This window comes from Rhinoraja longicauda, chromosome 7 (genome assembly GCF_053455715.1).
Source record: "Rhinoraja longicauda isolate Sanriku21f chromosome 7, sRhiLon1.1, whole genome shotgun sequence".
NCBI classification, from domain to species: Eukaryota; Metazoa; Chordata; class Chondrichthyes; order Rajiformes; family Arhynchobatidae; genus Rhinoraja; species Rhinoraja longicauda.
Window position 1 is genome coordinate 28,497,519 of NC_135959.1, and position 288,358 is coordinate 28,785,876.

Genomic DNA, 288,358 nt, shown 5'->3' on the forward strand with positions numbered 1-288,358 from the left:
ACCATTTGAACCGCAGGCCAATGGTGAGTAAGGTGGGCCTAAATTTGTTGTGCTATCATGTACCGTTTTGGCTGTATTTAGGGTACGTAGAAACAAACATATTAATATACACATTGAGAGTTTTAGTAATATACTAGACAAAGTTGGGCCCATTCCTCGTAGAGGGGGTGCAGAGAAGTGGAGAGGGTGTGATTGAGGAGCCCACTCTCTCCTCCCTCACTCCCACTCTCACTCTCCCGCACCCCTTTCCCCACCACCCCCCTTTCCCCCACTCTCTCTTCCCCCCACCACCAGCCCCTCTCCCCCCCACCCCCGCTGTCCCCCTCGCCAGTCACCACTCTCTCTCCCACCCCCAGTCTCTCCTCCTCCCACCCTCCCGCTCCCCCCCAGTCTTACTCTTCCCCACCCCCCCTTTCCCCACCAGCCCCCTCTCTCCTCCCATTAATCTTCACTTGGAACAGCTATGCATGTCTGAATGATACATGCATCAAGAATCTGAAGTAGAACAGTATTTCAATAATCTTGCCCTTTAAAGAATAAACTTCCATTTATTAGTACCTCAAGATATCCAAAGCACATTTTGAAGTACAATCATTGTTGAGATGCAGGGGACTCGACAGTTAATTTGAATACAAGGTGCCATCTCTCGGTAATTGATTATTTGAACATTTGTAATTGTTATTCAGAGTATGAGAAAGGTGTACCACGTGTGCATTGGTGCCATTCCAAAGTGAATACAACCACACCCAAAACTTGCATAACCAGTTTAGAGATATTGCAAACACACCCATCCAAAGGCTCTCACAAACTTTGTGACTAAGATAGAATTTTAAAGAAGCAAATTTTCTCCACCTAGATCATTTAACTGCATGGTTCCTCAGATCGACTAAACACGTAAGTACAGACTCTGAACTTTGGTGTCATTGGCTGGTAGAGAAATTACATGAAATCAAAAGGGAATTAAAACTGGACAGATGAGCATTGCAACAAATCTAGTTGTGGGTTTAAGTGTCTGCTGATTAGTGGCTGCTGTTACCCAGTATCTGAGAGAATGGTGTTGCGAAAGGCATTTATAATTGATCTGCACCCGACGATTTATCTTTTGTGCTTGTGTATGTCTTTTATTTTTATTTTCAGGGTCAAAGAAATGTTTTTCAGGAATCTGATTTTACTTTAAGCATTCATGAAAAATACCGGGTTCTTCAGTATTTCAACGTGTGTTGTGTTGATTTTAGGAAAATTTTACTTTTTCTAAAATGGCATCTTAAAAATGCAACCCATTTTTCCATTCGTTTCCTCAGATTTAGGCACAGCTAAATCAGGAGACAAAGCTGCCCTTAATAGCTCACATTCCACAATTGTGAACATACAAAATAATACAATATCTCTCTTTCCAGTTGAGATGTTGTAAGTGTGAAAGTCCTCCCTTTGTGTGAAGACAATGTTGCAATTCCAACTGCTGCTCCAAACTAGGTCAAAAAAATAGAAAAGATGAGCCTGAGTGGATATTACCTTACAAATTACTGCAAAATTCTGGTCAGATCTTTGCCATTGTGTTAGATAAGATTGAAGTTGGCTGGCAGTAATGGATGTGAAAAGAAACAGATGCAATTTGAAACATTTTCATGGCAATAAAGCCACAAGTTTAACTTTTATATTTGATCATTTTATTCACATGCCTGTGTATTATTTTATGGAATAAAGGGAAGTGTGTCAATTGGTAGATTTATTTAATGAATACATACTTAAATTAACAAAGCCTCCCTTCTCAGGTTTGCTGGTCATACGTGCACCTGCTGTTATGTTGTCTGGATTACTTGCATAGCACATTTCTATCGTGTGTACACTTAAGCAAATTGACTTTCATTGTTTCGGGACGTGCAAACCTTGAGACATATTTTACTTTCATAAATTACAGACACATTTAGCAAACAGATACTGAGAACATTAAATTTTTCAGGAAGTTCAGGGAATATGCCACATCTGGCATTATATAGCAAGAGATGCCTGGTTGTGTAACAGCACCATCTGGAGTGAATTTTGTGTGCAAGAGGGGATTACTGTAAGAGATCGTCCAGAATTGGTGATGAACCCAGCTAACTTGTGAGGAAGTGATTCAATGTCCACAGCAATTTTAATGCCCATGGCTCATTTAAATTTTCACACTTGGGAAGGCATGCTGGCAAATTACAGCGCTAGAGACCCGGGTTTGATTCTGACTACAGTGCTGTTTGTATGGAGTTTGTGCATTCTCCCAGTGACCATGTGGGTTTTCTTTGGGTGCTCGGTTTCCTCCCACACTGCAAAGATGTACAAGTTTGTAGGTTACTTGGCTTCGATAAAAAAGTGTAAATTGTCCCCAATGTGTAGGATAGTGTTAGTGTACGGGGATTGCTGGTCGGCGTGGACTCAGTGGACCAAATGACCTGTTTCCATGCTGTATCTATAAACCAAACCTCTCTTATTAAAAGCTGGTGGGAATGTTATCTGGGCTGGAGTGCGGTGATTAGTAAACAGTGATAAATGGAATGATGTTGGGCTGTGTTTGATTTGTGCGCACACGTGTGCGTGTGGGTGCACACAGATGCACACGTGCACAGTGATGAGTGTGATGCCATGAGGAATTGCTTCCCGTTCAGAGAGGGAGAGGAAATTTGCAGTGAGAAAATGTCAAAGATTCACTATGGGATCTAAGGGAACAACTCCTGCCAATGGCGGAGCTAGCTACACAGTCTGGGACAGTGCGGTGATGATAGGGGTGATCCTTAATCTACGAGCTCTCTCTTTCAATACAGAATTATAACTTACTTGACATTGTGCTATAATCAGGGCATTCATTTTATGGCCTTTGTTTAGTAGCGTCTAAACCCTCCAACCACTATATATAACTATACCTACTGTACCTCCCCACATGCCCATCCATTTTGCAATTCCTGCTCATACTCATAATCGTTGAAAAGACAGAACATGCTGCAGCTCTCTTATCCATTCATGCCTCCCAGTAGCCTTCTCTGACAGGTTTGGCCACCAGATGAGTTTTGAATCTCCTACCGTATCTAATCTTCCCAAAATAACACCATCCACCCTTCCCACCCCGACCATTTGTTCCAGTAAAAAGGAGCACCACTTGTCTGTGATGGCATTGATTCACAAAAGCTGATCCACAGTGTATGGAGAGGCTGACTCCTTCCTCCTGGAGAGCAGGAGGCCAACGTTGAAATCAGTGATAGAAGAACGATTAAGCCTCTGCAAATCTGTCCATTCATCTTTAGGGATGGGCGAGTTTTACCTGTGAAATATGTAAGCTATGATTCACACCCTGACCTTTGGCAGAGACTTTGATGGGCAACTCCTCATTCCATTTCCTTTATGATATTTGAAGCACTCTAATCTTAACTGTGCTTTTTTTTCTGCTTTGGGTATTTCCTGTTGCTTAATATGTCTCTGCTTATACTGCAGATATGTTTACTTTGCCTCCACCCACACGGGCTGTCACACCAAATTGGGCTTGCAAAGAAGCAGGAGCCCACAGTTAATAATAAAAGCAGTTACCAAAGACATCATGAAAGAGGGGTCATAACTCTGTAAGTCTTTGTTTTTGTCATAGAGTCATACAGCATGGAAATAGGCTCTTTAGACCAATGTATCCATGTCAACCAGGTTTTGTAGCTAAATCCCCAGGGACTGATGGTCTGCATTCCAGGGTACTTAAGGAAGTGGCTCTAGAAACCGTGGACGCATTGGTGATCATTTTCCAATGTTCTATAGATTCAGGATCAGTTCCCGTGGATTGGAGGGTAGCTAATGTTATCCCACTTTTTAAGAAAGGAGGGAGAGAAGATGGGAAATTATAGACCAATATATGAGAAATTAGCCTGACATCAGTGGTGGGGAAGATGCTGGAGTCAATTATAAAAGAAGAAATTGCGGAACATTTAGATAGCAGTAACAGGATCGTTCCGAGTCAGCATGGATTTACGAAGGGGAAATCATGCTTGACTAATCTTCTGGAATTTTTTGAGGATGTAACTAGGAAAATGGACAAGGGAGAGCCAGTGGATGTAGTGTACCTGGACTTTCAGAAAGCCTTTGATAAGGTCCCACATAGGAGATTAGTGGGCAAAATTAGGACATTCTTACTATTGAGGGAGTGCAGCCTAGGTTCACAAGGTTAATTCCCGGAATGGCGGGACTGTCGTATGTTGAAAGATTAGAGTGACTGGGCTTGTATACACTGGAATTTAGAAGGATGAGAGGGGATCTTATTGAAACATTTAAGATTATTAAGGGATTGAACACGCTAGAGGCAGGAAACATGTTCCCTATGCTGGGGGAGCCCAGAACCAGGGGCCACAGTTTAAGAATAAGGGGTAGGCCATTTAGAACGAAGATGAGGAAAAACTTTTTCACTCAGAGAGTTGTAAATCTGTGGAATTCTCTGCCTCAGAAGGCAGTGGAGGCCAATTCTCTGGATGCTTTCTAGAGAGAGTTAGATAGAGCTCTTAATGATAGTGGAGTTAGGGAGTATTGGGAGAGGGCAGGAACGGGGTACTGATTATGGATGATTAGCCATGATCACATTGAATGGCGGTGCTGGCTCGAAGGGCCAAATGGCCTAGTCCTGCATCTATTGTCTATTGTGTATTGTCTATTGCCTAGTCCCATTTGCTTCGCCCATATCCATCTATACCTTTGCTCTCCATTTACCTGCCTCAATGGCTTTTAAGTGTTGCCATTTTGCTCATCCCTATATCTTCTGCTGGCAGCTCATTCCACATAAGCACAACCCTATCGATGAAGAAATTGCTTTCAAGTCTCTTCTAAATTTCTCCCCTCTCATCTTAAACTATCTTTGGTTTAAACCTATGCCATCTATTTTTAGACATACACTGCCCTGGAAGAAAGATTGTGACCATTTGTGATTTGATGTATCTCTATAAGGTCACACCTCAGCCACCTTCATTCCAGAGAAAAATGTCCCAGCCTATCCACTCACTCTTTATATCTCAAACGCTCAAGTCCAGGTAACATCCCGGTGTGTCTTTTCTACACCTTTTGCAGATTAATAACATCATTCCTACAGCAAGGTGACCAGAATTGTGCACAATACTCCAAATATTGTCTCATCAATGCCTTCTACAGCTGCAAAATGACACACCATGACATTTTTGCATGACAAATATTTAAATAAGTACCTCGGTTGAATGAAAATGTAGTCAGCACACATGCAGGTGGAATGTGAGGAGGACAGGTCACATTGTTCTGTGGTGCACATGTCATTGAGCAATAATAACAGACCTGGGCCCTTTCTGTGGCAGGGATCCTCATTGAGTAGAATCCTTTACTTATCGTCTCTTCATCGTGTCTTTTAAGGCGTTTAATGAAGATACGAATAGTTGGCATTTGAGAAAGCAGTTGGCTGCTAGTTGCATCTAGCGACAATTTCCAGTAAGATCTTACTTGCTACAATGCAGGTACATAAGAACAAAACAAATGTAAATAGAAGTCCACCATTCAGCTCCTCTACTATTTGACAAGATTGTGGCTGAACTTCAATCTCATTGCCAATCTCCTGCTCTAAACACTTTGATTCCCTTTTGGAAGAAAGTGAAGCATTTAAATCAATGGATGGATAAAGAGTGATATCTCCAAATGCAATGAGCTAGTCCATTTTATTCCTAGTTGACACAACATCAGAAATTGCCAAACAGCATCTAATTCACATGTCTCTGTTTTACCCTATCTTTACCCTATCATTAATGTGCTACATCACTTATCAATGAATTTCTCAATGTATCAAGCAAATTTAATTTTGTACAAACATCAACTAATTGTAATGCAGAAAAGGAAGTGGAAGTTTATAAGAGGTTCTGTTACTGGTATCATTGATTCAGTCACTTGACTGAGACATACTTTGCTGGAATGGGTTTGATTGGTGATATTAGATATAACAGTTTAGAGAGATCTTGTTTGCTACAAATGTTTAAAAGTGTTTAGTTTTGTTGTTGATGTACTTAAGCACCATTGTGCTATCGGTCCAGAAAATGGATTTGTCCAGTTGAAGCTGTAATTCTTTTTGCAGCGTTGTGTCAACTCAGACAGCTAGGACTGCAGCTGTAAGCTCCATTCTGGGAATCGTCATTTGTTTTAATGGTGGCACTCTGGATTTTCCCCATTATGAATGCAACATGCACCTCTTTGCTATTGTTTTCCAATCTTAGATATGAAACAGGATTGTAGTCACTTTCACTGGTGTCTGAAAAGTGGTGCAGCTGTGCATATCTGATTTGACCAAAGCTTGTAGGCTTCATGCACCGGTCCACTTTAAACCGCAATCTTGTTGAGATCTGCTAGCCATCCTGTCCATCGCTGAGAGAAGGTTTGTTATCTTCAGCAGTATTTTCATCCCGACCAAGTTTTTCCTTGCAGAGTTCCTGCATAATCAGCTTGGCTGGCAGAGTAAATGCTACTAGAAATCCTAAAGGGTCGTATACAGAACCGACTACAGACAAAATGCCACGACTAGTGTATGGTCGTTCCTGTGCAGCAATTGTGAACTTGAACACATCTGTTTCAATGCACCAGCGCAATCCCAGTGCTCTTTCCATTGGCAAATTGTCTTTGTCCAAATCCAACTCCATGATCTCTTTGGTTCTGTTTTCTTGTGGAATGGATGCCAATACAGCACGGCTGCTGCTGATCCATTTTGACAGCATGAATCCTCCCATTTGGCAGATGGCAGTCAGGTCTCTTACCCATTTGAACATGCTTCTTGTTCCGAAGGCATGGATTTCAAACAATCATCTACATAGAATTCTTTGCCTTGTTTGTCACCTCCGCTGGAAAGCGAGCTTTGTTATCTTCAGCAGTTTTCCTTAATACAAAGTTTGCACAATTTGGTGACGACACGGCTCCAGAAAGATGTACCTTCATCCGGTATTCAACAAGATCTTGCTGCACATCACCATCGGGCCACCACAGAAAACACAGATAGTCAATATGTTTTTCTGATACCTTGACCTGATGAAACATTGCTTTGATATCAGCCATCAAAGCAACCGGTTCTTGCCGAATCTAATGAGAACTCCAATGAGTGAGTTGGTTAGGTCTGGACCCTGCAGCAGTCGGCAGTTGAGTGATGTTCCTTTGAAGACTGCACCACAGTCAAAGACCAGTTCCTTTCTTTGAGTGATACACCCCGTGGTGAGGGATGTACAAGAGTTATCCATCACTTCAATTCAGCTGGTCCACTGGTACCCTTTTGGCATAACCATTGTCAATCATTTCTGTGAGGAAAGATGTATATTCGTCATAAAACTTCTCATTCTTGTCAAACTTGCATTTCAAGCTCTGGATGCGTTGCTCTACAATGCAACGGTTATTTGGCATGCTGGCGTTTTCCAACTTGAAAGGTAAGTCTAGACAATAGTGTCCATCTGTCATCCTTGCTGAGCGATTCATAATGTCTAAGAACTTTACTTCTTCTCTGGACATTTCTTCTGTTTCCTTGCTGGTTGTTTCACCAAACTTGTGATTATATTGTTTGGCCAGTAGCTCCTCTAGGTTTGCAATGGATATTCAATCGACAGCAGCAGCAAGACAGCCATTTCTATCCCTGCTGTCATGGTCTCTTCTCAGGGGACCATAAATGACCCATCCCAGTAGGGTTTTCACAGCATATGGTCCATCCCCTTGGTTGTTGACCAGCTCCCAAGGTTCCAATATCTTAGAAGCATTTGCCCCGATGAGTAGGTCAATGCCAGAGTTTATTTCAGGAATCTTGATATCCTTCAAGTAAGGCCATTGTTTCAGGTCTTCTTGTCTGGGAATATTTAGCTGAGAAACAGGCATGGTCTTATGTGTGAACACTTCCGATAGTTGAATAAAATCGTCCTTGTCCAGACTCAATATTTCCAAACTTGAGATAGGACGACTGATCACCGGCTTCACTTGATTCATGGTACGCAGGAGAATTTTGGTCTTTGGTCCTGTAATGTTCAGTCTTCTCATCAAGCTTTCTGTGCGGAAGGTAGATGAACTTCCACGATCCAAAAATGCATATGTTTGCAACACTATACTCCCCTTGTGGCTCTTTACTTGTACTGGTACAATGGAGAAGATGCAGGTTTCATCACCGCCCCCAATATGCCCACACATTTGAGATGGGAGAACAGTATCACTCGCAATTGGCTTTTCATTCTGTTCTGTGTGTTCTGGATGTTCTGGTTTATTTTCTTTGTCCTTTTGTTCAATGTGAAGTATTTCAGGATGATTTTCTTTGCACACATCACAAGCCATACGACTCTTGCAGTCTTTTCTCACGTGACGTATTTTCAAACATCCGAAACAGACTCGCTTCTCCTTTAAGATGTCTATCCTTTCTTTATGCTCTTTCTTCTTGATCTGCCAACACCGCCCCAATGTGTGACCACTTTTGTTACAGAACAAACAAGAACCTTGTGGCTTGCCAGTAGGTATCTTCACAAGAATTCAAAACAAACTGATATCATGCGATGCTCAAGGTCACTTCTTTGTTCTCAGCATTCCATACAGCAGTTGTTTTCCAATACAGCTTCTGATATACAGCTTTTCCAATAAAGTTTAATGCTGTACTCACTTTTCCTGCGCATTGGCTTTCGAAGTTTCCAATCGCCGTTAGTCAAATTAGCGCAGGTAGTGACCCTGTCTAGTCTGTGGGCTTCGGTGTCAGGAGTGAAATAAAACAATCCTTGTTCCGTCCAGTTGATTCACAAGCTCCAGTCTCACTCATGGAACCAATTCATACAGAGGCAGTTCTTACTTTTAATGTAATGGCAACTTCAGTCTTTTTCAATACAGTGCTTTCCACAGGGAGTGGGAGTGAACTTGACGCAAATCAACAGAGAGATTTTCCAAACGTATTTTCAGTTTAATTAGTCGTTTATTGAAGTAGTAGTACAAACAGGTCTGTATCTCCCCAAGCTTTCAACTCTCGTCGCAGGTCTGTGGAACTGTATCTCACCAAGCTCCTCCGTGTCTGACCCCTCCTGTCTCTGCATCTCCAGATATAGCACCTAGTTCTGGCTCCTCCCAGTACGTTTTGCCCATATATGTATTCATTTCATGACAGCCCCCAAGTGTCCAACATAATACAGCAAGATATCTAGACAAAATAATATAATATGCTAAAACAGCCAGCACAAACACAAAGGGCTCCTACAAACACAGAGGCAAAGGGGAGATGCTGTCTGTATGAGAATCACAAAGGAGTGGTCTAAATCAAATTAGCAAGATTCATGAGATTTATTAGTAATGTGATTGTTCTTCCTTTCAATTTTATGGTTGCATTGTACATTAGTAAGAACATGCTATTCCAGGAATAGTTAGTATAAAATAGACAACTTGTCCAGATCTAAGCCAATGAATAGGCATGGTTTGTTTGTGTGTTGGTGTGTGTGTGTCAGTGTGTGTGTGAGAGAGAGAGAGAGAGAGAGAGAGACAGAGAGAGAGACTGGACTGATTGTTTGATTGGGTGTCAAATCTGCTGAGCAGTGGAATGTTGTGGTGAAAGAGTGCGTGTGTAAAGGAGATAATTTATGATAATCCCCACCCAGAAACTTCTTGTTCAAGCAACCAGCTGCACCAGAATAGAATCTGAATCACTGCACTGGCTGATTTAAGCACATTTAGCCAAAGATACAGCTCACGCTGTTTAAAGAGACTAATAAAACACTGGCAGCTGAACAATACAGGGTCAATTTAATATTGGTTGGTGTAGGAGCCATTTATGCTTAATTCAGTTACTGTCATTGTGTTATGGCTATGTTTTAATATTTCTAGTTTATGTCTTTTTGCATGCTTAATACGTAATGGGGAGTGTCTAGATGGGAGGAGGCTAGTGTGGCGACAGAGGTTATGGGTCAGTTTAGACTCGGAGGATGGTGAGCATACAGTTCTGTAAGTGAGTTGAAAAACACGCATGAACAAAGGCAGGAGAGGATTTGTGAACTTAATTGTGAAGCAGATGGAAAAATAGAGTTGCAAATCAATAAATTTACCTTTCTGTTTTGATAAAATCAACACCCTTAGCGAGCGACTTAATGTTTACCAAACTCAATTTGAGAAAATAAAAAAGGCATTTATGAAAGGGATCTGTGAAATTCGTGATTTAGAAATTCATGTTCATGAGTTGATAAACCAAAATGTCTTATTAAATGATTCAGTGCAGCATATCACACTACATATCACAGGGCGGCACGGTAGCGCAGCGGTAGAGTTGCTGCTTTACAGCGAATGCAGCGCCGGAGACTCAGGTTCGATCCTGACTACGGGTGCTGCACTGTAAGGAGTTTGTACGTTCTCCCCGTGACCTGCGTGGGTTTTCTCCGAGATCTTCGGTTTCCTCCCACACTCCAAAGACGTACAGGTATGTAGGTTAATTGGCTGGGTAAATGTAAAAATTGTCCCTAGTGGGTGTAGGATAGTGTTAATGTACGGGGATCGCTGGGCGGCACGGACTTGGAGGGCCGAAAAGGCCTGTTTCCGGCTGTATAGATATGATATGATATGATACAACTGCAAAATAAAGAGCAGGATATTAAGGCCTTACAAGCAGAATTACAAATCATTAGTGCAGAGCACGACACACTCCAACAAGAAAGCAAGCTCAGCAAACAGCTTTTGAAAGAGAAGGAGGTACGCATTGAGCATTGTAAAACAGAACTGGCAGAAAATCTAGATATGTATAAACTCGTCACTCAACAGCTGAAGGAAAAGGAATCAAAGATCTTAAGTTGCAAGGAAGATATAAGGAGTTTAAAGTTGCAACTTGAGCACCATGGTATCGTTGCAGATAAAGAAGCTATATCCTTGCTCAACGAACAACATCAATTGGAGCAACAAAAGCTGCTGAACCAAATAGATCAACTATCTGCAAGTATTGAAGCTAATTCTCGAGAGAAAATTTTAGCTCTTGGACAGGTAGATCAATATAAAAACAAGTTAGCAGAATGGAAGAAAAGAACAGAAATAAAATTTGTGCAGCACAACAACAAAATGAAAGAGCTCGAGTCAAATTTGAAGATGTCTGTTCAACAGAATGAAGAAATGGATGGCCAATTGTCATCACTGAAAACAGAGGTAGAAAAGCTGACTAATCATTTACAAAATGTTATAATGAAAACGGAGAGTGCTACTAAAATAGCTGAACTCAAGAGAAAAGCAGAGCAAAATTGCAAAAATAAGGAAACAGCTGACAAATCAAATAGAAGAGAAAGAAAAATCCATGGATGAACAGTTAAAAGACTTAAAACAAAAGTTACGTTTCAAGATACAACGAATGATTTTTTATTATGCTACTTGTGGTCTATAGTGTTGCAAACATTACATTAGAGATGGGTGGAATGCATGACTCACAGCAAACAATCGATTTTGCAACAAACAAAGTCAGTTTGCTCAATACATTTGTAGAGGTGCAAAAACTAACTTCTACCAATAAAAGCAAGGCGAGTTCTATAGAGTAAATGTGTGTGGAGGAAGATGGTGAGAAATAAAATACTTAGAATCAGTCTTAGGCACTTAAAGCAGTGCAGCAATCAAGCAAAATTGAAAGAGAGGTTACCAATCATGTATGTGGAGTTAGCATGTTCCCTTGTGACCACGTGCGTGACCCATATTGGTCTGGTTTTCTTCCACATACAAAAGTTTGCTGGTCGGTTATTTACCTTTTGTAAATTACCTATCATGTCAGTAAGTGCAGGAGAATCAAGGGCAGTCATTGAGCATATGAGAGAGAATAGGTTCCAGGATAAATAAGAAGGGGATTTGGACTGATCAGATTGCTCTGTTGGGAGCTGGCTGAATGGCTTCCTTCCAGAACAGTAAAACTTCAATAATCTGGTATTGAATTATTTGGAAATCCATTCATTTCAGCATATGGGTTGCTCTGTGTAGTCTGTGAGTCAGGGGTTTAAAGTGCAAGTGAGGCATGCAGTCAGAGCTGATATCTGGGATGTGGCTGGTGCTGAGATCTGGACTGTTGGATCAATGTGTGGCCAGAACTGGGGTTGAGATCTTAAGCATCTGGGGTAAAGAATGAGGGGATGATTGCAGCGATACTGGGCTTCAGTTCCTGTTTCCTTTAAACTCACTTTATTCATTGCAAAATTTAATATACTATTTTGTAATATGTAAAATAAAAAAATAATATAAAATGTGTTAGAATATTAACAGTGGTAACATCCAAAAGTCTGGAAAATATGCTTCTCCGGACCAGAGGTGCTGGATGATCAGAGTTTATCATAGATAACTTCTAAATAAAATACACTCATCTAGAAATGTCAGCTTTAAAAAAATATTTCTTGGGATTTAGACATTGCTTACAATAATTCTATCATTTATATCCATTTTCTAGTCAGTTGTGAGGTTTTGGTTTTCAATCCTTGCAGCTCATAAGATGATGCAACTCCCACAATCTTATTCTGAAGAAGAGTCTCGTTCCGAAACGTCACCTTTTCATTCCCAGAGATGCTACCTGAACTGAATGTAGACACAAAAATGCTAGAGTAACTGAGGGGGTCAGGCAGCATCTCGGGAGAGAAGGAATGGGTGACGTTTTGGTCGTGACGCTTCTTCAGACTGATGTCAGGGGAGGGGGGTGGGACAAAGATAGGATGGTGAGAGAACTGAGAAGGGGGTGGGGATATAGAGGGGAAGCAGAGACTACCGGAAGTGGGAGAAGTCAACGTTCATACCGCTGGTGTGAAAACTGCCCAAGCGAAATATTGCTGTTCCTCCAATTTGCGCTGGGCCTCACTCTGACAATGGAGGAGGCCCAGGACAGAAAGGTCAGATTAGGAATGGGAGGGGGAGTTGAAGTGCTGAGCCACCGGGAGATCAGGTTGGTTGAGTCGGATTGAGTGGAAGTGTTCAGCCGCTCCATTGCTACCTGATCTGTTGAGTTACTTCAGCACTTTGAGTTTTGCCCACAGTTTTTTTATTTGTTAGATGTAATTGTATTGTTAATGATCAGGACATTTCATTGGCACTTTAGTGTGAGTTTAGACCCATGTAGATTCTCAACTGTGAAACAAAGGTATGTTTCCTTCCTGTAGGATATTAGTGAACCATTTTGAGACCTCGATGTGAATCATCCCATTTGTTAAACAAATTAATCTCTCCCTTTGCATTTGATGCTTTTACTTTGCGCTGCCTCTGACTGTTTAATTCAAACTAGCTCCATTTATAATGGGCAGAATGTTTTCAAATGCATAGGATGTTAAAATCCAAAGTGCCACCTCTTAACTTGCTCTCGGTGGTGATGGAAGGCATAAACACTCACCTACGCTCCTCCGACGTTGAGAAAGGCTGGGCAGACACGTCATTGGGGTTATCAAGTGGGCTCCTACTTTCATCAACGTTTCGCTGACTGGATCCGCAACGTCTCCAGTAGGCTCAGCGGTGCGTTCTGGCGTCCCAGAACCACCCCCGAGGCATCTGCTTAGCCGGCCTATTTGGGAGACCAGATGGGGTCTTTCCTTTTCAGCCAGAGCCACTGGCTACTCCACTCTGCCACCCCTGATGTTTCCTTGATGGCCAAGAAAGTGGGTAGAAATATTTTCAAACAGATCTGAAGAAGGGTCCTGACCGGAAACATCACCTATCCTTATTCTCTGGAGTTGCTCCCTGATCCGTTGAGTTACATAGAAACATAGAAACATAGAAAATAGGTGCAGGAGTAGGCCATTCGGCCCTTCGAGCTTGCACCGCCATTCAATATGATCATGGCTGATCATCCAGCTCAGTAACCTGTACCTGCCTTCTCTCCATACCCCCTGATCCCTTTAGCCACAAGGGCCACATCTAACTCCCTCTTAAATATAGCCAATGAACTGGCCTCAACTACCTTCTGTGGCAGAGAATTCCACAGACTCACCACTCTGTTACCCCAGCACTTTGTGTCTATCTTTAAACATAGTAACATTCTGGAATTGTAGATCACAGATTTTGAGACTTTGTTACGTGACATGCTTTTGTAAATATGCAGTGCTCCTTCTAAATGTCGCATTGTCACTCTTTAATTGGTCTGTCCAGAAGGTTTAGGTTCATTATTTACCCTTTGCACTGAGGTACAGTGAAAAACTTTGTTTTGCATGCTATCCAAACTGATCAGATACACCATACATAAATACAATCAAGTCAATCTCAAGTACAATTGATAGAGCAAAAGGGAAAATACAGTGTTCTGAATATAATCTCAACATTGCAGTGCAGCAGTTTTATAGACAAATCGGATGGAGATGAATTGGACAGTAACCGAGCTTATGTATGAACCATGCAGAAGCCTGATAACAGATGGGAAGAAGCTGTTCCTGAGTCTGGTGGTCGCACTTTCAAGCTTTTGTACCCAGCTGGATGGACATGGGAAGACGGAGGAATGACTTGTATGGGACAAGTTTTGATTATGTTGGCTGTTTTTCTGAGGCAGCATGAAGTGTAGATGGAGTCAATGGTGGGAAGTCTGATCTGTGTGATGGACTGGGCTAAATCTGCAACTCTGCAATTTCTTGCAGTCTTGAGCAGAGCCCTTCCCAAACCAAGCTGTAATGCAACATGACAGTATGTTTTCTATGGTGAATCTGTAGAAGTTTGTAAAAGTAATTGGAGACATGCATAATTTCCTCAGTCTCCTAATAAAGTAGAGGCGTTGGTGTGGCTTTTTGGCTGTCACGTCAATGTGGTTGGTCCATGAAATATCATTGGTGTTATTAATGTCAATGTAAATGATATTTTAAGGCTTTGCAACTCCATAACACCTAATGGTATTTCCAAACCTGACGGTATTTCACGGATGCTCTGAGCCCATGCTTCCCTGCTTGCTTGTGACAGCATTAAAAGCCTACTCTTGTTTAAAGGGCAGATGTGGATGTGAATAAGAAGGATAATTTAGTGGCAACAAGGGCTCTCAACAATTCATGTTTAAAGATTTTTTTTAAGAGTAAAATGCATTTTACAGTGTAACACCATTGCTGGAATAACCCTAGCTTCAGAATGCCAAATGGCAATGCTGCTATCTCTAGTGCTTTCAAACCTATCCCAATAATAAGATAAACTTACAATGGATGCCATTATCACTGAGGTATAGTTCCGACTGCTGTTCTCCTAACCTGTCAAAGGGGTAACCTTTCCTCCTATACTGAGGAACATTCCTGGACACAATATTAAATTTACAAATGTATGGTCTTGAATGTTGCCCCTGGTTACACCAGTTTATCATTGACTCTCACTACCAATACTCTGAAATTCATCCAATTAGGCGGAGGGCCCTGTTTTGATGTATTGGTATATGGTTTAAATAGAATGTGTATGAAAGAACTGCAAATGCTGGTTTAAACCAAAGATGGACAAAACATCCCTTCTCTCCAGAGATGCTGTCTGTCCCACTGAGTTATTCCAGCATTTTGTGTCTACCTTTGATTTAAACAGAATATGTTCCTCCTTCACATGAACCAAATGAAACATGTTCACCAATGTATTAAATTGTGTTTTGATTTTGTGATGGCAAAAATATATTTCTTTGGTTTCTCAGCATGCTTCACTACAAAGGAACCAATTGTTAGTTTCGAAAGATGGAACATCATTATTTGGCTTGAGCATGCTCAATTGAGTTTGAAAGAGCAGATGGTCATTTATTGGAAGGTTGCACATTGAAGCCTTAGGACTGAAGCTGTACCAGATGACTTTTCAATGGACAAATGCACAGAAAAGACTAAAAAAAGACAAAATATTCATGAAACAATGATAAGGGAAAGACATTTATAAGTTTACTCTGAAAGTGTCCCAAAAAGAAAGTTTGATAAACCAATCAAATTTTGAGCAATTTGGTGCTGTTTTGGACATACAAGAGGTGGTTTGTGGAGATTTACATCCTTGCTTTGTACATTTTAAGTCAATCAATAAACAGATTAAACGTTTATGTGAGTCACTGTCATACTAATCTAATGCTGATTACAGCACCTATTTTATATTTAATCTGTAAACTCTTAATTATTTGCTGTATTCTAGAAAAAAAATGTTATTTTGTCTGTCTTCGTAATGAGTTGTTGTTTTTAGCCATCACTTTTTTTTAAATTTGAAGTGGGTTTCTACCACTTTCTTCACCGTTATTGTCAAATTTCCTTCTCTACCCTTCAACTGTTTGCACACCCGAGACTTGTAAGAATGCATTTTTCCACATTCACAGTTCATAAACAGAAGCAGAGCTTGCTTGCTGCAGAGTTCTTAGTTCACTGAAAACTTTGATGTTGCATGGCTGCTGGCACCCCTTTTGGTTTTGTTGCTGCTGTGTGACAATACTCATTTGGTTTTGTAGAAATTTGTTCCCTATTACTTAAATAAATAAACAAACAAACAAACAAATAAATAAATAAATACAGAGGCTAAACAGACGACAAACAAGAAATGCTGATTAAACCTGGCTCCATTTACTTACAGGTGATCCTAATTGTGGTATTTATTGTTGACGAATCAGCAGCAACTACAAATTGTTGGACATGTCGATGTTTAAAAAATTATCCAGTGCATTCACGAATGACAAAACAACCAGTCCAGGTTTGTAACACTAATATTTTTTTGCAAGGGCATATATATTTGAAAGCTCTATTATTAATAAATAGCATGGTAATTCAACAGTTAAATCTTGTGAATCATTTGTTGGGGACTTTGGACTTTGAGATCTAAATTGGCGTAACTGGGAAATTTGAAGTCCAGTAATTAAATAGATCTTGATTTTTTTTTTTATAAACATAATGAGAGGTGATGTTTGTAAAAGGGAAATTTGCAATTCCTAGGAATCAAAAAATACTGCAAACATTGTGCAGGACAGGCTAATGAAAGAGAAACATAAGTAATACTTTGGGGTGCAGAAGCAATCTGGTTCACTAATGTGGAAGGAAATCTCTTATTGGCCTGGTCTGGGTTGGCATGCCATTTGGTTCAGGGGAAGTTAGGGAGGGGCAGTAAACACTGCCAAGATCTGAAATCAGGTAAAAATACTAATAGTTCAAATCTTGCATATTTTTCACTTATTGCCACCTAATTGGGTAAACCAGTCTCAGAATAACAGATGGCCTTTAAGAAGATTAATGGGGTTCAAGATAATCATACTTCCAGAAAGAAAAAATATGGAATTGCCAAATCTAGAGCTGCTGAATGACAGGCTTCACTGACAGTAGTAAAAGCAACAGAATGGAAGTTATGTCAGATATTGAGATCTTATCGATCAAAGAAAACTTGGAACAGTAGTTATAGAACATGGAAAAAGATTACAGACTCTATGCTGACCAACAAGCACCCATTTACACCAATAGTCCAAAAGTCCAATTTTATTCTATTTGCATTTCCATCAACCTCCTCCAGATGTCCACATTTTACAGGCATTTTACAGGCAATTTATAGTTGTCAATTAACCTACCAATCCACATATCTTGGGATGTGAGGAATCTGGAGCACCCGGGGGAAACCCATGCAGTCAAAGTTGGACCGTGCAAATTTCATGCAGCCAACACTGGTGGTCAAGATTAAGCCCAGATAACTGGAGCCTCGAGGAAGTTGCTCTACCCTCGTCGTCTTACTGTGCAGAATTGAAATTTAAAGGGAAATTAAGAAATTGTGGTATGAGTAAGTGTTGACAAATAAAATCAAAGAAAATCCTAAATATTTTATATATATGTTAATATCGATAGAATAGATAAGGAGAGTCGGCCCCACAGGGATCAAAAAATAATATTTATATGGAGACAGAAGATATGGTAAAAGAAATCATGAATTCCGACTTCAAAAAAAGAGGGGGATGGAACCAATATTATAGTTACAGTAAGCAAGAGGGGTTAAATGTATCATCTTTGGAAATTGCTATCTGTATGAATTACACCCCAGAGTGTTAAAAGAGGAAAGGGTGGAAATTTTAGAGGATACAACTGCTAATTTCTTAATCATCCCAGACTACAGAGTGGTACCAGAGGATTGGACAAATGACAAAGAGATGCTTAGAAAGAGTCAGGGATAGAATAAATAATTACATCCCATTTAGTGCAACAGGCATTGGACAAAATAAGGGACAGCAAAACCTTCATTTGGAAAGACAGCCAGGGTGGATTTATTCAGTGAAGGTCATGTCTGGCCAAAGTAATTGAATTATTTGAGGAGTTGATAGGAAGGGTGAATAAGGACAGCCCGTGTGACATAGATATGAGGGACAGCAGAGAGCATACACACTGATTACAGGGCTAGTTTATAAGTGGTTAAAAAAGGCAAACTGGATGATGTTCTGTATAAGCCAAATCATAGAACATGTGAGCAGAAAGGTCACTAATTAGTCTGCTTTAAGTATTGCATAAAGTTCCAGTTGTTATTTACAGGAAATATCTAATGGGACTTGAGAGTGTGCGAAGGAGATTTACGTAATGTTTGTTGGGACTAGAAAACTAACAATGTGAAAAGACTGGATAAACTTGGTTTGTTTTCTTTGGAGCATAGGAGGTTGAAGGGAGAGTTAATTAGGCAAGGAAGATTATGACGGGTTGGGATGTCTTTTAAATAGAATGGGACCATTTCTCTAACGTGAACGGTTAAAGCTCAGGGGTCATTGTTAGGAGATTAGAGGGAATAGTGGCAGAACTCAAAGTTGATTTTGAGCACAGATGCTATATGCCAGGATTGAGTTCCTTGGAATACAGAAAATTCAATAGTGATCTAATTGAAGTGCTTAATATGAGTAAAGGATTTAATTAGATTGTGAGAAAGAAATAGTTTCTTTTGATGAGAGGTTCCAAAGAAAAGGTTATGACTTGATAATTACAATAGTCATTCAATAGTGAAATGAAAAGGAAATTCTTCAGATAAATAATAATGAAAAATTTCAGCCTTTTCACCAAATAACTATTTGAGGCGAGGTTACAGGAAACTTTCAAAACATGTTGATTTTTTTGTGACATGAAGGAAATTTAAAGGAACTGATGTGAGTAGATAGAGTTAAAATACATATTCTCCCCCATTACTGGAACAGGATGCATGAACTAAATTCTATGTTTAAGAATTGTAAATTACAGACATAGAAAAGGATAGGGATGAGCTTTTTAAAAAGGAGTGCACAGCATACAAGAGCTTATTGTGTTGAACAGTGTTTTATTTTCCTTGAGTAGTTGCTTTTCAATGATAGGCTTTTAATTTTATCAATAGTGTTTCCTTCACTATACTTATTCACAAATTTTAAACTTCAATTTTAGGTGAAAGGGACCAGGTCATCCATGAAAATAAGAAAAAATCTCGGATACTGAGTGATAATGAATGGATTAAAAGTAGAGAAGCTGCCTCACAGTAGGTATCAAACAACATCTTCAGAAATTGTTTTTATTTTACCTTGGTTGAGTTGAGCATCAATATATTGCACAGACTAATTCATTTAATAAACAATTCAGTATTTTTAGTGTTATTGAAATCAAGGGTTTATTTTTTTTCAATTTTTTGAGATTTCTTCACATTGTCTCCTTCAATCCTGGAAAACTTCCGGCCCAGGGAACATAGTGACTGGAGTTAGGGGGAAGGGAAATCTCTAAAGTCTAAAAGTATAAAGTCTATTAGACTTTTAGACTTTAGAGATACAGTGCGGAAACAGGCCCTATGGGCCACCGCGTCCACGCTTACCAGCAATCACCCCGTACACTAACACGATCCTACACACTAGGGACATTTTTCCTGAAGCTAATTAACCTACAACCTGTTCATCTATGGAGTGTGGGAAGAAACGGAGGACTTGGAGAAAACCCACATGGTCACAGGGAGAACGTACAAAATCCGCACAGACAGCACCTGTAGTCAGGATCGAACCTGGGTCTCTGGCGCTGTTAGGCAGCAATTCTACTGCGCCACTGTGCCACTCAGTGGAATGCTAGTAATTTGAGTCAGTTCCCGTGAATCTGCCAGTACCACTGTTGTGTCAACCACTGACAAGCTGGTCAGGATGATTCTTGGCTCAATCTTCCACCTCTTCTCTTGAGAACAACAGTGGATATTTTTAAGGCAGAGATAGACAAATTCTTGATTAGAACGGATGTCAAGGGTATGGGGAGAAGGCAGGAAAATGGGATTAGGAGGCAGAGATCAGCCATGATTGAATGGCAGAGTAGATTCAATGGGCCGAATAACCTAATTTTACTCCTTAAACTTCTGAACTTGTTTATTTGGTCAAAACTCCAGCAAAATTTAAACTTGGTTGTACAAATCACAAATGTAAACAGGAAATGCTGGACAAACTTAGTAGTTCAGGCAGCATCTTAACTATCTGCTAATTTTTCCACGTCCTTCTATCTGCTAAAAGAAATGGGCCTTGCTATTGTTAGGTTTATCCTTGAACCCGTAATCATCCCTGATCTCGGATGGAATGCTCATTCCTCCTCCACTGCTGACACTTTAACAATAATCTGTAATTTGGTGAAATATGCCATGTCTGCACCCCAGCAATTTATGTTATATAATTGAAGGGTTGCACAAGTTTTGAAATGTGTACACATGTATGTCCCTCAAAAACATATTTTCTGCATTCACAGAAATCCATCAGTTGATGTCAACTTTGGAAAAAGTGCATTAAACCCAGTAAAGTCAGAAGGAAGTCCGACCAGGTAACAAAAATCTGCTGCATTTTAAATGCTGCATCATAACCTAAACAATGATAAACTGCACACATCTACCGAGAACTATTCTATGAGAACTATCAATGGTTCTGTAATTGCAACTGCTTCATGTATGTGAAACTTTATATTAGGTTGCTTTTATATTCCGTTGGCCATTACATCCTTTAATTTTGAAATTTGCCCATATAGAAATGAGCAAAAAAATGTTTTGCATTATCTTTGGCATTCATGCCGATTAGCTTCAAATCACATTGTCGCAGACTGCAACATTATCCCTTCAATATTCATGATATAAATCCGGTAGAAATAGTTTAAACTGGCCTATTGGCTGGATAAAGGAGTTTTAGAACATTAAATGACTGGTCATGACTGTGCATTGTATACCATTGTCATATTTACAATGATATAAATGCAACTCTAATGTTCTATGGATCATTTAGCAGCATCACTGATCCTCTTATTTACGGAATCCTTATGACGATGAATTTTGCAGGCTGATTTTAAAAAACTAATGCCGTGGTATTAACGTTTACTGCCAATGGCAAAAGTGAGTTTCCTAACAATATAAAGCCATTTTTACTTTTTACTATCGTTAGTTTGGATGCATTTAGATTTTTTAGATTTAGAGATACAGCGCGGAAACAGGCCCTTCGGCCCACCGGGTCCGCGCCGCCCAGCCATCCCCGCACATTAACACTATCCTACACACACTAGGGACAATTTTTTTATTTTTTACATTTGCCCAGCCAATTAACCTACATACCTGTACGTCTTTGGAGTGTGGGAGGAAACCGAAGATCTCGGAGAAAACCCACGCAGGTCACGGGGAGAACGTACAAACTCCGTATAGACGGCGCCCGTAGTCAGGATCGCACTTGAGTCTCCGGCGTTGCATTCGCTGTAAGGCAGCAACTCTACCGCTGCCCAACCGTGCCGCCTAGTGTAAAGTGGACTTTTGATTTTATTTTTAAGAATCGATTAATTATTTGATGCTCACATGAATATGCATCTCCTGTGTCTCTAGTTAGTCCCACCATGAATTTGAAATGAATAGGTTCTTTGAAATCTTCATTCATTTTTCATACTTTAAAACATTACACATTTTTAGTATTTTATTTGACCCAAGGAAGGAAAGGACATTGATTGAAGTATGTTACACTTGACATTTTTGATCACAACTATTTTTATTTTATGGATGCAGTGATTCGACTGGGCTAAGTAAAGTGAGGACAACAAAAAAGACTGACACCATGGATGGAAGAAAAAGGTATGACTTTTCTGATATTCCACATGATACCATAAAATATGTAAATAAAAATATACACTATTATGTGAGGATGGTTCATCAGTTAATGGACAAAAAGTGCAAACTCCAGTTAAACAGAATTTCAGATGAAAATCCTCAAAATTTGTAATTCCCGTAACAAATGGAGTGAATCCATTTCGGAAAATATGACTCCTACTGGCCAAAGGCAGAACAACATCACTACAAACCAAATGTTGTCAAGACAAATGAATATGTGTTATCAATCGCATTTGCGGATACTCCCAGCTTTACGATGCTTCGACTTACGATATTTCGACGTTGCGATGGTGCACCTCAACTTGCTTCCGGACACATGATCAGGTGTAATAAATACATTTCGACTGACAGTATTTTCGGTTTCCGATGAGTTTCTCGGAACGTGACCCCATCGTAAGTTGAGGATCACCTGTATACATTTTGCGACAGAATGAAACATTCTTTGATATGAGGAACAATACTGTAGTTCATTCTTTTCACAGTGTCCAACAATACATTCGGCAAAAATATCATACTGAATTTTGTGTTTCTAATAATGACAAAACTAGCGTTAAGTGTCATTTCATCATGGAACTGATGCTAATTTCTGGAATGTACAAATGCACTGTTAAAGTCTGAAAGTTGCTTTAAATAATTCCCATTCCTTTATTAGATACACTATTTCCACCTCCTCTGGTTAAATTCAATGACAACTAGTGAATTAATTTTGCTAGGAAAAAAATGATAAACTTTATTTATCCCCGGAGGGAAATTGGTCTGTCGACAGTCACAACACACAAAGTACACAAAAACATGAAATTAAAAGTGAAAACAAAAAGAAAAAGACAAGCGACTGTCGGCTGGCTGCCGTGCGCACAGCACCTTCACCGGAACAAATGAACAAACAAATACAGATTTATCCCCTGGGCAGAGGATTCTAAACTAGAGTGCCGTCCCCCACACCGGGTCCCCCTTTGTTCTCCCACCGTCCCTCACGGCGGTTCCCTCATGTCGGGTCCTCCATTATTCTTCAAGGTGGTCCCCTCATGCCGGGTCCCCATTGTCTTCCCCTCCCCCCTCACACTCATCGACCGTGAGGCCCCAACGCTACTGAGGGCCACGTTGCTACCGAGGCCCACGTTGCTACTGAGGGCCACGTTGCTACTGAGGGCCACGTTGCTGCCGAGGCCCACGTTGCTGCCAAGGCTCCCATTGCCGCCGATGCACCCGCTGCTGCCGCCATGTTTGAATCTGAATCTGAATCTGAATTACCTTTATTGTCATTCAAAATGAATTGAACGAAAATCATTTGCCACGCAGCCACAACAGTACAGAGTAAAAGACACAAGACATACAATTTTTACACAAACATCCATCACAGTGACTCCTCCAGCCACCCCTTCACTGTGATGGAAGGCAAGAAAATGTCTTCTCCCTTCCCCCATGCTTCTCCCACAGACAGATAGTTCGACTTCTGCCGAGTCTCCCACTGCCTCTGCCAAGGCTCCCATCACCGCCACCATTGAGGCTCCTTCGGCCCAGACAGGCCTCACCACCCGGCTTCACCGCCATCCCCTGGGAGGGCTGTGGGGGGAGTCGGGCCTACCGGGGCGCGTTCCGGTCCGTTATGGCATGTTCTGGAAGAGGTGTAATTGGATTTTAAGGAACTTCTAGGCCATCATTAATACTTCATCATGTCTTTTTGTTCAGAGTACTAACTTTATAGGCATAGATTACCATTCTATCAATTAAATGTCAACAAAGGCGGCACGGTAGCGCAGCGGTAGAGTTGCTGCTTTACAGCTAATGCAGCGCCAGAGACTCAGGTTCGATCCTGACTACGGGTGCTGCACTGTAAGGAGTTTGTACGTTCTCCCCGTGACCTGCGTGGGTTTTCTCCGAGATCTTCGGTTTCCTCCCACACTCCAAAGACGTACAGGTATGTAGGTTAATTGGCTGGGTAAATGTAAAAATTGTCCCTAGTGGGTATAGGATAGTGTTAATGTATGGGGATCGCTGGGCGGCACGGACTTGGAGGGCCGAAAAGGCCTGTTTCCGGCTGTATATATATGATATGATATGATATTCCATTTTGAGCTTCATTATGGTATTTTAACTTCTTTCTTCATACCAAAGTTCACCGTTCTAGTTAAACAGTGGGAAAGAATGACCTACAACATATTTAAACAAAGGCATGGTGCATTTTAATGTTAGTTAATAGTTTCTAATATGTTTTGTAGAAAAGCATGGTTATATATACAGTACATATGTATATCTATAAAGAGCCTGATTCACTAAATTCTACAAAGTATAGTTCAACGTAATGATATACAGATGATATTCTTCTGAAAAGAACACAAACAAAATATTTGAGATCAATCAAATAAATATATTATGAAGTATCATAGAACTGTAATGGTTATTTTGTTTTTGAAACATTTTTCCTTTACAATATGAAGATAATGAATATTGGGAATTTCAATTTCATTTATATTAATTTTCATGTCTGTACTTGCTGGCTTTATTTGGGTAATGGATAAATGTGAGGTTTTAATGCATGACCCTTTTTCTTTGTTGAATACTACAACCCTCTGTACAAAACCTAATACAATGCCTGAGATAAATTAATTCAGTGCGGAGAAGGATTAAACCTGTGAATCTTCCCTATCCTGGACTATTTTGCCCATCCCTATGTTGACGAATTAATAACGGCGATGTCAAAATTCCTTTCTCATATCTGAATACAGGGAATTGACTATCATATAACCAATGTTGAATCAATTTTCTTAACAGGTTGCAGCAACATTTCAATTGGAAAAAGACCCCAATATTTTTTTATTTCAACAGAACATGAGACATATGCTACCAAATGTAATGATTTAGACTTAACTGTTTTTTTGTACCAGCAGCACATGGGTAATTAATAACAGCCGTAAGAAATTTGTAATCAATCGATTCCGATCTGAAGAGTTCCTGCACAGGTACCAAGGCTGATGATGTCTCTCAGAGCTTATGGCTCTGATGGCATATACCCCATCTGAAATCATGATGGCAATCAATTGATCCTGACATGATCCTGGCTTTTTTTCTCCAGTCTACTCAGTCAGTTTAATTTTGTCTGATACTTCCTGACACATCAAAATTCACATCTTTAAATAACAAATCAGAAATCATTTTGTCTTGTTTTCAAATGATGCTTGCTTTGTGATATATCGCTGTTTTGTTAATTTCCTTATGTTTATTGAGATCAATTAATGGCAATAAAATGAAGAATAAATCCTGAAAAATTTGGCACATGAATATCTCCAGACGTCCTATCGCTTCATTGTTAAAATCATTGCATCAACCTGTTATCATTCTAGTTTGAAACAGGGGTTAAGTAACAAAAACATTTGGGTAGCTTTATCTTCCATTTGAAATATTTGTAGGTGACTATTCTTGAAAAACATTTTATCAATGCTGTGGTATCACAAAAAAAAGTACCCAGTATATATGGAAATATTTTGTCATTTAATACACTGATCAAGTTTCCAAAAAATATGCTTTTCCCCATGATTGTTCATGGGTAGTTGTTGTTTGGACCAAGACATTTGTCTTCCTAAGCAAAGTCATGTGTATGGAAAGGGGCTGGGGATTATCAAGCAGGATTATCTTATTCCAACATGGTAATTCATTGGCAGAACTTGGATGAACTTTACAGATCCTGCCTGGAAAATTGTCTGGAGCTTTCTTTTTTGATACTGAACAAATGGGACTGAGGAATGCACTTTGGAAATTGTTGGAATGTTCTCTCATCATCACTCCTTCCCATGTATTCCAGTTTCCTTTGGAATTCCTGACCTTGACTTGCCGGGCTTCCACAAGAGATGTGTCCCAAGTGTGCAGCCCTTCTTGACTCATTCAGCCTATTCCCGACTCAACATATCCCAAGAGAATCAGCCTGGGTACATGCACTGGAAACAAATTCTTGTAAAGTGTATGCTAGATCAGTAAAATTCTTCAAAACCGTGAAGATTGATGTTTGCAACTATGCAATAAAAACATTGGTCCACTTTAGATCCCATAATAAAGGTTAAGATTGCACAGATAAAAAGAACATGCTGGAAAGCTGTAATAGTGTCAGCAAATGATTGGAATTTGCAGTCGAAGACTCGACACACAAAAGATGATGAAGAGCTATTTTTGCTTGCTAAGCATTTCCTATTTTTTACTTTAGCACTTTGCCATTTCTTTGTTTCTTAGCTCATTTGAAGCAAGATGCAATGCAAATCATCTGACAAAATAAGGTGACAATGTACCAGCAATGGAATCACTGTTTTTTTTGTCTTTTGTTCACAGTGGCAGCACTACTTCCCTCAACAAGACACCATGGACTTCAAGCCAGGATAAAACCACAAGGTGATGTCATAACAGCAATTGTAACAGTGGGTAAAGGGCACAAGAGGTTTGGTTACAAAGGGCTGAGCGCCATATATATCCATTACATTTGGAATGATTCAACAATCAATAAGCCTATGAGTCTTTAAGATTAAAGGTTGCAGTGCGATTTTATCAAAGGTATACGTGGATTTTCCAGAGAGAAAAATCTATGTGTCTTATGGAAAATAAACCACAAAGGAAAAATACATGGCAACTATGGAAAAATTTGTATGATTTATTCCCAATTCTCCATTATTCTTTTAATTTGTTCTATTATGAAAACATAAATTAGATTAAAAATAGGGAGAAATTGCTATTTACATTAACCTTTGCCATTTCGGATTTAGCCTGAAATTGCAAAGTAGTATGGTGGGTACAACACTTTAACCATTTCTTGTTGAATTTTCCAACTGAAATCAAAAGCAGGTAGCAAGAAAAAATAACAAAAATGAAATAGGGGATCTATAACACTAGTTCATAAAGCTTAGGATGTGGATATGGCACAACTGTGCGAATATGTGTGTACCTGGTGCAGTGTTTCTAGAAGAGATCAAAAGGTCAGTTCTGGACAAACCTGCATGCCGATCTCATGACATTGGCAACTTCTGCTTGAGTTGCAGTGATCCTCAAGCACCCAATCTGATGCTTGAAATTATTTACACACCACGTTTTTACTACCTTTGGCCTATGTCCCATATCTTACTCCAAGATTTTAATTATTACTTTTAATAAAGTTCTTCAGCTCAGGGCTGATTTCAGTCAATTAAATTCTCAGTGAAAGACTAAAGGCTGTGTTTCCATGTCAACACGCTTGCAATAAATGTCAAATTGTCTGAGTTAGCTAGGTTCCAGCATGAGAATTCAGTAAAATCCCAACCTAGAGAAGACATGGGCAACATGTTGGGTTGTATATCTTGTAAATTTGTATCTAATGCACCTTAACTATGGTATTATTATTGTGTTTGAGTGGACATTTGAGAAACATTTGATTCTTGTTAATATGGTTTGTGTTATGCAAAAGGAAGTGATAAACAATGGCAGACTTACAATCTTGTAATCACTGTGATGTTATTTTGCCATGTAAGGTCAGATTTGTTAAGTAAAATTATGTAGCTTTGTATATTTCAGGTATAGAACTGTTTTTTCCGTTAGCACCTCTGAGCCATTTCAAAGGCTCCCTAATAAAGTTCTGCTCAGTCGATACAGATCTGAAGAATTCCTGAACAGGTAGAAATAACATCAGTTGCGATAGTGATTGGCAGTGTCCAAGCTGTAGTGATGCTCCTGATGAAGAATCAAAAGAAGCAAAAACAATTGTCCCACAATCCTGAATCATTTCCAAATAGAAATTGCTTGCTGGGAATGGTGGGAGCATGCTGTTCATTACATGAGCATTTTAAGCCTAACACTGTAGAGTTTAACCATTGCAAATAAACCAGGTATGCCTCTGTCAATGGATAATAAACAATATGTTAACCATACCCAACAAGTAGAATTTATACCACTGGTGTAGCACACATGGCAAATTTTCAGGTGTTTTCTAAATGTTGAAGTCATTTTGAATGTTGGCATCCTACTCTCATGAATTCATGAATCACTTTGATGCCTGTAACAATTCAGTAGCACATAACATGGCTCTTTTCCCCCGTAAAACCAATAAGGCAGTTAGGAGCCTCTTTGCCAATGACGACATTGGAAAACATGTAATCTGTTTATTTTTAAATAGTCCCATCTTCAAACAACATTGCTAAAAATGTATAAAAAGAGCGCAGTTGTGTATATTTGTAATCTTTCATTTTTAATTGCCATTTTTGATTCAGCTGGCAGTCTTGTAGATGTGACATTGCAGTGCAAAATAGTAGGGACTATCCATAGTGTAACAATGCTCTCTTACTGATGCATTCCATCTTTCTCTCTCATTGACACACTCCATCTGTTCTCTCTCCTAAGGGTGGAAATGTCCAACACTAGAGGGCATAGCTATAAGATGAGAGCGGGAAAGTTTAATGGAGATGTGTGGGGCAACTTTTTTGCACAGAATGGTGGGAAGCACTGTCAGAGGTGATGGTGCAGGCAGATACAATAGGGGGCATTTAAGAAGCTTTAGGACAAACGCGTGGAAGTGCAGGGAATAGAGGGATATGGATCATGTATAGGCAGATGAGATCAGTTTAACTTGGCATCATGCGAAGCATATACATTGTGGGCTGAATGGCCCATTCCTGTGCTGTGGACATGTAGGGAAAGGATCTACTATCCCCTTGTGGACCACTGCACTAGTTGCTAAAGAGAAAGCACTTCCATTTCTTGCAATTTTGTTTGACTCACTTTTGTTTAAATCTGCATTCTGACAATTTGTTTAACAGACCATCTATCATCGACATTTTCATTTTTACCACCACTTGTGTTGTAATGCAATTAATTGCCCCATGATGCTTCACAGTGCAGTTGTTCTTCATTCCAGTGCATAACCTAAAACCTAGACAAACTTGTGGCCCAGTGGTGCAGCTCATAGAAATGCTGCCTCACAACATCAGAGCCCTGGGTTCAATCCTGACCATTGGTGTTGGCACTGAGGAGTTTGCATTTTCTCCCTGTGACTGCATGGGTTTTGTCTGGGTGTTCTGAATTTGTTCTACATCTCAGAGACATGTGAGTTGGTAGGTTAGTTGGCCACTGCAAATTTCCACTAGACGGCAGGTGAGTGGTAGAATCTTTGATGAGTTGATGAAAACATGAGTGGCAGAAATAATGGGATGAATGAATGATTCATGTAAATGGGTGGTGATGGATATTATGGGCCAAAAGACCTATTCCTGTGCTGTATCTGTCTGATTCCATGTCACTTGACAGGCGTTTCTTGTAGAGGCAAAAAGCCAGAGAGGTATAAGGGTGGATTTCCAGAATTCATGGCCCTGACAGTTGAAATCAGGAATGGTGAAGTGGATATCAGGGACAAACAGAAGAAGCAGAAGGAGGATCACACAGACCTTGGGGAGTTTGAAGCTGGAAACAATAATAAAGATTGGAAATCGAAAGACTATGCGAGAGCTTGAATACCAGAATGAGAATTTTAATGTGAAGATGTTACTTAATCAAAAACCAAAGCATAGGAGGAGAAAGATAAACAGGACCAAACTATCTCGTGGCCAGTAGGTTTCAGATGAAATCTGGTTTATGTAGTTTTGACAGTGGGAATCTAGACAATTAGGATTCATTTGTCTGTTCAGACAGGGCCAGCGAGAGAGTGAGCAACTTGCACCATATAGTCCTTGAGTGAATGATCCTTAACAACAAACCAGAATGAAATGTTATCTTGATACTAATTTAAGAGGATGAATAGAATATTCAAGCCGGCATTGCTTAAGAAGGAACAAGGAGGGTGGCCATTATTTTATGTTTACTGCCTTTATCAGATGGTGGAATTTTTTTTCTAATGGTCTCGTTGTTCTCAAATGGGTGGAAAACTCCATTTCAACTGCCTTCCACAAGAAATACTTTCATTTTCCACCCACAATGAACAATCAGTCACTGTTGCTTCTTGCCCAGGGGTACATGAAGAAGAGTCTAAATGAGTGGCTGTTTCTTTCTATCTCCTTGTAATGGCCTGGTTACTCCCTATGTAGGCCATTCACTTGATGTGGTCCCTTAAAAGTCAGTGCACAGTGTGGCCACTGGTTGACTCTCAAAACTCTCTCTTGCCTTTTCATCATTCTCTAAGCTTTACAAGGTGGCATAGTTACACAGCAGGGCGGTACAGTGGCGCAGAGGTAGAGTTTCTGTCTTACAGCGCCAGAGACCCAGGTTAGAACCTGACTGCGGGTGCTGTCTGTACAGAGTTTGCACGTTCTCTCTGTGACCTTGTGGGTGTTCTCCAGGTGCTCCAGTATTTCCCACACTCCAGAAATATGCAGGTTCGGAGGTTAATTGGCTTCTGTAAATTGGCCCAGTGTGTAGGATAGAACTATGGATGGTTAGCATGGATTTGGTGGGCCAAGGGACTGTTTCCACACTGTTTATCCAAATTAAACTAAACCAAATTAAACTATTGCAAGCAATAGGTCTTTTTTAATTTTTGCACTCTTCATTCCTGACTTTCAATACTCAATGTGCATTACACCCTTACTCTGCATGAAATGTGCTACTGGATTGCGAGCAGGTGACTGAATGAGCTGACTGTATGATTTCAATCAGTCAGTGTGGTTCAGTATTTAAGGAGGAAACTCCTAGATCTTTAAATTTAAATAATCCAATGAAATTTTGAAGTTGTAGTTTTAATATTACTGCGAGCCTACTGAATTACTCAAATCACTGAAATCACTGAAATCACTGAAATCCAACCAACAAAGAATTTTCCAACACAATCACCAGTTGCATAAATGAAAGTAATTGGGTCACTAATTGATTGTAAATCAGAATTGACTGTAAATCAGAATTATTTTTACTTGCTGAAAGTGTATTTCAAATTTATGACAATGTTTTCAATTGACTTGCATGTTGATTTGACCTTAATGGTCTGGAACAAAATTGTTTTCCTTCTGAGAGGGATTTATACTACATGATTGATATTTTATTGATGCGCTTGTTGAACAATATTGATTTGATGAGGGAATATGCCATTTAGCCCACTAGTATAATCTGTCATTTTTTGGCTAAGGAAGCTTTCTCTTTTAATCTCTTCGCCTGCTTTTTCTTCCATATTCATACCCTTACTTCCTAAATAAATATCTCTTCGAAACTCTTCAGTTAACCTGGCTTAATTTGAACTATCTTCATCTAAACTGTAGGATTACATCCTTATTATGGTAGGAACCCATAGAATCAATCTATTTTATAAATGGTGAAGATCAAGACAGAACTATCAATGTATTTAGAAACAAGGAACAGCAAATGCTGATTTACAAAAATGGACACAGTGCTGGAATAGCTCAGCGGGTCAGGCAGCATCTCTGGAGAACATGGATAAGTGACGTTTTGGGTCTGGACCCTAGTCGAGTCTGAAAAAATGATGTTGACCCAAAATGTCATGTTCTCCAGAGATGTTGCCTGACCTGCTGAGTTACTCAAGGACCTTGCATCTTCTATTTAGGTACCTAGTTCATTAAAAGCAATTCAACTATAATATGCTGGTTATTGGCCAACACATCAGCCATAGAGATAATACTGACAATACCAATGGTATAAAGATTTAAAAAAAGATAAACTTTGGTTACACCTTAAGAAACTTTAAACAATATTATTATGCAAACAGGGTAGACACAAAATGCTGGAGTAACTCAGAGGGACAGGCAGCATCTCTGAAGAGAAGGAATGGGTGACGTTTCAGGTCGAGACCCTTCTTCAGACTAATTATGCAAATATCTCATTAGAAAGTCTGTCAATAATTGTTCAAAATTTTCTTTCATATTTAGAATTAAGATAATAGTGAATCAACATTTTGGAACATTAATAAAAATTTGCAAAATCATATGAGCACCTGCTGGTATATCAATAATTTAAATCCAAAGTAACTAAATGTAACGGCGAAATAGCCTCTTGCATGTTGTCGATTTCAATCGCAAATCACGGTAATAGACTTTGCATCAATCCAAAATCTGTTTGTTATCAATGTTGTTAGCATATTTTTAAAATTAGTTTAAACATGATATCTTATAATATAGTGATATTTTCCACTCTTATTTAAAAAAAAACAAATCTTGTATTCTTTGATACAAACTCTCAGTATTACAGTACACGTGACAATAAACTAAACTAAAGCTGTATTTGAATACAATGACAAAACATGTCAGTTTTATTACATTAATAACAACTAGTAACAATGAATAACATTAGCATTAGTAACAACTAATTGTTACTGTCAAAACTACAATGATTAGAGCAAAATTAGAGCACATGGTATTGGGGGTAGGGTATTGATATGGATAGAGAATTGGTTGGCAGACAGGAAGCAAAGAGTAGGAATAAACGGGTCCTTTTCAGAATGGCAGGCAGAGGCGAGTGGATTGCCGCAAGGCTCGGTGCTGGGGCCGCAACTATTTACAATATGATTTGGATGATGGAATTAGAAGTAACACTAGCAAGTTTGCAGATGACACAAAGCTGGGTGGCAGTGTGAACTGTGAAGAGGATATTAGGAAATTGCAGGGTGACTTGGACAGGTTGGGTAAGTGGGCAGGTCCATTGCACATGCAGTATAATGTAGATAAATGTGAGGTTATCCACTGGCGGCAAAAACAAGGAGGCAGATTATTATCTCAGTGCTGTCAGATTAGGTAAAGGGGAAGTGCAACGAGACCTGGGTGTCCTTGTACACCAGTCACTGTAAGTAAGTATGCAGGTACAGCAAGCAGTGAAGAAAGCTAATGGCATGTTGGCCTTCATAATGAGAGGATTTGAGTATAGGAGCAAATAGGTCCTTCTGCAGTTGTTTTGGGCCCTGGTGAGACCACATCTGGAGTATTATGTGCAGTTTTTGTCTCCTAATTTGAGGAAAGACGTCCATGCTATTGAGGAGTGCAGCGTAGGTTCACCAGGTTAATCCCTGGGATGGAGGGACTGTCATATGAGGAAAGATTGGAAGGACTGGGCGTATTCACTGGAGTTTAGAAGGATGAGCGGGGAACTTATAGAGATGTATAAAATTATACAAGGCAGGACAAGCTAGATGCAGGAAAAATGTTCCCAATGTTGGGGGAGTCCAGAACCAGGGTCCACAGTCTAAGAATAAAGGGGAGGCCATTTAAAACTGAGGTGAGAAGAAACTTTTTCACCCAGAGAGTTGTGAATTTGTGGAATTCTCTGGCAGTGGAGGCCAATTCACTGGATGAATTTGAAAGAGAGTTAGATAGAGCTCTAGGGGCTAGTGGAATCAAGAGATATGGGGAGAAGGCAGGCAGAGGTTACTGATTGTGGACGATCAGCCATGATCACAATGAATGGCCTATTTTCTATTTTTGTCCAAATTACATTTGCTACTTCTTTTGATAACATGTAAAAATCGATCACCACATTTAAAGCACACTGAACATAAAAGTGCAAAATTTGCTTAATCTGTACAGGTTAAATTAAATTAGTCCTAAATGCACACCCACATCTTACTAACGTCCAGGGATGTTGAACAAAGATTTTTCAGAGCCATGGCTTAGAGATTTTCAATTACACGAATCACTTCATGAATCACTTCTATAGGGTGGAAGTTCAAAGTATCTTATTTTCGACAACTCAGTCATTTCATGACCATAACCCTGATCTTCCAAGACATATTTCCGTGATCAGCCACCTAATAATTCTTTTCATTAGGCTCAGCAAAAATTCTTCCACAAAAGGTTAACTTCTTCCAAAACATTTGGTATTGTACGTGAGATATATTTATGTTGTAAAGGAAAGACATTATTGAAATTCAGTTTAAGCAAACATCCTTTTCAACTTTCAAAATTAATCTGGAAGCTAAAGAATCTGACACTTGTGAATATTTAATTTATATTTTGATAGTATAATTACCTTTTTACAAAAAAAATAGCTCTCTAAAGTGAAACAAAGTATTGGATTTAACAACACTAAATATGGGTATTCAGAATCCTAATGGATTCTAGACTAGAATATCAGGAATAACAATTTCCATTTAGTTGTTTTTTTAAGAACAGAATGTCAATTATTTATATAAAACATAGTTCCTAAAAGTGAAACAAAGTATCGGATTTTTACAGCACTAAACAACACAAAACGTTAGTATTCAGAATCCTAAAGGTGTCCAAGTAGCGCAGCAGTAGAATTACTGACTGACAGCGTTAGAGACCTGGGTTTGATCTTCACCATGATTGCTGTTTGTATATTTTCCCTGTGACCACAGGGGTTTTCTTTGGGTGCTCCGGTTTCCTCCCACACTTCAAAAACATACAGATTTGTAGGTTAATTGGCTCCTGTAAATCCTGTAAAAAGTTCTGGTGTACGAGGTGATCACTGTTCGGTGCGGACTCAGTGGGCCAAAGGGCCTGTTTCCATGCTGTATTTCTAGTCTAAAGGATTTTAGATTCTAGAATATCAGAAGTAACAATTTCCATGACTTCAATTATAGGAAGGAGCTTTGCCCTCACAGAATATAGAGGCAAAGTTTACCTCTCAAATTAGTGATCATCAAGTTGAAAGACTGGGAAATTAGCAGTGGTATCAATGAATCCTGCCCAATTCTTTGATCCATGCTCCCAGTAACAGCACCATGTAAGTACAAGGCCATTGTACCTGCAACATTCCATATAATTTACAATAAAGCCAAACGATTGGTAAATTAGATGGGCCAGGTAACTCAGCGGGTCATGCAGCATCTATGGAGGAAATGGATAGACGATATCTTGCTGAGTTACTCCAGCACGTGTAACCATGTATTGTCTTTCCGCTGATTGGTTAGCACACAACAAAAGCTTTTCTCTGTTACATGTGACAATAAACTAAACTCATAATTCACTTTGTGTCTTGCTGAAGATTCCACCATCTGCAGTTGGCTTTCTTAGCGCATACTTGAGAATGTCCCTAAATTTCTTGCTCAAACATTCAATTCATGTTTAACCAATTTCCCTCCACCTGGAAATCCATTCCATGTATGCATCAGTCTTTTTCGAAAAGGCACTTCCTATTTTTGGTCAGAGATATGATAATTACCACCAGTAAAGTGTTAAATGTCTCCACTGTACTGTCTCTCATATGCCATCTTTCAATTCAGTGGAACCAAAACCTTCCCAAACTCCAAAATGGGAAAATCAACTATGTTTAATCAATGGGGGCAGCTTTCAAATCAAGATGTATTCTAAAATTTATGGCTTAGGATTTTCCTTTTGATTTTATTTTTAATTTTGTTGAAAGTAGTGTGTGCTTCTATATCCCTTGTAAACCAATCCTCCTTGTAACCTTTTATTCCCATGTCCACAGAGATAAAGAGAGCACTGATGTCACCAGTCCTACTAAGAAATATCCAAGTTTGGACAGACTTAACAGGTATGATGGAAATGTCACGGCAAATTCCTCTCTAAAATGGGGATGGGGCTTCTTGTTATGTCATGTCAATTAAATTTTGCAATGATAACAATACAATAGACAGAGGTATTTGATTGTTGTCATCGACAAGATGGGCCAAAGGGCTGATTTCAGTGCAATGACAATGACTCTATGCCTATTTAACCTATTTATTGTGCAACTGGCACTGCACATCAGGGCTCATCAATAAAAATGTATGCATACTGACATAAATTTTCTTTGTGATTTATGTTTGGCAATCGACTGTTTTCCATTACTTTGCCAACATCTCTGCATTATACGGGTCAGATGGGACTGTTGGAAACATGGGATGTCTTCCAAAATCTATTGGATAACCTAAGCACTTCCCCAATTTATGAATTATTTATCTGAAGTAGAGTCAACGATGCTTTATCGGCAAACCTGCAAAACCAGTTCATATGACACAAAGCTCTCATTCAACAGAGAGATAAATAATCGGAAGACCAATATGTTATTTTTCTAAATCAAAAGATGTCATGCAGTCAATATAAATAGCATTTTCAAATTAAATATCCCTCCCATCCAGAAAATGACAATAGACAATAGACAATAGGTGCAGGAGGGGGCCATTCGGCCCTTCGAGCCAGCACTGCCATTCAATGTGATCATGGCTGATCATTCTCAATCAGTACCCCGTTCCTGCCTTCTCCTCATACCCCCTGACACCGCTATCCTTAAGAGCTCTATCTAGCTCTCTCTTGAATGCATTCAGAGAATTGGCCTCCACTGCCTTCTGAGGCAGAGAATTCCACAGATTCACAACTCTCTGACTGAAAAAGGTTTTTCCTCATCTCAGTTCTAAATGGCCTACCCCTTATTCTTAAACTGTGGCCCCTTGTTCTGGACTCCCCCAACATTGGGAACATGTTTCCTGCCTCTGACATAAAGAGTTGCTGCCTTCCAACTCCAGAGACCCGCGCCGATCCTGACCATGGGTGCTGTCTGTACAGAGTTTGCGTGACTGCGTGGGTTTTTTCTGGGTGCTCTGCTTTCCTTCCACATTCTAAAGATATACAGTTTTGTAGGTTAATTGGCTTTGGTAAAATTGTAAATTGCCCGTTGTGTGTGTAGGAAAGTGTTAGTGTGCGAGGATCACTGGTCTGCATGGAATCGATGTTCCGAATGTCCCGTTTCCATGCTGTATCTCTAAACTAAATTAAAAATAAAGCACTGAAGATTATTCACTGCTTTACAACTGTCAGTATTAATTCGAAACCATTCAATATCATTGAACACCAGGGGATATTAATAAAATCATCAAATATGATTTAAACTGTATATTGTGTCGAATAATAAGTTCATCTCTCTGGAATGTGGAATAGCATATTGAATCTTGCTTCTGTAATTGTTCCTTTGAAGCCTTTGTTACTAAAATTTAAGACTGATTATATTTGTTCTTTTTTATGATTCAAAGTCCTGATGTTTTATTGAGGAAATTACCTGATAGCTTGCTTCTTTATGTGCTAATTTTAGGATAACAACAAGTAAATCCGATGATTTGCCAAAGATGTAAGTATTTGTTTCCTCGACTAATTTTCCAATTTACAGAAGCCAATTAGCCTAAAAACCTGCATGTGTCTTTGGAATGTGCAAGGGAACCGGAACACCTGGAGATAGCTCACGCAGTCACAGGGAGAATGTAGAAACTCCGTACAGGCTTGTGGTCGGAATTGAACCTGGGTCTCTGGAGCTGTAAGGCAGCAGCTCTATTGCTGTACCACCATGCCGCCCTCAAACGTACGCCAGCCATTGCAACTTAACTCAAATAATTTGGAATTTGACTTGCTATTAGCTCACAATAAAACAATATGGTTTGACTGTTGATGTGACATGTCATAACGATTACATTAAATTCTGAATTTATATTGAACTCCATGAATAACCGCTTAACGTTCTGCATGAATACCAAACTGCAGCTGCCACCTTTGGGCATTACTAATTATTCAACCCTTTGAACCGATTTGAATCACTCTTTGTTGCTTGTCAGGGCTTGCACTTTAAAATCATCAGCAAACTTACAGATTTAGCATATGGTACTCTCATCATATTAACTTATTAATTAAAATAGTATGTTAATCTTTGCTCCAATGCTGCAATACACCTTTGAGAGAAATTATAGAGCAGAAGATAAGTCAACCCTTTAAACCTGTTGAAATATTCGACAAAATCATTGCTGATCTGTAGCTCAATTCCAAGTACATCTTAGATCCATGTCTCTGTATCCTAACCTGACCCACAAAATTCCATTGGGCTCATTGATTCAATTATCCAGTGTCAACAGCTATTTGGGGGGGGGGGGGGGGGGGGGGGTAGTGTTTCAAATTTCCATCACATTTTGCTTTTAAATTTTATTCCTGATTAGCCTTATTTCTTATTTTATCTCTTATTTTGTCTACCCTTGGATTTGGATGGAGAAAAGTATTTAATCATTCCATTCCTTACCATTATTTGCCTAATTTGAGCATTGTCAATCATATTTGCATGGACAAGGAGAACTGATGGCCTTGTTTCCATGCTTTATGACTCTAAGACTCATTGATCAGAATCGTGAATTATTTCAACTTGAAATTGCATCTTCCCTCATTTATTTTCCTTATAGGACAATAGTTACATTAGTAACAACTAGTAACAATGAATAACATTAGCATTAGTAACAACTAATTGTTATTGTCAAAACTACAATGATTAGAGCAAAATTAGAGCACATGGTATTGGGGGTAGGGTATTGATATGGATAGAGAATTGGTTGGCAGACAGGAAGCAAAGAGTAGGAATAAACGGGTCCTTTTCAGAATGGCAGGCAGAGGTGAGTGGATTGCCGCAAGGCTCGGTGCTGGGGCCGCAACTATTTACAATATGATTTGGATGATGGAATTAGAAGTAACACTAGCAAGTTTGCAGATGACACAAAACTGGGTGGCAGTGTGAACTGTGAAGAGGATATTAGGAAATTGCAGGGTGACTTGGACAGGTTGGGTAAGTGGGCAGGTCCATTGCACATGCAGTATAATGTAGATAAATGTGAGGTTATCCACTGGCGGCAAAAACAAGGAAGCAGATTATTATCTCAGTGCTGTCAGATTAGGTAAAGGGGAAGTGCAACGAGACCTGGGTGTCCTTGTACACCAGTCACTGTAAGTAAGTATGCAGGTACAGCAAGCAGTGAAGAAAGCTAATGGCATATTGGCCTTCATAATGAGAGGATTTGAGTATAGGAGCAAATAGGTCCTTCTGCAGTTGTTTTGGGCCCTGGTGAGACCACATCTGGAGTATTATGTGCAGTTTTCGTCTCCTAATTTGAGGAAAGACGTCCATGCTATTGAGGAGTGCAGCGTAGGTTCACCAGGTTAATCCCTGGGATGGAGGGACTGTCATATGAGGAAAGATTGGAAGGACTGGGCGTATTCACTGGAGTTTAGAAGGATGAGCAAGAACTTATAGAGATGTATAAAATTATACAAGGCAGGACAAGCTAGATGCAGGAAAAATGTTCCCAATGTTGGGGGAGTCCAGAACCAGGGTCCACAGTCTAAGAATAAAGGGGATGCCATTTAAAACTGAGGTGAGAAGAAACTTTTTCACCCAGAGAGTTGTGAATTTGTGGAATTCTCTGGCAGTGGAGGCCAATTCACTGGATGAATTTGAAAGAGAGTTAGATAGAGCTCTAGGGGCTAGTGGAATCAAGAGATATGGGGAGAAGGCAGGCAGAGGTTACTGATTGTGGACGATCAGCCATGATCACAATGAATGGTGGTGCTAGCTCAAAGGGCCAAATGGCCTCCTCCTGCACCTATTTTCTATTTTTGTACAAATTACATTTGCTACTTCTTTTGATAACACGTAAAAATCGATCACCACATTTAAAGCACACTGAACATAAAAGTGCAAAATTTGCTTAATCTGTACAGGTTAAATTAAATTAGTCCTAAATGCACACCCACATCTTACTAACGTCCAGGGATGTTGAACAAAGATTTTTCAGAGCCATGGCTTAGAGATTTTCAATTACACGAATCACTTCATGAATCACTTCTATAGGGTGGAAGTTCAAAGTATCTTATTTTCGACAACTCAGTCATTTCATGACCATAACCCTGATCTTCCAAGACATATTTCCGTGATCAGCCACCTAATAATTCTTTTCATTAGGCTCAGCAAAAATTCTTCCACAAAAGGTTAACTTCTTCCAAAACATTTGGTATTGTACGTGAGATATATTTATGTTGTAAAGGAAAGACATTATTGAAATTCAGTTTAAGCAAACATCCTTTTCAACTTTCAAAATTAATCTGGAAGCTAAAGAATCTGACACTTGTGAATATTTAATTTATATTTTGATAGTATAATTACCTTTTTACAAAAAAAATAGCTCTCTAAAGTGAAACAAAGTATTGGATTTAACAACACTAAATATGGGTATTCAGAATCCTAATGGATTCTAGACTAGAATATCAGGAATAACAATTTCCATTTAGTTGTTTTTTTAAGAACAGAATGTCAATTATTTATATAAAACATAGTTCCTAAAAGTGAAACAAAGTATCGGATTTTTACAGCACTAAACAACACAAAACGTTAGTATTCAGAATCCTAAAGGTGTCCAAGTAGCGCAGCAGTAGAATTACTGACTGACAGCGTTAGAGACCTGGGTTTGATCTTCACCATGATTGCTGTTTGTACATTTTCCCTGTGACCACAGGGGTTTTCTTTGGGTGCTCCGGTTTCCTCCCACACTTCAAAAACATACAGATTTGTAGGTTAATTGGCTCCTGTAAATCCTGTAAAAAGTTCTGGTGTACGGGGTGATCACTGTTCGGTGCGGACTCAGTGGGCCAAAGGGCCTGTTTCCATGCTGTATTTCTAGTCTAAAGGATTTTAGATTCCTAGAATATCAATTATAGGAAGGAGCTTTGCCCTCACAGAATATAGAGGCAAAGTTTACCTCTCAAATTAGTGATCATCAAGTTGAAAGACTGGGAAATTAGCAGTGGTATCAATGAATCCTGCCCAATTCTTTGATCCATGCTCCCAGTAACAGCACCATGTAAGTACAAGGCCATTGTACCTGCAACACTCCATATAATTTACAATAAAGCCAAACGATTGGTAAATTAGATGGGCCATGTAACTCAGCGGGTCATGCAGCATCTATGGAGGAAATGGATAGACGATATCTTGCTGAGTTACTCCAGCACGTGTAACCATGTATTGTCTTTCCGCTGATTGGTTAGCACACAACAAAAGCTTTTCTCTGTTACATGTGACAATAAACTAAACTCATAATTCACTTTGTGTCTTGCTGAAGATTCCACCATCTGCAGTTGGCTTTCTTAGCGCATACTTGAGAATGTCCCTAAATTTCTTGCTCAAACATTCAATTCATGTTTAACCAATTTCCCTCCACCTGGAAATCCATTCCATGTATGCATCAGTCTTTTTCGAAAAGGCACTTCCTCTTTTTGGTCCGAGATATGATAATTACCACCAGTAAAGTGTTAAATGTCTCCACTGTACTGTCTCTCATATGCCATCTTTCAATTCAGTGGAACCAAAACCTTCCCAAACTCCAAAATGGGAAAATCAACTATGTTTAATCAATGGGGGCAGCTTTCAAATCAAGATGTATTCTAAAATTTATGGCTTAGGATTTTCCTTTTGATTTTATTTTTAATTTTGTTGAAAGTAGTGTGTGCTTCTATATCCCTTGTAAACCAATCCTCCTTGTAACCTTTTATTCCCATGTCCACAGAGATAAAGAGAGCACTGATGTCACCAGTCCTACTAAGAAATATCCAAGTTTGGACAGACTTAACAGGTATGATGGAAATGTCACCGCAAATTCCTCTCTAAAATGGGGATGGGGCTTCTTGTTATGTCATGTCAATTAAATTTTGCAATGATAACAATACAATAGACAGAGGTATTTGATTGTTGTCATCGACAAGATGGGCCAAAGGGCTGATTTCAGTGCAATGACAATGACTCTATGCCTATTTAACCTATTTATTGTGCAACTGGCACTGCACATCAGGGCTCATCAATAAAAATGTATGCATACTGACATAAATTTTCTTTGTGATTTATGTTTGGCAATCGACTGTTTTCCATTACTTTGCCAACATCTCTGCATTATACGGGTCAGATGGGACTGTTGGAAACATGGGATGTCTTCCAAAATCTATTGGATAACCTAAGCACTTCCCCAATTTATGAATTATTTATCTGAAGTAGAGTCAACGATGCTTTATCGGCAAACCTGCAAAACCAGTTCATATGACACAAAGCTCTCATTCAACAGAGAGATAAATAATCGGAAGACCAATATGTTATTTTTCTAAATCAAAAGATGTCATGCAGTCAATATAAATAGCATTTTCAAATTAAATATCCCTCCCATCCAGAAAATGACAATAGACAATAGACAATAGGTGCAGGAGGGGGCCATTCGGCCCTTCGAGCCAGCACTGCCATTCAATGTGATCATGGCTGATCATTCTCAATCAGTACCCCGTTCCTGCCTTCTCCCCATACCCCCTGACACCGCTATCCTTAAGAGCTCTATCTAGCTCTCTCTTGAATGCATTCAGAGAATTGGCCTCCACTGCCTTCTGAGGCAGAGAATTCCACAGATTCACAACTCTCTGACTGAAAAAGGTTTTTCCTCATCTCAGTTCTAAATGGCCTACCCCTTATTCTTAAACTGTGGCCCCTTGTTCTGGACTCCCCCAACATTGGGAACATGTTTCCTGCCTCTGACATAAAGAGTTGCTGCCTTCCAACTCCAGAGACCCACGTCCGATCCTGACCATGGGTGCTGTCTGTACAGAGTTTGCGTGACTGCGTAGGTTTTTTCTGGGCGCTCTGCTTTCCTTCCACATTCTAAAGATATACAGTTTTGTAGGTTAATTGGCTTTGGTAAAATTGTAAATTGCCCGTTGTGTGTGTAGGAAAGTGTTAGTGTGCGAGGATCACTGGTCTGCATGGAATCGATGTTCCGAATGTCCCGTTTCCATGCTGTATCTCTAAACTAAATTAAAAATAAAGCACTGAAGATTATTCACTGCTTTACAACTGTCAGTATTAATTCGAAACCATTCAATATCATTGAACACCAGGGGATATTAATAAAATCGTCAAATATGATTTAAACTGTATATTGTGTCGAATAATAAGTTCATCTCTCTGGAATGTGGAATAGCATATTGAATCTTGCTTCTGTAATTGTTCCTTTGAAGCCTTTGTTACTAAAATTTAAGACTGATTATATTTGTTCTTTTTTATGATTCAAAGCCCTGATGTTTTATTGAGGAAATTACCTGATAGCTTGCTTCTTTATGTACTAATTTTAGGATAACAACAAGTAAATCCGATGATTTGCCAAAGATGTAAGTATTTGTTTCCTCGTCTAATTTTCCAATTTACAGAAGCCAATTAGCCTAAAAACCTGCATGTGTCTTTGGAATGTGCAAGGGAACCGGAACACCTGGAGATAGCTCACGCAGTCACAGGGAGAATGTAGAAACTCCGTACAGGCTTGTGGTCGGAATTGAACCTGGGTCTCTGGAGCTGTAAGGCAGCAGCTCTATTGCTGTACCACCATGCCGCCCTCAAACGTACGCCAGCCATTGCAACTTAACTCAAATAATTTGGAATTTGACTTGCTATTAGCTCACAATAAAACAATATGGTTTGACTGTTGATGTGACATGTCATAACGATTACATTAAATTCTGAATTTATATTGAACTCCATGAATAACCGCTTAACGTTCTGCATGAATACCAAACTGCAGCTGCCACCTTTGGGCATTACTAATTATTCAACCCTTTGAACCGATTGTAATCCCTCTTTGTTGCTTGTCAGGGCTTGCACTTTAAAATCATCAGCAAACTTACAGATTTAGCATATGGTACTCTCATCATATTAACTTATTAATTAAAATAGTATGTTAATCTTTGCTCCAATGCTGCAATACACCTTTGAGAGAAATTATAGAGCAGAAGATAAGTCAACCCTTTAAACCTGTTGAAATATTCGACAAAATCATTGCTGATCTGTAGCTCAATTCCAAGTACATCTTAGATCCATGTCTCTGTATCCTAACCTGACCCACAAAATTCCATTGGGCTCATTGATTCAATTATCCAGTGTCAACAGCTATTTGGGGGGGGGGGGGGGGGGGGGGGGGGGGTAGTGTTTCAAATTTCCATCACATTTTGCTTTTAAATTTTATTCCTGATTAGCCTTATTTCTTATTTTATCTCTTATTTTGTCTACCCTTGGATTTGGATGGAGAAAAGTATTTAATCATTCCATTCCTTACCATTATTTGCCTAATTTGAGCATTGTCAATCATATTTGCATGGACAAGGAGAACTGATGGCCTTGTTTCCATGCTTTATGACTCTAAGACTCATTGATCAGAATCGTGAATTATTTCAACTTGAAATTGCATCTTCCCTCATTTATTTTCCTTATAGGACAATAGTTACATCTGACACAAAAGTTGACAATCCGACTGATAAGAGGTAAGGTCATGATTGTATGGTTACCCGCTGTCGGTGAGACCTGATTTGGAGTATTGTGCGCATTTTTGGTCACCCAGCTGTACTGGGCTTGCGGGCTTGAGTTATAGCGTGAGGTTGGATAGGCTGAGACATTTTGTTTAGAGGGGTAAGGGATGACCTCATTGCAGGTTACATGGATAAAGTGAATGCAAACAGTCTTTTTTCTCAGGGTGGAGGAAACTCCCCTAGACCTCCAAAATCTATTGGATAACCTAAGCACTTCCCCAATTTATGAATTATTTATCTGAAGTAGAGTCAACGATGCTTTATCGGCAAACCTGCAAAACCAGTTCATATGACACAAAGCTCTCATTCAACAGAGAGATAAATAATCGGAAGACCAATATGTTATTTTTCTAAATCAAAAGATGTCATGCAGTCTTCTCAATCCTTAAGAAAAATGTAGATCTACAGTTACTTGGATCATACAGTAAAGAGATTTATTTTTCCACTAGGGGGTGCTGCCTTCTATAATATCAGGAGCAATGTAATTTTGTGATTTTAATTTTAGAGCCTGATACATTTTCAATAAGCTTCCTTATGTATTCATCAGTGGGATTAAAGGGTCATATTTTGCTCTCATCTCTGCTTAAATGGTTTCTCATTTTTGCTGCGATAACTTCTAGCAGTAATTTTTTATCAATTCCTAACCTCTAGCTACACAAAACCACCTGATAAACTGTTTATTGATTGTTTATTGACTGTATGAATTTATAATATAAATAGCATTTTCAAATTAAATATCCCTCCCATCCAGAAAATGACAATAGACAATAGACAATAGGTGCAGGAGGAGGCCATTCGGCCCCGAGCCAGCACCGCCATTCAATGTGATCATGGCTGAACATTCTCAATCAGTACCCCGTTCCTGCCTTCTCCCCATATCCCCTGATGCCGCTATCCTTAAGAGCTCTATCTAGCTCCCTCTTGAATGCATTCAGAGAATTGGCCTCCACTGCCTTCTGAGGCAGAGAATTCCTCATCTCAGTTCTAAATGGCCTACCCCTTATTCTTAAACTGTGGCCCCTTGTTCTGGACTCCCCCAACATTGGGAACATGTTTCCTGCCTCTGACATAAAGAGTTGCTGCCTTCCAACTCCAGAGACCCGGGTCCGATCCTGACCATGGGTGCTGTCTGTACAGAGTTTGCGTGACTGCGTGGGTTTTTTCTGGGTGCTCCGCTTTCCTTCCACATTCTAAAGATATACAGTTTTGTAGGTTAATTGGCTTTGGTAAAATTGTAAATTGCCCGTTGTGTGTGTAGGAAAGTGTTAGTGTGCGAGGATCACTGGTCTGCATGGAATCGATGTTCCGAAGGTCCCGTTTCCATGCTGTATCTCTAAACTAAATTAAAAATAAAGCACTGAAGATTATTCACTGCTTTACAACTGTCAGTATTAATTCGAAACCATTCAATATCATTGAACACCAGGGGATATTAATAAAATCATCAAATATGATTTAAACAGTATATTGTGTCGAATAATAAGTTCATCTTTCTGGAATGTGGAATAGCATATTGAATCTTGCTTCTATAATTGTTCCTTTGAAGTCTTTGTTACTAAAATTTAAGACTGATTATATTTGTTCTTTTTTATGATTCAAAGTCCTGATGTTTTATTGAGGAAATTACCTGATAGCTTGCTTCTTTATGTGCTAATTTTAGGATATTCACAAGTAAATCCGATGATTTGCCAAAGATGTAAGTATTTGTTTCTTCATCTAATTATCCAATTTACAGAAGCAAATTAGCCTAAAAACCTGCATGTGTCTTTGGAATGTGCAAGGGAACCGGAACACCTGGAGATAGCTCACGCAGTCACAGGGAGAATGTAGAAACTCCGTACAGGCTTGTGGTCGGAATTGAACCTGGGTCTCTGGAGCTGTAAGGCAGCAGCTCTATTGCTGTACCACCATGCCGCCCTCAAACGTACGCCAGCCATTGCAACTTAACTCAAATAATTTGGAATTTGACTTGCTATTAGCTCACAATAAAACAATATGGTTTGACTGTTGATGTGACATGTCATAACGATTACATTAAATTCTGAATTTACATTGAACTCCATGAATAACCGCTTAACGTTCTGCATGAATACCAAACTGCAGCTGCCACCTTTGGGCATTACTAATTATTCAACCCTTTGAACTGATTGGAATCCCTCTTTGTTGCTTGTCAGGGGGGGGGGGGGGATTAGTGTTTCAAATTTCCATCACATTTTGCTTTTAAATTTTATTCCTGATTAGCCTTATTTCTTATTTTATCTCTTATTTTGTCTACCCTTGGATTTGGATGGAGAAAAGTATTTAATCATTCCATTCCTTACCATTATTTGCCTAATTTGAGCATTGTCAATCATATTTGCATGGACAAGGAGAACTGATGGCCTCGTTTCCATGCTTTATGACTCTAAGAATCATTGATCAGAATTGTGAATTATTTCAACTTGAAATTGCATCTTCCCTCATTTATTTTCCTTATAGGACAATAGTTACATCTGACACAAAAGTTGACAATCCGACTGATAAGAGGTAAGGTCATGATTGTATGGTTACCCACTGTCGGTGAGACCTGATTTGGAGTATTGTGCGCATTTTTGGTCACCCAGCTGTAGGTGTTACCTGGGCTTGCGGGCTTGAGTTATAGAGTGAGGTTGGATAGGCTGAGACATTTTGTTTAGAGGGGTAAGGGATGACCTCATTGCAGGTTACATGGATAAAGTGAATGCAAACAGTCTTTTTTCTCAGGGTGGAGGAAACTCCCCTAGACCTGAGGGCATAGGACTAAAGTGAGAAGGAGAGATTTAAGATGAGCTTCAGGGCATCTTTTTTCACTCAGATGGTAGTCTGGATTTGCAATGAACTGCCAGAGGAAGCTATAGATACAGATACAATTACAACTGTTAAAACATATTGGGAAAGATAGGACGGTTTAAGAGATTATGAGTCAAATGCAGGTATGTGGGACTAGCTCAGTAGTCCTCGTTTCAGTGATGGCCTCGTTTCAGTGCTTTATGACTATGACTCTTTGATCCGAATTGTGAATTATTTCAACTTGAAATTGCATCTTCCCTCATTTATTTTCCTTATAGGACAATAGTTACATCTGACACAAAAGTTGAAAAGCCAACTAATAGGAGGTAAGGTCATGATTGTATGGTTACCCACTGACCTTCATTTAGCCATTGTTGAATATAGGTTCTTGTAAATAATGGTGTCCCAGTTAATGAAATCTCTCTCCCAAATCTATTGTCATTGACAATAGTTATAAGGTCATAAGGTCACAAGTGATCAGAGTAGAATTAGGCCGCTCGGCCCATCAAGTCTACTCTGCCATTCAATCATGGCTGATCTATCTCTCCCTCCTAACCCCATTCTCTTGCCTTCTCCCTATAATCTCTGACACATGTACTAATCTAGAATCTATCTATCTCTGCTTCAAAAATATCCACTGACTGCCTCCACAACCTTCTGTGACAAGGAATTCCTCAGATTCCCCACCCTCTGACTGAAGAAATTTCCCCTCATCTCCTTCCTAAAAGAACGTCCAATTCTGAGGCTATGACCTCTTGTCCTAGACTCATCCATTAGTGGAGTCATCCTCTCCACATCCACTCTATCCAAGCCTTTCACTATTTGGTAAGTCTCAAGAGGTCCCCCCTCTTTATTCTAAACTCCAGCGAGGACAGGCTCAGTGCTGACAAATGCTCATCAGAGGTTAACCTACTAATTTGCCATAAAATAATGTGGATTTTCATTTGGCTTATATCCCATGAAAATTAAGTAGGCACAGTAAGAATGTGAAAACTCCACATAAACAGCGCCAGAGACCAGGATTAAACTCGGGCCGCTGGAGCTATGAGGATGCAGCTCTACCAGCTGCTCCCCTGTTCCACCCAATCAATTGTAGTATTTGTCACAAATAGCATTTAGAATTCCAAACGTGCTATAGATGTGACCCAATCAATAGTTCATGACACCATAGATGTCCTTGGCATTTTGTCTTTATAGAGCACAGACTACCAACCACAGTGCTTTTCACAAGCCACTATTTGGAAATCTCCGATCCATGCCTTATCAAACCCATGCATTATTTTCTTTAAGATCTTTCCATTTTGCATAGATTTGCTCTGGCAAAGATAACATCCACAAGATAAATTGTTCGGCTCCTCTATTCTCTGCTATGTAAGAATGTGGAGTGGAGGCAAGGCGGTGCTCCATGTCTCCATGGTTAACACAACATAATGGGATAAAATTTCTATGTATTGCTCCATGCCTGGATTCACATATCATCTGTTTCTTGACTAACTCTTTTGCTGGAATGGATTATTCACTGTGAACATATACAAAGCAGCCTACTTGCAACTTCCAGTTGCCATTTCAATTCCCCTTCCCATTCCCATAATGACCTGAAGATAGACACAAAATGCTGGAGTAACTCAGCGGGACAGAAGTCAGGTCTGAAGAAGGTTAACTCCTCATCTATCTTTCTGATCAGTATCCACTACCTACAGCTCTTTGTCTTCTCCACATCACTTCCAGCCTTTGTAACTATCTCCATCCTTCCTCTCCCACCTGAACACCATTTCAAGAATCAATAAAAGTTTAGCATACAACTAAAAATAATTAAAGTATTAACAATTTAAAAAAAGGGAAAATAAAACAAATAAAACTTTGGAAATCACTAAAATAATAAATTCAGATTAAATTGACTCAAATAACAAAAATTAGAAACCATGGGGTGGCACACTGGTGGAGCTACTACCTCACTGCCAGAGACCTGGGTTTGATCCTTACCTTGGGTGCTGTTTGTGTGGAGTTTTCTTCCTATGACTAGGTGGATTTCCTCTGGTTTCCTTTCACATCACAGCCATCCGGGTTTGTAGATTAATTGGCTTCTGTAAATTGCCAGTATGTAGGGAATGGGTGCAAAAGTGGGATAATGTAGATTTGGTGCGAACGGGTGATCGATGGTCGGTGAGGGCTCGATGGGCAGAAGGGCCTTTTCCATGCTGTATTTCTAAACTAAACAAGATCATTCCCTCCTGTTGAATGGAACTACAGATGCTTGAATCTTGATCGAAAACCAATGTACCAATGTACCAATGACCAAAAACCAAAAACATGTGAGAATTGTAGTCTCCAGTCACAGTATTTAGTTAGGATTTAAGCCACACTGTTAGAAGAAGATTGATCAGACACAATTTGCAGGTGCTGCTTCCGGAAGCAGACCACACCTGCAGGACTGGGCTTCCAACTGTGGTGTCTGTAGGTAGACACAAAAAGCTGGAGTAACTCAACGGGTCAGACTACATCTCTGGAGAAAGGGAATAGGTGATGTTTAGGGTACGAGACCCTTCTTCAGACTCTGTAGGGCCAGCTTCTGCACAAACTATCTGAGCAGGTCCAAGACCCGACTTGATCCAAACTTTGTCCCACCTTCACTGATCATTTGACCCCACTCCTCTATAGTCCCTCACATGCCAGACTTTCCTTCCATGCAGAACCTCACACACTACCAACATTTTGTTATTAAGTTCAGTTTCTGTGGCAGTCGTGGTCTAGTCCCTTGGGCACTGTTGGCAGGCCTGTGACCAAAACAACCACTGATCCACTGCACAATCACCAATAAGTAACTCCTTCCAGGCACGGAGGAAATTATAGGCGTTTAAGCCATCTGAAGAACCTGCAAAAGACTGGCACTGAGCATACAAACCATGGCTATAATCCAATTTTCACTTCTATTTGCAGAACACCAACCACGAATGAATCTTTGATCGATCTGACTCCAACTAAACCGAGACCAAGCAAGGAGTAAGCTCGCATTTCATATACAATAGCTATTGTTTTGGTGGTAGATCATTACTAGTGCTAACTCCTGACATGAATACAGTTTTCCCATGCAAGGGAACTTGTTCTTTTCTCTGTTATTTTATAGATTTCTAAGCACCCGACTACATATTCTGAGTTACAAATTCAATGACAGTGCTTGACTAAGTTATCTTTTGGTGGAAATTTTGAATGCAGGGAGAGATTCACCCTAGGCCATTGCCTTTACTTCATGTGAGCAGCTGACAGTTGTTCTCACATTAAGCTAATGGATCAGAGAACAAATGATGGCCAACACACTTGTGGACATTCATTGCTGTTGATCACAGGTGAACTTCTCTTGGATTGACTCTCCAGTGTTCTCGCTTCCCCTTAAGATGTTTGCAGTTGTTATGATGTAAGTGCTTTCCTATGCAGTGGTAACATCCCTGAGCATCAGTTCTTCATGTGTGATCAGTGTGCACACATAAAGAACTGATGCTCAAGGATGTTACCACTGCATAGGAAAGCACTTACATCATAGCAACTGCAAACATCCAAGAGAAGTTCACCTGTGACCAGTGAATGTCCACAAGAGTGTCCACAAGAGACTGCATGGACTCCATGGCCTCTTTCTGTGTGTAATAAGTGAATAAAGTGCGTTGTAGATGCAGATTCCGAACTGCTCTCTGAAATGGCACAGCAACTCACTCAGCTCAAAAGCAACCAAGGATGGTCAAGAAATGACAGCCGCCCACACCCCGTGAATAAATAATGAAATGGCGATCTGGCCTTACAGCACTAGAGTTTGATCCAGGTTTGATCCTGACTACCGGCCAAGCAAGCTACTGCTTTGAAGCAATAAACATTGCCCTTGTCAATGATACCCACAACCTGTGAAGGAATAAATAAGAAATTAGAACATTTTTCCTTGTGCTCCAGCCAACATTCCTTGGCTAACCAACACAACCAGAAATGAATAAACTGATCATTGCTATCACCTTAGAAATGGGGTCGTTATATCGTGTGCATTAAAAAAACAGAGATACTGGTGTAAAAGAATGGCACCTTTTGAAAGGTTTCGATTGTTTACGCATGGGGTAATGGAGCATCTCAGGAGAGAAGGAATGGGTGATGTTTCGGGTCGGGAACCTTCTTCAGACTGATGTCAGGGGGGTGGGACAAAGAAAGAACATAGGTGGAGACAGAAAGACAGTGGGAGAACTGGGAAGGGGAGGGGAAGAGAGGGACAGAGGAGCTATCTAAAGTTAGAGAAGTCAATGTTCATACCGTTGGGCTGTAAGCTGCCCAAGCGAAATATGAGGTGCTGTTCCTCCAATTTGCGGTGGGCCTCACTGTGACACTGGAGGAGGCCCATGACAGAAACATAGAAACATAGAAAATAGGTGCAGGAGTAGGCCATTCGGCCCTTCGAGCCTGCACCGCCATTCAATATGATCATGGCTGATCATCCAACTCAGTAACCTGTACCTGCCTTCTCTCCATATCCCCTGATCCCTTTAGCCACAAGGGCCACATTTAACTCCCTCTTAAATATAGCCAATGAACTGGCCTCAACTACCTTCTGTGGCAGAGAATTCCACAGACTCACCACTCTCTGTGTGAAGAAATGTTTTCTCATCTCGGTCCTAAAAGACTTCCCCCTTATCCTTAAGCTGTGACCCCTAGTTCTGGACTTCCCCAACATCGGGAACAATCTTCCCACATCTAGCCTCTCCAACCCCTTAAGAATTTTATATGTTTCTATAAGATCCCCCCTCAGTCTTCTAAATTCCAGCGAGTATAAGCCTAGTCTATCCAGTCTTTCTTCATATGAAAGTCCTGCCATCCCAGGGATCAATCTGGTGAATCTTCTCTGTACTCCCTCTAAGGCTAGAATGTCTTTCCTCAGATTAGGAGACCAAAACTGCACACAATACTCCAGGTGTGGTCTCACCAAGGCCCTGTACAACTGCAGCAGAACCTTCCTGCTCCTATACTCAAATCCTCTTGCTATGAATGCTAACATACCATTCGCTTTCTTCACTGCCTGCTGCACCTGCACGCTTGCTTTCAATGACTGGTGCACCATGACACCCAGGTCACGTTGCATCTCCCCTTTTCCTAATTGGCCACCATTCAGGTAATACTCTGCTTTCTTGTTCTTGCCGCCAAAGTGGATAACCTCACATTTATCCACATTATATTGCATCTGCCATGCATTTGCCCACTCACCTAATCTATCCAAGTCACTCTGCAGCCTCCTAGCATCCTCCTCGCAGCTAACACTGCCACCCAGCTTCGTGTCATCTGCAAACTTAGAGATGTTGCATTCAATTCCCTCGTCCAAATCATTAATATATATTGTAAATAACTGGGGTGCCAGCACTGAGCCTTGCGGTACCCCACTAGTCACTGCCTGCCATTCCGAAAAGGACCCGTTTATTCCTACTCTTTGCTTCCTGTCCGCCAACCAATTCTCTATCCACCTCAACACTGAACCCCCAATACCGTGTGCTTTAAGTTTGTACACCAATCTACTATGTGGGACCTTGTCGAAGGCCTTCTGAAAGTCCAAATATAACACATCGACTGGTTCTCCCTTATCCACTCTAGTAGTTACATCCTCGAGAAATTCTATAAGATTTGTCAGACATGATTTGCCTTTCGTAAATCCATGCTGACTTTGTCCGATGATTTCACCACTTTCCAAATGTGATGCTATCACATCTTTAATAACTGACTCTAGCATTTTCCCCACTACCGATGTTAGGCTAACTGGTCTATAATTCCCCGTTTTCTCTCTCCCTCCCTTTTTAAAAAGTGGGGTTACATTAGCTACCCTCCAATCCTCAGGAACTACTCCTGAATCTAAAGAGTTTTGAAAAATTATCACTAATGCATCCACTATTTCTGGGGCTACTTCCTTAAGCACTCTGGGATGCAGCCTATCTGGCCCTGGGGATTTATCGGTTTTTAATCCATTTAATTTACCTAACACCACTTCCCGACTAACCTGGATTACCCTCAGTTCCTCCATCTCATTAGACCCCCGGTCCCCTGCTATTTCCGGCAGATTGTTTATGTCTTTCTTAGTGAAGACAGAACCAAAGTAGTTGTTCAATTGGTCTGCCATCTCCTTGTTCCCTATGATCAATTCACCTGTTTCCGACTGCAAGGGACCTACATTTGTCTTAACTAGCCTTTTTCTCTTCACATATCTATAAAAGCTTTTGCAGTCAGTTTTTATGTTCCCTGCCAGTTTTCTCTCATAATCTATTTTCCCTTTCCTAAATAAGCCCTTTGTCCTCCTCTGCTGGACTCTGGACTCCCAGTCCTCTGGCATCCTACTTTTTCTGACTAATTTATATGCTTCATCTTTTGTTTTAATACTATCCTTGATTTCCCTTCAGACTGGGAGTGGGAGGGGAAGTTGAAGTGCTCAGTCACCAGGAGATCAGGTTGGTTAAGACTGAGCGAAGGTGTTGAGCGAAACGAGCGCCAAGCCTGCGTTTGGTCTTGCCGATGTAGAGAAGTTGACATCTGGAACAATGGATACAATAGATTAGGTTGGAGGAGGTGCAGGTGAACCTCTGCCTCACCTGGAAAGACTGTTTGGGTCCTTAGATGGAGTCGAGGAGGGAGGTAAAGGGACAGGTGTTGCATCTCCTTCGGTTGCAGGGGAAAGTGCCTGGGGAAGGGGTGGTTTGGGTAGGAAGGGACGAATGGACCAGGGAGTTATGGAGGGAATGGTCTCTGCGGAAAGGAGAAAGGGGAGGAGATGGGAAGATGTGGCCAGTAGTCGGATCCTGTTGGGGGTGACGGGAATGTTGGAGGATAATTTGTTACATATGCTGGCTGATGGGGTGGAAGGTGAGGACAAGGGGGATTCTGTCCTTGTTACGAATGGGGGGAGGGGGAGCAAGAGCGGAGCTGCGGGATGTAGAAGAGACCCTAGTGAGAGCCTCATCTATAATGGAAGAGGGGAAGCCCTGTTTCCTAAAGAATGAGGACATCTCGGATGCCCTAGTGTGAAACACCTCATCCTGGGCGCAGATGCGGCGTAGACGGAGGAATTGGGAGTAGGGGATAGACTTTTTGCAGGAGACAGGGTGGGAAGAAGTGTAGTCAAGATAGCTGTGGGAGTCAATGGGTTTGTAGTAGATGTCGGTCACTAGTCTGTCTCCTGTGATGGAGATGGTGAGATCCAGAAACGGTAGGGAGATGTCGCAGATGGTCCAAGTATATTTAAGAGCAGGATGGAAATTAGTGGTGAAATGTATGGTCAGTGAGTTCTGCATGGGTACAAGCAGAATGCAGTCATCAATGTAGCAGAGGTAGAGATCGGGGATGGGGCCAGTGTACGTCTGGAAAAGGGATTGTTCGACGTACCTGACAAAGAGGCAGGCGTAGCAGGGCCCATGCGAGTGCTCATAGCTACGCCTTGGGTTTGGAGGGTGGGAGGAGTCAAAGGAGAAGTTGTTGAGGGTAAGAACCAGCTCTGCTAGGTGGAGGAGAGTGTTAGTTAGTTAGTAGATTGGTGTAAATGGTCAGCGTGGACTTGATGGGCTAAAGTTCCTATTTTTGCATTGTATTACTTTATGACTCTGTGACTAGAGGCAAGGAACTACTGAGCAGCTCTTTCAAAGAATGGACGGGCAAAATTGGCAGAATGGCATTCTTCGAAGATATATGTACTGTATTCACCAAATGTAGCAAGCTTTTGGGGCACTTTCATGAAATACAAGTTTTGTTTATCCCATTTTAGTGATGTGGATTAAGAGCAATGTTGTAGCTGTACAAGACATTGGTGAGGCCACACTTGGAATATTGGATGGTGTTCTTGTCACTACATGATAGAAAGGATGTGATTTCACGAGAAAGAACACAGAAGTGATTTACCAGGATGTTGTCTGAAATGAAGGGCTTTAATTATTAGGAGGGATTGGATAGCCTCGGATTGTTCTCAGTGGAGCACAGAACACTGAAGGGTGCCCTTATTGATGTTTATAAAGTTATAAGGCAGATAGATCACAGTTTTTTCCAAGGGCAGGTAAATCTAGAACTAGAGAAGATAGGTTTAAAGTGAGAAAGGAAATATTTAAAGGAGATCAGTGGGGCATGTACTTCACAAGCAAGTCATGGGTATAGAGGACAACCAGCCAAATAAAGTGGTGGAAGCAACTACAGCCAAACTATTAAAAAATGCATTCAAGCAGCACATGATTGGGAAAGAAATTAAAAGAAATGGACCAAATGCAGCAAAATGGGATTAGCATAGATAGGCAGCTTAGTTGTCATGGATATGTTGGGCGAGAGGGATGTTTCCATGCTGCACGACTACAAACAATGGAAAATTGCCAGCAAAGCTTGAACGATGCCTTTAACTAATTCTCCTCTTGTTTCAGAACTCCTTATGATACTCGAGTCAAAAGTGGAAGTCTGATTGACCTGCAACAACCAACTACAACCAAAAGGTAAGTTCTGAGGTGCATTAGTCTTCCCTGTTATTTCTAGTCGAAACTCACATGGCTCACCCTTAACTGCCTCAATTAAGGGGCAAATCAGGAATGTCCAATAATTGTGGACAGTGCAGGCAATTTCTCTACCCACTAAGTAATGGGATGTTGATATTTTTATTATTCCCATTGCATCCATCAACAGCGTCTGTCCTTATTCCCCTGGTGCCTTTGACATTCATAAACCTGGGATATTAATTAATTGAGAAAAATACTTTGTGTAATACCCATTCATTGTTCCATCCCCAAACCTCCTGTCAGCAAAAATCGCATCTTTATAATATGCCTGTCTGTTGGCAAACTGAGCAACTGGCAGCAATTGAATAAATATTATATTTGCAACTCACAATATTTGGTAATGAACAGTTTAAAACGTTAATCATTTTCATCTTCTTAATTGGAATAGTGGCGATTTGGACAACATCACCTTTTCCACCTCTTCAAGCACAAAATCAAGCTTTGAAGACATTCCCAAGAAGCCAAGGTATCATACTTTATAATTGTGTTTTGCCATACTATCAATTCTTCTGATATATATTCTGTGAAGAAATTATATAACATGGCTGGATTTTCTCCATTCCTTTCTGTGGAGTGATGATGTTTGCTTGTGCAGAGTTCTGTAACAAGGCAGATTGCAGCATTTTTCTGCCTACAGTGAATGATGATGATGGAGGTACACAAAGTCAACTTTAGTCCCATTCAGAGTTGGTTGACTAAAGTCTAAAGTCAACTTTAGTCCCATTCAGAATGGCCCCTGTCAGGATTGGTAGCTCTGTTGCTTTTCTTTATTTCTTGTCCGTGAGTGGCTTTCAGTAATGAAATAAAAAAAGTATCTTTTATTTTTGATTAACTTAACTTCCATGTTTTTCCCATTCATTTATTTGATTGTTTTCCTTTCTGAAGGCATCATTCATTTCTGGATTCTTTATCTGTGAGAGTACTTTGATTCTTAACCTGAGTATTTATTCTCTAGATTAAGTCTAGATTAATCTTCTCTTGAGTTTAGATTAAGATTGTCGATAGAATATTTGATTCAGATTCAGATTAATTTATTGTTGTACTCACAAGGGTGCAATGAAATTCCTTGTTTTTATTAAGACCATGGGGTACATTGTATACATGATATAGATACATACAATACATATAACAAGTTGATGAAAGCTAAATGGTGCAAAAATGTGTAATTTGAAGAAGGGTAAAGAAAATACAGAAGCGTCCCTTGACATCATCTAAGATGAGCCTGAAACGGTTCTCATTGATGTCTACCAGTGAATGATAATCAGAAGTAGGATTCTTGACTTGGATTTCCTTCCCTCACCTAAAGGTCCTCAGGACAACCAGCAACCACATCTTCTACCCAGGCTTGGACATTTAACATGTGATCTTTTCTAGGGAAGGAAAGATCTTGAAGTTAATTTTAAGGATGATTACAGATGATTTTAAGTTCAACAGATGCACTGTGAAGAGCATACTATTGGGTTGCATCGCAGCTTGATTTGGAAACAGCTTTGCCCCAGACCTCAAGAAATTGCAGAGTTGCGGATGTAGTCTAATCCATCACACAGATCAGAATCCCCACCATGGACTCTATCGAGACCAAGCTGTCTTGGAAACGAAGGTAGATTAAATAAGGATCTTTTTCACCCCAGTCATTCCCACCTCCCCCCTCATCAAGGGCAGAAGATACAAAAGCTTGAAAGCATGTTTGACTAGACTCAGCTTCTTCCCCTTTGTTATCAGACTACCGAACCTTCCTCCGATAAGTTAAGAGGTAGTCCCAATCTTCCAACCGAGCTTCATTGCAAACACTGGGCGTTTTTTCTGCAACTGTAATGCTACAATGCTGTTAAACTATATTCTGCATTCTGGTATCTGGTGTGGCTTGATCGTTCTCATGTATAGTGTGAACTGATTTAATTGGATGGTATGCAAACAAAAGCTTTTCTCTGTGCCTCAATACATACAACGATAATATATGAAAACCAATGTGATATCAACACCGAGCCAACTAATTCAGGCTGGCATTATGCTTTATTTAAAGTTTCATCATCCATGTTCCCTCATCTGTACGTACTACTATGCCTCTATTTCTTTCTCCCTCATATGTTCATCCAACCTCACCTTATGATAGAGTCACCTTTACAGTTCTGATAGAGTATTTGCTGATTTCAAAGTAAAGGTACATTTTTGGTTTCCACCCTGGCAAAAACAAAATCATCTACTGGTTATATTTTTGTTTTATTTGTTGATTTCTGCATTTTGAGTCAATTAAGTAAAAATCAGGCAGTTTGGTAAACCCCACGTAATTAACAAGTAGGAAAAATACTGCAGATGCTGGTTAAAATCGAAGGTAGACACAAAAAGCTGAGTAACTCAGCGGGTCAGGCAGCATCTCTGGAGAGAAGGAATGGGTGATGTTTCGGGTCGAGACCCTCCTTCAGTCTCAAGGAAGGTTTTGACCCGAAACATCACCCATTCCTTCTCTCCCGAGATGCTGCCTGACCCGCTGAGTTACTCCAGCTTTTTGTGTCTACCCTTGTGCATATAGTTGGTTGGTGAGTCCCGTGTAAAATCTGTTTCCCTTGTACCCCTAGGTTTACTCAACCTCTTCCATTTAGCAACATCTCCTCCATAAAATATATTTTGATGGAGGAGATGAGGGGAAGAAGAGGAAAATTAAAGCAAAGCAAACATTTTTTTAAATTAAAAATCTCTAAACTTTGCAAAGTTGAAGCAAGCTTTCTATTTTAGCAGGAGCAGTGGAGATTGGGAAAATACCACCACAACTGTCACCACAAGCACAAAAGCATCTTTTGACCCAAGGTACTGTATTGTCAGATATTGTTTGCGAATATAATCTGTTCTGACTGAAATTAACTTCATGTTTTGCAAGAAAATTTGCAGTAGCTTAGCAAATTGCACACAGAATTAAACAATTATTTTTCTGCTTTATGTGAAACTTCCACATGAAGTAACTTACCTGTTGGTTCCTGATTTTTTTAAAATTTCGTTTTTGGAATTGGTGCAACTTTGCTAGGTATACACTGTACGCTTGTATACACTGGAATTTAGAAGGATGAGAAGAGATCTTATCGAAACGTATAAGATTATTAAGGGGTTGGACACGTTAGAGGCAGGAAACATGTTCCCAATGTTGGGGGAGTCCAGAACAAGGGGCCACAGTTTAAGAATAAGGGGTAGGCCATTTAGAACTGAGACGAGGAAAAACTTTTTCAGTTAGAGATTTGTGAATCTGTGGAATTCTCTGCCTCAGAAGGCAGTGGAGGTCAATTCTCTGAATGCATTCAAGAGAGAGCTAGATAAAGCTCTTAAGGATAGCGGAGTCAGGGGGTATGGGGAGAAGGCAGGAACGGGGTACTGATTGAGAATGATCAGCCATGATCACATTGAATGGCGGTGCTGGCTCGAAGGGCCGAATGGCCTCCTCCTGCACCTATTGTCTATTGTCTATTGTCTATTGAATTGTGCAAACTGTGAAAAAGAATCAGCATTGAGTTTCTCCAGGAAAATAGCCAATCATTTTTTCCTGAGATTTTGCTTGCTATTACATGCTAATTAACAGTCTAAAGTGCGAGTCCTGGCTGAATTGCTCTGCTCATCTCAGTTTGAGACCATTGATAGATTCTATCTTGTAGGAAGAAACTGCAGATGTTGGTTTAAACTGAAGATAGACACAAAATGCTGGAGTAAATCAGCAGGACCAACAGCATCTCTGGATTGAAGAAATGGGTGACGTTTCGGGTCGAGACCCGTCTTCAGAAGAAGGTCTGAAGGTTTCTTGACCTGAAACGTTACCTATTCCTCATATCCAGAGATGCTGCCTGGCCTGCTGAGTTATTCCAGCATTTCGTGTCGATGAGAGATTCTATCTGCTTTTTTTGCTGAATTATGTACACATTTCCCATTAGTTCTTGGTCGAGAACCTTGTGGAGTGAAGAAAATCTTGTAGACTAATAATGAATAGAGCTTTTCTATATGTGTCTTGTGAATTCAGCTTGAGGCTACCATTTTCAAAACTTTCAGCGGCTCTAGTCTTAATCTTTTTTGTGTGTATTATTTCTTCAATTACTTCAAAGGAAATGTTCACATCTCCTGTATTCCAGTAACATATTCTGACATGCTTGGGTCCACTATAATTACCAATGCTTCTGTCATTAAACAGCTTGTAATGTTTTTCAGAAAGACAATTCATCAGAAATCTAGAAAACACATGTAGTGTAGGAAGAATTCCAGAATTTAGCTTAGTTTACAGATACAGCACGGATACAGGCCTTTTCAGCCCACTGGCTCCGCGCTGACTAGTGATCCCTGCACTCTAACACTATCCTACACACACTAGGGACAATTTTTTAATTTACCAAGCCAATTAACCTCGAAACTTGCACGTCTTTGGAGTGTGGGAGGAAACCAAAGATCTCGGAGAAAACCCACGCTCGTCACGGGGAGAACGTACAAACACCATTTAGACAGCACCCATAGTCGGGATCGAACCCGGGTCCCTGGCGCTGCATTCGCTGTAAGGCAGCAACTCTACCGCTGCGCCACTGTGCAGCCCATGAATCTTTTCTGCAGAACATGCTTGCCTTAAATAGACACAAAATGCTGGCGTAACTGAGCCGTGCAGGCAGCGTCTCTATTAACAGCCAAACTATTTAAAAAATGCATTCAAGCAGCACATGAATAGGAAAGAAATTAAGAGAAATGCAGCAAAATGGGATTAGCATAGATAGGCAGTTAAGTTGTCATGGATATGTTGGGCGAGAGGGATGTTTCCATGCTGCACGACTACAAACAATGGATAATTGCCAGCAAAGTTTGAATTGTGTCTTTAACTAATTCTCCTCTTGTTTCAGAACTCCTTTTGATACTCGAGTCAAGAGTGGAAGTCTGATTGACCTGCAACAAACTCCAGCTACAACCAAAAGGTAAGTTCTGGGGTGCATTAGTCTTCCCTGTTATTTCTAGTCAAAACCCACATGTCCCACACTTTATTAAACTCCTGTAGCATTGTGATTAATTTACTAATTCACAGCCTGCAGTTCAATCACCAACATGGCAGCTGAGGAATGTAAATCCAAGTAATCAAATAGCTCTGAATATTAAAAGAAAACAAAATCTTGCATTCTTGATAGTTGCTGTAATATTAAATGATGTTGTGAGAAAAGTCCATCTGATTAACTGATGCTCTTTTGAAATGAATCTCTGCCATCGTCACCCATCACACCTTATCTTGCTGCACATCCACTACTGTGGCTCACTCTTAACTGTCTCAATTAAGGGACAAATCAGGAATGTCCAATAATTGTGGACAGTGCAGGCAATTTCTCTACCCACTAAGTAATGGGGTGTTGATATTTTTATTATTCCCATTGCACCCATCAACAGCATCTGTCCTTATTCCCCTGGTGCCTTTGACATTGATAAACCTGGGATATTAATTAATTGAGAAAGATACTTTGTGTAATACTCATTCATTGTTCCATCCCCAAACCTCCTGTCAGCAAAAATCGCATCTTTATAATGTGCCCATCTGTTGGCAAACTGAGCAACTGGCAGCAATTGAATAAATATTATATTTGCAACTCACAATATTTGGTAATGCATTGTTCAAAACGTTAAACATTTTCATCTTCTTAATTGGAATAGTGGCGATTTGGACAACATCACCTTTTCCACCACTCCAAGCACAAAATCAAGCTTTGACGACATTCCCAAGAAGCCAAGATATCATACTTTATAATTGTGTTTTGCCATACTATCAATTCTTCTGATATATATTCTATGAAGAAATTATATAACATGGCTGGATTTTCTCCATTCCTTTCTGTGGAGTGATGATGTTTGCTTGTGCAGATTTCTGTAACAAGGCAGATTGCAGCATTTTTCTGCCTACAGTGAATGATGATGATGGAGGTACACAAAGTCAACTTTAGTCCCATTCAGAGTTGGTTGTTTAAAGTCTAAAGTCAACTTTAGTCCCATTCAGAATGCACCCTGTCAGGATTGGTAGCTCTGTTGCTTTTCTTTATTTCTTGTCCATGAGTGGCTTTCAGTCATGAAATAAAAAAAGTCTCTTTTATTTTTGATTAACTTAACTTCCATGTTTTTCCCATTCATTTATTTGATTGTTTTCCTTTCTGAAGGCATCATTCATTTCTGGATTCTTTATCTGTGAGAGTACTTTGATTCTTAACCTGAGTATTTATTCTCTAGATTAAGTCTAGATTAATCTTCTCTTGAGTTTAGATTAAGATTGTCGATAGAATATTTGATTCAGATTCAGATTAATTTATTGTTGTCCTCACAAGGGTGCAATGAAATTCCTTGTTTTTATTAAGACCATGGGGTACATTGAATACATCATATAGATACATACAATACATATAACAAGTTGATGAAAGCTAAATGGTGCAAAAATGTGTAATTTGAAGAAGGGCAAAGAAAATACAGAAGCGTCCCTTGACATCATCTAAGATGAGCCTGAAACGGTTCTCATTGATGTCTACCAGTGAATGATAATCAGAAATCCTCAGGACAACCAGCAACCACATCTTCTACCCAGGCTTGGATATTTAACATGTGATCTTTTCTAGGGAAGGAAAGATCTTGAAGTTAATTTTAAGGATGATTACAGATGATTTTAAGTTCTACAGATGCACTGTGAAAAGCATACTATTGGGTTGCATCGCAGCTTGATTTGGAATCAGCTTTGCCCCAGACTTCAAGAAATTGCAGAGTTGTGGATGTAGTCTAATCCATCACACAGATCAGAATCCCCACCATGGACTCTATCTAGACCAAGCTGTCTTGGAAACGAAGGTAGCATACATAAGGATCTTTTTCACCCCAGTCATTCCCACCTCCTCCCTCATCTAGGGCAGAAGATACAAAAGCTTGAAAGCATGTACCATTAGACTCAGCTTCTTCCCCTTTGTTATCCGACTACCGAACCTTCCTCCGATCAGTTAAGAGGTAGTCCCAATCTTCCAACCGACCTTTATTGCAAACACTGGGCTTTTTCTCTGCAACTGTAATGCTACAATGCTGTTAAACTATATTCTGCATTCTGGTATCTGGTGTGGCTTGATCGTTCTCATGTATAGTGTGAACTGATTTAATTGGATGGTATGCAAACAAAAGCTTTTCTCTGTGCCTCAATGCATACAACAATAATATATGAAAACCAATGTGATATCAACACCGAGCCAACTAATTCAGGCTGGCATTATGCTTTATTTAAAGTTTCATCATCCATGTTTCCTCATCTGTACGTACTACTATGCCCTCTATTTCTTTCTCCCTCATATGTTCATCCAACCTCACCTTATGATAGAGTCACTTTTACAGTTCTGATAGAGTATTTGCTGATTTCAAAGTTAAGGTAAATTTTTGGTTTCCATCCAGGCAAAAACAAATTCATCTACTGGTTATATTTTTGTATTATTCATTGGTTTCTGCATTTTGAGTCAATTAAGTGAAAATTAGGCAGTTTGGTAAACCCCATGTAATTAAAAAGTAAGAAAAATACTGCAGATGCTGGTTAAAATCGAACGTAGACACAAAAAGCTGAGTAACTCAGCGGGTCAGGCAGCATCTCTGGAGAGAAGGAATGGGTGACGTTTCGGGTCGAGACCTTTCTTCAGTCTCAAGAAAGGTTTTGACCCGAAACATCACCCATTCCTTCTCTCCCGAGATGCTGCCTGACCCGCTGAGTTAATCCAGCTTTTTGTCTCAACCCATGTAATAATAGCTGCCTTGTAACCCAGAGTGCATATAGTTGGTTGGTGAGTCCCGTGTAAAATCTGTTTCCCTTGTACCCCTAGGTTTACTCAGCCTCTTCCATTTAGCAACATCTCCTCCATAAAAGATATTTTGATGGAGGAGATGAGGGAAAGAAGAGGAAAATTAAAGCAAAGCAAACATTTTTTAAAATTAAAAATCTCTAAACTTTGCAAAGTTGAAGCAAGCTTTCTATTTTAGCAGGAGCAGTGGAGATTGGGAAAATACCACCACAACTGTCACCACAAGCACAAAAACAACTTTTGATCCAAGGTACTGTATTGTCTGACATTGTTTGCGAATATAATCTGTTCTGATTTAAATTAACTTCATTTTTGGTTCCTGATTTTTTTTTTTCATTTCGTTTTTGGAATTGGTGGAGCTTTGCTCGGTATTGTGCAAAATGTGAAAAAGAATCAGCATTGCGTTTCTCCAGGAAAATAGCCAATCATTTTTTCCTGAGATTTTGCTTGCTATTACATGCTAATTAACAGTCTAAAGTGCGGGTCCTGGCTGAATTGCTCCGCTCATCTCAGTTTGAGACCATTGATAGGTTCTAACTTGTAGGAAGGAACTGCAGATGTTGGTTTAAACTGAAGATAGACACAAAATGCTGGAGTAAATCAGCAGGACAAACAGCATCTCTGGATAGAAGAAATGGGTGACGTTTCAGGTCGAGACCCGTCTTCAGGAGAAGGTCTGAAGGTTTCTTGACCTGAAACGTTACCTATTCCTCATATCCAGAGAAGCTGCCTGTCCTGCTGAGTTATTCCAGCATTTTTTGTCGATGATAGATTCTTTCTGCTTTTTTTGCTGAATTATGTATACATTTCCCATTAGTTCTTAACTAATGAACCTAGAGGGGTGAAGAAAATCTTGTAGACTAATAATGAATAGAGCTTTTCTATATGTGTCTTGTGAATTCAGCTTGAGGCTGCCATTTTCAAAACTTTCAGCAGCTCTAGTCTTAATCTTTTTTGTGTGTATTATTTCTTCAGTTACTTCAAAGGAAATGTTCACATCTCCTGTATTCCAAGAACATATTCTGACATGCTTGGGTCCACTATAATTACCAATGCTTCTGTCATTAAAAAGCTTGTAATGTTTTTCATAAAGACAATTAATCAGAAATCTAGAAAACACATGTAGTGTAGGAAGAATTCCAGAATTTAGTTTAGTTTACAGATACAGCACGGAAACAGGCCCTTTCAGCCCACTGGCTCCACGCTGATTAGCAATCCCTGCACTCTAACACTATCCCACACACACTAGGAACAATTTTTTAATTTCCCAAGCCAATTAACCTACAAACCTGCACGTCTTTGGAGTGTGGGAGGAAACCGAAGATCTCGGAGAAAACCCAAGCAGGTCACAGGGAGAACATACAAAATCCGTTTAAACAGCACCCATTGTCGGGATCGAACCCGGGTCCCCGGTGCTGCATTCGCTGTAAGGCAGCAACTCTACCGCTGCGCCACCGTGCCACCCATGAATCTTTTCTGCAGAACATGCTTGCCTTAAATAGACACAAAATGCTGGCGTAACTGAGCCATGCATCAGCGTCTCTGGAGAGAAGGAATGGGTGATATTTTCGGTCGAGACCCTTCTTCAGACCCGAAACGTCACCCATTCCTTCTCCCCAGATCTGCTGCCTGACCCGATGAGTTAGTCCAGCATATTGTGTCTATGTTTGGTGTAAACCAGCATCTGCAGTTCCTTCCTACACATGTTTTCCTTACAACTCATTTGGAAGTGCTGAACTGTGAACATTTCTCCAATTATTGGAAGTAATACAGAACATTGGCACAGATTATCAACGAGCGGAGTTGTTAAACTTAACCTCAAAATGTGGCCGAAGAAAGCAAGGTTATTGCAAAGAGGAGAGGCAAGATTCAATCTCTTTGGGCAGCATGATATGCAGAGCATCCTAGATCCAAGTATAGGAAGCACTAGAGCAAAGCCATGAGCGATCACAGGAATGATAATGAATGACAAAAATACATTGTAACATAAAAATCCACCACCGCGACTCCTCCACATTCCTCACTGAGATGGAAGGCGAAAAAAAAGTTTCTCTTCCCTCCATTGTCATCCCGCGGTCGGGGACCTGGAGCCTTCAGTTGATGGGATGATATTAGCTCCCATAGCCGACGGTCGGGCCCTCCGCGTCGGGGCGATCAAGCTCCCACATCGGGGGGATCTCACCTCCTGCGACTTTGGAGCTTCCTGACATCAGTCTCCACCCAAGACTGTGAGCTCCTCGATGTTGGGATCCAAGGCAAAGGATTGCAGGCTCCGATGATATGTCCATGGCCCCGCGGTGGGGCTCAAAGTCAGTCTAGAGCAAGGCCTCCAGCTCCATGATGGTAGGCCGCAGAGCGACCAGAGATATGATTCGGAAAACAATTGCATCTCCGTCAAGGTAGGAGATTGAAAAAGGTTTTCCCCGACCCCGTCCCCCACCCCCCACATAAAACAAACCAGAGAACATTAACACATACTTTAGAACAGCAGAAATGACTGGGACAACGTTAATGCGTACACCACGATCAGCACAAAGACAATCTTTAATCCAAACACAAAAACCTCCACGTAATTGTTTTATTATGTAGAATATGTTCTTGGAATACAGGGGATGTGAAAATTTCCTTTGAAGTAATTGAAGACATTAACATTCACAAAAAAGATTAAGACAGGAGCCGCTGAAAGTTTTGAAAATGGTAGCCTCAATTAAATTGATACTTGAATTTTCAATTCTAGTATCAAGCAAACAACCTCGTAAAATATTTATGTTGTGTAACTTTCAACTTTAATGAAAATAAAAATGATATTTATTATTGCCTTTTGCAATATTGCACATTGCCAAAATTCCCCCTTTGGGCCTGTTCCAATAATTTTACCTCTCTTTTCAAGGCACTGTGTTGCTATATGGTTCCCGAAGCATTTTGTTCCTATGTGAGGAAACATTTTCTTCAAAGGAAATCTGGTGCAGAAATTTTTTATTCACAAATAATAATATGAGCAAATGCACTTACTGTCCACTATAATGTGCTGGAAATATAATCTTCAGTAGTAATGTTACGAAATTTAAATATCATAATTGTGCTGAATGTACAAAGGGCACATTCTCTGGGCATTTGCACCAGGAAGCCCATCTTGAGGTTTGCAGAAGTGGCACAGATTACCAATATTTACCAAGAAATAATGTAAAAAACTGCAAAAAATATTTTTTGGGCACTTTATACAATATCCAAAGTTAAAATGATGTCCTGGCACTTGGGAAAATCCTTTCACAATTGGCAACAATAAGCCCACAATTTATTGTCTGCAGAAAGAACTGAGAGTTGAGTAGAGTAATATGCAGTGTAGTTTGATCTTGCAGCTTTTCACAGATATCGGAAGAGAAATCAGTTTAAATAACGCAACACAAAGGAAATTTAAACTTTATTGCAAAGTGGTTGAAGCAAACTAACAGAAAATTACTTTAAAATGTTGTTAAATATAATTAATTACAATTTTTTTACCCGTGGTTCTATTTTAGATCTACAAATGAAAATGATCTTTTTAATGATGAACCAACCTTCAACTCACCAACTTCATATATCACGAAGAACAAGACTCACAGGTAGAAATTTATTACCTGCAGATTCTAGTTTACAAAAATAGGAACAGCTATATCCAACTTGCTTAGGCAAACATCAGCCATTCAAATTATGCTTTCATAGACACCAAACTGAAGCTCAACACAAAGTGTACAATTTGCATGGACAGGTTATTTGTGGCTTAATTTGCTTCCAATGGTCACAGGCACATTCTTTTCATGTTTAGTTTAGTTTATTTTAGTTCAGCGATACAGTGGGGAAATAGGACACTTGGCACAAGTCCATACTGGCCATCTATCACCTGTTTACACTAGTTCTATGTTTTCCCACTTCCTTATCCACTCCTTACACACTGCAGGCAAGTGACACATGCCCATTGACCCTCAAACACATACGTCTTTGAGATGAGGGTGAGAATCGGAGCACTCGAAGGAAACCCATGCAGTCACAGGGAAATATGATAATAATCAAATATCTACCTCATTTATAAATGCACTGAACCATGAAGCTGGCCACTATGCTTTGGAGATCTTTCTTGTGTATTCAAGGGTTATTATGTTAACAGGTCACTCTCTAGTTAGCTGATTGTCCTGAGTCACATTGAGGTTGTGTGAACCATCTGATCTCCCAAACTCTGTTTTCTGCTTCCTCTTATTCTACTGTGCAGGTGGGCTTTAATCTGCTGATGAAAGGTCTTTGACCTGAAGCATTTCACTTCCAACGGCTGCTGCCTGATCTGCCCAGTGTTTTCCGTATTTTCTGGTTTTATTTTAGATTTTCAGCATTTGCAAGTATTGATTATCAATCTCTTGTTTTTTCATTTTAGTTTAATTTTGTGAGTTTAAACTTGTATCTCAGTGCCATGGCATATTATAATTTATTAGGGATGAGATGTAGTTAGGCTAAGGCAAAGTCTTAATAGTGGGGAGAAATTATTAGTGCTGTGGATGGTTTAATCTTTGCAGGGACGAACTGTAATCATGACAATGGTGTTAAATAGGTTATATTGAAATATACTCCTAAAATATGCCCTCAATTTATTGACTGCAGAAAGAACTGAGAGTTGAGTAATATGCGGTGTAGTTTGATCTTGCAGCTTTTCACAGATATGAAGAGAAATTAGTTTAAATATTTGGATAAACTCACACGAAGGCTTAACATGGTACAATTTAATCAATGTATCCAATGCGACCAACTGATGAATGTCGATGATTGTCTGTTTCAGCTATAATTCATATAATGATCAAAGCCCAGCTGTGGACGAGCAGCAATATGATTCTCGATCTACCTACACGGAAAGCAGGTAATTTATTCAATCTTCTGTTTCTCTTTCCTCCTCTTGCTTTCCCCAATCTGAAAAACTGTGACCATACAGACTAGTCCACTATGTCGACTTGGTGGGCCAAAGGGATATTTCTCTGCTGTAGGGTTCTCTGATCTTGTAAAAAAAAAAAACAGAGCTCAGGAACGAACTGGAACTGTGAGGCAGCAGCTCAACCAGTTGCATTGATGTGTTGCCTAAATAAAAAGTTATTAACTAAAGTTTGAACTATTAGGATAAATGTATGACAATGGGGATGATGTAACATTGGATTCCAAGGTCATAATCAAAAATCGACGGGTTCAGCTTACAACAAGGATTGAAATTCAATCTTTATCGTGTGCACATTGTTCTAATGTTTTCTTGCTGAAGTTCAGTTTTAATTTGTTCAGTTCTGATGAGTCTAATGAAAGTAAATTTACATTTATATATGTATATCTTGCATAGGAAATCAGAATTGCTCAGAAATATATCCTGCATTTGAGATGCAAAGAAAAATTATGAGAAATTGTTTATATTTTACTAATGTGCAACAATTTAAATTTTCAGCCCTCCTCGTGATAATTATGATGATGACTCTTCAAACTACCAATCCTCAAAATATTTGCTGCAGAAAAACAGGGACTCCAGGTCTGGCTCTTACTGCTTATCATGAACTCTCACTATCTTAAGTACCAATGTTTTAAAAGTTTGTTAATTATGCTTGTAAGACCTGGGGAAAACTGCCTGTACAAAATGGGGATTGTGGTACAACTTAAAGAAGTGTCCTCAGATGAACAATTTTACATTGTTTGTGAGTTACTTTTCCAAATGTTTTACTCTTGTTTGGCTTTTGGTTTTATGTCAAGAACATCTCTAGAAATGGCCCCGTTTGTTATGTATCTTTGAGGAAATACAGTTGGCCCATTATTTCAGGCCTCACTGGCCTCTCTATTTTATGCAAACTTCTACACTGATCTCCTGCCTTTTTTAGAAATGGAATGATTTATGCTCAGACATAGGGAGTTGGGGGGGGGGGGGGGGGGGGATGGGAGGTGTGGGTAGACGGCTAGGTTGAATTTTCTCCGGAAGTATCAGCCAATTGAAGAGAACCAACAATGTGCAAGAGACACAATCATTTGAGGTTTATATTGAAGAACAGCCAAAGCTTTTTATCTGAAGAAATGTTCCGACCTGAGACGTCACCTATTGCTTTTCTCCAGCGATGCTGCCTCATCCGTTGAGTTACTCCAACATTTTGTGTTTATCTAAAGTATTTTATGATTGTTATGATTTTTATGATGTCTATGTTATGGTTTCAGAGTTCTATTATTATCCCACTTCCTTATCCACTCCTCACACACTACCGGCAAGAGACAAATGGCAATTATCAGAGGTCCACTGGCTGTAGTCTCTTAAATCTACTGCCAATAAGAGGTGGAGAGAAAATTATTCTTTCCTATTCCTGCCCAATAAGACCATGTGGATCGCAGCAGAACATTTCCATCTTTCCTATTGTCTTCCCCATGAAATCCTTTTTTATGTTTTTTGTTACATCTCTGCACAAAATAATAATTTAGAGTAGACATCAAAATAGAAACACAACTCCATAATAATCGCATGATTTGCTGTTTGTTTTTTCAGCTCATCTCTTTCAGGTGGCAAGAGTCCTGCACAAGTAATAACCTTAACCACTGCTTACACCAATGCTGAACAGTAAGAAAATAAATCCTTACTTTTGCTTGAATTGGTTTTGTGCGGTAGAAATTCTGTTTGATTACATGATGATTTACTTATAGTTGCTACCTAACTTCACTGTGGCTCCTGTTAAATGATGAATGACATTTTGTCAACTTGGGTTTGAATGACTACATAAACTATCCACCAATTATGGGCCTGCCCTTTATCACGAGTAAGGTCATAAAGGGCCAATAATTTTCAAAATTATAATTGAACAATGGAAGGAGAGTTCTTCAGCCATAAATGAAAAATCAAAAATCAAAAACATAGCTTTTCAAACTGAGGAGATAGTCTTCTCAGATAGGATTTAATCGACAATGCCTTGGCTGGGCTCAGAGTTCATCAAGTCCTATCCATTGTCAACCATATGAGGTCAAGCCCAGTCCGAACATGGCTGAATCCCTGGCATAGAGTTATTGCCATCAAGTCTATTACCTATACTATTTACACTGCCCCTGTGAATTTCTCCCACAGCAAAGCTAGAAGTATTGAGTGGGGAATGTGGTCCTTGTGTATGCATTCCTGCCTTCATTATACATCGGCCATAGGTAAAGCAGTAATGGCAGGATTTCTACTTCAGACCAAGGTTGCGCTTCTAGTGATGATACCACATTGGATGGAAAGCACCTGTAGATGTTCCTATCTGAATTGCCACAATGTTAGAGTGTAGGGAAAAGGGAACAGAATTAAGATTTCCCTGGCATCTCCAATCATCTGGGTGCGCTAACCCAATGCATTGGCTGGATGCTGCACTCAAAGAAATTTTGACAGATCGTTGTTCAGTTTGTGTGTATAATGTACTGCATTAGAAATGTAATCAAATTGAGTTATTTTTTATTGGAAAAACATTGAACAAATTTAAATGCACTGCAGACTTTTCCTACAATAATCGAGTGATATTCCATCACTCTCAGGACTTTGGTGGTGCTAGACTGGCAGATTTTCCAGTCAATTGGATACTATTATTAATACACCAACACGCTTTGAATTGACCTTTTTTTTTTAGAATTTACACTATAGTATAATATAATTTTCGGTGATTTTAAAGTGAATATGAGAATTGGATCCCAATGCATTTATAGGTCCACGTAAACTAAATGCTGAAACATATTAGGACTTCCTAACAATTCGATAGCTGATATTATCAGTGTTTTACTGCAAAGCTTAATAATATAAATTTAATGTAGGAAAGTGATAAAGTTGCATTTCTTTGATTTTTTGGATGAATTCACTTTGCCCTGTATGTTTGTTTACAAATAACAATTGTTCCGAGCTGATAATGATTGCCCATTCCTGATTGAATTTATTCCCCAACTGCTCTGGGTTCCATCACCTCTCTTTTCTTGGAAAATGCCAAAGACAGTGCTTGGCATTTCGTCTCCACACAGAGAGAAAGCTCTGAGTAAGTTTAAATCCAAACCTGAGCCCAATCTGCAGCAAAGCCAAATATGCCATCTGTGAGTTTGTCTGTATATATACTTACATACACATATATATATACACACACACACATACACATGTCTATATATATATATATATATATATATATATATATATATATATATATGTGTGTGTGTGTGTGTGTGTGTGTGTGTTTATATATGTGTGCATGTATATTGCGTGTGTATATAGTATGTATTATATATTTTTTGTATATTTGTTTTGGGGGTTGAAAAAAATATTTTTAATATTGTATTGACGTGTTCCTTGATCCAATTTTAAATGTGTAGTGACAGTGTTTAAATATCTTCAAATTAAGCTCCAATGTTTTGTTTGCAGGATTAAAAAAGATAGTAATGTGTGCAGTCAATGCTACAAACCCTTTGACGATGGTCCAAAAATGATCATGGATGATTTGAACATTAAATGCCATGCATCTTGCCTTAAGGTACAATAATTTGTCTGGTGATGATACCATCTCTTATGGACTGGTGAAGTAATCATAGATTACTAGACATTTATGGCATAACAAGAGGATTTTTCAGCCTATTCCATTGTGGGTAGAAGAAGAACTATCCAGCTTAATCCAATGTTTGACTTCCTGGTCTACACCGATCAGCCAAAACATTATGACCACTGACAGGTGAAGTGAATAACATTGGTTATCTTGTTACAATGGCATCTGTCAAGGGGTGGGATATATTAGGCAGAAAGTGAACAGTCAGTTCTTGAAGTTGATGTGTTGGATGCAGGATAAATGGGTAGGAGTAAAGACTTGAGCGATTTTGACAAGGGCCAAATTGTTATGGCCAGACGACTGGGTCAGAGCATCTCTGAAATGGCAAGGCTTGTGGGGTGCTCCCGGTCAGCAGTGGTGAGTACCTACCGGCAGTGGTCCGAGGAGGGACAAACCACAAACTGGCGACAGGGTGTTGGGGGCCCAAGGCTCATCGATGTGCGAGGGTAACGAAGGCTATCCCGTCTGGTCCAAACTGACTGTGGGAAGATGACATGCCGGTGGAGGGAGTGTAATGCTCTGGGCAATGTTCTGCTGGGAAACCCTGGGTCCGGCCATTCATGTGGACGCCAATTTGACACACCGCACACATTGTTCGGGAATGGTTTGAGGAACATGATGAAGTTGCCCTGGCCTCCAAATTCTCCAGATCTCAATCCGATTGAGCATCTGTGGGATGTGCTGGGTCGACAAGTCCGATCCATGGCGGCTCCACCTCACAGGACTTGAAGGATCTGCTGCTAATGTTTTGGTGCCAGATACCACAAGACACCTTCAGGGGTCTTGTAGAGTCCATGCCTCGGTGGGTCGGCGCTGTTTTGGCGACACACTGAGGACCAACAGCATATTAGGCAGGTGGTCATAATGTTTTGGCTGCTCGGTGTATATCTCTGTAGATCAAGAACATCAAGCAGTGATACAAGGCAAATACTCCAAACAGGATCCTTATTCCTAAACTAGGGATAGGAATTCACTAGTTCCCTTTACGTTAAGTAAAGGGAGCAACATACAAAACCTACCACAATACCATCATGCCTTCGTACCACTCACTATAATCATGAGTAAATGATCTTACTAACAATAGTTAGGACTAATAGTTTAGAGTTCAGTGATACAGCATGGAAACAGGCCCTTTGGTGCACTGAGTCCACGCCAACCATCAAACTGTGTCTACCAACCATCAAGCACCTGTACACTAGTTCTGTGTCCAACACACTAAGGGGAATTTATAGAAGCCAATTAACCTACAAACCTGCATGCCTTCGGAATGTAGGAAGAAACCAGAGAAAACACATGGAAAACACAGGGAGAACGTACAAACACGGTACAGACAGGATCTGTAGTCAGGTTCGAACAGGGTCTCTGGTGCTGTGAGGCAGCAGTTCTACAGCTCAAATATTATCAGTTAAGCTTTACCACCATCTGATATGAAACAATAGGTTGCTTCTGCCTTTCTAACATCACGTGGACTCACTGGCTTACATGTGCACTCTAATATTCAAGTAATGACTCATTGGCTTACATGTGCACTCTAATATTCAAGTAATGTTTGTTTTGACTGACAGTAAAAAATAGAATTAGTAAATTTAATTTTAATTTTTAATTTAAAATCGTTGAAAACATTAGTAACGCAGTGGTGCTGGTTTCCGACGGGCACGGTGACAGACGCACCACACATCTCTGTCTTCCATACAGCTGGACAGCTCCTCTTTTATCTTGACGTATGCTTCTTCAGCATCATCTTGTTTTGTCGTCCCGGGTTCCGTCTTCCATGTGTGGGTTCCCTCAGCACAACCTTGTTTGCTGGTATTGCTGGATGATGGTGGCAATGACCAGCGGGCCTCATCCTATCTGTGCATGAAGGAATTAGTGAAGCCTGATGCATATTTCCACCCAAAATTTCAATAGTACCTCCCATCTCCGTGTTATCTGTGAAATTAAGTCACATTAACCATATACCTATCATCTTTCAGCCATTAATCTTCATGTTTTAGGATATATCCTCCAAAAGATTTATTTCCTGTTCATTTATTTTCACCTTGATAATCTAATCTAATCAATTCTTCATACAATTAGTTGGGGACTGATAAATTGATACCAATCTACAGAAACCCCTCCTAAGTACTAATTACAATATGTCTTTAAGTTGTGCATAGATGATACTCCGCTGAGGATCATCCTAATTCCACGCAAAGTCTACCTTAACAAACCACTTAAAGACAACCCTAAATAATGTTATTCATCATCACTATCAACTCTTCCCTCCCACCCTCGAAACTACCACGTCGGAGATTAGTAAGACTGTGACATGCAAAGTAAAATTTATGTTGATCTTTAATTTCTCATTGGAAAGATATGGATAAGTGGCTGTGGGTTTTCTATTTCACAGTTGCTCCTCGCAGATTATATAATTACATTTTATTTTATTACAGTGCCAAGTTTGCAACAAATCACTTGAAGACCTGAATGCTGGGAGCACCCTCTGGATTTACCATCGCGCTGTGCATTGCGAGAGGTGCTATGATAGTGTAAAGAGTGAGTGACAACAATTATTATGTCTCATTAAAATATTGGCCTGGCTTTTGTGGCATGGAGCTCACAGAATTTTTTTTTCATAATTTTTTCATAAATACTGGCTGTGGGGGTGTCTAGCAATGTGAAATTTGCAAACTTATTGGACCACTAAGTCTGGCATTAAGGCAGGAATTGAGTTGAGTTTTCCAAAAGCCTACATTGGGGAATCTTCTCATGGATCCCATGCAGGTTTAGGCCTGGTGTTTGATCTTCAAACATTGAAATTAAATTTGCTAATTGGTATTTGATTTGCTGGTGAAAATTCTTTACATACATTATGGTCTTGACATCTGAAAGAACAAAGTGTAAAATCAAGGAAGCTACAGATAGACACAAAATGCTGGAGTAATGGCTTTAGGAAGAAATTTATACGTAGCCTAAGTATATATTAGGCTATGTAAGTTAGATCAGTATCCTACTAGAGGCCCTTCCTGCACAGATAGAAAAGTCCATTGATATCTTGTTTGTGCAAATAGTTGAAAATTGTTTCCAATGCTCGTTATAAACTTGGGCTCATGTGAATTTGAATTCTGTTGTCCATCTCCTCACTCTTGCCCTGCCATCTGCACAGAACAACTGTTCTGGCCCAGCTTTTGCAATACTTTGTATTAAAAAACTTTCAGTACTGGATTCAAATCCATCCACGTTCTTGCCCTGTACTGTGTTTGTGAATACCTTAAGTAACCCCCTCCCCCAGATAATGTCTTCAAAAGATATTGAGACACAGCAAATATTATATTAAATAGATCGAGAGGGTTATTCATAAGACAGCTCTCCAGCTCTCCACTGACAAGTGTCTTAAGCAGGCATAACACATGAGTATATTGTCCAATAGAATAACAATATAAATAAAAGCATGGATACCGAGAGAGAACGTCTCTCATTCTTGTCCTTTTCAATTTAATTGTTCTTCTTAGAAACATAGAAGCATAGAAACATAGAAAATAGGTGCAGGATTAGGCCATTCGACCCTTCGAGCCAGCACCGCCATTCAATATGATCATGGCTGATCATCTATTATCAGTACCCCGTTCTTGCTTTCTCCACATATCCTTTGATTCCCTTAGCCCTAAGAGCTATATCCAACTCTCTCTTGAAAACATTAGTTACTAGTGTCTGAGGAAAGGTCTCGAGCCGAAATGTTACCAATTCATTTTCTCCAGAGATGCTGCCTGACTCGCTGAGTTACTCCACCAATACTAGTGTCAAGAGAGTCAAGATTTAAGAGTGTTCCCGAAACGGAATAATGAAATTCTTAGATGCAGCAGCACAACAGATGTGCATTTTATAAAAACCATAAGTAACAAAAATGGTCAGTATATTAAAAAAAAAAACTTACAGTAATAGTGCAAAGTCAATGCCCCCAAGTCTAAGCCTTGAGCTTAGTTGAAGTTTCTAGTGTTTAGTGCAAGCAAAAACAGTCTACAATTCACAGTTCAGTTAGAGTTTTGTACTGTTCAAAAGCCTGATGGTTGTTGGGAAGAAGCCTGTTGATCCTGGTGGTTATGTTTTTTGGACTCTTCTGGTAATTTCAGGCAATAATCTTCAATAATCCTTTTTTAATGTATTTTTATCCAATTATCTCTTTCCTCCTTTAAGCAGCAATTTAAAATCTTCCCTTCCCTAAACATTTGGTGATCTGGCTCAGCATATCCTATGTGGACCATCAGTTTTTTGTTTGATGTACTCTAGTGAAGCCACATGGATCATTTTTGTACAATATAATGTAAGCTCCCATTGTCCTGAGATATGGTGAAAAACTTTGTTTTGTATACTATCCAGGCAGATCACACAACACACGAGTAAAACAAGTAGTACAAAACGACAATGAAATGCAAAATATAGTGTTACAGCTGTAGAGCAAATGTAGATTAATAAAAAAGTGCAAGAACAGAAGTAAAATGAAAGATTGTCTTTCAAGTTTTCTTTCACACTGAATCTTCATAAACCAACATTTGCATTTTCTTTTGAATCAAGTTTTTGGAGTAGATTAGGGGCACACAAAGAAATATAAAACAGGCGAAAGTGAAACTGTTGCCCATTTCACCTCACTCCTAGATATTATCTCTACTGAAAATATAAGTGGGAATATAAACTGGAATTGATGCAAGGTGCTCTTGGTTAATTTACTGCTGCTTATTTTACACTAAAGGACAAGGTCAACATTTTCTCAGCACTCTGATTGGCAGACCTTTTACCATACTGTTATTCTTTCTTCTGTCAATCGACAAAATTCACAACTAAGGAATCTGGCTTTGTTGGCTTTTGTTAAAAAAACACTCTTTTATCAACGGCCTGTTGTACTCTGCTTCTGATATTTCTTTCCATTGATGTCAATGGAACCAAATTTCAGTCGGGGAATATAATGGGCAGCTGGTATTGCTAATGCTAGCGAGCTGAGATCAATTTCCACCCTTTCAAATGTAATTCCACTTAATAATATAATACCTCCCCCCCCCCCCCCCCAATTCTTCTTTTCTTTTACATTATGGATCTTGGCCCACTTGGAGTACTTCTTTTAAAAAGGTCTTTGACTGTTTTGATGAAAACTAGACTGGCTCAGTGTAATATATTTTATTCTATAAACATTGTATTGTTATGAAACATTACTCTATTTAACTCTTAATACAAAATGTGCCATTGTTCCAAAGAACAACCGATTGTTATTGTTTTCTTATCCTGAACAACATTTCTGTTTTCTTTTGTAGCACAACTTGGGTACTAAATGGACCCTGATACAGAATATCAACTGAATGACAAACTCTAAGGTTTGATATCTATCGGGAATGGATGAACATATTTACAAAACATTTAAATTTTTAGTAGCTATCTCATACAAATCATGTTGACTTTCTCAAAATCTAATTTCTGTATTCTATTTTAAAATAAAGGAATACTGTATTTCATCCTGTAATGTAAGCTGATGTAAGCTGATAAAAAAATCAACTTGTATTACGTAAAGATGAAACATTTGTTTCTGGTGAAGGTGAACCTGTCAGGAAATAATTTCTTTACTTGTTTGACGTATATTTAAAGAAGCATAAGATGTAGTCAGCTTTCTTTCTCAGAATACCATTCACCAGATTATGTGATTAAGAAATTCTGTGTTAATTTTGCTTTATCCATTATCTGAAGAATAATCTCCCTCTCAAATTATAAAAGGTTAAATAACTTTTTAAGATAAATAAATAGCATAGAAATTTTACATTTAAATCAAACCTGCATTGCAAATAGTTCTTCAATTTTCTTTCAGTTTTCTAATATGTAGTTATAGGACTAAAACCAATCAGACTCGCACATTCAAGATTTAACAGGCGATTGGTAAAGGTTCAGATCTTGAACTGCATAAAAGACTGTGCTGCATAAATCTCTGTATTTGCATGGTTATGTTTGGCAATATACTTAAATTTAAAAAAAATCAACAAACATGATATTCATTAACTAATGATGACACCCAGTACCATTAGTGCATTGCTAATTATGGCATGCACAGTCCTATTAATATGATGATACACTTTCTTTAAAGATTGTCATTGGAAATCATTTATTTGCTAAATTTTCCAGAAATTTATATTTCTATACGTACAGAAGATTTGTATATGTTAATATCTGTTTATTTCAATTATTGAAGTTACCTTTGTAACAAAATAGTGGTCAGATTTTTCTACTGGTGTGATTATAACAGCAGAAGCATTGACATGGTCATTCAAACATGCACATAACAATGTGTCAAATATGCATTGCAATTGTGGATCCTTCCAAAGGTAGAGAGAAATTATCAAGCATTTTGCCAAGTCCAACCAGCTTGGTAGTACTTATAAAAGTAATTTGAGATGAATTCAACTTCAATTTATACTTGTCAATTTGATGGTCAGAATGATTAAAATAAAGAAAATTATCATTATTTTTCTGCTAGTAAAATGACATGAATATTGCCTATAGAAAAATATGGTCCACTTCGTCTTAATACGTTGAAAGAAGATTTAGATATTTTCATGTAAAAAAATGGTTTAAAAATATGGGACCCCAAAAGAAATTGGATTAACTGGAGCACCAATGCATGATGCCCAATTGACATTTGGTTAACTCATTGACAATTAAGGTTTCAAAATCAGACCACATGAAAAAAAACTATGACTTTGAGGATTTGTGCTTCTCCAAAACAGTGAAAGATGAACATGCCTTAACTTCTCAGTATCTTTGATAATTAATTGGAAAATTAGATTGTATAGACAGTTGTGCTGAGAAAAAGATTGTTATATCAATGGATCTAAACAATCAACATTTTGATCTCCTGCATGGACTGATATTTTGTATGTAAGCAATATTTTAACTCCTGCGATACGCATTCATGCATGCATATACAGTAAAACATATTGCCAGCACACAGCTGTTTTCTTGACAAATTGTAATATTGTGTTAATAATAAAAAAATGGTTGACTCTTTTTCTCCTGATTACATGTAATTAATAATTTGGAAAACGTTTCTTTTTATTTCAAATTAAAATATGTATTCATTGGAAATAAGTCCGTTGGCCCACCGAGTCCACATTGATCATCGATCACCCGTTCACACCAGCTCTCTTATCCTACTTTCGCATACACTTGGAACAATTTACAGAAGCCAATTAACCTACATGAGGAAACGCATGATGTTCCACAGGACGAATGTGCAAACTTATATACAGCACCTGAGGCCAGGATCGAACCTATGTCTCTGGTGCTGTGAGGCAGCAGCACTACCAGCTGCACCACTGTGCCACCCTATTTAGTTTTAACTCAAGGTTCATTTTATTTACTCATTTGTGGGAAATGGTTGTCAGTGTAGAAGGCCAGCATTGTTCCACATCCCCCAATAGTCCTTCAATAGAGTAGCCTGCTGAGGCATTTTGGAGGAATATTAATAAACCAACCACATTGCTGTAGATCTGTGATTACAATGCAACCAAGTCAGGTTAAGAAAGCCAGTTTTATTTTCTGGAAAGCATTAATAAATCAAATAGTTTAGCCTTACAATCTTTCATCACTATTGAACCTAACGCTTTAAATTCTATAACATTTTCCAAGTCTCCTGCTATGGTGGAATCTGAATTCATAAGAATAGTTGGCCATTTGGCACCTTGCACGTGCTCCCTTGTTCAGTAAGATCATGGGAGACACTATCTCAGTGCTATTTTCCCGTGCTACATTTCCTTCACAAATAAAAGTCTACTTAGAGCTTAGGCCTTCAGAGTGCATACTCGGTAGTATTATAAGTTGACCTAGATAACATGATTTACTCTTCCATCATCCGCTTTATTTCATGATCAGTCCTTTGTCATTTTGGCAAGTATACATTTGCTCTCCATTATTCTAATAAGCATTGGGTTCAATCTCAAGATTTGCAGTACTTGTCTCTGTTAGATGAAAGTATATGAAAAATTATCAGTTATTTGGTCATTCCCACTGTTGATTTCATTTTTGAAGAGACACAAAAGCTTTGAATTTGTGCTGTCCATGTGAAAAACAAAAAGAGGAAAGGGGTTGTGGGTGTGAGGAAAGGATTAAGGGACAGACAATTATGGAAGAGAGAGAGAGCTGGTGGAAATCCAGCTATCACCCCTGACATTCAATGGTTTTACCATCACTGAATATTCTCGGGGATTCAATACTCTGGGATTATCATTGAACAGAAACTGAACTGGAGTAGTCACGAATGCAATGTCAGCACGGTGGTGCAGTGGTAGAGTTACTGCCTTACAGCACCAGACACCCGGGTTCAATCCTGATTACAGGTGGTGTCTGTTGGAGTTTGTACATTCTCCATGTGACCGCGTGGGTTTCCCCCAGGTGCTATAGTTTCCTCCCACACACCAAAAGACTTACAGGTTTATAGGTTAATTGGCACGGTAAACATTGTAAATTGTCCCTGGCATGTAGGACAGTGATAGTGTATAGGGATCACTGGTCAGCGCTGACCTGGTGGACCGAAGGGCCTGTTTCCATGTTGTATCTCTAAACTAAACTAAACTAAACGAAACGTTACTAAGAGAGCAGATCAGAGGCTAAGAATCCAGTGGTGAGTAACTCATCTCCTAACTCCACAAAGCTATCATCTACAAGACTGGAGTCAGGGGTGTGATGGAATACTCTCTAATTGCCTGGATGAGAGCAGCTTCAACATCGCTCAAAGGCATAACATGATACAAGACATAGGCACTACATAGGCACCCCATCCACAGGACATAGGCCACTTCATAGGCACCCCATCCACAACCATTCACTCACACGCATAAGGTCATAAGGAACAGGAGTAGAATTAGGCCATTTGGCCCAGGAAGTCTATTCCGCCATTCAATTATGGCTGATTTATCTCTACCTCCTAACCCCATTCTCCTGCCTTCTCACCATAACCTCTGAAACCTGTACAAATCAAGAATCTATCTATCTCTGCCTTAAAAATATCCACTGGTGGCCTCCCCAGCCTTCTCTGGCAAAGAATCCCACAGATTCACCACCCTCTGACTAAAGAAATTTCTCCTCACCTGTCAAGGACTGGAACATTTCAAGATGGCAGCTCAATAGCACCTTCTCAAGGGCAATAATATCATCATCATATATCATATATATACAGCCGGAAACTGGCCTTTTCGGCCCACCAAGTCCGTGCCGCCCAGCGATCCCCGTACATTAACACTATCCTACACCCACTAGGGACAATTTTTACATTTACCCAGCCAATTAACCTACATACCTGTACGTCTTTGGAGTGGGCAATGGGTGGGCAATTAAATGCTGACTAAGATTGTGAAGCCCAGATTCCTTGAATGAATGAGAAGACATTGCTTTATGTTACTGCAACATCTGTAATCTATCAGCATGCCATGTGCACTGCCCTTACATTATACACTTGGTTAAGTTTACCAATTGTATCATTCATAAATTTGTATTGCACCGTGGACAGAAGCATTACAATATTCAACAGACATTTTGTAGATGTTATTACTTCATACCTCATATAAATTTGGTCAACACCTGTGATCTCATTACAATTTTGGCTTCACCCTCAATCATTCTTGAACAATTGACATTTTTCTCCTTACTGGGTAAGCTCTTTCAATATGTTTACTGGAAAATATAAAATTATCAGCTCCAACCTCATACCCTTCCTATTATTAATGCTGCTTTAAAGAGCTGCAATTATTTTGTTTGTGCTAAACATAATTTTTATTTTGCCTGAATATCATAGTTCCTCAGTGGCACAGTAAGTAGATCTGCTGCCTCACAGCTGCTGTGTCCGGGTTCATTCCTTACCTCTAATGCTATGGAATTTGCATCTTCCCTGTGTAACCTTATGGGTTTCCTGTGGGTCTCCAGTTTCCTCACACATTATAAAGTCACGCAGCTTGGTAGGCCAATTGGCTGCTATAAATTGACTCTAAAATGGGATGTATACATGGGTCAGCAGTGACTTGGTGGGCTGAAGGGCCTGTTTTTGTGCTGTGTTACTTCATGACTCTAAGTGCATTTATTGTTAGTGCCATATCTGGACAGGTTCTATAGACGTACTCCAAAGACGTACAGGTATGTAGGTTAATTGACTGGGTAAATGTAAAAAATTGTCCCTAGTGGGTGTAGGATAGTGTTAATGTGCGGGGATCGCTGGGCGGCGCGGACTTGGTGGGCCGAAAAGGCCTGTTTCCGCGCTGTATATATATGATATGATATGATATATGATATGATATAGCAACTCTTCTGTGAAGCTTCACACATTTCAGCAAAGACATTATTTAATCCCTATCAGCTGTTCATTTTCCTTTCCGTTACAACTTTCATGACTACCACTTCACAAAAGTTTGTGTTGGCTTGTCCACAGTTTATTGGTCTGATGATGACTGTACTTCCAAGGAACACTCTGTGTCGTGCAAAGGCTATTCAGTCAAGACTGGCTGGCCAACCTTACCTCTGCTGCAATGGCAGTTACTGTATTAGTAATGTATCACGATGACAGGCTTTTCCATATACGTCTGGGAGAAGGTAGGCAATGTGGAGTGATTAAGGGATGACTGTTCAGGGGGGCATCAGAGAGATGAAGAGAAACAAAAAGCTCCTACTTTTGAGAAGTGGGATCGGAGGAAACAAAAGGACAGATTTCCCTCCATCCTCTCAGCCCACTTGTCTTCATCTGCATCACGTATAGCAGGATTGGTCATAGTTGTGGGATAGCACAGTGGTAAAGTAGTATAGTTGCTTTCTTACTGCGCCAAAGACCCGAGTTCGATGCTGACCACAGATGCTGTACGGAGTTTGTACATTCTCCCTGTGATCTCATGGGGTTTTTTCCGGGTGTTCCAGTTTCCCCCACATTCCAAAGACATGTAGGTTTGTGGATTCATTTGCTTCTGTGAATTGCCCCAAGTGTGTAGGATGCAAAACTGGAAAACATAGAACTAGTGTTTGGGTGACTGTTGGTAGGCATGGACTCAGTGGCCAAAGTGCCTGTTTCCATGTTGTATCTCTACACTAAGTAGACAAAAATAAACTAAACCTAATTCATGTCAGAAAAACTTCAGCACAGAGTTGACAACCAAGACTCAAACCATGGTCCTGTGGAATGGAAGGCTGTCACCACTGCAGTAATGGTCTCTAAATTTTCTTTTTGCAGTCCAATTACACTTCTGGCTCTGAACAATATTACAATGTTGAAATCTAGAGTTTCTATATGATTTCACTTATAAAAAGACATATCCCTTCATTCAACACAAGAGTTTCAGGACCTATCCTGACCTCTGTGGCTGTCTGTGTGGACATTCTCCCTGTGACTGCATCCCAAGATTAATTGGTTGAGAGCTTAATCGGCCACCCTAATTGCTCCTCATGTGTAGGTTTAAATTGTGGAATCTGGGGAGAGTTATTGGGGATACAATATGTGAATGGTGCTTGATAGTTGGCCTGAACTTAGTGGACTGAAGGGCCTGGCTACATAGGGTACATATCTATAATTCATGATGCTCCTTCTGATTATTTTTATTAAGGCTAAATCCATGTTCTTTGTTGTTTTTCATTTTTATTTTCAGATTTGGTGGGATTCTGTCTAAATGGTTTTGATGTTTCAGCTTCAATTGTTACCCTCAATGATTAAAAAGTAAATATTCAGATTTTTTTTTGACCATGCAGGTTTTGTGTTGATTAGGATGAAAGCTGCAGATGTTGGAGATATAAAAATATTGCATTTCAGGCAACAAGGGGTGACAATGCATTTACCCAGTTCAACATTAGGAACTTGAAAAATTTACAACAAGCATTCTTAGATTATTGAGCAAGGAGGAATGTGCTGGAGAAACTCAACAGGTCAGGCAGCATCTGTGGAGAGAATGGACAGAGTTAGGTTGGGATTGAGACCCTTCTTGAGATGGATTGACAACTGATATTTTGGTTCGGGATTCAAAAGTTCCTCCAGCACTTTGTTTTCACAATCACAATCAATCACAATCATACTTTATTAGCCAAGTATGTTTTGCAACATATGAGGCATTTCATTTGCTATACAGTCATAACATTAAAAAGCAACAGGATGCACAAGATACATTTTAACATGAGCATCCACCACAGTGACTCCTCCACATTCCTCACTGTGATGGAAGGCGAGAAGTTCAATCTCTCCCTTCTTTGTTCTCCAGCGGTCGGGGGCCTCTAACCTCCAGTTGACGGGACGATCTTGACTCCCGTAGCTTCGCAGGGGGGGGGGGGGGGGGGGCGTGTGGGGGATCTCAGCCCCCCCGCGCTGGGCAATCTACCCAGGGTCGGGGTTTGTCGAACGTCGGGCGGCTTGGAGATCCCGACCGGTCTCAACCCGAGACTGCAAGCTCCTTGATGTTAAAGTCCGCAGGCTGTGGTTGGAGTGTCGATCCAAGCAAGGAATTGCATGCTCAGATGGTAAGTCCACGCCCCGCGGGGGCTCAAAGCCAGTCCCGGGCAAGGCCTCCAGCCCTACAATGTTAGGCCGCAGAGCGACTGGAGATATGATCCGGAAAACAATTGCGTCTCCGGCAAGGTAAGAGATTGAAAAAAAAGTTTCCCCTGATCCCCTCCCCACCCCCCACATAAAACAAACCAGAGAACATTAACACAAACTTTTAAAACTTACCAAAAACAACAAAAAAAGTACAAAAAGAACAGACAGACTGTAGGCGAGGCTGCCACCACGATGCCACTCAGTGGTATATACATATAACCTGGTGTTTTTTTGCTCAAGATTCCAGCATCTGCAGTTTATTGTGTCTATTCTTGGCTTATTTTTCTTTTTATCTATCATATAGGCAAACTCAATTCACCAGATTCATTGTAGAAATTGGCAAGGTACACTGATGCACACCTTTCATGTGTTTGTTTATAGCATATGACATAAATGGGGGGCATTCAACTCATGAAGTCCATACAAGACCCCAGAATAATCCCAAGAGTCCCACTCCCCCACTTATTTTCAGACAACCTACTCACATTCTCATCAACATCCCCTAATTGCCCTTCCACCACCTGCAGTGAGAGTGATCTACCATAACCCATTAACTCACCAACCTGCACCCATTTTGGGATGCGGGTGGAAACCCACATGTTCACAGGGAGAAAGTGCGAATTCCACACAGATATCCAAAGACAAAAACACAACGACACACAGATAAACTCAAGATCAGGATCGATCCTGAGTCGCTAAAGCTTCACAGCAGCTGCACTAACTCCAGTCTCATTGTGTTGGTGTTGTTTGGATATAGTGAAATATATATACACAGATATGTGTGTGCTATGAGTTGCTATGCCATAGAATTTATTGGTGTATGCTATTGGCCAGACTTGCTCTCATACAGTCATATAGTCATATAGAGTGGAAACAGGCCCTTCGGCCCAATTTGCCCATGACATGCGCCATCTAAACTCGTCCCATCTAAACCTGCCTGCTTTTGGCCCAAAACTCTCTAAATCTACCCTGTCCATTGTTCTGTACTTTTTCATATCTCTAGTTTCCCTCTCCATTGACTATAAGCCTGAAGAAGGATCTCGACCCAAAACATCACCTAGTCCCTTTCTCCAGAGATGCTGCCTGACGCGCTAGATTACACCATTTTGTGTTTATCTTCAGAGAAGAAACACAACATGGACTGAAAAGGAAGTCTCCATTAGAGTGTAAATTCAAAGTCAAATCTGGTGTGTTGGATAGAGTAAAAATAGAGAAACCACACATAAAGTATTTAATTTAAACCTGCGCGCTTTTAAAATCTCAAGGAACAATTAAAACTTAAGATAATGCGAGTCTGCATTTGCAATGGATGAATGAATGAATGAATGAATGAATGAATGAATGAATGAATGAATAAGTTTATTGGCCAAGTATCTGCATATACAAGGAATGTGCCTTGGTGCTCCTCTCACAAAAGACAACACAAACATACAGTTAACAATTAAGAATAAAGCATAAACACATCAAAACAATAAGGATACAACATTACGGTCTAAACATGTGGGTGAAAATAAACCAGAACAAAAAAAAGACTACAGACTTTGGTTATTGAGTAGAACTACTACTCATGGAACAAAGCTGTTTTTATATCTGGCTGTGGCTGCTTTGACAGTCCGGAGTCGCCTTCCAGAGGGAAGTGCTTCAAAGAGTTTGTGGCCAGGGTGAGAGGGGTCAGAGATGATCTTGCCCGCTCGCTTCCTGGCCCTTGCAGTGTACAGTTCATCAATGGGGGGAAGGTTGCAGCCAACAACCTTCTCAGCTGATTCAATCCAATGATTCATTTTCAGTACCAGAGAGAGTACAAATGACTGCAATTAAAGAAGAATCCTGACCCAAAATGTCATCTGCCCTTTTCCCTCCACAGATGCTGCCTGACCTGCTAAATTCTTCCAGCACTTTGGTTTTTGCTGAAGATTCCAGCATCTGCAGTCTCTTGTGGTCTGCAATTAACAGTTATCACTTTGCATAAGAGCACTTAGAAACCCTAAACATTCAGGGGTGGATTCAGTGTTGAACCCCAGACAGAAACCTGTGATGGAGCATCACCTGACAAAATTCTTTCATTTTTACATATTTTACTAATTTTTTCATTTTTTACTCATCTGATCTTTCTGGATGTTTCTGTCACATTTATACAAAGGGGAGTGTGGTCTGTGCCCTGCTGGCTCTTTGATAGCAATTCATGCGCCATTAAAATGGGTAAAATAAATGGACATACGTACACAAGGTGTATGCGACTCTATGTGTAGACACACAGAGATATCCAAAACACAGAACTGTGTTCTAAACATAGTTAAGTATGTATACATACAAATCTCCCTTCTACTTATAGAGTTAGGTCAAAGATCAGCCAATGTTTCCATAATGACCAATCAGGTTAGAGGTTCCAAAGAGATTTCTGGCCGGTCATGAGAAATATAAATATATTGTGAATAAAAATATAAATATAGAAATATAAATATAATGAAAAAAGACATAGATAAGCAAGAATGCACTATTTCAATGATTCAATTAAACTTTATTATCACATATACCTGGGTACAGTGAAATGCTTTGTTTTACGTACAACCCAGTAAAATAATACAGCAGACCTAACCTAGGTAGTACACAAGTGTTGACACATTTTGGCACCACCAATGTTCCAGAAGTTCACTGAACAGTCCTATCGACAGCCTGCCCCTACCTCTGCATATGGCAGCAGCCCAATGCACCCCCCAACCCACCCCCCAACTGCCACCAGGTTCCCCTTCGTTCTCGGCGCTCTCCCCAACCACCCCCTCCCCCACCAGAAGATCCAGCTGGGCCACATGGATGAGAGGCACAGATGGGGTAGACAGTCAGAACCTTTTACCCAGGATGGAAATGTTCAACACTAGAGAACATAGCTATAAGGTGAGAGGAGGAAAGTTCAATGGGGATGTGCGGGGCAAGATTTTTTACATGGAATGTGGTGGGGGCCAGGAATGCATTGCCAGGGATGGTGGTGGAGGCAGATACAATAGTGGCTTTTTAGATGCTTTTAGATATGGAAGTGCAGGGAATAGTGGAGTATGGATCATGTGCAGGCAAATTAGATCAGTTTAACTGTATCAAGTTCAGCACAAACATTCTGGGCTGGAGGTTTTTATTCACAAAATGCTGGAGTAACTCAGCAGGTCAGGCAGCATCTCGGGAGAGAAGGAATGGGTGACGTTTCGGGTCGAATTTCAGTCTGAAGAAGGGTCACGACCCGAAACGTCACCCATTCCTTCTCTCCCGAGATGCTGCCTGACCTGCTGAGTTACTCCAGCATTTTGTGAATGAAAACCTTCGATTTGTACCAGCATCTGCAGTTATCTTCTTATTCTGCGCTGGAGGGTCTGTTCCTGCATTGTACTGTTCTATGATCCAGTGCTGGCAGGACATCACGTCTTAAAGTGAGAAAATAAGAAACTAGATATAACCATGGGCCCAAAGCAGACTTTTCAGAGATGGCACCAGAACTTGGCAACTCTCAGTGTGCTGTTCCAGAAGAGGATCGATTGTACTCATGTCTGGTATGATTTGACTGGATAGCATGCAGAACAAGTTTTTCATTGTATCTTGGTCTAGGTGACAATAATAAATTAAGGATATACGCATTTATTTGAGCTCAACATAATGAAGGAAAAATACGCAGGTCAGAATCAAACAGATGGAAACAGGCCCTTTGGCCCAACTTGCCCACACCAATCAACAATCCCCATCTGCATTGGTCCCACCTGCCTGTTTCTGGCCCATATCCCTCTCAACCTATCCTATCCATGTACCTGTTGAAATGTTTCTTAAATGTTGCAATAGTACCTCAATTACCTTCTCCAGCAGCTTGTCCCGTACACCCATCACCCTTTGCGTAGAAAAGTTATCCCTCATAAAGTTCCCATTAAATATTTCTGCCTTCACCTTAAACATATATCCTTTGGTTCTCGATTCCCCTCCACTGGGCAAAAGACTGTGTGTTTACCTGATCTATTCCTATCATGATTTTGCACACCTCTACAAGATCACCCCTCATCCCCATGAGCTCCAAGAAATAAAATCCAAGCCTGCTCAACCTCTCCTTGTAGCTCAGTCCCTGGAGTCCTGGCAACGTCTTGGTAAATCTTTTCTGAGCCCTTTGGAGCTTGACAGCATCTTTCCTTTACATAGTAACCAAAACTGAACTCAATATTCTAAAGGTCACTGGACTAATCATACAGAAGGCATACACAGGTAGCTGGACTGTGTCTGCTGAAGGAGATATAAATACTTGGCTGATCAGTCAGGAGGCATAAATCTGCACTGAATATACAGAAGGCGATGTACACACATACCTAGGCTGAATATATAGCTGCGCACCCAGGTACTTGGGTTAATTATATTTCAAGGATGCAGGGTTGCCGCATTGAAACTAACACGGGGCAACAACAGAAATATAATGTGTAGGAAGAATCTGCAATGTTGGTTTACACCGAAAATAGACGCAGAATGCTGGAGTAACTCAGCGGGTCAGGCGGCATCTCCGGAGAAAGGGAATAGGTGACGTTGTGGGTCGAGACCCCTTCTTCAGGGTATAAACATGCATGTAATGCAGTAGTGGTGTGGGTTACTGATGCTGGAATAAATAAACGGCCAAGGATGGGGTGTACAGCTGTCAGTGGCTCGGCGTTCTTGCAAGATGACAATGATGGCAAGATGACAATGATGGCAAGATGACAATGATGGCAAGATGGCAATGTATGGCAAGATGACAATGATGGCAAGATGACAATGTATGGCAAGATGACAATGTATGGCAAGATGACAATGATGGCAAGATGACAATTTATGGCAAGATGACAATGATGGCAAGATGACAATGTATGGCAAGATGACAATGATGGCAAGATGACAATGTATGGCAAGATGACAATGATGGCAAGATGACAATGTATGGCAAGATGACAATGATGGCAAGATGACAATGATGGCAAGATGACAATGTATGGCAAGATGACAATGATGGCAAGATGACAATGATGGCAAGATGACAATGTATGGCAAGATGACAATGATGGCAAGATGACAATGTATGGCAAGATGACAATGATGGCAAGATGACAATGATGGCAAGATGACAATGATGGCAAGATGACAATGTGTGTTTTCGAGATGGTTTGAATCTAACCCGTTTTGAATAAAAGACTTTCAGATCACACGCACAGACACATACACAGATGCACATAGACAAACACATACACACACACACACACACACACACACACACACACACACAGCGACACATACAGAGACAGACACGCAAAATTAAGTCAGCTGGTGAATTTATTGCCAGAAACAGTCCCCACCCCGCAATAGCCGGCGCTGTGATGGAGGGGCGGGTGTTCTAGTGTAGAGGAGGGTTCTGCGATCCAGCTCGTCGCAGTGTTGTGCAGCTCTTTGTTGTGTGTGAGGAGCAGAGAGGAGGGAGGAGGAGGGAGGAGGGAGGAGGAGGACACGGACCAGGGAGGCTGCTGGAAAGGGGCAGGTGTGAGTAGCATGGAGGCGCCCCTGCTGAAGATGATGGGGGCCACGGGGGAGGTGAGCTCCAAGGTGAGCGCCGAGTTGGAGGTGAAGAAACTGCAGGAGCTGGTGAGAAAACTCGAGTGGCAGAACGAGCAGCTGAAGAGCCGGGCGAACGCTGCTGCTGCCGCCGCTGCTGCAGCCGCCGCCGCCCCTCTGCAGGTCTACCTGGGCTCAGGCGGGAGGCACCAGGCAGCCGCCACACACTGCCCGGCTACTGGACCCGAACACCGGACAGCCAGGCTGCTGCTGCTGCTGCTGGATGACATCGACACCCTGGACCTGGACAACGGACGGTGCAGCGGCGACGAGGACAGCTGGTATTGCCCCCCCACCACCCTCCCCACCCACCCCCCACCCGTCAGTGGGTGCTGATAGATGTCTTCAACTCTCCCTTTCTCCCCGTCCCCATCACCATCACCCTTCCCTCTCCTCATGCACATCATCCCTCCCACCTTCTCCCTTTCCTTTTATATTTCCCCCCATCTACCTTTCTCTCCTCTATCCCCCCCTTTCCCTCCTCTATCCCCCCTTCCCTCCTCTATCCCCCCTTTCCTCCTCTATCCCCCCATTTCCCTCCTCTATTCCCCTTTCCCTCTATCCCCCCTTCCCTCCTCTATTCCCCCTTTCCCTCCTCTATCCCCCTCTTTCCCTCCTCTATCACCATCACCATCACCCTTCCCTCTCCTCATGCACATCATCCCTCCCACCTTCTCCCTTTCCTTTTATATTTCCCCCCATCTACCTTTCCCTCCTCTATACCCCCATTTCCCTCCTCTATCCCCCCTTTCCTTCTCTATCCCCCCTCCCCTCCTCTATCCCCCCATTTCTCTCCTCTATACCCCTATTTCCCTCCCCATCCCCCGATTTCCCCCCTCTATCCCCCCATTTCCCTCCTCTATCCCCCCTTTCCCTCCTCTATCCCCCCTCCTTTATCCCCCCTTTCCCTCCTCTATCCCCCCTTTCCCTCCTCTATCCCCCCTTTCCCTCTTCTATCACCACTTTCCCTCCTCCTTCCCCCCACTTTCCATCCATACCCTTTCCTCGTCCCCATCACCAGCCCCTTCCCTTTTCCCTTCTCGCTCACCTCATCCCCCGCCCCGGTGCTTAGCTTCCTTCCTTTTAAACGTCCCCCTCTCCGCTTTCCACCCACTATCCTCACTTCTTTTTTTCCCTCTAAACTCCCCCGTCCTCTATTCATCCCCCTTTGCCTCCTTACCCCCTTGCCCTCCCTCTTTCATTCCCTCCCTCTCCCTTCCACCCCCCTTCCCTCCCTCATCCCCTTCCTTCCCTTCCTTCCCCCTTCCTTCTCTCCCGTTCCTTCCCTCTCCCCTTCCTTCCCTCCCTACCCCCTTCCTTCCCTCCCTACCCCTTCCTTCCATCTCTCCCTCACCCTTCCTTCCCTCCCCTTCCTTCCTCCTTCCCTCCCCTTCCTTCCTTCCCTCCCTCTTTTCTTCCCTCCATCCCTTCCCTTCCTTCCTTCCCCCCAATCCCCGTACCCTCTGTCCACTCCCCGTACCTTCCTCCTCCTTCCCTTTTCCCTGCTCCCCCTTCCCATGCTCCATTCTCCCCGTCCTCCCACTCCCTCTTCCCCTCCTCGTCCCAATCATTCCTCCTTCCTTATCCCAAAATCCCCATCCCACTCTCCCACTTCTCATCTTGACCCATCTCCTGATTTTATGCCCATCCTCTCTTTTGCCCCTCTGCCTCTCGTAACTCTCTGTCACCCATTCTCTCCATTCTCTGCCCTCTGGTGTTGCCTCTCAGTTTCCTTGCCCCTACACTTTCCCCTCAGTCACAAAAGTTTCCATAGTCACCTCTCGGCTCTCTGATTTTCCTTCTCCACCTTCAGTTTCCCATTGCTCCTGGTCAACTTCCCCATCCCCTCTCCCCACCCTACCCCTTCTCCTCTCCCCACCCCACCCCCTCTCCCCACCCCACCCCCTCTCCCCACCCCATCCCCTCTAACCCTCCCCACCCCATCCCCTCTAACCCTCCCCACCCCATCCCCTCTCCCCACCCCGTCCCCTCTCTCCATTCAGGCCCAATGTTTTTTTCTTTCTCCATTTTAGGCAAACAAGATTCCCTTTCTGCCTTGTTATATTGCCCAAGCTTTTGCCTTGTATTGTGTTGGCAGTTCACATTTTTATGAGTGTTATAGAATGTTACATATTATTGCTGATGTTTCATCTATTAGATTTGCTGTCCGATCTGCATTCATTTTTTTATAGGATCTGCTAAATGCCACAGCATTTATTTTTCAGTAAAAAAACACCGTATCATCCTGTTATTGTGTCTAGGATGATTGGTCTAATCTTTATGCTCTTTCTGTGATATCTTATTTGTTGTAATCTTCCTTTTGACTGACCATGGAGGACGTGTATTAGATTCTAGATTGGCTTCCTCATTAAAAATTTAAACACAGTTTAAGACCATTGTGTGTTGGAAGTAGTTTGCGGCTTGTCACGTTTTACAACTATATTTTTTTATAGTCCTCGCGCTAGAAACCTCCAGTGGTGGAGTTTATGTCTGAGTAGGGAATGATAAAAATGGCAAAACCAATTGAGGCAGAGAACCTTTAATAAACTCCTCATTCCCAATTTTAGCTCTTAAGCTGTCTGATGCTGCACAATAACTAATGGATTATAGCAAACCTTGTGTGTGTTTTCTGTTTTGCTTTGTTGACAGTTGTGTACAAGTCCTTTTAAAAATTATCTGATGGGATGGATGTTGCTTTGCACCAGAGTTGCCAAAGAGGAACTTAAAAGCATTGGAAATGCCACAATTATAATACATTGGCAGGCAATAATTAAACAATATGCTTAATACAGCCTGAGGAAAAAACACCAATTAAATTATAATAATGCTGCTGTCTAAAGCACATAATTTACCTTTTAATATCCATTGGTCTTGTACCAATTTTATTGATCATTAGAATGCAACTTCAGGTGGCCCCATTTCCCAATAATGTAAGTTTACAAGAAAATAGTTGTGAAAATAAGAACTTAATTGCATGTAAGGTATTTAACCAAAATGGAGTTAGCAAATCTAAGACTTACAGCCAATTTCACATTGTTCATACAATAGTGGCAAATTGCTCTAACTACCCAACAGTACTGAAACATATTACATTTCAATCCAAACAAATAGTGTGTGGTGCTGCAAAATCGGTTGATAAGATGCAGTTTTATGCTTCACGAGAACAAGGGAAAGGTGACAATCTGTTTGGAGGTTTTCTGGTTTACTTTCCTCGTGGACCAGGTAGAGGTGGAGCAATGTTTGTAAAAGTTTAGAAGCGCAAGGGGGGACCTCATTGAAACTTACAGAATAGTGGATGGCCTGTGGATATGGAGAGGATGTTTCTGCTGGTGGGAGAATCTAGGACCAGAGTGCACAGCCTCAGAACAAAAGGACATGCCTTTAAAAAGGAGATGAGGAGGAATTTCTTTAGTCAGAGGGTGGTGAATCTGTGGAATTCATTACTACAGACAGATGTGGTGGCCAAGTCATGGGTTGTTTCTAAAGTGGAGATTGACTGGTTCTTGATTGGTAAGGGTGTCAAAAGTTACCCCCAACACCCAGGCAATCTTTAATCTTTTTTTCTTTTCTTCTTTTTTCTTATTTGGGGTTAGTATAAGGGGGGGGGGGGTGGGGGGAAGGGTGGGAGGGCTTGTTTTCTAAAAAGTTCTGTAAAAATAAAAATAAATAAATTAAAAAATTTTTTTAAAAAAAGTTACAGGGAAAAGACAGGAGAATGGGATTGAGAGGGAAAGATGGATCAGCCATGATTGAATGGTGGGGTAGACTCTTTGGGCTAAATGGCTTAATTGTGCTCCTATGACTTACGAATTATGAATTATGAACAAGAATTATGAACAAGAACAACAATGAATAAGTCAAGGGCCTTCACCATTCCAGGTGATTGCCCCACCCCTGAAGAAGAATCTCTCTGTTTAAAAAACACACCTTATACTATGCACATCCTTAGGCCTCCAGTGATGGCATCATGCTGCATATTTTGTTAAATACAAGCACTTCCTCCCAAATTCCTGGCTGTTTGGTTCCACCTTTAACATACACCAAATTGCCATGTAATTATTGTTGGATGAGCTGGCTGCTTGAACCTCCTGATTTTTAGATTTTTTAGATTTTTAGATTTAGAGATACAGCGCAGAAACAGGCCCTTCGGCCCACCGGGTCCGCGCCTCTCAGCGATCCCCGCACACTAACACTATCCTACACCCACTAGGGACAATTTTTACATTTGCCCAGCCAATTAACCTACAAACCTGTACGTCTTTGGAGTGTGGGAGGAAACCGAAGATCTCCGAGAAAACCCACGCAGGTCACGGAGAGAACATACAAACTCCGTAGAGTACAGCACCTATAGTCAGTATCGAACTGGAGTCTCCGGCGCTGAAGTTCTGCCTGGGAGATAAGTTGGAGCCTGGCACCTCTAACAATTCAGCATTGCCACAGTGATGTAGTCAGGTACATTATCCATTCAAGTGCAAATCAGACAGTGGAAATTGAGCCAACCTGGCATAAAATAGTGAGATGGATCTTTACTGGCCAACCACTGTCATGATGTAACCAATTATGTTCTTTAAATGTAAGAAAATAACTGCAGATGCTGGTACAAATCAAAGGTATTTATTCACAAAATGCTGGAGTAACTCAGCAGATCAGGCAGCATCTCAGGAGAGAAGGAATGGGTGACGTTTCGGGTCGAGACCCTTCTTCAGACTGATGTCAGGGGGGCGGGACAAAGGTAGGTGGAGACAGGAAGACAGTGGGAGATCTGGGAAGGGGGAGGGGAAGAGAGGGACAGAGGAACTATCTAAAGTTGGAGAAGTCAATGTTCATACCACTGGGCTGCAAGCTGCCCAAGCGAAATATGAGGTGCTGTTCCTCCAATTTGGCACTGGACGAGGCCCATGACAGAAAGGTCAGACTGGGAATGGGAGGGGGAGCTGAAGTGCTCAGCCACCGGGAGATCAGATTGGTTAAGGCGGACTGAGCGCAAGTGTTGAGCGAAGCGATCACCGAGCCTGCGTTTGGTTTTGCCGATGTAAAGAAGTTGACATCTAGAGCAGCGGATGCAATAGACGAGGTTGGAGGAGGTGACGGTGAACCTCTGTCTCACCTGGGAAGACTGTTTGGGTCCTTGGATGGAGTTGAGGGAGGAGGTAAAGGGACAGGTGTTGCATCTCGTGCGGTTGCAGGGAAAAGTGCCCGGGGATGGGGTGGTTTGGGTAGGAAGGGACGAGTGGACCAGGGAGTTACGGAGGGAACAGTCTCTGCGGAACACAGAAAGGGGAGGGGTGGGAAGATATGGCCAGTGGTGGGGTCCCGTTGTAGGTGACGGAAATGTTGGTGGATGATATGTTGGATCCGCTGGCTGGTGGGGTGGAAGGTGAGAACGAGGGGGATTCTGTCCTTGTTACGAATGGGGGGAGGGGGAGCAAGAGCGGAGCTGCGGGATGTAGAAGAGACCCTAGTGAGAGCCTCATCTATAATGGAAGAGGGGAAGCCCCGTTTCCTGAAGAATGAGGACATCTCTGATGCCCTAGTGTGAAACACCTCATCCCGGGCGCAGATGCGGCGTAGACGGAGGAATTGGGAGTAGGGAATAGACTTTTTGTAGGCGACTGGGTGGGAAGAAGTGTAATCCAGATAGCTGTGCGAGTCAGTGGGTTTATAGTAGATGTCAGTCACTAGTCTGTCTCCTGTGATGGAGATGGTGAGGTCCAGAAAAGGGAGGGAGATGTCGGAGATAGTCCAGGTATATTTAAGGGCTGGATGGAAATTGGAAGTGAAGTGTATGAAGTCAGTGAGTTCTGCATGGGTACAAGAGGTAACATCAATGCAGTTGTCGATGTAGCGGAGGTAAAGTTCGGGGATGGGGCCGGTGTACGTCCGGAACAGGGATTGTTCGACGTGCCCGACAAAGAGGCAGGCTTAGCTAGGGCCCATGCGAGTGCCCATAGCTATGTCTCTGGTTTGGAGGAAGTGGGAGGAGTCAAAGGAGAAGTTGTTAAGGGTAAGAACCAGCTCTGCTAGGCAGAGGAGAGTGTTAGTAGATGGGGATTGGCTGGTTCTACGGTCGAGAAAGAAACAGAGGGCTTCGAGACCATCCTTGTGGGGGATGGAAGTGTAGAGTGACTGGACATCCATGGTAAAGATGAGGGAGTGAGGGCCTGGAAACCGGAAGTTATCAAGGAGATGGAGAGCGTGTGAGGTAGGTGGGGAGGGATTTGACCAGGGGGGATAGGATGGAGTCGAGGTAGGTGGAAATAAGTTCGGTGGGACATGAGCAGGCAGAGACAATGGGTCTGCCGGGACAGTTCTGTTTATGGATTTTAGGTAGGAGGTAGAATCGGGCCATGCGGGGCTGGGGATCTATACGTTTGGAGGCATTGGAGGGTAGATCGCCGGAAATGGTGAGGTCGTGATGGTGATTCTTTAAATGTGTAGGAACAAACTGGAAATGCTGGTTTAAACCAAAGGTAGATACAAAAAGCTGGAGTAACTCAGCAGGTCAGGTAGCATCTCTGGAGAAAAGGAACAGGTGATGTTTCGGGTCGAGACCCTTCTTCAGTCTGAAGAAGGGTCTCGACCCAAAACGTCACTTATACCTTTTTTTCTGACCTGACCTGTGGAGTTACTCCAGCTTTTTGTGACTATGTTCTTTAAATGTCTACTCAATTTATTAATAGGGTTCTAATGCTCATGTTATCAACTGCAAGCTATGGGAGTGTCTGAAGAGTTACTAAGAAAAAATTGGATAAAGTGCTCAGTGGGAGAATAATTTTGGATCTCTGCAATTACATCAACTTTAATGCAACAAAATGCCACAAGATACTTCACAGGAATTCCCAACCATAGCAGAATAAATTGGTCAAATGATTGAATGGGAGACAAAGTACAGTTTTTAAGGCAGGTAAAAAGAGTAGAAGATGGAGAATTTGAGAAATTAATTCCAGAGTTTAGAGCCACAGTAACTGACAGGTGTTAGGTCAGTAATGTGATTAAATTTAGATTTTACTCATAATTTTTTTACTGTTATCAGGTTGGTTGTGATTGCAGAGAAGGATACTTCACTCACTGCACATCTATCCACCGAATGTGCCCAATCATCAAACTTTCTCCCTTTTTTTCCCTTGAAATATTTCTTAATGTAGTACCAAAGGACATTATGTTTCTCAGTGCTTGCATTGAAATTGTATGTATAAATGGAACCAAACAGAAGGAAACAAAACATAGTTTGAATAAAATGGTGTTTTTCTCCCAGAGTAAAGACACAATTGTTTTTAGTTTCTCATGAATGTAATGATGTGAATCAAATGCACAGCTATATAATTCTGCTTTGTTTTATTATTGTATTTATCAATGGAAGGCATAAAATAATTTCTTATTTGGAAGTCTATGCATTCCTTTATGGTCAATTAACATTCCTGAAAGAACAATTAGTAAAAGTTTAATGAGTATTTTTTGATGGTAATTAAAACTAGCAACATGAAGCATTAGGAACGTGAGTGGGAAAAGGACACTGGCCCCTCAAATCTGCTCTGCAATTCAAAACAATCATGATTTTTGTCTCAACCCCAGTTTCTGAATGTTCTTTATAATCCTCGATTATACCCAAGGTTCAAAAATGTGTGTCTCTTGATGTTGAATGTGATCATAATTGTCCTCATGGAACCATCTCAGAGAGAAATTCTTCCTCATCTCCATCTTACAGAGGTATATTAAATGATGAGAGACGCAGTAGAGATATTGTAGGGGAAGAGATTATTTTTCCCATAGCGGGGGTACATAAATGCAGAGGGGCTTGATTGAATGTGAAAAGTAAAGAGGTTAAAAGAGATCTGAGAAAAACACAGTTTTCACCCTGAGGATAGCTGCAATCTGCAGTGCATCGCCTAAGAAGGTGGTGGAGGCAGGTACTCTTACAACATTTAATAAGTATCTGGATGAATACTTGAATTGTCAAGGCATAGAAACGTAGCTACCAAATGCTGTGAAATTGGAGTAGTATAAATAGATGGACATAAGGAACTGTAGATGCTGGTTTACAACCAGCTGGTTTGTCTTAGTATAGATAAGTAGTTGAGGTCAGCAAGGACAGGGTAGACCGAAGGGCCTGTTTTTGTGCTCTATGATTCTGTGATTCGAGGAATTAGTTCCAGGGATAAGGAAAGGTTTGATTGGAAAAGCTTCCGGTACCATTATAACTCTATCACTTTATGGACCATGAACTTAATCCAGAATATATGTGCATTTGTTTCTCTTCTGTGCCACTTGTTAAGGTCCTATGAGAAATCAATGCCGGCAAGCTTGGATAACTATCTTGTATCTTTGGTTTATAATATGATGCAAATTTCATTCCAAAAAGGTGTATGGATAAGATAGACACAAAGTGCTGGAGTAGCTCAGCGGGTCAGGTAGCATCTCTGGGGAAGAAGAATAGGTCGGGACCCTTCTGCAGACTGAAAGTAGGGGTTGGGGGAGGTGGGTGTGAACGTGAAGAATTGGAGGCGAGAAAAGACCAGGACTAATCGAGACTGATCTGAAACATCACCTATAGTTTTTCTTCAGAGATGCTGCCTCACCTGAGTTACTTCATCACTTTGTGTCTATCTTTGTTATAAATCAGCATCTGCAGTTCCTTGTTTCTACTAGAGTGTATGGATAGTTGGTCTGGCCATTTAGGAACATTAAAATTGGGGATCATGTCCTTCTGAGGATGTCCCTAACAAATTGCTTGGAAAATTGTCTGTATCGTACTGATGTATCGGAATCATTCAGGTGTTATGCTTAATATTCAAGTCTCTATTCCTCTTATGGCCTGTGATAATTCATGGCAAAATTAACTATATAGTGAGTCATGTAAAGTCTCAAGTAAAACACTGAAACAGTATGTTCCAGGGTGCTCCCAATGGTCAAATACCTCACCAGATGAGTAGGTTGACCACAAGATCAGGTCCAGCCTGAGATTAGTTGTGATGATCTCCGGTAGATAAGAATCCCACTGTCCCAATTCACTATTCTGTGAAAATGTAGCAGCGGATCCTCTCTATGCCTTCATTTATGCTTCACATGTTATGCTCCTTTCAATGGCACAAGATGGTAGGGAATCTTGTGGTATAAATTGGACCCTGATGACCATTGTAAGATGGAATGGGTTAGCTAAGACTTCACCGTCAACCTCAGTTAATTCTGTGAGTGCCAGTTTGATTACTTTTGAGGACTGCAATAAGATAAAGCTAAGTAGATTGCTGTTGAAGTTTCATCCCCGATTCAAAACTGCAGTTGCTGCAAATCTGAAACAAAAACAGAAAATGCGAGAAGCACCTATTAGGTTAGGCAGTATCTGTGGAAAGAGAAACAGAGTTAACGTGCGTGTAGGAAAGAACTGCAGATACTGATTTAAATCGAAGGTAGACACACAATGTTGGAGTGACTCAGCGGGACAGGCAACATCTCTGGAGAGAAGGAATGGGCATATTTCTTTCTCTCTCTCCAGTGATGACGCCTGTCCCGCTGAGTTACTCCAGCATTTTGTGTCTAACAACAGAGTTAACATTTCAGGTTGAAGACCCATTGTCAGAACTGGGAATGAGAGAAACCAAGTTGGTTTTAAGTTGCAGAGGGATATGGGAGAGGGGTGGATAGGACTGTGAATATATCTAATAAGGATTTAGCAGGGTTGGTGTGGGAAAAGTTGTTGATGAAGTTATCTCTTTCTTCAGGCAATAAGGGAGTTTAGAGAGAAGGAAAACAAACAAAGGGATCAAAAAGCTGCAAAATGTAGAGTTGGGTAAGTAATGCACAGCAAATCAGATCGTGCTAGCGGTGAGACAAAATGTTAGCTTAGTTTTTTTCCATCTTGACAAACCCAGCATGACCTGCTGACTGTTTCCTAGTTTGCACATTTTGCAGTTTTTACATTCCTTTATTTGTGCTCTCTTCACCAAAGTATTATTTCACAGCTTTTACATTCCATTGTTTGCATTTTCTTTTTCTTTTTCATTCTTACAACATCACCCCTGGCTGGTACATTAGAAAGATCAGCTGACCAGTGGATTACTAAATGAATCCTCTTACTGTGAGTGAACATGAGCAAAGTTCACGTTTAAGGCAGTAAACTTTGATGCCTTTAATTAATCACCTGTAATAATCCCCACCATAACTGATCTGTAAACATAAATACAGGTATCTCTGTTCTAAAGCATGTTTCCAGAACACAAATTGGATACAAACTCCATCCAGACAGCACTCGTAGTCTGGATTGAACCTGGGTCTCTGGCACTGTAAAGTAGCAACTCTACCGATGCGTCACTATTATAGTGTGATTTTAATAAACACAAGGTTTCTGGATCTCCTGGTTGCTAACAATTTTAATTCTGCTTCCTTTTCCCATACTGACCAATCGGGTAATATCCAACCCAAAGATATGAACGTCGAATTCTTCAATTCTAGGTAACTAACCCCCACCCTTTTCCCCCACAAGCCCCCCCCCCCGCCTGCCCCCACTGTGCTCCATCCGGACTCATACCTATTCTTCCCCTTCCCCTCCCTTTCCACATTCCTTCCACTAGCTTCCGAATTTGCAATTCTTACATCTTTTTGTCCCGCACCTCTGTCTTTAGTTTAGTTTAGAGATACAGCATGATAACAGGCCCTTCCGCCCACTGAGTCCATACTGACATTCGATCACACGTTCACACTAGTTATGTTATCCCACTTTTGCATCCACTCTCCACACACAGGGTAATTTACAGAGGCCAATTAACCTACAAACCCACACACCTTTGGGATGTTGGTGGAAACCGGTGCACCCTGAGGAAAGTGTTACGGTCGAAGAAGTGCTGAAGGTACTATTGTGTATGAAGGTGGACAAATCTCCAGGGCCTGATCAGATATATCCGAGGACATTGTGGGAAACAAGGGAGGAAATTGCGGGAGTCCTGGTTGGAATTTACGAGTCGTCTTTAAATACAGGAGAGATGCCGGGAGACTGGAGGGTGGCACATGTTGTGCCTCTATTCAAGAAGGGCTGCAGGGAAAATGTTGAGAACTATAGGCCAGTGAGCTTAACATCTGTGTAAGAAGGAACTGCAGATGCTGGTTTAAACCAAAGATAGACACAAAAAGCTGGAGTAATCAGCAGGACAGCCAGCATCTCTGGAGAGAAGGAATGGGTGAGGTTTTGGGTCGAGACCCTTCTTCAGACATCTGTAGTCGGAAAGTTACTAGGGAATATTCTGAGGGATAGGATATACAGGCATCAGGGATAGTCAGCATGGTTTTATACGTGGGAGGCCATGTATCTGACTGAGTTTTTTGAAGACGTGACCAAAAGGTTGAAGAGGGCTGTAGGTGTATTCATGGATTTCAGTAAGGCGGTTGATGAGGTTCTGCATAGTAGGCTGCTCTGGAAGGTTGGATCGCATGGGATCCAAGGAGAGATAGTTGAATGGATAGCAAATTGGCTTCATGGAAGGAAGCAGAGGGTGATTGTGGAAGGTTGCCTCTTGGACTGGAGGCCTGTGACTATTGGGGTGCGTCAGGGTTCGGTGCTGGGCCTGATATTGTTTGACATCTACATCAATGATTTGGATGAGACAATACATGGCAAGATTAGCAAGTTTGCTGATGATACAAAAGTGGATGGTTTTGCAGATAGTGAAGATGGTTGTGAAAAATTGCAGTAGGCTCTTGATCGATTGGCCAGGTGGGCTGAGGAATGGTTGATGGAATTTAATGGAGAAATGTGAGTTGTTGCATTTTGGGAAGTCTAACATGGGCAGGACCTACACAGTGAATGATAGGGCTCTGGGGAGTGTTGTAGAGCAGAGCAATCTAGGAGTGCAGGTGCATGGTTCCTTGGTCAAGTCGCAGGTAGATAAGGTGGTCAAAAAGGGTTTTGGCACATTGGCCTTCATCAGTCAGAGTATTGAGTGTAGAAGTTGGGAGGTCATGTTGCAGTTGTATAAGACGCTGGTGAGACCGCATTTATTGTGTTCAGTTCTGAGCACCATGTTATAGGAAAGATGTTGTCAAGCTGGAAAGGGTACAGAGAAGATATACGAGGATGTTGCCATAGGGAGGATCTGAGCTATAGGGAGGGGTTAAGTAGGCTGGGATTCTATTGCTTGGAGTGTAGAAGGATGAGGGGTGATCTTATAGAGGTGTATAAAATCATGCGAGGAATAGATCGGGTAGTCTCTTGCCCAGTTGTAGGTGAATCGAGGACCAGAGGACATAGGTTTAAGATGAAGGAAAAGATTTAATAGGTATCTGAGGGGTATCTTTTTCACACAGAGGGTGGTGGGTGAATGGAACAAGCTGCCAGACAAGTTAGTTGAGGCTGGGACTATCGCAACATTTAAGAAACAATTAGACAGCTACATGGATAGGTCAGGTTTGGAGGGATGTGGACCAAACACAGGCAGGTGGGACTAGTGCAGCTGGGACATGTTGGCCAGTGCAGGCAAGTTGGGCCAAAGGGCCTGTTTCCACGCTGCATCATTCTATGACTATGAGTGTATGAAACACAGAGTCACAGAGAATGTGAAAACATCGCATATATAGCACCCAAGGTCAGGATCAAACCTGGTATTTGGCACTGAAGGGCAGCAGCAGCTCTACCGGCTGCGCCACCGTGCCGCCCACCTCTGGCCTTTTCATCTCTGGTCATTGCCATCTGCCTATCTAAAACCTCCCTCACCTGGATCAATCTATAATCTTCTAGGCTTTGTCCTGCCAGCTTTCTCCTCCAGTCCCCTACAATCACTGAAGACAGATTCCAACCCTAAACGTCACCGGTCCATGTTCTCCAGAGATGCTACCTGATCTGCTGAGTTCCTCCAGTGCTTGTGTCTTTATTTTTTAAGAATGCATTATTGTCTTGTAGCAGAACTGCCTTTATTTCAGCTGTTAGGTCATATTTTGTAAAGCTGAAAATGCTATCAGCAAGATAAATATAGAACATACCTTTTTGCTGTAGACATCATATTCTAATTATGATCTTATTATTGTATTCTGCATTAAGCTGAGCAAATCCCCCCAAAAATGCTGTGATGCTGGAACAGAGAAAGAGTAGGAGCAGCAAGCTCAGTCCTAATGGTCATTCCATTATTCAATGTGATCATTATCGATCTTTTTACTTCAATACCGCTTTCCTGGTGGCAATTTATATATTTTAATTCACTTAACATCTCAAAATCTATCATTCTCTCTGGAAAAGGATGGATGTCCTAACTGGCTGGCCCTTTATTTTGAAACTGTGAACTCTTGGTTCTGTTCACCTTAGCTAGGGGAAATATCAATTCCATATCTTCCCGATGAAGACCAGAGTTGACAGTCAAGTTATCTTGGCGCAGAGCAAGGGTTTGCATGTTCCTTGATATCTTAGCATTGGTTGAGAAATTTGTTTCCTCTTTATTTTGGCTGGATTTGGTTCTGCCTCCCACTTTCTTTCTCTGGCATTATTCCTCTTCCTATTCCCAAGATATTGTCACTGCTCACGTAACATTAAACTTCCTCTGCCACAGTTAATAAAAATGGCAGTTCTTATTGATACACAGAATGACCAGTTCCAAGTCCCTCTTTCCTCAGTAACCATGCTATTTAAATGCCAACACTGCAGATGCTGGCATACAAAAAGAGATAAAGTGTTGGAGTAACTTAGCAGGTCAGGCAACATCGCTGGAGAACATGGATGTGTGACGTTTAGGGATGGGACCCTTCTTCAGACTGTTGTAGTTGGTGGGGGGGGGGGAAGTTGTAAAGGCGGTAGGAGAGGACAAAGCCTGCTAAGATGTTGCCCGGCCCGCTGAGTTCCTCCTTGTGTCTTTTTCTCAAATATAGCCACTTGTGCGCCTTGATTGTTTTGGCCAAGTAGACAATGATTACAGTCACTCTCGGCATCTTAGCCTCAGGATCCCTCGAGGCTGTTGCCACATCACCCCTCATTGAAGAGACCGTTTAATCTCCATGCCCAAGGAGAGGAAGTTCATCTTCTTTTCCTTTTAGATCACAGAACCAACCAGAGAGAATGTACAGGCATTGCTGGCTTCACCAAGATGTGTATGCATTGGCCACGTGTGTCCTTATGGAGACTTTAGACTTTAGAGATGCAACGTGGAAACGGTCCACCAAGTCTGTGCAAACCAACAGTCATCCCGTACACTAGCACTATCCTACACACAAGGGAGCAATTCACAATTTAGAGATGCCAATTAATCTACAAACTTATACGTCTTTGTAGCATGGGTGGAAATCGGAGCACCTGGAGAAAACCCACAAGGTCACATGTAGAATGTATGAACTCCATACAGACAGCACCTGGAGTCAGGATAGAACCCGGGACTTCAGCATTGTATGGTAGCAACCCTACCGCTGCGCCACTGTGCTGTCCCTTTGGCTCCAGTCCTGCCTCTTTGGCTATGTCCTACCAGAACCCCTTGGGTGTTGGTGGGTCTATTGTGACCCACGGTCAGAAATAATGTGCTTGTTGTGAGTTTTGTTCTTCACCAAAGATAGACACAAAAAGCTGGGACAGGCAGCATCTCTGGAGAAAAGGAATGGGTGACGTTTCAGGTCGAGACCCTTCTTTCTTCACCATCCTTGGAGTACACTGCCGCCCACTACAGCATCCATTCCTTTATGGGCATCACGAATATGCAGTGTAAATTGTCTAGTGGTGCATCCCTTTAAAGAACTGTGAAGATAGCGCCTGCAGTGTTACATTGTAACAACTGTGAAAACCGTGCAAGTCATTAGGAAAGCAGATAGACACCAAAAGCTGGAGCAGGCAGCATCTCTGGAGAGAAGGGATGGGTGACGTTTGGGGTCGAGACCCTTCTTCAGACTGGTTAGTGATAAGGGAAATGAGAGATATAGATGGTGATGTCGAGAGATAAAGAACAATGAATAAAAGATATGCTAAAAAGTAACGATGATAAAGGAAACAGGCCATTGTAAGCTGTTTGTAGGGTGAAAATGAGAAGCTAGTGCGACTTGGGTGGGGGAGGGATCGAGAGAGAGGGAATGCCGGGGCTACCTGAAGTGAGAGAAATCAATATTTATACCACTGGGCTGTAAGCTGCCCAAGCGAATGATGAGATGCTGTTCCTCCAATTTGCTTTTAGGCTCACTCTGACAATGGAGTCGATCGAGGACAGAAAGATCTGTGTAGGAATGGGAAGGAGAATTAAAGTGTCCAGCAACCGGGAGATCAGGTTGTTTCACGCGAATTGAGCGAAGGTGTTCTGCGAAACAATCGCCCAGTCTGCGTTTGGTCTCGCTGATGTACAAGAGTCCACATCTTGAACAACAGATACAGTAGATAAGGTTGGAGGAGGTGCAAGTGAAATTCTTGAACCTCTGAAGGGTGCTTCAGGAGAGACAGGGGTGAGGAAAGAAGAGGAGGGGGAGTTGCATTATTGGTTAAGGAGGATGTCACGGCTGTGTTCAGAGGTGACATTACGGACGGTTCGTCCAGTGAGGCTATATGGGTGGATCTGAGGAACAAGAAAGGGATGATTACCTTGTTGGGGGTGTACTACAGACCCCCAAATAGTCAACGGGAATTAGAAGAGCAAATGTGCCAGGAGATTACAGATAGCTGCAGGTCAAATAAGGTTGTTGCAGTAGGGGATTTCAACTTTTCCAATATAGACTGGGAAAATCATAGTGTGAAGGGTTTAGATGGGGTGCAATTCCTCAAAAGTGTTCAGGAGAGTTTTCTTAAACAGTATGTGGAGGCCCCTACACACGAGAGGGCAACGCTGGATCTAGTATTGGGAAATTGGGAAGAGCAAGTTAATGAAGTGTGTGTGGAGGAGCCTTTTGGGACCAGTGTCCACAGTTCGATTAGGTTTACGATAGTTATGGATCGGGACAGAGAGGGTCCATGTGTTAAAATGCTCAACTCCAGTAAGGCCATACCCTTTGAGGGTATGAGAAAAGGTCTCGCTCAAGTTGACTGGTCAAAGGTTATTTGAGGGGAAAGGAACATCAGCCGAGTGGGATGTTTTTAAAAGTGTTCTGAAGAAAGCTCATGATGTGTACGTCCCCGTTAGAGTGAAAGGCAAAGCAGGCAAACGTAAGGAAGCATGGCTGACGAGGGAAATTGAGACGTTAGTCAAAAACAAGAAGGATGCATGGGACAGGTATAGGCAGCTGGGATCAAGTGCATCCATGGAGGAGTTTCGGGAACTAAGGAGCAAACTAAAAAAGATTAGAAGGGCAAAAAGGGGTCAGGAGATTGCTCTGGCGGGTAGTGGAAAAGACAATCCTAAAAGATTTTATAAATACACTAGACCAAGTGGACCCGTTGGGCCCAAACCTCTCCTGCAGTGGTGCAGCACCCTCTCCTCCCCCTCTCCCCTCAAGGTGAGGTGCCAGAGGATGTTGTGCCTCTTTTCAAGAAGGGATGCAGGGAAAATGCTGGGAACTATAGGCCGGTGAGCTTAACATCTGTAGTTAACACAAAATGAGGAGGTGTAACTCAGTGGGTCAGGCAGCATCTCTTGAGAGAAGGAATGGGTGATGTTTCGAGTCGAGACCCTTCTTCAGACTGATGTAGAAGGGTCTCGAACCGAAACGTCACCCATTCCTTCTCTCCAGAGATGCTGCCTGACCCGCTGAGTTACTCCAGCATTTTGTGATACCTTCGATTTGTACCAGCATCTGCAGTTATTTTCCTAACATCTGCAGTTGGTAAGTTACTGGAGAGTATTCTGAGGAATAGGATATACAGGCATTTGGATGGGCAAGGGCTGATTAGGGACAGTCAGCATGGTTTTGTACGTGGGAGGTCGCGTCCCACAAGTCTGATTGATTTTTTTAGAAACAGTGAGCGAAAAGGTTGATGAGGGCAGAGCTGTAGATGTTGTGCACATGGACTTTAGTAAGGCATTCGACAAGGTGCCGCATGGTAGGCTGCTCTGGAAGGTTAGGTCTCATGGGATCCAAGGAGAGATAGCTGATTGGATAGCAAATTGGTTCCATGGAAGGAAGCAAAGGGTGATGGTGGAAGCTTACTTCTCAGAATGGAGGCCTGAGACTAGTGGTGTGCCACAGGGTTCGGTGCTGGGCCCATTACTGTTTGTCATCCACATCAATGATTTGGATGAGAACATACAGGGCAAGATTAGCAAGTTTGCTGATGATACAAAAGTTAGAGGTTTTGCAGATAGTGAAGATGGTTGTGAACGAATGCAGCAGGATCTGGATCGATTGGCCAGGTGGGTGGAGGAATTGTTGATGGAATTTAATACAGAGAAGTGTGAGGTATTGCATTTTGGGACATTGAACAAGGGAGGACCTACACAGTAAATGATAGGCCCCTGGGTAATGTTGTAGAGCAGAGGGATCTAGGAGTACAAGTGCATGGTTCCTTGAAGATTGAGTCTCAGGTGGATAAGGTGGTCAAAAAGGCTTTTGGCACTTTGGCCTTCATCAATCAGAGTATTGAGTATTGAAGTTGGGAGGCCATGTTGCAGTTGTACAAGACGTTGGTGAGACTACATTTAGAATATTATGTTCATTTCTGGGCACCATGTTATTGGAAAGATATTATCAAGCTTGAAAGGGTTCAGAAACAATTTACGAGGATGTTGCCAGGACTAGAGGGTGTGAGCTATAGGGAGAGGCTGGGTCTCTATTCCATGGAGCTTCAGAGGATGAGGGGAGATCTTATCGAGGTATACAAAATCATGAGAGGAATAGATTGGGTAGATACGCAGAGTCTTTTACCCAGAGTAGGGGAATCGAGGACCAGAGGACATAGGTTCAAAGTGAAAGGAAAAGATTTAATAGGAATCCGAGGGGTAATTTTTTCACTCAAAGGATAGTGGGTGTATGGAACAAGCTGCCAGAGGAGATAGTTGAGGCTTGGTCTATCCCATCGTTTAAGAAGCAGTTGGACAGGTACATGGATAGGACAGATTTGGAGGGTTATGGACCAAGCGCAGGCAAGTGGGACTAGGCTAGGTGGGACATTGTTGGCTCATGTGGGCGAGTTGGGCCGAAGGGCCTGTTTCCACACTGTATGGAATACAGTGACTATACACACTATGACTCTATGACTCTGCCTAACCTGAAAGGACTGCAGGCCTGAGGAATGCGGGTCTGAAATCATTTCAGCCTGATGTTATGCAGTGTAATGTCAACAACCAAAACACCAAGATTCCGGTAAAAGATGCTTCAGACTAGATGTTACTTAAGATTGTACAAAGTAATCTTTAATGAATATTAATGCAAAATGGTTTGCATAATTCACACATTCTTTGACAATTGGTAGCAGTTCTTGAGATAACATAGTCTGTTCTTGGATTATTTCTGAGTTATGTCTAATAATGTCAACCATTCACTGATGATGAAAATTCTTCTGTTGCACTAAACGGAAAGAAGTCAGCTCTTGATGAGTTGAGTTGAGTTTAATTTATTGTCACGTGCACCAAGGTGCAGAGAAAAGCTTTCAGTGATGATCCCCTCTAACTGACTATCATTACACTGACCAGGCTGACCATTCTACAGTGATGGCTTCTCCTTCAGATATGCGTTGCGTTGATTATCCTTCAGAGTGAGCTGAAGGAACCTGTCTTTCCATCTCGCTTTATCCCTGTCTCGACAACATAAGTTCTTGCTCCTTTCATTTATAAGCGAAGATAGACACAAAATGCTGGAGTAACTCAGCAGGACAGGCAGCATCTCTGGAGAAAAGGAATAGGTGACATGGACATTTGCTGACCAGAGTCAAAATGAAGACCAGATTGAAGGTGTCTCTGAAAGTGCAGCAGACTCTTTGTTCTGTGGTGGAGTAGAATGTAGATAAAGTTGCAGAGTTATAAAGTTATACACCGTGAAAACATGCACTTCGGCCCACCTTGCTCATGCCAACCAAGGTGGCACACTGGGCTCATTTTATTTGCCTTCATTTGCCCCAAACCCTTCCCATCCATAAATTATGTCCAAATATCTTCTAAATGTCTGAGTTGTAATTGTTTTTATAGCTTCCACTGCCTCATTCCAGATATGGACTACTCTCTGTGCGAAAATCCTACCCCTGACGTCCCACTTAAATCTCTCCTCTCTCACCTTAAGTCTCTGCTTTCTAGTTCTTGAATCCTCTACCCTGGGTAAAATGCTTTGAGTGTTCACTATATCCATGACCCTTGTGGTTTTTACACCTCAATAAATTCTGCCATCAGTCTCCTACACTCCAAGGAAAATGGTCCCAGCTGATCCAACCTCTTCCTCTAACTCAAGCCCTCATGCCCAGTTAACATCCTGCTGAATATTTTCTGCATCCTTCCCAACTTAATTACATCTTTCCCATAGCTGAACGACGTGTACTGCATACAGAATGCAAAACGTTGTCTCACTTGGAGGCATAGTTCCATTTGAGGTAATGCTCAATTACAGCTTCTTTGAAGGGTAATGATGTTTTAAATCCAGCAAAAGTAAGTCATTCACGTCTCTCTCAAATATAGGTCAGCTTTAAAAGTATGCCGTTAATTGCATCCTACATTTTACGAGCTTTTGTTCTTAGTTGTATTCTGTTCAAACTCGCTAATGGATACCACTAAGTATAACCAGCAATGATAACGCAGTATTGAGAGAATGTCACACAATCAGAGGTTTGACCTTTGGATGAGATCACTTCCATTGGTTTAATATGAATCAAGCACCACTGAAAGATGAACTGAGATTTTCTTCATAGTATCAGGTCTAATTACAATGCTTTGTCAACCCGTATTCTGATCATTGTTCTTTTGTGGGATCTTACTGTGTGCATATTGTAGTGTCAGTAGAATCCTTTATGTTGCTATTATTATTGGCAAGTCAACATTGACAGAGCTGTAAACAGAGCAGGCTTTATTAAAGACATAAGGAACTGCAGATGCTAGTTTACTAAAACAAGTGACGAAGTGCTGGAGTAACTCAGCCTGTCAGGCAGCATCTTTGGAGAGGCGACTTTTGGATTGGGACACTTCATCAGAGTGATTCTTCAGACAAAGACCAGAGATGAACAAGATAAACTATGAGATGAGATAATTAATAGAAGAATCGTGAAGAGAGATAGGCACAGAGAAGAGAGGGGGATAAGGGGAAGGAGGAGGGATGTTTGCAAGTTAGTTAAAATTAGAGGATTGAATGTTCATCCCATTCAGTTGTAAGCTATAGCATATTCCCCCTCTCTTCCCTTGCCCCACCTATGTTCCTTCCTCTGACTTCACAGTTCACACTTTTTCTATCCATATTTCTATGTCTCGCACTTTTTGCCCTTTCATCTCTGGTCTTTGTCCAACCATCTGCCAAACCCTTCTCACCTCAATCAATCTCCAACTTGCCAGGGTTTCTCCCACCTGCACCTCTTTTCCCGCTTCTCCCCACTCTACAATCAGTCTGAAGAAAGGTCCTGACCCAAAACACTTCATCTAGAGTAATGCATGCAGACCCGGGTGTCAATGTTTTGGAAGTATGTATTTGGAACTCAGAGCACAGTCAATTTATTTTGTTTTATGCTTATAGATTCATACAGCATGGAAACAATCCTTCCACCCAACGTGCCCATTCCAACTAAGATACCCTCATCTACACTCGTCCCACATACCTCCTTTTCGCCCATATCTCTCTAAACCTTTCTTATCCATTTACCAGTCCAAATTTCTTTAAAATGGTGTACCTGCCTCAACTACTCTGCCAGCTCATTTCATATACCCACCATCCTCTGTGTGGAAAAAGTTCCCCTTCAGGTTCCCATTAAATTTTCCCCCATCTACCTTAAACCGATGTCCTCTGATTCTTGATTCTCCTACTCTGGGTAAAAGACTATATACATTCACCCTATCTATTTCTCTCATAATTTCTACATCTCTATAAGATCACCCCTTAGCCCCCTGCACTCCAAGGAATATAGTCCTAGCCTGCCCAACCTCTCTCTATGACTCATGTCCTCAAGCCCTAGCAACATCCTCATAAATCTTCTCTGCACTCCTTCCAGCTTAACAACATCCTTTCTGTAGCCGAGTAACCAAAACTGAACAAAATACTCCAAACGTGGCCTCACGAACAACTTTTACATCATGACATCCCTACTTCTATATTTAATTCCCTGACTTATCTTACCTTATCTTCATGTGACAACACTTTCTATGAACTATGTACCTGCACTCCTAGACACCATGGGCACTTCAATCACTTCCCCATCCCAATATCCTAAGCGTAAATCAAGATTTGCCCTTACCCATGTAGGTCCCTTTACACGTTGCCTGAGGAAACTTTCCTGAACACACTTGACAAATTCCACATCATCTAAGCCCTTAGCACTATGATAGTCCCGGTTGATATTGGGAAAGTTAATATCCCCAACTGTGACAGTCCTATTAATTTTGCAGATGCCTGCAATCTTCTGCATATTTGCTCTTCTAATTCCCGTTGACTATTTGGGGGCCTATAGTACATTCCCAATGAGGTGATTTATCCCCTTTTTATTTTTCAGGTTCTTTTATAACCACACAGAAGGAGGCTGTTTGGCCTGTCAGTTCTATGTTAACACTTGGGTACACTCCATTCCGCTTCTTATTTCTTAATTTCCTTTCAACTTATCTTCATTCAAACATTCTGAGGAGTAACTTTTTCCACACATAGGGTGGTGGGTGTATGGAACAAGATGCCGGAGGAGCTAGTTGAGGCAACGTTTAAGAAACACTTAGACAGGTACAAGGATAGGATAAGTTTAGAGGGATACTAGACCAAGTGGACCCGTTGGAAGGACTTTTTTTTAAAGAATGGGTGGTGCTCCTGCCACATGGGACCGGGACTAATCGGGTTTCGAGCTGGATGGAAGAATGTTTTTTTGTAAAAAATGGGCGGTGCTCCCCCCACGTGGAAGGAAAATTTAAAAGATGTTTTTTTTAAAAATGGGCGATGCTCCCCCCATGTGGGACATCTCTCTGGCGGGTCCCGCCCTCAAACGGTCATCGTGTGCCCCCCTTCCCTCGTTGGCCGTCACTCGGGCGGGTCCCATTGTGGCATCACACGCTAAACATGGCAAGCAATGGGTTGAATAAGGTAAGTTTTAAACTTTAAAATCTCCCTAACTTGAAAAATATAAGAGCAATTTGAATGAAACTTCAATGAATGTATGCCCAGGACAATGATGAGTAAGGTGGGCCAAAAATTGTGCGGGTCGTGTACCGTTTTGTTGTGGATAAGAAGGATATAAACGGAGGAAGAAACATAGGGAACACAGGGGACAAATAAACAAGATGTTTTAGTAATATATACTAGACTGAGGTGGACCCATTGGGTCCAAATCTCTCCTGCAGGCCTCTCCTGGGGCAACCCTCCCCCAACTGACGATTCTGCAGGCCCGGCAACCTTCTCCAACTGACGAAGCCTGTTACGGGGGGGGGGGGGGGGGGGGGGGGGGGAGGAATGTCCCTTGGGGTCGTGGGTGGGCAAAGGGGGACAGAAAAGGGAAGAGGGTGCCACGTACCTGGGCTCCGTGCCGCCAGCACTGTAGTCAGAGTGTCCTCCCCGCCCCCATCACCCACTCACCCATTTCATCCCCCCTCAACCCCCCTGAAAACTACCTAAAACTTCTCCTGCATTGGACTAGCACCCTTCCCTCCCCACTCCCTCTCCCCTCCCCTCCTCCCCACTCCCCCCTCCCCCCACTCCCCCCCCACACACCCTCCCCTCCACCCCATCCCCACTCCCCCCCCGCCCCCCACCCCCACTCCCCTGCCCCCCACCCTCACTTCCCCTCCCCATCCCCACTCCCCCTCCCCTCTCCCACTCCCCCTCCACCCCACTCCACTCTCCCCCACCCCCACCCTTCCCCTCCCCTCCCCCCACCCCTACTCCTTCTACCCTTCCCCTCCTCCTCACCCCCTGCCCCCTCTCACCCCCTGCCCCCCCCACCCCCAAAGTTTTAAACTTAAAGATCCCTCTAACTTGAAAAATATAAGAGCAATTTGAATGAAACTTGGATGAATGTGTGCCCAGGACAATGGTGAGTAAGATGGGCCTAAAATTGTGTGGGTCATGTACTGTTTTTTTGTGGATCAGAAGGGTACAAACGGAAGAAGAAACATAGGGAACATAGGGAGCAAACAAACAAGATGAGAGTTTTAGTAAGATAGACAGACAGACAGACAGACAGACAGACAGACAGACAGACAGACAGACAGACAGACAGACAGACAGACAGACAGACAGATAGATAGATAGATAGATAGATAGATAGATAGATAGATAGATAGATAGATAGATAGATAGATAGATAGCCAAACGCAGGCAGATGGGATTATGTAGATGGGACATGTTAGTTGGTGCGGGCAAGTTGGGCCGAAGGGCCTGTTTCCACTCTGTATCACTCCATGTCCATCAACTCTCTTTTCAAGGTTTCAAGATCAGTTTTTTGTCACATGTACCAGTGTGACATAGCGTTTTGCTATTAACCTACACTAAGGTAATTTTCATTCATCAATTATTCAGAATATTACATGGACTGCAATGGTTGAAACCAAGAGCCAAGATTAGGTGTGTCTTCTGCAGAATCTGGAAGAGGTGATTTGCTTTAAATTCTCAAAATGTGAAGGAGAATTGATACGATTCAGGGAGAGATGTTATTCCTGTCGATAGGAGATCAGCGAACTAGTCTAAAAAGATTTTTTAGCAGTTCAGAAACACTTTTACAAGATAAAAATGGTTGGCAATGACCATTCATACTGGGTCAAATGTTAATTTTAAATTTAAGGTTGATAGATTTTGTTAATCAAAATATATTGAGAGATACAGCAGAAGGAAGAAATGGCATTTGTAATTAGGTCATCGATGACTTTATTAAATGGCAGAAGTGGCTGAAGGGCTAAGAGACTACTACATTTGTTCCTCTGTTCCTAATTCGATGTGATTTTTGTTTTGTAGTTTGTTGACATGGCCTCTGTCACGTAATGGTATTTAATGCATAGTTAACTCTCCTAAAATCTCCATACCAGAGTAAAACTATTGAAACAAACTACTTTGAAGAGTCAATTTCTGGATTTGAAATTGCTTATATTTTGGGGATTACATACTGTAACATTCGACATTTAAATGATTGTCTTTTGTCCTTTTAAAATAATAAGGATTAGTTTAAATGTTCCCAATGAACAAAGTTCTATGCCAGGATATGCATTTGTAAAATTAGTAAATTATTGATATCTAACTTATTTATTTGGTTTCTCTGTTATAATTAAAAGGAACTATTCATTTTGATTAAGCATGCACTAACTGTTAATTTTTGTGGTAAGTTCTAGCAGGTTGTGAAGAATCTTGTGCTGTATCTAGTTTGACCCACTTTAGTAATCAAAGGGATTGTCATTAGATTGGTGACAACCGAAGACATGGGAACAGAAGGTGTGTGTGTGAAAACTACCACACAGAAATATATCTCCCACCAGTTATGATAAAATGCTATATAAAGGCAACAATATATTGTACTCTGCTACCAATATATTGTACTCTGCTACTAAACTTCACAGACAGAGAACAACTGTTAATAACATGTAGGCAGAAAATGCTTGAAATACTCTGCATATGTGGAAATAGAAAGGTTTGGGTCGTTGACCTGTGTCACCATTAATAATGGTACCTGGCAAAAATAGTTTCCAAGTTGCTAAAATCCTGAAATGAGACGCCTCATATCAGAAAATTGTGATGCCCAATTAGGATAATTTGCAGAAGTATACAGAAAAGCGTGGGCCATGTGAATGTTAGAATTAGTCTACTGGGAGCAGGCATAGGCTTCCTGTGTCATGTGGCTGTATGTTCACTAACAATCTCTGAGACTGTACAATTGCATCTGTCCCTGCCAAATAGCATGTATAGCTCTACTGATGAGGGATGAATTTTTGGGCATAATCTTTCTTTTTGAGGACTCCGTGTCTACGGTCTTCATCTACCCACACTTCACTTTCCATTTGCAGAGAACCAGACCAGGCGTTCCTCCAAACCCAAAGGTAATCAATGGGGCGACAGTGTGCGAGTCAGTTTGAAGTAGGGTCGTCTGATGCCCCCCCCGTCCCCCGTCCCCTTTTTTCACTTCTCTGATGGTCAAAAATTTAGACCTCAGAGATACAGTGTGGAAACAGGCCCTTCGCCCACAGAGTCCACGCCGACCAGCGATCACCCTGCACACTACCCTACACACACGAGGGACAATTTTACAACTTACCAATGCCAATTAACCTACAAACTGTACGTCTTTAGAGTGTGGGATGAAAATGGAGCACCTGGAGAAAACCCATGCGGTCACAGAGAGAATGTACAAACTCCGTGCAGACAGCACCTGTAAGCAGGATCAAACCCGAGTCTCTGGCACTGTAAGGCAGGAACTCTATCGTTGTGCCACTGTGCTGCCCTGTTCCACATTGTAAAACATTCTAAAATGTTTTTTTTAGATACACAATTAAAATGCTGAAAATGAAGCAATCTTCCCCCCCGTTTCAGAAATCCACTTCAGACAAATGGTGGCACCATTTTATACATCAGTCCTACAATTATAGAATCATACAGCATGAAAACAGACCATCTGTCCCTGCAGACTAGTGGTCATGCTTCCATATATATATCATTGTCCAACATTTAGTCCATAGTTTTCTATACCTGGAACAATTCAGGTGTGCACCTAGGCACGTTAAATGTCAGTAATCCAGCTTTAAACGCTGTCTCAGGCAGTGCGTTTCAGGTCACTCTCTGGGTGAAGAAGGTCCTGCTAATATCCCTCCTTCATCTCTTCTTCCTTACTCATAAGACAATGTCCACTAGTTTTATGTATTTCTGATATTGGAGAATTTTTATCGGACAGCCTACCCTATCTATGCTCCTCATCATTTTATATAGCTCAATCATGTCTCCTCTTAACTTCTTCAAATTCATGGAAACAGATCTATCTTTTCCAGTCTCTCCTCATAAGTCACATATTCCATTTCAGCCAACATCCTGCTGAATATCCTCCGCACTCCAGTGCTATCACATCCTCCCTTTACCTTGGTAAACAGAACTGCAGGCAGTGTTCCAGCTGAGGTCTGAACAAGGTTTTACAAAGTCGGAGCATCACCTGCCTACTTCTGCATTCAGTGCCATGATTAATGGAAACCCGTGTCCTATATGATTTCTTAACCACATGATCCACCTGCATTGCTACCTTGAAGGATCTAAGAACTTTACCCCAAGGTGCCTCGGTTGCTCAATACTCCCTCAGACCTAACCATTCATAATGTATGTCCCAGCATCATGCCTGCTCCCAAAATGTATCACCTTTCATTTGTCTGGATTAAATTTAATTTTTCAGCCTATTTCACCACCACATCAATTTCTCTCTCCTGATATTACCTTCCACAGTTCTGCCAAGGTTTGTGTCAAACCTATTGGTCCTTGGTGATTTCCTTTTTGATTAAAAAATCCAGCATGAAACTCCACACAGAATATCAAGCACCACTGTGCCCTTATTGTGTAAGGAGAGTGTATTATCCCACTTTTGCATTGACTCCTTACGCACTCAGGGCAATTTCCAGAGGCCAATTCATCTACAAACTTGCTTATCTACAAGCAAAGAATGTGGGAGGAGACTAGAGCACCAGCAGTCACAGGGAAAGTGTGCAAACTCCGCACAGACAGCACCTAAGGTCAGGTTCAAACCCGGGTCGTTTGTGTTGTGAGGGATCAGCTCTACCAGCTATGCCACTATGCTGCCTTTTTAATATTATTTTTGTACATATTTAGGGTCCCATGTGTAATTCTTGCCCCCTACATCCACATCGCAGAACAGACTTGTGGGACACCACTGGTCACAAGCACCGAATTAACAAACAATCCATCTACCATCAGTCCCTTTCTCCTATTGCCAAGCCAAATTTGGATCCAGTTTGCCAACTTGCCCAAGATCCCACTGGCCTTAACCTTTTGCACCAGTCTCCCAAGTGGAAATTGTCAAAGGCTCTAATGAAGTCCTCCTTGGCCATAATCTGAGGGCTGATTGCAAAGTCATTCCTGACTCGCTCTCCTCAGTGCCTCAATGCCACGTCCTGGACTGAAAGAAGAAATGCTTACTAGTCACTAGTTACCTGACAGCACACTGAGGGCCATAAAGTTTTCAGAAGCAATTCCCAATTAGCACACTTCACCATTCAGCAAACCTGCCATGGCTTTCTATTTATAGATCTAATCTTTCCTTGAAAATCTTCAAAAACATAATCCTTCCACCTACTGTATGTATCAAATATAAATAAAAGTGTGGCAAGGAGAATAACCAAATCACAACTGAATAAACGGACTTTCCCTTCCCATGCCCACACTGAGCTTTCTGTCCTGGGTCTCCTCCATTGCCAGAGTGAGGCCACACCCAAACTCGTGGAATATTAATTCATCTTCCGATTGGGTAGCATGCAACCTAACGGCATGAACAATTAATTCTCCAATTTTAGGTAACCTCTAATTGCCCTCCCCCTTCTCCCCGGCACCCCCACAACCCCTCTTCTTCCGCCCCTCTCATTGGTCCCCCTTGCCCCAACTGGACTCCCATCTATTTGTCCCCCCTCCCACCTTCAGGCTTCTTTCCTCCCTCTGGCTTCACAATTTGCAACTCTTCAATTCTGTCTCACACCTTCTGTTTTTACCTCTGGCCTTTGTTCTAACCATCTGCCTATCAACCCGTCCCCCACTCCCCACTCCCTCACCTCTGTCCACCATTACCTGTGAGTTGGGAATGGGGAACTTTACCAGTCGATGTTAGAAATTGCCACTATGATGGGAGGGGACAGATTCAGATTATTTTGTTGTCATGTGCGCCACAATGCAATTAAATTCCTTGTTCACTCAGAGCTCACACAGCTCATACATACAAATACATACAACAATAATTGCAATGGCAAGTGCAAGTCAGCAGAATAGTGCAAGATTGTATTGCAATAAAAAAAAAAAAAAGTATAATAGCAGACTAACCAAATGAGATGGAGTTAAGAGTTAGAGTGTGTGGAAGTGCCTCCGGGAAGGGGTGTGAAAGAGGTGAATGGTTCAGAAGTCTGACAACAGTGGGGAAGAAGCTGCACTTCAAAAATTGGACATCTGAGCCTTCAAGCTCCTGCCTTCTCCCAGAAGGTAGAGGATAGAAAATCTATGTGCTCTAATTTTGCACACTAATCTCTGGTGTGGGACCTTGTCAAGGCTTTTTGAAAATCTGGCTACACCACATCCGCTGGTTCTCCCTTACCCATTCTACTTGTTCATTCCTCAAAAAAAATCCAGAAGATTAGTCAAGCATGATTTCCCCTTCATAAATCCATGCTGACTGACCGATCCTGACACTGCTTTCCAAATGTGCTGCTATAACATCTTTAATAATCGACTCAATCATCTTCCCCACTTACGATGTAAGGTTAATTGGTCTATAATTCCCCATTTTTTCTCTCCCTCCTTTCTTAAAAAGTGGAGTTACATTGGCTACCATCCTATCCACAGCAACTGATTCAGAGTCGAGAGAACATTGGAAAAGGATCCACGATTTCTAGGGCCACCTCCTTGAGTACTCTGGGATGCAGACCACCAGGCCCTGGGGATTTATCTGCCTTCAGTCCCAATAGTTTATCTAACATCATTTCCTGACTAATGTGGATTCCCATTAGTTCCTCCCTCCCACTAGATCCTCTCTCCCCTAGTATTTCTGGGAGATTGTTTGTGTCTTCCTTACTGAAGACAGAACCAAAGTACTTGTATAACTGTTCTGCCATTTTCTTGATTTCCATTATAAATTCACCCGTTTCTGACTGTAAGGGACCTACATTTGTCTTCACTAATCTTTTCCTTTTACAGTCAGTTTTAATGTTCCCTGCAAGCTTTCTTTCATGCTCTTTTTCCCCCTCTTAATTGACCCCTTTTCCCTCCTCTGTTGAGTTCTAAATTTCTCCCAGTCCTCCTGTTTACTGCTTCTTCTGACCAATTTATATGTCTCTTCCTTGGATTTAACATTATCCACCATGATCACGGTGAATGGCGGTGCTGGCTCTCCTGCACCTATTGTGCAGGAGACTGTGGAACAGCATCCCTCTCCCCATCAGAACTGCCCCCTCCATCGACTCCTTTAAGTCCAGGCTCAAAACCTATTTCTACTCCCTAGCGTTTGAGGCCCATTGAGGAGGCGCTGTGAACTGTTTTGTATGTGCTGTTATGTTTGTGTGCTACTGTATGTTTCATTTTTTCCTTAGCACCTAATCAGATGTACAACACTTTGGTCAACGTGGGTTGTTTTTAAATATGCTATATAAATAAAATTGACTTGACTTGACTTGACTATTGTCTATTGTCTATATTTTCTATTCCCTGGTTTGTTTTTTCGCCAGAAAGGGATCCACAATTTTTTGAGTTCATCCATGCGGTCTTTAAATCTTTGCCATTGCATCTCCACTGTCAACCCTTCATGTATAATTTGCCAGCCTATCCTAACCAATTCCCATCTCATACCTTCAAAGTCTCCTTTCTTTAAGTTCAGGACCCTAGTCTCTGAATTAACCGTGTCACTCTCCATCCTAATGCAGAATTCCACCATATTATGGTCACTGTGCCCAAGGGGCTTTGCACATCAAGATCGCTAACTAATCCTCCCTCATTACACAATACCCTGTCTAGGGTGGCCTGCCATCTAGTCAGTTCCTCTACATATTGGTTTAAAAAACCATCCTATATACATTCCAGGAAATCCTCCTCAGCGCTGCTACCAATTTGGTTGGCAAAATCTTTATGTAGATTAAAGTCACCCATGATAATTGTTGCCACACGCATCCCTAATTTCATGCTTGATGCTATTCCCAACCTCCCTACTGCTGTTTGTTGGTCTATATACAACTCCAACAAGTGTTTTCTGCCCTTGGCTATTTTGCAGTTCTACCCATGCCGATTCTACAGCATCCAAGCTAATGTCTCTCCTTGCTGTTGCATTAATCTCTTCTTTAACCAGCAATGCCACCCCACCTCCTCTTCCTTTCTGTCTATCCTTCCTGAATATTGAATGCCCCTGCATGTTTAGCTCCCAGCCTTGGTCACCCTGGAGCCATGAATCCATAATTCCAACTATATCATATCCCTTAACTACTAACTGCATTCAATTCATCCACCTTACTACGAATGCTCATTGCATTAAGGCACAAAGCTTTCAGGTTTGTTTATCCTATCTCCCTTCTACCTTTTGTTTCTGTCCTCCTTTTATGGCCCTCTGTCTCCTTGCATTTGTTCCCATCCACCTGCCCTGTTAGTTTAAATGTGATCTTTCCTACACTCTCTTTCCTGTTAACTGCACACATACGCTTCCACATTGTTAACCCACCCCCCCTTCCCCCCCACTGTTTAGTTTAAACCCACCCGTGTAGCACTAGCAAACCTGCCTGCCAGAATGTCGGTCCCCTTCCAATTCAGGTGCAACCCATTCCTTTTGTACAGGTCACCCCTGCCCCAGAAGAGATTCCAGTGATCTAGCCTAGAAATCTAAATTCCTGCCCTCTGCACCAACTCCTCATTCAACACATTTTGAAAATGGGGTGGATGGAAGGAAGAGCCTGTGATAGACTGAGTGGTGTCCACCACACTGCAATTTGAGTTAGTCATGAGCAGAGCAGTTGCCATACAGGCTTACTTGCACCACTTTCTAACTCGCATCTGTTGATGTGGTGTGTATGTTGAATCTTCTCAAATGTCTTCGAAAGTAAATACACTGATGTGGCTTCTTGATTATCGCATCAACGTGAAGGCACCAGCTTAGATTGATAATGATATGACTGCCTGGAAACCTGAAGCTACCGACCATCTCTACAGTGGCTCTGTTAATGAGGACAGTGTTATGTTCATACTTTTGCTTCCTTCAGTTGCCAGCCACATTTTCGTTTTGCAGATGTTAATGACTAGGTATTATCATGGCAACATGACCCAATATTTTTGATCTTGTTCCTGCACTTTAAGTTATAACGTTGTGAATCTAGCCAACAACAATGGTAAACTTAAAGATCAAGTTGGCATTGCACTTGGGCATACAATCATGGGCGTACAGAGAGTAGAGCAAGAAACTGAGCACACAACTCTGATCGGCATGAGTGTCAAGGGTCAGGGTAGAAGACATGTTATGATCAATTCTAACCAACTGAGGCCTACAGGTCAGGAGGTCGAGGTCTGTTGCAGATGGAAGCTCCCCAAGGCCAAATGTTCAGAAGGTTAGGTGTAACTCGTGATAACGTACAACTGATTTTTCATATTGTTTCTCATAATTTAGCAAGCAAAGTTTTCAAGCTGCCATGATAACACCTAGTCCTATTTTGAGTATTCCCAACCATGAAAGAAATTACTAAGAATACCTTTCTAAAAGTTTATTTCCATTGTTATACGGATCATTGTTGCCTGAAGAATGTTTGCTTACATATGTTTATTTGATAAATTATTTTACATACATTCTTGTTCTTTCTTTAGTTATTGACCTTAAATGAGCCTTGTGCTTGTTTGTAAAAAAAGTTTTTTCTGGTTATGAATATAATGTTTTTTTAAAAGGCAAAAGATGTTCTGATGAGCCGGTATGTTGGTCTCTTTAATTCATGTTTATTGAGTGTTGAGATGTGTGCTTTCCCTGGAATTCTTGCTCGAATCCTTTGAAGGTTCGCTTTCATGCTACCCACTCAGAGAGCATTTAATTGAAGTCACTAATGGCAATGCCTGAGACAATAGCCATGGTTCATTATTCTGTTCCTTCACTTTACAACCAGGAACGTCCTTCTGCAGTGCCTTTCTATCCTTGCCTTAATGTGTAAATCTGTCATCTTTGTTTGTGATTGGAGTTTGTTTGTTCATGTTAAATGTTCATAAGCCATCAAAGACCAGTGGTTTTGAGTTTCCAAAGATGATAATTGACTTCAATTTCCTTTATGCAACCATTTTGCTCTTGCCTAGACTGACTGCATAAAGATAAACCGCTTTTGCACGATCTGTGTGATTATATAAATGGGAATTAATTGTGGTCTGTCCATCAACTATGATAAATGACTGTGAGTGGTGTGCTTTCATTATAGGTTGTATATTTCACCAAGAAGGCAGCCAACCATGGAACAGAAAGCCATGAACCCACTCGAATGGTGTAGACAGGTGCTTGATCATCCAGGCCATGAGATTGAAGCAGCAAAACGATCATTGTGCTATAGACTTGATCAAGGTGAGAGCAATGTGTGCAAGTTACCCAAGTTATGCTTTTAGCGGCAAGTGTCATTAAATAAACTAATTATTGTATATGTTGTAATGTGAGCAAAGTAACTGTTTTAATTTTTATTAACTGGAGAATAATTACCATGATATTCCCTCTGTTACGGCAATACATGGGGAAAAGATGTGGTACGAGGGTAAGCTAGTCAATAATGTAAAGGAGGATAGTAAAAGCTTTTTTAGGTATGTGAAGAGGAAAAAAGGTTTACTAGGTTAATTCCCAGAATGGCAGGACTGTCATATGTTGAAAGACTGGAGCGACTAGGCTTGCATGCACTGGAATTTAGAAGGATGAGAGGGGATCTTATCGAAACATATGATTATTAAGGGGTTTGGACACGTTAGAGGCAGGAAACATGTTCCCAATGTTGGGGGAGTCCAGAACCAGGGGCCACGGTTTACGAATAAGGGGTAGGCCATTTAGAACGGACATGAGGAAAAACTTTTTCAGCCAGAGAGTTGTAAATCTGTGGAATTCTCTGCCTCAGAAGGCAGAGGAGGCCAATTCTCTGAATGCATTCAAGAGAGAGCTAGAGAGAGCTCTTAAGATTAATGGAATCAGGGGGTATGGGGAGAAGGCAGGAACGGGGTACTGATTGAGAATGATCAGCCATGATCACATTGAATGGTGGTGCTGGCTTGAAGGGCTGAATGGCCTTCTCCTGCACCTATTGTCTATTGTCTACTCTATCAGATCGTTTTTAAAATGTCATTTGATGAAATAAATTTACATTAAATGATTAAAAAGAAAAAAAAAAATTATATCAGGTATACGGAATGCCAGGTTGCTGATTTTGTAGGTAAAGCCAGCCTCTTTTACTTGCTTATCGGGGTTTAAAAATTCTCCAAGTTGTTGTTTTTTGAAGCCTGTACTAATTTATCGGTGTCCATAAATCGGTGTTGGAGGTGTGTTAGTTGCACCTGGTTCTGTGGGCGGCATTGTTAAAATCCTGAAGCAAAAATTCAGGAGCAACTCACCCGACCTGAAGCAAACAAACAATCAATAGATGATGAAAACAGGAGAAAAGCTGGAGCGTTCAGTAAGTCCTCTCGCGTATGTGGCCAGTGCTCTGTTTCACAGTATTGATCTTTTGCCAAAATGACTCAGTGGAAAACTGACCAGCTTTCCGAAAGCGAGAGGTGAAAATTTGCATTGTTGTTGCCAGCTCCTGTTTCCATTTGAATTTCAAATGTTGATTTTGCATGGAGTAGAAATTTCAGATATAGCACTAGGCTATGATTCCTTGAATGATCACCTGAGCCTATCAAGGCACTGCTTGAATATTAACATTCAAATGAATGAATTAAAAATTGTTTGAATTGTTATTATTCACAAATTATGACAGAAAATAAAGGGTTTACAGAATGTAATTAATTTTGAATAGTAGTGTTGTTGTTTCATAATAACACTACTTGAATGCTTGAATCCATGGGCAGCTCTATAGTGAATCAAAAGGGCTGTTGTTTTTCCTTTACATGCCTGTAATATTTATATTTGAAGGGACATAAAGTCTTTGTGCTCTGTTTCTTTACATGGAACATTGGAATGAGAAATAGTCTGAAAAATTTAGAGGAATCTGTAATGTAAATATTTGATGGTATGATTTGATTATATTATTGATATATGATAAATATTTTAAAATCGTTCTAGAGCAATGCATCCACATCTGGGAACACGGAGCAGCTCTTTATTGCTTAGCTGTGAGGAATAATGAAATAGTAATCAGTGTAATGCAGAGTTCAATTAATATTGCACTGAGTGATCTCCTGAATTGTGGCACTTTGGAATAAATGAGAGGAGGGCTACTTCATAAGGTGGTTAAGAGTCAACCAGATCGATGTATATCTGGAGTTTCAGATAGATCATACAGGGTAATGAAGGCAAAATTCCTTCCCTGAGGTTGTGGGTGACAGTTTTACCCATCTGGTTGTTTTGCGATCAACAATATTGATACTTGCTTTTTGATTCCAGACTCTTTTATTTAACTGAATTTGACTGAATTTCCCAAGTTACCATGGAGGGATTTGACTCTTACTCCAGGTTTTCGATCACCAACAATACAACCACAGTGCTACAGCACATACAAGTGACTTATTCATTTTGCCTGATGCAGATGATAAAATTAATTTTCATTCATACTGTAAGAAAGTATTGCTGCTTAGAATGCTGCTTGACTTGCTAAAATTGCCATTAGATTTGGCAACCAAAACTATTTCACCATGACAGCTCTTGCTCCTCAGGTTTCAAAATGTTAGAACAAGGATCATGTGAGATATTTAGAGCTCCATACACTGTGATAATATTGGTTTAATGAATTTCATAGATTCAAATTGGACAGAGGATCTAGGGACTCAGAGGAACTAAAAGAAATTTGCATTAGGCGAGAAATAGTATTGGGTAGACTGATGGGACTGAAGGCTGATAAATCTCCAGGGCCTGATAGTCTGCATCCCAGGGTACTCAAGGATGTGGCGCTAGAAATCGTAGACACATTGGTGATCATTTTTCAATGTTCTATAGATTCAAGATCAGTTCCTGTGGATTGGAGGGTAGCTAAAGGGCCTGTCCCACTTAGGTGATTTTAAGGCGACTGCCAGCGACAAGGCTGTCGCCGACAGTTCGCCGGGGTGTCGTGGGCATGATCATGAGGAGTCTTTCAAAAATTGGAGTGGATCTCAGCGCGTCGCTGAGAAATCAACCGGAATGAAATTTCTCGGCGACAGCTGGCTTGTCGCCAGGTGTCGTTGCTTATTGCGGGCGCTGTCGCATGCTGTCCCCAGGTTTGCTAGGTGCATTTTAGATGCGTTTAGAAGCACATAATATTAAATAATGCTCTTAGATGCATTTAGAAGCGCATAATATTAAAATAAGTAATAATTTCACGATACCATAAAATATTTGTGTTTAACCCATTTATTTACTGTTAGGACATTTGACAGGTAGATTGGAGGCGACAGTTTGATGGTCAGGCAAGCGTGGGAATTTTCACGATGTTTATGGCCATCAGCCATTACATTTAAAGTAGGCTCCCAACCAAGATATGCAACCCAGAAACCAGATCTGCATCTCCAGTACATTTTTAAAGAATGCCTACACACTTTTCACAAAAATCCATTTAATGACTTTTAAAATTAAATTTCTTAATACTGCTATTAGTAAACTGGAAGAGAATCCAGTTTATGGCTTGTTACCGTGAAGCCTGGTTTTCAAGTAACCCCGGGCAAGATGTTCTATTTCAAAACTCTCAAGTACTTACCGACTTGTCAGTGATTTCAGCGAATATTAGGACGCCGGAGAAGCATTGACAGCGTGGGAATTTTGCGATGTTTCCGAAGACGGTGTAATCTCCACCTGACGCGGCATTGTCGTGGTCATTGTCATCGGGTAAAAGAAAATGTCGGCGATCTGCTACGACAGTCGCCTAAAAAATCGCCTAAGTGGGAGAGGCCCTTAATGTTATCCCACTTTTCAAGAAAGGAGCGAGAGAGAAAATGGGGAATTGTAGACCAGTTAGCCTGACATCGGTGGTGGGGAAGATGCTGGAATCAATTATTAAAGAGATAATACTGGCACACTTGGATAGCAGTAAAAGGATTGGTCCAAGTCAGCATGGATTTATGAAGGGGAAATCCTGCTTGACTAATCTGGAATTTGTTGAGGATGTGACAAGTAAAATGGATGAAGGAAAGCCAGTGGATGTCGTGTATCTGGACTCAGAAAGCCTTTGATCAGGTCCCACATGGGAGATTAGTGGGCAAAATAAGAGCACATGGTATTGGGGGTAGGGTATTGACATGGATAGGGAATTGGTTGGCAGACAGGAACAAAGAGTAGGAATAAACGTCAGAATGACAGGCAGTGGTAAGTTGAGTTCTGCAAAGCTCAGTGCTGGGACCGCAACTATTTACAATATATATTAATTATTTAGATGATGGAATTAAAAGTACCACTAGCAAATTTGCTGATGACACAAACCTGGGTGGCAGTGTGAACTGCGAAGAGGATGCTAGGAGGTTGCAGGGTGACTTGGACAGGTTGAATGAGTGGACAGATAAATGGCAGATGCAGTATAATGTAGATAAATGTGAGGTTATTCACTTTGGCGGCAAGAATAAGGAGGCGGATTATTATCTCAATGGTGTCAGATTAGGAAAAGGGGGAGTGCAAGAGACCTGGGTATCCTTGTCCACCAGTCACTGAAAGTAAACATGCAGGTACAGCAGGCAGTGCAGAAAGCTAATGGCATGTTGGCCTTCATAACAAAAGGATTTGAGTATAGGAGTAAAGAGGTTCTGCAGTTGTACAGGGCCCTGGTGAAACCATATCTGGAGTATTGTGTGCAGTTTTGGTTTCCTAATTTGAGGAAGGACATTCTTGCTATTGATTTGGATGATGGAATTAAAAGTAACACCAGCAAATTTGCAGATGGTACAAAGTTGGGTGGCAGTGTGAACTGCGAAGAGGATGTTAGGAGGTTGCAGGGTGATGGTCTCCTAATTTGAGGAAAGACATCCTTGCTATTGAGACAGTGTGGCGTAGGTTCACGAGGTTAATCCCTGGGATGGCAGAACTGTCATATGAGGAAAGATTGGAAAGACTGGGCTTGTATTCACTGGAATTTAAAAGGACAAGAGGGGATCTTATAGAAACATGTAAAATTATAAAAGAACTGGACAAGCTAGATGCAGGAAAAATGTTCCCAATGTTGGGGGAGTCCAGAACCAGGGACCACAGTCTAAGAATAAAGGGGAGGCCATTTAAAACTGAGATGAGAAAAAACTTTTTCACCCAGAGAGTTGTGAATTTGTGGAATTCCCTGCCATAGCAGGCAGTCGAGGCCAATTCACTAGATGAATTTAAAAGAGAGTTACATAGAGCTCTAGGGGCTAGCGGGAATCAAGGGGTATGGGAAGAAGGCAGGCAGAGGTTACTGATTGTGGATGATCAGCCATGATCATAATGAATGGCAGTGCTGGCTCAATGTGCCAAATGGCCTCTTCCTGCACCTATTTTCTATGTTTCTAAATGGGCTGTGTCTGTCTGAGAAGGGAGGAAAGTGATGAAGGTAGTTAAAGTGGACTTCCATTTGCTGGTATTTTTTGTTCACCCCTAATTGTCAACGAACTGAAGAGGAAGTTAACAGTTAATCACATTTGAAGGATTGTAGATCGATGTTTTACAGAGATGCTGCCTGATCAGCTAAGTTACACGAGCTCTTTGTGTGTACATTTGTCAGGTGCAGAAGATAGACTCAAAAAGCTTGAGTATGTCAGTGGGTCAGACAGCATGTGTAAGAGGGAACTGCAAACTGAAGATAGACAAAAAAAGCTGGAGTAACTCAGCGGGGCAGGCAGCATTTCTGGAGAGAAGGAATGGGTGACGTTTCAGGTCGAGACCCTTTCTCAGACAGCATCTCTGGAGAAAGGGAAAAGGTGACGTTTTGGGTCTTTTCCCTTCTTCAAAAACGTTGTCAGGTACAGGCCAGACTGGGTAAAGACAGTTGATCTTCTTTTCTGTTGGAAATTAATAAAGCAATTTTATTTACAACAATCCAATAGTTTTATTCAGTATGAAAGACATAGATATGGTGGGTAGAATCTTTCTCCCAGAGCACACATATCAAATACTAGATGGCTTTAAGGTCGGAGTGGGAAAGTTTATGTGGGGCAGTTTTTAACACAATGTCTGGAACGTGCTGCAAGATGTGATGGTGGAAGCAGATATCATCGTGACCATTAAGAAGAATTTAGATAGACACCTGAATATGCAGGGAGGGGATGGTGGGATGTGGTTCACACACAGGCAGGAAGGATTAGTTTAAATTACCATATTTGGCACAAATGTGATTTAAGGAGCCTGTTCCTGCACTACTATTTTATACTCTATATTCTAGCAGCTGCTGAGTTAAGGTTCCTGGTTTCCATCAACCCATTACAGAGAATCATTAACTGAACTCACAGCACTTTGAATGTTGCCGTTCAACCCTCACTTTCATCAATGGGGATTTGTATTTCATTGAAGTGCAAATTGCTAATCCATGATGCATGTTCAAAGTTAAACCCAGCATCATGATAGATGTCATGAAACATTTACATTGCAGAAATTCTCTCTCATCTTTGCCCTAGCACAGTTGGTAAGTTGCTGGCTATTTGCACACATAACTTGTGATTCTCAGTCATTAATTCGTGTGATCAAATTATACCACTGTGAAGTCCAACTCAGGCAGACTACTTGAGAGCTTCAGGAACAGTTCTGTTCTCAACACAGACTAACTGATCTCCTTCTATGCAGCTAGCTCGCAAAAAGTATCAGGCATCTCAATAAACTGTGATGTGTGCTTAATGTCTTTGATTGAACTGACTCAACACACAGTTTTAATTGAAGTGTGTAAAATCGTGAGTCTACTCTGGTCAGGCTGAAGAGGAAGGAGCCATTTCTCTTAACACATATTTCAATCACTAAAGGTTTAGGGTGGAATTGAAGCTTTTTTTTCCACATGCAGAAAAGGTGGGGTCAGAAATGCACAGAATCTTTGATCACATACTGTTGCAAGGCTCTCCCAGGACTCCACATCGATGTTGAGCGCCTTCAAATTTCTCTTGCAGATATCCTTGTAACGTAGCTGGGGGCGGCCGATGGTTCTCCTCCAAGATGTTAGCTCTCTATAGAAGATGTCTTTTGGAATACGGCCATCCTCCATGCGGTGGACATGGCATTAAAGGCCACTGATCAGGAGCATTTCTCATCGCAGACACAGTCACACACTATCTCCCAAGCTACCAGTGTTATGATAAGCATTGCAAATTTGTAATATTTAGGTTGCAGTCAGAATTCTTTTTCCAGAAATATTTGTGTGCAGCACAGTCCTGTAGCAGCTGGAGATACTACCATTTCTATTGATAATGTATCATTGTTGTAGGAGGGATTACTGCCAAACATGAAAGTTAATGTGTGGGAAGGAACTGCAGATGCTGGTTTACACCGAAGATATGTATCTAGATACCCCGAACTACAAACTCCCACCTGGCATAATAGGTGCATGGGAACCCTCCAATGTGCAAGATCTCATCCAGTTGAGGCACCATCTTGATTAGGGAATATAAAATGATATCACTGTTGGACTAGAGGTCCTGTAATACATAATTTTGACTTGGATGAAGGGATTAAAAGTGCCATTAACAAATTTCCGAAGAATACAAAGCTGGGTGGTAGTGTGAGCTGTGCGGAAGATGCTATGAGGTTGCAGGGTGACTTGGACAGGTTGTGTGAGTGGCCAGATGCATGGCAGATGCAGTTTAATGTGGATAAGTGTGAGGTTATCCACTTTGGTGGTAAGAATAAGAAGGCAGATTATTATCTGAATGGTGTCAAGTTAGGAAAAAGGGGACGTACAACGAGATCTGGGTGGCCTAGTGCATCAGTCACTGAAAGGAAGCATGCAGGTACAGCAGGCAGTGAAGAAAGCCAATGGAATGTTGGCCTTCATAACAAGAGGAGATGAGTATAGGAGCAAAGAGGCCCTTCTACAGTTGTACAGGGCCCTAGTGAGACTAGGTTAATTCCCGGAATGGCGGGAATGTCATATGTTGAAAGACTGGAGCGGCTAGGCTTGTATACACTGGAATTTAGAAGGATGAGAGGGGGTCTTATCGAAACGTATAAGATTATTAAGGGGTTGTACACGTTAGAGGCAGGAAACATATTCCCAACGTTGGGGGAGTCCAGAACCAGGGGCCATGGTTTAAGAATAAGGGGTAGGCCATTTAGAACGGAGATGAGGAAAAACTTTTTCAGTCAGAGAGTTGTAAATCTGTGGAATTCACTGTCTTAGAAGGCAGTGGAGGCCAATTCTCTGAATGAATTCAAGAGAGAGCAAGTAGAGCTCTTAAGGATAGCAGTCAGGGGATATGGGGAGAAGGCAGGAACGGGGTACTGATTGAGAATGATCAGCCATGATCACATTCAATGGTGGTGCTGGCTCGAAGGGCCGAATGGCCTACTCCTGCACCTATTTTCTATTGTCTATAATTCTCTACCCCTACTTCAATGCTCTGCTGAAGTTCATTGCACACTATCCACCACAAAGTAAAATGTGAATACTAAATAAAGCTGAGATTAGGAGTTGCTAAAGTTAGCATTCCAGCCTGTCATTTGAATAATGCTGAAGGAAAAGATAAGGCTTTGTTTACAATGCTGGCTTTGCGGGCTGATAGGAGCAGTGTGCACATCTCTTCTAGAAATGTGTTTCTAATTTCCAAAACAATCGTAGTACAGTTCCCACTGCTTAAAGTGTTCTTGTTTAACAACTGCTCTGCTCTTGATGGCCAGAACCTTCAGAGAATTGTGAACGCAGCCAAGTTTATCAGAAACTTGTCACTTCTGTCCATCTTCACTGTGCCTTGCATCAGGAAGACTAGAAGTATGATTGAGAATGCCAGTCACCCTGGCCATTCAATTTTTATCCTATTTTCCTTCTGAGAAAAGGAACAGGAGCTTGATTGTTTGGGTGTCCCGACTTAAGAACAACTTCTTCTCCACTGCTGTCGGCTCCTGAACCAATCACTTCTTTAATACCCCATTCCTGGAGATACTGCTCTTACTCATAATTTTACTTAATATTGTTATTTCATTATTATACTTAAATAAATATTATTTACAATTACTTGGATTTTGTTATTCAATCTTGTTTCATTCTGCTGATTTGCATACATTGTATTTATTGTTGTATTTATCATTGCCATATGTGCACTGTTTTCTCTGTGTGCTTCACGTGAACAAGGAATTCAATTGTACCCTGCTGCGCATGACAATAAATTAAGCTGAATTTGTCGGGTGCTTACATCCAGTAGAAAACAAATAAATATTCTATATCTTCAATAACCATTTTCTTCCCCCCAAACATTCTTAATTTTAGTTTAGTTTAGAGATACAGTGTGGAAACAGGACCTTCAGCCCAACGGTCTGCACCAACTGCACATTAATACTATCCTACACTAGGGAACATTTTTACATTTATACCAAGCCAATTAACGTACAAACCTGTACCTCTTTGGAGTGCAGGCGGAAACTGAAAACCCACGTGGTCACGGGGAGAACGTACAAACTCCGTACAGACAGCATCCATAGCCAGGATTGAACCCGAGTCGATGGCACTGTAAATGGTGTAAGCAGCAACTCTACCGTTACGCCACCCTGCTGCCCCTATTCCTATTATTAAACAATGCAGATATATAAAACTGAAAATTGCATTGTTGTCATTCATTGTACCAAACATTACACACAATTTACATTATGTCAACATGGTATTTCTTCTAATTTCCATAGTTTCCATCAGCAATATGCTCGACTGTTTGCTACACTGGGGGAAGCCCCTCAGTATACAGCAATGGGAGACCTCTCAAATCCTTGGCCTTTCCTCTTGGAGACATTGAGATGAACACATCAATTTTGGTGCATCCTTTAACACACGGTTCTACAGTGCCAGTCTGTATTATTCAATTGTGGATAATTCCTTGTCTTGGATGACCAGTCAGTCAGTCTCAGGCAGACTGAACTAATGGTCTTTCAGCAATCGATATTTGTATCAATATGCATCTTTGGAAATGATATGTAGATAACAAAGTCCTGTATTACGCTCCTGTTCAGGATGATGGTCTGCGTTTACTGCGGTTACCTTGAGAACAGTATTTGCTCTGCAGGTAAGATCTAACAAGGTGGGGCCTTCTCACCACCAACCAAACGAGGTCTTGAAACTTATTTAAGGCTTGGGGAAACCAAACAATGTAATCCACCATCTCTTGTTCCTGCAGGACCTCTGTGCATTCCAAACAAACTACTGTCAGATTGACATGTAGACAAATGTACTTTCTGAACAAATATTTCTCTGAGAAACAGGTAGTGTGGCATACAGTCTGACTAAATGGAATGTTCTGTACTATGGCGAGGCCTTTGCAACACTCAGGACAGGTAGAACCATGGCCTGGAGTGACAATTGGAGATTGTGTACCTGGAATCTACACTCAGTTTGATGCAATCTTGTGGATGGGGTTGGGGGTTAAGTTTTTCCCCAATTTCTCTGGAGATTTTTACACCATATTCTCGTGGACATGACTTCTTTACGATTTCCAGATGACTGTTCAGGTGACTGTTGCAGGTGACTGGAGCAGGGTATGGATCACAGCTGGACCACATACAACATTGAGAGCACCTCACACTTGATAACTTCCCTTAACAAAGAGGAAATACTGCATCCACATACTCAATGTTGGTTTCACCTTGATCATGTACACCATCCAATTCTCAGAGCATGACCTACCTTCTCTGAACCATATTCCCTGCACCTTCAAGTAATTGGACTGATGATGAATGGAACAAAAGGTTCAGTTAGGCCAATCATTGAAGAATATGGCCTCACTTTTGCTGCAACAGATTCTAGCCCATGACAACAGATCAGATAGGTCATAGGTACATAGGACAGTTGGTCCATGCAAGAGAAAGTAATCTCAGCCATTTGCAGAGAGTCTTTAACAGTGTTTCTGTTGTCTAAGGAATTGGCTATTTTGAACGTTTTGGTGAAGATTCGGAACCAGGAAGTAGCTGGTTATGGCATCTCAGTGTTCAGATTTCTTACTTCAGGAATTCACCTCCCATTATCCCAATTTGAAGCTTGTTAGGCTGCACAGATTAGGCGCCTTGGCTTCTGTATACCGTGTGCTTTAAAAGGTAAACTGTGTTTGCCTTCTTACCACTTGAAATATATTTAATCCCAGTTTTTAATGGGTGGCATAGTCAGGGAAGGTGAAAAAATTTAATAGGACCCTGAGGGGTAACTTTTTCACACAAAGGATGGTGGGTGTATGGAACAGGTTGCCAGAGGTGGTAGATGAGGCAGGGACTATCCCAACGTTTAAGAAGCAGTTATTACATGGATAGGACAGGTTTGGAGGGATATGGACCCAATGCAGGCAGGTGGAACAAGTGTAGCTGGGACACGTTGGCTGGTGTGGACAAGTTGGCCGAAGGGCCTGTTTCCACATTGTATATCTCGATGACTCTCTCTATGACTTTAAAAAGCTGGAGTAACTCAGTGGGTCAGAGAGCATCTCTGGAGAAAAGGAATAGGAATAGGGTCGAGTCTTAAGAAGTGGCCTCGACCTGAAATGTCACCTATTCCTTTTCTCCAGAGATGCTGTCTGACCCGCAGAGTTACTCCAGCTTTTTGTGTCTAGCCAGTAAGGTATGCCAGTGGTGAGAGTAGGGGGTAGGAATTGGAAAAGTTCAGGGTATGAGGAGCTCCAAGATATCCTAGAGGGGCAAGGAAGAACTTGACAGTTAAAAATACTTAGGGAAACAGCTGCTGATAGATTAACAGAGCACTGGGAGGAAATACTTCATCTCCGATTTATTTTTCTCTCTGGGGCTCTGTGTCTGGTGAGAGTCAGCACTTGCATTTTGCTTTCTTTGTTGCTATTGCATTGTGTGGGGGGAAGGGTGGATTTCTGTGCACAAACTTTCATTGTGGTCTTGGGTACAGATGGTCCAAACCAGTGCATAGATGAGCCGTGTAGATCAGTAATTACACTATGGCTTGTTACTGTTGAATATACATTTTCAGAATTTCTGATGATGTAATTGCAGGTTGGAAGAAAGGATGCCTGTTTTGATGCTTTAATTGATCCTGATGAGAGGTGGCTTTTTAATAAAGAGGGGTATTTTATCAGAGTACGTTGTAAAATTATATTTGGTAATTTCTTCAAATAACATTAAAAAATTGGACATTATGGGAAAAAACTAATTCTTCCAGAAATTATACTGGATGCTTTTCATTACTAAATATAACCTCTGTGTACAGATAATATGCAGTAAGATCTGTGCTCATTTGATTGCTGATTATTCACTGCCACTAAATGTTACTCAGTTTAATTACAGATCTTTGTACTTTGCACGGAGGGATGACGTGATAATCATTATGTTTCTTGGCCTTGTTCATTTCCAAATAAAAGAACAGATGGTGAAAGCGCATTGAAGACCTCAATTCTTTCACTGTGACTTGCATTGTTTTGGAATGTATTCTTTGTCCACAAAAGATATTTCCCTTTCGTGTTGCAGCCATTTCTGACTGGTAGAGGAAATGCAAGCCAGCAGGATTTGCCAGTATTAGTTGCTTGTTCTATAATTCCTTGTTTCCTGGGATTATCGGGGATAAGGGCAATCTCAAGATGCACAGCTTTAATTGACACTTTTGGTATAACTAACATATCGTGAAGGATATGTGAAAGATCAGGGAAGTGAGGGCATGGAAGAGGAACTGAGGCCGGAAGCAGATCAGCCATATTGAACAGTGGGAGAAATTTGAGGGGCCGAGTCACGCTCTCATTTACTTATGTTTTTATGGAATACAGTACCATTGTAACTTGACTATCATAACAAATAGATAGAATATTAGTGTACAATTCCATTGTAATAGTGGATCATTATCAAGTGAATAGGGTACAATGTCTTTTCATTGTTTTTAACCTTTTCATCTGAACAATATCATAAGACTGTTCTCTAGAATAATAAGGTTGCAACCTTATTCCTAATACCTTTGGGTAGTACTAAAGTCGTGTGTATTCCTTCCAGTAGACATCTTTGGAGGCATGTTCATTTTAAATATATATGGTATTTAATTTTGAAAAGGACTGGTGTATAATTTGTGGACTACGGTTGTAAATGTACAGCTGTCAAGATACTGTGTGTTGGCAGCTTGCAACTAATGTCATAACGTTAGATGACAAATGCTTAATATATTGAGAAGCCAATCTATGTTAACTGGCTTTAGAACAACCCTCTGGTGGTCTAACCTGCAGACTGAGCCATTGCTTTATTTGAATCAAATTACTTTTTTCATTATAGAGCTTTTTTCAAATCAACTTTACAGTGAAATCTAATTGGAAATTTGAAGTGAATAATTTATCCAACACAACAATTCAAATTAAGTTTGGTTATATCTTCCATTTATGACACTTAGTATATTTATATTCACTGGAGATACACTAAGTTTATACTGTAATTCTATTCTAAGTTGTTTTCTTCATGGTTTCACCAGAACAATAGACGGGCTTGGAACCAAATGTCTGTGCAGTAGTTAATAGGAATAAAAAGATAGCTGGAAGAAATTGGACAGGTGCCAGGAGCCACTAACTCAAAGATTGTGAGAATAGGTTTACCACACCTAAAGAAAATGACCAGGCCAGCAGAGGTATTAGTTGATGCCGAACTTTTTCCTGTGGGCCAAATATGTCTCACCCACCTCCTTTTCCTCCTTCCAATGTCTTCGGCCTGACTGGTTGGCAATCCTTTTGTACTATTTTAGTGCCACTGAGGCGAATGTGGACATTCTTTTGGGAAGGAGATTAGGAGAAATGTATTTAGTCGAAGGGTGGTGAATCTGTGGAATTCTTTGCCACAGAAGGCTGTAGAGGCCAAGTTAGTGGATTTTTTTAAGGCAGAGGTAGATTCTTGATTATTAGAGGTTATGGGGAGAAGGCAGTAGAATGGGGTTAGGAGGGAGAGATAAATCAGCCATGATTGAATGGCGGAGTAGACTTGAGGGGCTGAATGGCCTAATTCTACTCTCACTTATGACCTTATGATCTTATGACAATGATCTTTTGTTTACCTATTTGTTCTTTTGGTCATATTCAGTGTTATTAACTGGGAAGACCATAAGTAGGATGGTTGCTAAGGTAACTTGGAAGTGGAAGGGGAGGAAAAACCACTGCAGGTAGCGCATAGTAATACGCAGGCAATAATTTGTGCCCATAGTGATACTGATCCTAATAGAATGGAAGGATGTTTTAAAAAATAACAAAATTGCAAGCAAAGTATGTTGTAAGCATTTTAGTGACATTCACTCACATGAAGGTGAACATCAGTTATTGAGAATGCATGGGTTAGTAGCATCTTTCCAGATTTAAATATCTAGAAGTGGTACATTAAATTTGCTTTGGTATATGCTACTGAGAAGAAATGCTGAGGGCTTGCTACACTCATCCATCAGTGGTCATTAGATAAGTGGCCTGTTTTGTTTAATCCATGTTGCTTTGAGAAGAATGAACCGTTACACGGGTTGAGCAGTTCAAATTGTGTCGTGGAATCATTCGTAGTCACTTGAGCCAGAATCTGTGTAGTTCTCTCCTGAGAGCCCTGATTAGCAGACACCTCCTGCAGTACTGTGCACATGCAATATGCATGCACCTTCTGCTGGTTGCATGCTTGATGTTTATTGCTTGCTATAATCAGTGGGTCGCAGGGCAAACACATAGTCAGTTCAGAGTGTTCATACCTTTGTGTACATGAAAATTTATGAGAGTCATCATGTCTGATATATGCGCCCAATTTAGGGTGCTGTTGGTGGAATGATTGCCAAGGTAAGTTGAGACTGAAAAGAAAGGGGAAGTCAATGCATTTGCCTTACTGTACCAGTGGAATATTTCAGTGTAAGAAAATAACTGCAGATGCTGGTACAAATCAAAGGTATTTATTCACAAAATGTTGGAGTAACTCAGCAGGTCAGGCAGTATCTCAGGAGAGAAGGAATGGGTGACGTTTCGGGTCGAGACCCTTCTTCAGACTGATGTAAAGGGGGCGGGACAAAGGAAGGATATAGGTGGATACAGGAAGAGTGGGAGATCTGGGAAGGGGGAGGGGAAGAGAGGGACAGAGGAACTATCTAAAGTTGGAGAAGTCAATGTTCAATAGTCAATAGTCAATTTATTTGTCACATACACATACACATAAAAATTACCCGCAGTTGAACAATACGATCAATAAGAATAATCAATAAGAATGCAATAACACATACAATCATAAACCAACACCAAACAAAACAAGCTGCCCAGGTGAAATATGTCATGTCAGTTTTCGGGAAGTTTCTTTAACATTTATCGTACGAGGCAAGATGAAGCAGACAAAGCCTTTATCTCTGAAAGTTAGATGAATAAGAGGTGATATCGTTGAAATATATAAAACTATTACGTGAATTAATGGGGTAGATGCGAGCAATGTTTCCCAGTGTGGGGAGTCCAGCACTAAGGGTCAAAGGGCCAAAGTAAGTGATCAACTGTTCAGAGGTGAGATGAGAAGATGTTTTTTCATCTGTGGTGTTATGAAAACTTTGGAATCCTCTAGCCAAAAGGACTGTGGAGGCTCAGGTGCTGAGCATGTTCAAATATGATAAATGATTAGTTATTAAAGGAATCAAGGGAGATGGCTGAGCACCAGAAAGTGGTGCTGAGTTGAAAGATTAATGGTGATCTCAATGAATGGTGGACAACTACATAAGGGCAAATAGCCTTCCCCACTTTGGCTTTCAGTGGACTAATATCCTCTATCTTATAGGCATTGAGAAGATCTGTGTGATGTTGTTAACCTTTCAAAATGAAAAAGGGAGCTTGCATCATTTGGAGAGGAGATTGAGCCAATTGTACTGTAGGGCCTGCAGGCTGAGACTGCAGATGCTCGAATCTTAAATAAATAACAAACTGCGAGAGGAATTCAGCAGGTCCGGTAGCAACTATGGAGCGGAATGAACAGATAAGGCTTTGGTTCGAGACCCTTCTTCAGACTTCAAATTTGTAGGTTAATTTCCCTCCACAGATGCTGCCTGACCAATTTGACCTCCTTCAACACTATGTTTCTTTATAGAGGAGGAGTTTGTTTGACTCCATGGGAGGGTTTCATTCCTGAGAACTTCTCACAACCTAAAGAGTACACAACTCAGCAACGCAGCTGCAAATCAAGTTCCCACCCGGCAGAAGATGCAACTTTGCAGTCTCTTGAATGCCCATAACTCTATACATAACTTGGGCGTTCATCACCTGGGGAGGACCTATCGGAGTATTTTTCTCTGTCTCTATGGCAATCATGATTAGAGCCTGCAGGGTGGGAGCGAATACTTGCACTTCCACATGGGCAGCTTCCTGGTGCTGGGAATGAGTGATCGGGCACTTTGTAGGTTGTGTATCAGGAAATGATCCTCCAGTTTTGGTTGCAGTGAGTGCCCAGCCTAACCCTGCAGCACACAATCCAAACAGGTTGAGCACCTCCTCACTGAGAGGCAAGTAAAATGAGGGATGTGGTAGATCCTGTGGCCTGCATCCTTCCTGCCCCTGTCTCTTGCAAGCCCACACTGTTGATTCCTCATATCCCATTAATCTGATCCAGCGCTCCCTTTTATTCCTGTAACCAACCTATTTGACAACCAAAAAAGCTAAAGGAATTGAGTCTATGCATTTAAATGTAGTTTAAATGCAATTGCCACCAGGTGGCGCTGTCCGCAATGGCAGCCTCGCCAACAGGAGGGGGAGTTCAACGAGATCTGGGTGTCCTAGTGCATCAGTCAATGAAAGGAAGCATGCAGGTACAGCAGGCAGTGAAGAAAGCCAATGGAATGTTGGCCTTCGTAACAAGAGGAGTTGAGTATAGGAGCAAAGAGGTCCTTCTACAGTTGTACCGGGCCATGGTGAGACCGCACCTGGAGTACTGTGTGCAGTTTTGGTCTCCAAATTTGAGGAAGGATATTCTTGCTATGGAGGGCGTGCAGCGTAGGTTCACTAGGTTAATTCCCGGAATGGCGGGACTGTCGTATGTTGAAAGGCTGGAGCGATTGGGCTTGTATACACTGGAATTTAGAAGGATGAGGGGGGATCTTATTGAAACATATAAGATAATTAGGGGATTGGACACATTAGAGGCAGATAACATGTTCCCAATGTTAGGGGAGTCCAGAACAAGGGGCCACAGTTTGAGAATAAGGGGTAGGCCATTTAGAACGGAGATGAGGAAGAACTTTTTCAGTCAGAGGGTGGTGAAGGTGTGGAATTCTCTGCCTCAGAAGGCAGTGGAGGCCAGTTCGTTGGATGCTTTCAAGAGAGAGCTGGATAGAGCTCTTGAGGATAGCGGAGTGAGTGGGTATGGGGAGAAGGCAGGAACGGGGTACTGATTGAGTGATCAGCCATGATCGCATTGAATGGCGGTGCTGGCTCGAAGGGCTGAATGGCCTACTCCTGCACCTATTGTCTATTGTCTATTGTCTGTCAGTCTTTTCGTCTTTTTGTTATTTTTAGTGCGTTTTAAAAAGTTTGTGTTAATGTTCTCTGCTTTGTTTTATGTAGGGGGTGGGGGAGGGGGTCAGGGGAAACTTTTTTTCAATCTATAACCTTGCTGGAGATGCGATTGTTTTCCGGATCGTATCTCCGGTCGCTCTGTGGCCTAACATCATGGAGCTGGAGGCCTTGCTCGAGACTGACTTTGAGCCACACCGTGGGGCCGTAGACTTACCATCAGAGCCTGTGATCCCTAGCCTGGGATCGACACTCCAACCACAGCCTGCAGATTTCAACATCGAGCAGCTCGCAATCTCGGGTACAGACCGATGTCAGGAAGCTCCAAGTCGCAGGAGGTTCAACTAGCCCTGACCCAGGGTCCGATTGCCTGGCGCGGGGGAGGTGAGATCCCCCCGATGTGGGAGGTTGATCTCCCCGGAGGGCCTGACCGCCGGCTACGGGTGCCAAGATCGTCCCATAAACGGGTTTGAGGCCCTCGACTGCGGGAGGACAGAAGGGAAGGGATTGAACTTTTTTTTTGCCTTCCATCACAGTAAAGAATGTGGAGGAGTCGCTGTGGTGGATGTTTATGTTAAAACATATTTTGTGTGTTTTGTTGCTTTTTATTGGTATGACTGTATGGCAAATCAAATTCCTCGCATGTTGCAATACATACTTGGCTAATAAAGGATGATTATGATTATGATTAACGTATTTGATCATCACAAAAGAAAATCTGGCTGATTATTGGTCCCTGAATAGTCATTCTATCACTGATGTGACTTGCTAAAAGGTTTGGCTTTACTCTTCAACATAATTACTCTTTTAAGAGCTTGATCAGTTGTTAGATCATTGTCAACATTTAACTCTCAACCAATATTTCCTTCAAATCACAGACAATGTGGTGTCTTGATTGCATTGTCAAGAAACCCATCAACGTTGCAAACAACTTAGTTGTTTCATTGTTCCTTTGCCTCCTCTACAATATGTCGACATTTCCTAATCTGTTGCATGGCACAAGGACATGGTCAGTGGCAAGATCACTGCCTCGGGGAAATTCTACCTGTGGCATCAGTGAACACGTCATCAGACAGCTCCATTGTTGAACACTGATGAACACAGGCTGACTGGATTGGTTAGCATTGGGAGACTTTGTTCTTCAGTCACATTTCCCAGGCTGACACCACAGCCTATCCTAATGAATACCAGTGATGATTACTGTATGACTTTGTCAGTCTGGCAGATTTTCTGGGTTATTGGATGTTTTTTCATATGTTCTAATTAACAAAAAAAATATCATGCTGGATTATAATAAATTTTCTAATAAACATGATGGCGGAGGCAGATATGATAGTGGCATTTAAGAGTCTTTTGGATAGCCATAAGATCATAAGGTCATGTGATAGGAGCAGAATTAGGCCATTTGGCCCATCAAGGCTACTCCACCATTCAATCATGACTGATCTATCTATCCCTCCTAACCCCATTCTCCTGCTTTCTCCTCATTACACCTGACACCCGTACTAATCAAGAATTTATCTTTCTCTGCTTTAAAAATATCCATTGACTTGGCCTCCACAGCCTTCTGTGGCGAATAATTCCACAGATTCATCACCCTCTGACTACAGAAATTCCTTCTCATCTCCTTCCTAAAGGAATGTCATTTAATTCTGAGGCTGTGACCTCTAGTCCTAGACTCTTCCACTAGTGGAAACATCCTCTCCACATCGACTCTATCCAAGCCTTTCATTATTCGGTATGTTTCAATGAGGTCCCACCTCATTCTTCTAAACTCCAGTGAGTACAGGCCCAGTGTCGTCAAACGCTCATCATATGTTAACTTACTCATTACTGGGATCATTTTTGTAAATCTCGTTTGGACCCTCTCCAGAGCCAGCACATGGATTTGCAGGGAATGGAGGGATGTGGATCAAGTGCAGGCAGATAAGATTAGTTTATATTGGCATAATGTACAGCGCTGACATTGTGGGCCAAAGAGATTGTTCCTTTACTGTATTCTTTTGTGTTTTATGGTAGTGGAGCATGGGAACTGGGGCCCCTGTGAACAGGAAGTGAGCAAGGGGCTGAGACCCCAATGAGTAGAAAGTAAGCACAGAAACCAGGGTGTGGGTGAGTGGAAAGGAAATGTGGGAACTGAGGCCATGATGAATGGAAAGCAAATGAGGCAGATATCACCTAGTGAACCTAGCCTACGCACTGGGATTTTTAGACAGTTGGATAATGGATTATTGGAGAGGTGACCCTCATTTTCTCATGTTACAACTAAACAAGGCAAAAATGAATGAAGAGCAATTATTGTATGATTCTTCATTTCTGCAGGAACACTCAAGTGTTCATTAATACCCATATCACAGTACTCTGGATTTGTCCTCTGTTTTGCTTTTAAGATACGTATTAAAAACATTGTATTTTTGTTGGATATCTTCTTTCCCGGTTAAGTATATAAATGAGGCAATCCTTGCATTTAATGCTGCCCTGTATAAGCCACTGTTGCTGCTTTTAATGGAGAGTGACCCTTTATTCCCCAAAGGAGCCCTTTTGTTGACAAGGTAGCCTGCTGCGTATCATCGACTGGGATGGTTCAAATGCATTAGGTTGCTGCCGTTGTTTCTCCTCCCCCTCTCTTTTCAGTTGCATGAGAGCATTCAGGGTATTGCACATAATAACTGCTTGAACCCAAATGTATGACCAGTATGCTATGCATCACATGCCATAATAATGAGCTGACCTCGCACTATATTGTGGTGTCAGCTCTTGTAGCGACAGGTATTCATTATAACTAATTTCAGGAAGGACGTTCTTGCTATTGGGGGAGTGCAGCGTAGGTTCACGAGGTTAATTCCCGGGATGGCGGGACTGTCATATGATGAAAGAATGGAGCGACTGGGCTTGTATACACTGGAATTTAGAAGGATGAGAGGGGATCTTATAGAAATATACAAAATTATGAAGGCATTGGACACGCTAGATGCAGGAAACATGTTCCTGATGTTGGGGGAGTCCAGATCCAGGAGCCACAGTTTACGAGTAAGGGGTAGGCCATTTAGAACTGAGATGAGGAAAAACTTTTTCATACAGAGAGTTGTGAATTTGTGGAATTCTCAGCCTCAGAAGGCAGTGGAGGCCGATTCACTGGATGCATTCAAAAGAGAGTTAAATAGAGCTCTTAGGACTAGCAGAATCAAGGGATATGGAGAGAAGGCAGGAACGGGGTACTGATTGTGGATGATCAGCCATGATCATATTAAATGGTGGTGCTGGCTTGAAGGGCTGTATGGCCTACTCCTGCACCAATTATCTATGTATCTATATAACAGCAGCAGCAGCAGTTCCAGAGTCTTTCCACGGTGATTGCATTAACAGTGGATACGTCATTCTTCCAGCTGTACCCATGAGTGCTGTGTAAAAGGATGGGGGAGGAGTCCAAATACACACTAGGATAATTTAAGAAATATTTAAATTGTCTTTTTCTTAATTATTTTTCTTTTATGTGCATTGATTACCCTCCAGAAGCCACGGAGGATTAATTGTTGACTAATACTGATTTCTTTCTCTTCAGTTACTTCTAAATCTTTATTAAGGAGGAGGGTTTCTAATAATGTACCAGATGAGATAATCAACTTCCACTGTAGTCCAAAGAAACATCAATGTTGGGGGAACAGTTGGTAACAATCTCACGTCTGCAAGAGCTCTCAAAATGGCTGTAGAATGCTGGACCACATACAATTAAAGTGTAATTAATGGAAGGGGAGTTGTGAGATTAATCGTACTCCCTTCAGAAGCCAGAGAGGACACCTGATTAAAAAAAAATATTGACTTTAATGTCTGTCCAAAGTAGTTTTAATTAATACTGCAATATATCTTTCGGTTCCTGCAGAAATGTCATTCTTTTGTTGTTTGCAGTTCTAAATTGATAAAATGTCAGTCCAAATCACAGAAATGAACATTTGGTCCAAATCTCTCATTCTCATGTTTGCACCACGCTCCCCATCAGCTCCTCCCCACCCTTCCACCTTATCCATTCAGATTACCTTTTCTATCCATTTCCTCCTTCATATGTTAATTTTGCTTTGCCTTAAATCTACTCAGGTTACTTTTTCTTGAACAAAGCCATCTACAGTAAGTGTGATATGAGTGTCAGCTGTAAGATTTTCCCACGTGGTGTTTATTGCTAGCTACCTGTTCTGGGCCTTTTAGGCCACCGAATCCACATCAACCATTGATCACCCTTCACGCCAGTTCTATGTTGTCCCACTTTCACCTCCACTCCTTATACACTAGGGGCAATTTACGAGACCAATTAGCCTATAAACACATCATTGGGATGTGGGAGGGACCTGGAGCACTTGGAGGAAACCCACACGACTACAGGGTGAAAGTGTAAACTCCACACAGACAGCACCCATAGTCGGATCGAACTCGGGTTTCTAGCTTTGTGAGGCAGCAGCACTACCAGCTGTGCCACTGTGCCAACCAAAAAAAGTCATTTTAAACTTTGTTTCCATCATTGTGTTTAATTGATTTCTAGAATTTAAACATTTCTATAATTTAACCACAGGATGTTTAGTAGTCTTGATCTTGGGAGGGAATGATCCTTTATATCAATCACTATTCAGCCATTTCAACAACAGTTTCAGTGTGGGTAAGCATTATGAAACAACAAGATTGGACTCAATGGTGATATTTTTCTTGTATGTGTGTGGGAGAATGGGTTGCTGGGATTTCCTACTCAGGTTAGAAAACATAGAAAATAGGTGCAGGAGTAGGCCATTCGGCCCTTCGAGCCAGCACATTCAATGTGATCATGATTGATCATCCAAAATCAGTACCACGTTCTGGCTTTTCCCCCCATATCCCTTGATTCCTTTAGCCCTGAGAGCTAAATCTAACTCTCTCTTGAAATTCAGCACTTAGGCTGAATAGTTTGGATAGACACAAAATGCTGGATAACTCAATGGGTCAGGCAGCATCTCTGGAGGAAATGGGTTGAATGCGTTTCTCGTTGGGACCCTTCTTCAGATTGACTGCAGTGGGGAGGGGGGGGTGGTGGGGGGAATCTGGGGGCGGGTATAAAACTAGGACCAGCAACAGATGACCTCAAGCAAGGAGGTTCCCTGATAGGTCGATTGTTGGCTATAGACGGTGCGCACCCAAGATGGATACATGGTTGTGAACTGTGGAACTGTTTACATTTTAGTGGAGTGGGGGGGGAATAGTTGATTGTTGATGCTACCTGACCCATTGAGTTACTCTAACATTTTGTCTGAAGAAGGGTCTCGACCCAAAATGTCACCCATTCCTTCTCTCCTGAGATGCTGCCTGACCTGCTGAGTTACTCCAGCATTTTGTGAAATAAATACCTTCGATTTGTACCAGCATCTGCAGCTATTTTCTTACACTAACATTTTCTGTCTATCTTTGGTATTAACCAGCGTCTGCAGTTCTTTATTATTACATTCTGAATAGTTTGGCATGAAACTATATTTTAGCACCAGCATGGAAGAATAAAAGGGTAACATTGTGCAAAGTGATGGTTTTCTACATGTTTTTTTGAAGATAATAAAAATGTTACATTAAAATACAGGGATTGCAATTGGCCTTTAGACATGTTGTAGCTGATTTGACCCTATCTTCGTCTCTGTGGTAATTTCCTTTCCCTGACAGATTGTGGAAGAAGCTGTAGCCTAGAGATTATTGTGAGTGAAGGTTTGGTGATACACTGTTACGTAGAGACTCCTGCAACAAACACTATAAAACAAACAAAAATTTAAACAAAATGCAAACTCGGGTCCTCAGGGTATCTTTTACTTATCTACTTGTCTTCGTCCAAAATTCCTAGCACTCTGACCCATTCGGCCCTTCGAGCCAGCACTGCCATTCAATATGATCATGGTTGATCATCCAAAATCAGTAACATGGGGATAACATGGGGATAAAATGGGGATAAAACAATTGCTTCATAAATGCTGCACATTTCTACTGAACTATCTTCAGACTTTCCAATCCCCCTAATCTTCTGAAAGCAGCAGAATCAAAACCAATACTTTTTTTTGAGGTTTTCTTCACATTTCATTTTCTCACTGTAACCAAGCATGAAATACAAACGTATTCACTTTAATTATTTATTTACAACACAGAAGGAAACCATTCAACTCATTGGGCATGTGCTGGCTCTCAGAGCATTCCCACTGCCTCACGCTTATTTTCTCTAACATATTCTTCCCCACAACTCTGCCAGATTCTGCCACTCACTTGCATACTTGGGGCAATTTACAGCGGCCAATTAAACTATCAAACCCTTGTGACTTTGGGTTGTGGGAGGAAACTGAAACGCATGAACGGACTGCTGGTCAGAAACTCCATACAGGTAGCACCTAAAGGTCAGGATTGAACCCACGTAATTGTTTCTTACATAACAACCATGATCATACTTCAAATGAACATCATTGACTAGAAAATACTTTGCAGCATTATGTGAGAATCTTATATCAAAACTAATGTTTGTCTTTCTTTTCACTCCTAGCCTATTTTCGTACTGTTTTTTCACCTTCCTGTCCCTCCAACAATTCTGCCTATATTGCCTTGCAAAGAACCTGACAATTGGTTTCTATATCTTGGCCTATAAATCCAAATTTTCCAGTTGACATGTAGCCTTAATTAATTGGTCTCTGCAGAATTGGTTTCATTTTCGTGGCAAGGCCAGTGTCCTGGCTCGTAAGGATACCCCTCCATTATCATTGTTGCGTGCAAGATTCATTGCTATGTCCAGTACTTGATCAAGTAATAGGGCCAGCGGAGAGGATCTTTATTTCACCTTAACTATGATCTAAACTGTGCTTTTGGGTTCCTATCCAACCCTGCAGCTTTCAGGCGTTTGATATTGATGTTTTCCATTTGTCTGATAAGGTTGTCAGGTGTACCATTCATTCTCGGGATACAGGGTGTCACTTCTCATCCTGCACAATCAAAGCCCTGCTTAAAATCTATGAACGCCAGTTGTCACAATAGATGTTGTCTTCCACTTATTACTCAAAATCTGTCTTATTGGAAGCACTTGATCTATTCTCCTACAAACTGGTTTGAAGTATTATTTCTATGCATTCAGTGTTATTTCTGTGTATGGTTTCACTCTCCACTACAGAATGTTTATGATTTATTAGTAGAGAATCTTAGCATACAGTTAGTTATATGAAGACTTTTGCATTTATCTCTCTACAGCGAGTTATAGCTACATTTTCATGGCTGAATTGCAACCTGTGGAGCACATTTTTTGTTGTTTAAATGCTGCATCAGATAATGGCACAGTGGTTAAATTCCTGATTAGCAGTCCAGAGTCACTGTCCCAACACCTGTGCAGAGACTGGGGAACTTAAATTCTGTTAATAATCTGGAAGTTGGGAGAAAACAAAACAATTTACCTTTATAATTATCAATCCGTATTCTCCAGAGATGCTGCCTGACCTACTGAGTTACCCCATCACTATAGTTTTGTTGAAAACGTCTATTTTTGGAAGCAGGAAACTTTCAAAATGGTGATGCACACAGAGGTAAGTCGGAAGAAACTGGACAAAGAAAAGAAACAAAGAATTGATTCAAGAGAAGTGCTGAGGGGCGACCTGATAGAAGTGTACCCCAGGGTGGAAATGCCAAGTATTAGTGTCCGTAGCTTTAAGGTGAGAGGGGGAAAGTTTATAGAAGATTTGCGATACAAGTATTGTACACAGAGACTGGAGGGTGCCGACAATGTGCTATCAAGGCAATGATGAAACCAGAAAAGGTATCAATGTTAAAGGAGCATGCAGACATGCACATGAGAAGGTAGAGAATGGACGTATATAGACTGTGTGCAAGCAGATGGAATTAGAAACAGAAACATAGAAACATAGAAAATAGGAGCAGGCGTAGGCCATTCGGCCCTTCGAATCACTACTGCTTTCTACACTAACATTTTGGAGTCTGTTTGGATGTCACGATTTTGAAAGACTCTCGTTCGAAGACGTCCAAAAGCTGTTCCAGCACCCTTAAGACGATGTTGGATCTCGTCATCAAGGTCGACATTGGAGGAGAGGTGACTTCCAAGGTACGGAAAGTAATCCACATTTTCCAGGGATGTTTCACCAAGTTGAATTGACGGTTCTTTCCGGTTTGTCTCTGTTGGTGATGATTGGTAGATAACCTGAGTCTTCTTGGAGTTGATGGTGTCCAAGTTTCGTGTATGCACTGTTGAAGGCAATCAGGATCCGTTACAGATGATTTTCTGAGAGAGCTGCAGCACAGTTGTCGTCTGTGTATTGGAACCCAATGAGGGAGCTCGTGGATGTCTTCGTCTTGGACTTGAGACGGGCAAGATTGAAAAGTCTGCTATCTGTTGTGTAGACGATTTCGATTCCTCGGGGTAGGTCATCCTTGATGATGTGGATGGATGTCGCAATGAAGATGGTGAACAGTGTTGGGGCAATCAGTGTTGGTATATGTGTTATGAAATGGAATGGCCAGAAGGGAATCCTACAGCTGTGTCTGCCCCCTCTACCTGTCTAGGTGGTCACCCGACAACCTGCCACCTGCACCTTAATTGTGACCACCTCACTGAAACTCGTATCTATCTCAAGCGTTCCTCGCTAAGTCCTCAGCAGTTCTAGCAGATCACTGTGGTCAGTCAGGAGCAGCAGCTGAATGCACTTCCCACAGCTACAGTCGCCAGGAACACTGGGTGTTACCTTGAACCCTCACATCCTGCAGGAGGAGTATACCACTGGCCTAACTGCCATCCTGGCTATTGTAAGACTGAAGAGGAAAATTGAAAAGACTTTACCTTATCCTACTTTTCCACTGCTCAGCCACCTCGCCAAAACATCACGAGACAAAGCCTCAGCACTTACTACTCAAACACTGTGCTTAGAACTCACACATGACCACTTTAAACTGTTCATTATTTTCCTAGTTTAATGGAACAGAACAGAGGACCTTTCCTAAATGGCAGAGCTACTGAGATTGAAGGACATTCTGAATCATACCTTTGCATTTGTAGATTTAGGTTTACAGGAGCAATAGATAAAATGCATCATTTTAGTTTATTTGTCTCATAATTATCTGTACATGATGGAATATGCAGTATCAGTTTGGAGATATGAATTGTCCTTTTCCAGTCATAAACAACCAATTTTAGAAATAAAACAGAGACAAGCACTGAAATTGAGCACCAGCTTCACTGACTTTACAGACCTGGGCTACACAGTGGCTCAGCAAATGCCTCACAGCGACAGCCAATCAGGTTCAATCCTGATCTCGGGCACTGTGTGGAGTTTGCACATTCTTCCTGTAACTGCATGGGTTTCATCCAGGTTTTTTAGTTCCCTGCGACATCCCAAAGACGTGCATATTGGTGGATTGCTTGGCCACTGTAACTTGCCCCCAGTGTGTAAGTGAGTACATGAATTTGTGGGAAGTTGATGAGAATGTGAGGAGGAATGAAAACAATTAATATAATCTATGATTAGTATAAATGAATGGTTGATGGTTGATGCCGAAGGGCTTATTTCTGTGCTGTATTTCTATGACTGAATGCCTTATTGGTTTAAAGTTATTTTTGCTTTCAGTGTGCTGCTGTATGTTAATAAGATAGTCTGACAAATGGTAACCTTTGACCAGAATGTAGATATTTTGAGAGAAAAAAAAAATCTGAGTGGTACGTAATTCTATAACTAACCTGTACATTTGGGCATTTTCTTTTTGAATTATGACTTGCAACTGAACATGCTCTTTTTCTCCCTGAGAGTCTGCATTATAGTAGATATGTTCCTGCTTAAATTATGCAAATCTGAAACCTGTTATTTTAAGAGCCAGCCAGCAAAAATGAGAGCTCTGTGATGAAATCTAGGCCAACAGGATGAGTTCTGCTCACATCACAGAGAGGAGTGAAGTGCATTGGAACTAGCATCTCATTGTGTTGCCATGGTTACCGAAGTGTACGCATGCAGTCTTAAACTTGAATGCCATCTCATTCATCTTCATGTTATTGCAATTTCAGCAGACTCTGAGCTTTGGGGGAAATCGTAATTGTGCTCAATATATGCAGCAATTACAGGAAAGCAGAACGTGCATTAAGTCTGCTGCACCGAGGTGACTGAAATGGTGGCTCGGGCTTGAATGGCCAAGTGGCCATCTCCTTCCATGGCCAGTTTAGTAGCAATATAATATACAGCCCAGAAATATTAAGCAATAAACTGATGGTGCTGAGAATACATGATATTCAGGCTTTAACTATGACTGACTGTGTTGATAATTGAATGTTCCAGACATAGGCATTGAGATCACCATCCATCAAAAGTATTGATGCATTGCTAGAGAATTACTAGAATAAATTTCAGTACAGGACTGCACGCAATATCCAGCAATCCAGCAATCTGCTGTTCTTTGTTTCTACTGAATCAAAGAATCTTGTCTAGAATCTGTTGTGTTTCTGTATTATCTGACCATTTTTCTATCGGAAGAATGTTATCCTCAAATATTATGCTTTGTCAAGTCAAGTCAAGTCAATTTTATTTGTATAGCACATTTAAAAACAACCCACGTTGACCAAAGTGCTGTACATCTGTTTAGGTACTAAGGAAAAAATGAAACATACAGTAGCACACAAACATATCAGCACATACAAAACAGTTCACAGCGCCTCCTCAATGGGCCTCAAACGCTAGGGAGTAGAAATAGGTTTTGAGCCTGGACTTAAAGGAGTCGATGGAGGGGGCAGTTCTGATGGGGAGAGGGATGCTGTTCCACAGTCTAGGAGCTGCAACCGCAAAAGCGCGGTCACCCCTGAGCTTAAGCCTAGACCGCGGGATAGTGAGTAGCCCCAAGTCGGCCGACCTGAGGGACCTGGAGATAGAGAGGTGGGTTAGAAGATTTTTGATGTAGGGGGGGAATGTCCATTTAGGGCTTTATAAGTGAATAGGAGGAGCTTGAAGTTGATTCTGTACCGTACAGGGAGCCAGTGGAGAGAGGCCAGAATCGGCGTGATGTGGTCCCTTTTTCGGGTACCCGTCTGGAGTCTCGCTGCGGCGTTTTGGACCAGTTGCAGACGGGATAGGGATGATTGGCTGATCCCAGTGTAAAAGGAGTTGCAGTAGTCTAGGCGGGAGGAAATGAAAGCGTGAATGATTTTTTCAGTGTCGTCGAATTGGAGGAAAGGTTTGATTTTAGCTATGGTACGAAGTTGGAAGAAGCTGGCTTTTACCACAGCGTTGACTTGCTTGTCAAACTTTAATGCAGAGTCAAATATCACGCCGAGGTTTAGATCATTGTAATAGATTCACAATGAGAAGGATTCCAAGGAAAAAAGTGGGAGGGCAGAATGCTTTTACTCATCATCTGCTGGAGGAATTAAACAGCAGGGCAGGTCGTATGTGACAAGAAGAATGGACAAATATTTATCTTAGCTCCACTGTTGCTGGATGTTGTGTGCATTATAAAAACATTGCTTTTAGAAAAATAATGTGCCTGGTTGGTTTCAGGCTTAAATATATATTTTTCTATTATTGATCAGCAAGAAGATGAAGGTTGTGTCATTGTGGTTGCTAAATGAGTTTGCAATAGATAATGGCCAAGTAGAGAGAGAGAAAAGACTTGCCATTCCTTGGGCCAGAGTAGGCAGGAATTGCGGATGCTGATTACTGTTTGGAAGAACTATCAGATCAAATTTAATGCATAGGATGGAACTGCAGATGCTGGTTTACACTGAAGATAAACACAAAATGCTGGATACACCCACAGTCTGAAGAAGGGGCTTGACCCAAAATGTCACCTATTGCTTTTCTCCAGAAATGCTGCCTGACCCGCTGAGTTACTCCAGATTTTGTGTCTATCTAGATCAAATTTAATCATGGTAATATATTACTCTATTCATTGAAATACAGTACTAATACTGTTTCTTCCAAAAGCATGTTGGAAAGTTGGAAAGAGCTGAGTAAAAACAAGATTAACTAATTTGAAATGTAAGAAGATTTTTCAACATCCCATGGACAGCGAAAAGGACCAACCATTCTTTCTAGTTCCTGTAGGATAACTTGCTCCCTTGAGACTACCATGGTCAAATTAGAACTGACATATGTGGAACATGTTATGAGCACAAATGATGATATGAAATAAATAATCATGCTTGATCAAGTGAAAGGAAAAGTGATTAGTATGATGGTGAACACCAGATGAATGAGATCAAATCAGTCAAATGTTTGTCTTAGCATTAACTTTGGGATATAATTAATGATTGGTTATGTTGGAGTGAGTCAGTTCATTGTGTTATCTGGAATCATTACCCAGTAGCAGATCTAGTGATCAGTTAGCAGCAGTTGACAGCAACCTGATGGTATTTGGCTGGCATGAACTGCAGCAAGGGCTCACCAGGGAGACTCATGTATATGTTTACACCTGACTAGTTTAGGGATGCAGCAAAATTACAGAATAATGTAGAAAATCTTGGCAGAAAATATTCTAGTTGTGGAAGTCATTACTCTGTGTTGCAGCAGTATAATGTAGCTGGCTTTTAAGTAAAACTTTTAATACTAGATCTGATACTGGGTAATAATTAAGTTACAATTCTCCAGTCCATCCTATATCTAAAGTCCATCATCCCTGACTGAAATAATTCGAGAAAATCTTACGAAGGCCCGTCCTCGTAGGGCTTCCATTGTAACCGGGAGGGAGGGAAGGGGGGGGCACCAACCCCCCCACCCCCGCTGTCCCCCTCCCCAGTCCCACTCTGCCTCCTCCCACCCCCACTCTCTCCTCCTCCCTCCCTCCCCGTCGCCCCCACCGTTACTCTCCCCCACCCCCCTTTCCCTACCAACCCCCCCCTCATGGTCCCGTCGAAAAGCACTTACGGATCATGTGGGGAGGAGGAGGGAGCTGCGGAGCGCGGCCGTTACTGTTGCGTTTCCGAGCCCGGACTACTGGAGACGGATAATGCGGTGGCGCGCTGGGTCCGGGCGATATCGGGGAGAGGGTCTCCCGGGTGTGGGAGAGAGGAGAGAAGCAAGGGGAGAGAGGAGATGTGAGCTGGTGATCGCGGGCGGGCGGCTCCGCTAACGGCGTCCATGTCGTTGGTGCGAGTGAGGAGAGGCCGCGTGTACGCACAGACGCACAGCAGCGCAACGCTGAAAACCTTCAATAAATCAGTAGGAGGGGGGGCAGCGCGAGCTCATCTCACAGGGGCATTGTGACGTCACACGCTGAAGGCCTTCAATAAAAGGCTTAGAAAAAAAAGTTTTAACTTTAAAACCTCTGTAACTTAAAAAATATACGACCGAATTAAATGAAAATATCATTTTCCAGCAGCGTTCAGCGTGTTGATTAAGGCAGTGCAAAAATTGTGGCGCTACGGTTCACCGATTTGCCGAAATCAGCCGAAATCACTGTTAGAAGCATACATATATATTCATACATTCATATATTCACAAGATCTGAGTTTTAGTAGTATAAAGAATATATATAAATAAATATAATAAATATATATATATATATATATATAGATGTCTTGCCACTCCATCTACAAGACATGGATGTATCCACTATTGGAACAAGGAAGGTCTGTTTTTCTGACTGTCAGAAACTTACCTTATTTCAAACAACATGGATGAAAAACCAAGTGAATTTGCTCAGAGTACTTTTTACTTAAAATAAAAGGAACCGAATAATCTTTCAACATTCCTGCCAATTGGCATTGGCAATTATCACATTGGCAATTATCACATTGGGTTGAGTATAATGATATCAGGCAAGGCTGTGTCTCGGTTAAAATAAAACACGAGGGAGGTTGGAACAAAATCAATTAATTTGTGCTGCTTTTTTTAAACCTAAATGGGTCTAAAATGCAGACGGAGCAAAACAGGTTTGAAGCAATAGGGAATATAACCCAGAATGATTTGAAGAAAAGGTCTTTCTCAGAGAGGACACTCAAAATTTCTAACGTGCTGCCCAGAAAGGTGGTGGAAGCAAATCCAATTGTTCCTTTCACATATATCCGGAGAGATGTAAAAGAAGCAACAGTTACAGAGAGATAGCCAGGGGAAAGGACATACACAGATTTTTCTTTTGAAAGCCAGCAGACTCTTTGGAATGAAGAGCCTTTTTTCGATCAAGTAATTCTAAAAGGCACATCATTAAAGAGTCATTAAAAGATTAGGTCATCCGTAGAGGCTGAGGTATTTGCAATGTGGCAGAACCTGGGAAATTATTCTTGCGGAAGATTCTGCTTTACAGGTAAAACCTTCAATTGTGGTTTAAAAATGATTAAATATTCTTAATTAGTTGCTTGTTGGGGTTTCCAAGGTATTGGTCAGTGAATTACATCAGCAGCATATGTACTCACTACAAGGGAATGTGCATGAGAGGTTGCTGCTTAACTTTAACTACTGAGGAGTAGGGAGCTTCTTCCCCTGTTGGAGGTGGAGGCAGAGTGGGACTCGCATGTATTTATTTAATCCTGACATGACCCAGTTTTCAGACTGAGTTAGTAACTAGGGCACACAGGAGGGAAACCACACAGGAATCTGAACTAGATATTTCTCTTGGTAGTTACATCAAAACATGTTTAGCCTGCACCAGAGTCAAACTCAAGGCCGTTTAATTGTTTTGATACATAGCCTGAGCTTAACATAAAATGTTGGGTCTCGTCAGGTTCAGTTCAGGTATCAATTTCATAACCTCAACCCTTGACTGATCTTAGCCTAAAGCTTTATGCTTCCTATCTTTCTTTATTCAAAGCTGCACCGGCCGGGTGGTGTCAGCAATGGCTGTCTCGCCAATAGTCTGTCTCATCCTTTCCTCCTTTGTTGTTTTTTTAGTATGTGTTAAATGTAATGTTTTAGTGTTCTTTAGCTTGTTTTATGTGGGGGGTGGGAGGGGGGTTGGGGGAATTAAAAAAAAATCTGTTACCTCGACGGAGATGCGATTTTTTTCTGTATCGTATCTCTGTCCGCAATGAGGCCTAACATCGAGGAGCTGGCGGCCTCTGCTGGAGACCGACTTCGGGAGCTCCAACTGCGGGAGCCTGCGGACTTACCATCGTGGAGCTCGCGATCCCTGTCAGGGATCGACTTTGAAGCTTGGGAGCCTGTGGACTTTAACATTGTGAAACTCGCAGTCCCTGGTTAGAGACCGACTTCGGGAGCTCCAAGCCGCAGGAGCTTCGATTGCCCCAATGCGGGGGCTTCAATTGCTGGCTGTGGGAGCTTCTATTGCCCCTACTGCGGATAGTTCGATTGTCCCGACCACGGGAGAATAAATAGGAAGAAGGTTAGACTTTATTGCCTTCCATCACAGTGAGGAATGTCAGGAATCTGCTGTGGTGGATGCTTATGTTAACGTTTATGCAGTTGTGTGTTTTGTTGCTTTTTTTAGTATGGCTGTATGGTAATTCGAGTTTCACTGTACCTTAATTGGTACACGTGACAATAAACTGACCTTTGAACCTTCAGTTCAATATTAAAAACAAGAAACACTGGAAATATTCAGCAGAACTGCAGCGTCTATGGAAGAGAAACAAAGTCACCAATTTCATTTAGGATTCAGGATTCAGGATATCTTTATTTGTCATCCAAAAAACAAGTTTTTTGGATGAAATTTAGCAGCATTCTATCAGAACTGATTAAATGCTCTAAACCAGAAACATTAGCTCTGTTTATTCACTTTGCAGATGGTGCCTGACTCCAGCAGTTACTGTTTTTTATTTCAGATATCCAACATTTGCAGTATTTTTGCTTTTTGATTGATTAGCTCAAATATTCCACTAGTTGAGATTTTCCTCTAGCATTGCGTCATAAATGAATCCGCTAGTTGTGATTAGAACAATGTGATTACCGCAATAACCCAGCGTGTGGAAATGGGAAAAATCATCCTGGGATCCTAGTCCCTGATTCACCTCCCATTTTTCCTACTACAAAGTATTCAATGCTGACATGACACTCAACTGTGACATTCATGACCATTGAACAATTTGTGGGCACTCAGTTGCACAAGATATTTGATAGAATGAGAGTCTCAGTTTGTACGTTATTATTTAATACTAATCTGAACAGTTTTGAAGTAATGGGCCAGCTAGCTCCCAAAATCATTTCTTGCCTGAAGATTTACTAGCACTTGAGGGCCATACTTACAAAATAAATAATTTAAATATTTTGTCTTTTACAGGGTGAAGGAGCATTTAGCCTAGCATATTTGAAATAAGAAGTGAAGCATCAAGTTTTGTTGATTATCTCATTGTAAATCTTGTGAGCACATGTCCCTTAGATACCTTAACCGTGTGATTAGAGCTGTCTATTGGTATTGACTACATTTCCGTATGAAAAACGTCTCTGTTTATTTTTATGTATTTATGTATTTTGTTGGTCTTTTTATTTTAAGCATTCATTTATATGGAGCTTTGTCAAATCTAATTCTGTGTCTTTGCTTTCTTTCCCTCAAAAGCTAATCGATGGAAAAGTCTCTTTTCAAGTTCTTACTCTTCTGGTCTTCCATGTAGTCCGTTTGCAGGGTATAGACCATATACCATTGGGTTTAGATCTCAAAGCATCTACAAACCTGTTACTAAACAATTACTAATCCCTGAAAGAACAGGTAGAGTATAACACTGGAACAGCTCAAATATATTTTGTTTCGCTTGATGTGAGCTTTGCATATTTACTGCTATCTGCATGCGCCATCTAATATAATTCCATGAAGGAAAACCTGGGTAATCATGTCATCTCTTTAGATTAAGAAAAAAAAAAGTGCAATCAAGCACCAGGAATAATTCAAGTGCCTTAAAATGATGCTGACAAAGTTAATATCTTCATTTCAACGATTCTTCTCAAGGAATAATTGCTCAATTAATGTGTAGCCCTAAATGTGTTAAGTTGGCTTTGAATACAACTGTTGTTCCTGTTGCTTCTGCCTTGGGTATGGAAGGCAGTTTATTCATAGTCATATCCCAACGCTATTCCAGAATGGGGTAAAAATTCATGCTTGGTAGGATGAGCTATATGTGCAATATTATAACAAGTGCACATTGAATATTCTTCTGAAATTTTGGTTCCATTGCCTGGATAGCAAACAAAACAAAGTTTTCCATTGTATCTCGGTACATGCGACAATAATAAACCAAAAGCAATTCCAATGAAACTTGGAATCACATCTTTGAAGGTGTATTTAATGCTCTTAATTTACCACATTGTAATACCAAGAACTTTTTAAAAAACTCCTCCTTTCTTCATCATGTTCTGGGAAAGTATATAAGAACATAAAACATAGAACAGTGCAGCACCTGAATGGGCTCTTCGGCCCACAGGGTTTGTGCTTCACATGATGCCAAGATAAACTGATCTCATCTGTCTGTACAGGATCCATATCCCTCAATTCCCTGCACTTCCATGTGCCTATGCATTTCTCAACAAAATGTAAGACTTTGAAGATGAACGATGTCTTGTGAAGAAATCCTAACACAATACATTTCTATGATAAAACCTCAAATGTGCAACTGAAAATTCTCTACGTATTGTTTTAATAACCAACTTATGTTCACTAGGGTATTATAGAAAGAAAGGCAATGTTTTGAGTCATTTTCAAAAGTGTGACTCTTGTGAGTTGCTGAAATCATAAGTCCATGTTCTGTGTTGAAGTCGATCATCTTGAGAATTTGTAACATGTATTTTCCCTTTGCCCGCAGATCTTATACCACATATTAATTGTGACTGGCCATAATGGCAAAATCCTTTTCCAGTCAGTGAACCATCCTTCTACATTCTTGTAGACACTAGAGGATGCAGATGGTGGAATCTGGACCAACAAGTAGTCCGCTGGAAGAATTCAGTGGGTCGAGCAACATGCGTGAAAAGAAGGAAATGGTCGAGTCTTAATATTGCATCATTCCTTTCCACCTACAAATGCTGCTCGATCCACTGAATTCCTACAACAGATTATTTGTTCTTCTCCATTCCTGTGCCTGATTTTTTTGGCCCCATTGCCAAGTTTTGGCTGCAATGTGTTGCTTTTTCCACTATTCTCTACAAAACACACCATGAGGGCATGAAGACTCCACCAGAAGAGGAGTTTCCATCGTTGCTGTGGTACAGCAAAACACCGGCAGAATCTTATCCACAAAGACTGCCAATGCACAAATTGCAGCACGGAAATTAACTTACCAACTTAGGGTACAATTTGATGAAATTCGCTGTCTTCATTTACTTATTTGTTTATGAATCTCCATTTTTATCCAAGTTCTTGCTTCACCCCTTCCCCTTGTCTCTCTCTGCCAATTATCTCCCTCTACTTCATCAATCAGAGGAAGAGCCCCAACCCAAATGTGGTCTGTGTATTTCCTTCCACAGATCTTGAGTTTCTCCAGAAGTTTGTCTGTTGCTCAGGATTCTAGTATCTGCAGTCTCTTGTGTCTCATTTTTTCCTTCCTGCCTTTAAGACTTTTATGGCATCATCTGGAGATCATCACATCTCCAGCACGTGTCTCCGATAACGTCTAGCATTGCAAAAAAAATTGTTCAGCAAGGTTTAATCTTCACCATATTGTTGGTCCAAGGGATAAAGGGGATGGAAATGTGAGACAGAAAATAAATTTAGGGCAGTGGGGAAAGAACAAAGGATTGGATCTGACTCGAATGTTCTTGTAGAGAGTATTCACAGGCTTCATAGGCTGAATGGGACCGTTTCATCTTCCAACAGTTCTCTGATGTGAAAATCACAGCGGGAAATTGAATATAAGCAGATTTATTTGTGTCTTTCAAAGGGAATTGGACAGATATTTGAAGGGATAAAGTTGCAAGGTGATGGGAAAAGAACAGGGTAGAAAAATTAAACAGACAGCTCTTTCTAAGATAGACATAAAAAGCTGGAGTAACTCAACGGGTCGGGCAGCATCTCAGGAGAAAAGGAATAGGTGACGTTTCGGGTTGAGACCCTTCTTCAGACTGGCGAAGGAAAGGTCTGAAGAAGGGTCTCGACCTGAAACGTTACCTATTCCTTTTCTCCAGAGATGCTGCCGTTGAGTTACTCCAGCTTTTCGTGTCTACCTTCAGTCTAAACCAGTACCTACAGTTCCATCCTACAGCTCTTTCTAAGAGATGCCACTGGCCGAATGACATCATGTGTCACGGAGTTTTATTCTGAGAATCTCAATTTGAACAAGAGCAAGGTACAGGGAGGAGGAAAATGTATTTTGCCTGACCCTGAGCTTGCGGTGCAGAAAATATATTTCAGAGGATGAAAAAGGGTGGTGCAGCCAGTAATTTCCTTTCAGCACCACAGAGCTGGATTCAATCCTTACCATGTGTACTAACTGTGTGTAGTTTACACACTATCTCTGTGACTGACCTCGTGGGTTTTCTCCAGGTGCTCGGGCCTTCTCCTGCATGCCAAAACCATAGGATAATTGGCTCGTGTAAATTGTCCCAACTGTCGGTACGAGCTTGGTGGGATGCATCTCTTTATGACTCTATTATTCAGAGAAGCAACAACTGTTATTAGCACTAAGCAGAATAGGAATGTGAAGGAGAACGGCATCAAAAATGAAACATTGCAACAAGAAGTTATTAATCACAAAGCTACTTTATACTGTCGCTAATTTGCTTCAAACAGCTTAAGAATCTGTCAACAGTATGAAATATATCTGAATGAACCAGTCACATATTCTGTGAAATCTGTCTGAAGTCTCCAAATGCTTGAAGAGCTAATCCGTTGTAGAAGAGTTCACGAAGTAGGAGTCATTCTGTGAGCCCACCGCATTCCTTCCGTGGTGAGATGTCAGGATGCATTGGGAAGGAGATGCAACAGGCCACATGCCAACTAAAGGTTTTTTTCCTGATTTATAAGCTTGCAACATCGTTGATGCTGGTTAGAGGCTTCACATATATCATTCTGTACAACCAATGCAAGCTCCCACTGTTAGGTAGACATGTGGAGACTACAGTGCAGTGAACCTGCATTAAACCGGTAATAATCTCATCAATATTAATTATGTCGAGGAGAAAAGAAATCAAAATGAGCTCCTGGTTACTGCGATGTGATTAAGCAGATTGTTGCAAAACACAGGTTCCAGCATTGCCTGTGACTCATATTGAGAACAACAAATAATCTTAACTGCTCTGAACCTTCACACAGATATAGGTTTTCAACTTTAGCAGGGAAGTAAGAGTTATGTCATTGGAAAGGGAAATTGGAAAAAGTAATAATGGGAAACTGAGCCAAAACAAAAAGAAAATCTACATCGCACCCATTACCAAAGTTGAAAGTCGCCCCGTGGAGTTTAACAGTGTGATTACTTTGGTTTTCCTTTCACCTTGTTACATGCATCAGACATATGCCCCCATTCCCCAGCCCCACACACATTGTATTGGCTTTTCATACTGAAACGTAATTCTTGCTTGGCTTTTTGCTTCCATTTCAAAAGGACTTGAAATTTCCATCTGCTCTCCGAGAAAATACTAGCAGTTTTGTCGGTATTGGAGGATGAAGGTTTTGCAGACCTGAGTGTTGTTTTATTGCCTGTTACTCTAGTGCTAGTGTTAACCCATACAGTTTATATATGTGATCTTTTTCCTAAACCAGAGAGCAGAAGAATGCAGAGTGAACCTCTTCAAAATTTTCCACTCATCTCGGATAAGGCAATAATAAATGCATATGCAAAGTCTGAACATGAATGAAGAATGCGTTTATTGGCATCTTTAATTTTTAAAAAAATTGCTTTGTTATGTTTCTCATTCAGAATATCCTCATCGGGTTAGGATTCCAACAATGATAATATTGCTTTAAGCTGTGGTAAATAACATGAAGTTGATGGTTGTTTTCTTTATACATTTTCAGTGTAATTCTTTGCCGAGGAAGCAAATCTCTCCTGGTAGTTTTATACAAGTAAAACACTTCTTTTCTTCTGCCAAAATACTTTCAAAATTAGATTTGTTGGCCAACTGGATTTTTAATAAATCAGCTTCAACCCCAAAGAGTGCAAGTAATAACAAGGAACTGCAGATGCTGATTTATACCAAAGACAGACACAAAAGGCTGGATTAACTCAGCAGGTCAGACAGCATCGCTGGAGAAAATTGATGTGATCTAAAAATGGTGGTGTTGCAGTACAAAATCCAATGACCATTTTGTGCCAACTATGACCATTTTGAGAACAAGTTATAGTTGTGGAACTAGACTTGTATGATAGCATTTTTACTGCATCACCAAGACAATATTTTGTGCTGAATATAATTAACACATCAAACCCGTGGCCAACCACATGTTGATGCAGTTCTGTTCTAACAATTAGGAGATTGTAAGTGAGAGTTAAAATGGGCTGTTTTCGCTAGCTTTGCTGAGTTCTGTTCATTTGCTGAGACATCCATGTAAGTGTAGTTGCAAACAAATCTACTGGAGGAATTTAGCAAATTGTTTCTTGCTCCAGATTCCAGCATCTGCAGTCTTTTGTGCCTCCAGGCAAGAGTAGTTTATCTTTTGGCTAATATGCCACGGCAGGAGAACTATAACGACTCAAATTTATTAAACTCCACAAAACAAGTATCCAGGAAAGTATGAAAACCGGCTGTCTGTTGGCAGGGTTTATAAACTTGGAAAAATATTTTTTCTTTGAGGAACACAAAAAGTAGTTTTTAATCAGCTTCCATATTTCATAGCACAAAAGCTGAGGTATTTTTCCAACTGTTTTCATGCCTGATGTGGCCACAATGCTGAGATTGCGGCCAAATTTCTAGCTTCTATTAACAGGCAAAACCTAGATCTTTTATCTCTTGATTTATCTTCTTCTCAGTCAGTCTTAGCAAAGGGCTTTGCTGGTGTTAGTGTAGTTTTTTTAAACATTAGATGACACCCCATAAAATACTAATACCTGTCTGTGTTTACATGTATCCACAGGATATGTGAGTAGAAATCTTCCACTCAGCCCACAGTCATCAATTGACAGTGAACTGAGCACTTCTGAACTGGATGACGAGTCCATCTCCATGGGTTACAAACTACAGGACTTGACAGATGTCCAGATAATGGCAAGACTACAAGAGGAAAGTAAGTGTGCTGTAAACTGATAATGATATATGGCATTTGTTGGCAAGTACATGTTGTGTGTCAAATTGTATTAGCAACTTTAGCAGCTACAGTGGTTTAGATATATGACTTCAGTTGAAACTTGACCCCATTTTGCAGGACAAGTCATGGTTGAAGAGCCATAATTGATTTCTGAAGTATACCACATTCAATAAAGCTCATCTTGGAAAATGGTTGAGAATATTTAATACAAAACTTGGTCTTGAAATTCTCTGGTTGAATTTACTCAGATGAAGCTCCAAATTTAAATTATTCCCAAGTCATAATTCCTATTCCTGTTTGCAATATAAAGCACAACTCAAACCACTTTACAATCAATAAAATACTTTAAAATACTAACAGACAATGCTGGAAAATGATGATGAGGAGGTTTTTTTTTCGCCAGAGGGTGGTGAATCTGTGGAAGACATTGCCACAGATAGCTGTGGAGGCCAAGTCCTTGGGTATTTTTAAAGCAGAGATTTTTAAGGTTTTTGATTAGTAATATTGTCAAGGGTTATGGGCAGAAGGCAGGAGAATGGGCTTGAGAGGAAAAATAGGGACTCTTTTGTTTGAGGAATAATCACTGGCTGGCCTCTTCAGAAGAGTGTTGTTAGATATTTTACATCCCCATAAGAGAGCCTGAAGAGGGCCTGAACAAAACACCTCATTTGATTGAAAACATATCCTCAACTTCAAGAGCTTTAAGTTCAATTTTAACACAGACTCTGGTGTCAGATTTGAACTCAGCACCTTCTGACTTTGAAGGGAAAGTGCTACCAATTGAGCCACAGCTGACACTTGCACTCTGGAGTGATTACAATTCCAGGTAACACTGCTGAATCAATTAGAAAAATGTGTTAATTTTCCTTTAATTAAGCAGTTGTGATGTACAGCCAACGCTAAATTCAAGGTGACAATTCAAATTACCTGACAACTTAGTTTAGCACTAAATCCCCACTGGACTATGTTGCTTGCCACACTTATTTTGAATTACTGAAATTGAATTTTACCACATACAATTTTATGCTGAATTATCAGGGGTAGGCTGTGTTAGTTTCTTGTCCGATTAATCTCGTGTACAATGCTGCAATTCTTGGAGATGAGTGGCCTCAGAGCTAATATAACTATGTATTGTACATTTCCTATAAAGTTCCTGATGTGGTATTTATAACTTTCTCCAGTAAGATTCAAGTGTTTGGTATGGAGCTGATAATATGGCCTACGAGATATTTGTATCTGAGGCTATTTATTTTTATTTCTCGTAATGCAATGGGAATTGATCATAATATTAAACTTCTTAGGATAGACTTCTCACTGCTAATTGGTTTCAATAAACAAATTATAAATTGTCCCTGGTGTGTAAGTTATTGCTAGTGTATAGGGTGATCGTGGGCTTGGTGGGCCGAAGGGCCTGTTTCCACGTTGTATCTCTAAAGTCTAAGGTTTTTTATACCATTCACAGAAAGGGCAGGAAGCAACAACATTTCAAGAGACAGGTGATTATAATTGACCAGGCTGGTAAAATGACCAGCAGAAAGTTGTTCTGTTATGAGTCGAAATCTCTACAGGAGGGTATTCAGACACCTACCTTTGATAAAAATGGCAGATATTCTAAATATGTGCGCTGGTGTGCATGTTTTAGAGTAAATACAACGCATTGTGTGATTATACTGGCTAATAATGATAGTTCCCAAGCGGCAGAGCAAATTGCAGCACTATCAAGGACTGCTTTGGCTGACAAAGGTAAATCAGAAATTGTGTTTAGAACCCAGGTGAACACTGCAAGTTTACACTTGCGTGACACAGTGGCAGAGCAGTTTGCACTGTTGCCTCACAGCTCCTGGGACTGTGATTCAAGATCTTGAGTACTGTCAGTGTGAAATTTGCATCTTCTCATTGTGACTTTGTGGGTTTGCTTGCGCTGGTGCTAATCCCAGTGACGTGCTGGCAGGTGAATTGGCAGGTCTAAATGTCTCATTAGTGTAGGGATGTGGCAAAGGAATCAAAGGGGAGTTGATGGGTTTGTGCGAGAGAAAATAAACTGCACGACTACAGGGAGACAAGAAGAGAGAAAGATAAGGACTGATGTAATTGCTGTGCTGGGAGTCAGCGTGAACCCAAGGGATGGAATAGCCTCCTTCAATTTCATGTTTAGCGAGGAATGATATTAAATAAATATAAGAAATCCGTAAGAGTTATCATACTGGAAAGTACCAGCCACAAGCCACATAGCTACATTCTACCTATTGCCAAGAGTGAATATTGCAAACCTTGACATGTGTGTTATCCACTTAAAGGATAAAGAGATCGGTAAGTTGACGAAGAATGAGGCTTTAGCGAAAAGAACTTGAAATAAATGCATAATCGCAATTGTGAGCTCACACCCAAAGCTGACAAGTGAGTTTAATTATGCAGTGGATATAAAGTGATTCCCAACCATGCTGATGACACTAAGCAATCCATTTACCATCGTTCCCCCTGGGTATTTGCGTTGAGTTGACAGCAGGAACTAACTTCATTAAGTTAGAGCTGTTGTTTGTGTTTGCCCATGAGAGAGAGGGGGTCAAACATTACTTCAACACAATTGCACATAGTGGCCTGCACTTTTACATTAAATTGCTCTGTGGAGTTAAGTTTTCATTGAAAAATTTCCAAAGATTCCACAAAAAATAGAACATTGCTTATTTAATCAGAATGAGGTCCTTTAGCATTGAAGATGAAAACCATGACATTATAGAAGAGGTTCTCAAAGGATGATGTCACCAGGATGGAGTTGTTTACATTGGATTGTAGGTGGACACCGTTGGTTTACAATCCATTAAGAATTAAGAAAAACAATTGTACATTGGGTCGAACTCAGCTTACTTTTTGGCGTATGGTTCAGTATTCCTTCAGATTCTTCCAGGATTTAACACTAGTGAGCAGTCTCTAAAAAATAAAATGCAGCATGGAGATGGAATGAGCATCAATAGAGAGCAATAAAAGACACAAAGTGCTGGTGTCTGAAGAAGGATCCCAACCCGAAACATCACCTATCCATGCTCTGCAGAGATGCTGCCCAACCCATTGAGTTACTCCAGCACTTTGTGTCTTTTTTGATAAACCAGTATCTGTAGTTGCTTGTGCCTACATCAATAGAGAGTATATGTTTTACACAAACAGAACTTAGCTACCAAGGCTTACTGGTACATTATGAACAGCAAAGCACATTGAAGATTGGGTGTCATTCCTCAACATGGAGCATGCAATATTATTAGTTGCATCATGAATGATAGCCTGGGGAAGCTAATGCATTTGTAGATTATATTTTAACTATGTGGATATAACCATGCATGGAGAGAGACTGAAAACATCTCACCAACGTATGTTGGGAACACTTCAATTTCAGTCATGGACCACAAATCATTGTCAGTCCAACATTGGTTATTGCAACCGGGACAGCTTTTACATTGGGAAGAATCATGAACATTTCAGCATCTTTCCACTATTGAGCATTGATCACGTAATTGCAGATATTTCATCCAAGCTAATTCCCAAGGATCCTGTTTTATGTTGTGAGAATATTTATTTTACCTTGCAACTGGGAAATTATGATTTCCCAGGTGCAGCTGACGAAATCACTGAGACGACACATTAAGACATACTTCAGCAGAAAATTAATGTATAAATTCTCAAAGGGTAGACCAGTTGAGATATGTGTCCACACTGAGATATGCAGTCATTGTAAAATAGAAGATTAAAATCGTTCACTGATCAAAGATTTCTGAAGGAAAATCATAGAACTGTCATCCCCAGTGTTCTGCGAAGACAGATCTTAGATAACTTCCATTTGGGACATCTCGGTGTTTTAAACATGAAAGTTACTACCATCAGTTTAGTATATCGTTGGTTATTTGGCAAAAGGTTGACAACCTATTGTTGACATGCCCAGCTCGTCAGAATGATCAATGACACCCTCACAATCATGACAATGGCTGATGTGTTATTTCAGAAGCCAAGTAGTTTTGTGACAATAAAGCAATGATAGTTTTCTATTCCTCATCTAAGCTCGGTCTAGATTTATTGAAGTTAGAAATGGGATCATGCACAGTAACAGAAATTTCATAAGGTGAGATTGATTATTATTATTATTATTATTATTATTATTATTATTATTATTATTATTATTATTATTATTATTATTATTATTATTATTATTATTATTATTATTATTATTATTATTATTATTATTATTACACCATGCCGTATTCCTGATGAATTGGTACCAGATTTTGGTCCTCACTTTGTGTCATAACTATTTAAATACTTCATGTGTCAAAGCATCAAATGGTTTTTTTTCATATCTTCCAGCCTCTAACAATGCAATTGAAATCTATAAGTATTCTTAAGGAAGACTCCAGGACCCCAGGAAAGCGAGTTTGTGGAGTGTCTCCGAGATGGATTCTTAGAACAGCTTGTACTGGAGCCTACTAGGGAGAAGGCAATTCTGGATTTAGTGTTGTGTAATGAACCTGATCTGATAAGGGGACTCGAGGTAAAAGAGCCATTAGGATGCAGTGATCACAATATGATAAGTTTTACTCTACAAATTGAGAGTAAGAAGGGAAAATCGGAAGTGTCAGTATTACAGTATAGCAAAGGGGATTACAGAGGCATGAGGCAGGAGCTGGCCAGAATTGACTGGAAGAAGGCCCACGAGGAGAGATGGTGGAACAGCAATGGCAGGTATTCCTGGCAATAATGCAGAAGTTGCAGGATCAATTTATCCCAAAGAGGAGGAAAGATTCCATGGGGAGTAAGAGACACCCGTGGCTGACAAGGGAAGTCAAGGACAGCATAAAAATAAAAGAGCAGAAGTACAACAAAGCAAAGAAGAGTGGGAAGCCAGAGGATTAGGACTCTTTTAAAGAGCAACAGAAGATGACTAAGAAGGCAATACGGGGAGAAAAGATGAGGTACGAGGGTAAACTAGCCAATAATATAAAGGAGGATAGTAAAAGCTTTTTTAGGTATGTAAAGAGAAAAAAAATAGTCAAGGCAAATGTGGGTCCCTTGAAGACAGAAGCGGGGGAATTTATTATGGGAAACAAGGAAATGGCAGACTTTGGATCTGTCTTCACTAAGGAAGTTACAAGCAATCTCCCAGATGTTCTAGTGGGCAGAGATCCTAGGGTGACGGAGGAACTGAAGGAAATCCACATTAGGCAGGAAATGGGGTTGGGTAGACTGATGGGACTGAAGGCTGATAAATCCCCAGGGCCTGATGGTCTGCATCCCAGAGTACTTAAAGAGGTGGCACTAGAAATTGTGGACGCATTCGTGATCATTTTCCAATGTTCTAGAGATTCAAGATCAGTTCCTGTGGATTGGAGGGTAGCGAATGTTGTCCCACTTTTTAAGAAGGGAGGGAGAGAGAAAACGGGAAATTATAGACCAGTTAGTCTGACATCAGTGGTGGGGAAGATGCTGGAGTCAAGTATAAAAGACGAAATTGTGGAGCATTTGGATAGTAGTACAGGATTGTTCCGAGTCAGCATGGATTTACGAAGGGGAAATCATGCTTGACTAATCTGGAATTCTTTGAGGATGTAACCAGGAAAATTGACAGGGGAGAACCGGTGGATGTGGTGGACCTTGACTTTCAGAAAGCTTTTGACAAGGTTCCACATAGGAGATTAGTGGGCAAAATTAGAGCACATGGTATTGGAGGTAGGGTGCTGACATGGATAGAAAATTGGTTGACAGACAGAAAGCAAAGAGTGCGGATAAATGGGTCCCTTTCAGAATGGCAGGCAGTAACTAGTGGGGTACCTCAAGGCTCGGTGCTGGGACCGCAGCTGTTTACAATATACATTAATGACTTGGATGAAGGGATTAAAAGTACCATTAGCAAGTTTGCAGATGATACAAAGCTGGGTGGTATTGTGAACTGTTAGGAAGATGCTATGAGGTTGCAGGGTAACTTGGAAAGGTTGTGTGAGTGGGCGGATGCATGGCAGATGCAGTTTAATGTGGATAAGTGTGAGGTTATCCACTTTGGTGGTAAGAATAGGAAGGCAGAGTATTATCTGAATGGTGTCAAGTTAGGAACAGGGGACGTACAACGAGATCTGGGTGTCCTAGTGCATCAGTCAGTGAAAGGAAGCATGCAGGTACAGCAGGCAGCGAAGAAAGCCAATGGAATGTTGGCCTTCATAACAAGAGGAGTTGAGTATAGGAGCAAAGAGGTCCTTCTGCAGTTGTACAGGGCCCTAGTGAGACCGCACCTGGAGTACTGTGTACAGTTTTGGTCTCCAAATTTGAGGAAGGATATTCTTACTATTGAGGGCGTGCAGCGTAGGTTTACTAGGTTTATTCCAGGAATGGAGGGACTATCATATGTTGAAAGACTGGAGCGACTAGGCTTGTATACACTGGAATTTAGAAGGATGAGAGGAGATCTTATCGAAACGTATAAGATTATTAAGGGGTTGGACACGTGAGAGGCAGGAACCATGTTCCCAATGTTGGGGGAGTCCAGAACAAGGGGCCACAGTTTAAGAATAAGGGGTAGGCCATTTAGAACTGAGATGACGAAAAACTTTTTTCAGTCAGAGAGTTGTGAATCTGTGGAATTCTCTGCCTCAGAAGGCAGTGGAGGCCAATCTTAAGGATAGCGGTATCAGGGGGTATGGGGAGAAGGCAGGAACGGGGTACTGATTGAGAATGATCAGCCATGATCACATTGAATGGTGGTGCTGGACATCAGCTTAGATGAGAGAATTCACTACAGCAATTGAAACAAATATAAAATCACAATTCATATTCCAATAACTCAATCGTAAAAGGCAAAAAAAAGCAGTGACAAAATAAGAAATTGGGAGTGTTAAGATTGAGGGTAATAAGTAGGATATGAGCAAAATAGTACCAGTCTGCAGTTTTAAACTTTATAATTGCATCTTGTCACACGTATCGATGCTGACCAAATGATTACACTGACAGACATAACCATGCATGTTGAAGAAATATATGATAACAAATTCATTCCAGAACTGAATACAAAACCAACTTCAGTAGGAAATGTGCTAACAATCAATCAATCAACCAATCGATACTTACAGGCTCATGGTCCAGATAAAAGCCAAGACATTACATATAATAAACATACAGAAACACAATAAGTTACATACAAAAGCACAGTAAGTTACTAACAAATTACTAACAAAAGCACAATAAATTACATACAAGCTCAATGCATGGTTTAAAGCCTCAGCCATCAGTGATCAACAATGAGACAACTATACCAATGTCTCCACAACTGTGATTGGTAGCGTGTAGTACCAAACCTTATTAGTGATAATGCCAAGATTATCTCATTTTCAGAATCATTAATTCGGCAAATAAATCTATACATTAAATTTCTTAGCACGGCTTCTAGGGTATTACCTCCTGCAGTCACAAGCATTTCACTTGCACTACACCATCTAGGTCTCTTAAGTAATACCCTCATAGCATTATTAAAAGCTACCTGAAGACTCTGTAAGCTAGCTTTTTTATAGTTTAACGGTGTAGTGCAAGTGTGTGGTGTAGAGTGGAGTACAGTATGCTCTGAACAGAGACATCTTCACCCCATCTGTACATGCACCAAACTTGCGCAAGAGAATGTTTGCTTGTGCATACATTATGCGGCGTTGCCTATAAATATCCTCATCATCTGTCATTTGTTCTGTAATAAAATGTCCAAGATATTTTACCTTATTACGTACACTAAGATTATTATCAGTCAATTTAAAATCAGGAAATTTTAGACATTTATCCTCTTTGGTTCTACAGATCATAACAACAATCTTATATTTGATATCATGTTCCACACCAAACACAGAACATATAGCAAGGAGCTACTGTAGACCAGCGCTAGATGGACTAAGGACCACAAGATCAGCTGCATACATAATATGGTTCACTAAAGTGTTACCAATCATGCACCCAGTATTACAGGCTTTCAATTGCTTGGACAGATCATCAATATAGAGATTGAAGAGAACTGGGGACAAGATTCCCCCTTGTCTGACACCATTGCTAACCCCAAATAGGCCTGAGACCATATTGCCCTATTTTACTTGCATAGTCTGGTGGGCATACCAGTAAGCCAGAATTCTTACAATGTATTTGACTCAATTTAACAAACAACTTTCTATGATTAACACGATTAAAGGCTTTGGAGGCATCAATAAAGCACATAAGGACTGATGAATTATTACCTCTATATTTGTTTACAATTTCATTTAAGGCATAAATGCACAAGTCGGTGCCATGTTTAGCTTTAAAACCAAACTGTTTATCTGTGGATTGAACATACTAATTCAATCTATTCAGCAGAATTCGTTCTAGTACTTTTGATAGTAGACTTGCTAAAGCTATGGGCCTGTAATTATCTAGACTGCCCACTTTACCAGCTTTGTCCTTAATAACTGGCACTAACAGAACAGACAACACTGAGTCTGGTAACAAACCATGAATCATGAAGCCAGTGAAACAAATAGCAAGGAGAGGAGCTATCCTCATACTGGCATATTTAAGATGTTCAGCAGTAATATGATCTAAACCACTTGCTTTGTTGTCGGACAGCTTGTTTATAGCTTGATGCACCTCATGTGACATAATCACCATTGAATCATTACTCTCAATATTGTATCCAACTGTATTACGTAACTGCAGAGCAAGATTCTGCAGACGATTCTCCTATTCCTTTTCCAAATGCTGCAGGCACTTTGTAGGCCAGAGAGGTTATGGGGCTGTATTTCACCCTTTCATTCCAAAAGTGCAGCACTTCCTCAATTCATCCCCTGACCCAATGCCCAGATCTCTTGAATGGTATTTGAAATTATGACCTCTGACCCAGAGGAAAGATCATTATCAACTAATCCAGTGCTAATACCTCAGTAATTCTACATACTTTTGACTGTGTGGTGAACAGACTTCATATTTTGTCAATTGCCTTATATGTTCTATTGTAGTGCTATCAGTAGTGTTATCGTTTAGTGTTTAGAACAGTAAACATGTGTATTAATTCTTAAACTGTGAGCTTCTGCACAAAGTGGCAAATTGTTTCCTAATTCTGTGTGTGCTCCTCCTCCCTGACCTTCAGGTCTACGGCAAGATTATGCTTCCACTTCAACAACCATCTCTCAGCGCAGTTCCAGTACATCACTGTATTCAATAAAGCGTGGGACAGGCAGTGACCAGGAATACGACTGCTGCAGTCTTGAAGACGAAGAAGAATTTGACCAACTGCCGCCACAGCCTCGACTCACCCGGTGTTCCCCACCCTTACGAAGTATGCCGCATTCACAGACTTTTTCCAGCATTAGAGACTGCAGGAGAGGCCCAACGCCTTCCTCCTATTTGAATTCTAGTGCTTATGCACCCTATTACTCTCAGGGTCAGACAGCCGAGCAACACCAGTACCGAACAAGTGCAGGTAAAGTTCTAAAGATCATCAGTGAGACTGCTTAATTTAGAATTGATATTTTCAGTGTGTGTCAAGGTAGAGATCTCCATGTTGGGGTACAGAGTTCTTCTTATAACATTCGGTGCTGGCATTGAAAAGAAATAGCAAGAGGACCGATATGTAGTAAAACATCCTTGAAAGATGTTCTTAGTGATAAGCACGTGAAATTTGCACTTCTGAAATTTAACGTTATTATTTCAGCACACAATAAAACTTTGTTCACCATTCAGAATAATAATTTCTACCCACCATTTCGAAGGTATCACAAAATGCTGGAGTAACTCAGCAGGTCAGGCAGCATCTCAGGAGAGAAGGAACGGGTGACGTTTCGGGTTGAGACCCTTTCAGTAAAGACTGGTCTAGACCCGAAACGTCACCTTCAAAGTACCTTTGATTTGTACCAGCACCTGCAGTTATTTTCCTCTACCCACCATTTGTTAATTTTAACTGTGGGAGAGGACCTTTTATTCCTTGATTCATTGTTTATTAATTCCACTTCAGTGAAAGAATTACCAGACTGAGTTAAAGTGCTGTTGCAATCTAATTGTGAATTCTAGAGTGGCACTCAAGTCGCAATTGATAACATTTTAAAAATGGTTTCAGCATGCTCAAAATTTTGTACACTATTTGCCTCATGTCATTTTCACTCTCCACAGGACAGATGGCTGTGAAATATTGATTCAAATCTAAATTTCTGACGAATGTCTATAAAATTGAAACTTAACCTGCTTTCAGTACTGCCCTTCTTGCCAAATCCGAACTATACTTTCCACTAACCTTGAGCACCATCCCCATGGAATTACAATGGCAGAAACTTGATATTGGCCAAGGATAAAATGTCATTGTCGCATTTAAAATAACGTTGCTTCCATCTGCAGGTGCTGTCATTGTAACTTTTAAAATTGGTTCTTAAAATATGCTGCAGTGTATACAAAGTTATGAAGAGCTATAAACATCAATTCACTCTGGGACAAATGCAAATCTAAGATGCTGATCTAAATTATCATTCACAAGTTTGGATGGGAGAGAAAAGAAATTGCAGGTTCAGCATCAAACAAACTACCGGAGGAACTCAACGGGTGAAGCAGCATCCGTGGAGGCAAAGGGATAGTCAGCGTTTCGGAATGTGACTGTGCATCAGGACAAAGAGTGTGGAAGAAAGATAGCCAGTATAAATCGGTAGAATGAATTGGAGAGGCATTGGCTGGTGTGTGACAGGTGGAATGAGATGGGGATGGGATGGGGGAAGGGGTGAACTGCAGATGGAGCCAGTTAGGGAGGAGGTGGGGGGGGTGGAAATGGGATGGGGAGAAAAGCTGGTGGGTAATAAATGGAAGCAGAAAAGGAAAACAAATGTACAGCTGGAGCAAGTGGGGGAGGAGAGGTGAAGGTGATAATTGGAACCAGATAAGGTTCTGGTAGGCAAGATGGAATCAAATGGAGGAGAGTGGTCCAAGGGAGAAGATACCCAGAAGGATAGGCATGTGGGTGATGGGCAGATGGAAATGGGAAAGTTAGACAAGGGGAGAGAAAGTGGAAAGGAACATAGAAGGTGGGGCTCACTTGAATTTTTTTTCATTATCTGCTTCCAACTAACACCCATCAGCCACTGTCTTCACATTCCCCCTCCCCTCTCCCTAACCTGCCTCCATCTGCCCATTATTTTACTCTCATCAGGTTCACCTATCATCGTTTTGCCTCGTTGTCACCAATCCATCTCATCTCCTTATACGTACTACCTACCCTTTATATTTCTGGTCCTGATGCAGGGTCACAACCTGAAATGTTGACCATCTGTTTACCTCCCCAGATTCTGCTTGATGCCCCCCCCAAAGCTTAGAATAACAGCAAAATACATTTGATAGGAATTAAATAATTAGCAGCAGGTGTAAATATTTCAGTAGACCAACTGATATTTTCAGTCTATTATGAATGAATTATTTACTAACCTGTTAAATAGTTGCCCAACAAACCTCTGAATGTATCTTTTTCCCATTATTAATTTTCATTGGAAAAGGGTAAATGTCTTTAGAATTTATTTTTACTCAGTATTTTGAATATGACGTATCTGTATTTGACATATTAATTATGAGCGCCACCCTTTTAAATTCTGCAGTGCAAACTTGCTCCAGAATTAAATGAAGCTATTATTACAATTTTTATCTTCTTGTTTTTTTTGCTCTTGGGAAAAATAAAGTTTTTCATAATTAGCGGGTGAAATGGCTTAATGGCTTTGGTATCTCATGATCAATTAAAAAATAGAAGTGGCATTGTGTAGCACTGTTTGGGAACACTTAAAAATCTTTTAAAAATAGCTTCTGTAGAAAAGTTTGAAAAAATAATAATCAAAATGGCATTGGTCACATATTATTGAATGAAGAATAAAATATCGATCCCTCTACACGATGATCTTACAAATTTAATATAACATTGAGATTTTACACAAATCAATATTTTGCAGAACAATAAAACCAGAGCTGCCATTCTTCAATACAATGGCGCTGCTAACCATGCAGGAATTTAAGGATTTCCAGATTTATAATCAGCTATTTTGATCTTCTACTCTTGGAATCATCCCCCAGTCCCATCCTCATCTTTAACTATAAACCCCACCCACCTCTCCTCATCCTGGCTGTCAGATCAGCTTTTCTATCTGCCTGTCAGACATTCACTCTGTGATCTCTTCTCTACAATGGCGGGAGATTGCAGAGACTTGGTCTTTTTTCAGGGTTGATTCGGCCAGGCCCATTCTATCCTGCCCCTGCGATGGACACCACATTAAGCTGAATGCAAACTTCCTGCAGAGGACCTCCTCAATGTGTAGGTACACCTGTCCTCTCCATTCAGCCTGAACCTGTCTGGATGGGAAATGTCAGTTAAGATTCACAGAACAGTAAATCGTAGAACTATTACAAAATTAATTAACAATTCAACCAAACTTTGAAAACACAGTAATATAATACAAACACCACAAATAATATGACAGATAATGTCATATGAAGTTACTGAAGTTTTAAAATAAACTATATATTCTAAAATGTCCACAGCTTAGACAGTGTTAATTCTTTACGCTTAACTTCTCTCTCCGTGCACCAGTGGTCAATCCTGTTGATTTCCTTTGCATGTTACCCATTATCTTTATAATATGCTTTATCCTCCGTCTCTTCCTCTCCCCCTTCTCCCCCCCCTCTGCCCCCTCTGCCCCATCCCCCCTCTCCCCCTCTACCCCCCTCTCCTCCCCCTCTCAACCCTTCTCAACCCCACTCTCCCTTTCTCTCCCCTCCCTTTCTCGATGCAACCCTTTTTGTTTGTACCACCTCCCACCCTGTTTATCTCATATAAATATTTGATATACTTGATATATTTGATATATTTAATATACATCTATTTGATATATTTGATATACATCTATTAGCGCAATAAAGATATTTTAATGGAGAAGAGCTGTTTTTCAGTAGTCTAAAAACTGTAAATGAATATTTCTCTTGCTAATTACGCTTGAAGTGGCTACTGAGGACAGAACCAAATTCACCAGAGTAACCGTGTTATTTTGGCATGACCTGTTACATTGTCACAGAGCAGGACTCCAGAAGAAAAGTTGCCTTTACATAAATAAATACTTGAGGATTTTATTTCCAGCTTACAGCCAGTTTGAAGAGTTAAGAACTGACACTGACTTCCCCAAAATATCTTGGTGTAGGAATTGCACTAAATGTTTCATAATTTCACCCTGAGTCATGCATTCTTACTGCAGACATTTGAACATAATACAAAAAAAAACACATGAACACATTTTTAGACTTGGGATTTCTTTGCTTTTGGTCAGGAAAATTGGGGTAGCACTGTGACTCAATTAGTTGCGTCACAACCTCACAGATCAGAGACCCAAGCTTCAATCCTGACTTCAGGCATTGCCTTTGTGGAGTGTTCACATACGACGGCGTGGTCTTCGGTCATTTTTCTTCCATATCCCAAAGACACTGGAAGATTAATTAACCACTGTAAATTGCCCTTTTTGTGAAGGTAAGACGTAAAACGTGGGGGGAGTTAAAGGGAATGTGGGGAGAAAAATATGGGATTAACGTAAACATCAAATTACAAACTAAAGGATGGTTGGGATGTATTATCCTCTACTGTAACTGTTCTTGATTAATGTCTGATTTGTATGATAAGTAGTTTCTCACTCATTTCTAAAATACTGTTATGTGTAAACTTGCTCCAAAGTGTGAGATTGCACAACTTTGGATTTGCATTTGAACTAACCAGTTTTTTCTGTTGTAGAAAAGCTCAGACGCAGCATGCCAAACCTTGCACGTTCATTCAGCGTCACCAGTTCATCTGAGTCCTGCAAGAATAGCAGAAGTTTTGATTCAAACCTGCAGAATGGAACATCACGACTGCAGTCACCAGCATGTGAGTATAAACTGCTAGTGAGCAAACTTTGTCACATTGGTTTATTTGGCCTGTCTGCTGAATGTTTGTCCTGCCAATCCAATATAAGGTTAGTGTACAGTAGTGGCATAAGGTGATAAGGTCAAAAGTGATAGGAGCAGAATTAGGCCATTTGGCTCATCACATCTACTCCGCCATTCAATCATGGCTGATCTATCTCTCCCTCCTAACCCCATTCTCCTGCCTTCTCCCCGTAGCCACAATTACTCACAATGCTTCAAATTGGTATGATGGTAACATTTGGCTAATAACTACCCAGAGGACAGAAATGTAAATTTGAATCCACCATTGCAGCTAAAAATCTCAGAAATGGTGATGGTGAAACTATCAGATTATCAATTGTTTTAAAAATCTTCAATAAAATGTACTCTTCTTGGTATGGAAAAAACAAACTAATGGAGAATCTCATGGGTTGACGCTTTAGGTTTCCCCACGCCCTTCCGCCATCCCGTATCCCTCCCTCTCACCTCTTCATACTGGCTACTTCCCCTCTACACTCTCAATCCCAATGCAGGTTCATACTACCATTTTGCTGTTGTTGCCCTGTTTGGGTTAGAGAGTTATGGAAACAGATGATGGACACAACATGGAAACCGATGATGTACACAAAGCACTGGCATAACTCAGCGGGACAGGCAACATCTCTGGAGAAAAATGATGGGTGAAGGTCCTGACATCACCCATCCTTTTTCTCCAAAGATGGTGCCTGACCCGCTGAGTTACTCCAGCACTTTTGTGTCTACCTTCAGTATAAACCAGCATTTTCAGTTCCTTCCTGCACATCATGGAAACAGATGCGTCGCTCCATCATGACCAAGTTGCCTCCCTGGGATTTTCCTGTATGCTTGCATTTGCCCCATATCCCTCTGAACCTTTCCTGTTCAAGTAACTGTCCAAATGTCTTTTAAACATTGTAATATACCTACCTGTGGTACTTCATCTGGCAGCTCATTCCATATTTCTATCACCTGTGTGGGGATAAAAAGTTGCCCTGCAAATCCCCTTTAAATCTTTTACTACTAATCTTAAATCTATTTCCTTGAATTTAGATTCCATTACCTTGGGAAAAAGAATTTAAACATCCTCTTATATATGCCCCTCGTAATGTTTTATACCTCTATAAGGTCCCCCCCTCTGCTTACTATGCCCCAGAGAAAAAGCCTCAGCCAATACAGTCTCTCCTTATAACTCAAGTCCTCCAGTTCCAGTAACATCCTTGTGAATCCTTTTTACACCATTTCCAGCTAATTACATCCTTCCTCTACTAAAGTGACCAGAACTGCTTGCAATACTCCAAGTGTGGTGTCACCAATACCTTGGTGCAATATGGTGTCCTAATTCCCGTACTTTATGCCCTAACCAATGAAGCGAAGTGTGCCAAACACCTTCTCCACCACCTTGCATACCTGTGTCTCCACTTTCAGGGAATTATGTATTAGTACTCTTAGGTTCCCTAGTTCCGGAACACTCTCCATTTACTGTGTAAGTCTTGCTGCGGTTTAACTTTCCAGGGTGCAACACTTTGTACTTGTCCGAGTTAAATTTCATCTGCCACTCGTTAGCCCACTTTCCCAGCTAATCTAGACCTTAAATAAGCTTCTTCACTGTCTACAATGCAAGCAATATTTGTGACTATAGACTCACAAAAATGTGACTGGCTCATAACTGGCTCAGCAGTTTTATCATGATTGTTTCATATTGTAAAGTCTCAAGAAGGTGGTTCACCACTATATTTTCAGGGACAGTTAAGGATGGCAGTAAATGTCGGACTTGCCAATGGTGTCTGCTTTCTGAAAACTAAATAAACAAAACATAATTTGAGTAATCTGGACTTCCCTTTTTATCTCCTCTCCTCTTGCCAAATCTGGCATTTTAATATTTGTGTAGAAACAAGGAATTAGTTTACCAATGTTGGAGTAACTCAGCGGGTCAGGCAGCATCTCTGGAGGTCATGGATGGGTGATGTTGCGGGTCGTGAGAAAGGTCGCAACAGAGACTTTGTTTTAAAGTTCCTGGTTAATTTGTGTAGGAACCGCAGATGCTGATTTACACCAAAGATAGACGACAGTCTGAAGAAGGGTCTTGACCCAAAATGGCACCCATTCCTTCTCTCCAGCGATGCTGCCTGTCCCGCTGAGTTACTCCAGCATTTTGAGTCTATCCTGGTTAACTTAATCACTTTCATTTAATTTCCTCAGCTGCCATAATGCTAACAAAGTAAACCTTCTGAATTACAAGGTAAACCTTCTGAATCTTATTAGAGCACTGTTCGAGGCTTTCAGAAACAATGACCTTGTTTAAGAGGCACTTAGACTGACACTTGAATAAACAAGAAATAGAAGGAAGATGGGATTAGTATAGATTACCAAAAAGATCAGCATATCCATGGTGGTCTGAAGAGCCTGTTTCTGCACAGAACAATCATGTGACCTTATTCTACACTCCTGACCACTGGCGGCCAAGGATGATTAATCCTCCAGAGATGCTGTCTGACCCGCTGAGTTACTCCAGCACATAGTGTCTTTATTTGAATATTCATCTTTTTGAACCAAATGCCATTTTTGAGCTAAAAATGAAATCTATTGAGCATTATACTCAGCAATAAATATGAAGAGGTACAAAGAGAATAATTTTTGTTTCTAATAGGATAGCAGAGAATTGTTCATGAGTTATGGGAGTAGAATTAAGCCATTCAGCTCATTGAGTCTATTTCCCATCCAGTCATGGCTGATCTATCTTTCCCCTCGCAACCCCATTCTCCTGCCTCCTCCCTATAACCCTTAACCCCACTAATCAAGAATCTGTCAATCTCTGCTTAAAAATACCCAATGACTTGGCCTTTATTGTCATCTGTTGCAATGAATTCCACAGATTCACCACCCTCTTACTAAAGAAATTCCTCCGCATCTCCTTTTGAAAGGTATGCCATTGCCCCCCTGGTCCTAGACTCTCCCACTAGTGGAAACATCCTCTCCATGTCCACTCAATCCAGGCCTTTCATTGTTCGAATACTCGCTACTGAAAATAAGACAAATTCTATGTGTGATTTTCCTGTACCCATCCTGGATGGTATATCTCAGTAGCTTGTCACTTTTGCTAACTATTCCACTGGCGGCATATTCAATATTTAGGTCAGTTTAGTTTTGTTCCGTTTAGAGATACAGCGTGGAAACAGGCCCTTCGGCCCACTGAGTCCGCACTGATGAGCAATCCCCGCACATTAACACTATCTTACACACAAAAGGGCCAATTTACACATACACCAAGCCAATTAACCTACAAACCTTTGGAGTGTGGGAGGAAACCAAAGATTTTGGAGAAAACCCATGCGGTCATGAGGAGAATGTACAAACTACGTACAGACAGCACCCATAGTCGGGATCGAACCCAGGTCTCCGGTGCTGTAAGGCAGCAACTCTACCACTACCACCTTGGCTGCCAGTGGTCAGGAGTGTAGAATAAGGTCACAGGATTGTTCTGTGCAGAAACAGGCTCTTCAGACCACCATGTATATGGTGATTCTTTTGGTCATCGATACTAATCCCATTTTCCTTCTATTTCTTGTTTATTCAAGTGTCTGTCTAAGTGCCTCTTAAACAAGGTCATTGTTTCTGAAAGCCTCGAACAGTGCTCTAATAAGATTCAGTTACCTTGTAATTCAGAAGGTTTACTTTGTTAGCATTGTGGCAGTTGAGGAAATTAAATGAAAGTGATTAAGTTAACCAGGATAGACTCAAAATGCTAGAGTAACTCAGCGGGACAGGCAGCATCGCTGGAGAGAAGGAATGGGTGCCATTTTGGGCCAAGACCCTTCTTCAGACTGTCGTCTATCTTTGGTGTAAATCAGCATCTGCGATTCCTACACAAATTAACCAGGAACTTTAAAACAAAGTCTCTGTTGTGTGATCTTAAAACCCACCTGGCTTCCCAGTTAAGGGTCAATTACGGATGAACTTTAAATGCTGGCAATTCCTTCAATATTCACATCCTATGAATGAATCAAAGTACCTCTAATACTTCTTCACAAAATGAAGACTTCTCATAATTTGACTTCTTCAAATAATACTTCTCATCTCCCCAGGAATGTCAACGTAGATGTTACATATCACCAACAATTCCTGCTAGATGAAGTAGGAAATTAAATTATCTCATTAAATGCAGTATGTAATCTATAGAAAGTTGCCTCAATATTTTTACAATGTGCGTTCAGCTTTATTTTAAATTGTAGAGCTAATAAGATGAAAAGGTTGGAATGGTAAAGTGTGCTTCAAGGTATCGGGACACATTTGCTGACAGAAGTCGAACTTGGCAAAGCCAAAGCATATCTTGCTATATTATTTCCCAGAGTGGGGTGAATTGAGGCTTTAGCAACAAATGCAGTATTCACAATTGATCTAAATATGCCTGAAATGAGTTTTCTTATAGTATTTGGCAGCTGGCAGAATCGTGAAAGGAGAGATGGAACAACCTCTGCACTTGAACCAGAATGTGCTGGGAAAAGGCAGCAGCGAGAAGATAAATTTAGGTGACAGAATGGGATTGTGTTACCTGCAGAGCAGAGAGAGGAGAGGAGAAAGGGCAGTTAGGTTTTGTGTGAAAATCCTGGGTTGTGACTCAGTGATTGCAGAAGTTCCTGTTGAATAATGTAAAATGGAATTCCAATAATATGGCATGGTGTGGCTCTGGTTGGGCCAGACTGGCAGATCTTACAGTTTACTTTCATTAATACCCTATATGCTGCTTTTATTCACTGGTAGTGAATTAGACTTGGTACAGTACACTAGATGTAGTACACTAGATGTAGTACAGTATTACAATGAATTTTCAGGTAAATCTGGCATATTTACTGGGAATGCGAGAACCATGATCCACAAAGTGTGAATAAAATGTGGGAACTGGGGCCCCAATGAGTGGGAATGGAGAGCAGGAACTGGGGCCACAATAAGGGAATAAGGACTGTGTGAATTTGGGGCCCAGCGAGCAGAAAATAAGCACAACAACAACGTGAGAAGAAATGGAAGGTAGGAAATGGGACTCTGTTGAATGGAAATGAAGTGCGGGAATTCAGGCAGCAGTGAACAGGAATGGAGGATGGGTTTTGGGGCGCCGGTGAATGACAAGTGTGAGCCAGATGCCAAACCATTGGTGTTCTTGATAGCAGATTAGTGGAGTTTTATTGCACATCTAAATCAATTTATCAATGAACATGAGTTCTGATGAAGGATCTTCAACCTGCAACATTAACTCTCTTTCTCTATCTACTGATGCTGACTGACCTGCATAATATTTTGACTATATTCCTTGTGAAAGATTGAGAGCAGGAATTTTATTTTAAAGTAGGACTGCTCTAATACTGGAGGACTGTAATCATTTTTCTCAGTGTGACCTGCTGTTGAAACAGTGCTTATAACCCCATCCAATCAAAACAAGATTTACCGACAGTAATTCCTTTCACAGGATTCATTGACCTGGTAAAGCCAAATAGAATATGTTTAGCTCTCCCAACAGGTATGCAGACGATTAATGTTGTTTCACATGGTGGAACAGTATGTGTCAGCAATATGGGAGCTGCTGGAAGAAACTGCTTTGTGCTTTACTTGTTTAATTCCTTGGCAGTAGATCAGATGCTAGCATGTTTTAAGGGAACAATGGGATTAAAGTATTGCCACGTTTGTAGAAAGGAACGTTGTGTGATAGGATAATAAGGATCTTGCAACATAAGGATCTTGATCCTGCTTTCTCACAGGCATATTTGAGACTTGCTGTGTTGAATAAATCACTTCATGATAAATAGCAGCAAGGGGGATAAATGATCATTTTAGCTTCCACAGCATTTTCTAATGCGTGGACTGAAATTTGTAGACAAACGTAGGAATTGTGCATCTGGGATTTAGTTGTTGGTAGTAAGGAAGGCAAATCATTCATTTCGAGAGGACTCGAGTATAAAGGCAAAAATTTAATGTTAAGGGTGTATAAGGTGCTGGTCAGACCAGATTTGGAATATTGTGACAGGACAACATGGACTCACGCTCCTAATAGTGCTCCAAACAAGGTGCATTGCACGTCATTTGATGTGCATGTGATGCACGTGAGATTGATTCAATAATGCTCAGTTGAATTTCATAGTTCAACCTGAGTTAGTCCCATTGTATTTCCTTCTGGGGAAGTGAAACAAAAATATTTTCGGACACATTGATAAGTATTACACAATCAGATTTTAGGGCTGATTTCTAACACCCAGTGGACCTACCCTATGAAAATGTCAACACTATATGGAGTATTTCTGTTGAAATACAGCAAATTGGATCAATCAGAAGGGGCTGCATCTTGCATTACTTGGCCAACTTTGGGTTTCTAATGTTTGTTATCAGGCCTGTGGTGGCAATAATGTGGTTATTGAAACCTTGTAAGACAGCAATAACAGAAAATGTTGGAAAAGCTCAGCAAGTCAGATGGTATCTACACAGAGAGAAACAGTCAACATATCCGGCAAAATTGTTAGACACACAATGTTGGAGTAACTCAGTGGGACAGGCAGCAGCTCTAGAGAAAAGGAATAGGCGACGTTTCAGGTCGAGATCTTTCTTTGGACTGAGAGCTAGGGGAGAGGGGAATTAGGGATATGAACAAATACAAAGAACAAGTGAATGAAAGGGATGAAAAGAGCAAATCAAAGCCGGCAACAATGATCAAGGAAATGTGGAGCTCACAATGGTCCATTGCTGGCTGTGGAAAAGTCATGGATCATTGTTGGCTCCATCTTTGTTCAATTCATACCTTTCATTCATTTGTTCTTTTCTCCAGAGATCTTGCCTGACCCGTTAAGTTACTCCAGCATTTTGTGTCTATCTGTGTAAACCAGCATCTGCTGTTCCTTAGTTCCTTTCTACAGAGGCAAGCTTGTTAGTTTTTCTTGCATTAGTCATTTTTCTTTTCATATTTTTATCATCTGTTTCTTATTATTTTCATTGTTTCAGACAGCAGCAGCTTCAAACAGGCTTTGGATCTAGCATGAAGGAATTACAGTAAATATACTACCACAAAATGTCTCAGGCACATAGCTGTTGAACATTTGCTGAAGGGCAATATTTCAGTTTAGAGGCTGCTGCTGCTGAATGTAAGGGCTAAGCAGTCCTTAAATATACATTTTAAAAATTCAGTGGGTACCAAGGAAAAATGAATGGCACTGTTGGTCAAATAATCTTAATCCTCATTTCTTTTGTAGGCCCTTCTGTCAATAAACTTCAACACAGAGTCAACAGTGTCAGCCATTTCCCGCTGTCGGTAAGGCAACCACCGAAAGCAACTGCATACGTGAGTCCAACTGTCAGCAACACTAATGGGATCCACACATCTGTCAATTTGCATTCCATCTCAAGCTCTGGCATCCCCTTACCAAACAGACCTGGAACCACAGGGATCCCATGTCGGAGTGGCCTTCCCAGACCAACTTCCACCATCGGGGGTAGCGGAATACCCAGGAGCAAATTAGCACAACCAGTCCGCAGGTGAGTGGGGCTTTTGCTTAACAAGAAAAAATATTTATGAATAGGCGTAAGAAATGGTGTTATTCATTCCTCACTCTTTTAGTTTAGTTTTTTAGTTTAGCTTAGTTTCGAGAGATAGCACAGAAACAGGCCCTTCGACCTATCGAGCCCGCGCCGACCAGTGATCCCCACACACTAACACTATCCGACACACACGGGGAACAATTTATAATTTTACAAAGCCAATTAACCTACAAGCCTGTATGTCTTTGGAGTGTGGGAGGAAACCGGAGCTCCTGGAAAAAAACCCTTGCAGGTCACGGGGACAAACTGCACACAGGCAGCACTCGTAGTCAGGATCGAACCTGGGTCTCTGGCGCTTTAAGGCAGCAACTCTACCGCTGTGCCACTGTGCCGCCACGGTAGCTAAGCTTAGCAAAAGTGTACAGAAATGCAGAATGATTGACTAAACTCACTAAAGGCTTTTGACTGGAAATCTGAATTTCAATGCTGACAAAATGAAATTGTTGGACTTGTCATTGAATCCAGAAGGTTGTCATGTGAGATGAGGTGCTGTTCTGAAGCTTATATTAAGGTGCATTGGAACAGTGCAGGATATTGAGGACAGTGTAAAAGTGGCAAGTGCCTTGCTCACCGTTGTTGCTGTAATGGTATGTTCTGCAACATAGTCAACCAACCCACATTTGTTCACAATTTAGAGTGCATATTTTAAAAGAAGCATTGAAAGAAGCCCAAATAAGTCACAGCTTCACCTGTAAAAAGTGTTAAGGCATCTCTTGAAGTGAGTTTTAGGAGTTGATGAAACTCAACTTCATTCCTGAAGGCATGTTTCCTGGACACTGTCCTATACGGTTCACTGGGAATTTATTTTACCAGAGCAGTAATGTAAATTGTATTTCCCAATCTGGAGAAACAACTTCAAAAATAGTTTGTAGAAACAAGGACCTGCAGATGGTGGTTTACAAAAAAAAAAGACACAAAGTGTACTGGAGTAATTCAGCAGGTCAGGCAGTAGGTCTGTAGGATATGGATAGTCTGGAGAAGGGTCCCAACCCAAAATGTCACTATCCATGTTCTCCAGAGATACTGCCTGACTCACTGGATTATTCCAGCACTTTGTGTCTTTTTTTTCAATAATAACTTTACAGCTAAATGGCTACATTCTATATACTAAATTTTCAATCAAACAATTATTACTTAAAACATTCCTCATATTTTTACTTATTTGTCTCCCTGGAGTGGCCAATAGGAATGGAACCCAGTTTGTTGTCCCCAGTTGCCCTGTAATACCTCCTCCAGCAGCCTGTCATTTTTTTGATTGCCTGTAAAAGTACATAAAGTACTCAGCATTTTAAAAAACTTTAAAGCATTTCAAAAGAAGGTAGACGATTGAAAAGGTTAAATATTTTTATGCCTGCTCATATTTCCTGTCAATGTTTTCTATTTAATCAATTCTTTTGTCTGCAGTTCAAGTATAACCTGTCTGTCCAAACTTGCTTCATAATTATACACTCTTGACAATGGTGTTTGAGCATGACAATAGACAATAGACAATAGACAATAGACAATAGGTGCAGGAGTAGGCCATTCAGCCCTTCGAGCCAGCACCGCCATTCAATGCGATCATGGCTGATCACTCAATCAGTACCCCGTTCCTGCCTTCTCCCCATACCCCCTCACTCCGCTATCCTCAAGAGCTCTATCCAGCTCTCTCTTGAAAGCATCCAACGAACTGGCCTCCACTGCCTTCTGAGGCAGAGAATTCCACACCTTCACCACCCTCTGACTGAAAAAGTTCTTCCTCATCTCCGTTCTAAATGGCCTACCCCTTATTCTCAAACTGTGGCCCCTTGTTCTGGACTCCCCTAACATTGGGAACATGTTATCTGCCTCTAATGTGTCCAATCCCCTAATTATCTTATATGTTTCAATAAGATCCCCCCTCATCCTTCTAAATTCCAGTGTATACAAGCCCAATCGCTCCAGCCTTTCAACATACGACAGTCCCGCCATTCCGGGAATTAACCTATCCGGGAGGGGATAATAACTGTGAAACACGTTTACATAAGCAGAATGCATTTTAAATGCAACCGTATAGAAATGAAAAATGAAGAATAATTCATAACTTTGAAGTCAAGGCTGATTGCGTGTGAGCATCCTGATCTAATACATCTTGCGCTGTGACCTATTTTACTCGAGTTTACTTTCTAATTTTGTTTAGAGATGCAGTGCGGAAACAGGACCTTCAGCCCAATGAGTCCCCGCCGACTAGCAATCCCTGCACATTCACAAGATCTGACACACACTAGGGACAATTTACACTTATCGAAGCCAATGAGCCTACAAACCTGTATGTCTTTGGAGTGTGGGAGGGAACCGAAAATCTAGGAGTAAACCCACGCGGTCACGAGGAGAACATAGAAACCTGTACAGGCAGCACCCGTAGTCGAGATCGAACTCAGGTCTTTGGCACATGACTTCAATGAAACCAAGTATTAGAAGTGCAGTAAAACATGCAGCCACTACTATTTAATGTAATTAATATTATTAACCACAACTGGAAATATCTCGTGGAGCAAAACCAAAATTTTCTGCCAGGTAACAAATGTTCACTGGAATTTAATGTATTATTTCAGTCAAAATGCCAGTAGATTGTTATGTATTATTATTTTCTTTTATTTACAGTTTTCTTCAGCCTCCAAAGCCCCTTAGTGCACTCAGTTCTCTCAAGGATGGAAGCTGGAAGGATGGGTGTTATTGACACTCACTGCTACAGAAACTGTTGAGGCAGTGAAGCAGCAGATGTCACATATCGATGCCCAGCTGGCTGGGTTTTAGACACGTCACAAGATGTTTGTAGCAACGGTTAATTTCAGAGAAAATGCAAAAGACAAGGCAAGGCCCAGAATTACACATGTTTTGCTAATAAGGTGAAGAAATACGACATGAACCAATTGTTGTAATATTGTGCTTTCAAACTCTGGCCCCTTTGCATTCAAATTATTTCAAACTTGTAGATAAAGATTCCGTACAAAATATCTTTCAATTAAATTCACTTTTTTCAATGCTCATATTATTTTTCACAATCAACATTGTGATGAGCATTTTCCCACAAGGGTTTCTTTTTAAGGAATTTGAACATTATCTGTGTTGAAATACATTTGAGCAAAACTGTTAACCCGTTGAGTTGCCATGACTTTGTTTTAATTGTGCTGCATGTTATCTCTTGCTAAACAAAACTGTAATACCAAAACTGCAGGCACTAATGGTTTAAATGAGGTTTAGAAGTTCCATCTCCATAAAGTGGAAATACATTTTTTCCTCATTTCTTAAATGATGGATAATCTGTAGAAACCGTTGGTTTAGGCTCCAAAACGTTTATGTTTTCATTTTTAATGCAACCCCATGAGCAGAAATTGTTTTTGACTGTCATCAAATAAAATCAATGAAGAATCTGCAGATCCTGGAAATCTGAAAAGAAAACATTAAACGCTGGAAATACATTGCTGGTCAGGCAGCATCAGTGGAGAGAGATACAGATTCAGTATTTCAGGTTAATCATCGGAAATGGAGAAGGGGTAATTGACAATATGAAGAAGGGTCTCGACCTGAAACGTCACCCATTCCTTCTCTCCCAAGATGCTGCTTAACCCGCTGAGTTACTCCAGCATTTTGTGTCTACCAAAGAAATATTGAAGGTTTATTGACTTGAAATATTGGCTTGATTTAGCTGTTCTCAGATGGTGCCTGACCAAATAATGTTGATTTATCTATTTTTCATTATCTTTGATAATTTTCCTTGCTCCATCTCTATAACTGGCTGGAGTACAGTTGGTTGGATAGAAGATATCACCTAATTTATTGATGAGAAATCAGATGTAAAATATTAACTTCGATTTCTATGTCCAATGGTGATTCTACAGTTTTGACAATATTGGTAATTATCCCGGTGATTAACATAGCCTTGTAATGATGCTACAACTAAATATGATTGTGGCACAACATAAATGTTTCTTTACATTTATTTTTGGAAATCCAGTATGCACATTTAACAATGTTTTTGTACCATTTTGGTTTTGAAAGCAAATTTGTTTTTAATAATAGGTAGATTACAGTTTTGTTAAACAGGTATAACTTCCATAAATCATTTGGGATGAAGTCACTGTTAACTCAAAAATGTCAACTGAATATTTGTTTTAGAACCAGTTTATTGTTTGCACTGTAGCAATACTTCATTTCGATAGCTCACAAGTACCCATAAGGTCAACACGTCTGTGATAGTCAAATATGAACCCCTTCTCCTGCCATAATTCACATCGCAAAGCCAGAAAACACTTCTTTATGTAATGGACACTGGGGGCTGAGAAAATTCACAGAATGCCACCTAATTTCTGACTACCTTGTTGGTTTTATGAATGTTAATTTATTATTCATAAATTATTTGTGTATATCCTACCAGTTATGAAGAAGCACATTGCACTTAAACCCAGCAATGACCATGTATGCGACAGGTTGTCTGATTTTTTTACAACAGCAAGTGAGCATTTTGAAATGTTTTATTAATATTGAGAACAAGGTGCACTTTTTAATGGACACTAAACAGCTTGATTTTTATAGAGGTTTTACAGGATTACTTAAACATATTCACCTTGTAATAATGCTGTACAGAAATGTAGTGCCAATTATTTGCATTTTATTAAATATTGCTCATAAAATAAAATACAATATTGCCAATGGATGTAGGAATGTATTGATGATTTTATGCAATAAATGTTTTCTCTTCTCTGTGGTTGGGTTATTCTTTACATGTTGACTTGGCTAAGATTAGAAATGTTATTACCATTATCATTTATCATGCACGGTTACAGGTTTGCATCATTGGAGTGAAACACTCAACTCCATCCAAGGACCCAAACAGTCTTTCCAGGTGAGACAGAGGTTCACCTGCACCTCCTCCAACCTCATCTATTGCATCCGCTGCTCCAGATGTCAACTTATTTACATTGGCGAAACCAAACGCAGGCTCGGCGATCGCTTCACTCAACACCTGCGTTGGCCAAACTGATCTCCCGGTGGCCGAGCACTTCAACTCCCCCTCCCATTCCCAGTCTGACCTTTCTGTCATGGGCCTCCTCCAGTGCCATAGTGCGGCCCACCGGAAATTGGAGGAACAGCACCTCATATTTCGCCTGGGCAGCTTGCAGCCCAATGGTATGAACATCGACTTCTCAAACTTTAGATAGTTCCTCTGTCCCTCTCTTCCCCTCCTCCTTCCCAGATCTCCCTCTATCTTCCTGTCTCCACCTATATCCTTCTTTTGTCCCGCCCCCCTGACATCAGTCTGAAGAAGGGTCTCGACCCGAAACGTCACCCATTCCTTCTCTCCTGAAATGCTGCCTGACCTGCTGAGTTACTCCAGCATTTTGTGAATAAATAACTTCTTATGTGGCAAATGTCATTTGCTTGCCTAATTCAGTTGCATATTCTCTATAATTTAACATTTCTAGTGATTAATTCCAAGGATATATTCCCAGGAGAATGAACTAATCTGCAGTGGTTAATAACTTGGTTCACTTACCACCTTTTCAAGAGCAATTAGGAGTAGACAACAGATGCTGGCTGGTGTGGGAAATTCAGAAAATTCAAAGAAAGAGGAATAGTTTGTAATATGTTTAACCCAAGAGCCTATGAACTGGGAAAGCAAGATGGGAAAAGATGCTAACATAGTGAAGGGAATCTAAGGATGTTACTAGAAGTGATAAATAGATTTATCAAGTGTAAATTCCACATGCAATGGGAAAGAGAGGTGTCCTATGTTGCATCCATTTGTTCGTGAAATGGAAGAATTGTTTCCTAATGACCGGAAACACGAGGTTGAAAATGGTCAATGGTGATATGGGCGCAGGTTTTGCACCCATTTTTTAGGTACTTGGAGGAATTGTTTCGTAATAACAGGAAACAGGAGGTTGAACATTGATCAATGGTGAATTGGGTGTGAATACATTCCTTGCAGGCCAGGCAGTACTAGCAGAGGGAGGAAATACTGAGACAAAATCACAGGTGACAGGCAGAAATGGACCGTTTTGGTAATGGTAGAAGGTCAGTCAATAAAGGTCGGGAGAGCAGCAGCAGGAGCAAGGACGACCGTTGGTTGAAAGAAAGTAAGTGTGAATTACGGGTAAAAGTCCGTTTAAAAAAGAGCGCCAAAGGGACACTAGCAGTCAGTCAGTAAAGGTTGGGAGAGCAGTAGCAAGAGCAAGAACGACCGTTGGCTGAAAGAATGTAAGTGTGAATTACAGGTAAAAGTCCGTTTAAAAAAGAGCGCCAAAGGGATGCTAGCAGTCAGTCAGTGAAGCGCATACCTCCAAGCTCGTCAGAAGAAGGCAGGATAGGAGTGAGAGCAGGGATTGGCTGAGCAATTAAATTAGAAGCTTGGTAAATTGGCCAATTAGTCAATTTAGTGACAGATATAAACAAGGCTTGCACAAGGGGTGCGGCCCTTTCGAGGGAAGTGCCGTGTGAGAAAAGTGCAAGTCTTTGGCTGCGAGTCTTAAGTGCCCTGTGAGAAAAGTGCAAGTCTTTGGCTGTGAGTCTTTGGCGAGGAGGCTGAGGTGAGGACGATACACTTGTTTTTGAGCCTGATTTGTTTTTTGACACTAAAGTAATGGCAGACAAACTGGTGCAGTGTGTTTCCTGCAGGATGTGGGAAGGTAGGGACACCGCTGGAGCTTCTGGGAGCTACACCTGCAAGAATTGTGTCCAGGTGCAGCTCCTGAATGGACGTGTTGTGGAGTTGGAGAAGTAGCTGGATGATCTCAGGGCCATCCGGGAATACGAGAGTTTCCTGGACAGGACCTACTGTCAGGCTGTCACGCCAAGGGTCCAGGTCGAGCGAAGGTGGGAGACCGTTTCAAAGGGGAGTAAACGTGGACTACAGGAGATCCCGGTGGCTGTGCCTACTGCAAACAGGTACACCCTCTTGGGAGCTGTCGGGGCAGAAGACGCTTCCAGTCCGAGCGGCGGACCGATCGGTGGTTCTAATCCAGGCAAGGAGACCCGACCGGGGAGACCAAAGTCGGGAAGAGCCATAGTAGTGGGTGACTCCATTGTCCGAGGTACGGACAGTAGATTCTGTGGCCGCAGGCGGGACTTGAGGATGGTCTGTTGCCTCCCTGGTGCCAGGATTCAGGACATCATGGACCGGCTTCAGAACATCCTAGCGAGGGAAGGCGATCAACCGGAAGTAGTTGTGCACGTGGGCACGAACGACGTTGGGAGGGAGAGGAAGGAGGTACTGCAACGTGAGTTTAGAGAGTTGGGAAGAAGACAGAAGTAGGACGTCGAGGGTGGTTATCTCTGGATTGCTTCCTGTACCTCGTGCTAGTGAGGGCGGGAACAGAGAGATCGGGGATATGAATCTATGGCTGTGGGATTGGTGCAGGGAGCAGGGATTTAGATTTCTAGACCACTGGGATCTAGACAGGGGTAGGGGTGACCTGCAGGTTTGCTAGTGTTACACGTGTGGGTTTGAACTAAGTAGTGGGGGGGAGGGGTTGACAAATTGGGTATATGAAGATGGAGTTAAAGGGGAAGCGAATACAGGAGAAATTGCAAAGGACTAGAATAAATGGGAAGGAAAGTTCTAGATGGGATAAGAGAGTGTCAGGGCCAATGGTGACCGGTGTGAGAGGGGAGGTGAATACCGAAGGTAAAGTGTTGTATTTAAATGCGCAAAGTATAAAAAATAAAGTGGATGAGCTTGAGGCTCAGTTAGACATCGGCAAGAATGACGTTGTGGGAATTACAAAAACATGGCTACAAGAGGACCAGGGCTGTGAACTGAATATTCAGGGGTATACGACCTATTGAAAAGGCAGACAGGTGGGCAGAGGGAGTGGGGTTGCTCTGTTGGTAAGGAATGATATTCACTCCCTTGCAAGGGGTGACATAGAATCAGGAGATGTAGAATCAGTATGGATAGAAATGACAAATTGTAAGGTTAAAAATACCCTAATGGGAGTTATCTACAGGCCCCCAAACAGTAGCCTCGACATAGGGTGCAAGTTGAATCAAGAGCTAAAATTGGCATGTCGAAAATGTAATGCTACAGTGGTTATGGGAGATTTCAACATGCAGGCAGACTGGGAAAATCAGGTTGGTACTGGACCCCAGGAAAGGGAGTTTGTGGAGTGCCTCCAAGATGGATTCTTAGAACAGCTTGTACTGGAGCCTACCAGGGAGAAGGCAATTCTGGATTTAGTGTTGTGTAATGAACCTGATTTGATAAGGGAACTCAAGGGAAAAGAGCCCTAAGGAGGCAGTGATCATAATATTTTCATATTATTTATTATTATTATTTCATATTTCAGATACAGCGCGGAAACAGGCCTTTTCGGCCCACCAAGTCCGCACCGCCCAGTGATTCCTGCACACTAACACTATCCTATAGACACTAGGGACAATTTTTACATTTACCCAGTCAATTAACCTACATACCTGTACGTCTTTGGAGTGTGGGAGGAAACCGAAGATCTCGGAGAAAACCCACGCAGGTCACGGGGAGAACGTACAAACTCCTTACAGTACAGCACCCGTAGTCAGGATCGAACCTGAGTCTCCGGCGCTGCATTCGCTGTAAAGCAGCAACTCTACCGCTGCGCTACCGTGCCGCCTTAGATAAGTTTTAATCTACAAATTGAGAGGGAGAAGGGAAAATTGGAAGTATTACAGTATAGCAAAAGGGATTACTGAGGCAGGAGCCGGCCAGATTTGACTGGATGGAGACCCTAGCAGGGAAGATGGTGGAACAGCAATGGCAGGTATTCCTGGGAATAATGCATAAGTTTCAGGATCAATTCATCCCAAAGAGCAGGAAACATTCTAAGGGGAGTAAGAGGCACCCATGGCTGACAAGGGAAGTCAAGGATAGCATAAAAATAAAAGAGAATAAGTCTAACATAGCAAAGAAGAGCGGGAAGCCAGAGGATTGGGACTCTTTTAAAGAGCAACAGAAGATAACTAAAAAGGCAATGTAGGGAGAAAAGATGAGGTACGAAGGTAAGCTGGCCAATAATATAAAGGAGGATAGTAAAAGCTTCTTTAGCTATGTGAAGAGGAAAAAAATAGTTAAGGCAAATGTGGGTCCCTTGAAGACAGAAGCAGGGGAATTTATTATGTGGAACAAGGAAATGGCAGACGAGTTGAACCAGTACTTTGGATCTGTCTTCCCTAAGGAAGATACAAAAAATCTCCCAGATGTTCTCATGGGCAGAGATCCTAGGGTGACGGAGGAACTGAAGGAGATTCACATTAGGCAGGAAATGGTGTTGGGTTGACTGATGGGACTGAAGGCTGATAAATCCCCAGGGCCTGATGGTCTGCATCCCAGAGTACGTAAGGAGGTGGCTCTAGAAATCATGGACGCATTGGTGATCATTTTCCAATGTTCTATAGATTCAGAATCAGTTCCTGTGGATTGGAGGGTGGCTAATGTTATCCCACTTTTTAAGAAAGGAGGGAGAGAGAAAACAGGAAATTATAGACCAGTTAGTCTGGCATTAGTGGTGGGGAAGATGCTGGAGTAAATTATAAAAGACGAAATTGCAGAGCATTTGGATAGCAGTAACAGGATCATTCCGAGTCAGCATGGATTTACGAAGGGGAAATCATGCTTGACTAATCTTCTGGGATTTTTTGAGGATGTAACTAGGAAAATGGACAGGGGCTAGCCGGTGGATGTAGAGTAGCTTGACTTTCAGAAAGCCTTCGACAAGGTCCCACATAGGAGATTAGTGGGCAAAATTAGAGCACATGGTATTGGGGGTAGGGTACTGACATGGATAGAAAATTGATTGGCAGTCAGAAAGCAAAGAGTGGGGATAAATGGGTCCCTTTCAGAATGGCGGGCAGGGGTTCCGCAAGGCTCGGTGTTGGGACAGCAGCTATTTACAATATACATTAATGACTTGGATGAAGGGATTTAAAGTAACATTAGCAAATTTGCAGATGACACAAAGCTGGGTGACAGTGCAAACTGTTAGGAAGATGCTATGAGGTTGCAGGGTGACTTGGACAGTGTGTTTGTGTGGGCGGATGCATGGCAGATGCAGTTTAATGTGGATAAGTGTGAGGTTACCACTTTGGTGGTAAGAATAGGAAGGCAGAGTATTATCTGAATGGTGTCAAGTTAGGAAAAGGAGACTTATAATGAGATCTGGGTGTCCTAGTGCATCAGTCACTGAAAGGAAGCATGCAGGTACAGCAAGCAGTGAAGAAAGCCAATGGAATGTTGGCCTTCATAACAAGAGGAGGTGAGTATAGGAGCAACGAGGTCCTTCTACAGTTGTACAGGGCCCTAGTGAGACCGCACCTGGAGTACTGTGTGCAGTTTTGGTCTCCAAATTTGAGGAAGGATATTCTTACAATTGAGAGTGTGCAGTGTAGGTTTACTATGTTAATTCCCGGAATGGCGGGACTGTCGTATGTTGAAAGACTGGAGCGACTAGGCTTGTATACACTGGAATTGAGAAGGATGAGAGGGGATCTTATTGAAACATATAAGATTATTAAGGGGTTGGACACATTAGAGGCAGGAAACATGTTTCCAATGTTGGGGGAGTCCAGAACCAGGGGCCACAGTTTAAGAGTAAGGGGTAGGCCATTTAGAACAGAGATGAGGAAAAACTTTTTCAGTCAGAGAGTTGTAAATCTGTGGAATTCTCTGCCTCAGAAGGCAGTGGAGGCCAGTTCTCTGAATGCTTTCAAGAGAGAGCTAGATAGAGCTCTTAAGGATAGTGGATTCAGGGTGTGTGTGGAGAAGGCAGGAACAGGGTGCTGATTGAGAACGATCAACCATGATCACATTGAATGGTGGTGCTGGCTCGAAGGGCCGAATGGCCTACTCCTGCACCTATTGTCTATTGTAAGTGCAAGTTAACTAAAGTTGCTATTGGTCACTGAAGAATACAGCAAGTGCAGATAGAGATGTGTTCGTCAAACATGTTGAGCCCAACTGTAACAGTCCAGGATACCACATTCTGAAAGGTCGGAGTGGGAGTGGGATGGAGAATTAAAGTGACTGGTAACCGAAGCTCAGGGTCCTTCAGACTGAATGCAGATGCTCAGTTAGGTGAATGGCCATTCGGCATTTTGATACTCTCATATAGTGGACACGACTTTGTGACATCTGACTGCAATGCACCAGATTAGAAGTGGATTTCTGCATCAGCTGGAAAGATTGTTTGGGTTGAAAGAACAGAGTGGCACAGTGGGCGCAGCTAATGGAGCTGCTGCCTCACAGCACCAGAGATACAACCAGAGTACAGTTAAAGTTGGGTGCTGTCAGTGTAGAGTTTGCACGTTGTTCCTTAACTGCGTGTGTCTCCTACAGGTGCTCTGTTTTTCTCTCTCTTCTCAAAAACATGCATGTTTGTAGATTAATTGGCCTCTAAAATCGATTGTATGGTCTGGATATGAAAGTGGGATATGGTAGATGTGCAAAAGTGTGATCGATAATTGGCATGGACTAGGTGGGCTTGGGGCCTGTTTCCATGCTGTACCTTTATGTTCTAAAAAAAACATTCTGAACAGGTGTTGCACCTCTTGCGGTTGAAGATGAAAGTAGCATTGAACAGGTCACCGGGAGAATGTGTTGGCTTCTTGTAGAGCGCTCTTTTCAGTCCATGTGCATGTTCCACTTAAGGTACTCTTCTCAACTATCCATTCAGTTCCCTTTCAAACTCCCAATATAATCTATGTTTAACTGTGTAGATGTTGTGGCCATTTGAGACAGAAGAGGGCAGCAGAGGCTTTTGGTCAAGGCTTCTTGTACTGTACATGGGATAATTTCTGACATTGTTATGGCAAAATGGAAATTTTCAGAGTCAAACATTAAATCCTGCAAGCATTGGAGTCTTACAGTTAATACTAAAATACTTTTGATAAATATTCGGTTTACTCCGATTCACGATGTTTGGATGGTGCTGGCTTGAAGGGCCGATGGCCTATTCCTGCACCTCTTGTCTATTATCTGTTGAATGTGGACTCCATAACTTCATGGGCAGCATAACTACTAGAGCCATCAGCTGGCAATACCAGAGATTTGTTTTAATCCTGACCTCGTGCTGTCAGTGTGGAGTTTGCACATTTCTCTTCGTGACCACATTGGTTTACCCTGTAAGCTCCAATTTCATCCCATGACCCAAAGATGCCCGGGTTAGTAGATTTATTGGCCACTGTAGATTGCCTCGAGTGTGCAGGTGGTGGAATCTGGGGGGAGGTAACGACAATGTGGGAAGATTCAAAATTAGGATTCATGTTGGATTTGTGTAAATGGATGGTTGATGGTTGGCACAGACTCGGTGGGCTGAGCGGTATGTTTTCATACTATATCTCTTTTTAACTATCGTTTTATGTTGGCAGTAGATTTCGAACATTTTGTCAAGTCAATTGTGGATAATTACTGAAAGCACAGCGTTATATTTATGCAGGACTGAATAGTGATCTATATTAGGTGTAAGATATAGTTTGTACTGTACCGTGGTCGCTCATTATATTCTGTGTAGAAATAAGCTCTTGGCAATACAAGACGTTAATCTGAAAATAAACACAATGTAAGCAACAGTTCTAAGTGCAGTTTAGAAACAGAGATTTGGCAGTAGTCTGAGGAAAATTGCACACAACGTGACTGACGGCAATAGAGAATTTGGCTCTGAAAATAAAATAAAAACTAATCTGTGGTAATTGTGTGCACCAGGTGTGAAGCATGGTTGTGATGTTGCTCAGTCCCAGGTTATGTTGACATTGTGGAGGCATTTATAAAACTTCAACTAAAATATAAACTGACATTCAACAGTTTCCTGACAGACATGATAGATAAAGAAAAGGTCAACAACACCCTTGTGATGAAGTGAGAGAAAGAAAGGGATTTTTTAAACTGCTGGGAAATAAGTGAGTCAGAGAGTGAAAGCTCTGGTAAGATCTTCAGAAAAATCCACATGATTGTCAAGCTGAAGTGGAAACATCGGGTCCACAGATATAAGATCCGAAGTGTGAGGCAGGAATCAGATGTGCCTGCTAATAATTTCTATACACGGCCCAGAATCACAGCTGGTAAATCCAAATTGAGGGAAATGGATGAAAGACAAGTGCATTTGGCCTGAGTATACCCAGACATGCAGATAGAAATGGAGGAGCAAGCACAGGTTACAGACACAGGCAGATCACAGTTTATGGATTCAGCCACAGCAGAGGTTATAGATACAATCAGAGCTCAGGCTACTGATACAACCAGGCAAACAGTCTGCAGATACAAGCAGAATCAAGGGTAAAATATGCTATCAAAGCGCACTCCATAGACGCAATCAGAGCAGTCCACAGATGCAGCCAGAGCACAGACTAATGAGACAGTTGAACACAACCTCTAAATGTAGTCAGAGCCCTCTATAGATACAACCAGGCTACAGATGCAGTAAAGGCACAGTCTTCACATATAGTTACGGCAATCTATAGATACAAGAAGTGCACAAGCTGCATATACAGTTAGGGCATGGGCTATAAATACAAAGAATGCACAAAGATACAACCAGAGTACAGTTAAAGTTATAGGAAAGCATTAAGGGACTACTCAGGACATAAGAAACCATAGGTATGAAATGAAGGCACTGACTACACACCCAAACAGCGAATGCTCAGATCACTCACTCTTGGGGAAGGATGCAAGTTGATGTGGTCCGGCAACAGAATCAGGAGGTTTAAACCAGATTGAAAGAGCTGTGCAGGACACCATATGATTTCAAAGATAGAAAAAAAAACTGTATAACTGCAGGTTGTGTGGCAAGTTCGGCCACTGGACGAAGATGTGAAAATTATGAAAACATTGAAGAAATGCCAATGGAAGTTCAAAAATCCTAATGGAAATGAATCAGAAAGTTTATTTCACAGGAAGGTGACCAAAGATTTGAGGACAAACTTGGTAATGGAAACAAACATCTACATGAAGTAAGTGGATATGACAGTTTTCTAGAAATGTAAATTTCACATCACAATCAAAGTATTAAAAAATGTGAAACAAACCCCATAAAAATCAACCTCAAGCTAAAATTGGGCTACCTGTTAATATCATGTCTCAATTGCACCAAAAGAACTTCCCTGAAAACCTAAAAGAAAATGTGAATCTTTAGGAAACTTTGGATGATCAGCCATGGCTATTTAATGAGGAACCTGACATGAAGTAGGACTCCAGTATCTCGTCCTACTTTTGATGTTTCTGTGGAAATTGTCTTGAAACAACAGAATGTCATGCAGTTGGCATCTGAAGGAAGTAAAACTGCAGAATTTGGCGTATATCAGGTTAGACCCAATGAACATGTGTATCATGTTTCATATCACAGAAACTGAAGATCCTGCATTACAACTCTAAGAGATTGCAAGGTACTTCTGCTGTCTTCAGTCAACGACAAGGTGTAGAAGACCTCATTGAGTTCGGAAAGAAAGAGGTGTCAAGTAGCCAGAGACCTTATAGAAATTTATAAAATTATTAGAGGTGTAAATAAAATAGACAGCCAGAACGTGTTCCCCAGAGATGAAATGTCAAATGTGCAAGAGTATAGCTTTATAGTCGGGGGAGGGGCAGTTCAAAGCATGTATGCAGGCAAGTTTTACACAGTGAATGGCAGGTGCATTGCCAGCAATGGTGGAAGCAAATATAATAGTGACTCAAGAGTCTTTTAAACAGGCACATGAATATACAGAGAATGGAGGGATATGGATCACATGCAGGCAGAAAAGATTAGTTTAATTTGTCATTAAGCTTTGCACCCACATCACGGGCCGAGGGGACTGTTCCTGTGCTATATTGTTCAATGTTCTTTGTTCTTAAACACTCCACATTTTGCAGAAAGACCTATCCAAGTTTGATGAATCAGTTGGATGCTTGAAGGTTTTTGAATATAATGTCTTCATTACACCCCCCCCCCCCCCCCAATGGCTGCCTCACCCTTAAACCTTTCCATGTAAAGTATTGATTGTTGGGAAAAAATTGAGAAAAAAAACTCCAAAAGGCAGAGCAGAGAAGGGTAACGTCAAAGTCACCAAAATCCACTGTCTGGATAAAATATGAACAAAACCTAATGGGCAGCCAAGAATGTAATTGGATACAAGAGTCCTGCCATGAGGAATTACTGTTCAATTTCAGCTTCACCTCTGGAAGACACTGCACCAGATCCAGGGATGTGAAACTGGATATGGAGTGTTTTGACAGCATTTAATACACTAATTCTTGCTAAACAGAATTCTTTAAATTTAAATCTTTTATCTGCCTTTGCAAGTTTTAGTCAATCTGGTCAACCCATCCCATTTCCTCTCTATCCTTCAAATTCCAAGTAGAAAAATAAAGATTTTCCTAATGAACATACACATTTTATGGTAACTTATTTTCCCAACCTATGAAAATGTGGGTGCATTAACCTCTCAAATGCTATTTCATAAGAATGATTTAATTGTTACTTTTCAAAATGCTGGAGAATGTGACAGGGGGAATAGGGCCTTAATATATTTATGTATCACTGTTATTTTGTTTTACAATATGCTTCTGGAGAATAAACAAGGGAATCATTTTTATGCTGTTACAAAAATAGAAGTTACTGATGGTCCCTTATGTTAACTCTGAACTGCAATATTGCTGTTTGAAATTTTGTCTACATCATGCTAAATTGCACCTGCAGCTTGTGTTTGTTTTGTGGCTGTCTATGTTCCTTTCAGGAGGCTGTTTCTGAAATGGTGCAACGTTTGGGTCAGTAGATGCGGCATGACTTTATTGAGTGATATTTTCGTTCAGGATGTGCATGCGTGTGTGTACATTCGCACACGAGCTTGCGTGCTTGCATGCACGTTTTTGTGCATGGGTGGATGGTGTGAAAGAGATCCTCTTAAACAAAATTAAACCAACACCCGACAACTCCTGTGACATTGGGAGGCAGAGCTAGGCTTTATTTGATTCTCAAGTTGGAGACCTCCAGAGAATGGGAGATTTATAAGTGTACTAGACCAAGTGGACCCGTTGGGCCCAAACCTCTCCTGCATTGGTGCAGCACCCCCTCCTCCCCCTCCTCCCCCTCCTCCCCCCCTCCCCCCTCCTCCCCCCCCTCCCCCCCTCCTCCCCCCCCTCCCCCCTTCCCCCCCTCCTCCCCTCCCTTCCCCCCTCCCCTCCCTCCCCTCCCTCCCCTCCCTCCCCTCCCCTCCCTCCCCTCTCTCCCCTCTCTCCCCTCTCTCTCCCCCCCTCAAACCCCCTTTATATTCCCTCCCTCCCTCCCTCCCTCCCTCCCCAGCAAATAGATTTAAATTTTAAAATGTGAATAACTTAAAAAATATAACACCAATTTCAATGAAACTTCTTCAATTAGCACCAAAGGGACGACGGTGAGTAAGGTGGGCCTAAAATTGTCACGCTATCGTGTACCGTTTTGTAAGTGTATTGTTCATCCCTGCAACACCATGATTCTTCAGTTCCCATGTTCAATACCATATGTAGTTGTGCAAGAATCAAAACCTCTTCCATCAGGTAAAATCAAACATGGAGGCCATTATAACGAGATGTTTTTCTGGCTCAGTGCATTTCTTTTATTGGGAGAAACTAGTTTTGCTGTAAGACGGATTTTTACCAGGCTGCCTGCTTGCAATCATTGGAGTCAGCAGTAACATCTGGAATAAAACCCTTCTGTTAATAACAATGACTATGAAACCACCAGATTGCTGTAAAAACACATTTGGCTCTTTAATCGTTATCAAGAAACCAATCTCTGCCTTCCTTCCGAATCTTTCTTATACATACTGTAACTCTAAGTCCAAATCAATGTTATCACATATCTGCCTTGGGAAATAATCTGTTGAATCATACAATTCAGGGACAATTAGGAATAGGAACAAATGCTGGCCTAACCAGTGACACTCACAACCCATGAAGAAATAAAGAAAAATGCTAAGGTTGTCATAGGTTCCTTTGTTTTTTAAATCTTTTTTTTAAAAGAGAGGCAAGACACCCAGGATACCTGTTCCTCATTATTGTCTGAAATCACCACTTGAATGGATGCCGGATAAACTTCAGCTATAAGGATTTGCAAGATTGATTGACAAACTCATGCACCTTCAAACATCTGATAATATCACACAATAAATCTTGCCATCAGGAGGAATGTGTAGGTGATGGACAGGTGGAGAGGAAAGACATGGTATGGTACTTTATTTGCCACATATACGGAGGTACAATGAAATTCATTTTTGTATACAGTTCAGCACGTATCACAATACATAAGCACTTGGATACATCTTAGATAAGCATCTGAGATACAGTGCAAGTGTATAGCAGTACACTGAGACAGTTTACAGAGTCGCCAGTTTGGTGGCATTTTCAAGTCCCAGTTATTGTAAGTGCAGGGTTCTTGGCCTGACCATGAAGGCCCGTTGTCCTGATGGCGTTGTGGCGTCGGCCTGGCCTAGCCTGGTCACGACGTCCTCCGCCGCCAGGTCCAGCTGAGCCCCAGGCTGCTGCAGTGCCTCCAGCGGCCTGCTCCACCGTCGATGCAGTGCATTGCTTCCCATAGATGGTCTGCTTACCAGCCCTCCATTGGATTTCTTCCACTATAGGTGGCATGATTGGCATATCTTATTCTGTTGTGCAATTCCTTTGTCTGCCGTGGGCATGCTCGGCCTATGTTCATAATAGAACATACAGGAGTATAGCCCAAGAACAGGCTCCTGGAGCTACAATGTCTGTGCCAAACATGATGCCACGACAAACTCTTATCTGCCTGCATATAATCCATACCCTTCCATTTACTGCATATACTATGCCTGTCCAAAAGTCCAATAATATCACTCGCTTATCTTACTCAATAACCACCCCCAGGCAGCATGTTCCAGGCACTCACCACCCTCTGCATAAAAAAACTTGCTCCACACATCTCCTTTAAACTTTGGCCCTCTCGCCTTAAAACCATTTCTTAGCCCATTTCTGTAGCCAATTTATATCCACCCCACTGTGTACTTTCACAGCCTTCATCACCGTCTGCGACCCCAACAATGTTGGTGTCATCTACAAACATACTAATCAACCCCTCCACCTTTACATCCAAGTCATTTATATATACCACAAGCAGCAGGGGTCCCAGCAAAGATCACTGCGGGACTCCGCTGGTCATAGATCTCCCCCAGCCTGATATTGTCCTTCCACGATAAACCTCTGTCTTCTTTCAGTAAGCCAGTTCTGAATTCATACAATCAAGTCACTGTTAATCCCATGCATTTTAATCTTCTGGATCAGCCTACCGTAGGGGACTTTATTAAGTGCCTCACTAAAATCCATGTGGACAACTGCCCTACCCTTATTGATCACCTTCGTCATTTCCTCAAAAAACATTTCAAACCCCCCAGAATGACCTCACTGAGTGCCACTGTGATAGTCTTCCTGAATAGTTGCTCAACACCTCCACCTCTATTCCCTCCCTCTATATCATATCTGAGATATCACAATTCCAGATCGTTGAACTGCCAGTCCTGTCCTTCCCACAACCATGTTCCCACAAAGGTCACAACATCATATCAGGCCCAACATTTCACTGGGGTAGCACAGTGGTCCAGCAGTAGTGTTGCTGCCTTACAGCACCAGAGACCCAGGTTCAATCTTGACCACGGTCAGTTTGGAGTCTCTACGTTTTCCCTGTGACGGTGTGAGTTTTGTCCAGGTGCTCCGGTTTCCTCCCAAATTCCAAAGTCGTGCAGGTTTGTAGGTTAATTGGCTTCTGTAAACTGTCCCCAGTGTGTAGGATGGAACTAGTGTACTGTGATTACTAGCTGGCATGGAATCAGTGGGCCAATGGGCCTGTTTCCATGCTCTATCTCTGAAACAAACGAAACCAAATTTGTCCAGACAATTGCTACTGCTGTTCTTCCCTGACCATTTTTCACCCACAACAGCACCCAAAGGAGCACACCAGTTGTTGAGGGGAATGGTCCCAGGGGATTCCTGCATTCTCTGCCTATTCCCTTTTCTGCTGGTCACACATCTACTTGCTGCCTGTACCTTAGGTGTGACCACCTGGCTGTAACTTCTACCTATGACACACTTTCACCCCCAGATAATCCTGAGGTGATCCACCTGCAACCTCAGTTCCTTATTGCGGTCCATAAGGAGCTGCAATACTCACGTATAGTATGATTTGTCAGGATAGCTTGCAAAAACAAGGTATCACTGTATCTCGGTACACAAGACAATAATAAACCATTACCAATACCAATACATACACTCAATTGTGTCATCCTCCTATAAGACTCTGAACAAGTGAAACTCCAAGACAGTATGTTGTCTCTTGCAAGCCAAGATTAAGGATGTCTCTGGTCAGTTGCAGATTTTTTTTTAACAGGGAGGGTGCACTGCCAGAGGTCATTGCACACATTGATGCCAATGACATAGGTAGAAAAATGGATGAAGTCATGCAGAGTGAATACATGGAGTTAGGCAGGAGGTCATAAAGCAGGACCACAGGGTTATAAAGCAGAGTTGTATTATCTGGATTATCCCTGGTGCCACGCTAATGAGGGTAAGAATAGAAGAATTGAGCAGATGAATGAGTGTCTGAGAAGTTGGTGCAGGAGGAAGGAATTCAGATTAGACAATTGGAATCTTTTCTGGAGCAAAGGTGACCTGTACAAGAGGGAGGGGTTGAACTTGAACTGGAGTTGGACCAATATCTACAGCAAAAAAAAAAGGAAAGCAGCTGGAGGAACACAACAGATGAAGGGTCTTGACCTGAGATGTTGACTGTTCATTTTGCTGTACAGTTGCTTTTCATTTTTTGGTGAAGAAGGCACGTGGAACAGTTACAATTCCTAAAATATATATTTGACCAGTATATGGACAGGAAAGGTTTAGCAGGTTAGGACCAGCTTAAGAAGGCACCTTGGTCACCCTGGACGAGTAGGGCCGAAGGACCTGTTTCTGTTCTGTATAACATTGTCAATTTTGTAGACTTAAAATGGTTTTGATCTGGGAATTTTGCAACTTGTTAGTTGTTTTTGTAATGATGATAGCTTTGATGGATGTGTGAGGGACATGATTACAAAAAGCCTTTATATAATCTTACAAGATACTCAAGGAAACAAAAATATTTACTCAGAGAATAGTGAGAATGTGGAGTGATATGAGGTTGGTGCAAGGATTGTCTTTGTTTGGTCTCAGTCTGGAGCTGATCTATGAAAACACGTTAATTCCACAAGGGTGAAGAAATTTCCTCTGCAATGCTCCGCATGAAATGATGCGTGGGGAGTGATGTCTCAATGTGTGTCTGATGCAGAAACCATAACCAACACACAAACAAAAATCATGCCAGGAAGTGCCTGGTCAAATTTCTAGAGTGATGTGAGAGAGCACAGAACTGGCTATCACAATCTTCAATCTGTCCAAACTCCATTTGCAGCCACATGATGCTGAAACAAGCCACACAATCATATTTCTGGACCACGTTGTTGTTTCCAGGAACTTATTACTTTCACATTTTTTAGTAGGTTTCCCAAATTATTACAGTAAATACTCTTCAGAAAGTACTCTATTAGCAGTAGAATGCTTTGGACAACATGTTGGCATTGTATAAATGCTGTTTCATATTTCCTTTCTTACTGAAGCCGAAGTCTAAATGTTGGGTTCTTGTAATGACATCCAAGTATATATTAACTGTTCCTATCTATGTGGGGAGGGGAAGGGGAAGAGGGGGTGGAGGGGAAGGAGGGGGGAGGGAGGGGGGGAGGGGGGGGGAGAGGGGAGGGGGGAGAAGAGGGTGCTGCACGAATGCAAGAGAGGTTTGGGCCCAACCGGTCCACTTGGTCTAGTATAAAATAAATCTTCTTTCCTTATAAGGCTAGAAACTTCTTAATTATGTTGCCTGTTCGTATTTTTCCTTTTCATTATATAGTCACTTTGCAAAATGGCCATTCCCAGTCATCTTATCTTTTCAAGGCTACACCACATTGCCATGAAGTTATCTTTAGCTATGCTAACACAATATGTCGATCACTTAACCTTTTCTTTACTGTACCTAACTTTTATATCCCTGCATTCCTCTCTCTCACTCCAGCTTGCAATTTCCTTCCACAGCCTATCGAGATATTTGACATCTTGTCTGCAGCTACAATGTAGTTTCATTCCTTTGTAAAAAAAGAGGTTGCACGAAGTAATACAAAGTAATTACAAAGATAATTCCAATCTTATTTCTTAAAAGTGTTGAATTGCTGATTTTCAATCTAAAGCAGGTTGAATTAGGAAGCTCCCATGGGTTTGATTAGGAAGGTCCGAGTCATTCAAGATACAAGGACTATAGTCATTGTGTGAGTGATCCATCTAATTAATAGTGCTATACAGATTTTGCACTGAAAGTATTAAATATTTATAGCAAGCTATTACAGTTATTAAAGAAGGGTCACTTTTAATCGTGAGAACATTATTGCTTTGTTAATTGTCAAGTATTAGTTTATATCAGGCACTTAAAAATAAAATATTTTGCTTTACAGCAATTGCAAATAGGTTTCTAAAGTAATAAAGTTACATGGTTACAGATGCCTACATAAGGGCTGTCTGCTGTGTTGTCGAACAGAAAAACATTAATGGTGTGTGAGTTAGGGGTGAGCAGCAATTTCCAAGACAGATTTGTGTTTCTGAGGGACATTAAAAACTTTACATAAATTACTTCTGTCCACTATCCAAAGCAAGCAAATGAAAACTCTAGCCTTACCTTCGTAATAATACTGATATCCCAAGTTAGGTAAATAGTGTTAGATGCAGCTGATAAACCTAAATTGGCAGTCAAAAGTAGCACTGATTAAAAAGTATTACAAGGAAAAATTGTGCCTGCTACAAAAGCAACAAAAAAGTAATTGCTACAAATGTTAGAAATTGAACATAAATATGTTTGTATATAAGGCATATAATAAGTAAAAGAGATTTAAAATCACAATGTCTTCTCCACCATCAACTGCCATCTTTTGCTAAGCTGTGTCAGGTGATTTTTTTTCTATTTGGAAATGAGGTGTCAAGCTGATTTCTGTTTTGCAAACCATGGTCAGGCATTGCAAGACCCTGTTGTGAAGATTAAACAAATCTACATATGAAGCTTATTGTGCACAAACACTTTGTAGTTATTGTGCCCCTGAAACAGATTAACTTACCATCCTTAACTCGGCACAGTAGCGCAGCGGTAGAGTTGCAGCCTTACAGCGCCAGAGACCCGGGTTCCATTGTGAGTAGGGCGCTGTCTGTACAGAGTTTACACATTCTCAGTGACCACGTAGGTTTTTTCCGGGTCCCCCGGTTTCCTCACACATTCCAAATACGTGCAGGTTTGTAGGTTAATTGAGTTCTGTAAATTGTCCTTAGTGTGTAGGATAGAACTAGTGTATGGGTGATCATTAGTTGGCATGGACTTGGTGGGACGAAGGACCTGTTTCCATGCTGTATCTCTAAACTAAACTAAACTCAAGGGCAGAAGAATAAAGACTCACATTTTTCAATAATTCTTGCGTTCATTTTGAGAACACCCAGATGAATAGCGGGGATACAATTATTGTCAATTGATAGGATGTGTTTGGCTCCTCTAAGGTGGGTTTTTGGCTCTGCCCTACCTGGGGCCTTCTGACTCTCCCCTCATCTCAAGATCTATATTGATATAAAAATTACTTTCCCTGCAACTGCAGGAAATGCAACACCTGTCCTTGTACCTCCCCCCTTGACTCTGTCCAAGGACCCCGACAGTCTTTTCAGGTGAGGCAGAGATTCACTTGCACCTCCTCCAATCTCATCTACTGTATCTGCTTTTCCAGGTGTAGACTCCTGTATAACTTTAAGTAACCCTTGCTTTCCCTCTCTCTCCATCCCTCCCCCTTCCCAGTTCTTCGACCAGTCTTACTGTTTCCAACTACATTTTATCTCTGGTTTGTGTTTACCTTCTGCCAGCTAACAATGATCTATTCTACATTTTCCTTGATCTCCATTCCCTTTGCCTTGTTGTCACACCTTAAAATTCCTTATCTATCTATCTCCCTCCCCCCTGACATCAGTCTGAAGAAGGGTCTCAACCCGAAACATCACCCATTCCTTCTCTCCAGAGAGGCTGCCTGTTCCACTGAGTTACTCCAGCATTTTATGGCTATCTTTGATATAAAGATGTATTGCAAGGATATCATAGAGATCACAAGCTGGGAGAAACAAGTGATCAATTGGCATCAACTGCACCACACTCTACATCAGGCAGTGGTCAGATTTGAGGAGCAGAACTCTGACTGAAATCTGAAAAGTCAGAGAAGAGGAAGGAGAGTCATGTGACCTGCAGGAACATTTGTAATTCCAGGATTAGATTTTTGAGTCATCTAAGGACTCAAATGTAAATCTGTGGTGGAGAACATCCTAGTATTCAGGGATCGCTGATGAAGTATGATTTGGAAAATAATTCTCTGTCCTTACAACAATTGTACACCGTGGGAAATTCTGCCTGACTCTTGTTCAGGGTGGAGTTGGAGGAAATGTTTTTTTTAATAATAGGACTGCTAAAAATTAAGGTTGAGGAGGAAAATGTTACTGGAAATGCGATTTTATAATTATTAATATAAAGGGTGAGGGCTTTACCGTCAAAACCAGTGAAAGTGAGCAAATTTCTTGAATCAATACCACAATTAATTATTTATCATAATTTGCAACTGTGAATTATCTCCCATACTGATCCACAAATATAATAAATAGGTTATTTAAAATGGATAGTGGATTTAACATTTCTCTGTTTTGGGACACAACCTGGGTTATATGCCATGAGGGAAAGATTCTTGTCACATCTCTGTCTTAAATGAATGACCCAAGGTTCTACTGTAGATTCTCCCATGTGGAAATGTCCCTCCACATCCACCCTTTCAAATCCTCTCAGAACCTTGTCCACTTAAATCAAGCCTTTTCTCGCTCTCTTTAACTCAACAGGATATGCCTAGATATCCATTGGCTCATGATAAGGCAATCTGTCTAATTCGAGGAAACCTTCTCTCAACTGTTTCTGGCAGAGAATGGCTGCCTTCAACGCTTTTCTATCATAGCGAAAGACAGATGAAATGCTTTTCTTGAAAATGCTGCAGAAAATCAACATGTCCTGAAGGGACATGTTAATGAATTTCTTTCCTGTTGATGTTGCCATCTTATTAAGCTTTGAAGTAATCAGAATGGACATGATAGAGCTAACAAAGATACCATCTGTATTGCGTGTATATCTTTAAGGATGTTTGGTTACAAGTCCCATTTTGTTTACCAGCCTTATGCGGTGATAATATTAAGAAGAATCCATGGATGCTATATACGGATTAGTAGCAGGAATAGGTAATTTGACCCCTGAGGCCTGCATCACAACTTCGTGAGATCATGTCTAATCTGATTCTGACCTTTACTCCGAGTCTCTCTCCATCCATAGTAACAATTCCCCCTTTGCTTATCAAGTATCTATCTACCAATCTTAAAAGTAATCTCTTTGCTTTACCCTTCTTTGAGGAAGTTCCGAAGACTGACGGCCCTCCGAGAGGAAAGATTTCAATCCCCATATTTTTAAACGGTGACACATACTTCTAGATTCCAGCATGAGAGGAAATATTCCCTCTGCATCTGCTCTGTCAAGATCCTTCAGGATGTTAAATGCTTCAACAAAACCCACTCGAATTTAGCCACTCATTCATCATTAGGTAAACTGCCCAATCCAGGTAATCATTTAGTAAAATACCAATGTGGGTGCTGTAATGGGTACCTTTGGGCTGAGACCTTTGGGCTTACCTTTGGCCTAACATCCTGCAGATTGGATCAAATGTTAGACACAAAATGCTGGAGTAACTCAGTGGGACAGGCAACATCACTGGAAAAAATGAATAGGTGACGATTCAGGTTGGGACATTCAGACAGATTTCAGGAGGCAACAGGGCAAAAAATCGCAACAAAATTTTTTTTTAGTAAACAGCTTCCAACATATATGCCTCCTACAGGTCACATATCTGATGTTCATGAAGCAAATATCTTTCCATTCTTGAGGTTTAACAACCACATAATTGAGTGGCTGCTTTGGCTGGGAGCAAGAATGACTCCAGGTAATCAGGCTAAAGATTGTACTTATGGATATTGCTGTAGAAAACAGCATTAAAAATGATCACAGTTGGCAGAAAAGAAACAAAGGCTCAGGCACATCAGCCACAATCAACATTATCTGTTTTTAATCAAGCACTAAGAGTGAGTAGACACAAAATGCTGGAGTAACTCAGCGGGTCAGGCAGCATCTCTGGAGAGAAGGAATGGGTGACATTTCGGGTCAAGACCCTTCTTCAGAGATGCTGCCTGACCCGCTGCGTTACTCCAGCATTTTGTGTCTACCTTCGATTTATACCAGTATCTGCAGTTTTTTTTTCCTACCAAGAGTGAGTACTGGGTGGATTAGCAGACAGTATGCTGAGTAAGCATTGCTTGCCGTTTACTGCAAAAATTGTTACACTCTTGGGTTAAATGAGGCTTGTCATACTCTGTGCCAGAGCTGCTCTTGAGGTATCATTTCATAGAAATGTTTGGGTTATTGGCTCTCAGCAAGATCATTACTGAAAAAGCACAGAAATATTTTGTGTTTCGGCCAGACTTTGATGTTCATGCCAAGAACACAAAACCTTTTGCAGCTGTAACATAGAGCTCAATGAGAATTAAAATAAATCTATTCTGAAGTTGCCCCATTGAGCAACCTCATCTAGTCGACCTTTGTCCACTCACTTGATTGCATCGCTCAGTGGAATCACACGATAGAAATTTTCTGGATCAATGAGTAAGAAGTGGGTTTACTTTTTTGTCATTATTCGTGATCTTACTGATCGCATGAAATGTCTGCTGGTAGATAATACAGTGAGGTTGCTGTGTCAGATGCATCTTGCTCAATTAGCTTGAAATTTCATTTGTTCGTCACTATACACTCCCATCTTGAGCAAACTTCTTTAAGATCCTAGGTCTGACCTGATTACTAAGCCCTGTGCTGCATTCCACCAGCTTTTTAATAGAGGATCTGGTCCAAAGAATCCTGATCTCACACAACATAGAACATTCAGACCATCCCACTTGTACTTCCTCTTTGGACAAGGTTTTTAACTTGACCCACTGTTCTACGCTTCCACTAGGACATTGCTTATTTTTAATATCCAAATATATTTCTAGTTTTCAAGACTATGTCCCAAAACTGCTGGTAACATAGTTGACCGTTGTCTTGATCTCACTAACATCTGGATTAGTATTCCGTTGAGATGGTATTCAAAAGGTTGATTGATGTTGTGAGAAAGACAGAAAAAGCACAAGTTGTCAACAAAGTAAAAACTAAAGAGGCTGAGATGAAAATCTGGCTTTTTAACTGGTTGTAACTATAAAAATTGCAATTGTATAAAAACAATTATTTTGGTTTTGCTTTGAAAATTATCGGTAGTGACTTGAATAAGCATGTCTTTAAAACTTGGCATAATCATTCCTGTTGATTCAAAGTTAAGGGTGTTTGCTCAAAAAGCCAAGTCCTGAATAAAGAACAGCGGATGGGCTTGTTGTATACGAGATGGATTGTTTGTGGTAGTAAGGTATTATTCATAGTTTAGACTGGGAATTATAACAGCATTTGTTTTCCTTACATGGACTTTAAATCCCACAAGATTCTGTGATAATTACTCCTTGATGTAAGAATGACATCAGCAACTTTTGGCTTTAATCCAGCACCTTTTCCTCATGCACTGAGAATTGCTTTGGTCAGATTTACTTCAGGGACTGTCCATAATTTTTGTATTTCAATGCAAGAGAAGAAAAAAAAACTCCTTCTGCTACAATTTAAGGATTTTGCTACTGCCATTATTAGAGTACCCTTTTGCTTCTTTTATTTCCACCCCTTCTTGCCTTGCAAATCATCGGTCATCATTTAATCTGCACCATTACAAAACTTCCTATTTGCTTATTGGTGCAACTCTGCATCCATCATCCCACACCCTCCCACCCTTGCTTCTCTGATTCGATATTTGCTGTAAACACATCACCTCCCAATATTTTCCCAATTCTGGTGGAAAGGCCATCGATGGAATACTAACTCTGCTCATTCCTCCAGAGATGCTATCTGACCTCTGAGTTTTTCCAGCATTTCCTGTTTTTGTTCTGGAAAACATTCTCTTTCACTTGGAAACAAAATAAGGGAACAGAAAGCGTGGTGGTGTGATCCAGCAACAGTAGGACAGAAATTGGAAGAAGTGATGGGAAGGTAAAGGTTAGATCCAGTAAGTCTCAAAGGAAGGACAGGGTGAGGAGAAGGAATATAGTGAAAGTGATGGTCTGAAGTGTGTTTATTTCAATGCAAGGAGTATTGTAGAGAAAGCAGATTAACCTGAAGCCTGGATTGGTGCTTGGGGCTTTGAGGGAGTTTCCATTGCAAAACTGTGATTGTGAGAGGGTCACAACTGGCAGCTCAATGTTCTGAGAGTTTGATATTCAGATGTGATAGATAGGGAGGGAAAAAAAGGTTGAGCAGTTGTGCTGTTAATCAGGGAGACTGTCATGGCAGCACTCAGAGAGGACATACTGGAGAAAAACTCTGTAAAACTAGGTCTGAAGAAGGGTCTCGACCCAAAATTTCACCCATTCCGTCTCCCCAGAGATGCTACCTGTCCTGCTGAGTTACTCCAGCATTTTGTGCCTATCTTCGGTAAAACTAGTAAAACTGCTTCTCCCACATGAACTTTAAGTTTAGTTTATTATTGTCAGGTGTACTGAGGTACAGTAAAAAGCTTTTTATGCGTGCTATCTAGCCAAAGAAAAGACTATACATGTATACAATCAAGCCATCCACAGTGCGCATACAATATAAAGGGTACCACATTTAGTACAAGATATAATATTGAGATCTGATAAAATTGTGCCTTCATTTGGCAGTCTCTAAGTTTTGGAATTTTATCCCAAAACCTCTCTGCCACTCTTTCCTCCTTTGAGATATTTTCAACCATTTGGCTAAGTCTTGGAACACCTCTGCCTCAAAATGTGACGTGGTGTTTGACCTTCCAGTCTTTGGAAAGTTTTGCTATGCTAAAGGAATTACATAAATGGAAGTTGCGGTTGTTGTTTTTGGACCAGTGCCTTGTTTTACAAAGTGATAGGGCAGAGCCCTAATGTGGATGTATTCAGCACTTGAGAGAAAAGATGTACCAGCAGACAGCATTTTCTACATGTATTCTATAAATTAGGTTTGGATTTACTGAATGTATTCCATAAATTAGGTTTGGAAAAACTTGATGATATATAGAGGATAGACATATAAAGTTGGAGTAACTCAGCAGGTCGGACAGCATCTCTGGAGAAAAGGAATAGAAAATTTCAGGTCAAGACCTTTCTCCAGACTTCAGATAGAATCAGCTTTAAAACTAATTGTAACATCCAAATAGAAAAGGTATTAATTTTTTATAAGTATCCTTGATCACAACTATTATGCAGCTTGTTTTGCTATTGTCAGTTAAGCTCGGATTCTTACATGAAGCTAATTGAGGCTGCCAAGGATACTAACATGGCTTATAGTCGTTATCAGTTAGAAGTACACATACATTTGACCAAGATCTGTAATAATATTAATAATAATATTCATTTATTGTCATTGCAACGAGTACAACAAAATTAAAAAATAGCAAATCCTGACGGTGCGTACAAACATATATGCAATAAATGCAAAGACAAATAAATACAATTATATTAAGTACAAAAGATTTTTTAACAGTGTTGCCTATTGCAGAAGGTAGTGTTCAGTTCTCGTAGGGCCCTGGGGTAAAAACTGTTCTTAAGTCTGTTTGTTCGGGATTTGATCGACCTGAAACGTCGACCAGAGGGCAGATGAACAAACAGACGGTGGCCGGGGTGGGATGGATCTTTTATTATTTTGCCTGCTCTACTGAGGCAGCGTAGGCTGAACAGGTGCTCCAGGGAGGGCAGTGAGCAGCCGATGATCTTCTGGGCCGTCGTGATGACCCTCTGAAGGGCCTTCCTGTCCTTTTCTGAGCAGCTGGCATACCATGTGGTTATACAGTATGCCAGCACACTCTCGATGGAGCAGCGATAGACGGACATCATGAGCTTCTCCTGCAGGTTGGTTTTCCTGAGGATCCTCAGGAAGTGGAGTCTCTGCTGTGCCTTCTTTACTGTGGTGATGGTGTTGGTAGACCAGGTAAGATCCTCTGCGATGTGCGTACCCAGGAACCTGAAAGCGGGTACCCTTTCCACACAGACCCCATTGATGTAATGCAAAACTCTAGGCCAAATGGTAAAAAAGTCTGGATCTCTTTACAGTGAACAAATGCTTGGTGGAAAAAAGAACATTCCTTCTTCATTTTCCATTAAATTATTGCTAACACAATTTGTACATTTCTATTTGATTGATTAATTCAGGGGAAATCATTTTGGGAAACAATTATAAATTAAAATGATGTTTTTCAGATAATCTTCTAATCTCTGACATCTCTGCTGAGAATCATACTGAGTTTTCTGTCTTCCAGCGAAGAGCAACTACAGCATTTGACACCGGCCAAGAAATCTCAGATCAAACTTTGTAGAGAACAAGGGCCATCATAAACAAGGTACTGAGTGAGGGCAGCACTTGAGCCAATGAATGCAGATGGGCAGTGGGCCTATAGCTTCCCATGTTTTGGTATCTGAAAGGTTGTTCCATGCTATGAATACCTCATTATTGGCTCATCTGGTTTGACATGCCAAGTGGTGGGTAAGTGCTAACTTTATTACCTGGATTGTATCCTTGGGTAAGAAGGACCTGCATACGCTGATTTACACCGAAGATAGACACAAAATGCTGGAGTAACTCAGCGGGACAGGCAGCTCCTCTGGATAGAAGGATTGGGTGTTGAAGAAGGGTCTCGACCCGAAATGTCACCCATTCCTTCTACCCAGAGATGCTGCCTGTCCCGCTGAGTAACTCCAGAATCTTGAATCCTTGGGAATGGGTTCAAATCATATTACAGTTGCTTTATTGCTGAACCTCTCACAATGCCATGCTGTATGAGTAGCAACCTTTGAATGTTGGGACCGACATTTGTTCAGGTAAGGTTGGGTGGCACACCAGTGCAAAAAATACTGCAGTAGCATCAATCTGAAATAAAAACAGAAAGTTCTGGAAACACTCAGCAGATTTGGCAACACAGAAGCATCTGATGAAGGGTCCCAGACCTAAAGCTTAGTTTTTAGATTTAGTTTTAGAGATACAGCAAGGAAACAGGCTCTTAGGAACTGTCAAGTTAGGAACAGGGGACGTACAACGAGATCTCGGTGTCCTAGTGCATCAGTCACTGAAAGGAAGCATGCAGGTACAGCAGGCAGTGAAGAAAGCCAATGGAATGTTGGCCTTCATAACAAGAGGAGTTGAGTATAGGAGCAAAGAGGTCCTTCTGCAGTTGTACAGGGCCCTAGTGAGACCGCACCTGGAGTACTGTGTGCAGTTTTGGTCTCCAAATTTGAGGAAGGATATTCTTGCTATTGAGGGCGTGCAGCGTAGGTTTACTAGGTTAATTCCCGGAATGGCGGGACTATCATATGTTGAAAGACTGGAGCGACTAGGCTTGTATACACTGGAATTTAGAAGGATGAGAGGAGATCTTATCGAAACGTATAAGATTATTAAGGGGTTGGACACGTTAGAGGCAGGAAACATGTTCCCAATGTTGGGGGAGTCCAGAACAAGGGACAACAGTTTAAGAATAAGGGGAAGGCCATTTAGAACTGAGATGAGGAAAAACATTTTCAGTCAGAGAGTTATGAATCTGTGGAATTCTCTGCGTCAGAAGGCAGTGGAGGGCAATTCTCTGAATGCATTCAAGAGAGAGCTGGATAGAGCTCTTAAGGATAGCGGAGTCAGGGGGTATGGGGAGAAGGCAGGAACGGGGTACTGATTGAGAATGATCAGCCATGATCACATTGAATGGCGGTGCTGGCACGAAGGGCCAAATGGCCTCCTTCTGCACCTATTGTCTATTGTCTATTGTCCGGCACACCGAGTCTGTTTCGACCAGCGATCCTTATACTAACACAATCCTACACACTGGGGACAATTTTCAATTGTTACCAAAGACAATTAACATACAAACCTGTGCTTCCTTGGAGTATGGGGGAAAACTGGAGCACCCGGAGAAAACCCACATGGTCACGGGGAGAATGTACAAATTCCATGCGGACAGGATTGATCCTGGGTCTCTGGCGCTGTAAGGCGGCAACTCTACTGCTGCACCACCATGCCGAAACATTAACTGTTTTTCTTTCCATGGATACTGCCTAACTTGTTGAGTGTTTCCAACATGTTCTGTTTATATTAAACATGAAGCAGGTCAGCCCATTATGATCTATCTTCAAGGAGACTATTATGACCCTATCTGCAGGCTGCAAGGCTAACATCATGATGGGCTCAGCCCACCAATACCCATCCGGGCCCTGTGTACATTACAGCACTCACATCAGCTTTTTATAAGGAACTATCTCCTGTCTTTGAGCCGGTCTTTCCTATTGGATTTACCATAGGAACATGGCTGTAGCCACAATGCCTTATTTTTGGGATGATAAGGTCATAAGTGATCGGAATAGAATTAGGCCATTCGGCCCATCAAGTCTACTCCGCCATTCAATCATGGCTGATTTATCTCTCCCTCCTAACCCCATTCTCCTGCCTTCTCACCACAATCTCTGACACCTGCACGAATCAAAATTCTATCTTTCTCTGCCTTAAAAATATCCACTGACTTGGCATCCACAGTCTTCTGTGGCAAAGAATTCCATAGATTCACCACCCTCTGACTAAGGAAATTTCTCCTCATCTCCTTCCTAAAAGAATGTCCTTTAATTCTGAGGCTATGACCTCTCGTCCTCGACTTTCCCACAAGTGGAAACATCCTCTCCACATCGACTCTATCTAAGCCTTTCACTATTCAGTGTGGCACTGGCAGGAGACTCCACAAACCCAACCAGTACTGTTGCTGCTCCCAGTTGGAGAACGACCACCAACAGATTTCCCCAAAAAGCATCCTTTATTCTTCTGAGCTCCCCCCTCATTTTTCTAAACTCCAGCGAGTACAGGTCCAGTACCGACAAACGCCCATCATAGGTTAACCTACTCATTCCTGGGATCATTTTTGTAAAAGATGTTACTTCAATTCTGCCAGAAGAAAAATGACTCAATAGGTCAACTAATTAACCTAGAGTAATATTATTAGAATGAAACAAGTTATTAGAGAAAAAAAACTTACCAGAAGCTACACACAACTATTCCTGGTGAACTGAAAATTGTACACATACTCCTCCATGTTTAAACGTTTCCCTAATCGTAAAGGCTTTCAAAACCTGTGGTCTTGTGCACATGAAAGAAGAAACATTGGGACATAATGGGTCACTCTCCATTATTAATCACCGTGTGATCTTTTTTAGATAAGGCAACTGTAATAAAAACAGTAAACTACTGCAGCATGGGAAAGTTCTTTACACTGCAATCGTTAGCTGTTTGTTGCTTTTGTGCCTTAGACCATCACACTGAGTTCCTTGAGAAAGCAAACACTGAGGAGAAAAGCAAGACTTTCATTTTTTACTGTTCTTGCACTTACTGAGCACCCCCCACCCCTTCATCTTTTGTCCTGTTTCACTCTGACCTACAATGAACTATTCAAAATTTAGAAATGCATAATTGCATCACTGCAGGGGCCCAGTTGGTCCAGATCATAATCACTCGCTCTATGAAAACAAGTTCCCCTCGTCTCTCCTTCAGTTATTCAACCATGAGGCTTAAATATGTCCTCTGGATAATCTTTTTACAAATTAGAACAGATTCCCATTTCTCACCCTTCATGGTTTTGAGCTATCTAATCACCTCTGATCCAGTGCTGCTCCTAGATGAGCCTAGTTCCCTGGAAATATACCAGCAAAGTTTGTTGCACTTATTGCTTGGTTGATGTTTTGAGATAACTAAACACGATCGGCACTTTCTATTTTCTATGAATTGAATTTGGTAGCTTATCACTGTATCTCTGAAATAAATATTGTTGTGATGTGAATAAATTCACGTTACTTACAATATTTCTTCAAGACTTTTCAACACATAACTATCTAGGCAGCCTTGAGTTTATGTTGTAACACTAAAGAAAGACACAAAGTGCTGGAGTAACTAAACGGGTCAGGCAGCATTTCTGGAGAAAAAGGATGGGTGACGTTTCAGGTCGGGTCCCTTCTTCAGGCAGAGCACAATAAATGCAGTTTTTTACCCACGGTAGGGGAATAAAATGCCAGAGCGACATAGGTTTATGGTGGGAGGGGAAAGATTTAATAGGAACCTGAGGGGCAACTTTTTTAATAACACTAACTGGGGCCCTGAGATATTGGTAGAATTGTCATGGCCACTTGTTGATTTACCTGTATTTCAATACAAATGCCATATCATTCTTGTGGCACTGGCAGGAGACTCCACAAACCCAACCAGTTCTGTTGCTGCTCCGTTGGAGAACGACGACCAATGGATTTCCCCAAAAAGCATCCTTCATTCTTCTGACAAATGAGTAGATGGAACCTACCTTACATCAGTGGAAGAAGAAGGCTGTCATTTGAATTATATACAAATGTAGCATTTATGTGTAGTTTATGAGAATGTTGCCAAGACTTGAGGGCATAAACTATAGGGACTGGATGGGCAGGCTAGGTAATCCTGGCCTCAGCTGCTGTCTGTGCAGACTACGTACAATAGACAATAGACAATAGACAATAGACAATAGACAATAGACAATAGACAATAGGTGCAGGAGTAGGCCATTCAGCCCTTCGAGCCAGCACCGCCATTCAATGCAATCATGGCTGATCACTCTCAATCAGTACCCCGTTCCTGCCTTCTCCCCATACCCCCTCACTCCGCTATCCTTAAGAGCTCTATCCAGCTCTCTCTTGAAAGCATCCAACGAACTGGCCTCCACTGCCTTCTGAGGCAGAGAATTCCACACCTTCACCACTCTCTGACTGAAAAAGTTCTTCCTCATCTCCGTTCTAAATGGCCTACCCCTTATTCTTAAACTGTGGCCCCTTGTTCTGGACTCCCCCAACATTGGGAACATGTTTCCTGCCTCTAATGTGTCCAATCCCCTAATTATCTTATATGTTTCAATAAGATCCCCCCTCATCCTTCTAAATTCCAGTGTATACAAGCCCAATCGCTCCAGCCTTTCAACATACGACAGTCCCGCCATTCTGGGAATTAACCTAGTGAACCTACGCTGCACGCCCTCCATAGCAAGAATATCCTTCCTCAAATTTGGAGACCAAAACTGCACACAGTACTCCAGGTGCGGTCTCACCAGGGCCCGGTACAACTGTAGAAGGACCTCTTTGCTCCTATACTCAACTCCTCTTGTTACGAAGGCCAACATTCCATTTGCTTTCTTCACTGCCTGCTGTACCTGCATGCTTCCTTTCATTGACTGATGCACTAGGACACCCAGATCCGTTGAACCCCCCTCCTCCTAACTTGACACCATTCAGATAATAATCTGCCTTTCTATTCTTACTTCCAAAGTGAATAACCTCACACTTATCTACATTAAACTGCATCTGCCATGTATCCGCCCACTCACACAACCTGTCCAAGTCACCCTGCAGCCTTATTGCATCTTCCTCACAATTCACACTACCCCCCAGCTTAGTATCATCTGCAAATTTGCTAATGGTACTTTTAATCCCTTCGTCTAAGTCATTAATGTATATTGTAAATAGCTGGGGTCCCAGCACCGAACCTTGCGGTACCCCACTGGTCACTGCCTGCCATTCCAAAAGGGCCCCATTTATCCCCACTCTTTGCTTTCTGTCTGTCAACCAATTTTCTATCCATGTCAGTACATTTTCGTGGGTTTCTCCCAAGTGCTCCACTTTCATCTCAGTGACTCAATGGTACTTTTATTGTCACATTCCCAAAGGTGTGTGTGGGTTTGTAGGTTAATTGGTCACTGTGAATTGTCCTTCGCATGTAGATGAGTGTTGGGATCTGGGAAGGGAGAGTATTGTTGAGAAGAATGTAATGAGAATAAAATGTGGTTTGTGTAGGAGAGATGCATGGTATGTATGTATGCTTGATGGCCAGTACATATTTGGTAGATTGAAAGGCCTGTTTTTGGGCTGTATGAATCTATGTTTCTATGTCAATGTCTACCTCTGTGAACAAATGGCGAATGTCAAGATATGCTAAGGGGCCACAGTTTAAGAATAAGGGGTAGGCCCTTTAAAAAACAGATGAGGAAAAACTTTTTCAGTTAGAGAGTTGTAAATCTGTGGAATTCTCTGCCTCAGAAGGCAGTGGAGGCCAGTTCTCTGAATGCTTTCAAGAGAGAGCTAGCTCTTAATGATAGCGGAGTCAGGGGGTATGGGGAGAAGGCAGGAACGGGGTACTGATTAAGAATGATCAGCCATGATCACATTGAATGGTGGTGTTGGCTCAAAGGGCCGAATGGCCTACTCCTGCACCTATTGTCTATTGTCTAAGAAGTATGAAGGAAGAGGTAACAAAGTGCTAAATTATATAATTTGCCTGGAATATGACAGTAGAACTTAGTTTTCTAAAATTTCAAATATTTTTCTCAGAGTCAAATCCTTTAGTGTAACTGTTTACTATTAATATCCCTCTTGGTGGTCCAATATTTTTGGAATGATTTTCAGTAGGTCATCCCCTCTCGATGTTCTGACAATTCTGCACTTGATGCAGAGATATTATCAAAGGCCCATGAGAATATCTTTTTTTTTCAATTAGGTCTGGTGTAAACTGATACAACTGAAACAACAGCTACAGATTGCCTCCAATGTTGGTACAATTCAAATCACAGTGGGTTCAATATTCACTCTGAAATTGAAACACAATCCCCCAGGCTGATAAGATCATGCAGCAAAAGTGTGTTGTGGTAGATACCATTATCAAGATGGTGCAGTGATTTGCACAAAACTAAGAACTCTGTGTTTTATTTGAAAAATGTAAAATGTTTTATCTGATGTATTGATGAAAATTTCTCCAGCAAATAAAACATTTGACTCATCTCATTATTATGGAAATGTTTTGATAAATCGACTGAAATGGTCAATAGCGCAACAACCACAACATATCAAAGCAATTCTGTGACGTGTGTTAGAATTAAAATGACTTGCAGCTTGGTCATTATCACATTAAAGTAGACATGATTATTAGTGGTTAGTTGGAACAACAAAAGTGCCATATGTTTTCCAGTAATAGCACTGATTTTCCAGGATTAGCTAGGATGTCTATTGTCTCTTTGTAATGTCAGACAGGAAATATTGGGTTAAACTGAATAGCAATTAAGACATCAAGGCATGCATTATGCCAAGGTTGGGACTTTGCTCAGAAGGAATCTCACTTCATTACACATTCTCGGCAACATTTTTATGTGTAAGGAAGATGTTGGACTTCATTTGGGAAATGGGATTCATGAGCATAGTTAGCAGTCATCTTCCACATGGACAGTCAGAAGCCCAGCAGTTAAATAAACCAGGTTAGATCACCTTGGGTCTGCAGGTGACCAGGCTCTGAGAGAAATATAAGATAATTGTATTCCTGATAATTGTGGACCTGGTACAGGATCTCAACAAGAAATGTTGACCATCCATCTGCCCCTACGTAGGCTGCCAGCAGTTTGTTTTTTTCTTCAGATTGCAACATCTGCAATCTCTTGTTTCTGGAATTGGAATTGTTATTGTATTAATTGTGTCTGAGGAATAATGTTTTATAGGGATATTATTAAACCAAATATAGCAGGAATCACTTAATTAAAGACAGTTCACAAAGTGAAATATTCTGAAAGTCATGGGAGGTTTATTTGATGAAATCCTTTATTTTTTGCACAATAATATCTCTTTAAAATAATATCTCTTGAAAAGTGATAAATGTTGCTTTTGTGTATTAGTTTAGTTGAGATATATAGTGTGGAAATAGGCTCTTCGGCCCATCGAGTCCGCTCCGACCAGCAATCCGCGCACATTAACACTACCTTACACACACTAGGGGCAATTTTACATTTATACCAAGTCAATTGACCTACAGACCTGTACATCTTTGGAGTGTGGGAGGAAACCGAAGATCTTGGAGAAAACCCATGCAGGTCACGGGGAGAACATACAAGCTCCATACAGACAGCACCCAGAGTCAGGATCGAACTTAGGTCTCTGGCGCTATAAGGCAGTAGCTCTACTGCCACGTCACTGTGCCACCATATTATCTATGCAAATCATACCAACCATGTGTACATCAGGTGATGCAGAAGAGAAAATAAACAGAGAGTAGAAGGCAGTGTTACAGCAACAGAGAAAATACATAAAACAAATTTTGAAGGGCTGCAATAAATTTCTCCAAGGGGTGCAACAAATTGAAGGCCACAGTAACCATTTAAAGACTTGGCATGTCAAATATATTAATACAGCTGATTGTGGAGCTTGCTTTCATTGACGATATTATTTTATATTTGTTAATTACTTGGCTCGGATGTTCTGAAACAATTATGTTGGCCTCTGCCAATGTACTTTGTTTTAAAAACACTAATTTCACATAAGAGGACAAAAATATTAAACAAAGGAAATTTTGTCCTGTCCTTCAAAATAGCTATTCGTAATAAGAAAGGAAATTACATCAGACATTTGAAACAGGCCAGGCATTTCTATTGCACTGTACTTTAACTGTGGGGAAAAAAATATCACAGTCGTTCTGTGCTAAAGTACAAGATACAATAAACCCTAGCAATAACAGACCACCAGGGAAGGGAAGGGAAGGGTAGTGTCCGATATTGCCGATTGCCTGCTATAACCAAGTGGCGGGGGGGAGGAAGGGGGAAGGTTTGAACAAATGGGAATGTACAGGCCTGGGAGCCGCAAAGCCCCTCGCCCCACATGCGGTGTGCCAGACACAGGTCTGCTACTGACGATGCCTTCATGCTGCTCACTGTTTCTGCTACCACAGCTAGAAGTGCATCACGTGGCGCCATCTCATTGAGTAACTGGCAGAAGTGGGGATGGGGGAGTTGCGACAAGAGCCTCGGTCCACAATAACCAAAATCACTCTGCTTATCCTTCATTCACAAAATGCTGGAGTAACTCAGCAGGTCAGGCAGCATCTCGGGAGAGAAGGAATGGGTGACGTTTCGGGTCGAGACCCTTCTTCAGACTGATGTCAGGGGGGCGGGACAAAGGAAGGATATAGGTGGAGACAGGAAGATAGAGGGAGATCTGGGAAGGAGGAGGGGAAGGGAGGGATAGAGGAGCTATCTAAAGTTGGAGAAGTCGACGTTCATACCACCGGGCTGCAAACTTCCTTTCCCCTCCTCCTTCCCAGATCTCCCTCTATCTTCCTGTCTCCACCTATATCCTTCCTTTGTCCCGCCCCCCTGATATCAGTCTGAAGAAGGGTCTCGACCCGAAACGTCACCCATTCCTTCTCTCCCGAGATGCTGCCTGACCTGCTGAGTTACTCCAGCATTTTGTGAATAAATCGATTTGTACCAGCATCTGCAGTTATTTTCTTATACTGCTTATCCTTCACTTTGATACTGAAGAGTGAATTTCATAAGTTGGGCATCTCATTTACTCAGAGGAAAAACACAGCATATTTTGTTTTTCAAATTGAATTTCTCCCTTATTCTCATGTGCATATCCTTTTCTTTTCTACTTTAAATACATATTTTTTTTATTTCTTCTTGTTTTGCTCATTGCTTTGTGATGTGTGAGAGGATTCTTCAGTCTGAATGGGCGATAAATTCTTATCAAGGGAAAACCCACAAACCTGAAATGTTACCTCTGTTGCTAACCAAAAATGTTGCCTGGGCTGCAAAGTATTTCCATTATTTTTTTGGTTTTATTTCAGATTAACAATCTTTGCGACCTCTGGCTTTTCAAACTCAGTTTCACGTTCACAACTAATATAAATCCCTTGCACAAGGAATTAAATTCAAAGTTACATCAGAAAATTGAGAGTCTACGGTTGAAAGACCGCTTTATGTATGGATTTACTGAGAAGGACTATTGACAGCAAAATCTAGGTCATTATATTTTCTTTTAAAAACACTAATGATATGTTTGGTTTGGTTTAGTTTAGAAATATGCACCGAAACAGGCCCTTTGGCCCATCAAGTCCGTGCCGACCATCGATTACCAGATCACACTAGTACCTTGTATCCCGTTTTTGCATCCACTCCTTACAGATTGGGGGCAATTTTACAGAGGCCAATTAACCTTCAAACCTGCATGTCTTTGAGATATGGGATGAAAACAGAGCACCCGGAGGAAACCCATGCAGTCACAGGCAGAACGTGCAAACTCCACACAGACAGCGCTCAAGGTCAGAACTGAACCTGGGTCTCTGGTGCTGTGATGCAGCAGCTCTAGCAGCTGCACCACTGTGCTGCCATAGTGATATTTTATAATTACATTTCATAAAGTTTATTCCCTGAGTAAATTAATAAAGTTGGAGGAAAAGTCAATGTCTAAAATCTCTAGAGTTTATTTAACAGCTGAGTATTAAGCGTCAATCATGGCTGACTTAGTAAAGTTCTGAATCAGAATGTCCATGGGCATATTCAACTTGAGACATTTGATTATAAAATCTAGGCTGACACTCCAGTGTAGTGCTGAGGGAGTGCTACAAAGACAGAGATAATGATTTTCAGATGCTTAAATCTAAAGTTCTTTCTATATCTGAGATGGATTTTAAATTCCTATAACAGTGTTATGAAGACGGTTATTCCCGATGTACTGATCAATATATTACAAAGAAGAGTTGATCTGGTTACTATCATATTATTGTGTGTGACAAGTTGCTGCCCTATTTCCTGCCTAACAACAGTGAATAAACATCAACATTGGCCATAAAGAAATGGTGCTATATACATATGTCCTTTTTCCCCATCAATGCTTACTTTTTTCTTCTTTTACAGCTAGAGAAACATAATGGGGAAAGGAGTTTCTTTGTTTGAGTGTTTATTAAAAGCATAAATACATTAATGAAACAGAGAATATGTCTTCTGACATTGTATCGAACCTTTTCTTTTCCAATCTCCCATTAAGTTTGCATCAGAATTACATTTTCAGGTAGGAAAAATGATTCATCTGGCTGAATGATTTTTTTAAAAAGTTGATTCAATCTTTTTTGTAGAAAAACAATTTTCCACACATGTGGGCCTGTTAGAGTGAAGCACCTACAGATGCAATATAGATATTGCATCAAATAAATGCCAAAAACATGACAACATGAATTAAAAATGCCATTATTGTCTAATAAGTAATTTTGGTGGTCTTACACCAATTTCACTTTGTATCTGTTCTACCTTACTTGATCCAGTTGCCATGGAGCTGCAAAATTTTTTTTCCATTCGTCATCTATTAACAGTGTAACTATAAATTTGAATGCAGGTAAGTTTATCTTGATCTGACCAGAGCCCAATTGAGCTTATCTGAATAATTCAGGGTGATTGTGTGCACCATGTTATTAATGCACTTATACTTAATTACAACATTATTGAGTAAAAATTGATCCAAGGCCATGTTGAAATCAGTAGAACTGAATTTCAAGTGTGAGGCGCAGCCTCTACCATATGTTATAAGACTGCGCTCTATCTGCCCACACCTGCTCCCACTGTTATCCCCACAGCTGCATTTACTTGAGATTGTTTGTTTGGACATCAGGATGTTATCATAGCCATCTTACCCGACCACACCCCTGGACAGATGTCAAAAGCCTTAGAGAAATTAAAACAGATTGAAATAGTTGAAGGATGTATCACTAGCTACAGAAAATTAATTAAAAACATGAAGCATGGTGAAATACCAAGAGCTTTGTTTGAACATTGTATCTGGCCTCTAAGCCACTACTTTACTTTTCACTGCTCTACATCTGAACTCAGTACTGGAATGGGAGGCCAGGTTCACACTTCAATGTACAAGCGTGGAAGTCAAAACTGAGTGGACATGTATGTTGCAGTTAACTGACCCTCCCTATGTGAACAACTAAGGATGTATTTTTACCCTCAAAAATAATACGAGTTACTACTCTTCAAAAGTACTTCTTGGAGTCTAAAGCACTTTGAAAAGGGTGTGATTAGCCCCTCTTATGGGTAAATTGTGGGAATGACTTTTATTCTGGGGGATTGTTTAAAATAGGTGATGCCAGTTCCACTGTATATTATGCGCTTTCCCTCACTGTTATTTTGAGTAATAGGTAATAAATTACTGTATCAATATTTCACCCCTTGTTATTATTTCTAAAGCCAGACTGGAGCGACTGGGCTTATATACTCTGGAATTTAGAAGGATGAGAGGCGATTTTATTGAAACATATAAGATTATTAAGGGATTGGACATGCTAGAGGCAAGAAACATACACCCGATGTTGGGGGAGTCCACAACCAGGGGCCACAGTTTAAGAATAAGGGATAGGCCATTTAGAATGGAGATGAGAAATAACTTTTTCACTCAGAGAGTTGTGAAGCTGTGGAATTCTCCGCCTCAGAAGGCAGTGACGGCCAATTCTCTGGATGTTTTCAAGAGAGAGTTAGATAGAGCTCTTAATGATAGCGGTCAGGGGATATGGAGAGAAGGCAAGAACGGGGTACTGATTGTAGATGATCAGCCATGATCACGGTGAATGGCGGTGCTGGCTCATAAGGCCGAATGGCCTACTCCTGCACCTATTGTCTATTGTCTAAAACTTTCACTGTACATTTTGAAGCTGTGCAAAGTCTACAGGCTGAGAACATCTTTGAATTGTTTCCTCAGTCCTCCTGGTTATCTCTTACTGTGACAGAGCTCAGACTAAATAGTACAGTGCTTTGCAGGTCCTGAAGAACACAATGGCCTCCGTCATTCTTAAATGGAAGAACTTTGGAACCACCAGGACTCTTCATAGAGCTGGCCGCCCGGCCAAACTGAGCAATCGGGGGAGAAGGGCCTTGGTCAAGGAAGTGACCAAGAGCCAGATGGTCATGCTGACAGAGCTCCAAAGTTCCTCTGTGAAGATGGGAGAAACTTCTAGAAGGACAACTATATCTGCAGCACTCCACCAATCAGGCCTTTATTGTAGTGTGGCCAGATGGAAGCCACTCCTCAGTAAAAGGCACATGGCAGCCCGCTTGGAGTTTGCCAAAAGGCACCTAAAGTACTCTCAGACCATGAGAAACAAGATTCTCTGGTCTGATGAAACCAAGATTGAACTCTTTGGCCTGAATGTCAAGCCGCATTGCTCATCGCCTGGCCAATACCATACCTACGGTGAAGCATGGTGGACACATGCGGTGGGAATTTTTTTTAGCGGCAGGAATTGGGAGACTAATCAGGATCGAGGGAAAGATGGACGGAGCAAAGTACAGAGAGATCCTTGATGAAAACCTGCTCCAGAGCGTTCTGGACCTCCGACTGGGGCGGAGGTTCACTTTCTAACAGGACAGCGACCCTAAGCACACAGCCAAGACAATGCAGCAGTGGCTTTGTGACAAGTCTGTGAATGTCCTTGAGTGGCCCAGCCAGAGCCTGGACATGAACCCGATTGAACATCTCTGGAGAGACCTGAAAATAGCTGTGCATCAACACTCCCCATCTAACCTGACCGAGCTTGAGAGGATCTGCAGAGAAGAATGGGAGAAATTACCCAAATACAAGTGTGCCAAGCTTGTAGCGTCATACCCAAGAAGACTTGAGGCTGTAATCGCTGCTAAAGGTGCCTCAACAAAGTACTGAGTAAAAAGGGTCTGAATACTTATATAAATGTGATATTTCAGTTATTTCTTTTTAATTACTTTGCAAACACTTCTAAACACCTGTATTCGCTTTTTTATTATGGGTTTATGTGTGTAGACTGATGATTAAAAACAAATGAATTTAATCCATTTTAAAATAAGGCTGTAACTTAGCAAAATGTGGAAAAAGTGAAGGTGTCTGAATACTTTCTGAATGCACTGTGTGCCTATTTTAGGAGTCTGGTGTCCATTTGGTTAACAGCATGGCTTTCCCGCTGGAACTGACTGTATGTAATTAAGGCCTCAATGATGGGAATGCTGGTCTGGAGAAGGACACTGACAATAATTCACTTTACTTGCCTGTGGAGTTGAATGATTTTACAGTGACGCCATTGGTGTTGCCCCTTCAATGTTTTGATGTGCCTACTTTAGAAATAATACATCTAAAAATCTTGCACTTGTGTAGGATCATTCCTGACTTGCGGACAATGGGATTTGTGCCACATTTGTGGTCTTAATCCTCAAATTCTGTTTTTCTCTGCTGACCAAAGGCTGAGCTGTAATATTGAATATAATAGTGATTTTCATCATAGATGCCTGGTTTTATTGAGTAGGAAGGAACTGCAGATGCTGGTTTAAAACAAAGTTAGACACAAAAAGCTGGAGTATCTCAGCGGGACAGGCAGCATCTCTGGATAGAAGGAATAGGTGAGACAGGCCTCGACCCGAAACGTCACCCATTCCTTCTGTCCAGAGATACTGCCTGTCTTGCTGAGTTACTCCAACTTTTTGTGTCTGGTTTTATTGAGGTTGACTTCTGAGATAGAAGTAGTCACAAAATGTGCTAAACTCAATGGAGCCAAATAAATGTGATTAGGGTCTCAATGCTTGTGATGTTGGCCTAAGAAAGGATTTTGCCATTGGTTTGCTTAATCTTCCAATGTATTTGGATGATTTACATGGACAGAAGTGCCCTGAAATTCTTGTGTAGGATGTCCAAGTCTCAAAGGGATTACTGTTGCCTGGTCGTCTATGAATTTTGTACGAGCATTGAGGTTTTAAAAAAAAAGTTATTTTCCACAATCATTTGCTGCATTATGGCATGCCACTGTCCTGACCAAAATGCTTTGAGAATCAGAGAACATAGGTTTAAAGTCGAGAACCAGAGGGGATAGGTTTAAGGTGAGGGGGGAATTTATATGACTATTATTTCATAATAATAGAAATATTATATGACTATTATATGAAATTATATGACTATTGCCTGTATAAAAGAAAAAAAAGGAGAAATACCATAGGAGATTAGTGGGCAAAATTAGAGCACATGGTATTGGGAGTAGGGTACTGACATGGATAGAAAATTGGTTGGCAGACAGGAAACAAAGAGTAGGGATTAACGGGTCCCTTTCAGAATGGCAGGCAGTGATTAGTGTGGTACCGCAAGGCTCTGTGCTGCAATCGCAGCTATTTACAATATACATTAATGATGGAATTAAAAGTAACATTAGCAAATTTGCAGATGACACAAAGCTGGGTGGCAGTGTGAACTGCGAGGAGGGTGCTCTGATGATGCAGGGTGACTTGGACAGGTTGTGTGAGTGGGCAGATGCATGACAGATGTAGTTTAATGTGGATAAATGTGAGGTTATCCACTTTGGTGGTAAGAACAGGAGGGCAGATTATTATCTAAATGGTGTCAATTTAGGAAAAGGGGAAGTACAAAAAGATCTGGATGTCCGTGTTCATCAGTCACTGAAAGTAAGCATGCAGGTACAGCAGGAAGTGAGGAAAGCTAATGGGGCATGTTGACCTTCATGACAAGAGTCGTCGAGTATAGAAGCAAAGAGGTCCTTCTGCAGTTGTACAGGGCCCTAGTGAGACCACACCTGGAGTACTGTGTGCAGTTTTGGTGTCCAAATTTGAGGAGGGACATTCTTGCTATTGAGTGAGTGCAGCGTAGGTTCACTAGGTTAATTCCCGGAATGGCGGGACTGTCGTATGTTGAAAGACTGAAGCGACTGGGCTTGTATCTTATTGATCTTATTGAAACATATAAGATTATTAAGGGATTGAACATGCGAGAGGCAGGAAACGTTCCCGATGTTGGGGAGTCCAGAACCAGGGGCCACAGTTTAAGAATAAGGGGTAGGCCATTTAGAATGTTGATGAGGTAAAACTTTATCACTCAGAGAGTTGTAAATCTGTGGAATTCTCTGCCTCAGAAGGCAGTGGAGGCCGATTAATAATAATAATAATAATAATATTCATTTATTGTCATTGCAACGAGTACAACGAAATTTAAAAATAGCCAATCCTGACGGTGCGTACAAACATATATGCAATAAATGCAAAAAACAAATAAATACAATTATATTAAGTACAAAGATTTTTTAACAGTGTTGCGTAGTGCAGAAGGTAGTGTTCAGTTCTCGTATGGCCCTGGGGTAAAAACTGTTCTTAAGTCTGTTTGTTCGGGATTTGATCGACCTGAAACGTCGACCAGAGGGCAGATGAACAAACAGACGGTGGCCGGGGTGGGATGGATCTTTTATTATTTTGCCTGCTCTACTGAGGCAGCGTAGGCTGAACAGGTGCTCCAGGGAGGGCAGTGAGCAGCCGATGATCTTCTGGGCCGTTGTGATGACCCTCTGAAGGGCCTTCCTGTCCTTTTCTGAGCAGCTGGCATACCATGTGGTTATACAGTATGCCAGCACACTCTCGATGGAGCAGCGATAGAAGGACATCATGAGCTTCTCCTGCAGGTTGGTTTTCCTGAGGATCCTCAGGAAGTGGAGTCTCTGCTGTGCCTTCTTTACTGTGGTGATGGTGTTGGTAGACCAGGTAAGATCCTCTGCGATGTGCGTACCCAGGAACCTGAAAGCGGGTACCCTTTCCACACAGACCCCGTTGATGTAGAGTGGGTCGTATTCTACACTGGTTTTCCTGAAGTCAATTATAAGTTCCTTTGTTTTGGAGGAGTTCAGGACAAGATTGTTCACTGAACACCATGCTGCCAGCCTTTGGATTTCATCCCTATAGGCTGTCTCATCTCCTTCTGAGATGAGTCCAACCACAGTCGTGTCATCCGCGAACTTGATGATGGTGTTGGTGGGATGGGTGGGGGCGCAGTCGTGAGTGTAGAGGGAGTAAAGGATGGGGCTCAACACACAGCCTTGTGGTGAACCGGTGCTCAGTGTAATGGTGGAGGAGAGGTGAGGGCCTATTTTGACGGTCTGGGGGCGGTTGGTCAGGAAGTCCTTGATCCATTGGCAGATGGTTTGGGAAAATCCAAGGTCAGAAAGTTTGGTGACCAGTCTGCTCGGGATGACCGTGTTAAAGGCAGAGCTGAAGTCGAGGAAGAGCATCCTCACATAGCTCCCCTGGTGTTCAAGGTGGGTCAGTGCAGTGTGAAGAGCAGTGTCGATGGCATCCCCTGTAGACCTATTTGCTCTGTAGGCAAACTGGTGTGGGTCGAAGGTGGGTGGGAGGCTGGCTTTGATGTGCTGCAGGACCAGTCTCTCGAAGCACTTTGTGATGACCGGTGTGAGTGCTACCGGACAGACTTTTTCGGCAGTGGGATGATTGTGGCGGACTTCAGGCAGGGAGGGATGGTGGATTTTAAAAGGGACAGGTTGAAGATTTTTGTGAAGACCTCAGATAATTGGTCTGCACATTCCCTCAGCACTCTGCCCGTCACACCATCGGGGCCTGCAGCTTTCCTGGGATTCACTGCTCTGAGCACGCGCTTAACCTCATACTCCTGCACAGTGAAGGTGTTGCTGTCAGGTGCTGGAGAGGGTGTTATGTCTGCCACTGCAGCTTTCACCTCGAAACGAGCAAAGAAACAGTTAAGTTCCTCTGCCAGCGAGGCGTCGCCGTCGGCAGTCGTGCAGTTGCTGGTCTTGTAGTTGGTGATGTGCTGGATGCCTTGCCATACCCGCCGTGGGTCATTGTTGGTAAAGTGGTCCTCAATCTTCCTCTTGTAGGACGCTTTGGCATCCTTGATGCCTCTCTTCAGGTTGGTTCTAGCAGCACTGTATAGAGCTCTATCACTAGACCTGAAGGCGGTGTTACGGTCCTTGAGGAGAGACCTGACATCCTTTGTCATCCAGGGCTTCTGATTGGGATACAACCGGATACGTTTGTCGACGGTGACATTGTCAACACAGTTTTGGATGTAGCAGAGTACAGTTGATGTATACTCCTCTAAGTCCTGATCCTCAAAAATATCCCAGTTGGTCCTTTCGAAGCAATCCTGCAGCTGCGAGAAAGCTCCTTCAGGCCATGTCTTAACAGTCTTTATGGTGACTGGAGCTTTCCTCCTGAGTGGGGTGTATGCTGGAGTTAAGAATATGGACAGGTGATCTGACTGCCCCAGGTGTGGTAGTGGTGCTGACCTGAAACCCTTCTTAATATTTGAATAAACCTTGTCTAGTGTGTTTTTCCCCCTGGTAGCACATCTTATGTGTTGTTCAAGTTTCGGGAGAACTGACTTTAGGTCTACATGATTGAAGTCCCCGGCTATGATGTGTGCTGCTTCTGGATATGTGCTCTGTTGTGAGTTTATTGCACCGAGCAGGTAGCCTAAAGCTGTGCTAGCGTTAGCATTCGGTGGGATGTAGACTGCTGTTACTATAACCCCTGTAAATTCACGGGGAAGGTAAAAAGGCCTGCATTTAACTGTTAGGAACTCCAGATCAGGAGAACAATGGCTATCCATGATTTGGATGTTAGTGCACCAGTTGTTGTGCACGTAAATGCATAACCCCCCCCCCTTGCTCTTACCGGAGTCGATGTTTCTGTCCCAACGAAACGCTGTACGCCCGGCTAGCTCAATGGCTCCATCTGGGATAAGTGGATGAAGCCATGTCTCTGTTACTAAGAGAATGCAACAGTCCTCCACGAGTTTGTTTGCTGATATCTGTAGTTTTAATTCGTCCATTTTGTTGATGATGGATCTGGCGTTGGTGAGAAACATGCTGGGTAGCGGTGGTTTGTGTGGCTGTCTCTTTAGCTTGGCAAGTATACCGGACCGGCGTCCTCGATTTGCTGCCTGTTTCTCCTCCGCCTGCGACGCCTGTTCGCGCCGACAACTATCCAAGGAGAGCCCGGTGTCCTGGCTATCTCTTCCGGTATATTTTGCGGGTGTGGAAATTCGCGCATAAGGTCCCGATTGCACTGGAATCCTATGATCAGAAGATCCTTGCGGTTAAGTAGGATTTGCCTGATTTGCCTGATTTGCATGACTAAAATTGACTAACAGACATAACACAGATAACACACATAAAACGCACCGAAAGGGAGAGCTGTGAGCCGCTGCGTCCGTGCGCGCCGCCATCTTGTCCATCGAGCTCAGTTTCTGGATGCTTTCAAGAGAGAGTTAGATAGAGCTCTTAATGATAGCAGAGCCAGGGGGAATGGGGAGAGGGCAGGAACGGGGTACTGATTGCGAATGATCAGCCATGATCACATTGAATGACAGTGCTGGCTTGAAGGGCTGAATGGCCTACCCCGGCACCTATTGTCTATTGTCTATATAAGGTCAACACGACGATGCTATTTTAATCAAAATGGAAATATAAGGGGTATATTGAATTAAGATTGGGCTATGGTTACATGACAGAGGAATGCGAGCTGCATGACTAGTATAGTGATCAGGGATAATCTGTGCAAGATTTAGAGAAATGTTGCTGCATCTCCCTTATTAACACCAATCCAAATGGTTCTACTACTTTGACTCCCACAGCTTTGACCTGACCTGAATTCACTCCCACTGGCACATCTGATATTCATTTGCCACTCAAGGAAATCACTCATTCATTACTCAGCGTGAGCACTTTTAATAAACTTTATTAATAATGTAATAACATGTAATTAAATATCTTGCACCATTAGCAGTGGGAGCCAAGCTCATATCAGTCTGATCTCTATCAAGAATGCTGTTTAAAAGGTTTCTTTTTGCCCATGCAAAATTCAAAAATAGTTTGGTCTAGTTTAGTTTATTATGTCACGTCTACAGAGATACAACAAAAAGCTTTTGTTTGCATGCTATCTAGTCAAAGAAAAGACAATACATGGATACAATCAAGCCGTCCACAGTGCACCGATAAAGGATCAAGGGTACAACATTTAATGGAAAAATAAAACATTGACTTTTGTTCTATAATGAATTGTTGGGTGGTAATTTACCCTTGATCATTTGGAGTAAATCTATGAGGTAGGAACTATGAGGTAGAAAATGTGTTGAAATCAGCTTCCAAAATGTAAGATACTTCTACTTTTTGCCATTTTACTTTCTAGCTTTTATTTTTTAATGCCATTTGTCATGGATTGTATTTTATATTAACATCGAAACAGATAAATTAGAAGCACCATAGGCCACTCAACCTCTTGAGCCAGATCTGCCATTTAATCAGATCATGGCTGATCTTTAGAGGTAACTTGAACTTTGCACCATGGCAACCTTTCAACCCCTTGATGTTTAATTATCTATCCATCCACCTCTTCCTTAAAAACACAAAGTCTCTGTTTATACCGTTCTTTGAGGAACAGATTTCCAAGAAATGTATTTTTTCACAAGCAATATATTTTGTCTTAGTTCTGTCTTAAATGTGTGAATGATTTTTTTTTTTAACCACTGACCCCAATCATAAAATGATTAATATGATTACATTGGCATTTGGCCCATTAAACTTTGGTTGTAAAGGCTCCAGCATGCAAAAATAAATTATTAACATGAAATCAGCTTGTTAACATGCATTAAGTCAGTTTGCTTCCAGAAGCAATTTTAGAAACATGGACAGATATGTATGAGTAAAATGGCCTCACTTTAATGCATGCTATGAGTGTGCAATAGACCAATGTAATAAGCAATTTTGCCCCTGGAGATTTTGTAATCCCAAGATCCTTATTTTACTCGGGCTCACCAAGACCAATGATGATCATGGTCTTCAAATAAAATGATCCATTTACTTTTATGATCAAACAATGCTGTCTCAAATTGGTGAACCTGCTTACGTTTGTAACATTTACAAGTTATTTTCTATTTGGCACACAAACCTGCCTTTTTAACTTAATTGTATGCAAATTATAAATGAATTGCACCATTATTGGTCATCTTTGTTCCAAGCTGAACTCTTTTAAATAATGAGTGAATTTAGTTTGCTGACTGGGTTGTAGTTAAATGAATAATAGTTTCTAGAGCTGTGATTAATACTGAAATTGGTAAATTAATTATACATAATTTGTGTACTCCCCTTCTAATACTGTTTGAACTTACATGGTCTGTAGTTCATAGTTGCAAATATTTGTCCATAAAATTGTTCCAATTATAACTGAATTGTGCAATTCATCTAATTCCTGAGCCAAGAGCAATCATTCATACGATAACAAATGAAACAGCTAATGGATATCCATACATGATCATGATTTACAGTTCTGTGAATGTATACTAAAATTATTGCTTCTGGCTTAGTGTTATCCAATTAACTCTGCTTGATGCAAGCATTGTTACTTTAACATGCAATACATGGAAAAGTTCACTAAGAATAATGCAATCATGAGGATCAAAATGTCTGAGAAGCTGGGATACTAAAGACAAATGTGAGACAAAATACTGCATGTCCCAAACATTTAAGCAGCTGTAAGACTGGTGTATGACGCAGGTTTTGTACACTGTGTTTGTCAGTTTGCCCTGCCACTGATCCCCAGGGGTGCTGAGATTTCTGTGTACTTACTCCGACCCTATACTAGGCCAGATCTAGCACGTTCTGAAACACTATTCTCTCCCCTCTTCATTAATTTTGAATTGTAAGGTGTGAATTAGGAGGTAAAGGTCAGATTATGTTTCTTTAAAATTATTTTAATGCATAATGTTTTTGAATTTTAAGTTATTTTATTTTTTAACATGTGAACAATTGTAGATTTTTTTAGAAAACTGCAATTTTAATATATATTTTAAAAAGTCTCTGAATATTATTGATCTTTAAAATCTATCCTCCTCTCTTCCACCACCTGCCCCCTCGACTCAGTGCAGGCGGGGAGAGAGGAGGATGATGACAAAGCTATCATCACTGCTGGACAACGACTCCCACCCCATGCAGGACACTATCACTGCACTGAGCAGCTCCTTCAGTGACAGACTTCTTAACCCCAAGTCCTTCCTTCCTGCCCCTGTCAGACCTCACAACCAGCACTGCTCCCAGTAGACCAGTAAATAAAGACAATTATCTTTATTTTATTTATAATGAACACTTATCCGTTTTTGCTATCCACTTTGCTGCTGTAACCCTGCAAATTTCCCCGTTATGGGACGAATAAAGGATTATTATATTATATTATAAACGCCTCTCAGATTTTGTAACCAGTTGAGGTGGGGCTGTGCCAGCTATCAAAGCTCTCAGGCATATTCTGGGACTCAATACACTTCTGGTCTTGGCATTAGACAGGCCACAGTAAGTGAGATGAGAGCCCTTTCATCCAGACCAGAGTGTCGTGAGACCACTAGAAACAATATGGGCCATGGTTTATCACGGTAGTAAGATCTGACCTTGAGAATAATAAGTTTTGTGGATGGGCAGGGATTTGTTGCAAGGGTAAAGAATTGCAAGTCAGCAACTGCTTAAATTAAACCAAAATAGTTATATGCTAAGTTCAAAAAACTGATTCAAAAATGCTTATACGCTACGATACGATAGAACTTTATTTATCTCTGGAGGGAATTTGATCTATCAACAGTCATTAAAAACACAAGATACATGAAATTAAAGTGATGAAATACATGAAACATGAAATTAAAGTGATCATTATGTATTCCAGAAGTACTGTTGAATATTAAGAATGGCTCAGGAAGTGTCAGACCTGTCACAAATGATCAGTGTTGTTTTCTCAATTTAATTGATTGTGCCTCATTCCCCTTCACATAAAGCAGTCTAAATGTTCATTATGGACTCTCCTTCTATAATTGTTCATGGCAAGGAATTTTACATTTGAAGACCCCTGCCATTCTATGCCCATAACGTTTTTGAAGTCACATTTTGCCTTCTGAAACTGGCTGAGATTTGCTTTAGTTGTGCCTGTGAAAGAGTTGTATTCTGGCATTAAGTGAAACTGACAGAAGTTTTTTTTTTCTGCATGTATAGCTTTTATAGGATTGCTGATGCTCCTGCTACTAGTCTCGGGTGCATTCAATTCAATATTTCTTAGGCAACCTCTTGGGATCAAGGATGGCTAGATTCCATTCTACTTTTGTGGGTTCTGAAAGATGACTGATGTCAATGAGTGATCTATAGACTCTCTCCCAGATCGAACAACTAGTAGTAAGGTGGTCAGTAAGGTGGTGTGTTCCTTCTGCCACTGACACAATACCCTATGCAGGCCTCCCTCAGTCTGAAGAATGGTCATGACCCAAAGCCAAGCTGTTCATTCCCTCCACAGCTGCTGCCTGCCCATACTTGTTGAGTTCCTTCATGTTTTGCTCAAGGTTCCAACATCTGCTGTTCCTTGTATCTCCCTGCAAACCTTTGGAAGGTCAAATAACTGTAAATCATCAATCATTCTGAAATTGTGCCTAGAGACAGAAGTAATTATTCAGCAGCTAACCTGTTGCTGATGTGTAGGGAAAACAACTGCAGACTCTGGTTTAAATCGAAGGTGGACACAAAATGCTGGAGTAACTTAGCGGGTCAGGCAGCATCTTGGGAGAGAAGGAATTCCTTCTCTCCCGAGATGCTGCATAACCTGCTGAATTACTCCAGCATTTTGTGCCAACCTGTTGCTGATGATCCTTTTAAATAATGGTATTGGATAATGAGTGTTGTTCCCTCCTGCTGTCACCTCTGCAATGTCACATTATCACTGATGTTATGATCTGCCTTATCTGCAAACTTCCAGAGAGATATTCCCTGTGTGAACAGAAATCCCAAAGGATATTGTGTTGGGAACTGAACCACAGATTCCCATCTAATTGCCCATCCACCTGATGTCAAATTAAATAAAATCATAAGAGGTGAATGAGAGAGTCAAAAACCAAATGGAACAGGTTTATGGTGAGAGTGGAAAGATTTAAAGGGTATCAGTTGGGCAACTTTTTTACACAGAGCATGGTGCCTTTATGGAATGAGCTGCAAGAAGAAGTGATAGTAGGTACAATTACAATGTTTCAAAGACATTTGGAGAGGCACATCTATATACTAAAACTCTTGTTTGTTTGTTTGTTTGCTTGTTTGTGACTGAACTTCAGCCAAAACTGTACACTATAGTGCAACATTTTTAGGCCCACCTTATTCACCGTCGTCGCTTTAATAGTAAAAATTGTAGTTTTATTGAAATTGGTGTTATATTTTTTAAGTTATTCCCATTTTAAAGTTTTTAAAAACCAGCGCATGTGCAGTTGGGGCCGCCGGGTGACTGCGCGTGCGCAGTTGGGGGAGGGTCGTCATTTTCGTTCAGCTCCCACTTCCCGCCAGACGCCCATTTGGTTCCACGGCCCAAGTGGGGGGAGCGTCACTGCTGCCGCTCCCGCTCCAAACCCTGGGCGTCTCCACCATAGCCGCCGTTCTGGAGCCCCCTCCTCGCCATCACCGCCGCCATCACCGCTGCCGCCGCTCCAAACCCCGGGCGTCTCCTTCACTGCTAGGCCCCGGAGACCCCCTGATCCATCGCGCTGCCGCCACTTCTTCTTCCCGCTCTAAACCCCGGGCGTCTCCATCATGGCCGCCGCTCCACTTTCCAGTTCCCGCTGAGCCATCACACAGCCGCCACTGCTCCCGCTGCCACTCTAAACCCGGGGCATCTCCATCATGGCCGCCGCTGCTCCCGCTGCCGCTCTAAACTAGGGGCATTTCCATCGTGGCCGACGCTGCTTCTTCTGCCCGCTGTCAACCCCGGGCGTCTCCATCATGGCCGCCGCTGCTCCCGCTGCCGCTGTAAACCCCAGGTGTTTCCATCATGGCCGCTGCTATTATCGCTGCAGCTCTAAACCCAGGGGGTCTCCATCGCTGCCATTGCCAGTGAGCCCTGGAGCCCCTGCCCAGCCATCACCGCGGCCACCGCGGCCGCCGCTCCCGCTCTAAAGCCCGGGCGTCTCCATAGCTGCCGTTGCGGATAAGCCTCCAGCTCCGCTCAGCATCGCTGCTGCTGCTGCTGCTGCTGCTGCTCTCAGCCACGGGCGTCTCCTTCACCACTCAGCCCTGGATCCACTGCCGAGCAGTTAAAGGTCAGACTAATTAGACCAAGCGGACCAGTTGGGCCCAAACTCCTCCTGCATTCGCGTACCGCCCGACCACCCCGTCCTCTCCCCCCCTCCTCTCCCCCCCTCCTTCCCCCCTTCCTCTCCCCTTCCTCTCCCCCCTCCTCTCCCCCTCCTCTCCCCCTCCTCTCCCCCTGCTCTCCCCCTCCTCTCCCCCTCCTCTCCCCCCTCCTCCCCCCCTCCTCTCCCCCCTCCTCCCCCTCCTCTTCCCCCTCTTCTTCCCCCCTCCTCTCCCCCTCCTCTCCCCCCCTCCTCTCAACCCCCTCCTCTCACCCCCCTCCTCCTACCCCCCATCCACTCCCCCCCTCCTCTCCCCCCCTCCTGTAGTTCAGGAACAAACAAACAAGAGTTTTTGTGTAAAGATTTTAGTTGCTGCTGAGCTGCTAAAGATAAACCCCCTTATAAACTCCCCCAAACCACCCCTGCATTAACTGAAATTGAGTTAAGGTTGCATTAAAGAACCCCACTCACCCATTCCATCCCCCCTCCACCAATTTTATCCCCCCCCCCTCCCATCCACACTCACGCACTACATCCCCCCTCTACCCCCTTTATCCCCCCCTCCCTTCACCTGATCAATACCTATCTCTTTTAACATCATGCCAAGAGGGAAGAAGACCTCAGAGGCCATGCTCCAAACCCTTCCGAATTTGGCAGAAAGCTTCCGCCTTCTTGTTTCATTTCCGCCATTCCGATTTCGCCTCACATTTTTCTGGAAAACACATGCCTTGACACTTGCCCCACCGCTCATTCCACCCCGCCTCGCCCCGCCTCTTGCCTGGCCTCGCCGATTGCCCGGCGTCGCTATTCACCGGGCCTCTCCTCGCCGCTACGCTCGCTGGGCCGGGCCTCGAAGCTGGCCAGGCCTCGACTCACATCGCCAGGCCTCACCTCGCCACTCCCCGAGCCTCACCTCACCGCTCCCCAGGCCTCGCCTCACCGCTCCCCGGGCCTCGCCTCACCACTCCCCGGGCCTCGCCTCACCGCTCCCCGGGCCTCGCCTCACCGCTCCCCGGGCCTCGCCTCACCGCTCCCCGGGCCTCGCCTCACCGCTCCCCGGGCCTCACCTCACCGCCGGCCGGTCCTCGCCTCACCTCACCGCTCCCCGGGCCTCGCCTCACCACTTCCCGGGCCTCGCCTCACCACTCCCCGGGCCTCACCGCTCCCCGGGCCTCGCCTCACCTCTCCCCGGGCCTCGCCTCACCGCTCCCCGGGCTCGCCTCATCGCTCCCCGGGCCTCGCCTCACCGCTCCCCGGGCCTCGCCTCACCGCTCCCCGGGCCTCGCCTCACCGCTCCCCGGGCCTCGCCTCGCCGCTCCCCGGGCCTCACCTCACCGCTCCCCGGGCCTCACCGCTCCCCGGGCCTCGCCTCACCGCTCCCCGGGCCTCGCCTCACCGCTCCCCGGGCCTCGCCTCACCGCTCCCTGGGCCTCGCCTCACCGCTCCCCGGGCCTCGCCTCACCGCTCCCCGGGCCTCGCCTCACCGCTCCCCGGGCCTCGCCTCACCTCACCGCCCGCCGGTCCTCGCCTCGCCGCCCGCCGGGCCATTGTGATTTACAGTTGAAGACCACTGGAGCAAGTATGTCTTCAATGAAATTAGGTATGTGTAGTTTTAAATGAAACTCTTTCTTCATACCTTAGTCATAATTTTATGATCATTGTTCTTTTATTCAATATCAAGAGAATTGGGATGTGTACGGAAAAACCAAAATAGAAAAACCAAAACAAAACAATTTTTTCTTTGTTGTATTTCTGTTCAATAACCTTTCTATAAATACCAGAATATACTCATGATAGGCCTGACATTGTACATGTAGTCCAAGAACTACAGACTGTTGGAAAAATTAGACGTTTTTCACACATGAATGTAGCACAACGCGTATGCGCATTTGGCATGCATACTTTTTTTTGCTGAAAAGTTGCATTAGGTGCCATATTATGAATTTGATGTAAAATTCTGAATTTTGGACATCAAAATTATGAATTTGTAAAACCAAATGTTGGGAGGTCTAATAATGAACCATACTGTGACCACACCTCTCCATGTTGGAAGAATGGAAGATGCAGAAAGAGATTCCCGAAGCCGTTTATCGAAAGCACAAGGTGTGGAGCTGAGTCACATCCTCTGTACAGGAGATGATCTCCGGATATGGGAGGATGTCAGGGACATCAATTAGGACACCGGGATCAACCTATTACTTCTGAATGGGTGGTGCCCTGTAATGCTCAACTCTTGAAGTTGTTCAAATGTCACATCAACGTTGAGAATGCTCCTCTGTAAAGTCGTCAAATATGTGTTCTAGTACACCTTGAAGGGGAGTGATCAAGCAGTTTTTGGAGTTAACAGGGATGACGAAATTGCACAGTACTTTACTGGCAGATACATCGGTCTGTCGGAAGCAGTGGGATCAATCCTTGGATTTCCAATTCATTCGACTCCAGATACATCTACCACAAGAACAACAAGTCATCATCAGAGTCGATGCTGGTCGGCTGGTGAGAGATGAGGATATCACGAGAACAACTTTAACTGAATTCATGGAATTGTGTTCTCGAGATCAATTTGCAAGAACACTATACTACGCTAATGTAACCCGATTTTACACAAGGAACAATAAGAAATGGCAAAGAAGGAAGGTTGGGAAGATAGTGGAAGATCTTCCAGGTGTTTTTGAAGCCAACGTTCTGGGACGAGTATATACCGTTTCTCCAAGATGTGACCTCTACTACTTGAGACTTCTCCATCACGTAATAAGGGCCAGTATCCTTCGATTCATTGAGGACGCACGACGGACATATTCTTCCTTCCTTCAAAGACGTCTGCATAGAAAGAGGTTTGTTGCAAACTGACAACCATTGGCAACAGACGATGGAAGATGCTGAGCGGACAAGACTCCCCGAAGTAATGAGATTTGTTTGTTTTGCTGACGATTGCTGACAACTCTTCTTGACAATTATGGGATCGCTTCAAGAATTCAATGTCTGAAGATTACTTTCTAAGAGAACGGAGAACAATCGATGATCCAAATATCATGATTGATGAGATCTATGCAAAAAGAACGATGAGCCTTTTGGCGGCATTCTTACCTTTTGTTGTTGCGATTTTCGACAACTCCTTCCTGTTGTAAAAAGGGGAAATGATGCTGATGTTGAAAATTCCTGTATCAAGAAATCCTATTAACATTCAAATTGTTATATTTTGTTATTCACATTTTAAACTTTAATAAATTCCTTTTCCACTTGCTGTGCCCGTCAGCCACCCATGCGCAGTAATAGCTCCATGTTCCACGTCACAATGGAAACCCAACAGGCGGGAATGGCGGCGCCGCCGGAGATCTCCTAAGAATGGAGGGGGGGAGATAAGGGGGGATAGAGTGGGTGACTGGGGGGTGGGAGGGGAAGTGGAGGAGAGGGTGGGGAAAAAGAGGGGTTGAGGGGATGGAGTGAGGGAGGGGAGGGTGCTAGACCAATGCAGAAAAAACACCATTTTAAAGAAAAATCACGATTTTCATTGAGATTTATTATATATATTTTTTTAAGCCATTTATTTTAAAGAAAAAAGTGCGATTTTCCCCCACATCACAATGGCAACCCAGCGAGTTGTGGGCCCAACGGGTCCACTTGGTCTAGTGGATATTAAAGGTTTATAGAGATATGAACCATACACAAGCAAATGGGATGAGTTCAGGCAGGCAATTTAGTTGGTATGGAGGAGTTGGGCTAAAAGGCCTGTATCTATGCTGTATCTATGACTCTATGAATGGAGAAGAAGTAGATTAGCTATCCAATAGACAATATGCATACAAGCTCTTTGCCCAGTGCTCAAACCTATGTTCCTTGCGTGCAATACTCTGTGCCAGAGATTTAAAAGGAGAAAATTGTCCACAAATTTGTGTCCAGACAAAGAGACCGAATATAATTTGACAAAAGTTGGAACAATTTTTGAAACTATCCTTTAATCTAATAAAATGATGGATGTTTGTAAAAGGCTTATTAAAACATCAGGTAATAGAACCCATATGATCACTTAAACTATAGAAAACAGCATTGTGATTTGCCTCTGTTTGCCAAAAATGTTTAGTTATAACAAATCTGCCTCTGGTAAGCAGCCTGCGAGGATTGCTGCATGGTACACTTTAGATTCAATGATAAAGTAATTTAACTTAAAAAATGTTTAACCAGCTGTTTCTCTTCTAATGTGTGGAATTATGAGTTTCATTCATGCAATCAATGGTTAAGTAACAGTAATAGACAAGATATTTATTTACACTGTGGTTCAGTTTAGGTTAGTTTATTGTCACTGAGTTTAGTTTATTGTCATGTGTACCGAGCGAGGTACAGTGAAAAGCTTTTCTTGTGTGCTAACCAGTCAGCGGAAAGAGAATACATGATTACAATGGAGCCATCCACAGTGTACAAATACATGATAAAGGGAAGAACGTGAATAACATTTGTGCAAGATAAAGCCGGTAAAGTCCGATCAAGTTTAGTTTGAGGGTCTCCAATGATGTAGATAATGGTTCAGGACTGCTCTCAATACAATACAATATATCTTTATTGTCATTGTACAGGGAGGGGTACAACGAGATTGGGAATGCGCCTCCCATACGATGCAATAATTTAATTAGCTAGTCAGTATTAATTTAAACAACCCAACGAAACAAATTGTAACAGTTTTAAAACAGAATAAAGTGCAAGTAGATCTGTGCTGGATTACTGTGCGTTATCATCATCATATATATACAGCCGGAAACAGGCCTTTTCAGCCCACCAAGTCCGTGCCGCCCAGTGATCCCCATACATTAACACTATCCTACACCCACTAGGGACAATTTTTACATTTACCCAGCCAATTAACCTACATACCTGTACGTCTATGGAGTGTGGGAGGAAACCGAAGATCTCGGAGAAAACCCACGCAGGTCACGGGGAGAACGTACAAACTCCTTACAGTGCAGCACCCGTAGTCAGGATCGAACCTGAGTCTCCGGCGCTGCATTCGCTGTAAAGCAGCAACTCTACCGCTGCGCTACCGTGACCATCCGGCTCAGCAGGACCAGTTCATAGCAGCTATGGCCCTGGGGATGAAGCTGTTCCTGAGTCTGGAGGTGCGGGCGTAGAAGGCCTTGTATCGTCTGCCCGATGGAAGGAGTTCTTCGCAGGGGTGTGAATAGTCTTTGTGGATGCTGGTGGCTTTTCTGAGGCATCGTGTGTTGTAGATGCCCTCCAAGGCTGGTAGCTGTGTTCCGATGGTCCTCTGAGTTCTATGGACTACCTGCTGAAGAGCTTTCCTCTCTGCCTCCGTGCAGCTGAGGTACCACACAGGGATACCATGTGTTACGATGCTCTCTATGGTGCAGCGGTAGAATGTCGTCAGCAGCTGTTGGGGTAGACCAGACTTCTTCAGTGTTCTTAGGTAGAACAGTCGTTGCTGTGCCTTCTTGACCAGCACAGCAGTGTTATTGGACCATGTTAGGTCCTCCGAAATGTGAGTGTCCAGAAACTTGAAGCTGGACACTCTCTCCACACTGTCCCCGTTGATAAAGATCGGGGCGTATTCCCCGTTATGTGACCTACGGAAGTTGATGATCAGCTCCTTGGTCTTGATGGTATTTGTATTGTATTGTATTGTATTGTTAGATCAGAGTCACTGTTATTAATTTCATAGCAAAGAGCAAACACTATATGGCATTAAGTCCACACCCTCCTCACAGACCATTGCATCAGTCCCATTCCCCCATTCTTTCTCACATCCCCATCATTCTCTCATCTCCCCTCTACCATTGGGCAGAAGATACAAAAGCTTGAAAGCTCATACCGCCAGTTTCAAGAACAGCTTCTTCCCTACTGTTATTAGATTCTTGGGCAGACCTCCAATATGCTAAGGTTGAATTTTCCAATCTTCCAAACTACCATGTTGCCGCCATGCACTGTCTCCTTACCTGTACCTCTTTATTCTGCACTCTGTTTACTTTCTCTTTAACAGTTCCTGATGTAGTCATGTATGGTGTGATTTATATGGTATGAATAATAAACCAATAGCAATAATCTTGCACGTTATTCCTTCAAATGCTTTTCCAATTTCCTCTTGACAATCTAGATTTTGAACCATTTTTGCAAACCATTTTTCTCCTTGAGGCAAAGAAGGTTGAGAGGAGATTAGATGGAGATACAGAAAATCATACTGAGTTTAGGTAGGGGCAAACTGCTCCTATTTGTGGTGGTTCAAAGGCCAGGGACACAGCTTTAATATTTTGGGCCAAAGTACAAGGGAGCTATCGAGGAAGAATGGTTTTGCAAATGAATTATGATCAAAATTCACCTCCTGCGGAAATGTTGAAAACAAAATCAGTCAGTATATTCGAAAAAAACATGGATAGGCATATAAAGGAGAATAATTTGCTGAGCCGAGAGGAGGACGGAATAAGTTATGAGATTACTCCTCCAGAAGCCAGCATAGAGTCAATGCGCCAAATAGTCCCATGCAATGCCATAAAAAATGTATGCTATTATTTGCCGTCAGTTTCTCTGAAATATGTTTAACAATATATTTATGTTTGTGGAAGGCTTGTTGAGCTAGGTAGCTTTTCCTTGATCCAACTGTTACCAACGTCTGTAGGAAGGAACTGTGGATGCTGGTTTAAACCGAACATAGACCCAAAAAAGCTGGAGCAACTCAATGGGACAGGCAGCATCTCTGGAGAGAAGGCTCTCGACCTGAAACATCACCCATTCTTTCTCTGTAGAGATGCTGCCTGTCCTGCTTTGCTCCAGCTTTTCGGGTCTATCTTCAGTATTACCAAAGTCTATTGTCCTTGATTTTGAAAAAAATCAGTATTTCAAACAAAATTTCTTAAATCTGAGTAAATTTTGAGAACTGCAAATGATTCATAGACATAGAAAATAGGTGCAGGAGGAGGTCATTTGGCCCTTCGAGCCAGCACCGCCATTCATTGTGATCATGGCTGATCCTCCACAATCAGTAACCTCTGCCTGCCTTCTTCGCACATCCCTTGATTCCACTAGCCCCTAGAGCACTATCTAACTCTCTTTAAAACCATGCAGTGAATTGGCCTCCACTGCCTTCTGTGGTAGAGAATTCCACACATTCACAACTCTCTGGGTGAAAATGTTTCTTCTCACCGCAGTTCTAAATGGCCTCCCCTTTATTCTTAGACTGTGGCCCCTGGTTCTGGACTCCCCCAACATTGGGAACATTTTTCTTGCATCAAGCTTGTCCAGTCCTTTTATAGTTTTATAAGTCTCTATTAGATCCCCTCTCATCTGTTTAAACTCCAGTGAATACAGTTCAAAAGTTCAACAGTTCAGTTCAACAGAGCTTTATTTGTCATTCGGTACCAAGGTACCGAACAAAATTACATAGCAGTCATACACAAAAAAGAACACAAGACACATGACCCCAACACAAACGTCCATCACAGTGACTCCAAACACCCCCTCACTGTGATGGAGGCAACAAAACTTCCACTCTCTTCCCCACGCCCACGGACAGACAGCTCATCCCCGACCGACCCGCACAGTCCCCGCAAGGGGATGGAAATCCCCGCGGCCGAGCCGCACCGGGCGCTGAAACATCCCGCGGCCGAGCCGGGCGACGGAAGGCCCCACGGCCGAGCCGTGCGCAGCTAAGTCCCGCGGCCGAGCCCAGTCTTTCCAATCTTTCCTCATATGACAGTCCTGCCATCCCGGGGATTAACCTCGTGAACCTACGCTGCACTTTCTCAATAGCAAGGATGTCCTTCCTCAAATTAGGAGACCAAAACTGTGCACAATACTCCAGATGTGGTCTCACCAGGGCTCTATACAACTACAGAAGGACCTTTTTACTCCCGAACTCAAATCCTCTCGTTATGAAGGCCAACATGCCATTAGCTTTCTTCACTGCCTGCTGTACCTGCATGCTTACTTTCAGTGACTGGTGTACAAGGACACCCAGGTCTCGTTGCACTTCCCCTTTACCTAATCTGACACTATTGAGATAATAATCTGCCTCTTTGTTTTTGCCACCAAAGTGGATAACCTCACATTTATCTACATTATACTGCATCTGCCATGCATCTGCCCACTGACTCAACCTGTCCAAGTCACCCTGTAACCTCCTAACACTCTCTTTGCAGTTCACACTGCCACCCAGCTTTGTGTCATTTGCAAACTTGCTAGTGCTACTTCTAATTCCATCATCCAAATCATTAATATATATTGTAAATAGTTGCGGCCCCAGCACCGAGCCTTGCGGCACTCCACTCGCCACTGCCTGCCATTCTGAAAAGGACCCGTTTATTCATACTCTTTGCTCTCTGTCTTCCAACCAATTCACTATCCATGTCAATACCCTCCCTACCCCAATGCCATGTGCTCTGAATTTGCTCACCAATCTAATGTGTGGGACGTCATCAAAGGCTTTCTGAAAGTCTAGACACATTACATCCACTGGCACTCCTTTGTCTATTTTACTTGTCACATCCAGAAAATTCCAGAAGATTCCAGAAGATTAGTCAAGAATTTTTTGAGGATGTGACAAGTATTTCCTGACCAGGAAGACTGGATTTCACATCAGCTACATCATGAGTGGGGAGAGATTGATGCCTTCTAAACTTCAATAACATGTTGTCGTTTACTGTCTTGACTCTGACTTGAAGGCTGAACATTTGGGTTGGTATTGGATTGGTGTGGCTTCCTCTCAAACAGTATACAGAAGGAAATATCATTAAGCACAAATTGTCAGTGAGCCGACTTTGTCAGGAAGAGAAGGAGCCAAAGCAAGAGAAATGGAAGGATTTTTAAAAGAATAAAGCCCAGTGATAATTCATAGAATCACTGAGCTTTCATTGCTTATTGATCATTTATATAGATTTGCACAAATATCATCCGCATTCATGCTGATTTTCATCATTCATCGGGATACATTATGTTAGTACATTGAACATAGAACAGTACAGACTGAAGAAGGGTCCTGACCTGTAACATCACCTATCCATGTTCTCCAGGCAGCATGCCTCACACACTGAAATACTCCAGCACTCTGTGTCTTTTTTTGTCATCGGCATCTGCTGTTCCTTTTTTCTATATCTATAAAATAGTACAGCACAGGAACAGATCCTCAGCCCAGGATAGTAGCAAAGATGAGGCCAAATCAAATGAATTCCTTCTGCCTGTACACAATTCATATTCCTCGATACCCTTCATATCCATTACCCAGTCTAAAATGCAACTATCCACTTCACCCCTGGCAGTGTATTCCAGCCACCCACCACTCTCCTGCACTTCCTCTGTAGCTGTAACATTATATTCTGCATTCAGTTTTCTTTCTCTTTAGTACTATCTCCTCTCTTTATCTGGGCGGTGCAGTGGTGTAGCAGACGAGTTCCTGCCTTACAGCTCTTGCAACGTCGGAGACCCAGGTTCGATCTCGACTACGGGTGGTGTCTTTGTGGAGTTTGTACATTCTTCCCGTGACCACGTGGGTTTTCTCCAAGATCTTCGGTTTCCTCCCACACTCCAAAGACGTACAGGTTTGTAAGTTAATTGGCTTGGTGTAAGTGTAAATTGTCCCTAGTGTGTGCAGGATAGTGTTAATGTACGGGGATCGCTGATCGGCACGGACTCGGTGGGCCGAAGGGCCTGTATCTGAAAAGATACAGTTTTCACGCTGTATCTCTATACTAAACTGAACTGTATATGATTTGATTGTACTGTTGTATGGTCTGTGTAGATGGGCTATTGCATGCCTGGATAGTGCACAAATATATGTTGATATATATGACAACAATTAACCAATATCTACACCAATATTAATGTGGTCTCAACAAAGTTCAACACAATTGTAGTCCCTATAAAATCCTCAGCTCCTTCACCAAGATTATGAACTGTAGTGTATTGTGAGTCCTGTGGAATAGCTATAGCTGAATATCAGTTGTTCTGATTCACTCACACAGATATGGAGCTTCATGCAAAACCAATAATTTATTGTGCACAGCCAAATAAGCAAACTTTGCAATAATCTTAGTCCAGAGAGCTACCAACCATTGTTGTTTTAGGATATTAACAACAAGATCAAAATTAAGATAATAGCTTTATTTACTGCCAATAGTGAAGCCGAACCTGCAGTAACAACATGTTCAATTCAACGTTAAAGGGCTTAAATGGCGATAATGTAAAGTTAGTTTTGTGAGATTTATGTTTAAAATTTGTATCCCAGCAAGTTGTAAAGAAACAAGGGACTTTTAAATGAACTTTTAAAACAGACAAGGAGCTGAAGGAAATTTTGGAGGTTTAGTTTCATTCTTCTGGTCTGATTATCCACAAAAGTTACAGGTTCTCAGGGATGTGGTAGCCCTGGGTCTGACATTTGGATTTATTTCCAAAGTCTTTGGAAATGTTTAAGCTCAGCATGTTGCTGACTTAAACTCATTCATTAGCTTTTCAAAATATTGATAATTCAGAATTTGACCCTTCAAAACATGTATGTGTCTGTGGTAAAACATCAAAGACAATGACATCTCCTTAATGACAATGGAAGTGTTCTCTGAATCAATCAAGTTATGGATACACAATAAACAAAAAAGCAGGATAAGGATGTGTATCATCACAAAGTGGGTGGAGGAGAAGGGATGGGGATGGGTGGGAGTACCAAAAGGGAGGCATGAACAGTTGTGTAGGAAGTCAGACAGAGTCATTTTACATATCTTTCAAATGAGGTAATTTAATTATAATTCTGTGATTTATTGAATTGTACTAAGGCAGATGTGCCAACGATGAGACAAGATAACATATTTCCATTGAACTGTTGCACAATCAAGGGCAGGTGATCGAAAGATTTGACAAGAAAATGTTCAGCCTGTGAGCACATTCACAAGAGGTTGTGGAAATAACTGATTATGACCTGCAATGTTCAGCCATATAATATTGGGTTCTCAACCACAAATAGATTCCAGTCATGTAGTTAATGCAAACTCTCAACTCAAGTAAAGGTAGATCATCACAGAAGAAAAAATTCTGGCTTGTACTCATTTATTTAAAAAACTCATAATTTTCATGTTCCAGTCTTGTACAGCTGGTTTAATTCCCACTTATTATGAACATGGGAAGGCTGCTCACTGCCACAAATTGTCCTACAAAAGACATAATGTACACCACACCTGTCTTCATCTGCAATATTGTCATATCTGTCTCTTTCTCTGCCAAACTGCTGCCTCATCCGTACCTTTTACCTCAAAACTTTAAGATGTGGCACAAATTTTCTCTCAGGTGCAATTAAGAGATTCTATGGTGAAAATTTTGAAGAGTATTTGAATTTTTCTGGCCAGTATTTATCTATTAATCAACATCATAAAAACACAAAGTGCTGGAGTAACACAATGGGAAAGGCAATATCTCTGGAGAACGTGGATTGGCAATGTTTGGATTCACACTGGAGGAGGATCTTGACCTGAAACATCATCTATCCATTTTCTCCAGGGATGCAGCCTGCCCCGCTGAATTACTCCAACACTTTACATTTTTGCATCTGCAGTTCCTTGGTTCTGCTCACAAAAACACTAACTTGTCATAATCATATTTGTTATGTGTGGGATCATTCTATGTAATCACCACTGGGATTTTTGATATTGCAGCTCTGATAGATGTCAGAAGAATTTAATTAGCTATAAAACATTATAGGACATCACAAATGTGATGTACAGTTACTATTGAAATGCAAGTCTTTCTTGCTTTTACTGAAAATAATCACCATACGTGTGCATCACAAATGATAGGTATTCTAATGCTTTGAATTATAATGTGCAAAACATACAAACATGCCATTTCAATAGTAGGATATAAAAACCTATGAAAGGAAAGGAGGTAACTGTAACTTTGAGAGATGCTGCAAGATATTAAACACTGCCTAATTTTCCTCTCTATTATAGACAGTTGGAAGGAAATGGAATGGATTGGGAACTTGACCAGGTGATGTTCATTTTACACCAACATCTTACGTTTAAACATGCCTCCAATTATTGAACCAGAAGAGGAAAATATACCTGTGTGGGAAGGAACTGCAGATGCTGGTTTATATCGAAGATAGACACAAAAAGCTGGAGTAACTCAGCGGGACAAGAATTATCTATGGAGAGAAGGAATGGGTGACGTTTCAGGTCGAGATCCTAGTCTGAAGAAGGGTCTCAACCCGAAACGTCCCCCATTCCTTCTCTCCAGAGATGCTGCCTGTCCCGTTGAGTTACTCCAGCTTTTTGTGTCTATCTTCAAGGAAATTATACCTCAGGAGGTCAGTACCACTAGAGGGCACTCGCAGCACAAGAACTTGTGAACACAATTCACAACTGCTTTTGAAATGTTTGCGTACGCTTGAAAGTCACACAATTGTAAATAATTTTTATTCCTCTTTTTGGCAATAAAGTTTCTTTCAGACACAAGTAGACAGCTTTGATTGTGGAACCTCTTCTGATTTATAATCAGACACAAGATGCAATTAAATAACTTATTTCAAAGAGTAGAACTGGAAAAGTTGTTTCAGCTCCTTTGAATCACAATACTGAGATAATGAGGCCCCATCAGCTTCTCAAGTAGAGGTGAAGTTGGTACGACAATATTTCAATGAAAACCAGGGGTGATATCCTGATGTCCTGAGCAATGTTTAACACTTAATCCACATTACAAAAATAGATCGACAAATTGCAGGTACAAAAATAGGTTATCAGTTCATTACCACCTTGTTGATATTGGCAATGGTTTATTATTGTTACATGTACAATGAGAAGCTTTTGTTTTTGCATGCTATGCAATTGAATCAGATAATGCACATGAGTACAATCAGGCGATATGCAAGTACCGCAGGTAGTGCAAGGAGTATATTTTGCAGCATTGTGGCCTTACAGTTCCAGTGGAAAAATCCAATGTCTGCAATGAGGTAAATTGGAAAATCGGGACTACACCCGAGCTTAAGGGAGTATCATTCAGTGTCTGATGTCAGAGGTGAAGAAGCTATACATGAGTCTGGTGGTACATGGTTTTGAAGCTTTGTATCCTCTCCTCACGATGTACTCTGAACAGCTCCATCACAGAGGAGTCTGTGATTTATGGACTGTTCCCAGGGATGCATTCAAAGATGGACATCGAGTGCTGCAGGAAAGTCATCAACTCGGTGAAAGACATTCTTTGATCTGCCTGAGCTTTGACCTCCCAGCAGAGTGAGATGTCTGTCTGGGAATGTTGCCGACTGGCCTGCTGCAGGCTGTAAAATTATGCGCTGAAGCTTGGTGCGGCCAACGCCAAGGCTCTGTGGGGAGGGAGACAGTCTAGGGTCCTTCCGCTGCTGGACATGGGGGGCAGGGTGTGGTGGAGACGCCCCTCAAAATAAGTGAAGGGATTTTCTGCCAGTGGGCCAAATGAGTGGCAAGGGCGTGGGGTAAAATTGTGTGATTTGGGTAAACAGTAGTGAATGTATGTATATCTTCCGAGAATGTCAGATGACATTTATTTTTCTCGCTGCCCATTGGGAGAGGGGAGAAGGGGGAGCGACTGGATAGAAAAATGTCCTTGATTATGCCGGCTGCTTTCCCAACGCAGCGTGAAGTGTTGATGGAATCGACGGGAGGGAGTCTGGTCTGTGTGACGGACTGGGCTACATCCACGATACACTGCAATTTATTGCAGTATTGAGCAGAGCTGTTCTCCAACCAAGTTGTGATGGAACTCGATAGTATGCGTTGCCTCTGTAGACTTTCATAACTGTTGTTGGAGATATGCCAAACTTCCTTAATCTTCTGAGAAAATAGAGATGTTGGTATGCTGCTTGACCTGCCGAGTTCCTCCAGCACTTTGTTTTTGCTTGATATGTAACTGCAAGTTTGATTAATGTTTCAGCTCCCAGAGAATTACTTGGACTCAATATTAAAGTTTTTTAGCTCTCATAAAATTCAAATATAATGATCAATGAATGAATATTTGATTTATACTTTCTACATTTTGGATAAAGTCATTCAAATTTGATTGGAGTACGGATACGATAAATTAAGTTTAAATGGCCATTGCTGCAGGTAGGAAGTGCCTACTAATTGCACTCCGATGCATTGGATTGGAGTTCCCATGAGGATTTTAATGCACATATTGGAATGATCAAAAACATTGAAGAGCACAAAAAGTGAAGTGAATATCAAGAAGTTTCAGTTACTGGACTGCTCCATAATTCAACTTAAGATAGACACAAAATGCTGGAGTAATTCAGCAGGACAGGCAGCATCTCTGGTGAGAAGAAACGGGTGACATTTCGAGTCGAGACCCTTCTTCAGACCCGACCAGAAACGTCACCCATTCCTTCTCTCCAGAGATGTTGCCTGTCCTGCTGAGTTGCTCCAGCTTTTTGTGTCTATCTTCGGTTTAAACCAGCATCTGCAGTTCCTTCCGACACCATAATCCAACTTGTGTGATGCAGATGTCTTCACCACTGACAAGGGACCATTTAATACTTATAGGATGGCTGTTGGTTTATATTTTCAGCTGTTGCATGATTTTTGGTTATCTGACTGTGGGAAGTAAATTTGACTGCCGATGAGAAGAAATTGTTGGTGGCAGAATATTTTTAGGCTGTTTTCTGAGCTTAAGGCTGCACTCCTGGGTGGTCTGGAATGGCTGTCTTTGAGACTGTAGGTGGGAGCAGGTATGGCAATGAAAACACAGGAGGAGGTCACTGCACAGAGGCCATCAACCATTGGTTTCATGATTACTTCGTTCGCATTAAGTTCACCCAGAAGCAAAATATACAGCAACTTTGCTTCATGAAGGGAATTGTTCGAAGCTGTGTCACTCATGTTTGAAGGACCTTGCACCAGGGGATGGACTACACAGTCTGTGGCTGTCATGATCATGTTTTCTATTCATAGGCTCCTTCCAAGCCACAGCTGATCCGGTGGGCAACATCCTGCATATCACTGAGGATCCAGCTGCAAAAGGACTTGGCAATCATCTCATCTCTGGCAAGGTGAGAACTTGGGTCCCAAGTACTGGCTGCCGTTAGACTGCTCCCACATTGCCATTCACTCCCAGTGTAACAAGCTTGGCATCAATATTAATTAAAGAGCATTTCACTTCCCCCATTACAGATCTGGTTTCTAACCAATGGGTTCCCACTATGCTGTTCTTTACTTTAGACTTTAGAGTTTAGAGATCCAGTACGGAAAAAGACCCCGGCCCACCGAGTCTGTGCCGACCAGTGATCACCCAGTACACTAACACTATCCTACATACTAGGGACAATTTACAATTTTACCGAAGCCAATTGACCTACCAACCTGTACGTCTTTGGAATATGAGAGGAAACCAGAGCAGCCAGAGAAAACCTATGAGGGCACAGGGAGAACGTACAAACTCTGTACACAAACTCAGAGTTGAACCAAAGCAGCTGGTTCTCTGGCACTGTAAGGCAGCAGCTCTATCGCTGCACTATTGGGCCGCCCTGTTCTGTTCCTTGATTAATGTTACAAACAGTAGATTAATTATCAAACTAGATCAATTATGATGTTTTGTAAGTGGTATATTTCTGCCGCTTTCTCCTCACCATTACTTACCATACAGAGCAATGGTCAGGTTTTCCTGACAAATCATACCTAATAATTAAAACATCATGTGTAGGAAAGAACTAAAACATAATCTTCTGAACATTGATGTAAAAAAAAACTAACTAGATATAACTTACTAGAATTAAATGGCAATGGTGAACTCCATAAGAAATACTCATAATGAACAATGTCATTGTAACCTAAAACGATTAAATAACTGAGTCTTGTATCCTTCTCTTTCCAACAGGAATTCATCAAGGCCAACAAGATTTCTAAAGAAATAGCAAACTGTGGTAAAGTAGTAAACTCTGAATAAAAAATAATTTATGGATCTTTTTTACAGCCCTAAGGTGCAGCAAACTTCACAAACAATGTTTTTTTTCAGTGTTCTCATTATTTTAGTCTAAATTTCTCATAGAAACTCTCATTAGAATGTTATTGACTGAGGGGTGACTTTTAGTGGTTTGTAACATTATGAGGGGCATAGATAGGGTACACGGTCTTTATTCTAGGGTGGGAGACTCTAAAACTGTGGGGTGCAGGTTTAGGATAAGAAGGGAGAAATTTAAAGGGGATCTAAGGGGTAAGTTTTTCTCACAGAGGGTGGTGGTTATATGGAACAAGTTGCCAGATGGAGTGGAAGAAGCAGGTACAATTACAGTGTTTAATAGGGATTTGGACAGGTAGTTGAATACAAAATAAGTTAAAGGTTACAAGCCCAATGAGAATAAATGGGATTAATATAGATAGGTTTCCTGGCCGACACGGATGAGTTGGGCTGAAAAGCCTGCTTCTGTGATGTGTTACCACTCTATTGCGCTATAACTCTAAAATAACAAAATAGGATGGTTGGGCATAGGATGCCACTTAATTCTACTCATTCAAAGTTAGGACAGGATAGTGGTGCGTTTTACCACAACAAGACTATACGGTGAATGTATCACCATGGTTACTTTTTGCTTACCAGCTCATATCTAATTAGACAGCTCTTTCAAGTGCTGCCAAATGGTCGCCGTATTTGATGTACAATTCTATGTTCTCGCTTTGGAGTAATATTAATGAAGACCGAGAACAGCTTGCCCACCAACAAATCATCTTGGTGATTGTAGACCATACAATTTGACCAGCAAAGAGGAGAATATGCTTCACTCTGGCAGAAAATGGTTCATTGTGATTTATGCAATGGGCGCATGAATTAATTTCTGAAATATGGCTCCATTGAAATCAATGGGACCAAATTTCTAATGTGAAGTTTTAGGTTGTATGTATGCATTTTTAGTCGAATCACCGAGAATGATTTACAAATCCAAGGTGTATCTTTAAAGGAGTGTGATCTCATGTTCAAAGAAAGTAAAACCAAAATACGTTACTGAAACCATTCGTTTTTCAGAAGGTCAGCAATGTTTGATAAATTTGCTGGCGGAATGCTGCAACTGAGCAGCATTCAGCAGCAAATGTCATCATGCACCAACGACTTTCTTTTTTGCAATTACAGCAAGTTAAATTAATTGTTAAATTACCATAGGTGTAACAACAATAACAACTTGTATTTACATTGCATCGTTATTGTACTGACATGTCTTAAATAGCCTCACTGGATCAGCACAATTTGACACCAAGCTGTAAAATGATAATAGTTTCATCTAGTGCCTTTAGACTCCTATAATACACGTGAGGGTTGGTAGGTTAATTAGCCACTGTAAATTGCCCTATGGGTGCTGATAAAGGGTAGAATCTGGGAAAGTAGCTGGGAAAGTAGTCAGATAACATGGGATCAGTGTGGGGTTAGTGTAAATGGATGCTTGATGGGTAGCTTAGATTTGATGGCCCGAGGGGGTTTTCTCATGTTCTGTGACTCCGTAATATCCTAAGATTGGACCGGTGGGAATTATGAAACATAAGTTGACACCCAGTCACATTTGAACCACTGAGTAGGACCAATGAGAAAAGTCAAGAGTGACATTAAGGAGTACCTTAAAGCATAAAGAAAGGCAGAAAGTTGAAGAGGTTTTAGGGAGGGCATTCCAGAGCTTGGGACCTTGGCAGCTGAGAAGTGTTTGTTAATTATAAGGGAAAGAAAATCAAGGATGCGTAATTATTAGAAACGGGATTATCCATGGAGCTATTTAATATGATTGCACACAAAATCTGCTGTGCCTACAGTGAACCAGAAGTGACACAGTTTCACAGTATCTTAACTGGCACAATATGTTTCTCACAGAGCAGCATATATAACATGGTTTCAAGTAATGCTGTCTGGCAAACCTGCAATCTATTTCATTTATTGATTGAGACTTGGATCTTGAAGTTTATTTTAAATCATTATAACTAAGCATAAAAAACACTGCGCAATATGTACAAAGTTGCTCCCCCCAATAGGAAGTGGGAGATAGAGGAACAAAATACTGTGATCTGGATATTGCTTTCAACATCTTAGTAAATATAAGTAGAAAACTGAAATATTAAAAAATGGTATTTAATTTACTTATATTATTTGACTCGTACTCCAGTGGCTTGTTACAAAATCTTTTTTTTTTAAATTAATATTATGAAGTGTTCAGCTACTGCATGAGCATTGAATAAGGGAGACTCGTACTACCCTAAAGTTGCGTGTCAGGCCAATGTGCCAAAAACCTTTTTAGCCACCCTATCTACTTGTAATGCCACTTTCAAGGAACTATGTACCTGCACTCCTTGATCTCTCTGTTCTCCAACACCTCAGTACTCAGCCTTTCACTGTGAAGGTCCTGACATGGTTTGACTTCCTAAAATCACTGGATGAATTTAAGAGAGAGAGTTAGATAGAGCTCTGAGGCCTAGTGGAATCAAGGGATATGGGGAGACGTTGGGCACAGGTTACTGGTTGTGGATGATCAGCCATGATCACAATAAATGGTGCTGCTGGCTCGAAGGGCCGAATGGCCTCCTCCTGCAACTATTTTCTCTGTTTCTATGTTTCTATGTAAAGCACAACAGCTCACATTTATCTGCATTTAACTCCATTAATCATTCCTCAGCTAACTTGCCCAAACAATTAAGATCCTTCTGCAACTTTTGAGAACCATCTTTGCAATCTATGATACCATCCACTTTAGTGTCATCTGCTATATTCTCATCCAAATTGTTAAAATAAACAACAAACAGCAATGAGCCCAGAACCAATCCCCGAGGCACACCACAAGTCATAGGCCTCCAGTCTGAAAAAAACACTTTCCACCATCACCTGCTGCTTCCATCCATGGAAACAATTCTCTATCCAGTCTGCTAGCTCTCCTTGGATCCCATGCGACCTAACCTTCCAGAGCAGCCTACCATGGGGTACCTCCTCAAATACTTTGCTGAAGACTGTAAGGACAATGTCTGCGACTTTACCCTCGACAACCTTTTTGGTTACATCTTCTGCAATGTTTTCCTGGCTAGACCTGTATCATCTCTGGTGGAATGCAGGAAACTAATACAATGTAGTAGCATTGGTGGCTCTTTTGGTGCCACTTTTTTTTTCTCTGAGTTTAAAGGCTGCAAATTCATGTCCTGCTCATATAAGAGATTTGATCATATAAATCTTATTACCAGCTGATGTCTCTATTGTGATAGACCATAAAGGAATATTAAGCATCATCAGGACCAGAGCTAGGTACAGTGATTACAGCCCCAGCTAGGGATAGGGGGGGGGGGGGGGGGGGGGTCATGAGTCCATATGCGGGACATGGGGCCATATCAAGGTCTTTGTCGGGAATCAGATTGGGTGCACAAGTGCCTGGGAACGTGTTAAGGATAATCATGGTATGGCCCTTGAACAGAGTCAAAGGGTGTTCAGGAAGTGGAAGAGGTTAGCGGGGAGGGGGTGGGGGAGTTCAGTATCATGGTGTGGGAAATACTGAAGGAGAGTGAACCCCTAAGAGGACCTAAATGAGAAGGATTCAGAGTTCTGGTCTGGGATCTTCTCAAGGTGCAGAATGATGAACGCATCATGGTTCAAAAAATGGCCAACAAAATATCCAAATGGCCAAACAGCATAAAGTGACCGAGTTTTGCAGAAAAAATATTATTATTTGACTTGTGACACATAAATCACTTCTGCTATGCAAATTGCTCATTAGCAAGCATAGTTCGTGATTGGAAGTGCATAGTTGAATAACGATTCAACACAGAAATTGTCACAATTAGTGTCATTCCAGAAACCACCAATTTTATGTATGCATTGTTGAAAGAAAAACAAATACATGTTTTTATCCTGGTGGCGCTGGAAGTGATGTCTCTCATTTATAACCTCATCTCATCCATTAATTCTCTTCCACCTAAAACACAGTTAAGTCCCAAGATGTGTTGAAAATAGAATGGTCATGGGTAGTCTGATGCCAGTGAAAGATAGTCTGCTTATTGTTTCACCCAACATGTGAAAACAAAATAGTAAAGGCTTTGTTCGTGTTTTGAAGAAAACGACTCTCTTGAAATTTGATTCAGAGCACTTATGTGCAAATCATTATGTACGTTCCAGGCAGGGCCTTGGAGAGTGTTGTAGTACAAAGAGTCATCGGGGTGCAGGTATATAGTTCCATGAAAGTGTCAACGCAGGTAGACAGGATGGTGAAGATGACATTTGGCATGCTTGCCTTCATCAGTAAGGGCACTGAGTAGAGGATTTGGGATATCATGTTACAACTGGTGAGATCACACTTGGAGTATTGCGTACATTTTTGGTCACCAGAAGGATATCATTAAGCTCGAAAGGGTCCAAAAAAGGTTCACACAGATATCACTGGGACTGGAAGGTTTGAGTTATCAGGAGAGACTCGATAGGCTGAATAGGTTTATAAAATCATAATGGGCATAGATAAAGTCTCGTTCCTAGGAAAGGGAAGTCAAAAACTGAAGGGCATTGGTTTAACACCATAAGACCATAAGATATAGGAACAGAATTAGGCCATTTGGCCCATTGTGCCTACTCACCATTCGGTCATGGCAAGGAAAAAGGAGAAGGGTGCAAGAGTTTCAAGGTGACAAACAGATTGTACCAGGAAAAAAATATAGCAGATGCTATGTAACAGAAATATGTTCAAACACTTCTAAAGGTAAGACCAAAAATATGATGGGAATACTATATACAGAGAGATTATATTGACTAGGTTCGTATTCACTAGAGTTTAGCAAAAAGATTTCTCACCATCCAGGCCATGGCGTCATCTCACGGTTGCCATTGGGTAAGTATTTTTAAATGGAAGCCTGAAACCCCATACCACCCAATTCAGGAACAGTTACTTTCTCACAACCATCAGGTTCTTGAACCAACCTGTACGATCCTAATCCTACCTCAGCAACGCAACATCGCAGACCACCTCTTGCACTTATATGAACTTGTCTTCTGATTGTGTTATTGCACCAATGTCTTGTTTTTGCTGTCTTTTTTATTTCACTGTCTTGGGTAATTAATGTTTATATATATATTGTCTGAATCCACGTAACTATGATGTTGCCACAAGTAAGATTTTCATTGTACCTGTACCTCAGTGTACTTGTGCATATGACGGTAAATACGTGATTTGAAATGGAGAAGGGATCAAATCAAAACTTACAATATTCTAACAGGACTGGAGATGGGGGCATGGATGTCTTGAATAATGTGTTATAATCCGTAGCTCTAGCTCATTGTCTCAGATTATAGAGATGGAAAAGTTAGGACAGAGATGAAGGGAAATGTCTTCATTCAGATTTTGGCAAACTTATGGAATTTGTTACTACAGAGGGCTGGAGAGACCAAGTCATTGAATATTTTTCAATGGTGTAAAAGGCATAAAGGGGCACCTGGGGAGATCAGGAATATAGTGTTGCGAGAGATGATCAGCCACGATTATATTGAACAGATCAGCTGGCTAGAAGGGTTAAATGGCTTACTCTAGATCTTATTTTCTGTATTTCTATGTTTCAATTTCTGTAAGCGAAGCAAAAATAGTTTATGACTAATCTAACCATGAACAGCCCAGCCAGTTGTAAATGTGGCTGTATTTTGCATCATTATTTAGTGCAAAGTATGACTTTTTCAATATTTATCCTAATTTTGTGGAAATATTTATACTCAAATTAAGTTTTGATTTGTCGTTATAACAATGTGTCCTCAATCACGAGTGCCAATTGTATGCTAGAGAATGGATTGTCCATCTGACTCCCTTCCCAGACCAACTATTTGTTGGGGGTTGGTTTAATAACAGATATTGATAATCAAGAGATGAACGTCAACTTTTTATCCCTGCATTCTCTATTGTAATGATCGTGGTCACCTTTCAAATTCCTTGTTTAAATTCCATTGCGTTCTCAGCCACAATTTCTAGTTTTTGAAGAATGTAAATTGCATGACTGATAATCTGGTGTCTACTTTATTCCCAAGGCTGTATTGTGGGAGCTAGTATCTTTAAAGTATTGTCCCTTAAGCCCATGCAACTAGCATAAATGCTACCTTAAATTAAACTTAAATACTACATGTCAAAAAGATCAAGGAACTTCTTCCCAGTATTCCTGGCCAATACTAAATCTTCAACCATCATTATTTTGTGAAAACCAAATTCTGGTTATTTATTGCCAATTTATCGAGAGTTTTGCCAGTTTTTTTGTACATATATAGGCAGTTATTTTCCTACATTCCAAGAGTGACCATACCTTAACAGGGTTTTATTGGTTTTAAAACATTGCACAACTATGCCATGTTGTGGACATGGATGGCACAGTGTAAATGCAAGCCCTGTCTTGAATAAAATTGTAAAATAATAAAGAATACAATAATAGGTAAACAATAAGTAGGAACAGAGATTCCCAAAGAATTGCAATTTGCCTCCTCCCATCCAATGTTTACTATTTCATTGAATTATTCTGATAAGTAATTGTATGATTTAATATAAAGAATCAGGCTAATTTTGAAAGGGATGCTTTTCTTTGCCTCATGAAATTAATTTTCATTTCATTGATGCAAATGCCAAAAAAAGGGCTTTTACTTTGTCTGAAGATCCGAAAAGTCACCCATTCCTTCTCTTCAGAGATGCTGCCTGTCCCGCTGAATTACTCCAGCATTTTGTGTCTACCAGGCTTTTACTTGTATGCCTTTTAACATTTGGTCATTTCCCCCCTGTTTCTCGAGAAATTATTTCAAAAGTATGAATGTTCACTGAAGTCTTCAGGGTCTCGATAATAGTCATATGGTGATTTGAAATATAGTTCTGTGTTGACAAAAAAAGGCTTGTTTTTGAATGTGCCCTTTTTTAGTGGTCCTTTGGCAGCTTGAACGATGCTTTGTTTCTGATTGTTCACAGTCTGGATATTACTTAAGAGAAAGAAAAAGAGTCTAATTCTTCCACCTTCAATTATCATTAATGTTTTCTCACCAGGACTATTGCTGATAAATGGATGACTATATTAAGCCTGCTTGTAGGTTTTATATCAATTGCCAATTCCATCTTGTTTAATAAGAGATATAAGAAAATAACTGCAGATGCTGGTACAAATCGATTTATTCACAAAATGCTGGAGTAACTCAGCAGGTCATGCAGCATCTCGGGAGAGAAGGAATGGGTGACCCGAAACGTCACCCATTCCTTCTCTCCTGAGATGCTGCCTGACCTGCTGTGTTACTCCAGCATTTTGTGAATAAATCCATCTTGTTTAAATTATCTTTAATAGAAGATTGTACCATTTGTTTGGTCGAAGTTGCCAGACTTTAAATAAAACAAAATAAAATTGGTTTTAAATAAACTTGATTTATAGTTATCTATCAGAGACAACATAATCATAGTAAATAGTTTACAGGCTTTAAGCATTTATGCTTGGATACAAAAGTTCACCATTTCATGATGTGCAAAATGGTGTAGGATTGGGTGCTCCCAGTGGGGGGTGTATAAATCTCTGGACATTGATGAAAAAAGACAATTGTAAACATCATTTCGCTGGTTTTCACCGATCATTTGCAAATTATTTCCCCAAGAATGATTCCCAATGGCTGCTGTTTATAAAACTCATTAACTGCTGGGAGCTGAGAGACTTTAAAGAACACTCCCTATGGTAGGCACAGTACAATGGTGGCATTGGAGCGTGGGAACACAGAGGGTGTGAGTGGACACTCTCCTGTCTGAACCCTCCATGCAATAATTTGGCTCAGTGGGCCTTGATCTTCTGACTGGTCCCAAGTCACTATGAGATATGGGCTCTGCAAGGAGCCAAAGTTCATAGCATCTTGTTCTGAAGTGCATAATACACAGATACGTGGGTCGTTGTGATGCATTTGAAGCGTCCCAAAGATGGCAGCATCTCTGCATTATGCTGTTAAAATGCTGTCTGGCAAAACATAGAGAAGCTCTAACTCTTGTCACCTTGCAGATTTGTTGTGGGGGTTTACTCTAAGTTTTTTTTTGTGAGTGGAAATTACAAGTCATAGGTCAAACCTCAACAGCCAATTTCTGTTGGTGAATGCAGATGAGGTAATTGTGTACCACATCAAGTCATCTGATACCAGACAGACACAGGAAAAATGTCATGTATATCAAGGTGAATCGCGTCTGTGAGTGCCCATGAAGCGTTTCTGATGGTCACTATGTAACCCAAACACGATCGTTAGCTTTGGACCTAATATGTACAAAGACAATATTTACATTCTAATTGTGTTGTGATCAAAATGTAGAAAATTCCAATTTCTATGCCTGTTGAAAATTCCTAAAACACCAATATCTACTTAAAATATTTTAATGTTTCATCATTGCAATCATTGAAGTTCTGTCAATGGTATCATCGAAGAGGTAATGAACAGTTGTTTAAAATTTTGCTGAAATTTGTGGTGCATAAGGAGCCCATGCAGCCCACGCTGACCAAGAAATGCTTTCCAACCTAATCCTGCTTTTCATCTCTAAGTGATTTATGGATTACAACACATCAAGCATTTTGTTAAAAGCGATGAGGGTTTCTGCGCTCTCACCCCTTTTCAGTCAGTGCATTTCACATCTCCAGTGCACTTTAATTAAATACTTTCTCTTCATCTTTCACCAGGGATTTTAAATCTCTGTAACCCTTATCCAAAAGGACTGGCCTTTTGTGATAAAGGGACTACCTAGCCACATCAAAACCGCCTCAGGTAATCTTACACACCAGCATTTATCTAACATAATTTGAAAATGCCACAATGGTACAATTTGTGCAAGCACTAGCATTTTATTCATGTTAATAAGAAGTGGAAGTCAGGTCAAGGCGAGGTTATTGTCAAGTACATAAGTATGGTGAGGTCCAGGTAAAGTGAAAATCTTGCTTGCAGCAACATCACAAGCACATAGACTTAGACTATACACCATAACATAAATTATATATAAATTATACATATTATGCATAACTTCTACAAAAAGACACTACACAAAAAGCCCAAGACATTAGTGAAAAAAACACAATGAGAAAACAAGTCCATTGTTGTGGAAGAGGTGGACCATGGTGTTCCATTACCGAGGAAGGAATAAAATAGCACAGGTCAGTTCAAGAACCTGATGTTCATAGGAAATGAGCTGTTTTTGAACCTGGTGTTGTTGCGTCTTCAGGCTTCTGTAACAGTAGCAGCAAGCAGAAGGCATGGCCCAGATGATGGGGATACTTGAATGTTGATGCCGCTTTCTTGAGGCAATGCAGTGTGTGTGTGGATGCTTTTGATGGTGGGCAGGGCTGCACCCATGATGGACCGGGCTGAGTCCACCACTCTCTGAAGCTTTTTACATTCCTCTGCATCGGCATTGCCATACCGGGCCATGACATATCCTGCCAAGTCTCTTTCTACAGTGCAACTGTACACATTTGTCAGAGTATTCGGTGACATGCAAATTTCTTTAAACTTCTCAGAAACTAGAGGCCATATTCGTGATGTTTCAATGCATGCCTTTGTGTACTTTCAGAGTTTATTTTTTATCAACTAAAATCCACAGAGAATAGATAAGAGCGAGATTGGATAACCCTCTAAGTAGCACTGGGATTGCGCTGAACCCATGCCAGTTGATTACATTTGAAGAATGTATGCCAACATGTGCTGCTTGCTTATTCTAATAACTTTTGCCTCAACTCATGCTTACAGGAATATTCATAGGCTGATTTCCTAAGTAAAGATCAAAAAATGTAATATACTGTATTTTTACTAGTCAAAGCCACACCGCACTATTTAAAACTAATCTTGCACCGTTTAAAGTGAGTTTTTTCTTGCGGCTTGTGCAGTTATTCTTCAAGGGACTCTGAACTTGCCAACAGTGAAGAATATTATAACAGAGAGAGAGAGAGAGATAGGTTTTTGGAGGTGGGAAGTTGGGAAATGTGTGGCAATCACAGAAGACAGAAGGATCTCTTGCAAATGTATCGAGTACAATTATGTCAGGTAGCTGTGGAGGTCTATAGCAGACGTCAATTCCCAAGAAATTGAAAGCAAAAAGGTGGTCAAGATTAGGAACACATCTTTAAAGGCTACATCCTACCAAATGTCTTAAATGCTGTTTAATTCATCACAGCCCAAGAGTCAACCCCTGCCACGATTCTCTGCGTATTAAGTCTTATTCCTTCGATTTATGTCCTTTACAACCCTCACACACATAGACCTCTGCACCCCAAACGGACATTTTACACATCACCCCACAACGTAAAGGACTCTTGCAGGGGATTCTGGCGTAGATTCAGAGGCAATAAGGCATGAATTTCGCCTGATCTGATCTGATTGGCCATTGCTGGCATATCCATTGCTAAAATTGCCAGTATAATGCGGCCACGCCCATTGAAGATGACAGTATTGGCGTACCTATTTTTCCACATCTCAATTTCACCACATCCAAAATTCTTATCTGATTTGAATGAGCTGCACATTTTGCAATCATCCGCCTCTGTTTTCACTCCTTTTCACCATAACCCCTATAATTCTGTTTTGCCTATTCTGTAATCAAAGGAGTGTAGGTGTAATAGCAATGCAGGGGAAGCAGAAAAATTAATAGAGGTGAAGATAGCCAGGCGTTCAATTTCACACTAAGTAGCTCCCGTTCAGGCACCTCCGTTGCACACACAAAGGATAGTGACTTAGCAACTGGATTCAGATGATGACAATTAGGGAAATGTGGTCAGAAGCCAGCACCAAGGCACAAGGAAAGAGTGTTTACGAGCTTGCCAGAAGTTCTGTTTTAACATGTCAATACGTAACACCTATAAGGCAATGTTTGTGCAGATACTGCCACATTGTGTGACTGGTAGACCAGTAAACAGATTAACCATATACCCATATACATGTTGATGACTAGCAATGCCGTTATCTCTCTTTGAGTAGAGAGCCTTAGTGATCTCCCTTATATAACAACTTTCAGCAAACTGCATGTTGCATTAAAAAAAAACCTTACTTCAATCTGCCAATAACCTGACACAAACAGGTCCATTGACAGAAAGTGAAGAAAAACTGCTGGATAAATTTAACTGGTCAGGCAGTATCTGCAGAGGGAAATGGGCAGCAACATTTTGCGACCGAATACTCCGTCAGACTGAAGGGCCATTGGCACAGTTATCACGATCATCACTGCAACCTTTATCTTGCTCTGAGTGAGTGATGTTTCCAGCAGGTGACAGATTTCACAATGAATGTTAGTTCATTTATGTTATTGGCACGTGTACCAAGGTACTGTGAAAAGCTTTTGTTGCGTGCTAACTAGTCAGGGGAAAGACAATACATGATTACAATTGAGTAATCCACTGTGTACAGATGCATGATAAAGGGGATAATGTGAATAACGTTTAGTGCAAGATAATGTCCAGTAAAGTCTGATCAAAGATAGTCCGAGGGTCTCTGATGAGGTAGATAGTAGCTCAGGACTGCTTTCTAAGATGGATCAGTTGCCTGATAACATTCTTACTGAAGCTTACACGATTCTCACGTGATTCTGGAACATGATTCCAGAAAATGCTAGATAAAGCAGCATCTGTGGAAAAAGAAAATAGTTTGTTTGGAAACAAATCCAAAACTCTCTCGAAGTTCGGTTGATGAGTTTTCTACCTAAAACACTAACATTTTCTCTTTCCACAGATGCTGCTTGACCTGCTGAATTTTCTCCAGCATTTCCTGTTTTTATATTTCAGATTTCCAACAGTATTTTAAGTCAAGGTTTCAAGGTCAGTTTATTGTCACATGTACCAAATAAGGTACAGTAAAATTTGAGTTACCATACAGCCATACTAAGTGAAAAGCAACAAGATACACAACCACATGAAAGTTAACATAAACATCCACCACAGTGGATTCCACATTCCTCACTGTGATGGAAGGCAATAAAGTTCAATCACCTTCCTCTTTGTTCCCCCATGGTTGGGGCAGTCAAACCATCCGCAGTCGGGGCGATCAAAGCCCCTGCAGCCGACGATCAAAGCCCCCGTCGGGGTGATCGAAACTCCCGCATCGGGGCGGTTGAAACTCTCTCCGCGGCATGGAGCTCCTGATTCAGCCTTTTCTTACCAGAGGCCGCGGGCTTCACAATCTTAAAGTACACAGGCCCCACGGTTGGAGCTTCAATCTCTGGCAAAGGGATCGCAAGCTCCGTGATGCTAAAGTCCCGCAGACTCCTGCGGCTTGGAGTGCCAGGTCGGTCTCCAGGAATGTCCGCCAACTCCACGATGTTAGGCTGCAGTGGGGACAGAAATACGATACGGAAAAAAATCGCATCTCCGTCGAGGTAAGAGATTGAAAAAATGTTTCTTTCCCCCAGCCCCCCCCAGCCCCCCCCCACCCCACTTCCCACCCCCCACATAAAACAGACCAAGGAACACTAAAACATACTTTTAACACATACTAAAAATTAAAAAAAGAAGAAAGGTTAGACAGACTGTTGGCGAGGCAGCCACTGCTGGTGGTGCCCCCACTTGACTTTCCTCATTCATGTAATGTATTAAAATAAATATATTGATTGTTGTTTTCCTCCAAGCCACCTGAGGTCACAATACCTTTTGTGGATGATCTGGTCCCACTTATTTGTTCTTTGGCTGGCTCCATTTTACTTTGAGCTTTGTAAGGGTTAAGGCACTCAGCAGGCTTGGAAAAAAATAATAGACAATAGACAATAGACAATAGACAATAGGTGCAGGAGCAGGCCATTCAGCCCTTCGAGCCAGCACCGCCATTCAATGCGATCATGGCTGATCACTCTCAATCAGTACCCCGTTCCTGCCTTCTCCCCATACCCCCTCACTCCACTATCCTTAAGAGCTCTATCCAGCTCTCTCTTGAAAGCATCCAACGAACTGGCCTCCACTGCCTTCTGAGGCAGAGAATTCCACACCTTCACCACCCTCTGACTGAAAAAGTTCTTCCTCACCTCCGTTCTAAATGGCCTACCCCTTATTCTCAAACTGTGGCCCCTTGTTCTGGACTCCCCCAACATTGGGAACATGTTATCTGCCTCTAATGTGTCCAATCCCCTAATTATCTTATATGTTTCAATAAGATCCCCCCTCATCCTTCTAAATTCCAGTTTATACAAGCCCAATCGCTCCAGCCTTTCAACATACGACAGTCCCGCCATTCCGGGAATTAACCTAGTGAACCTATGCTGCACGCCCTCCATAGCAAGAATATCCTTCCTCAAATTTGGAGACCAAAACTGCACACAGTACTCCAGGTGCGGTCTCACCAGGGCCCGGTACAACTGTAGAAGGACCTCTTTGCTCCTACACTCAACTCCTCTTGTTACGAAGGCCAACATTCCATTGGCTTTCTTCACTGCCTGCTGTACCTGCATGCTTCCTTTCATTGACTGATGCACTAGGACACCCAGATCTCGTTGAACTCCCCCTCCTCCTAACTTGACACCATTCAGATAATAATCTGCCTTTCTATTCTTACTTCCAAAGTGAATAACCTCACACTTATCTACATTAAACTGCATCTGCCATGTATCCGCCCACTCACACAACCTGTCCAAGTCACCCTGCAGCCTTATTGCATCTTCCTCACAATTCACACTACCCCCCAACTTAGTATCATCTGCAAATTTGCTAATGGTACTTTTAATCCCTTCGTCTAAGTCATTAATGTATATCGTAAATAGCTGGGGTCCCAGCACCGAACCTTGCGGTACCCCACTGGTCACTGCCTGCCATTCCGAAAGGGACCCATTTATCCCCACTCTTTGCTTTCTGTCTGTCAACCAATTTTCTATCCATGTCAGTACCCTACCCCCAATACCATGTGCCCTAATTTTGCCCACTAATCTCCTATGTGGGACCTTGTCGAAGGCTTTCTGAAAGTCGAGGTACACCACATCCACTGACTCTCCCTTGTCAATTTTCCTAGTTACATCCTCAAAAAATTCCAGTAGATTTGTCAAGCATGATTTCCCCTTCGTAAATCCATGCTGACTCGGAATGATCCCGTTACTGCTATCCAAATGCTCAGCAATTTCGTCTTTTATAATTGACTCCAGCATCTTCCCCACCACTGATGTCAGACTAACTGGTCTATAATTACCCGTTTTCTCTCTCCCTCCTTTCTTAAAAAGTGGGATAACATTTGCTATCCTCCAATCCACAGGAACTGATCCTGAATCTATAGAACATTGAAAAATGATCTCCAATGCTTCCACTATTTCTAGAGCCACCTCCTTAAGTACTCTGGGATGCAGACCATCAGGCCCTGGGGATTTATCAGCCTTCAGTCCCATCAGTCTACCCAAAACCATTTCCTGCCTAATGTGGATTTCCTTCAGTTCCTCCATCACCCTAGGTTCTCCGGCCCCTAGAACATTTGGGAGATTGTGTGTATCTTCCTCAGTGAAGACAGATCCAAAGTAACGGTTTAACTCGTCTGCCATTTCTTTGTTCCCCATAATAAATTCCCCTGCTTCTGTCTTCAAGGGACCCACATTTGCCTTGACTATTTTTTTCCTCTTCACGTACCTAAAAAAACTTTTGCTATCCTCCTTTATATTATTGGCTAGTTTACCCTCGTACCTCATCTTTTCTCCCCGTATTGCCTTTTTAGTTAACTTTTGTTGCTCTTTAAAAGAGTCCCAATCCTCTGTCTTCCCACTCTTCTTTGCTATGTTATACTTCCTCTCCTTAATTTTTATGCTGTCCCTGACTTCCCTTGTCAGCCACAGGTGTCTCTTACTCCCCTTAGAGTCTTCCCACCTCTTTGGAATAAATTGATCCTGCAACCTCTGCATTATTCCCAGAAATACCTGCCATTGCTGTTCTACCGTCTTCCCTGCTAGGGCCTCCTTCCAATCAATTTTGGCCAGCTCCTGCCTCATGCCTCTGTAATCCCCTTTGCTATAAGCTTCTTAAAGCATGCTATTTACACTTACTTCCTTTATGTGCTCAGATTTAACATCTTGGCTACAAACAAAATTGTCCCTAAAGTTATATAGGACCAAAAATGAAACTCTTTCTCAATGAAAACTAGAGTAGAGACAGAAAGTTGAAAAACTTAATAATGAGGATCATAAGGATCACAAGACTTTGGAATAGAATTAGGACTTTCGACCCATTGAGTTTGCTCCACCATTCGATCATGGCTGATCTACTTTTTCCCTTTCAACCCCGTCTCCTGCCTTATCCACATAACTTTGATGCCTTTATTAACCAAGAACATAATAAATTAAGAAAAGGAAATTGGCCCCAACCATAGGCTCAGTTGCTGTATTTGAGTCTCCAAAGATAGACACAAAAAACTGGAGTAACTCAGCAGGACAGGCAGCATTCTGGAGAGAAGGAATGGGTGACGTTTCAGGTCGAGACCCTTCTTCAGACTGAAGTTGAAGTTGAAGACATCAGTCTGAAGAAGTAGGAAAATAACTGCAGTGGGAAAATAGAAGTAGGAAAATAACTGCAGATGCTGTTACAAATTCATCCCCCCTGACCTTGTTGTTCACCATCCCCCCTTTCAGTCTGAAGAAGGGTCTCGACCCGAAACGTCACCCATTCTTTCTCTCCAGAGATGCTGCCTGACCAGCTGAGTTACTCCAACATTTTGTGATACCTTCAGTCTGAAGAAGGGTCTCGACCCGAAATATCACCCATTCCTTTTCTCCAGAGATGCTGCCTGGCCTGAGTTACTCCAGCGTTTTGTGTCTATCTTTGATTTAAATCAGCATCTGCAGTTCCTTCATACACATTTGAGTGTCCAATGCAGATAGAGAAAGAATATTTCATTTTGTTACATTTCTTCACCACAAACAACATCAATGAAGAAGATAAAAAGTAGCCTTTAATTCGTGTGATGGGAGCTTATGTTTAAAGTTTAATAAGAAACCTGCTGCATCTAGAAAAATCCTTATTAATAATAAAAAATAAGGAATTGGTAGATTTGGTTAAAAAAAAACTTTAGCTCAAATTCAATCAAAATTGTTCAAAGATTTAACATAACATGCTGGAGTAACTCAATGGGTCAGGCAGCATCTCTGGCGAAAAGGATAGGTGATGTTCTGTGTCGAAACCCTGACCAGAGATGTCACCTATTCCTTTTCTTCAGAGATGCTGCCTGACCAATTGCGTCACGCCAGCATTTTGTGTCTATCTTTGGTATAAGCCAGCATCTGCAGTTCCTTCCCACACATTCGGAGATCTAAGTTTGATTCACAGTTAGGAAAACCTAACAAAACAGTAGCTGAGCATTGTAGCTGGAGGTTATCACAAGACTGTAATTATGGCATTCCCTCAGATGCTTGAGGACAGTCTCATGTGCTGAATCAATGATTACCGGATTCACAGACAGTTGTTATCAGAGGTGAATCTGACCTATGAGAAATTACCCAAGTAGTGTATTCAACAAGTAAAAACACGCAGGACAGTCAAAGGAGACTGGCTGTCTTTGTAATAATGTACACTGGGGATAAGCAGCAAAACAAACTCTTCTTAAGCAAACTGAACACTATTTTTAAAAAGTAATTAAAGGCTGAAACCACAGTGGAGGGAAACATATGGTGCTTAACTGCTAGTTCTGGCATGTAAAAATCATGTTTGGGGTTTAAAAGAACTCATTGGAGTAAACATAAAGTTAATCAATCGAAATGAAATGAAGAAACTAAATGAATGCCCTCAAAATGTTAAAGTTTCCATCATTCTCACCATACAAAGGAAGCAAATGAAGACTAAAGCACTGAGGTAAAGTTCACAATGTTTAATAAAATAGAAGCTGACATGACAAAGATGGAATCACTGATTGTTGACACCAAAGTGTTTGGAAGAGATATAGATAAGCTTTACACTGGGAGCAAAGATACATTGATGAACCAAGCTGAATCTGCAGCTGGGTGACCAGAAAACACAATGCCTCAACTTGAGAAGGCATACGTAGCTAAAGCTGAAAACCCAAGCAGGTGAAAACATTGGAGTTTTGTGACGTGACAATAAATGAGCAAATATAAGTTAAAACGTTACTGCTGGTAGTTGATTCAGATTCCAAGTTTACTGTGAAATGTGCTGCTAAGAGATACTCCCGTGATTAAAGGAACATTCTCCACTAGTCTGAAGAAGGGTCTTGACCCGAAACGTCACCCATTCCTTCTCTCCAGAGATGCTGCGTGTCCCACTGAGTTACTCCAGCTTTTTGTGTCATTCTTCACATTAAGTTGGTGAGGCTGGAACTTTGCAGGGAGTACAAGAGAGACATGAAGTGTTTGGAAATGGAAGACGATCAAGTGAAACTGCCTGTCATATATAACAGTTAATATTGAGGATTGATCCTAATTCTCCACCAATTCTCAATGCCTCATGTAATAAAACCAAAATTAGAGACAGAAAATGACAGGTTTCTCAAAGAAAAAGCAACTACACCTGTTGCACATTTTGAATGGGCAGTGCCCATCATCCAAGAGATAAAGCATTTCAGAGACGAAACATGAAGAGGTTTCTGAAAGATATTTTCAGGGTCTTAGTTATGGGAATATTGGAAGATAAAGACCTACAGAATCTGAAAGAAATGTTAAGTAGACAAAAAAAAAAGTATACTTTTTTAACAAAGTACAGTACATAAAGTCGATCAATCAAAATGAAATGAAGAAACTAAATGAAACTTAACAAAGGACATTGTCGAAGCTGAATCATTGCAACCAGTTCAAGTGAAGGTAAAAGTGATTACCGATGTTCATGCTGCAATTAATATAACTTAACTAAATGTGTATCTCAAATGTATATGTGCTTCATCGTCTATATTTCTTGTTTCCCTTATCCTCAACTAGAAAGAGGACCTTGACCCGAAACATCACCCATTCCTTCTCTTCAGAGATGCTGCCTGTCCCGCTGAGTTACTCCAGCTTTTTGTGTCTATCTTTGGTTTAAACCAGCATCTGCAGTTCCTTCCGACACGTGTATCTGGAAGTGTTGAATTATTTTAATAAATTATTGCTAAATCTAGCAATGCACTTAGCTCCATTGCACCAATTTCTGTGAACGAGAGTGTCAGAGCCGGAGAGAAGCTCAAGAGCAGCCTTTTGCCTGTTCCCAGGAATTGCTAAAGTCTCCTATCTGCTGATCCATAATTGTACAGGCAGAACGTTAATCTTATCTGAGATGTATCTTCATACAGTGCTGGTGCCTTCGTGGTCCATCAGATAAAGGATGAAGAGATGACAAGATCTTGACAACAGCTGGGAGCACACTCAACTGGATAAAGAAGGTTTAGCTCTCATGTTTGGAGTCCCAAAGTTCCATAGGCATATTTAAAGATGTTACTGTAGGGGCACAGGGATTGGTCCAGACCATCGAGCCCTCTGATTGGTAGAAGAGGTGAGGTGGTGCGCAGGTAAAGGAACCGAGGAGTCTGGTTTAGAACTCGGAGAGAGACAGTAAGATTTATGGTTGTCTGTCGTTTAGTGCGTTGGTTTTGTCACGGTTGTTAGTCTTCCAATAAACGTCTACCTCAACGCACATCGCCTTACGACACGCCATAGTGGTGACCCCGACGTGATCACAGATCACCAAGATGTCCCATCGGGAGGCATCTACGCCGAACGCAGTCGGCGTTCATCTGCCCCCGTTCTGGGCCCACCAACCACGCCTGTGGTTCGCCCAAGCGGAGGCACAGTTCCACCTCCGGGGAGTACAGGAGGACGAAACCAGGTTCTACCATCTATTGAGCGTCCTGCCGTCGGAGACGTCCGCACGGGTCGCGCAGTACGTCACCGACCCGCCAGAAACCGGCAAGTATGCGGGCCTCAAGTCGCTGCTGCTGAAAACCTTCGGCCGCAGCCAACAACAGCGGGCCAGCACACTCCTGCACTTACCTGAGCTCGGGGACCGACCGCCGTCGGTCCTCATGACGGAGATGATGACTCTAGCGGGAGAACACACCAAATGCCTCATGTTCGAGGAGGCATTCCGCGAGAAGCTGCCAGAGGACGTCCGCGTAGTCCAAGCAGACGTTACTTTCGGGACCCGATGGATTTCGCAGAAAAGGCGGACGCACTGGTCGCGGCAAAGACGAGGCGCCCCGGCTCAGTAAATCGGGTTTCCACACCGGTGAGCGACCGACCGCGTGGCCAAGATGGCGCCCATCCGCCCGCCACTTTTCAAAAAACCCGCCAAGCTGCTACGTCGACGGCGGCCATTTTGAAACAGGCTCGCGACATAGAAACACACCAGCGCGGCTGGTGTTTCTTTCATAAACGGTGGGGAGCAGCGGCACGCAACTGTAGAAGCCCCTGCACATTCTCGGGAAATGCCTCGGCCGATCAAATGTAGAGGCAATCTCGATCGGCCAGAACCATCGCCTCTACCTTGCTGAGCAACATACAGGTACCGTTTTCCTCGTGGACACCGGGGCGATCGTCAGCATTGTGCCTCCATCCTGCCAAGAAGCGCGATCAGGTAAGACCGGCCCCCCACTCATTGCGGTCAATGGCAGCCCTGTCCGTACCTACGGAACACAGGACATGTCCCTGTCCTTTGGTTCCAGGACCTACAACTGGACTTTCATCATCGCAGATGTAGGTCAGGCAATCCTGGGAGCCGATTTCCTTTGGGCTTTTTCATTGATCCCTGACGTCCGCGGGAAGAGCCTGCAACCGTCGGCCAGTAACGTTGACCCTCCCGCTCCTTCGGTTTCCGTGCCATCCAGCCCGACCGTCCAGGCCGTCACCACGACCTCCGACCCGTTTGCTGCGATACTCGCTGAATTCCCGGAGCTCCTAGTCCAGCGTTTCGACACACCTGCCGCCAAGCACGGAGTCGTGCACTTCATCCCTACGGAGGGACCGTAGCAGACGCCTACCCCCTGATAAGCTGGCAGTCGCTCGCGAAGAGTTCCACACTTTGGAACGGCTGGGGATCGTGCGCCCGTCAGACAGCCCGTGGGCCTCACCGTTACACATGGTCCCAAAAGCATCTGGGGGGTGGAGACCGTGTGGCGATTACCGACGTCTGAACGCCATCACCACGGCTGACCGATACCCGATCCCGCATATTCTGGATTTTTCCGCCAGCCTAGAGGGTGCCACGGTATTCTCAAAACTGGACTTAGTCCGAGGGTATCACCAGATCCCGGTTCGCCCCGCAGACATCCCTAAGACCGCCACGATCACCCCGTTCGGGCTTTTCGAGTGGCTGCGGATGCCTTTCGGCCTCAAAAACGCCCCCAGGCGTTTCAACGCCTCATGGACCATGTGGGTCGGGGTATGCCTTTTGTGTTCATATATCTGGACGATATTCTCGTGGCAAGTCGGTCAGCTCACGAACATCGGTCCCACCTGCGCTCCATATTCCAAAGGTTGCAGGACCACGGTCTGATCCTACACCCGTCCAAATGCCAATTCGGACTATCCTCAGTCGATTTCCTGGGTCATCGGATCACACAGGCCGGTGCCATTCCCTTGCCCGAGAAGGTGGCTGCTATCCGCTCTTTTCCCCGTCCCGACACTATCAAAGGGTTACAAGAATTTGTAGGCATGGTGAATTTTTACCAGCGATTCGTCCCGGCGGCAGCTCGGATCATGCGCCCCCTTTTCCAATGCCTCGCGGGTAACCCCACCGAGCTCGTGTGGTCCCCTGCTGCCGACGCGGCTTTCGCGGCGGCCAAGCTGGCCCTCGCGAATGCCACCATACTCGTCCACCCACGCTCATCTGCCCCCACCGCCCTCACCGTCGATGCCTCCGGCGTGGCGGTGGGGGGCGTCTTAGAACAGCAGGTTAACGGCCTCTGGCACCTTTTGGCCTTTTTCAGCCGCCAGCTCACTCGCCCCGAGATAGCTTACAGTGCCTTTGATCGGGAACTCCTGGCCCTCTACCTGGCGATCCATCATTTTCGCTATTTTTTAGATGGTCGCTTTTTCGTGGCTTTCACTGACCACAAGCCACTGACGTTTGCTTTTTTGAAGGTTTCCGATCCGTGGTCGGCCCGCCAGCAGAGACACCTCACTTTCGTTTCGGAATTTACCACCGACGTTCGGCACATTGCGGGAAAACTAAACGCCGTGGCGGATGCCCTGTCCAGACCGGCGGTTTCCCCGGTTGCCGAGGTAAGTTCCGGGGTAGATTTCCAGGAGCTCGCGGAGGCTCAGCGCCTGGAAGACACCCCCTCTCTGTACCCCCACACCACCTCGGGGTTGCGGTTGGCACAGGTAGCCTGTGGTCTCACGCGTACCAAACTCTGGTGCGATGTTTCTCTGCCACGCGCCCGCCCGGTAGTGCCCACTTCCATGCGGCGCCAGGTTTTTGATACTATTCACGGCCTGGCACATCCGTCCATCCGGGCCACTTCGGCTCTGGTTGCGGCTCGCTTTGTCTGGCACGGGCTGCGGAGGCAGGTGGCCGCCTGGTCCCGCTCCTGCATTCCGTGTCAAACCTCCAAGGTACACCGGCACACTCGGCCCCCCATCCAGCAGTTCACGGTCCCCGCAGTCCGATTCCTCCACATCCATGTGGATCTCGTCGGCCCGTTACCCCACTCCAGGGGCTACACCCACCTCCTCACGGTAGTCGAGCGGTTCACCCGGTGGCCAGAGGCCCTCCCGTTTTCCGACATCTCAGCAGCCTCCTGCGCGCGGGCTCTGGCACTAAATTGGGTTGCCCGTTTCGGCGTCCCGGACGTCATCACTACCGACCGGGGCGCCCAATTCACCTCATCCCTGTGGGTGGCTCGGACTCAGCTGTGCGGGTCCCGATTACAGCAAACCACCGCCTATCACCCCCAGGCCAACGGGATGGTGGAGCGGTTCCACAGGCAGCTTAAAGCGTCCCTCACTGCCCGCCTGTCCGGCCCCGACTGGGCCGACCAGCTCCCATGGGTTCTCCTGGGTATCCGCACAGCTCCGAAGCACGATCTCGGAGCTTCCTTGGCAGACCTGGTCTATGGCTCGCCCCTGCGAGTACCAGGCGACGTTCTCCCTCAATGTTCTACCCCCCTCCCTCCATGCCAGCACTCTTAGCTTCACTCCGAGCGCGGGTGGGGTCCCTGGCCCCGGTCCCCGCTTCTCGTCACGGGGATCCCCCTTCACATGTCCCGCCGGCCTTGGGCGACTGTGAGTTCGTGTTCCGACGCATCGATGCCCACCGTCCCCCGTTCCGGACGGTTTACCAGGGTCCGGTCAGGGTAGTGAAGAAAGGCACAGTCACCTTCACGTTGGAATTGGGCACACGACAGGTGGTCGTCTCGGTGTCCCGCCTCAAGCCTGCCTATTTGGACCCAGACCAGCCCGTCACAGCGGCTCAACCTCCTCGCCGGGGCCGACCTCGGGCCGCGACTCCCATACAGCAGTTTTCCCCCTCGCTGCCCCCGTTCGGGACTCCTCTTCCCCCGGTCGCCTTGCCACTGCCGCCTCCGGCTCCGTCAGTTTCCCCTCCTCCCGCGGTGCCGGCTTCCCCGTCCCCACCCCCGGTGGGCCCTCTCTCTCCTCTCCGCACCCGCTCCGGTCGGGTGGTCCGGGCACCTGCCCGGTACCGCGCCGAGGGTTCTGGGGGGGGGGGGGTGTCATGTAGGGGCACAGGGATTGGTCCAGACCATCGAACCCTCAGATTGGTAGGTGAGGTGGTGCGCAGGTAAAGGAACCGAGGAGTCTGGTTTAGAACTCGGAGAGAGACAGTAAGATTTATGGTTGTCTGTCGTTTAGTGCGTTGGTTTTGTCACGGTTGTTAGTCTTCCAATAAACGTCTACCTCAACGCACATCGCCTTACGACACGCCATATTACTGCCATTTACATGGATCACAAACTTACAAAATGAAGCAAATGCCTCAAATGATTTCACATGAGATCAAAAATAAAAGGAATAGAGAGGGTAAATGCACAGCCTTTTACCCAGAGTAGGAGAATCAAGAAACTAGGGCGACATGTTGGCGCAGTGGTAGAGTTGCCACCTTACAGCGCCAGAAACCCGCGTTTGATCCTAACTGCAAGTGCTGTCTGTACTGAGTTTGTACGTTCTCCCCGTAAACTGCGTGAAATAAAATAGCATAAATAATGCTATTTCTTCCTTGTCCAAATGGATAAATGGAGCCAGCTGTTCAGACTTTGAAAGATGGAATCAAGAAAAATCATTGAAACCAAATTATAATGGTTCCTGAATCGTTACTGCAGCACATTGCAGTTTGCCATTGGACAGTCTCATCCAGACTTACTCGTGACAAGGAAACTGAGGTCAATGTCATTAGAGAGGAGCATTGGGGGCAGTTGTTATTGGGTAAGTCCACATCTGACATATGGGAGTGACTTAAAGAACAGTTCATCAAAATTCAGGACTGGCATGGACTAGCCAGGAGGAGAGATAGGAATGGTAAAATAAGGGAACCTTGGATGACCAAAGAGTTTGTAAATTTGGTCAAAATGATTGTAAGGATTTATAAATGTTTACTGATAGAAGATGAAGGGTTGTGGTGGAAGGACATATTCAGGCTGAAGGTCTGTAACCAGTGCAGTTCTGCAGCGATCAGTGCTGGAACCTCGTTGTTTGTGAAAGAGATAAATGAATTGGACATAAATGTAGAAAGGTTGGTTAGTAAGTTTGCAGATGACGTCAAGATTGCTGGTGTTGCCAGGACAGCTGTCAACGTATATAACAGGATATGTATCAGCTACAGAAATGGGCAGAAAAATGGCAGATAGAGCTTACTATGATCGTGTGAGGTGTCAAATGTAAGGAGAAATATACATCTACCCTAAATAATATTGATTTATAGAGGGATCTTGGGATCCATATCTAAAGCTCCCTGAAAGTGGCAAAACAAATAGCTAAAGTGTAAAAGAAGGCATATGGTAAACTTACCTTAATTGGTCAAATCATTATGAATAAGGATCAAAAGGTTATGGTGCAGCTTGAGACAGCTTTTGTTTGGCTGCATTTGGAATATTGCGTGCAATTCAGGTTGCACCAATACAGGAAGAAGGTGAAGGTTTTGGAAAGGATGTAGAGGAGGTTTAAGCGAATGATGCCTGGATTTGAGGGTATTAGCTACAAGGAGAGGTTGAACAGGCTTGGATTGTTTTCTCTGGAATGCCAGAGACATAGATTGGATAGGCAGTAAGAATCTTTTCCTCCGGATGGAAATATCAAATATGAGAGGGCATATTTTTAAGGTTGAGTGGAGCAAAGCTTTTTACATAGAGGATGGTGGGTGCATGGAATGTGCTGCCAGTGGTGATGGTGGGGACAGATAAGGTAGTAGTATTTAATAGGCAATTGGAAAGGCATGTGGATATGCAGGGAATGGGGAGAGGAGGGGAGGGGAATACGGATCATGTGTAGGAAGATAAGAGTTTGTCTTGGCATGTTGGGCACAGACATTGTGGCCAATGGGCTTGTTCCGGGGGGCAAGGGGAAGGGGGGAGGGAAGGAGAGAGGGGGGCGGGAGGAGGGTGGGGGTGGGAGGGAAGGAGGGAGGGGGAGAGGGAGGGAGTGAGGAGGGGGGAAAGGGGGAGGGGGCGATGGGAGAGGAAGGGGGTGAGGGGGGGATGGAGAGAGGGGGGAGAGGGGAAGGGGGAGTGGGGGGGAGAGTGGAGGGGGGAGTGAAGGAGGAGAGGGTGCTGCACCAATGCAGGAGTGGTTTGGGTCCAATGGGTCCACTTGGTCTAGTGCCCTTTAAAGATGGATTTTGTACCTGCCTATACAGTTTCCTGATCCTTTCTTTTCCTGTTATAATGGCTAGATTCTTTGAAGGCACACGAGATGGTGATCAAGAGCTTGACTTCTATGCAGCAAATCTGTTGCCATTATTTCAGTTCAAGGTCAACCTCATCAACTAACTCAACAAAGAAGGGCAGGTATGGCAGCAGGCTGTTAGATCCATCCAAAATTGCACAAATGAGAAGGAGAGGCTTTTGTTAAGCAGCTAAATTAAACCTAATGAGGGAGGGAGTTAAGATCAAACTGAAAGATGGAATAGTTTCTTGGTGCCACAATTGACACTACAGATTCTAATCTGTTTGACTGGCAAGGCAAAACAAAATCTTTTTGTCCCTTGCAGCCTGAATCAAATGTAACACAAACCAGAGAACATGTGATTATTTTTTGTAATCACAATGATCAACACTGATTAATTCAAAAGTATTTTAATGCACTGGAAGTATTAAATGATCTGGCAATTAGAATCATGGTTGTGACATGGAAGAACTACACCGTATTGTTTGTTTCAGGGTAATTCAGCTGATAGTTAAATGTTCTAATAAACGAAAAAGCAACTTGATCTCGATTATCTGAGGTGGATCAACATTTTTTATTGCTCTTTTTTTAACAAAAAAGTGCTGTTAGAAACAAAGCCGATGTTTGATTTGAACCAAAATGCTTCAGGGACAATGAAAAGGTTCCATTGATAGAGGCCAAGATGTTGATCATTCCATCTCACCCTCCTGCAGTTAGAAGTCCACGAACAAGGAAAAGGCTTTACAGAAGAATATTAATTTTACATCAGCTGCATTAATGAAAAAAAACATCAGGTTGCTCTGATAAAATGCATTACAATATATTTTCAATGCAAAGAAGGTTAACACATTTTTTTTAGATTGCTGTCTGATGGTGCTAATGATTATGATTGAACAAATGAATTTGACTAGACATTAGTGAATAATGAAACTAGAATACATGGATAGGACAGGTTTAGAAGGGACATGGCCAAATGCAGGCAGGTAGGAATAGTGTTGATGGGACATGTTGGTCAGTATGGGCAAGTTGGGCTGAAGGGCCTGGTTCCCCACAGTATGACTCTATGACTCTGAATTGGGACCATAGATTATTCAGTAAACTAGAGCAGTTTGTGCCAATTATATCAACAGGACCTCAGTCTATATCTCATCCTAAAGAAAGCACCTGGGTCAGAAGCTCTTCTTTAAGTACTGATGAACAATAATGTTTGGATACGTTATGAATATTGATTTCTCTAATGTCAAGTAACCTTGCTTTCCCACTCTCTCCATTCCCTAATTCTCCAACTAGTTTCATTGTCCTCCTGATTAAATTTTACTGATTGTATACCTCATTGTCACCTTCCCCTCAGCTAACAATGTGCCATTCTACATTCTACCATTCTACAAAGGGATCATGGTCCCTTTGATCTGTTTTCACACCTTACCCTTCCATATCTCTATGTCTCCCCCTCCCCTGACCTTCAGTCTGAAGAAGGGTCTCGACCCGAAACGTCATCCATTCCTTTTCTCCAGAGATGCTGCCTGTCCTGCTGAGTTACTCCAGCATTTTGTGTCTATCTTTTCATAGTAAGATTTGTATGTCACATTTACTGAAAAGCACAGACAGTAAATGTGCCATCTTCCTCGCATGTGCAGCAAATTAAAGTGTATTTAACAAAATCCACTCTCCTTACATGTAGTGATACCAGAGAAGTGACTTTCATGTCAGATTATAAGGAGTCACATAGCAGCTTGGTTATAGTCTGTGTCTGTCTTCTGCTAACCATCCCCTTGCATCACATGCCTGAGGGCAGACCCCATTCTGATATTCACAACTTGTGTAACTTTTGCTTCTGTAAATTTCAAATCAGGCAAAAGCCTTCAGTTAATCATTCCATTCATCATTATGTGTTCTGAACCTTGTCTCAGTAGCATTTGTGGTCAATTATGAATGTCTGTTATGTTTCCATCTGAAAATAAGTTGTTTTCCAGTTTTTAGCCAGATGGTTTGAATCAGATTTGGTGCATCTTTCAATATGTAACGTAACTTGACATTTCTCACACAATGAGTGTAGATTCAAGCCAAGCCAACTTTAATTTTGTGGAAAATGTTTCCTGTTGGGCAAAAATAGTTGCTTGAAAGATGTTATTTATTTTCGAAACAGAACTCTGGTACCACATTTTTATTTTACACCCCTTTCACGAGTTGCGAGCTCGCTCAACATGCTCATTCATCAATCAACTTATACAGCTATTTTGTGCTATAAAGAGGCTGGTAATATGGCCTCAGGATGCTTGTTGCGTCTGAAGGACAGCTTTTCAATTTGGCATAGTGCTGAGCAGAACTGTGACAAATACTGTTTTATTTCCCTTTCATGTGTTATGCCTCCTGCTGAATGCCCTATTTGTTTTGAATGAAAGCCTTTTATCACTTCTGTCTCTCCCCTAATCCTATTGTACCTCTGTCCGGTAAAATATAAGTTCCTGTTGCATGTGATGCATCAATTGGAAACGGTCTTCACAGTGGCATAAACAAGGAACTTCAAAGATGATCATCCAATTTGAAGGCTAAAAAAAAAAAAATGGCCAAATCCTATTAGGAGAAGGAAACAACTTTTACTCAGATATTCTATGGGAAATCATTCTCTGAAAAAAAAAGAAACATTTGCTTTTAAATGGTAACTTCCATATCCCTTTAGTAACATCTAGATCCACTTTTGAACTATAGTGACTGATGTGATATAGGAAATGTAGAAGTCAACTTGTACGTAACAAGGGCATGCAAATCCACAATGTATTAATCACCATCTGATTGCTTTAAAATGTGCTTTGCATGTTTACTGCCTTTACATTATAAAATTCATATGCATGGGATTAAAAGAGATGGAAGTTAAAACAGTGGATGCTCTCAGAGTACGAATATATTAATTGACATTATGTTAGAATAACCTGAGATTCACCGTAAATCCTTTTTATTTAGTTAATCCATTCCATTGAATGTAATTACAAACAAAAGTGAGGATGGGAAACTCGAAGGAAACTAATATTCTGGTGGACTGACTTGCTAGTGCTACTCGGGAGGGTTTAAACCAGATTGGCTGGGGAACACGGTCCAATGCAGGAGTGAGGCAGGGGAGAGGTTGAACATCGGTAGGTAATGAAAGTAAGTTCAGTAAACAGAATAGGTAGAGCATGGCAGATAGCAAGGTCGGACTGTTAGATTGTGCAGGAAGGAACTGCAGATGCTGGTTTAAATCGAAGATGGACGCAAAAAACTGGAGTAGGTCAGTGGGACAGGCAGCATCTCTGGATAGAAGGAATGGGTGACATTTCGGGTAGAGACCCTTCTTCAGGCTGAGAGAATGCAACTGTTGGAGTTGAAATTGAGATAAGTGCAACTGTTGGATTGTTGCAATTATTTCAACGTAAGAGGCCTGATGGATAAAGCGGATTAACTCATGGTGTGGATAGGTATGTGCAACTGGGAAATTATAGCCATTATGGAAACCTGGCTGCGGAAGGGGCAGAATTGGCCGCTTAACATGCCCGTGTAAAGGTGCTACAGATGAGATAGAGGTGGGGATAAAAGAGGAGGGATTGTTGCTTGACTACTTAAAGAGAACATTGTGGTGCCACCTGGGGGTCAAGCCACTTACTAATCGAACCTGCGTCACCAGAAATGGAACGATCACGTGACAGGGAGATGACAGTTGACAGTTGGAGATGAGAGTTGACAATTGGAGATGAGAAGCTCAGCTCGAGCCCATGAGTAGACAGACATGTGGTGCTCCTCTCAACAGCAACAAGCACCTAACTGTTCTCCTAACTAAACACGCGTGTGTTTAACCACTGTTTCGTTAATAAAACTCGTTTGATTCACAACGCTTCGTTTACAACATCATGATTGAAGTCTGTGATGACATTACTGATAGCTTGCACAATGAGGCTATATGGGTGGAACTGAGAAATACAAAGTGGATGGCCGCCTTGTTGGGTGTGTACAACACCCAGCAAGGTCCCAACTGGTCAACGGGAATTAGAACAAATATGCTGGGAAATTACAGATAGCTAAGGTTGTGCCTCTATTTACGAAGGGTGCAAGGAAAAGCCTGGAAACGAGTGAGCCTAACATCTGTTGCAGGTAAATTAGACAATAGACAATAGACAATAGGTGCAGGAGGAGGCCATTTGGCCCTTCGAGCCAGCACCGCCATTCAATGTGATCATGGCTGATCATTCTCAATCAGTACCCTGTTCCTGCCTTCTCCCCATACCCCCTGACTCCGCTATCCTTAAGAGCTCTATCTGGACTCCGCTATCCTTAAGAGCTCTATCTAGTTACTGGAGACGTTTCTAAGGGGTAAGATATATATATATGCAGTAGAATAGACTGGGACTGATTTGAGATAGTCAGCATGGGAGATTTTTTCTTGCAAATTTGATCGAGTTTTTGAAGAAGTACTCAAAAAGTTTGACGAGAACAAGGATTTCATTAGGGGAAAACAGAGAATGCTGGGAAGATTCAGCAGCATCTGTGGAAAGAGAAAGAGTTAATGCTTCATGTCTGGGAACTGTCATCTAAACTACTTGTGAAGCCAAAAGAGATCTGATGAAGGGTCCAAAGCCTCAGGCATTAACTGCTTCTCCCTCCACAATTGCTGCCTGACCTGATGAATATTTCTCACATATTCTGTTTTAATTTCAGATTTCCAACATTTGCAAGGAATTTAATTTTTAGGGAAAACCAGAGGTTGTACTTATTTCTATCTTATTGCATCTATCAAACAAATCTCAAGATATACAAAGAATTATCTTGTGATGTCCTGGCTGCTTTACAGGAAAAATACTATGAGCCCATTGAGATTGCTCAAAAAATTGAGATTTCTCCAGAAACAGGAAACAATTCAGTTTTGTTTTAGTGAGTTTTTTTGGGAATAATATTTGCCAAAGTTGAACACATGTTCCAAGTTGATCCTCTGGTCTAGTAATTCCAGTAATTGAGAGAGATCTCTCATTGTTGGAGATGTTGTCTTGTGAATAAGATGTATTTATGGTCTTTTATCTCCCGTCAGGTAGATATAAAGGATCCAACGACACTATTTGAAGAAAAAGGGTATTTTCCAGTTAATCCCAGCAACAATTTTACAGCAGAAAATCTGGTCATTAACAAATTGTTCTTTGTGGAATCTTGCTGGGTGGAATTTGGTGCTCCCATGTTTCCTCCAATCCATAATTACAATAATTCCAAAATAATTTACTGCTCATGAAATACATATGTAATTGTAAACAAAGAGTGCTATATAAATGCAATTCTTTTACTTCTTTAACTTCCTTCAACTTTTCAGACACGATCACAGATACACCTAACATTTGCCTAAAGTTAGACAGGCGATTCATCTTTTTTCATGTGTTGCAAAGAAAAACATTTCCAACGATGCAGCACCAACCCAAATGCCCTCCTGTTTCATTCTACAGTTATCTGTCCGAAAGAAATATGTGAACGATTATGTAATTAACTGACGAAACAAGGAACTGCAGATGTTGGGCAAAACTCAAAAACACAAACAGTAACTAAGTGGATCAGGGAGCATCTGTGGGGGAATGGATAGGCAGCCTGAAGAAGGGTCCTGAGCAGAAATGTCTCATGTAATTAACTGAATTTGATGTTTAGGCTCATCTTTCCAGATCTTTGGTCAATTCAGCTTATTATTATTTACCAGTTGTTCGACAGCATGACCAATAGCTTGCTCAAAGAGAAAGGTTTTAGGCAGAACTGAGAGATGAAGAAGTTTGAAGAAGCTTTCCGACTGTTGAGGCTCAATGTCTGACAGCAGGTGGTAATAGTTAAGTGAATGTTGATGTACAAGAGGCCAAAGTTAGAAAAATATTGGGTTCTCAGAGTGTTGTGAGTCTGGTGGAAATTATGGAGATGGGATGGGTATGGGGGCTCTTTGATTTTGCCATTCTTACAAATTCCATCATTCCATCATTCAGTACTTTATTTCAGGAAATAAACAATATTACAACCTAATGAATAAAAACTGCTGTTGATTCCAAACAATTGCTCACAAAATGCACTCTAATAAGCACATTTATTATTGATCACACAATTTTGAACCAAGGTTTAAAAATATTTGTAATTAATGTGACACTGTCAACGATGCACACCAAAATTTAGTTTTCATAACCCTTAAATTCTATAATAAGCTTTCTCTTTTGATTATATTGTGAAATTCTGACATCCTGATCATGAGACATTCCTAAGACTGTATTGAATCATTTAGTACTTCATGCCACATGTGACAACCAACGGAAATCATTCATGGAATGATTATGCATTTGGAGCCTGTTAAAATGTCATTTGAAATGAAGCATATATAATTACAGGGAAAATAAAATCTCAAAATAGACTTGTTTTTGAATTTTGTTTAACCAAAAGTATTTGCAACGTTTTTGCACCTAACTGATTGAAATCAAGTTTTCACAAAAAATAATTTTAGGACTCAGAGAAATAATCCATGTTGCTCATCCCCATCACTTAAGCCTTTAGCCCTGTAGACTTTGGTCATTCAAATTCTCATATAGATTCTTAAATATTGTAAGTGTACCTTTCTCCATCATCCAGTCGGGTAATATATTCTAGGTTTCAACAGCCCTCTGGGAGAATGTATTCTTCTTTGGATATCCTCTAAATCTCTTACCGTTTACTCCATATCTACTGCATATCCTCTAAACCTCTTAACGTTTATTCCATACCTACACACTTTCATTTTAGATGCCTCTGCTCTGGGGAAAGGTTTCTTACTGTCTATCCTGTCATAATTTTGTACAACCCTATCAGCTTCTCCTTCAGCCTGATCCACTGTATGGAAAATAAACCCAGTCTATCCAGTCTCTCCTGCCAACAGAAACCTTCCGTATTGGGTAACATCCAGGTGAAGATAGACACAAAAAGCTGGAGTAACTCAGCAGGTCAGACATCATCTCTGGTGAAAAGAATAGGTGATGTTTCGGTTCGGTGAATCTCCTCTGTCAGAGTCAAGTGTTCCATTGTCATTTGTACCTATAATGGCACAATTAAATTATTTGCTTCAGCAAATTAACAGGCCCATTAAGCTGCTGCCATACACACAGGTAATCAAAACAATTCAAAACATTGATGACCATAATGGTGCAAAAAAAATATCCATAGTGCAATTAAAGGCATAGTCCATAGACGTTCATAGTTGCTGAGGTTAGTGTTGAAGAGTGTTCAAGAACCTAATAATTGCTGGGGGAAAAAACCACTCTTGAACCTGATGGTTATGGTTTACGAGTTGCTCTACCTTCTTCTCGAGTGTAGCAGCAAAATGAAAGCGTGGCAGGGGAATATAGGTCTATGATGATATTGGTTGCCTTTTTGAGACATCACCTCTTGTAGATTCCTTTCATGGTGGAGAGGTCAGTATCTGTGATGGACCAGGCATCATTGAAGTTGGTGAACCAGGCCACAATGCACCCAATTGGTGTGGTCTCTACTTGTAAGAGTTTGATAGAGTATCCGTTGATATACTGAATCTCCTCAATCCTCTAAGGAAGTAAAGGCTTTGATAAGCTTTATTTATGATTGCATCAATAGCCTGGGCAGTTGAAGCCACTGACACTCTCCACCATAATCCCATCGATGAAGACAAGTTTGTGGATACTCAGCTTCCCCCCCACCCGCCCCAAATGTTAACATTCAGCTTCTTGGTCTTATTGAAATTAACAGCAAGATTGTTATTCTGGCACCATCCAATCAGATTTAAAATCTCCCTCTTGTACTCTGACTCATCATTAACCATTATTTGTTCAACGATGGACGTATCATCAGTATATTTGAAAATGCTTTTGGTACTCTGTCTGGCTAAACAGTTATGGATATAAAGGTAGTAGAGCAGGGGACTGAGCACATAATTTTGAGGTGCTCCTGTGTTGATGATATTGAGGGGAAGCATTATTGCCGATTAAAATTGATTATGGTCTATTGATGAGGAAGTTGTGGATCTAGCTACAGTGTTAAGTAGAGATCTAATTCCCCAAGTTTAATGGTACTTTTGGAGGGGATGATGGTATTGAACGATGAGCTGTAGTTGATGAACAGCCTGGCATACGTGTCCTTATTGTCCAAATAGTCCATTGCAGAGTGGAGAGCCAGTGAGATTGCATCCCCAGTTGGTAAATTGTAATGGATCCTGTGCGATCACATCCTTCCTGTGGTATTGTGTCCAGAATCGCACACTGTACTCGCGTTGTGATCTAACCAATATTTTATAATGTCATGCTTTAACCTCCCTGCATATATTCTCTGCCCCAGCTAGTGGACGTAAGTGTTCACCGTGCCTGTAAGCCACTAATCCACCTGGGCTACCCCTTTTAGCTATCCTTCTATAGGTACACCAGGGTCCTTCTGCTCCTCAGTACAACTTGGAATTCTTCCATTCATTATATATGATCGGGCAATATAATTCCTCACAAACTCTTTTGCTTCACACTTATCAAGATTACATTTCATCAACTATTGCTGTGCCCATTTTATCAACTCATCATTTATGTTTGTAGCCCGACTAACCTCTTTGTGATCAAATAGACCACCAATTAGACAATAAGATCATAAGACAGGGAGCAGCATTAGGCCCTATGGCCCATCAGGTCTACTCTGCCATTCAATCATGGCTGACATATTTTTCTCACTCAATCACATCCTCCAGCCTACTCCCTGTAACCTTTGATGCCCTTACTAATCAAGAACCTATCAATCTCTGCTGTAAAAATACCCAATGTCTTGGCCACAGTCGTCTGTTACAATTCCTGTGTAATTTGAAAATTTACTAATCATACCACCCAAAAATCCCACCTGCAGTAAATGGTTAATGTACATAACAAATAGCAGGAGTGGCAACGTGGATACCAATGGTACGTTGGGAATGAGAGGTGGGGGGGGAGACAACCAGTGAACTAATAAACTGAGGTTTTAGCTGATGAAGGTACAACTGCCCAAAACAGAATGATCACATTTTAAGAAGGCAAGATTATAAGGAGCACAGTCATCAAAGTGGCTAATAAGGTTGGAAACGTTTACAAAGAAAATGGACAAGATCAAAGAGTGATTTGAAAATAAGACTATGAATATTAAAACAGAGGAATTGTTTAAGTGGAAGCCAATGCACAGGGATCAATAAACACAAGGATAATGGACATCTGGGCTTATTCTAAATTAGGGTTTAACTTTTTTTTTGGATGATGGAACTCCATTATATCACTGTGATACTTCTTAATTCTCTACCAGGCATCCTTGTGACTTATTTGCATGAGGCTTCCAATTTCATTCTAATTAACGTTGAGTTTAGTTACTTTGTACCATGGATTTCTCAAGTACAACAGAGAATATTGTTACCCTCTTCCATTTCATTTACCTTTTTAAAACCTACCCAGAAAATCTGGGCAAAGATAACAGAGCCACATTTATTGCTCATGACTTGTTGCCCCAAAGGCATTAGGAATCAGGACAGATTGAATAAGGCTAATAAAATCTCATTTGTAAAGGTCAATATTGAACCAAAAACAGACTCGTGGAAAATTAACAGTTCATCTTATGACTTGCCTTAAGGTTACTTTATGTATTATTTTCAGACAGTAAGCAGAGACAAAAATGTGTTTGGTGTATGGTATTGCAAAGTAAATCTACAAAAGAAACAAGTACTGCAGCTCACCCATGTAACAAAACATTTGCTTAATTAAAATATCTCAATTTTCCCTTTCAAAACCAAAAGATGCATTTAGGCATTCATATTTCTTGGAATATTTATCAACTTTGCCTTATATTCTGCAAAATCAGCACTTACAATTGTTCCAAGATTTTATATTGTCTCGTATGTCAAGTGTGCATATTACCAATTCTTTTCCTGGTAATCTGACAGAGATAGAGATCTTTTGTGAAGGATCCATAGGAACTGAATGCAAGACTGGTCAAAGCGCTTTTCAAACAAGGAGATTTGTTCATTGCAGCTAAGCATTTTTCATTTAAAGCTTTAGAATTGATTAAAAAATATATATTTCTTTGTTCATTGACCTATTGATCTACTTCTTTTCATCTTGAAAGCAAAAGATACTGACAGCTTGGCAGATCATGAAAGGAAACTGCTATAAGCAAAGTACCATATCATTTCACCATCTTATAATCTTTGATTGATCTTTAACGCAATAACCAGCTTGTAGAATGTTCTGCAAGTCATTATATTACAGGAGTTCACTCTTGCCTCATGAGATGGTGCATCAGAAACTCTATATTAAAATTAAATCATTTTGTTTGTGTTTGCAATTGAAGTATCAGAAATATTATTAATATTATCCATAACCAGGAAAGGTCTTCAGTAGGGTATCCATGGCTCATTCATTGTCAACTGGAATACATCAAGGGCTTCATAAGTTCATAAGTTCCAGGAGCAGAATTAGGCCATTCGGCCCATCAAGTCTACTCCGCATTTCAATCATGGCTGATCTACCTTTCCCTCTCAACTTCATTCTCCTGCCTTTGCCCTGTAACCCCTGACATCCTTCCTAATCACGAATCTGTCAATCTCCACCTTAAAAATATCCATTGACTCGGCCTCCACAACAAATCTGTGACAATGAATTCCACAATGAATTCCACCACCCTCTGACCAAAGAAATTTCTCCTTATCTCCTTTCTAAAGACATGTCCTTTTATTCTGAGGCTATGGCCTCTGGACCTAGATCCTCCCACTAGTGGAAACATCCTCTTCACATTCACTCTATTCAGGCCTTTCACTGTTCAGTAAGTTTCAATGACGCTCCCCCTCATCCTTTTAAACTCCAGTGAGTTGGGAGAGGACAGTGTCCCTG

At 41.6% G+C, this 288,358-nt stretch overlaps 2 protein-coding genes across 3 annotated transcripts; both read left to right on the forward strand.

Moving 5' to 3' along the window:
- The first annotated feature begins 21,907 nt into the window (after positions 1 to 21,907).
- scel (sciellin) lies at positions 21,908 to 78,645 on the forward strand. Its single transcript, XM_078403025.1, has 23 exons — positions 21,908 to 21,933; positions 26,287 to 26,346; positions 35,290 to 35,355; positions 36,889 to 36,924; positions 41,165 to 41,230; positions 42,765 to 42,800; positions 43,896 to 43,943; positions 45,649 to 45,684; positions 46,467 to 46,514; positions 47,075 to 47,122; positions 49,734 to 49,796; positions 55,199 to 55,267; positions 55,716 to 55,793; positions 58,061 to 58,132; positions 60,184 to 60,255; positions 63,311 to 63,382; positions 66,651 to 66,734; positions 67,937 to 68,014; positions 68,582 to 68,662; positions 69,656 to 69,727; positions 71,531 to 71,639; positions 74,141 to 74,243; positions 76,991 to 78,645. The coding sequence occupies exons 1-23, from the start codon at positions 21,917 to 21,919 to the stop codon at positions 77,005 to 77,007; spliced, it is 1,431 nt and encodes a 476-aa protein (XP_078259151.1). The 5' UTR covers positions 21,908 to 21,916; the 3' UTR covers positions 77,008 to 78,645.
- Positions 78,646 to 89,738: 11,093 nt separating this feature from the next.
- Positions 89,739 to 187,493, forward strand: slain1a (SLAIN motif family, member 1a). 2 transcript variants are annotated; one of them, XM_078402314.1, is made up of 8 exons: positions 89,739 to 90,152; positions 121,944 to 122,083; positions 155,695 to 155,844; positions 161,134 to 161,283; positions 170,432 to 170,764; positions 175,076 to 175,207; positions 182,472 to 182,754; positions 185,440 to 187,493. In XM_078402314.1, exons 1-8 carry the CDS (start codon positions 89,809 to 89,811, stop codon positions 185,513 to 185,515), a joined length of 1,608 nt encoding a protein of 535 aa, XP_078258440.1. In that variant the 5' UTR covers positions 89,739 to 89,808; the 3' UTR covers positions 185,516 to 187,493. The 2 variants fall into 2 exon arrangements, with proteins under 2 accessions (XP_078258440.1, XP_078258441.1); XM_078402315.1 differs by lacking the exon at positions 155,695 to 155,844.
- Positions 187,494 to 288,358: the final 100,865 nt, after the last annotated feature.

What these genes read in the sequence shown, in the direction of transcription:
- scel (XM_078403025.1), top strand. An exon ending in TCCGATGATTTGCCAAAGAT is followed by an intron (nt 36,925 to 41,164) that starts GTAAGTATTTGT and finishes CCATGTCCACAG; the next exon opens with AGATAAAGAGAGCACTGATG. An exon ending in AAACCGAGACCAAGCAAGGA is followed by an intron (nt 49,797 to 55,198) that starts GTAAGCTCGCAT and finishes CTCTTGTTTCAG; the next exon opens with AACTCCTTATGATACTCGAG.
- slain1a (XM_078402314.1), top strand. Translation starts at nt 89,809, where the DNA reads ATGGAGGCGCCCCTGCTGAAGATGATGGGGGCCACGGGGGAGGTGAGC. An exon ending in ACTAATCCCTGAAAGAACAG is followed by an intron (nt 155,845 to 161,133) that starts GTAGAGTATAAC and finishes ATGTATCCACAG; the next exon opens with GATATGTGAGTAGAAATCTT. An exon ending in TTAGCACAACCAGTCCGCAG is followed by an intron (nt 182,755 to 185,439) that starts GTGAGTGGGGCT and finishes TTTTATTTACAG; the next exon opens with TTTTCTTCAGCCTCCAAAGC.